Here is a 288358-nt window from a genome sequence, read left to right on the forward strand (position 1 = left end):
CACCCATGGCTTCTTAAGGGACAACGTCTTCTTACCAATCAGATGTGTCTCCTGGAACACACAGATGTGAGGGCGGTAGGACTTAATAAATTGAAATACCAAAGACCTTTTTATAGGTGAGTTGAGTCCTCTGGTGTTCCAGGAGATTATCCTAAGGGAAGACATCTAAATGACTAGTGGGTAAGTTAGGAGGACCAATTTGCAGAAAGCATTCCACGACCCAGCTCTTAGACCCGTCAAGATTCACACAGGAGACTGAATACCATAATTCCATGCCATTAGTAATTAACATCCGTACTGTCTTATACCATAAAAAGAAAAAAATGAGAAACAAACTTAAACAATAGGGCCAACCCAGGGTCCCCAACGGCAGACCAAGATAGCCAGTGAATCCCCCCCCCCCACCCCGCCCATCCCCCAGTACAGCAGGAGGGCATCTCTCCCCAGGTAGAAACAAGAGCTGTCTAGCTCAACTTGAGGGCAGTGTGCAAAAGGCGCACTTCCTTTTTTACCGATATGCGTATAACAGTCCGGCAGAAAAAATAGAAACAAAAATAAAAAAAGGAGGATTAACTTGTGTAAATCACCCGGATTCCCGGGGGCTCATTCTTCAGACCCGGGGGGAGGTAAATAAAACATACTGACATAACAAAGTCAAGAGACTCCCCCCAGATTAGTACTGCTGGATCTGGCTAAAGTTCCCGGATTGAATTGACAGCATAGCAATGAATTCGGATTTCCCATCAGCCTCCAACCGCGCACAGCAGATAGTTAAGTTCTCCAGGTTACATGGCCTCCTATATCTTAGGGTGGGAGTGTGATGCGGCTAAAGTTGTTATTAAGGGGTGGAGGCAACCGTGAGGGACCAGAGGCCATGACCAGCAACCCCCCCCCCCGGAACCCCACCGGCACCCCGCGAAGAGGAAAGGCCATAACAGGAGCACACCCACTTAGAGAAGTCAGAGGGAAGCCGCTGCCACCGACTCCCCCCCCCCCCCCCCCGAAGGAACGGGGGCGAACCAACATGCTTGCCCGGAGGATCAGTTCAAGGACGAGTCCTGATAAAGAATTAATCTCAAATCATAGTCTCACCTCCCTCCGTAGGAATACAGGAGAACGGGGGGAAGGGCGTGCATCTGCCATATCCCCGCCAAAGCCGTGCTGTCGAGACCCCTGCAGCGCATCAACTTCCTCTTACTTGGGGCTTATTGAGCAGGTTCAGGTTTGGGAGCTTGAAGTGTAGACCAGCAGTACAACATAAAACAAAAGTTGCAACGTACCATATGACGGCTCAGTTAGGTAGCGATTCAACCCACGCCGCGGCATCTCTTGGCGAGGTAAAAAACTGGACACGTTCCCCATCTTGGATGCGTAGCTTCGCAGGGAAAAGCATGCTATATTTTATACCTCTCTGGCGAAGCATGCCCCGCACATGGTCAAATGCTTTTCTTTGGCGCTGTGTCTCCACCATATAGTCGGGGAATATAAGCAATTTCCCGTTTGCATATTTCAGCTCGCCTTGTAGTCGGGCTGCCCGCAGCACGGTGTCCCGGTCCCGGTAGTGTAGCAGCTTGAATATAAAGGTGCGAGGTGGATTCCCAGGGGGTCCTCTGGTAGCTGGGATGCGGTGGGCTCTTTCAATAGAAAAGTGTGGGGAAAACTTAGCCCGGGGAAGCAAGGATGGAAGTAGGCCCTCCATGAAACCCACCGGATCTTCTCCCTCTGCTCCCTCCGGGAGGCCGAGAACTCTCAGGTTATTGCGCCTGTTGCGGTTCTCGGCATCTTCCGCTCTGTTCTCCAGGTGTTTTACCTTCATTTGTAACGCTCGGATGTCTGCATGATGTTCTCTCAGGGTGTCCTCCGTGTCCGATACTCTTCTCTCCACTTCCGTCACCCGTTCCCGAAACGTATCCATATCTCTGCGGATGAGCGCCGTCTCGGTCTGAACATGCTCTATCTTTGTTGTCAGAGCAGCCTGACAAGTGGAGATTGCCGTCATGAGGGCCTCAAATGCCGCCGAGCCCGCTTCTATGACCCCCGCAGGCGGCGGGTCTGTCTGAGTTTCCATGTGCGAGGCCTCGTGGGGAGTAGGCCGCGACGTGTGTCGGGCGCTTACAGGGGTGGCAGCGTTCGATTTTGACCCTGCTTTTCTGCCTGCAGGCATCGCCCGAGCCTCCTCCCAAACAGCCGCCTAAAGGGACGTGCAGGACGAGCCTTTCACACCAGGATTCGCTCAGGATGTTACTGCCGGAGAGGAGAGCGGAGTTAACAAGCGACCACTCTCTGCGCCATCTTGGACACACTCCATGTCTGGATAGTTAAAATCCCCCATTATGATAACACTTCCCATCCTTGCTGCTAATCCAAATTGTGATAGGAGATCCGTCTCCCCTTCCTCCCTCAGGTTAGGGGGCCTATAGCATACTCCCAGTATTATTTTCCCCTTAGCTTCATCCCTTTGGAGCTCTAGCCATAAGGATTCCACCTCCTCCCTAGCTCCCTTAGTGATGTCATCTCTCACATTCACTTGTACATTTTCTTGATATATAGGCATACCCCTCCCCCTTTTTTACCCTCTCTATCCTTGCGATAATGGGTATATCCTTGAATGTTTGCCAGCCATTCATGAGAGCTGTTGAACCGGGTCTCTGAGATTCCCACAAAATCCAAATCCTCCTCGTACAACAGTATCTCTAGTTCACCCACCTTGTCCGCCAGGCTCCTGGCATTGGTGAACATGCCACGTAGTTTAGACCGGTCGCATATTATCCTCTTATTGGGTGTTCCAAGATTGCAATTAGGACTTGCTACTATACTTACCTTGGGTTTATGTGCTTTGGTCAACCTACCACTAATGCCCCCAATATTACCCTCTGGAATATGTTCCGCGCTATCTCTACCTCTGGACCCTTCCCCCCATCGCCTAGTTTAAAAACACCTCTAACTTTTTGGCCATCTTCATTCCCAGCTGATCTGCACCCTCCTCATTAAGGTGCAGTCCGTCCCTTCTATAGTACCGGTTATTGACTGAGAAGTCGGCCCAGTGCAGGAACCCAAACCCCTCCTTACTACACCAGCTCTTCAGCCACTTGTTTACTTCCCTAATCTCCCTCTGCCTTTCTGGTGTGGCTCGATGTACCGGTAGTATTCCTGAGAATACTACCTTGGAGGTCCTTTTCCTCAATTTAGCTCCTAAGTCCCTAAAATCGTTCTTTAGGACACTCCATCTGCCTCTGACTTTGTCATTGGTGCCAACGTGCACCATGACAGCTGGGTATTCCCCAGCCCCTCCCAGTAATCTGTCCACCAGATCCGTGATGTGCCGAACCCGAGCGCCCAGTAGACAACATACTGTTTGGCGCTTCAGGTCTTTGTTACAGATTGACCTCTCTGTCCATCTAAGAATTGAGTCCCCTACCACCAGAATCTGTCTTTCCTTTCCCTTCGCTTCCCCCCCACTCTCACTGGAGCAGTTCTTTCCCTGGCAGCTAGGAGAGTCCCTCAGCTCCAGCAGTGCAGGTCCCTGACCGATTTCACCAATGTCACTCAATAGAGCGTACTTATTGTGATGCTCCAGGCCTGGATCAGCCTCCCTGGCACTTCCCTCTCTACCCTTCCTGACTGTCACCCATCTACTCTTTGCTAGTGCCTGCACCTCTATGTCTCCACCCGCCTCTGTGCTGGCCCCAGCCGGCACCTGCCGTGTACGTTCCTGGCTCTCCTTTAGTATGGAGTGACTTCTCATTGCTGACAGTTGCTTCCCCAGATTCAGAAACTGGGCTTCCAGGGAAACAATGCGCTTACATTTTGCACAGCAGTATTCACCCTCGATCGGATGATCAAGGAACGCATACATGCCGCAAGATGTACAAGTCACCTCTCCACACCCGCCGGGCATCGACCTTTTACATTTAATGAGGATTGGGGATTATACCCTGTCCAAATGACCTAACAACTAGCTTCCTGACACTAATACTGAACAAGACAATACGCAGGTACTCAACAAGACAATACACAGGTACTCGCAGACCTACGTGCACTCACAATACACAGTACACAATACACAAGTATTAAAGATCCACACACACTACTCAGACAACACTCAGGTACTCACACTCCACAGGTACTATAACCCCTGTTTTAAACTCTGTTTTTTAACATACCACTTAGACCAGTTCCACTAACTCTGGTTTTTAACTCACCACTTAGACCAGTTCCACTAACTCTGGTTTTTAACTCACCACTTAGACCAGTTCCATTTGAACAGAGTTCCAGCAGACTCAAAGATGAGCAGGCTCACAATGAGTTCTGCACAAGGTTATATAGCCCTCAAGCACCTGTGACCAATTAACCACTCTCCTTAATTAGTAGGCTGAAGGAAGCAAAGAAAAAAAAAGCTGTTTAAAAAGTGTCAGAAAAAGGTGTTGAAAAGCCCCAAAAAGAACCTAAAAATGCAACCCAGCAATCACCAGCAGTCAAAAAGCAAGACTTGTTCATTCTCCACTTGTTCAGGCCCCCACTGTTTAGCTTCTAACCAGCAGTCTGCCCATTACACAGAGCAGGTAAGAATAACATGTTTGTTATTTGAAAAATAACCCCAAGACTTTAATATCACTTTAAGGTTAGCTGCATGTAGAAAAGGATAAGCAATAGAACAGTTTTATTTTATTAAAATTAGTACTAAGGTTTGTACTGTCTGTAACATACTCGCTTGGTGCACAGTCAATAAAGCATATGGCCCTTTAAGCCCCTCCCACTGTTGATGTAATCTGACCACACCCACAGTTTTGGCCCGGCACCCCCTATATTGCCAACATTTTTCTTGGTGGGGGTGCAAAAAAATGACCAACCCCGGATGCCAGATGTGCTATTTACACCACTGAATAACAACATAAATCAACTCCAGTATGTCCTCCTACTTATCCATCCATGGCACATGATGATGTACTTGGGTCTAACCTCTACTCACACCTCACATCTCAAGCTCCCGTTCTGCAAGTTATCAAGTCGACCCAGATTGGGAGCTTAAGATGTGAGGTGGAGTAGATGTTTGATCCAAGTACATCATTTGCCATTATATTAAACAGGTTAAATGACATCCAGCATTATTCAACCCACTTCCTGTCAGTCCAGATCATCATGGACACACCCCCTGGGATCTCAGTAGTCACAGTATGTGAGGGCCAGGCTGTCCAGGAGGAATTACTAGTCTCTGCCACCGCTAAGGAATGATCCATGATGTCACCAGAGCTCCCAGGATCCGGCAGGAAGAAATGTAGGCGGTGTAGAGCGATGGGACAGGTGGAGTTTTGATTTAAAACACTCCATTCCTAATTTTCTTTTATATATTTTTTTTCAGATTATGGATAGATCACAAAGAAAAATCAGGAAATTAGGTTTATTTTTTAAAATAAGAGACATTTGGCAAGCCTACAGCTTCTACAAATTAGCAGCAGGAGCAGATTGTTGGTGCTGTGCAGTGGTTCAGCTTGCATAGCTTACACTGCCTTAGACAGAAGTGGCTTCTGCCGTATTCTCAGTGACATTGATCCTTTAAGTGCCATGCTTCTGGGGGAATTCGGAAAGTGTGCCAAGTGCTCCATTTTGACACCTTTGTTTACAGGCTCGTTGGCTAATAAATAAGCAATAACATGAACCTGAAATGACAGATGTGTGGAAGGAGCACTGGCAATGTCTTGTCCTCTTCAGAGAAGAACTCCAGGAAAAACCTCTGAGCAGACATTTAGAAGGTAAGTGTATGGTAAGTAACACTAACCTACCCAGTGTCTGTCACTATAAAAAAGTGCTGTATATGTGTATAGAGCAGCAGAGTAGTCATGGAGAACCTAGAGCTAAATACAGTGGTACCTTGGATTACGAGCAGAATTAGTTCCAGAAGAATTCTTATAATCCAAAGCACTCGTATACCAAAGTGAGTTTCCCCATAGAAGCCAATGGAAACTCAGATAATTTGTTCCACAGTGACTTCTATTGTATGCAGTACCACATGTGGCCAGAGGCGGGGGTGCCGGAGACACTCAGAAACCACTCAGAAACCGCTCAGATGCACTCGGAAACACTTGGAGAGGCTCGGAAACGCAATGTTTCCTTGTGGCTCCGAGTGCATCCGAGCGGCTCAGAGTGTCACGGGCGCCGCCGCACCTTTGGCCAAATGCAGTACTGCACACTGCAGAGGCTTGAATCCTGCTCGTTTTGCGAGACAAAACCCTCGCAAACTGAGTTAGGATTTTTTTTTTAAATAATAGCTTGTATTGCAAAATGCTCGTTAACCGCGTTACTTGCAATCCAAGGTATTATTGTACTGTATAACTTGTACTATACACTTAGTGTACCTCCCAAGTATCCATCACTGTAAAAAAGTATGTATGTATGTGTACAGTGTAATGTTGGAGGTTGTTTAGCTTAAAATGATTGTAAAGCTTCTTTTTTTTTTAAAATAACAAACATGTTATACTTACCTCCTCTGTGCAAGGGTTTTGAATGAGTGGCCCCAATCCTCCTCTTCTGGGGTCCCCCTGCGGCGCTCCTCCTCTTCTCGAGTGCCCCCTCGGAGAGCCGCATTCTATGGGAGAACCCATGTGGGTGCGCTCCCGAGTTCTGCTGCTGCGTCCATTGACACAGACAGCAGGGCTCGGCCCCCAGGCTCCCGTGTCACTGGATTTGATTGACAGCAGCGGGAGCCATTGGCTCCCGCTGCTATCAATCTATCCAATGAGGACCCAAGACAGCGGGTTGGAGCTGCTCTGCTCATCCCCGTCACTGGAACAATTGGGTTTAGGTAAGGAAGAGGGGGGGTCGGGGGGGGGGGGGGTGCTGCAGCACAAAAGGTTTTTCACCTAATGCATAGAATGAAAACCATGAGGGTTTACAACACCTTTAACCACTTGCCGACAGCCTCACGCAGATATACTGTGGCAGAAGGGCTCGTACAGGCAAAACCACGTACCTGTACGTTCCCCTTTAAGAGGCGGCCAGCGGGCGCGCGCCTCCGGCGGCAAGCTCTGTGAGTCGGGCTGTGGGTACCGCGGGCTCAATCGCCGCAGGGATACCCGCGATCGCTTCACGGGGAGCAAGAATGGGGAGATGCTAATGTAAGCAAGCATCTCCCCGTTCTGCCTAGTGACAGTGTCACTGGATTTCTGCTCCCTGTCATCGGAGCAGAGATCAGTCACATGTCACACACAGCCATGCCCCTCACAGTTAGAAACACCCCCCTTAGGACACACTTAACCCCTACACTGCCACCTAGTGGTTAACCCCTTCACTGCCAGTGTCATTTACACAGGAATCAGTGCATTTGTATAGCACTGATTGCTGTATAAATGACAACGGTCCCAAAAATGTGTCAAAAATGTCCGATGTGTCCGCCATAATGTCACAGTCACAATAAAAATCGCTGATCGCCGCCATTTAAAAAAAGAAAAAAATTATTTAAAAAAATCATTAATAAAAATGCCATAAAACTATCCCCTATTTTGTAAACGCTATAACTTTTGCGCAAACCGATCAATAATCGCTTATTGCGATTTTTTTACCAAAAATATGTAGAAGAATACGTATTGGCCTAAACTGAGGAAAAAAATTGTTTTTTTATATATTTTTGGGGGATATTTATTATAGCAAAAAGTAAAAAATATTGCGTTTTTTTCAAAATTGTCGCTCTTTTTTTGTTTATAGCGCAAAAAATAAAAAGCGCAGGGGTGATCAAATACCACCAAAAGAAAGCTCTATTTGTGGGAAAAAAAGGACGTCAATTATGTTTGGGAGCCACGTCGCACGACCGCACAATTGTCAGTTAAAGCGACGCAGTGCCAAACGCAAAAAGTGCTCTGGTCAGGAAGGGAGTAAGTGTAGAGCTCACCCTTGAGTAGAGTCTACACCTGTTCTGCCGTTTAAGGGCTTGTTGGCCCACTTTTATTAAAGACAAAGAAAAAAGTCCATACAATGAAGGTTTTCCACGCAGGGGGTTTCCACCATTACCACAGAAATTAAATATCCAGCCTCCTGGCTCACTTTAGCACAGAAATAGATATTCAGCCTCCTGGATTACATATACAGCAGTTTTGCTCAGGCCATCATCTGTCTCCAGCAGACCTTTTCTGACTCTGTTCACATAGCTAGCAGGCACTTGCTGCTCTGGCCCCAGGCTTGGGTCTCTGTTTATCCATGTGCAGTCATGCACACTCATGGCTTTTCCCTTGCACACCTGGACTCCTCAGGAAGGTAGAGCCCAGAACCCTGGTCCTGACTCTACAAAAAGCCCAGAACCCACCTGCACAATAAAGCCCCGTACACACGATCCGAAAATCGTACAAAAAATTCCGCATTTGAATCGATCATACGATAATCGGAACGTTAGTACAGAGCTTTCGAGAGCCAATCAGGACAGTTCATCCGATATTATTCTATCGGACATGCACAGAATTTTTTTTTCGTACGATTTTCATTTAATCAGTACACCTATCGTTCGAAAATGCAATACAAATGCATTACAACACATGACATCACATCCGAATTTTTATGGTGTCGTACGGGAATTTTCGTGACTTTAGTAAACTCATCAGATTCGACGTAAGATTAGCATGCAAAAAAAAAACGGACGTTTATACGTCCGATAATCGGATCGTGTGTACCAGCATTAGTGTCCTGGCTATTCCTAAAACCTGGTCACAGGATTGGAGATTTCATCCTACCCGGATCACTACGAAATCTCCAGGCTCCAGGTCCCAGGCCGGATTCTACCAACCATGGAGGAAACTGAATAAACAGTTTGCTCCAAACTAAACAATTATCCTGGAGCCCCTCAACATGCCTAGTTGAGAATCCTGGGCCACATACACCATGACAGAGAACCGCGCTGTCACAACAGCAGGTTAGTGATGGACACTAAGGCTGGGTTCACATTAGTGCACTGTGCGACACTGTATGTGATGTGCACTGCACTGCTGTGCAAATCACATGCGATGTCTGTGCGATGTTAATTCAGCCATACAGATTGTATCGCTGAATTTGCATCGCATTCGAACCAAAGTCGTGCAGGACCCTTTTTTTGGTCCGCACCAGAATCGGATCGCATGGGTATTTACACCCATGCGATCCGATTTTATGTCTGAATTGATAGTTCGCACTGCAATATGCGAACCGATTTGGGGGTGTCATTAACTTTGTATTAACACTCCCAGTGGTTCGCATATGGCAGTGTGAGCTGTCTGCGAGTCGGGTGCGATGCAGGGAGTTCACATCACAGGGTTCCCGCATAGCACCAATGTGAACCAAGCCTTAGTATAAATAATATTATAAGTGTGAACAACACCTGCACTGTGCAAATGTTCATATATATATATATATATATATATATATATATATATATATATAAATATCACACTTACACCGCACCACAGACTAAACACTTAAACTGTTTTTTTTTTAAAATGTGTAAAAATATATTGTTTCCAAGAAAAACTCTTACTATGTGTAAATATTAATCACAAAAAAAAAATAAAAATTAAACAAAAATAGCGTGTAGTTCTGCTGCCCCTTTAAAAATCAAACAAATCAAATCAGTGTCTGGAAAAAAAGTCAAACAAGCAGACATTAGGTGACGCTGTAAATCTTCATATCTCCAATATAAATACATATACAACTGAATCAAACTATACCCAATTAACAAACTTTTATAAGAGAGTAACAAGTAGAAGCAAATGAAAAATCTTCCACAGCAGTGCTTATTATGAATCGCCCATAGTGTCCACATATATTCAAATAATTGCCTTCTTCATGCAGTGCTCGTGACCACCACTCCCTCAATGGGAATTCAATGACTCACCAAAACTCAATGTCTCAACATCTATGATGATCAGCATGCAGAGCTGAAATGGTTAATGGCACCTCCACACATATCCCATGGTTTTCTTGCTCCAGAAAGAAAGATCTTGTTAAACATTCACAAACGTTAAAAAGCATTGCCTTCAATCATTAAAATAAGCCATCAGTGTGCCCGCTTTCGCTGCATGAGCCGAATCTCTGGGGTCTCACCACCTTGGGTGCAGCTCTGTGTCTCCTGGATCAGCATGCCTGCCACACTTGCGGTCCTATGTGTGGTTATACTCAGCATTGGCATGCGCAAGGGGTGTGCCAGGTGTGCCTTGGGCACACCCTAATCCTGGGGTTGGCAACCTGTCAATGGTGGGCAGGTGACAGGTACACCACAACCCTTCCTTGACGACCCTCAGAACCTAGACAGGAGAGGTGGTGTGGGTGGAATTTAGTGGAACCGATCTGTATTTTCCTCCTGCAGCAGCTGAAGTTAGGCTTCTCCTCTCCCTTTTGTCAACATTCAGCTGCCACAGGAGGAAAATATAGGGGATCGGTACTAATATATGCCACCCCCGCCACCCCTCATTTCCCTATTCCTCTTTCTTCTGTTGCCCAGGTCTCCCATGTCCTCCCTTGCTACTCCTTCCTCCCTTTGTTTAAGGATGGAGAGCGGGGAAGAGGCTGGTAAATATGTCAAATGCATATGGGTTGAAGCTTTGAGGTGCACACCCTAATGCAATAGGCTGCGCACACCTATGATACTCAGTATAGGTATAACTGCACGTAGGACCACGCTGGCTACACACTTATTCCACAATATTGACTTATTGGATAGTAATTTCAAGATCAGTGTGACAAGTGCAACTTAAAGCAGAACTTCCCCCTTATTGTGAAGTTCCCTCCTCACCACCTCCCCATGTAAAGCTGCAAATACTGCAGCTGCTGACTTTTAAAATAAGGACACTTACCTGTCCAGAGTGCCCGCGATGTCCTCACCTTAAGCAGACACTGCCCTCGGCTCCGGGCGGAGGCGCCACCATCTTCAGTAAGGAATCACAGCCTGGTTCCCTACTGCGCATGCGCGAGTCGCTCTGCGCATCCTGACTGGTCCCTGCTGTTTTCTGGAACATAGAAGACAGCGGAGGGAACGGAGGAGGGGCCGGACATGGCGTAGATCTCCAGAAGTGGGAGCAAATACCTGTATTAGACAGGTATCTGCTCCCCCCTCCCCCTTGAAAGGTGCCATATGTGACATAGGAGGGGGGAGGAACCGGATAAGAGGAAGTTCCATTTTTGGGTAGACCTCTGCTTTAATTTATTTTTCGTAAAAAAGTTCTGTCCTAAGCTCTAATGCCCGTTGTTTGCCTAGATCAGTGGTTCTCACCTCCTGTCCTCAGGATCCACTAACAGGCCAGATTTTATGTATTACCCTGGGGATATGCAGACTAGAATACTACAATCACTGAGCAGCAAATGATATCACCTGTGATGTATTTCAGTTACCTTGCAAACCTGGCCTGTTAGTGGGCCCTGAGGACAGGAGTTGAGAACCACTGGCCTAGATTATGCCTGCTATGGCTATGCAGGTCACATATGCCAGGAGGCATATTGCTTCTTAGAGAAAGGAGGAGGGGGCAGGCTTAGCGGTGCATCATCCCGGGCCCATCGGCTAAACCTGGAAGAACCGACAGGACTCTTGATGATGTCACACGGCAAGATGGCGGCACGGGACAAAGCAAGGGCAGAATTATGACAGGATTCTGCAAAACCCTGCTGGATCGCTGGGCAGGTGAGTATCAGAGACATTCAGTACCCACCACAAGGTATGCAATGGTTTAAAAAAAAATAGGAGGGGGGATTCCGGAGAACCGCTTTAAAGTATAACTAAAGGCAAAACTTTGTTTTTATTTTTTGTATAGAGTAGAGAGGAAACAATGAGGACACTAGTTCTGCTGATCTTGGAGACAACCAAATATTCCCTAAACAACCAAAGAGTGATTTTCTTTCAAGTGAAGATGATAAAGCGAACCCACTTTACACAAGCTGAGATAGATTATTTTTGAACATCAGCAAATATGGTGATCCGGCCGGCACAGAAATCACAGCCCTCAAGCTGCTGCCTTTCTGGAAGTAGATGGGTGGAGGGGCTTTCAATGTGGTAAAGCCAGTGCAATTTATTTATAATGACTATGAGAAAATAGAACTAGGTTTTCATCATAACCACAATTTCTTCTTCCATCTGGGAACCAAGGCTGATTAAAACTCATTAACAAGTGACAATTTTATTCTGTGATTTTTCACTTTTATAAAGGCACTAACATTATATTTCTGGTCCAACATAACATGGCAAAGTTATTTATGTTTAATTATTAGCTTTAAAAAAACAAAATTACAGAGCACACATAAAAAAGAAGAAAGACAGGTGTAAACACATCACAAGTATACAGACAAATATACTGTATTTGTAAGAAGGCTCCCAGACAGTATGTGTGCATTTGTACATGTTCACACGATGACTTGTTTTAATAGAGGGAGTATGGTGTAAATCTAAATACTAGTGGACCATGTGTATGTTTCTGGTATTACCTGAACACACGTCAGAAAAACAGTATGGCTATAGGGGGATGTTCATCAGGCTTGGGTTATACCAATATTCCACTAAGACTTGAAGGTCTCTAGGAGCCTATTTAGACTTGCATTTGGGGGGGGCACCCCAACTGCCTTCTTTAGATCCCAACTCTAGCTTTGCTATCGCTTTAAATCGTTAAACTAGCTCAAACAAGCTATTTCCTTCACTGAGGGTGGAAGATTATTAATTGTTTTGCATTGATTGGCAGCACTGAGACACTCTGGGCACAAATACAATTGTATTTTGAGCGATCAGATCGTGAGATTACATGGTGGAATTCTCCTGTCTCACGGAATGTTACATCTAGAATCTTACTCTGTTTCTCACGGCTGTACTATCGACCAGGCGAGTCTCAGATTTAAGGGTTTTCTCAGGTGTAGAACCTTTTCTACAATGCCTTTCTCCTTGATTCTCGGGAGTAGAAGGACCGTGTTGGAACAATCTGGACTTGAAGGTCTTATGACAGACTTCCTTCCTGAGAATGCAGCAATTCCGTCAATCAGAGAGTTTGTGCATTTTACCAAAAGGTCAGAGGACGAGTTACTCTGCATCTGCCAGGATCTGGATCTGAACCTGGGACCTCTGCTGTAGCTTTTCTCACTGTGCCACCTGAGATGCTGGACAGCTTTCTCCCTGATTCCTTGGATAGCCTTACTTTGTATCTTGTTTCTGGTGAACCTTAAACTCTTTGCGCCTCCCATGAAGTTCCTACTTAAGTTATGTATATACACTTCCTGTTTGCCAGATTATTGTGCTCTTTCCAGTCAATATCCTGCTCCTTTCCATACCTACTGCTGTTCTTATGTTCGATACCACTCGCTATCGACCCTTGGCTTGTTTGTCAAGCACATTTCCTAATCCCATCCAGCTACTACTCGTTACTGACCTTTTGGCTTGTTCATCAACGAAGCAACTTCTTGTTTCGAATCTTCTTCATCCACGATCTGACCTGTGCTTACTCTCTTTTTGCTGGGGCAATCCACAGGGCCATGACCTGGCATTAGCATGCAGTAAGCATGCATTAGCACTAGCAGGAGCTCTGGTGAAGATTGGTTAGTGCTTAGACACAGCACCTCGGTTGGACCTGCATCATCCGCCAGGGGTATATGATTATGTATTTATCCATCTAACTACTGTATGAACCTCTCTACCGCTACAGCCACTGGCCTCCATGCCTGATACCAGGCCATGACAGCATCCACAAGAGTTATTTCCTTATGGGTTGCCAAAACTATACAACATATCTACATGAAGAAAGAGCTACCTTCTCCAGAAGAGATCAAGACTCATTCATCCACGGCAGTGGTAGTGTGAGGAGTAGCATGGTCCAAGGTATCAGCAGATGTGGTCTGTAGGGCAACAAGCTGATCCACTCCCAACACCTTCATCCACCACTGTAAGTTAACCCTTTCGCTGCCAGGTCTGTACGTCGTACGGACCTGACATCAGAGGGTTTTACGCACACTTGGATTGTGTGTATACTGTATCTGACAAGCAGACTGCCTGTCAGGTGGAAGCATTCCAGTGGCTGTGCTGCCGCCCAATTGTTTCCACACACCCCCGGTGGAGCCCCCACCAAAGCAGGTGTCGTCAGGTAGGGGGAGGTCCTACCTGACGACAGGGGGAAGTCGTCAGGTCTTCTCCTCCCCTTCTTGTTGCTGACCCGGAAGCAACATGTTTGACGTCACTTCCAGGTCCGCCTTTCAGTGTCCCCAGTCGAGAAACAATGTAATGCAATGCGAATTGCTGTGCATTACATTTAGTGGAGCGCAGGGGAGATATTCGGGGTCTTTTAAACCTCGGATGTCTCCTTAACCACTTGCCGACCAGCCGTCGTCATTGTACTGCGGCAGGTCGGCTTGTTCCCGCGAATCGCCGTCATTATACTTCAGCTCAGGAACTCTAGGCCAGCGTGGGAGCCAGTCAGCGGGTGGGGCGGACTTGATGTCCGCCGGCCACCCGCAATCGTTCCCTGCAGTGACAGAATGGGGATCTGCCTGTGTAAACAGGCAGATCTCCGTTCTGACAGGGGAGATCACACATATCTTGTCTTTCTGCTATGCAGGAAGATGGATCTGTGTGTTTCCCCAGTCACACAGTCCCCCATACAGTTAGAACACACCTGCAGGGAACACATTTAACCCCTTGATCACCCCTGATGTTAACCCCTTCCCTGCCAGTTTCATTAGTACAATAACAGTGCATATTTTTAGCACTGATTACTGTAATAATGTCACTGTTTCCCAAAAAAGTGTCAAAAAAGTCAGTTAGGTGTTCGATCTGTCTGTCGCAATGTCGCAGTCCCATTAAAAATCGCAGATCACCGCCATTATTAGTAAAAAAAATAAATAAATAAAAATGCCATAAATCTATTCCCTATTTTGTAGACGCTATAACTTTTGCGCAAACACATCAATATACGCTTATTGCAATTTTTTTTACCAAAAATATGTAGAAGCATATATATCTGCCTAATAGTTTTTTATATTTTTTTGGGAATATTTATAATAGCAAAAAGTAAAAAATATTACTTTTTTTTCAAAATTGTTGCTTTTTGTTTATAGCGCAAAAAATAAAAACCACAGAGGTGATCAAATGCCACCAAAAAAAGCTCTATTAGTGAAAAGAAAAGGTCAGAAATTTTGTTCGGGTACAGTGTTGCACAACCGCGCAGTTGTCAGTTAAAGCGACGCAGTACCATATGGCCTGGTCATTAAGAGGGTAAATCCTTCCAGGCCTTAATTGGTTAAAGAGAACCTGTCTCAAAAAATAATCAAATAGGGGACAAAAAAAAGTTAAGTAAAAAAATGTTTTTTAAAAATTTTTCAAAATTAAAGTTACACCCAAGCACATAAGAAGGAACTGGAAACACATTGACACTTGATTTGCAGGTAGGAGCGTAGTCAGGACACAAGGCAAAAGGTCATCAACAGCCGGGCAGTGAGGTACAGGAACATCAGGCACAGGCGGAGTCAGGATACAGGCCAGAGTCAGAGTACTAGTTGGGGTCACAGTAGGCAGGCAGGAATCCAGAGACTGGTTAAGGGCAAGACAGGACGTGCACGGGTAGGCACAGGGCTGGTGCAAGGATTTTTGACACCCTAGGCGAAACCTAATTTTGCTGCCCCATTGACCCCGCCCCTGAATTCACACCCTTTGCCCTGCCCATGTTTGTACAGGGATACTTTCTCACCTCCTTGCCAACATTAACTCCGTTAGTGGGGGCAGTATGTAGTGGGGGCAGTATGTAGCGTTGACAGTATGAAGTGGGGGCAGTATGTAGTGATGCCACTATGTACTGGGGGGCAGTATGTAGTGATGGCAGTATGTACTGGGGGCAGTATGTAGCGATGGCAGTATGTAGTGAGGGCAGTATGTAGCGATGGCAGTATGTACTGGGGGCAGTATGTAGCGATGGCAGTATGTTCTGGGGGCAGTATGTAGCGATGGCAGTATGTAGTGAGGGCAGTATGTAGCGATGGCAGTATGTGGTGGGGGCAGTATGTAGCGATGGCAGTATGTAGTGAGGGCAGTATGTAGCGATGGCAGTATGTACTGGGGGCAGTATGTAGCGATGGCAGTATGTTCTGGGGGCAGTATGTAGCGATGGCAGTATGTAGTGAGGGCAGTATGTAGCGATGGCAGTATGTGGTGGGGGTAGTATGTGCTGGGGGCAGGGGGGCAGTAGGTGGTGGGGGTAGTATGTGGTGGGGGCACTATGTACTGGGGGGCAGCATGTGCTGTGGGCAGGGGCAGTATGTGGTGGGGCAGTAGCTGGTGGGGGTAGTATGTATTGGGGGGCAGTATGTGCTGGAGGCAGGAGCATTATGTGGTAGGGGTAGTAGGTGCTGGGGCAGTATGTGCTGGGGCAGTATAAAATTGCACCCTTGGGAGCAGTTCCCTGCTGTTTGTGTGCAAGTTAGGGAGCTGAAGCATTATAGACAGAAGGAACTCCTGCAGGGGAAAACGTCAGTCACTCACCTCATGGCTAAGGGTGAAGATTCCTGGGGCTGCCATCTCGGCTCCTCCTCCCAGTGCAGTCCAGTGCATTTTCAGCCAGAGAGGACACCAATGTATGTGGGAGTCAGCCACACCCCCAGCCCAGCCCAGCCCACCATCTTGATCAGACTCTACAGGCTTCAGAGCGAGTCCTTACAGGCTACCTGCCCTACAAGGGGGATCGCCAGGTACTGCAGCTGAAGACAAAATAAGAGGCTGCTCCTGCCAGACCCCTTTACGACCCTATGGAGCAGAGGACTAAGCACCCACCTGGGGTGGCTGTGGGGGATCTGCAGCCAGCCAGATGGTGCCGCGGGAGCCGCCTCCTGCTCCTCCCACTATGCTCCGCACCGCGCCACCACCTGCCAGGAGGAACCGATCCTCTGTAGGGGACCCAGGAGCCGTGGCTGCGCCCTAGACGGCTGCCTAGGGGTAGCCCTGGCCCTGGGTATGCAGATAAGGCAGGTCAAGGCGCAGGTCAAGGCGCAGGTCAAACAGAAACTAGCTAAAGACCACTCAACAATCTGTTCATGCCAAAGTCCAGCTTATATAGGCCATTTGGCACCAACACTCTAATACGTTTGCATGTGCTCAGGAGCATGCGCATGAGTTTGTAATAGCCTTCTGGTTCCAATATGTACTGAGCTTCTCTTGCACTATTCTGTCACGAGTCATGGAATGCTTCTACACAGAGTGCTCCCTATTCTGTCATGGAACCCTTCTACACGGAGTGCTCCCTATTCTGTCATGGAACCCTTCTACACGGAGTGCTCCCTATTCTGTCATGGAACACTTCTACGCGGAGTTCTTCCTATTCTGTCATGGAACCCTTCTACACGGAGTTCTCCCTATTCTGTCATGGAACCCTTCTACACGGAGTGCTCCCTATTCTGTCATGGAACCCTTCTACACGGAGCGCTCCCTATTCTGTCATGGAACCCTTCTACATGGAGCGTTCCCTATTCTGTCATGGAAGCCTTTTGCACAGGGCGCTCCCTATTCTATCATGGAACCCTTCTTCCCTTCTTTATTGAGGGTTCCCTATTCTGTCATGGAACCCTTCTACAGAGAGCGCTCCCTATTCCATCACGAGCCATGGAACACTTTTACATGGAACCCTTCTACATAGAGGGCTCCCTATTCTGTCATGGAACCCTTCTACATAGAGCACTCTCTATTCTGTCAGTGGTCATGGAACACTTCTACACGGAGAGCTTCCTATTCTGTCATGGAACCCTTCTACACAGAGCGATCCCTATTCCGTCACGAGCCATGGAACACTTTTACATAGAGCGCTCCCTATTCTATCATGGAACCCTTCTTCACTGAAGGTTCCCTATTTTGTCGTGTAACCCTTCTACAGAGAGCGCTCCCTATTCCATCACGAGCCATGGAACACTTTTACATGGAACCCTTCTACATAGAGGGCTCCCTATTCTGTCATGGAACCCTTCTACATAGAGCACTCTCTATTCTGTCACTGGTCATGGAACCCTTCTATTTGGAGCTGTTACTATTCTGTCATGGAATCCTTCTATTCCATCACGAGCCATGGAACCCTTCTACACGGAGTGCTCCCTATTCTGTCATGGAACCCTTCTACACGGAGCGCTCCCCTTTCTTTCATAGAACCCTTCTACATGGAGCGCTCCCTATTCTGTCATGGAACCCTTCTACATAGAGCACTCTCTATTCTGTCACTGGTCATGGAACCCTTCCACATGGAGCTGTTACTATTCTGTCATGGAACCCTTCTACACGGAGCACTCCCTATTCCGTCACGAGCCATGGAACACTTTTACATAGAGAGAGCTCCCTATTCTGTCATGGAACCCTTCTACATGGAACGCTCCTTATTCTGTCATGGAACCCTTCTACACGGAGCGCTCCCCTTTCTGTCATAGAACCCTTCTACATGGAGCGTTCCCTATTCTGTCATGGAATGCTTCTACACAGAGTGCTCCCTATTCTGTCATGGAACCCTTCTACATAGAGCACTCTCTATTCTGTCACTGGTCATGGAACCCTTCTACATGGAGCTGTTACTATTCTGTCATGGAACCCTTCTACACGGAGCACTCCCTATTCCGTCACGAGCCATGGAACACTTTTACATAGAGAGAGCTCCCTATTCTGTCATGGAACCCTTCTACATGGAACGCTACTTATTCTGTCATGGAACCCTTCTACACGGAGCGCTCCCCTTTCTGTCATAGAACCCTTCTACATGGAGCGTTCCCTATTCTGTCATGGAATGCTTCTACACAGAGTGCTCCCTATTCTGTCATGGAACCCTTCTACACGGAGTGCTCCCTATTCTGTCATGGAACCCTTCTACATGGAGTGCTCCCTATTCTGTCATGGAACACTTCTACGCGGAGTTCTTCCTATTCTGTCATGGAACCCTTCTACACGCAGTTCTCCCTATTCTGTCATGGAACCCTTCTACACGGAGCGCTCCCCTTTCTTTCATAGAACCCTTCTACATGGAGCGCTCCCTATTCTGTCATGGAACCCTTCTACATAGAGCACTCTCTATTCTGTCACTGGTCATGGAACCCTTCTACTTGGAGCTGTTACTATTCTGTCATGGAATCCTTCTATTCCATCACGAGCCATGGAACCCTTCTACACGGAGTGCTCCCTATTCTGTCATGGAACCCTTCTACACGGAGCGCTCCCCTTTCTTTCATAGAACCCTTCTACATGGAGCGCTCCCTATTCTGTCACTGGTCATGGAACCCTTCCACATGGAGCTGTTACTATTCTGTCATGGAACCCTTCTACACGGAGCACTCCCTATTCCATCACGAGCCATGGAACACTTTTACATAGAGAGAGCTCCCTATTCTGTCATGGAACCCTTCTACATGGAACGCTCCTTATTCTGTCATGGAACCCTTCTACACGGAGCGCTCCCCTTTCTGTCATAGAACCCTTCTACATGGAGCGTTCCCTATTCTGTCATGGAATGCTTCTACACAGAGTGCTCCCTATTCTGTCATGGAACCCTTCTACATAGAGCACTCTCTATTCTGTCACTGGTCATGGAACCCTTCTACATGGAGCTGTTACTATTCTGTCATGGAACCCTTCTACACGGAGCACTCCCTATTCCGTCACGAGCCATGGAACACTTTTACATAGAGAGAGCTCCCTATTCTGTCATGGAACCCTTCTACATGGAACGCTCCTTATTCTGTCATGGAACCCTTCTACACGGAGCGCTCCCCTTTCTGTCATAGAACCCTTCTACATGGAGTGTTCCCTATTCTGTCATGGAATGCTTCTACACAGAGTGCTCCCTATTCTGTCATGGAACCCTTCTACACGGAGTGCTCCCTATTCTGTCATGGAACCCTTCTACACGGAGTGCTCCCTATTCTGTCATGGAACACTTCTACATAGAGCACTCTCTATTCTGTCACTGGTCATGGAACCCTTCCACATGGAGCTGTTACTATTCTGTCATGGAACCCTTCTACACGGAGCACTCCCTATTCCATCACGAGCCATGGAACACTTTTACATAGAGAGAGCTCCCTATTCTGTCATGGAACCCTTCTACATGGAACGCTCCTTATTCTGTCATGGAACCCTTCTACACGGAGCGCTCCCCTTTCTGTCATAGAACCCTTCTACATGGAGCGTTCCCTATTCTGTCATGGAATGCTTCTACACAGAGTGCTCCCTATTCTGTCATGGAACCCTTCTACATAGAGCACTCTCTATTCTGTCACTGGTCATGGAACCCTTCTACATGGAGCTGTTACTATTCTGTCATGGAACCCTTCTACACGGAGCACTCCCTATTCTGTCACGAGCCATGGAACACTTTTACATAGAGAGAGCTCCCTATTCTGTCATGGAACCCTTCTACATGGAACGCTCCTTATTCTGTCATGGAACCCTTCTACACGGAGCGCTCCCCTTTCTGTCATAGAACCCTTCTACATGGAGTGTTCCCTATTCTGTCATGGAATGCTTCTACACAGAGTGCTCCCTATTCTGTCATGGAACCCTTCTACACGGAGTGCTCCCTATTCTGTCATGGAACCCTTCTACACGGAGTGCTCCCTATTCTGTCATGGAACACTTCTACACGGAGTTCTTCCTATTCTGTCATGGAACCCTTCTACACGGAGTTCTCCCTATTCTGTCATGGAACCCTTCTACACGGAGTGCTCCCTATTCTGTCATGGAACCCTTCTACACAGAGTGCTCCCTATTCTGTCATGGAACCCTTCTACACGGAGTGCTCCCTATTCTGTCATGGAACCCTTCTACACGGAGTGCTCCCTATTCTGTCATGGAACACTTCTACGCGGAGTTCTTCCTATTCTGTCATGGAACCCTTCTACACGGAGTTCTCCCTATTCTGTCATGGAACCCTTCTACACAGAGTGCTCCCTATTCTGTCATAGAACCCTTCTACACGGAGCGCTCCCTATTCTGTCATGGAACCCTTCTACATAGAGCACTCTCTATTCTGTCACTGGTCATGGAACCCTTCTACATGGAGCTGTTACTATTCTGTCATGGAACCCTTCTACACGGAGCACTCCCTATTCCGTCACGAGCCATGGAACACTTTTACATAGAGAGAGCTCCCTATTCTGTCATGGAACCCTTCTACATGGAACGCTCCCTATTCTGTCATGGAACCCTTCTACACGGAGTGCTCCCCTTTCTGTCATAGAATCCTTCTACATGGAGCGTTCCCTATTCTGTCATGGAAGCCTTTTGCACAGGGCGCTCCCTATTCTGTCATGGAACCCTTCTTCCCTTCTTTATTGAGGGTTCCCTATTCTGTCATGGAACCCTTCTACAGAGAGCGCTCCCTATTCCATCACGAGCCATGGAACACTTTTACATGGAACCCTTCTACATAGAGGGCTCCCTATTCTGTCATGGAACCCTTCTACATAGAGCACTCTCTATTCTGTCAGTGGTCACGGAACACTTCTACATGGAGAACTTCCTATTCTGTCATGGAACCCTTCTACACAGAGCGATCCCTATTCCGTCACGAGCCATGGAACACTTTTACATAGAGCGCTCCCTATTCTATCATGGAACCCTTCTTCACTGAGGGTTCCCTATTTTGTTGTATAACCCTTCTACAGAGAGCGCTCCCTATTCCATCACGAGCCATGGAACACTTTTACATGGAACCCTTCTACATAGAGGGCTCCCTATTCTGTCATGGAACCCTTCTACATAGAGCACTCTCTATTCTGTCACTGGTCATGGAACCCTTCTACATGGAGCTGTTACTATTCTGTCATGGAATCCTTCTATTCCATCACGAGCCATGGAACCCTTCTACACGGAGTGCTCCCTATTCTGTCATGGAACCCTTCTACACGGAGCGCTCCCCTTTCTTTCATAGAACCCTTCTACATGGAGCGCTCCCTATTCTGTCATGGAACCCTTCTACATAGAGCACTCTCTATTCTGTCATTGGTCATGGAACCCTTCTACATGGAGCTGTTACTATTCTGTCATGGAACCCTTCTACACGGAGCACTCCCTATTCCGTCACGAGCCATGGAACACTTTTACATAGAGAGAGCTCCCTATTCTGTCATGGAACCCTTCTACATGGAACGCTCCTTATTCTGTCATGGAACCCTTCTACACGGAGCGCTCCCCTTTCTGTCATAGAACCCTTCTACATGGAGCGTTCCCTATTCTGTCATGGAAGCCTTTTGCACAGGGCGCTCCCTATTCTGTCATGGAACCCTTCTACATAGAGGGCTCCCTATTCTGTCACGGAACCCTTCTACAGTGAGCGCTCCCTATTCCATCACGAGCCATGGAACACTTTTACATGGAACCCTTCTACATAGAGGGCTCCCTATTCTGTCATGGAACCCTTCTACATAGAGCACTCTCTATTCTGTCACTGGTCATGGAACCCTTCTACATGGAGCTGTTACTATTCTGTCATGGAATCCTTCTATTCCTTTACAAGCCATGGAACACTTTTACATAGAGCGCTCCCTATTCTATCACGGGCTCCCTATTCTGTCATGGAACCCTTCTACATAGAGCACTCTCTATTCTGTCACTGGTCACGGAACACTTCTACATGGAGAGCTTCCTATTCTGTCATGGAACACTTCTACACCGAGCGATCCCTATTCTGTGTCGAGCCATGGAACACTTTTACATAGAGCGCTCCCTATTCTGCCATAGAACCCTTCTTCACCGAGGGTTCATAGAGGGCTCCCTATTCTGTCACGGAACCCTTCTACATAGAGGGCTCCCTATTCTGTCATGGAACCCTTTGCACAGAGTGCTCCCTATTCTGTCATGGAACCCTTCTGCACAGAGGGCTCCCTATTGTGTCATGGAACCCTTCTACATAGAGGGCTCCCTATTCGTGTAGAAGGCTTCCATGACAGAATAGGGAGCCCTCTATGTAGAAGGGTTCCATGACAGGAGTGCTCCCTATTCTGTCATGGAACCTTTCTACACAGAGTGCTCCCTATTCTGTCCTAGAACCCTTCTACATGGAACGCTCCCTATTCTGGCATGGAACCCTTCTAAACGGAGCGCTCCCCTTTCTGTCATAGAACCCTTCTACATGGAGCGTTCCCTATTCTATCATGGAACCCTTCTACACGGAGCACTCCCTATTCCGTCACGAGCCATGGAACACTTTTACATAGAGAGAGCTCTCTATTCTGTCATGGAACCCTTCTACACGGAGTGCTCCCCTTTCTGTCATAGAACTCTTCTACATGGAGCGCTCCCTATTCTGTCATGGAACCCTTCTACATAGAGGGCTCCCTATTCTGTCACGGAACCCTTCTACATAGAGGGCTCCCTATTCTGTCATAGAACCCTTCTACATAGAGGGCTCCCTATTGTCATGGAACCCTTTGCACAGAGTGCTCCCTATTCTGTCATGGAACCCTTTTGCACAGGGCGCTCCCTATTCTGTCATGGAACCCTTCTTCATTGAGGGTTCCTTATTCTGTCATGGAACCCTTCTACATAGAGGGCTCCCTATTCTGTCACGGAACCCTTCTACATAGAGGGCTCCCTATTCTGTCATAGAACCCTTCTACATAGAGGGCTCCCTATTGTCATGGAACCCTTTTGCACAGGGCGCTCCCTATTCTGTCATGGAACCCTTTTGCACAGGGCGCTCCCTATTCTGTCATGGAACCCTTCTTCATTGAGGGTTCCTTATTCTGTCATGGAACCCTTCTACACAGAGCGCTCCCTATTCCATCACGAGCCATGGAACACTTTTACATGGAGAGCTTCCTATTCTGTCATGGAACACTTCTACACCGAGCGATCCCTATTCCATCACGAGCCATGGAACACTTTTACATGGAACCCTTCTACATAGAGCACTCTCTATTCTGTCACTGGTCATGGAACCCTTCTACATGGAGCTGTTACTGTTCTGTCATGGAATCCTTCTACACAGAGCACTCCCTATTCCGTCACGAGCCATGGAACACTTTTACATAGAGTGCTCCCTATTTTGTCATAGAACCCTTCTACACAGAGGGCTCCCTATTCTGTCATAGAACCCTTCTACATGGAACGCTCCCTATTCTGGCATGGAACCCTTCTACATAGAGCACTCTCTATTCTGTCACTGGTCATGGAACCCTTCTACATGGAGCTGTTACTGTTCTGTCATGGAATCCTTCTACACAGAGCACTCCCTATTCCGTCACGAGCCATGGAACACTTTTACATAGAGTGCTCCCTATTTTGTCATAGAACCCTTCTACACAGAGGGCTCCCTATTCTGTCATAGAACCCTTCTACATGGAACGCTCCCTATTCTGGCATGGAACCCTTCTACATAGAGCACTCTCTATTCTGTCACTGGTCATGGAACCCTTCTACATGGAGCTGTTACTGTTCTGTCATGGAATCCTTCTACACAGAGCACTCCCTATTCCGTCACGAGCCATGGAACACTTTTACATAGAGTGCTCCCTATTTTGTCATAGAACCCTTCTACACAGAGGGCTCCCTATTCTGTCATAGAACCCTTCTACATGGAACGCTCCCTATTCTGGCATGGAACCCTTCTACACAGAGCGCTCCCTATTCCATCACGAGCCATGGAACACTTTTACATAGAACCCTTCTACACAGAGGGCTCCCTATTCTGTCATAGAACCCTTCTACATGGAACGCTCCCTATTCTGGCTGGAGCCATGGGACACTCTCCTCACGGAGTGCTCCCTATTTATCATCCAGTGAGGGGATGTCTTAGATGGGTGGAAGGGAAGGTGTGAAAACATTTCTCTGTGGTGTCCTCAGGAGCAGGGAACACCTGAAGCCCCTCCTCCCCTCCGAGTTCCTTACATACACCCTCTGTATATTATCCAGAACTTCTCATAGCATGAGAGAAGAGTCCCGCCCCTCATCTTACAATGACTCCTCCTCCCTCTTTACAGGAGGATAGCCCGGGCCAGCCTGACCTCCTCCACACGCCCACTTCCCCCGTGACGTGGCGTGGGCAGTGACGTCGGCCGGCGGGAGTGGTCGGGGAAATCACTTATTCCTCGGGCCCCGCCCCCTCCAGTGACAGTAGCTGCTCGGCACCGGCAGCGGCGGGAGGTCATGGCTCCGTCTCACGTCCTGCGCTGTTGCCAGCGGGTGGTCGGCTGGATCCCGGTGCTGTTCATCACCCTGGTGGTGTGCTGGTCCTACTACGCCTACGTGCTGGAGCTGTGTATATGTGAGTACTTACCCCGCTACACACCGCTCTGTGTACGGGGTGTCCTCCCTCCTATGTGTCTGTATACCAAGTGTACTGTGTATGTACAATGTATGAGTCCTGCGCTGTGTACAATACACATCTGCTTTTATGTATGTGGTAAATGCCTCTAAGGGTCCGGTGTGTGTGTGTGTAGGGTGCGCCCCCTCTAAGGGTCCGGTGTGTGTGTAGGGTGCGCCCCCTCTAAGGGTCCGTTGTGTGGATGGTGCGCCCCCTGTAAGGGTCCATTGTGTGGACGGTGCGCCCCCTGTAAGGGTCCGGTGTGTGTGTAGGGTGCGCCCCCTCTAAGGGTCCGGTGTGTGTGTAGGGTGCGACCCCTCTAAGGGTCCGGTGTGTGTGTAGGGTGCGACCCCTCTAAGGGTCCGGTGTGTGTGTAGGGTGCGACCCCTCTAAGGGTCCGGTGTGTGTGTAGGGTGCGACCCCTCTAAGGGTCCGGTGTGTGTGTAGGGTGCGCCCCCTCTAAGGGTCCGGTGTGTGTGTAGGGTGCGCCCCCTCTAAGGGTCCGGTGTGTGTGTAGGGTGCGCCCCCTCTAAGGGTCCGGTGTGTGTGTAGGGTGCGCCCCCTCTAAGGGTCCGGTGTGTGTGTAGGGTGCGCCCCCTCTAAGGGTCCGGTGTGTGTGTAGGGTGCGCCCCCTCTAAGGGTCCGGTGTGTGTGTAGGGTGCGCCCCCTCTAAGGGTCCGTTGTGTGGATGGTGCGCCCCCTGTAAGGGTCCATTGTGTGGACGGTGCGCCCCCTGTAAGGGTCCGGTGCGCCCCCTGTAAGGGTCCGGTGTGTGTGTGTAGGGTGTGCCCCCTCTAATGGTCCGGTGCGTGTGGAAGGTGCGCCCCCTGTAAGGGTCCGTTGTGTGTGGACGGTGCGCCCACTGTAAGGGTCCGGTGCGTGTGGAAGGTGCGCCCCCTGTAAGGGTCCGTTGTGTGTGGACGGTGCGCCCCCTGTAAGGGTCCGGTGTGTGTGGACGGTGCGCCCCCTGTAAGGGTCCGGTGTGTGTGGACGGTGCGCCCCCTGTAAGGGTCCGGTGTGTGTGGACGGTGCGCCCCCTGTAAGGGTCCGGTGTGTGTGGACGGTGCGCCCCCTGTAAGGGTCCGGTGTGTGTGGACGGTGCGCCCCCTGTAAGGGTCCGGTGTGTGTGGACGGTGCGCCCCCTGTAAGGGTCCGGTGTGTGTGGACGGTGCGCCCCCTGTAAGGGTCCGGTGTGTGTGGACGGTGCGCCCCCTGTAAGGGTCCGGTGTGTGTGGACGGTGCGCCCCCTGTAAGGGTCCGGTGTGTGTGGACGGTGCGCCCCCTGTAAGGGTCCGGTGTGTGTGGACGGTGCGCCCCCTGTAAGGGTCCGGTGTGTGTGGACGGTGCGCCCCCTGTAAGGGTCCGGTGTGTGTGGACGGTGCGCCCCCTGTAAGGGTCCGGTGTGTGTGGACGGTGCGCCCCCTGTAAGGGTCCGGTGTGTGTGGACGGTGCGCCCCCTGTAAGGGTCCGGTGTGTGTGGACGGTGCGCCCCCTGTAAGGGTCCGGTGTGTGTGGACGGTGCGCCCCCTGTAAGGGTCCGGTGTGTGTGGACGGTGCGCCCCCTGTAAGGGTCCGGTGTGTGTGGACGGTGCGCCCCCTGTAAGGGTCCGGTGTGTGTGGACGGTGCGCCCCCTGTAAGGGTCCGGTGTGTGTGGACGGTGCGCCCCCTGTAAGGGTCCGGTGTGTGTGGACGGTGCGCCCCCTGTAAGGGTCCGGTGTGTGTGGACGGTGCGCCTCCTGTAAGGGTCCGGTGTGTGTGTGGACGGTGCGCCCCCTGTAAGGGTCCGGTGTGTGTGTGGACGGTGCGCCCCCTGTAAGGGTCCGGTGTGTGTGTGGACGGTGCGCCCCCTGTAAGGGTCCGTTGTGTGTGGACGGTGCGCCCCCTGTAAGGGTCCGTTGTGTGTGGACGGTGCGCCCCCTGTAAGGGTCCGTTGTGTGTGGACGGTGCGCCCCCTGTAAGGGTCCGTTGTGTGTGGACGGTGCGCCCCCTGTAAGGGTCCGTTGTGTGTGGACGGTGCGCCCCCTGTAAGGGTCCGTTGTGTGTGGACGGTGCGCCCCCTGTAAGGGTCCGTTGTGTGTGGACGGTGCGCCCCCTGTAAGGGTCCGTTGTGTGTGGACGGTGCGCCCCCTGTAAGGGTCCGTTGTGTGTGGACGGTGCGCCCCCTGTAAGGGTCCGGTGTGCCCCCTGTAAGGGTCCGGTGTGCCCCCTGTAAGGGTCCGGTGTGCCCCCTGTAAGGGTCCGGTGTGCCCCCTGTAAGGGTCCGGTGTGCCCCCTGTAAGGGTCCGGTGTGTGTGTAGGGTGTGCCCCCTGTAAGGGTCCGGTGTGTGTGGACGGTGCGCCCCCTGTAAGGGTCCGGTGTGTGTGGACGGTGCGCCCCCTGTAAGGGTCCGGTGTGTGTGGACGGTGCGCCCCCTGTAAGGGTCCGGTGTGTGTGGACGGTGCGCCCCCTGTAAGGGTCCGGTGTGTGTGGACGGTGCGCCCCCTGTAAGGGTCCGGTGTGTGTGGACGGTGCGCCCCCTGTAAGGGTCCGGTGTGTGTGGACGGTGCGCCCCCTGTAAGGGTCCGGTGTGTGTGGACGGTGCGCCCCCTGTAAGGGTCCGGTGTGTGTGGACGGTGCGCCCCCTGTAAGGGTCCGGTGTGTGTGGACGGTGCGCCCCCTGTAAGGGTCCGGTGTGTGTGTGGACGGTGCGCCCCCTGTAAGGGTCCGGTGTGTGTGTGGACGGTGCGCCCCCTGTAAGGGTCCGGTGTGTGTGTGGACGGTGCGCCCCCTGTAAGGGTCCGGTGTGTGTGTGGACGGTGCGCCCCCTGTAAGGGTCCGGTGTGTGTGTGGACGGTGCGCCCCCTGTAAGGGTCCGGTGTGTGTGTGGACGGTGCGCCCCCTGTAAGGGTCCGGTGTGTGTGTGGACGGTGCGCCCCCTGTAAGGGTCCGGTGTGTGTGGACGGTGCGCCCCCTGTAAGGGTCCGGTGTGTGTGGACGGTGCGCCCCCTGTAAGGGTCCGGTGTGTGTGGACGGTGCGCCCCCTGTAAGGGTCCGGTGTGTGTGGACGGTGCGCCCCCTGTAAGGGTCCGGTGTGTGTGGACGGTGCGCCCCCTGTAAGGGTCCGGTGTGTGTGGACGGTGCGCCCCCTGTAAGGGTCCGGTGTGTGTGGACGGTGCGCCCCCTGTAAGGGTCCGGTGTGTGTGGACGGTGCGCCCCCTGTAAGGGTCCGGTGTGTGTGGACGGTGCGCCCCCTGTAAGGGTCCGGTGTGTGTGGACGATGCGCCCCCTGTAAGGGTCCGGTGTGCCCCCTGTAAGGGTCCGGTGTGCCCCCTGTAAGGGTCCGGTGTGCCCCCTGTAAGGGTCCGGTGTGCCCCCTGTAAGGGTCCGGTGTGTGTGTAGGGTGTGCCCCCTGTAAGGGTCCGGTGTGTGTGTGTAGGGTGCGCCCCCTGTAAGGGTCCGGTGTGTGTGGACGGTGCGCCCCCTGTAAGGGTCCGGTGTGTGTGGACGGTGCGCCCCCTGTAAGGGTCCGGTGTGTGTGGACGGTGCGCCCCCTGTAAGGGTCCGGTGTGTGTGGACGGTGCGCCCCCTGTAAGGGTCCGGTGTGTGTGGACGGTGCGCCCCCTGTAAGGGTCCGGTGTGTGTGGACGGTGCGCCCCCTGTAAGGGTCCGGTGTGTGTGGACGGTGCGCCCCCTGTAAGGGTCCGGTGTGTGTGGACGGTGCGCCCCCTGTAAGGGTCCGGTGTGTGTGTAGGGTGCGCCTCCTCTAAGGGTCCAGTGTGTGTAGGGTGCGCCCCCTCTAAGGGTCCGGTGTGTGTGTGTGTGTGTGTGTGGGTCCGGTGTGTGTGTAGGGTGAGCCCCCTCTAAGGGTCCGGTGTGTGTGTGTAGGGTGCGCCCCCTCTAAGGGTCCGGTGTGTGTGTGGGGTGCGCCCCCTCTAAGGGTCCGGTGTGTGTGTAGGGTGCGCCCCCTCTAAGGGTCCGGTGTGTGTGTAGGGTGCGCCCCCTCTAAGGGTCCGGTGTGTGTGTAGGGTGCGCCCCCTCTAAGGGTCCGGTGTGTGTGTGTAGGGTGCGCCCCCTCTAAGGGTCCGGTGTGTGTGTAGGGTGCGCCCCCTCTAAGGGTCCGGTGTGTGTGTAGGGTGCGACCCCTCTAAGGGTCCGGTGTGTGTGTAGGGTGCGACCCCTCTAAGGGTCCGGTGTGTGTGTAGGGTGCGACCCCTCTAAGGGTCCGGTGTGTGTGTAGGGTGCGACCCCTCTAAGGGTCCGGTGTGTGTGTAGGGTGCGCCCCCTCTAAGGGTCCGGTGTGTGTGTAGGGTGCGCCCCCTCTAAGGGTCCGGTGTGTGTGTAGGGTGCGCCCCCTCTAAGGGTCCGGTGTGTGTGTAGGGTGCGCCCCCTCTAAGGGTCCGGTGTGTGTGTAGGGTGCGCCCCCTCTAAGGGTCCGGTGTGTGTGTAGGGTGCGCCCCCTCTAAGGGTCCGGTGTGTGTGTAGGGTGCGCCCCCTCTAAGGGTCCGGTGTGTGTGTAGGGTGCGCCCCCTCTAAGGGTCAGGTGTGTGTGTGTAGGGTGCGCCCCCTCTAAGGGTCCGGTGTGTGTGTAGGGTGCGCCCCCTCTAAGGGTCCGGTGTGTGTGTAGGGTGCGCCCCCTCTAAGGGTCCGGTGTGTGTGTGTAGGGTGCGCCCCCTCTAAGGGTCCGGTGTGTGTGTGTGTGTGTAGGGTGCGCCCCCTCTAAGGGTCCGGTGTGTGTGTGTAGGGTGCGCCCCCTCTAAGGGTCCGGTGTGTGTGTGTGTAGGGTGCGCCCCCTCTAAGGGTCCGGTGTGTGTGTGTAGGGTGCGCCCCCTCTAAGGGTCCGGTGTGTGTGTAGGGTGCGCCCCCTCTAAGGGTCCGGTGTGTGTGTAGGGTGCGCCCCCTCTAAGGGTCCGGTGTGTGTGTAGGGTGCGCCCCCTCTAAGGGTCAGGTGTGTGTGTGTAGGGTGCGCCCCCTCTAAGGGTCCGGTGTGTGTGTAGGGTGCGCCCCCTCTAAGGGTCCGGTGTGTGTGTGTGTGTAGGGTGCGCCCCCTCTAAGGGTCCGGTGTGTGTGTGTAGGGTGCGCCCCCTCTAGGGGTCCGGTGTGTGTGTGTAGGGTGCGCCCCCTCTAGGGGTCCGGTGTGTGTGTGTAGGGTGCGCCCCCTCTAGGGGTCCGGTGTGTGTGTGTAGGGTGCGCCCCCTCTAAGTGTCCGGTGTGTGTGTGTAGGGTGCGCCCCCTCTAAGGGTCCGGTGTGTGTGTGTGTGTGTGTAGGGTGCGCCCCCTCTAAGGGTCCGGTGTGTGTGTAGGGTGCGCCTCCTCTAAGGGTCCGGTGTGTTTGGACGGCGCGCCCCCTCTAAGGGTCCGGTGTGTGGACGGCGCGCCCCCCGTAAGGGTCCGGTGTGTGGACGGCGCGCCCCCCGTAAGGGTCCGGTGTGTGGACGGCGCGCCCGCCGTAAGGGTCCGGTGTGTGGACGGCGCGCCCGCCGCAAGGGTCCGGTGTGTGGACGGCGCGCCCGCCGCAAGGGTCCGGTGTGTGGACGGCGCGCCCGCCGCAAGGGTCCGGTGTGTGGACGGCGCCCGCCGTATGGGTCCGGTGTGTGGACCGGCGCGCCCGCCGTATGGGTCCGGTGTGTGGACCGGCACGCCCTCCGTAAGGGTCCGGTGTGTGGACCGGCGCGCCCTCCGTAAGGGTCCGGTGTGTGGACCGGCGCGCCCTCCGTAAGGGTCCGGTGTGTGGACGGCGCGCCCCCCGTAAGGGTCCGGTGTGTGTCTGGCGCGACTATTCAGGTGTGTGTACGGTGCGCCCCCTCTAAGGGTCCGGTGTGTGTGTACGGTGCGCCCCCTCCCCTGAGTGTTTAATGTGTGCACAGTGTGACATCCACTGTAGTATTCATTATGTGTATATTGTGTAGCCTCTGTCTTGTGCGCTGCCTCCAGTTGTCTGCTGTGTGCTCTGTTCAGTTTGATGTGTACCATACCACAGCTATGAAGTGTGTGTCTGTGTACAGTAGTGGTGTGTGTGTAATACACAGTGTCACTTCCTGTGTGTGCACACAATGCTTCCTCTGAGATTTATGCAGTGCACAGGCTGTGTGTTGTCTATATTTTTAGTGCAGTTTCATGTGACTGCTCAGCCTGGTGATGTTGGGTTGTCTCTATCCAGTCATTTCTATGAGCTGTTTGTTTTTGTGCAGAATCTCTGCAATCCCAAATCGCACTGCAATAATGACAAAGTGCACCATGTGTGTTTGGGTGCCTTTCATTTTCAATGGCACCTAAACACAATTTGGTTTTGCCACAGCTTACCTCAATGTACAAAGCTTGTTGTCTAAAAGAAGATCCTGCTTTTTTTTGGTGACTAGCTTCACACGTTGTGTCTTCTCGCGGCAGAGCTGCATCACATTTATGCCATGAAAATCAATGGCACTGGAACGTGTGGTGCATTTTGCCAATATTGCAGTACAATTTGGGATCATTGCTGCGATTCTGCCCGAGATCTTAAAACGCCAGATGTGAACGCGGCCTTAGGATAAAGGAGTTGAGATTCTTCACACCAAAACTGTAATGCCCCGTACACACGGTCGTATTTTCCGATGGAAAATGTCCGATCGGAGCGCGTTGTCGGAAATTCCGACCGTGTGTGGGCTCCATCGGACATTTTCCATCGGATTTTCCGACACACAAAGTTGGAGAGCAAGAGATAAAATTTTCCGACAACAAAATCCGTTGTCGGAAATTCCTATCGTGTGTACACAAATCCGACGGACAAAGTGCCACGCATGCTCAGAATAAATAAAGAGATGAAAGCTATTGGCCACTGCCCCGTTTATAGTCCCGACGTACGTGTTTTACGTCACCGCGTTTAGAACGATGGGATTTTCCGACAACTTTGTGTGACCGTGTGTATGCAAGACAAGTTTGAGCCAACATCCGTCGGAAAAAATCCTAGGATTTTGTTGTCGGAATGTCCGAACAAAGTCCGACCGTGTGTACGGGGCATAAATGTTTTCTTCAGTTATCCAGCACATGACTGGGTGTTCAGAGTGTACAGGAATTTCCTGGGATCAGATAACAGATGTGTGTTGTGTATACAGTGCTGGGATCCTCCATATGATCTCTGAATGAAGGATAAGGATCACTGTCCCCTTCCAATACAATGACCAGTGGTGGGTGGCACATTCACATCCTGACAAATTCCATATTAGTTCCCTCTCTCTGAGAGGCTTTAGTTGGCTTTTAACAAGCTTGTTTAACCACCTCAATACAGGGCACCTTCACCACCACCTGATGATCAGTGCCCTGATTACCTGTCTTGCTGTCCTCTGCGAGGAGATGCCACCGATTGGCTCTCCTCAGCACTTCCTGTATTTACATGTGACCGGCTGTGATTGGACACAGCCAATCACATGGTTAAAGAGATGGGTCAGCGGCTCTTTACAGAGATCGGGTCACGTCGTGTCCCAGCAATACGGCATGGCCGCGCTGTGCGCCCGTTCGGGTACGCCATCATATGATGTCCACCCAGAACGAGAGCCACACCGTCCTTCCGTCATTTGATGGTGGGCAGGCGGCAAGTGGTTAAAGTTACACCCAGCACCCCCGGTAAGATCTGTTCTGAGAACTCCCAGAATGGAGCCAAGGGAGGCTTTATAGTAGCTGTAAACATCCAATGTTAGACACTTTCTAATACAGTCATAACTTAGCAGGCACCACATATGCTTTTGCTTCGGAAATTATCTTTCTTACCTATTTTACAAGGTCAAAAAGCTTTGTCATGTGACCACGTATCTCTTCTTCCTCATTGTGGGGGGGGGGGGGGGGTTTGCAGGAGACCGTGCAGACACCCGGTGTGCCTGAATTCCATAGTCTGTTCCTCCTGCGGTAAGATGTAGGCTGTGCTTGAGCAAGGGACGTGTTCAAGAGACAGGCTATGATTGGAAAGGGGGGGGGGTGTACTAGAGGCTGGCTGTGATTGGTTAGGGGGCATGGCAACTGAACAGACTGCCCAATAAAGGCATGCTGTGTGTCTTCAGTGTCCTGTACCTCTGAATAGCAGGTCAAAGGGTGAAAAATTACCATGCAAGAACAGATCAGCTTTTGTGCTTTGTGTGGTCAGTTTAGAACCAGGTGCTTCAAATGGAAGAAGTACATGAAAATGATAGACTATGATTTATAAAATACACATATGTGAACACACACACAGAAAAAAAAAAACATATTTAGGTTAACCACTTGTCACCAAATCATGTACTAGTACATTATTTGACTTTAAGTGCAGCTGCAAGCATCACCCCTGTACCGTTTTTTAGAGCCGACAGTCGACTCTCTTGTAATAGCAATCGGAGCAACTAACTAGCCGCTTGATTGCTATTACAAGCAGAAGGAGGAGACGTCCCCCCCTCCCACCACCTTCCACGGCGCTCTCAGGCTCTCCCGTCCCACTGGAAGGCCCAGGCGACCAGCTGGCACATCCGCCTGACGGCCCAACAAAGCCGGGATCGGCTTCGATAGGCTGTCAGTAATAGTAACCCGGAAGCAATGACATGACATCCGTCCGATTTACCCAGATGTTTTCAATGCCATTTTCAAATAATGAAATACATTCAACAATACCGATCTTGGTGTTTTTGAATGCTTTTAAGAGCAGCGGAGGGATTTGGAGTCTTATTGACCCCAGATCCCTCATAAGGCAGGCCATACATGGTTGAATTTCGCAAATCTTATCTGAGAATTTTTGTTCGTATTTCACACCATTAGTGGGCTGCAGCAACAGTTGATTTTCGTGCAGTAATCGGACATGTTGGAAATTTTTTGAGAAACGAGCGATTTTCTAATCAATGATGGGAGAATCGTGCAAGAAATGTAATCGAAAAAGAAATGAGCATGTGCAAGGAAAGATAATTCCCAGCCACGAAAATTCTTTTCTGTAGCAACATGAGATGAAATTGAAGGCTTGGTTGGCCGAAATCAATGTTGGCACCATTGGATGACAAAACGCACATGTTCTGATTTTCGAAAGAAAATTCTTTCGAAATTCGTCCGTGTATGTATGGCCAGCCTAAAGAGTGCCCGTCATGTGCCTGTTGCTGTCATAAGGGATGTGTGGGGGGGTTTTTTCTTCCTCCTTTTAACAGTAAAGTTTAGTGAATTTCGCCAAAAGAAAAATAAAAAAGACATAAAACTGCGACACACATGGGTACAGCCGTAAAAGTCAGCATATGATAAACAGGTTATGCAGAAATCTGGACTGTTAAATGTTAGTAAAAAGGAAAACAGAATGCATTGACACATATACCTGTGTTGGCTATATAACTCAGTCATGGTGACCTTAATTTCAACCAATAAACCTAGTGCTCCAACACGACCTACAAAGCAGATCAGTGATCATACAATAAAAGATATAGGGAGGGGTCCGGGAGCAGAGCTAAGGTTTTCACCCTCTGGGAAAGGAAAGAGTAACAGGGAGAAGAGGGGGGATGTTTACATTCCTTGTGACAGCAATAACGGTGATTTAAAAAAAAAAAAAAAAAAAGTAACAATGTAAACATTAAAAAAAATACAATCAATAATTAAAAAAATAAAAATGAAGTGCCCCGTCCCCCCCTGCTAGCACGCAAAGGCGAATGCACGCGTTGGTCCCGCATGCACGCAAACGAGGGTCATCCAACACGTGAGGTATCGCCTCGAACGTCAGATCGAGGGCAGTAATTCTACCACTTCAGTCTGATAACCAATAGTCGGCTTGCGGATTTACACACTGCCTGGAGTGTGTGTGTGTGTAAAACCCCCTACTCACTAGAACTGCTATGGTCTTCCTGCAGCTGACCTTTGCCCCTTACTGTCATGGCATGCCATAGCTTACACTGAGTCTCTGTCATGGTACAAGCAGGGCTTTGCTTCCTCATGTCAGAGCTGCCCCCCAATGACTGGTAAGATTAGTATTAGTAGCTGGATCCTGGAAGTACCAGGTATTTCTTAGGGCTATGGTAGCTAAAGTGGCACGCAGGGGAAGGCAGGTACAGAGAGCCTATAGTGTCTACTATGCAATTAACCTGTTTCTCTGCTAATATGGACAAAGTACTAGTTCATGTTGCAGGACAGTTATGGAATAATAGTAATCGGTAAGGTTACTTTCACTCTGAGGCGCTACAGCACTAAAAAGTAAAGAGTCTCTCCAGTTTGACACTTTAAAAAAAAAAAAAAAAATTAGTTTTTTTAAAAAAGTGTCAAACTAAAAAAAGTAAAATTAACAATAAAAAAAAAAAAAATGCAGCGCCCCTGTCCCCATGTGCCTGCGCGCAGAAGTGAACACATACACAAGTCCCGCCCACATATGAAAACAGTGTTCAAACCACATATGTGAGGTATCGCTGCAAACGTTTGAGCGAGAGCAATAATTCTAGCCCTAGACCTAGTCTGTAACTCAAAACATGTAACCAGTAAAAAATTTTAAAGCGTCGCCTATGGGGATTTTTAAATACCGAAGTTTGGCGCCATTCCACCAGCGTGTGCAGTTTTGAAGCGTGACATCTTAGGTATCTATTTAGTCGGCGTAACTTCATCTTTCACATTATGCAAAAAAATTGGTTTAACCTTTATGTTTAAACTTTAATGCGAGATAAAAAGTTGCAACGACCACCATTGTATTCTCTAGGGTCTTTGCTAAAAAAAACATATGTAATGTTTGGGAGTTCTATTTCATTTTCTAGCAAAAAAAAATATGAATTTTACATGTAGGAGAGAAATTTCAGAATTGGGCTGGATGGGATGTGCTTGAAGAGTAACTCCTCCATTTATGTTTAGAAAAAACAATCCCTGTGTGTTTGTGTCCATGTGGTAAGTGAATCTAATGGGAGTGGTTTCCTAATTATCAACCAGCTGCTGCACCTGCAGGGCTCTGAGGAAAATTGCAGGGTCTGCATCCCTTTAGACATGATTTCCTATTTTTGGTATCTCACCAAAAATGAAATTTTTGTTGCAGGGGGATGCCTGATACCTGACTTTCTATCTTAGGGCAGACTTCTGGGAAAATCAGGGATCCAATCACACAAGCAGGAAATGATGTTTTGGGGGGGGCGTTCTGTATACATTCTGTGTACAGAACATCTCCAGGTAGCCAATATTGCATTGCACTTTGCAGAAAGTTACAGAACTGCAGAGTGGAAAGGAAGGATAGTTTTTAATACTCCATTACAATATGACGCAATTGTATATGCTATATTATTTTTTTTATTTGCTTTTTTTCCCACGAAAGTAGAGTTAACCTTTAAATGAACACTTTTCGAAAATATGATGATTTAGCCTGGTGCTGTGAATTGAGCCCATTCTCTGCTACTATTTATTTTTATAACTTTGTTGATGTTACTGTGTCTGTTAAATAGAGTGTGTGTGTATATCGACGGACTGAGTTTAGGAAAAAGGCACACAGGATATGCAACGTTCGAGGCTCTGGAGTGTTTATTGTGAGCAGAGATAACTGTTTACAGCTTTCTCCAGGTCTTCTAATCCCAAATCAGAGCCTGGACTTGGAAGAACTTTGAGTGGTAAGAAGTCTCCAATCCTGTGTCCAGGTCTTACTAGAGACCTGCATTCCATTTAGGTGCACAAGTGTGCATATTCGGTATAAGGCAGGAGCCGACCATAGCTCAGAGTGGTGATGGGTGTGCGCCCTTGTTTGGAGAAGTTATCCATATTGCAGAGATTGACCACCCACCCGTAGAACTGGGAGAGTTGGGACAGCTGAGCGTGTCTGCAGGACTGAGAGTGCGGAGGCAACTAACAGGTCCAGGGGACTGGAGGGATTCTGGAAGAGTTAGAGAGCCCGGGTGTTGGAAGAACCTGTATCCAGAGGGCTAGAGTGGGCGTGTGCAGCGAAGGGGGGGAGGAAGCAAACAAGCAGAGCTTCCCCTTTTGGGTGGAGCTCCGCTTTAAGAGTTCCCTTCACTGGAAGGGGCCAAGCTCAACCCCTGAAAGACAACCCCACACTATAATCCCTCCTCCACCAAATGATTTGGACCAGTGCACAAAGCAAGGTCCATAAAGACATGGATGAGCAAGTTTGGGGTGGAGGAACTTGACTGGCCTGCACAGAGTTCTGACCTCAACCCGATAGAACACCTTTGGGATGATTTAGAGTGGAGACTGCAAGCCAGGCCTTCTCATCCAACATCAGTGCCTGACCTCACAAATGCACTTCTGGAAGAATGGTCAAACATACCAACTCCTAAACCTTGTGGACAGCCTTGCTAGAGGAGTTGGATCTGTTATAGCTACAAAGGGTGGGCCAACTCAATATTGAACTCTACAGATTAAGACTGGGATATCATTAAAGTTCATGTGCGTGTAAAGGGAGGCGTCCCAATGCTTTTGGCAATACAGTATGTGTATATATTCTGTTTATATTAGTTTACTGATTTGTTTTAATTCATTTATCTGTGAATTAGTGATTTCAGCAGGATCTTATTTAACCCCTTCGCGACCAGCCGCCGCAGGTTGGCTCCCCTGTGTGAGACGTGGTAGCTGTACGTCGGCTCTTTAAGATGCTGTAGCGTGTCCCCAGAGCCGATGCGCGTGCCTGGCGGGCATGATGGTCGCCGGTCACCCGCGATCGCTCGTGGCAGAACGAGAACCGGGATCTGTGTGTGTAAACACACAAACCCCTGGTTCTGTCAGGGGAGAGGAGACCAATCATGTGTTCCTACCAAGTAGGAACAACGATTGGTCTCCTCTAGTCAGTCACATTCCCCCCACAGTTAGTACACACATAGGGAACACGTTTAACCCCTTGATCACCCCCTAGTGTTAACCCCTTCCCTGCCAGTGACATTTATACAGTAATCGGTGGCTAGTTTTACCCCTGATCGCTGTATAGATGTCAATGATCCCAAAAAATCGTCAAAATGTCTGCAATGTGTGTCCCAATAAAAATCGCAAATCGCCGCCATTACTAGCAAAAAAAAAAAAATTAAAATGCCATAAATCTATCCTCTATTTTGTAGATGCTATAACTTTTGTGCAAATCAATCAATATACGCTTATTGCAATTTTTTTTTTTTTTTATTATAGCAAAAAGTACAAAATATTGTGGTGTTTTTTTTGTTTTTTTTTCCCAAAACTTTCGCTTTTTTTTGTTTATAGCGTAAAAAATAAAAACCACAGAGGTGATTAAATGTCACCAAAAGGAAGCTCCATTTGTGGGTAAAAAAGGACATACATTTTGTTTGGGTACAATGTCGCACGACCACGCATTTGTCAAAGTGACGCAGCCGTATCGCAAACAATGGCCTGGTCATTAAGGGGGAAAATCTTCCGGGGCTAAAGTGGTTAAAAAAAAAAAATCTTTAATTTGATTACACTGGCTCTTTAGGTCCCATTCACATCTGAGTATTTTGTAGCTTAAAGCTCAACAAACACAATCTCATGTATTTCAATGGTGGCTGTTTACATACAGTATGAGCACTCAGGTGCCTGTGGCTTGACATCTGACACTCCAAAAGCTACAGGAGTTACGTTTGAGGCAGATCTGGGCAATTTTGGCCCCATAGACTTCAATGGGAGCCCCTGTTGATGCTTGAAATAAAAGGAGCTGCAAAGGCAGAAGGTTTTTTATCTTAATGCATTCTATGTTTTAAGATAAAAAGCCTTCTGTGTGTAGCAGCCTCCCCAGCACCCCTAATAATTACCTGAGCCCCATCTCTGTCCAGCGATGTCCACGAATCCCTCAGCCATCTGGGACTCTCCCTCCTGATTGACTGAGACACAGCAGTGGCTCCATTGGCTCCCGCAGATGTCAATCAAAGTCAGCCAATCAGGGGAGAGAAGGAGCGTAGCCAAACGACAGCTTCATGTCTGAATGGATACATGAAGCTGCAGCTTGGCTCGGGTTCCCCCATAGCAAGCAGCTTGCTTTGGGGGGCACTCAACAGGAGGGAGGGGACAAGAGTAGCAAAGAGGCACCCGAGAAGAGGAGGATTCAGGCTGCTTATTGCAGATCAACTGCATAGAGCAGGTAATTTTGCATAGTGTACACGTTGTTGTTTTTGTTTTTTTAACGAGGCTTTACAATCACTTTAAGCATTTTTTTTTTGTGTTTTTCTGGTGTACTTCAGACATTTTCAGCCTGTAAAAAGTGGTTTCCTCCTTTTAGTTATTTCCAGTGGCTTGAAGGGCCTGCAAAGCTTCTTACAGTACTTACCTGCTTTGTGCAATGGTTTTGCACAGAGTGGCTCAAGACCTCCTCTTCTGGGGTCCCCCACTGACACTTTTGGCTCCTTCTCTTCTCTGCATCTATAGACACACACTGTGTGGCTCGGCACTGCCCCCTGCTCCCTCATCACTGGATTTGACTGACAGCAGGGGGAACCAATGTCTCCCACTGCTGCCGAGTCCCCTGTGAGAGGAGAGGAGCTGCAGCAGACACACAGTGCTGAATCGAGATCTGGGTCAGGTACGTTTTTAAGGGGGGGCAGCTATTGAAGGTTTGGGGAGTGCATGGAGGAAGGAGGGAAAGAAATACTGTAAGAAACTATTTTAAGGACAGATTATGGGGAAATTAATTAGTGGAAGTGTATGGGTTATTTTTGAGGAATAAAACTGTGTGTACACTATACAAATTTTGTCCTGTTCCTGAGCAACTAGCCTAAATTTTCTATGTGGGTGTCCTTCAGTCACCTCCCGCCAGACATCCTTTAAATGAAAAGTTGAAGGAGTAGGGCAGAAAATTGTCAGGTGAACAGTGGCTGCATCCAATCAGATGCAGCCCTTGTCCCGGTGTTCTGGCAGGCACTGGCTGTGGTTGTTATAATACAATCGCCGCAAAGGAAGATTCTCCCATTCATGCGTGGATGGAGAGATGCGTTTGATTATTTTCGTTCAGTCCATAGGCTGTGCAAAAATATACGTTCTGTATACCCAGCTTAAAGCAGAATTCCAGCCCTTTCTGTGTTCATTAAAAGTCAGCTACAAAAAAGTGTAGCCTCCCTGGCGGTTTTCCCGAGTGTGACTCGCGGTTAAATTTCAGTACCATTAGCGGTAACCCCGAGCCACACTCGGGGATTGCATTGCAGGATCCTGGTACAGTATACTTACCATGTCCCCCTGCTGTGTCTGTGGGCTGTGTCCTCCGCCCGATGCCTCTGTGTGCCAGGTTCCGTACCCTGTGAGCAACGCACAGGGGCGGAGGCCGGGCGCCAAATTCAAAAAATAGAAAATTCTTAACACAGTAATCTTACAGATTACATTACTGTATGAAATCATTTCACATCCCTTTTGTCCCCAGTGCTTTGGCCCATGCCCTGCATGCAGTTTTAGATAATATATACTGTTCTTTCTGCCTGGAAACTGGAGATTGTCCATAGCAACCAAAAAGTGTCCCTTTACGTCAAAAGTGGTTTTAGACCAGCTAGAAAACGGCGATAATAAATCAGAACACTTGCAGAATTGAGCGATAGTGAATCATGGGGAAATTAATTTTATTATTATTTTTTATAATTATTTATAGTTATTTATTATATTATAATTTATGATTTTGTGTTTCAAACTTTATCATACCCGGGATATCTACTAGACTCTTGTTTGGAAAGATTTAAGTGTGTTATTGCTAAGAATTACAGGCCTACAAAATAAACTCCAAATTTCTATACAAAACAATTGTACCGCTTTGAGATGCAAAAATCTGACATAATCATACCGCCAGGGAGGTTAATAAACACACTCGCCTGTCCCACAGTCCAGCGATGCGTCTGCCCGAAGCCTCGGTTCTCTCCCTCTCCGTTGCGCCGGCGTCACAAGTGTGGGCACCCAGCTGTGACAGCTTACGGCCTCACAGCTGGGTGCGCACTGCGCATGCACAAGTCGCGCTACGCCTCCTGAATGGCAGGGCAATCTTCTGGGATGTGTGACCTGTCCCAGAAGATTGCAGGGAGGGAGGGCGACCCCCTGACATGCCAAATGTGGCATGTCGGGGTCAGGCGTCCTTAAACTTCCCATTTTGGGTGGAACTTCGCTTTAAGGATATTGTTTGTCGCTTTAACGCACATGTTTTACAACCGTTTTTACATAGAAACCTTTTATGTTAGTATAGCAGGCACTTGTACTTTAGAATGTTATTGCTAACTTGTTATAATTTGTTTTTGTCTGTGTTTATGAGACTTTCAGAAGTGCACATTTCCTGTCATGTTGTAATGGTACTTGATATTACATAATAGACTTTGCCAATAGTCGTAAACATCTCTGAGAGCATAGAGCAGAAGATATATGCATCCAGCTTGACTGACGTCTGCATGGACTGTGCTCATAGTAATGGGTTTTGTTGTCTCTCTCTATGTACTGGGCTAATTGATGGATCCTGGAGGAATGAAGTTTACAGATGTTGCAAATAGCAGCCCGTTAGAATGTTGCTTTTGAGAACTAAACTAGAAAAATAAATGTTGTGATGTGATTGGGCAATAGGCCTCTTGCACATGGACATAATAATTTACTGATGTTTATATGCAGGATCTTGGAGGTAAAAAAACAAAAGATATGTTTCCTAAATATCTTGCAATTTACGTAGATACACTAGTATGTACTTGTGTGTGTATATATGCATAAATTAGTATTTTTTCTTTTTTACAGCATTAACTACATCACACTGAATTGCGGATCTTTACACCACTGTATGCATTGTCCTATAACAACAATATGTCTGTAGTTCGATCCATTACAAAAAAAAAAAGAAAAGAAGCTAAACAAATGCTCCATTTTTTAAAAAAATTGTTAAGCCTGTGTGCAAGAGCCCTAAAGTTAATTGGAAAGCCACACTTTCTGTAAACTCTGGAAAGAATTAACCACTTGCTGTCTGGCCCACAGTAATTTTACTGCTGATCAGTGGCTTGAGCAGGCACCACGACATACTAGTGCATTGCCCCGCTCATGCGCACTGTTTGCCCCACAATCTTCACTGGACACAGCAGATTAAAGTGCTCAGTATCGGACTGCTGTGATTGGCTCAGATACCATGTGATCGATTTGTGCTCACGTGTCACCTAGTAAGCAACAGTCATGAATGCAATCCAGAATTGTTTACTACTGTGTGTGATCTGTGATTTGTCACCAGTGATCACATGGTGCCAATTAGCACCCTGTACCATGTGATAGCTGTAGCCAATCACAATAGTAAACAATGGGTCATGAATGGAAGCCAATCATCACAGTTTAAACAATTGCTGTTCCAGTGTTCATCTCTGTAAGATTCAATGACAGTGTAAAAATGATGCATTGCTGACAATATGTCCAAAGAAAAAAAACATTTTATTGAATTTCTTTATTTTCTAAAAACAAGTGATAAAAAAAATGACAACTTCAAAAAACTTGCCATGCCTCTTGCTAAATACCCCAGACTGTCTTCTTTCCAAAAAAAGGTCATTAGTGGGGTATTTGGACTGTCCTGGCATTCAGTACATCAGGACTGGTTAATTTTCAAATATACTGTATACAGTTGTGCTCATAAGTTTACATACCCTGGCAACATTTATGATTTTGTGGGCGATTTTCAGAGAATATGAATGATAACACAAAAACATTTCTTTCACTCATGTTTAGTGTTTGGCTGAAGCCATTTATTATCAATCAACTGTTTATTCTTTTTAAATCATAATCGCAACAGAAATTACCCAAATGACCCTGATCAAAAGTTTACATACCCTGGTGATTTTGGCCTGATAACGTGCACACAAGTTGACACAAAGGGGTTTGATTGGGGGGTTAGGGTCGGTTCACACTGAGGCAGCATGACTTACAGCGCGACTGCCTCAGGCGACCTGGTCACGACAGGAGCGGCGACTTGCGAAACGACTTCTGTATAGAAGTCAATGCAAGTCGCCCCCAAAGTCATACAGGAATCTTTTCCTAAGTCGGAGAGCGGGACGCTACTTGTCAGGCGACTAGGTCGCCTGACAAGTCGTCCCAGTGTGAACTGAGGCCTAAGGTCTCATGTACACTGCTGCTGGTAAACGGACGCTCAGAGGTAGTTGGATGCTTTTTTCAGCTGCCCCTGAACTCATCCAATGTTATGTTGTGTGTACATGTACACAGGTTTGTTTAATGTCGTTTTTAGGCAGTTGAGTTTAGAGGCCTTTTTTGGTAATTAGACTTACGCGTTTCACACTACACAGAGCGCTTACAGGTGCGGGTTGCGATATCGAACTGACCTGCCGCCTTTTATATATATACAGTGACTGGTCGGCAAGTGGTTAAAGGGATACTAAACACACACTGTTTAATTTGCATTATCCCTTTTATTTTTGTATATGGATGATGGCACTGTAATTATTTTAATATAAAAAAATCAAAGCACCTTTTTGCTAATCGATATACAACTGTCACATGACCCAGCTCTTCCCCAGCCTGTCTGCAGGGAAACACAATGCTTCAAAATCAGCAGGATTTCGCTCTGCGTAGGTGTGAATGCAGGCTTAGGTGCTCAGGTCTGAGTACTGCATCCAATAAGTAAGGGGAGACAGTCACCTGCTCCACCATACCTGGAAGTACTAGGTATTTTCAACTCAAAGCGCTAGAGGAGTGCAGCAAAGGTGAGTATCGGTGGGTGAGGCTAAGACTAACAGGAGAACCTGTCACTTTGCCCCGAATGAATAAAGTGACAGATTCTTTTTAAATTGCAGCTAAAATGGCACAAGGCATACCTTATTTCCTAGTGAACTAACGCCACTCCTTCGAGGCTCAGCCTGAACTCTGCCCTAAATGTAAGCTGATGCCTGCTTTGTTCTGTCTGGCTCCTGTAATAAATGTCAAGTGCTTTGGAGTGATGTTGCTGGCCTATTACTGTAGATGTCCAATACCTATATTTATTACAGAATGTTCCCTAAGTCGCATGCAATTGGTTGATCATATCAAATGGTTGAAAAATCCTCTAACTCCAAAAAATAAAAAGCTAAATGTCAACTACAAACATGCCCCAGTCTCACATCTTTTGCAGACTTTAACCGGTTTTCTTCTAAGATTGCCCTGCCCTCCATCCATCTTCCCATCAACTCTGACCAGCTTCCCTGTCTCTGCTGAAGAAAAGCATCCCCACAACATGGGGCTGCCAGCAGCATGCTTCACAGTGGGGATGGTGTTTTCAGAGTGATGTGCAGTGTTAGTTTTCCACCACACATAGTGTTTTGCTTTTAGGCCAAAAAGTTAAATTTTGGTCTCATCTGACCAGAGCACCTTCTTCCATATGTTTGCTGTGTCCCCTACATGGCCTCTCGCAAACTGCAAATGGGACTTCGTATGCCTTTTATTTCAGCAATTGCTTTCTTGCCACTCTTCCATAAAGGCCAGATTTGTGGAGTGCGCAACTAATAGTTGTCCTTTGGACCATTTCTTCCAACTGAGCTGTGGATCTCTGCAGCTCCTCCAGAGTTCTTGGCTGCTTCTCTGATTAATGCTCTCCTTGCCTGGCCTGTCAGTTTAAGTCGATGGCCATATCTTGGTAGGTTTGCAGTTGTGCCATACTCTTTCCATGATGGATTGAACAGTGCTCCGTGAGATGTTCAAAGCTTGGGATATTGTTTCATAACCTAATCCTGCTTGAAACTTTTCCACAACTTTTTCCCTGGCCTGTCTGGTGTGTTGCTTGGCCTTCATGATGCTGTTTGTTCACTAAGGTTCTCTAACAAAGCTCTGAGGGCTTCACATAACATCTGTGTTTATACTGAGATTAAATTAAACACAAGTGGACTCTATTTACTAATCAGGGGACCTTTGATGGCAGTTGGTCCCACTAGATTTTAGTTGGGGGTATCAGAGTAAAGGGGGCTGAATACAAATGCATGCCACACCTTTCAGATATTTGTACAAAATTTGGAAAACCATTTATTTTCCTTCCACTTCACAATTATGAGCCACTTTGTGTTGGTCTATCACATAAAATCCCAATAAAATACATTTACGTTTTTGATTGTAACATGAGAAAATGTGTAAAATTACAAGGGGTATGAATACTTTTTTCAAGGCACTGTACAATTGCGACACAAGTCATATTATAATTTGAACATTATTTAAAATGAACTTTCTTTTTTTATCTGCAGCTCTGTAATTCTCTGTAAAATGCAATGCAATATGGCTGGCTGGAGCTGTTCTGTATACAGATTGTGTACAGAACGCCCCCGGAAAATGTCATTTCCGGTTTGTGTGATTGGCTTACTGATTTTCCTAGACATCTGTACTAAGATACAAGTCATATTTTGAGCATCCCCTGCAACAAAAATATCATTTTTGGTATGATACTCTCAAAGGTAAATCTCATCTAAGGGGATGCAGACTTTGCCACTTTCCTTATTAGAGCCCTGCAAGTGCAGCAGATGATTGATAATTATAAAACCACTCCCATACAGATTCAATTGCACATGGACTAGGCCATACGGCTAGTCCTTCAGAATAACAAAAGGTAGGACTCTGCAACAACGTTTGTTAAAATCCTTGCAATGTACATCACCCGGGGGGGAATGTTTTCTCAACAAAAGTGGAGTTACCTTTTAAACAAATTCTTCAACAGCCAAGATGAATGAATTTTCCTGCACCAAATTGCAAACCTTTGTAAAAACAGCAGCGACATCATCACTTTGCTGTTCATAGCCTGTGCAGAGCAGAGCTGTGGGGAGGGGCCCAACAAGTCCACACACTACAGGCTGCCTGCAGAAAACTAAAGGAGGGCGGAGACCAGACCAGTCACCCTGCACAAGGGGAGAGAGAGCAGAAGTGACTGGTCTTTATTACAGGACCATCATCCTGCACCACAATCCACATAAACAAGGAGGCAGGAATGACCTGGCCTACAGCTCCTTGAAGTGAACAAAGAGCACAATTTCAGAGGACACGCAAATTCATCTCTTCTCTCCAGCTCATCTCTAGCATGTGTTCTCAGATCTTTGTGAGGTGGAATAGTCATTTGCAGCTGTGGCTGGATGGAAGACTTGGGTACTAAGCAGGTAGTCTGTGTCCTCTGCATGTATCTCAACGCTCACATTTTCAGTAAGGGCTGTTGCATATTTTCAAGCAGTGGCTTCTCTAGCACAAAAATAATGTGACATCTGCATTGAAGGAAGTGCAGTTTTAGAGTTTTCAGCAGTTTTGCAGCCTCTGGGTATATGTCCATTTGCAGTTTTTATAATGCAAGTGATATTGATGGTTGTCCTTGTAACTAAGAAGTCAAGTGATGATTCCAATCCTGGTAAGATTAATACTAAAGGATTAGGATTTATACAGCTGTCAGCCTTCAAGCTGTGCTGCAGCATTGTTCTGTGCTGGGATCTCTTCAGTGGGTTAGTGAAATTATCAGACTGACATGTGTCGTCATTTTAAGGCTCTTATTTAATAGTGTCAAAACTTGATCACTACACAAAGCATTAAATTGTGTGTAGCAGTGCTAAAGACTGACTGAGAACCCTCTTTTGTGAAGGAGTTGCCCAAACAATGCAGATTTAAAGTATTTCAGATTCATTATTGGGATACTGTCATTAAATTAAAGATCTTACATAGTAACTCCAATTTTATGGAGAAAAAAAATAACAATTAAAAAGAAAAAAATATATATAGCGCATAAAATTGCTACACAAACTATATTGTAATTTGGGCTAGGTTCAGACTCCTGCAATCCGATTTTGATCTGACTTTCAGTGCGATTATGTAGTGCAAATTGGAGTTCTGCTTTGGTACTGTTTTGGTTTTCATATTCTATGGGGCCAAATTATGCTGGAATGTGGTACCAAAGCAGAACGGGTCAGTACAGTGACCTTTTCCAAAATCGGACTGTGCTGAGTTGCATTGATGTGAACAGGCACCATTGAAAACCATGTCATTTCCATTTGTCAGGTGATTCTGACACAAGTCCCATCTGAAGTTTCTCTAGTGTTCACAGGATGTTAATTTTATTAAAATTACCTTTGCCTTTACATCTGCCGTCCGGTAAATTTCTGTAAAATGCAAAGCAATATAGCAATCTGGAGGCATTCTGTACAATCTAGGTCAGTGTTTCTCAACTCCAGTCCTCAAGGCGCCCAACAGGTCATGTTTTCAGGATTTCCCTCAGATGAAACAGCTGTGGTAATTACTAAGGCAGTGAAACATCAAATCACCTGTGCGAAATAATGGAAATCCTGAAAACATGACCTGTTGGGGCGCCTTGAGGACTGGAGTTGAGAAACCCTGATCTAGGTGTATAGAATGCCTCCAAAAATATTTCCTACTTGTGTAATTGACTCGCTGATTTTCCCAGAAGTCATCACAAAGTGAAATTTTAGGCATCCCCTGTAACAGAAATTATATTTTGGTGAGATACATCCGAAAGGTTAATCTCTTCTAAAACGATGCAGACCCTGACTGAGTGTGTACCAGGTGATTATAATACCAGACCCTCTCATTCAGAATCGTTATCCAAAGTACATGGTCAAACGAACAGCTATTACTTCAGAGCAGAAACAGGAATCTGCAACAAAGTTTGTTAAAATTCTTGCAATGTACATTGATATCTCTTCCAGAGGGAATTGTGTTTTTTCAACAAAAGTGACTTTTCTCTTTTTATATAAATGGTCCACTGCAAAGAAAACAGAGATTTCGCCTTCTCCTGCACTAGATCTTGCATGTCCAGGAGTGTCTATATTCTGGTGCCGCTCCACATGCTGTGGTTTTTCCCTTTACCCCCAGTGTCTTAATACTAGTGAATTGCACCACTGAATGAAGCGGGAGGCCAGTAATCCTAAAATGATCGAATTCTGCAGAGTGGTGAATTACTTGCACCCCATTGCACTCTGTCTTTGACAGGGCACCCCTTCATTATGTGGTGGAGTAAGGGACCACAGGAGAAACCACAGCAGGCAGTGAGGGACTCAGAAATCGACACTTTAAGGGTCCTTTCACACTGGGGCGGTTTGCAGGCGCTATTGCGCTAATAATAGCGCCTGCAAACCGACCCGAAACAGCCACTGCTTTAATAATTCCAGTGTGAAAGCCCCGAGGGCTTTCACACTGGAGCGATGCGCTGGCAGGACGGTAAAAAAAGTCCTGCTAGCAGCATCTTCGGAGCGGTGAAGGAGCGGAGTGTATACCGCTCCTGCCCATTGAAATCGATGGGACGGCGTGGCTATACCGCCGGCAAAGTGCCTCTGCAGAGGCGCTGTGCGGTGGTTTTAACCCTTTCTCGGCCGCTAGCAGGGGGGTAAAACCGCCCCCGCTAGCGGCCGCATACCGACGGTGAAGAGCTCAGCGGTATGAGCAGCAGGAGAGGTGTGTATTCAGTGTTTCATTGCAGGATACCATTTATTTCTAATCTTTGTTAGCAACAGAATTGTTTTAAAGTAGAATATATACAGCCTTATTAATGTTTTTTAGATACACATGTAGGGTCCATGCACACAGTCCTGCTTGAAAAAAGCCTAAAAATATGGCCACCATATCTAGGGATTGATAAGCTGCAGTATATTAAATTTTTGGTTTAATTCCGTTTTAATGTCTGTATCTTGTACCTCAGGGTATAGGAAGTTCAGGGAAATCTCCTTCATTGAGGACTTGGCAGCTATAAAATACGACTGAGTTTCTAACCCTTCCCACCGTATCTAAAACTAAAAAATTTTTGCAATTACACTTTTTATTTTCATATCTGGCTTTTAGGTATACACTAAATTAACAACAATGTGCTTGTTAACAAAAACACTTTACTTTCCCTTTAAAGTGGACACAAAACATGTAATAAAGGGAAGGCATTATATCGCCTATAACAAATGCGTGGAGTAGTTTAACCGCTTTAGTTCTCACACAGATTCATTTCAATGGAATCTCTTTGATGCAAAATACCCCTTTAAGAAGCCTCTGATGGAAGCTGTCATTCTCAGACTCCTGGGCCTCATACTGTAAATTGAAGATGTATGGCTCTGTGCACAGCTACCTACGCTGTTTATATTCAGGATGGGGACATAGTGAATATCCTTGGCATTTGTGCATATACAGTACAGAATTTTAAGCCATCTGAGTCCGGGTGCACAACGTTTTGTTTGTTTTGTGTATAGGAAGCACAATGTCAAGTGATCTCTATTCCAGTGAGAGGCACACCTACAAGGGTGGAATTTATCAACTGCGACTGGTTACTCTACAAGTTTCCTGTCCTGGTCTTATTAAAGTGATAATAAACAAACACCGTTTTTATTTTTACATTGTCCTTTTGCTTTTTGTATGTTGATGATGGCACTGTAGTTTATTTAATTAAAAAAAAAAAAAAAAAAATCGAAGTACCTTTTTTCTAATCAATATACAGCTGTCACATGACCCAGCTAGTCCTAGGGCTAGTCCTCTGCAGCTGGTCACATGTTCGACAAAAAACAAACAAAAAAAGGATTTGGAACACAGTAAAAATAATTCTTGTAAAAAATAATAATTTATATAAATAAATCATCATACAAATATATATTTGAAATCAAATCTTTATCATTTTGTGGAAATGACATGGTGTGGGTGGATTTCTGCCAGTCCCAGGCTGTGTCACGCCCCTCCAGCCTGTGTCTTAGAATAAGAGGGAGGTGAAGGCACCATTAATCTACATGTAATATCCCATCCCTATTGTGTTTAGCTGGTTAGTGGACATGGAGGAGGGAGGCTGTGGGCTGTCGTTTATCACTGTGTATATACCCAAATGTATGACTCTGTAGTCACATGGGCTGCTCACATGTGATAGGGAGGAAATGCTCAGCATAGAAACTCACTGAAAACTGAGCATGTGCAGAGTTGCCACCACAGCTGCAAAATCCCCAACTGCATTGAGGACATGGACAGAAGGTGGAGATAGAGAACAGCAGGATCAACCAGGCTTTTTTTTTTTAAATAGAATGCAGAAACAGAATCTCATAGTGATGGAGTGAGCATGAACAGCACCATTTATGATTCATTTTTAATGATGTGGGTTTAGTGACACTTTATGGACCGCAGGTATAGTAGTTGCTATAACTTGGATCCCTGGTGCCCAACATGCAGGTCCCCAGCAGACAGGGGATGTTTTGGCAGTGATGTCTAGCAGTCTCAGGTAACGTGTTCCTATTCTCTGATTGTCTTATGTAGCATGTCTCTAGGATCTCACTGCTCCCCCTAGTAATTCTGCCGTCTCTAAAGGTCTTCTGTAGCATTTTTATATTGAACATTATGTGCAGCGCTTTGGTTACATAATGGGCCGGAGCTGTGGCCCCTATACCCTGTAAGTTGACAACTACTGACTTTAGATCATTACATATGATGTAATTTGTATAGAGGCACGTCGACTGAACAGTCCGTGTTAAGCTGGGTACACATGGACTGAACCAGGAACTGGACAAATTCAGATCTGAGTGTAGCCCTCTCTTCAACAGAAGCTGATCAATGGACCAGCTTCTGTTGAATGATCATGCAGGAAAACCTGCACTCAATCAGCCACTGCAGCCAATGGTTGCAGCGCTAATCTGTGTATTCTGATCAGGGTGGATTTGATTTAAATCAAGTCGATTTAAATCACTAGTAAAAAGGCTTGATTTGAATCAACTTGCTTTAAATCATAATTTTTAAAGCGTTTTTTTACCTGCAAAACAACAGTATGCACCGCATACTACCTCATTATGAAATACTTACCTTAGAACGAGGTCCCCACATCGCATCCTGGTCAACGCAGAGGGAGCTGACATTTTCCCCTCTGCATTTCCTCCAGGTTCGCAGCTCTGGTGCTGTGAGTGGGTGGGGCCGCGATGTCACTCCCGCGCATGCGCGGGAGTCCTCAGTTCCGACATGATACGCCGGACCTTCGCTGCGCATGCGCTGCTGATGTCAGCGGCTGCATGCAGGGTGAATATCTCCTAAACTGTATAAAAAAATGTCAAAAGGGGGTATACAACCACTTTAAAGAGCAACTGTCATCTCTGTTCTAAAGAGGCTCCTCCTCTGACCCGCTGTTGACTCACCGACAGTCTCATTCACTTTAATGGGGCGGATGGTGATGCGGCAGTGTCACAACAAGGTGAGGGTTGTGGCGGCAGCAGGTGAGTGGATGCCCGCTAACAGGCACTGCCATGATGGATCTGAAATGACAGGTGCTCTTTAAATGTAAGGACTTATTCTTGTTGGTAGGTAGAATCTTTAATATTTGCAAACTAAGTTAAGCTTTCCTATTTAGAGTAATAAGCTGTCACGTTAGCAAAACGGCAATATCAGAACCAATTAAATCATACAGTTTGTAGTGTACATAGATTTGCAAAACAATGGGATAAAGGGGTATTCCTGAACTTTGTTTTATCTCAGGGTTACTTTGAAATTGTGTGAATGCATCAATGCAGTGCATGTTATCTCATTGAATGAGTTTACCGGAAATACACATTTTGCAGAATATACAGTCTCATGCTACATAACTAAGATCCATTGCATGCTGAATAAATTAAATTATTAATGTATTTTAAATAGAAAGAGAAAGAAATAGATTTTACTCCAAAATCATTTTATTAAAATAAATTGATAAAAATTAAAAACTGATTTAAATAATAAAACATTTTTTTTGTAAGAATACAAAAACGCAGATGGGGAGATCCCCACATCACTTGTGTGGATGCAGGAATATGAGCTTTTTTTGTTCAGCCCTCCATGAATGTAAATATAAAATTCTTGCATTTTGTTTTTGGATGCAATGTTGGTTGGCCAGGAAGGTGAAGCACATCAGCTGTTGGGTCTAGTTCTTAGGACTAGGGGGCTTTGTCATTACTGAAGGTTTTTTTTTTTTTTTTTTTTCATACATCTTATAATTCAAATCTATAGTCAAATATATTTAAAGTGAACCTGGCCTTAAAGTGGTTGTAAACCCTTACACCACTTTGTGCTAAAGGTAGGCCTATAATAAGACTTGCCTATAGCTACCCAGGATATCTCTTAAACCTGCATGGTTTAGGAGATATCCCTGTATTTGCATGTGCCGACGTCATCGGCACATGCACACTGACACAACCTGAAGCAATGGCACGTATGTGCCGTTGCTTCAGTGAGTGTGTCGTTACCGTGCGCATGCGCGGGAGTGACGTTATTGCGGCTCCCGGGCCAATCACGCCGGAGCCGCGATACCCGGAAGTAACCCCCGAGAGTGGTGTTGCCGGCCGGTGTTGTGTACGGGCACCGCAGCGTGGGCTCCGATCTCAGGTGATTATTACATAAAGCTCATTATGCCTTTGTCTTGCAGGTGTTAGTTTTTTTGTTTTGTTTTTTTTAAATGGGTTTACAACCACTTTAAAGCGGGACTTTACGCATAACATCTTGATAAAAAAAAAAAAAAAATGTTCTTTAGTAAGGAACAAATATTCCACATTATTAATTGTGCTACCAAAATTAGTGTGCTGTTGCCTCCAGCATTGCCCATTTCTTCTTGCTGCCATTTTGCTGAGGCCCAGAGCCCCTGAGCAGCAGTAAATCATAAAAACGGAACTAAACCCATTGATTTTATGGTTTAATAAAAACGTTACATTCATGGAATGCCGGGATTGCTAACTGTCACATTTGCTTGTGTTCTCAACCAAACTGTCAAACCATCAAATGGCTGGTGTCATAACTGATCACATGTGCAGCACCATGGCAATTGCAGATCAAACAGAAGCAGCTTCCTTGGCTGTTGAAGGATGGTTGTCAGATCGGCCTCTACAAATTTGGCAGTGCCTAAAAATGGAGAGCAACTAAGCATGTGCAGAGCAGGGTGAGATGGTGTATTACTGGATTTTAAACAGTATTTACACTAATGTTCTACATCGCTTTACCTGCAAAAGTGGCCAGCCTGAAGTCATCTGACAGGACTTAATTTTCTGAATAAAATTCTACTTTAAGCTTGAATTCCAGGGAAGTATAGATTGGGAGGAAGTGCCGCTCACAAAGCTTCCAAACCTGAAACTGCTCCCGCCCTAGTGTGAACTAATCCAGGTGCTGGCGTTGCACAAGCTGAATGAAGATAAGATTCCTGGATTAGCGCACTCTGTAGGAAAACATCTTTATTGCATTTTTTAAAGTTCTGCAATTAAGATGGTTTCCTTCAGAGTGCGGCAATCCAGGAATCTTCTTATCTTCATTAAGCTTGAATTCCAGGTATAGTGTGTTTTTTTTTTTTTTTTTTTTTTTTTTTTTTTTTTTTTTCATAGTTAGTGGTGCACAAATATATAAATATAATGTTATTTATTTTTACATATATATTTGATATTGTACGAATATCCCACTGTTACTCATGTTGTATTCATTTACTATTTACTTGGTGGAAATATGATTGCAGGACAGTCTTTAACACAGGGCAAAAGGGTCAGCTGCCCTGGGCCCTGTCATTGCTGTGGGGCCCAAAGCAGCTGCCACTTCAGCCCTGCGCTGCCTGCAGTTTTCCCGAAGTAGCCCCTCCCCTGCTGTCCCAAGTGGCGGCCACAATGTGAGAGTATAAGAGACAATGAGACCATAAGAGAGTGGAACAGCTGTGGGCTTCATGTGCTTGAGCCCGCTCTTCCCGCTTCTCCCTCTGTCAGGAGCTGTGGACCGGAGTGACAGGGAATGACAGAGCGGCACTTTGTGTTCCTCCCACACCCCACCCCCACCTGACAGACCTGTGCAGCACACAGCCGAGTGAAGTGTTCTGGCTGTGTGCTATGGGTCTGATAGGCGCAGACTGTGTTGCACTGCCGTGTCATCAGGTGAGAAAGATCACCGTGGAGAGAAGGGAATTCACATGTGCAGAGAATTGGGGGTACAGAGGTGTGGTGGAGGAAGGGGGGTACAGAGGTGGACGTGGATGGGGGGGATACGAAGGTGAATGTGTATGGGGTGGGTACAGAGGTGGACATGTATGGGGTGGGTACAGAGGTGGACGTGTATGGGGTGGATACAGAGGTGGACATGTATGGGGTGGGTACAGAGGTGAACGTGTATGGGGTGGGTACAGAGGTGGACGTGTATGGGGTGGGTACAGAGGTGGACGTGTATGGGGTGGGTACAGAGGTGGATGTGTATGGGGTGGGTACAGAGGTGGACGTGTATGGGGTGGGTACAGAGGTGGACGTGTATGGGGTGGGTACAGAGGTGGACGTGTATGGGGTGGGTACAGAGGTGGACGTGTATGGGGTGGGTACAGAGGTGGACGTGTATGGGGTGGGTACAGAGGTGGACGTGTATGGGGTGGGTACAGAGGTGGACGTGTATGGGGTGGGTACAGAGGTGGACGTGTATGGAGTGGGTACAGAGGTGGATGGAAGGCTACAGAGGTGAACGTGGATGGGTGTGGGGGTACGCTTTACAACATGAGTGCAGACAGTACAGTTACAATACAATTCAATACATACGTTTTACGTGTGTTTTTGTTTTTTGGCATGTTGGGGTGGAGAGAAAATCTGCTTGGGGGGGGGGGGGGGGGGGGGGGGGGGCAAGAAAATGTTTGCCCAGGGTCCAATCAGTATTAAAGATGGCCCTGGATATGGGACAGAATGAAATGCCCTCAGGGAGGACCTGGATGGCCTTTTTATATTTATGAAATCCCCAGTTGCATTACTAGTAGCATTACTGGATTTTGCAGACCAATACCTGTTTGTTTACCCCGTTATAATTGAATTTAAGGTTACTTTCATACTGAGGCGCTTTACAGCCTTTTTTAGTGCTAAAAATACTGCCTGCATAGCGCCTCTCCTGTCACTCCAGTGTGAAACCCCGAGTGCTTTCACACTGGAGCGGTGCGCTTGCGGGACGTTAAAAAAAAGTCCTGCAAGCAGCATCTTTGGTGGATACATTGCTCCTAAAGCACCCCTGCCCATTGAAATCAATGGGCAAATTAACCCCTTCATCGACCGCTAAAGCGACGGTAAAGCGCCTCTAAAAATAGCGGCGCTTTACCGCCAACACCCCCTAAAAATAGCGGCGCTTTACCGCCAACACCCCCACCGCCTCAGTTTGAAAGTGCCCTTAGTTGCACTGAGAAAAAATGTCAGCTGCCATAAGCGACCTCCACTTCTGAAAATGCTAGTTGTTTGGCTATCAAATCGTTTATGAAATAGAGATTAGACCCATTGAGGATTATTTGGGTGAAAGAAGGCCAGACAATGAAAATGTTTTTTTTCAATGGCGATCATATAGAATCTGCATGATTTGAATTCAGACTAAGTGTAAAAAAGCTATGATGTATTTGTATTTAACATCATAATAAGGTCTGAGTGCAGAAGTTCCTCTTCTATAATAATATAATGCAAGCTTTTCTTTGTGGTGTATACAGGTCACTGCTTATATTAAATATATCTGTAAGTGTCAAGTGCTTCTTTTGTGACACCTAACTTTCATCGCAAATGTGCTAGTGCAAAATAATGATTATGGGAGAGGACTCTTAAAGCATGGAGTTCCATAAAGTTTAAAGGGGTTCTTCACCCATAAAAAAATCAAAGTCGGCAGCTACAAATACTGCAGCAGCTGACTTTTAATAGGACACTTACCTGTCCACAGACCCAGCACGTCCTCACCCGAGCTTGCTCTTCATCCGTCTTTGGGTCCAGGCCCTGGCATGTTTACTTTGGGAAGCCGACTGACTGCTTGTGGCTCCCCAGCGTGCATGCGCAAGCCACTCAATACATGGACCGGAATTCAGCTGGTCCAGCAGGGATTGGCCTAATTTGGATCCATGTTCGAGGAAAATGTTCGTACGGAAGTCAATCTACAGATCAACTTTTGTACAACCAGTCTGTTGGATAAATGACGTTTTGATCAGCCGGCAGCACTGATCAGTGTATTCTGACTGCGGGGAAGTCTCCTTGCCGTCAGATCACAATTGTTCAGCAGGAAGGATTCCCCCATCCACCTTGATTGTGTGGATGGGAAATAGGGTCAGTTTTTTTGTCCAACCCTCTGGTTGAATGAAAAAACAAAATCATCAATGGGCTGCCTAACTTTGAGGGCCAGTTCACACTGGTCCAACATGCGTTACGAATTTGAGAGCATAAGTTGCATGGCATGTTAAAATCAATGGTTCCCTACATGGGGCGTCTGCAAGAGGGGACAAGGGGGGTCAAGTGCCCCCCATACCCCCTCCCCGGAATCAGCAAGGTGTCCACACACTAGGGAGGAAAAGTGCAGGAAAGTAAGGTCAAACATGATAAGAGACATTCACTTCACCAGAGCTCAGCCTTATCTATTGTCAGGCTGACACCTGGATCTCCATTCCCCACTGTCACAGGCTGCCAATGGCTGTTATCTTCTGTGATCAGTGAACTGCTTGTGTAATGTGCCTCCAATTGCTGGACTGCAGGACCTGTCAGCATAGACTGTATATCACCTTACACTGTCATCCAGGTTGGACATGAGGCTGAATTTTCTGTTTTCATGTGAAGAGATTTAACACTTTTCTTCCCTGAATGCTTTTGCTTGGCTACTCTTAGGGCTCCTTCACATGTGTGGTAGTGACTGTTGCTCCTCTGAAAAGTTCCATGCTTGGATCGCTTTTCAGAGCTGTTTGAGAGGTGGTGAGGAGGCATTATTATCTCCTCACCACCTGATTTAACGCAATAATTGCCATATGGTGGCCACATTGAACTACATTATTCTTTTTCACAGCACCACCCACTGAAAGCAACATGCCGTTTAACCAGTTCTATCAGTGCTGCCAATCAGTGCCACCTATTAGTGGCCATCAGTGCCTCTTTATTAGTGACCATCAGTGAAGGAGAAAAACTATGTATTTGCCAAATTTTATAATAGCAGCTAAGCAAAACTTCACCCACAGTTGATCCAGAAGAAGGCAAAAAAAAAAACCCTGCAAAGCATGATCCAATTTGCTACAGCAGAGGAAAAAAATCCTTCCTGATCCCCTGAGAGGCAATCTGATTTTCCCTGGATCAACTTTACCTATAAATGTCAGTACCCAGTTATATTATGTACATTTAGGAAAGAATCCAGGCCTTTTTTAAAGCAATCTACTGAGCTTTCCAGAACCTTAAAGTGGAGTTCCACCCAACAATGGAACTTCCACTTTTTGGATTCCTCCCCCCCTCCGGTGTCACATTTGGCACTTTTCAGGGGGGAGGAGGGAACAGATACCTGTCTAATACAGGTATCTTCTCCCACTTCCTGGCATAGATCACCGCAGTAATTGCGGTGACCTACGCCACTTCCGCTGCCTACTCTGTCCTCCTCCACCACTGTATTCTGTGAGACACAGTGGAAGGGGGAGGGTTATCACGCTTTACGTGATGACTAAGTCCCTTCCCTTCATGGCACTGTCAAAAAGGGGTGGAGCATAGGTGACTTTAAAATGCTGCCCCACCCCTGAAAAAAGTTCTGCGGACGCCTATGGTTCCCTATGAAGAGCCGTCTTAACTGGTCCGACTTGTGTCGGTCTGACTTTGAAAAAGGTTCCTGCACTACTTTGGGCCCGACCTTGGGTACGATTTCAGCCCATTGATTTGAATGTAAGTCGCATCCAAGTCGGATCATCATCTTAACTAATCCGACTTGTGGCATGCGACCTATGCTCTGAGGATCTTGAAGGGGAGCCCTACGTCATAACTAAAAAAAAAAATTGATGTAGGGTCCCCCCTCCAAGATGCATACCGGGCCCTTTGAGTCTGGTATGGATCTTGAAGGGGAACCCAATGCCAATTAAAAAAAAAAAAAAAAACAGCGTGCCCCTCCCCCCCCCCCCCCCCCCCCCCAGGACCATACCAGACCTTTTTGTGTGGTATGGGTTTTAAGGGGAAGCCCCACTCCAAAATCCATACCAAACCCTTATCCAAGCATGCAGCCTGGCAGGTCAGGAAGGGGGGGGGAAAGCGAGCGACCCCCCCCCCCCAGGACCATACCAGACCACATGCCCTCAACATGGGGGGTGGGTGCTTTGGGGCAGGGGGTTTTCTGTGCCCCCCACTTCAAAGCACCTTGTCCCCCATGTGGATGGGGACAAGGGCCTCCGCCTGAAAACCCTAGGCTGTAGTTGTGGGGGTCTGCGTGCAGTGGGCTTTTCGGGAACATGGAACCCCTAGATTCCGCCCCCCCCACGTGAATGAGTATAGGGTACATTGTACCCCTACCCATTCGCCGAAAAAAAAAAAAAAAAAGTGTAGTGTTACAAAAGACAGAGACGGTTTTAGACAAGTCCTTTTTTGAAAATGAATGTCCCCGTCGTAGCTCCAACGTGTTTTCTTACTCCGGTTCTACAACCGATGTCTTTTTCCTCCGGTCTTATCCCTCAGCTGATGTCTTCTGCCGCCGCCGCCCCACTAAGAATAAAACACCGGTCCTCCTCCGATGCTGGCTCCCACCGTTGTGTCAGCTCCTTTGTCTACCAGTTCTTACAGAGCTATGGGGTGTACCCCATACTCACATGGGGGTCGGGATCTGGGGGCCCCTTTGTTAAACGGGGCTTCCAGATTTCGATAAACCCCCTGCTCGCAGACCCCCACAACCGCTGCCCAGAGTGGTCAGGTAGAGGCCCTTGTCCGCATCACCATGGGGACAAGGTGCTGTGGGGTGGGGGGCGCAGAGTCTCCCCTGCCCCAAAGCACCCCCCCCCATGTTGAGCGCATGAGGGAATGTGGCCTGGTATGGTCTAGAAGGGGGGACACGCCGGTCTGGTATGAAATTTTTTTTATTTCTCTTTGGCGTGAGGTTCCATACCAGACCGAAGAGTCTATTTTCTTATTTTGGCATGGGGCTCCCCTTCAAGATTGATACCAGACTCAAAGGGCCTGGTATGTATTTGGGGGGACCCCACGCCAAAAAAAAAAAAAAAAATCCATACCAGACCCTTATCTGAGCAGGCAGAACTCTTTTCATCGTTCTAGTAAGTGGATGTTCCTGAGATTAGTATGCTCTATAACAGTGTTTCTCAACTCCAGTCCTCAAGGCGCCCCAACAGGTCATGTTTTCAGGCTCTCCATTATTTTGCACAGGTGATTTGATCAGTTTCACTGCCTTAGTAATTACCACAGCCATTTCATATTAGGGAAAACATGACCCGTTGGGGCGCCTTGAGGACTGGAGTTGAGAAACACTGCTCTATAACATATCATACAGATACCACAACATCCGATTCACCACTGGGTTGTTGGCCTTGTTGTAGCATGTTGTCTGACTCTGTAAGTTTAGGAAATAAGGTTGTCAGCTCTGTTTAAAATTTACAGACCTCTGACACTTTGGAAATCATCACTAACATGGATGGACGTTATTACTCTTCCTTTGGAAGTTAGTGATTGTAAACGATCATCTTATAGAACAACCTATTCAGTTTAAAATAGAAATGAAAGACAGAACATTTGTGTATAGATATAAAAAAAAAATATAAATTGTTTTTTGTTTTTTTGTTTTTTTTTTTTTGTTTTTTTTTAATATAAGTGATCATGCGTACACCCATGCAAAAGGCTCTTAGTCTGCATGGGATTCACAGGAGTTGCATGTATCTGTGTGCATGCAGTCCCATTCATATCTCTTGAGGTGTAGCAGCAGCATGGATGCAGCTAATGGTCCGAATCTGAGAGCCGAGTCATGCTGGTGTTTCTGCATCTGGGATATTAGGAGTATGGTATGAATTATTTATTTTTTGGATAACAGCAGCTCAAGTCCACACCCTGCAGACCAACAATGCTGGGAACTTGTTGATATCCCTAAGGCTTGTGACACTTGTGCCCTGGTACAGGGAGGCAAAGCAAAAAGTGTTGAACTTAGTCTACACAGTCATTAGGCGGATTGGGATTATTATCCGCTTGCAGAAGTTGCTATGGGTTACTGCAGAATCCACGCCATTATTATTGTTTGCACTTTTCCTTGAAATATGCCCATGAATGTGATTTTACTACAGAGAAAGCATGCTGCACCAGTGGAGGACTCAGGAGAGCATTTAGCGATTGCCTCTGGAGAATATTCATGTTTAGAAACGACCGCTGGGGAATATGTAATGCACACGCACACAGAAGGCTTTTCGAGGAAACAAACTTAATGTGTAAGCAGTCCTGACTCTATAAAATGTATTGGATTATTAACCCCACAATGACCAGCTGGCATAGATCTATGGCTTATCTGGTGTTGAGTTTCTGATATAGTATGTTGCACAGGCTGTCTGTTAGTGCTTAATATATATATGCACGTTTACCCTCAGAAGCACACACTTCTATGACCATGGGCTCTCTCAAGGGGCAGAGTGTGACGGAATGCTACACTGTGCCCAAGCATGTTATAAATGAGAAACAAATAGGAAAAGAGTCTGTTACATTCTTCTGATCGGCATCACTCTGGTCATTGGGTGGTTAACCAGTGTACTAAATTCCTGTGGGCTGTATATAAAAAGAATATAATTACAGAGGTTTCTCTTAACATTTACAAAATGAAATATTGTTTAAACCTCAGGCTCTTTGAATCTTAAAATGCAGGGAGCATATGTTGTCACTGGAGACTGGGAGAGATCACTTGAGTACAGACTGTTTGCTTGGATCAGGTTCTGAGAGTCAGACACTGGGGTGTTATGATAACAGGGCATGTGTTGCGTGGAGCATGTGGGAGCAGCTTTGTGGGTCTGCAGTGTTTGAAGGGAAGCCAAGGGATGACTGGAAGAGGGTGGAATAGAGGCTTTATTGGAGGATAAACACTCATTTAATTAGTGATCAAAAGAACTTTAATACCCGTTTCACACTGGAGGCGTTTTTCAGGCGTTTTAGCACAAAAAATAGAGCCTGCAAAGCGCCTGAAAAAAGCCTCATCTGCAATCCCAGCCGAGGGCTTTCACACAGGGGGTGCTGCGCTGGCAGGATGTCAAAAAAAGTCCTGCAAGCAGCTTCTTTTGAGGCGCTTTAGGAGCGGTGTATACTAATATTACTAATTACAAGCAAACAGATCACAGATGAGGATGGTTACCTTTAATAGCCATTCAAACCCCTTTGTGTCAACTTGTGTGCATGTTATCAGGCCAAAATCACCAGGGTATGTAAACTTTTGATCAGGGTCATTTGGGTAGTTTCTGTTGCAATTACGATTTAAAAAGAGTAAACACAGTTGATTGATACTAAATGGCTTCAGCCAAACACTAACCATGAGTGAAAAAAGTTTTTGTGTTATTATTCATATTCTCTAAAAAATGGCCAAGAAATCATAAATTCTGCCAGGGTATGTAAACTTATGAGCACAACTGTATATCACATGGGCTTATATTCTTAATTTTCTTACAGTTGCACTAGCAATGACTAGCAGTGTTCTTTACTTGTAGAAATACTGCAGTTGTATATTCAAATGCAAGAACTCTTGGCCATGCTTTCTTTACATTTGCTGCTCAAGCTTTGCAGTAACGGTAACACAGTAGTCATATAATGCAGAGGCCATTAGGCCCTTCCTAAGCTTTCTCAAATGTCTTGGCTGTCAAGGCTTGAATCTATCCTCTCTAGAGCAATTTTTGCCAAGTTCATGCATTTGTTTCTTGAGACATACTAGCTTTATTTAGTTAGAAATGCTAACAACGTAAGGCTCCATGCACACTAGTGTTTATTACGCTCAATAAAGAAAAAAAGATGAATGAAAAATTTGATAATTATGTTTTTGTGCCGGCTTCTAGTAGTGTTTTAGTACGGTTTAGGAGCGTTGGCATTTGATTAGTGGTTACGGTACATGAAGAAAGGAAAAGAAAACACTCGAAAAAAAGCTGTTAGTGTTTTAGAGGCGTTTTCTGCCAGAAAAACGCTCCCAAAAACTGTACGAAAACACTTTTTTTTCTGCTCCTAAACATGGAAGTTTGAAAAAGCTTCTAGCATAAAATAGTGTTTATGGACACAGGATAACACTATTGGCTTCTAGGAGCAGAAAAAAATGCTCATAATGGCTTCAAAAACACTAGTGTGCAAGGAGCCTTAAAATGTAACCTTTTGCCTCTTCCTTCTTTTTGTTCTGTTTCGAGACCTGTTGTCAGGCATAAACCATGAAAATGTTGCTTTTTTTTTTTTTTTTTTTTTTTTCTTAAACGGATATTTATTGAAGTTTTTTTGCAAAAATGAAGAAAATAGAGAGAGACTGTACAGCATTGTAGAACAACCAAGATGTTACATGCACCAACATGAAAGCATTGTGGCAGTACACAATGAGGTCTGAAAGCCCCCCATATAGTTCGGCATATAATGGATGAGATAAACACCGTGCACAGTGGACACAGTATGGCTAACTGTATCTAAAGATCACACAGGAGAGCCCCTGAGGGGCAAGAAAGAAAGACTGTTTCATATATATATATATATATTTATTAATAGCAACAACTTGTGGACACAGAGGTATGTTTTGTAGAGGACTACATGGGTCCTGCTGCTAGTTCAGGGAAGGGATGTTTTTGAATGTTTCTTTTTGTTTACCTTAGCGGCGGTCTATGTTGTAGCTGCATAAAATAGCTCAGAACAAGGAAGAGATCCTGCTCTTGGTTCAGTGTCCAAGTTATCTGTCTTTGCGGTTTATGATCTTGGTGATTACATGAGTGCAGCTCATTAGTGAAATAATTCTTTATGGCTCTGGGTATCAAAAACATCAAATCATACAGGTATATGTCTTCATTGTACATGGTCCTTGTCATTATTTACAGTGCCAGCATAGACAGCTTTAACATAGAGAAAGCAAAGCTGACTTTGGTTTGGAAACGTGATGACAACTGTCAGAGCACAGGGAAAGAAAAGGCAAGAGATGGTTACATTTTGATGCTGCTTAGTATCCGAGGATGTGGTAAAAGAGCTGATAAATGTGTTTTGCTGGTTTGGTTTTCAATTAATATTTTGTATGTAACTTGCAACTGATGATGATCTGCAGGTCTTAAAGGACCTCTTCTGTATGAAGGAGTGAATTTTTTGATTTGAGAAAAATACTATACTTATGCATTCCTACACATCACTGTGTTAATAAATAAAAAAGTTTGATAGAAATAAGCCCATTGAAATAAGAACATTGATAGAAATAAGCCTTGCTCTCAGTGTCATGGATTCATCAGTATGACGAAGTAACATTTGCGCCGATACCCTCCCACTCAGGGGGACCATTTATTGGAAATAAAGCTGGCCAGCTGTTCTACTGAGATTTAGAGAACATGAAAAGGCACACTTGGATTAGTTCAGAATAATGCTTCTCATATGTGTGAGATGAGAGTTGCCCAGTATGATCTTTTTTTTGCTTGGTTGGCCAATGATTTCATGTCTGCGGGGTCAGCCACACTGCTTTCAGCTGACACTTGTGTGCGAACATTGATCAGGCAGGTTATTAAAATCTCTCTTAATTGCTGTTCTTTTCCACTTGCAACCTTCCATGTTGTTTTTTTTTTTTTTTTTCTTCTCAGAGCATGGTACTCTGGCATTTTCACACCTCTCTATATTGTTTTCTACTTTTGTAACCTTTTTAGGGTATTAATGGGTTTGCTAGCTTCAAAAACTAGTTACATATCATTACGTTTTGCATAGAAGATACAAGCTCTGGCCCTCCGGTTGTTGATATAAATTTCCTGACTTTCCCTACAGTCCCTTGATTGGGACTGTTAGGATTATATCAGATGAGTTATCTGACAGCTGATTTTATTTAACTAGAGTAGTAACTAGAAATAACTAGTAACCAGAGAAAAGTGCAGATGCTTTCATTAGCGAGTAACATGACGTTCCTTGCAAAAAAGGGAGAAAGGCTTTTTTTCATTGATTATACATGGAGTTTGCAGAGACTTCCCAGGTTGTGTGCTGTGTTCTTGAGGCTCACCAGGCATTACACAGGAGGTAGTAGCTCAGATGCACCTGTTCCAACATTATGTTCCTTCCCTGTGGTGGTCTGAGAGACTTTGACACTACAGCTTTCAATGTCCTTACTTGAACAGACACCTACTTCCAGTTTATCCTAAAAGACAGGTTGCCCATGCAACCCATTGTAAAACCCCTGGCCCATCTTTCGCCTGTGCCCTTGTACATTGTACATTGTAAGTTATTCTTTAATGGTGAAATGGAGATTGTTGTCCACTGTAAGTTATTGTTTAATAGGGATTGTTCTGCACTGTAAGTTACTTTTTAATTTAGATCATTCTTCTCTCATATAGTCATACTGAAAAACAGACCGTTTTTAGCAGCAGTTGTTCTTCCTCCACCCTTGTCTGATGTGGCTCAGGGAGACATCCACCTTATCAGATGAAAACCCCTTTCCTGTCTACATGAAATAGTGTGCACTAAAGTTATACAGAAGTATTTTTATTTCATTGTCAAAGTTTACCTTTATGGAAAACAATGAGGAAGCCCCAATAGCTGCTTTGGTTTTTAAAGGGCATGTGACACTTCTCCCATATGGGGCAAAGTGACAGGCTCTCTTGAAAGCCCACCTCCACCCTTTGATACTTACCTTTGTTGCGCTCCATTCATCCATTGGAAATACCCAGAGCTTCCGAGCACAGGGGTGCCATTTTCCCCCAGGATGAAATTTTCAGGCCTGTCAGGTTCCAGAGCTTTATTACCTTTAAAGGACAATTAAAAGCGGCATGCTCATTGTAATAAACCCTCATGTAAACACCTCAGAGTTACACATGGTAATAAATAGAACAAGTGAGATTATGATTTTCCTACCATTTAGATGCAATTGTGGTCTCTAATCCCCCTATTCATTTCTCCTTTGCTGTATAATGCTAGTGATGGTGGGAGGAGTTCAGCAGAGCTAGCATGTCATTTCCTTCCACTTTGCTAGCTTCTGCATCTCCCACAGGGAACTACATTTCCCATGAGTCCTTATGCCTTGTATCACGCCCTGTCTATTTTACATACCACACGCCCATCTGTCAATCAATAGCTGGGTGTGTGTATATTGTAAAACAGAGTCAGCACGATCCAAGGTATATGACTGCCAGTGCAGCTGCCGAATTGCTCAGTGAAAGTTAGAATAATTTTATTATTTAATAATAGTATTGAACTGTATTACCTACTGCTAAATCTGCACACATGCTGTTGTCTCCTGTTACATGTAGAAGCTAGAAGCCAAGCAGACTAGCACAAGCTCAGTAAAGATGGGAAGGAGAGGGCGGAGCGTGGGCAGAACATAGGCAGGAGTGGACGGGGCATCACAGGGCAATTGTGAAGGGGCGTTGGAGGAGCCTTGCTTTGACTTCTGGGATGAAAGAGCAATACCCCCAATGATGTCAGTATGACAGGTTGTAGTCCATACAGAGCGGCACCACGTAAAATGGTTTATACTCAGCGCTGCCTCTATGAACCACTAATATACATATACACGCATCAAATATGTGTCATATAACAACATGTATAATAAAGTGCTTAGTGTCAATAAAGTGCAATCAATGTACACTTACGACTGGTGGCCAACATTTATGTTCCCAACCTGGACCAGGCTCGTTTCCTCTCCTCCATTCTCACCAGACTGTCTTCCTTTGGAGGTCCATGTATCATTGTCGGTGGGAATATCAACGTTGCCCTTTCCCTGTATGCGGACACATCCTCTGACCGTCCTTTGAGTAAAGTGTGTAGGACTTAGATCATGTGGTGGAGGAGAGGAGATTCCATTCTCTGAGGCACGATCAACCAACCTATTCGTTGGACGGGAGGCACCATCTTGATATATAAAACAGGCGCATTTGTCAACTTTGTCTGGTGAGTGGGGATCCAGGAGGGGAGCACTGGAATTCACCAAGGTTATAGCAACGGGTCACCGACCCTGTACCCCACACTTGATGAACTTTATTGATTACACTTTACTTTGCACATCTGTTGAACTTTATTGATTGCACTTTATTGACACTAAGCACTTTATTATACATGTTGTTATATGACACATATTTGATGCGTGTATATGTATATTAGTAGTTCATAGAGGCAGCGCTGAAGATAAATTCTTTGTTACTTTTTGGGGTACTTACCTTGCACTACAGCGGCAGCCCTATCACATATATATGTAAAATATATATATATATATTCACATTTTCATTTTTACCACGTAAAAGGGGACAGCGGAGGCATTTAGAGAAGAGGAAGCAGAGTTGTCTCCTGTTTACAGGAAATGAACATGAGGGCTTTCAGCTGCAGGTGGAAAAGGTAAATATGTGAACATCCTTACTGTTATTTGAAAAACAACTAGTGACATATTTAACAGGTTACAACTTTATATCACATACTGATTTTTTGTTTTTGACCATGGTTCTTCAAGGAAAACTTGGAGCAAATATGAGAGAAAATGAAAATATAATATACCATATAATAATTATATTAAAAAAAAAAAAAAAATCTATACACTACTTCTTCCTACTGGCATATACAGATTATATACACACAGTTGTGGGAACAATCTGCACCCAACCTTCTTTTATGCACATTCTGCACTGAATTGCAATATAGCTTCTCTTTTGCATCAATGGAATCTATTCATATCGTTCTATGGCTCAGTGAGTCAGATTAGTGGTATTATCAGGTATTGATGGTTAATAATGATGTACTGAACGCTGATATTGTTGTCAAATCCGTATATGTTTCTCTTGATTACCGATCTCATTCTTCGTCTTTGAGGGTGTCTAACGTGATCTCTAATAGGAAAGGCACTGATGTGAAAAGTGATGTTTTCGGACGGGTGACAGGTGTCTCAGCCAGGAGTCATGTAGAAAGAACTGTCAGATCTGCTGACAGAGGAAGTCAGGAAGATGCAGGATGTCGTCTGTATACACACTAATGATCTGGTGAAGATTGATGCTGCTATCATGCAGAAAGCGTTTGGCCAGGAAGCGCCTTTTCCTTCTTCTCAGAACATTTATAATTATTATTATTGATTTCCATAGCACTGTAATCTCCTGTGGAGCTATACAAAGTAACAGATATAACAAGGTAGGGGATTCAGATAATAGAATACATAAAATGTTCCAATGACAAGTACATACCACGGTATAGCAAAACAATAACAAAAAAAAACCCTTTCTGTAAGAGTGGACAGTTAGGGGTTCTTATCTGGGAATATTGTCACCACATAGGTGAATGGGAACTAGATTATGGGGGTATGAGAATAAAATAATTAAAAAAGGAAACCGGATTCTCTATTACTGAACCTAAAATCACATTCAATAGAACACACAAGTAACCTTGGCAGTATCACTACCCTTGGTTCTTCGTTCTAATTGCTCAAATACAGCAACAATCTCTCTCTAGTTGTAGGCAGCTTGTGTCTTTGTGATTTGCCTTTTTAGGTATTTAAATATGATCAAATGCTTATGGTTTCAGCTGTTCACATCCTGGCTATCCATATAACATGTAAAGGTAAACCAAGCCATTGACCCATTTGAGTTCATACCTAGTAGGACCTGGTGGCAATGATGCCAAGTACTGACTATGCCAACCCTTTCGAACCCCATGCTCCATTCACAGCCATACTATCTGTTCCCACAATAAAAAGCACTGTATGGAGGAGGCAGACCTTTCGTTCATCCACCTGTCCTCCATTCATAGAGTGCTTTTCATGGCTTCTATTGCTGGAGCCGAGGGGTTTGGGGGGCCTAAAGGATGGGCATAGTCGCCACTGGACACTTGACTATGACAGCTGCTCATACTAACTTCACCAGCAGTTAAAGATTTGTGGGGATATCCAGGGTATCAAGGACTTTAGATTTTAACCTAGTAGAGGGGCAACCAACATGAGGGACACTCTTCATTCATGATAAGTAATGTCCCTTGTGCGCTGTTTTTTTTTTTTTTTTTCTTTTAATACTAAACTTCAGATTTAACACGAGTATCTTAAAAGAAATAATAATGGCTTATTGCATTAGCTTTATGAATTGCAAAACAGTACGTCTTGCTACTGTGGGCTTTTGATTTATAACTGTGCTCAGGAAATTACGAGGTGCTGGAGAGCTTCACAGCTAACTGCTGTTAGTGTAACATATTGGTAGAAACAAAGTATTGTGCAAATGATTTAGAGAAGATGACTTTCCGTTTCTACAATGTATACACAAACCCACAGAAATATGTTGTCACTAATGGAAATGATAGGTTGTGTAGCTTTTATGTAGGGCATAGAGAAACTTCCCATGACCTGAGCAATCCAACTTTAATTAAAGTGATTGTAAAGTCTCGTGTTTTTTTTTTGTTTTTTTTTTGTGAAAAATAACAAACCTGTCATACTTGCCTACTGTGTAGTGGTTTTGCACAGAGCAGCTCCGATTTTCCTCTTCTCAGGTCTTCAGTGCTGCTGGCCCATCCCTGGTGTTGATTGCCCTCACAGCAAGCAGCTTGCTATGGGAGTACCTGAGCAAATCCACAGCTCCCTGTGTCTATTCAAACACGGAGCTGCGGCCTGCCCCGCCCCCTTTCTCTCCTTATTGGCTGACTTGCTCTGACAGCAGCGGGAGCTAATGGCGCCATGCTGCTGTCTTAGCCAATGAGGAGGGGGAGAGCGGAGGGGGACAGCGGAGACACTCCTGCAACATCGCTGGATAGAGATGGGGCTCAGGTAAGGGGGGCTGCTGCACACAAAATGATTTTTATCTTAATGCATAGAATGCATTAAGATAAAAAAAACCTTCTGACTTTATACCAATAACCTATAATACACAGGGCTTAAAGAAGAACTGATATCAACATGTGAGGTACCACTTTTAAGTAAAATCCCACCCCTAGGGTAAACAGACATAAGAAGAAAAATAAAAAAGTTAATTACTTCACCTTGCAGCCTCCTCGCTTAAGCCTCGTACACACGATTAGAATATCAGACAAATGATCGTCGTCTTTTTTTTTTCTTTTTCTGCATTGCTAGTCCATATCAAAAATTAAGAGGTTACTTGACTTACGAAAATTCTCGTACGGAAGTCTTAAGTCATGTAATGTATTGTAATGTATTCTTTCATTTCTGAGCATGCGTAGTCTTGCTCTTCCGATTTTTTTTGTTTTCGGACAAAAAAATGCTTTGATTAATAGTATCGTGTTTGTCCCTTCCGATAATTTAGCATGAACTGTCGTGATTGGCTCTCAAAAGCTGTGTACTGATGTTCAGATTATCATACAATCACTTTGAAAGCGGTATTTTTCGTCTAATTTTCTAATCGTGTGTACTAGGCTTTAGCTTTCTTGCAGGATCCTGTGAAAGTTTAAGAATCCAATTCTCAAAAAAATGTTGTTCTGTACAGTGCTGGTTTTTAGGAGACTTGATATTCCCAGATATTCCCAGAATTTGGATGCTGGAAGCCATGGTGTAAGGTAAAAAAACTTTATATGTTTCTTATTAATTTCCACCCCTGTAGCTTTTTATGTAGTGTGGGGGGCTCCAATAATTGGCAGTACTTTGGTATCGGGTCCACTTTACAGTTAAAGCCACCTTACAGTCAAAGCGATATTAGTCTTTTTTTTTTTCTGCACAGAGCAGCCTGGATCCTCCTCTTCTTGGGTCTCACACTGACGCTCCTGGCCCTTCCCTCCTGCCGGGTGCCCCCGCAGCAGGCAGCTTGCTCTGGGGGCATCCAAGCAGGCACGCTCCTGAGCCGCAGGTCTGTGTGTCCATTCACACATGGAGCTGCGGCTCAGCCCACCCCTCTGTCTCCTGATTGGCTCACTGGCTATTATTGAAAACAGTGGGAGCCAATGGCTCCCGCTGCTGCCAAATGCCAATCAGTGCGAGTCACCGGAGAGCCAAGGGTCTCGTGGACATTGCTGGATCGAGAGGGGACTCAGATAAGTATTTGGGGGGGCCCCTGCACACAGAAGGTTTTTTCCCTTCCTGCATAGAATGCAGGAAGGTAAAAGGCCTTGTGCTCTTACAACCACTTTAAGATCCTTAACCGTATGCTGCCCAGGGCAATTTTGCCATATTTCATATGTATGATAAAATCAGCATTTTTTTTTTGCTACAAAATTACTCCAACCATTATATATTTCTGAAAGCAGAAGCCCTGGAGAATAAAATGGTGGTGTTGTGATTTGGTACGTGCACAATATTTGCACAGCTATTTATCAAATTAAAGTGGTTGTTAAACCACTCTAACCTGTATACACCATCAGCACTGCCTCCTATTGTAGTATCCCCCTGTGTGTGTGTGATTTATAAAAATAAATGCTGCAAATACCTAATTTCACAGCCAAGATTGCGATCACATGACTGGCCAGCTTTCTCCTTTCCTCCTCTAAGAGATGCAGCGGGCGGGGCTGTGATTCCTCTGCTTATGTCAGTCTGGAGGGGAGGAGAGAGCTGGCTGGTCATGTATATAATTGCAATCTCAGCTTTTAAATGAGGTATTTACAGCATTTATATTTATAAATCATTCACAGAGGGGGACACTGCAATGAGAGGCAGCGCTGATAGTGTATACAGGTTAGTGTTATGAGAGCAGCAGAAGGGGCAGCTCACACACAGACAGAGAGGTAAGGGGGGAGGAGGAGGACACAGGAGCAGAGAGGAGAGCAGGCAGATAGGCTGCTGATGACAGAGGCATGTAAACTGACCACGGTGTCTGGTCTCAGCGGCCATGATACACTGTGGTCAGTTTACAGAGGGGTGGAGAGAAACTGGCAGGATCAGCCAGGTTTTTTAAGTGTTACAGGGGGCCAAATGGCACAGGACAAGCACTGTGTCATATAACATGCTTTAAAGGAGCAGGATCCATATTGGTGTTTTTTTTTTTTGGGTTAACAAACGCTTTAAGAAAAAATACACTTAAATTAATTTTTGTGCACACAAACACTACTGTATATAGTACCCAGTTATTTGATAAAATATAAAAGATGCTGTTGCATCAAGTAAATAGATACCAAAAGTCTCAAGATTGAAAATTGAACGCACTTTTTAAATTTTGGAGCTTTTCGACAAACTGCGTTACCTAAAATTGTCCTTGGGTATTGCTTTAAAAGCCTTCATAGGGTATTAGTTTAGTGTTCAACGTGAGCTCTAGAATCATTACTCTCACTCTGACCTATACGGTGATACCTCACATGCGTGCGGGACCTACATGCATGTATGCATTTGTGTGTGAGCACAGGGGAACAGGGGTGCTTTAAAAAATGTTTTAATTTATTTATTTTATTTACATTTTTTCACTTATTTTCCAATTTTTTTCTATTCAACTTTATTGCTGTCACAAGGGATGAACAAAATCCCTTGTGGTGGTTTTGGGCAAAAGCAGATACTCTTTTATAAGGGATCATGGGTCTGTTATACCCCTGATCCCTTCTCTGCCCTCCAAGACACAGATACCAGCCAAGGAAGCATGTGACAAAATTATTTTCGCTTGCAGCCTCATTTTTCAAAGAGGAGATGGGGAACGGATTGGATGTTCCTCCATCTCCTCTATGCACAGCCAACCCGACTCCGTACCTGGTCTTCCTGCAGCTGTAATGACCTATTTCATTTGAACTGCAAATCCTATATTTACTGTAGTACTCTGTGAAAAACATTTCATATGAATGGCCTGACTTAATCCTGCTGAGTAGCAAACACAGAAGACAGAAGTAAACTTTGCTACTTCTTACATATTGTATGCAGGGGGTGGGAACCTGGCAGTGTCTGGTGTACATGGGGATTTCCCATAGTATTATCCTCTATGACAAGTATATCATTCAGCTTTTGAAGGTTAGCTAAAATATTACATTAAAGCTGTACACCACTTCCTACAAGCCTGTGAATGTCAAAACCTAGACCTATATACAGTACATGTATATTTAGATATTTAGTATACACACTGAGCACTTACTGGAATATTACCCCACACTCCAAGAAGGTGATTTTGACCTGTGAACTAACTAGACTTGCTAAAAAACCACTGCAGACATCCCAAGAGGCTCTTATGTAGCAGCACATTTAATATTATAAATCAAACTTGAAAATGTTTAGTGTGGAGGTGTAATTATCTGCATATTGTATAGGATTGGCAATAGGCATTAAAGTGCTCCCAGTGTAATGCACATGTATGCTTGTGTACGTTAACCTGCATGACACATGTCTCTGTGCTTTTCTCTAGTCCTTAATAAGTGTGAGTGTATGTTTGAATATTTAAGTGAACTTGTGGAAAAAAGCTGATCAAGCTATGGGTTGTAGCAGATAACTGGAAGCTGTTGATCATACTTTATGTCCCTGTAGCACAGCCTAAAAGAGTTTTGCAAATATCAACTGAGGCTTTCAGAGTTGTATTTACTGTGCTTCCTGCCATTTCCCTTGGCACTGCCAAGGCCTTTCTGATTGGTTAGTCAGAATCCCGGCTGTGCATTGTGGGAAGGAGGTTCTCATCACTATAACACAAAGTATATGAGCTGGCAGTATATAATTGACTATTACAGCTGTTGGATTTTTTGGTTGAAATTTCAATGCTTTTTCCTCTCATGTTGTATGGTAAGACAAATCTAATTCTTTTTTGTTTTCTTTCTCTTTTAGTTACAATAAAGTCAGACACTGAAAAGGGTAAGTGAATCTTATTTCCTTTAAGCTGTATCTATTTCTTATCGTACATCATGGAACACAGAGCCGTAGTAGTTACTATGTGGGTTATAGGCCACCTTCAGGTGATAGACACTGGCACACCTTAAGACAAAGTGCACTCCCTATATAACCCCTCCCACTACTGGGAGTACCTCTGTTTTTTTGCCAGTGTCTAAGGTGTTGGTCACTAGTAAAAATGTGCTGTGCTGAGCTTCACTGTAGCAATCCTTGCTGGGGCTAGCCATGCAGTCGGATCCATTCAAAGTGTCTTTTAGGCCAAATTGAATGGTACCTGGGCCTCCTGTCCAAAGAAACAAGGTTTTTACTTGTAATGTTTCTCTTTTTAGAGAGCTGGACCCGGGATCCAGTACTTTTGGTAGTAGGGCCACAAAGTTTTACTGGCGTTGGTGCTATTACAGGTTCAGGATTGTGGGATTCCTCAAGGATCCCCAGCTCCTGAAGGTTTAACGGAACCCACCATGAAGGGTGAAGATTGGGTCTGTTGGTTTTACCACAGAAAACCCTGCGGCGGGTTAAGGTAAGTGGAGTATTCTAAGAAAATGTTTGAATTTTCTTATTAATGTCTCCTTTAAGTTAGTAAATGTTGTCATGCTTATGTGTCACCACTGAGGGCTGTATAGAGCACATACCTTCTCATGCTTCCTCAGAGAGCTCACAATGTGTCCTGAGCAGCAGCAGCTTCCGTTTTCACCAGCCAGCAGCAGTCTTCCGGTAAGTCTGGGGGGGGGCGTCCTCCCCACCAGATGCCCCCCACCTGTGCTATTTGCTACCCCTCTTTACGAGGAAGAAGCACAAAAAAAAAAAACGAACAGCACGCCGCACTACTGGGCGGCTACCAGGCTCTCCTCACCATTTCTCCCCTCTCTGTAAGATCCCATAGGATCAGAGGCCCGCGCTAGCGCTGGAAAACTCTTTTTCTTTAAAAAGGGAGGGGGCGGGGCTTAGCACGGCATTGGCGTCCTCTAAGCAGCGGGTGGACACAAGAGCAAGAGGGGCATGAAAGAGGTTTGGTAACACAGTCATTCCTTTTGACACATTTACTTTTGCATCAGGCTGAGCACCAGTAGCAGCGACAGGGCTTGGACTATTGCTCAAGCAGTGGTTGTATTCCTTCTGGTAGTACCTCTGCTTTGTGCACCGGCTATGGTCAAAAGGAGTGGTAAAAGCACCTCAAAAAAGGGCTCTAGAAGGACTTCTACAGTCACACAGAAGCCTGGAACCATCTTAAAAAGAGTGATATGGCTGGTCAGATTGAGCCATCAGGGGCGTCAGGTGTTGCAGCTGTTCTTAACACTGCATCCCCTGTATATATTACTGAATATATTTTTTCCTCAACCATTTTAGGCTTTGAGCAAAAAATTTTTGCTTTAATCGCATACTGAAGGAATACTTAAAGGACCAGTTTATAGAGGTACTCAAAATTATTCCTGATCAGCAGGCCCAAGATTTGGCCGGGATATTAGAGGCGTTGTGTTTTACAGTAGACGCTATGAAAGATTCTATTCTCCAGGCCTCACGGCTTATGCTATGGCTGGAACATATGCATAGAATCTTATGGTTGAAAAATTGGTCAGCCGAAGTGCCATGCAAAAAGCTCTTGACCAGTTTTCCACTTCACAGAGAACGTTTTTTTGGAGATGATCTGGATAAGTACATCCAAAGAATTTCTAATGGAAAAAGTTCCCTTTTACCAGGTAAGAAGAAGTTTAAGCGTTTTTCTTTTAGACGAGCCAGTTTTCTCCAGTGCCAGGAGCATCAGCCTCCAGGCAGTCATGATGGACTCCACCATCAGGTTCAAGAGGTAAACCTCAGGGTCAGTCCCAGGGTCAAAAGAGGCCCTGGGGGGAGGACACCCACAAAACAAAATACTAAAACCTCTGTATGAAGGGGCGCCGCTCGCTCGAGTGGGGGAAGACTTCTGCAGTTTTCAAGGGTTTTGCAGGAACAAGACAGATGGGTGGCTTCCTCAATATCTCTAGGTTACAAACTAGAGTTCCGAGAATTCCTGTCTCCTCATTTTCTCAGAATAAACGTTCCCAGAGATCCAGCAAAAGCTAAGTCTCTCTCTTTCTAGCTTTGGATCATCTCTTGTCTCAAAGAGTGATATCAGTGGTCCCCTTGGAAGAGCAAGGATTAGGGTTTTATTCAAACCTTTTCACGGTACCAAAACCAAACCGGGATGTCAGACCCATTTTAGATCTCAAGGATCTAAACCGGTTTTTGATTTTCCACTCTTTTTGCATGGAGTTAATCCGATCAGTGGTCTCCATTCTACAAGGTGGAGAGCTGCTAGCGTCAATCGACATCAAGGATGCTTATCTCCATGTGCCTATTTTTCCCGCTCACCAGAAATTTCTATGCTTCGAGATAGAAAATCTTCATTTTCAGTTCGTAGCTCTACCTTTCGATCTAGCTACTGCACCTCAAGTGTTTACAAAGGTCCTGGCTCCTCCTTTAGCCAGGTTAAGGGCTCAAGGTATAACAGTACTAGCCTACTTAGACGATCTACTCTTGATAGATCAGTCAGGAGGCCCGCTTAAACCAAAGTTTGGTCACCACAGTCAGCTACCTGGAATACCTAGGTTGGATTCTCAACCTAGAGAAATCCTCCTTAAAACCATCAAGGAGATTGCAGTACTTGGGTCTACTCATAGATACAGCTCAGAAGAGGGTGTTTTTGCCCCAGGAAAGGATCAATTCCATAGGGGAACTGATTCAGTTGGTCAAAGCAAAGAAGAATCCTTCTATTCGACTTTGCATGAAATTGATGGGAAAGATGGTGGCTTCATTTGAGGCCGTTCTTTATGCCCAGTTTCATTCAAGACTGCTGCAAAACCGTATCCTGTCAACTTGGAACAAGAAGGTCCAAGCTCTGGACTTCCCAATGCGTTTATCCCCCAAAGTGCGTCAGAGCTTCAATTGGTTGATATCCAAGAATCTTCAAAAAGGAAAATCCTTTCTACCAGTTACCTGGAAGGGTGGTAACAACAGATGCCAGCCTTCTGGGCTGGGGAGCAGTCCTGGAAGAAGCATCTGTCCAAGGAAAATGGTCCAAATCAGAAATGACCTTGCCCATCAATATTCTAGAGATTCGGGCAGCACGCCTGTCCCTGAAGGCCTGGACGCTCAGATTACGGAATTGTCCTGTCAGAATCCAATCCGACAATGCCACAATAGTGGCCTACATCAATCACCAAGGGGGCGCGAGAAGTCGTGTGGCCCAGAGAGGTGAATCGTATCCTGTCTTGGGCAGAAGACAACATTCCTTGTCTATCAGCAATCTTCATTCCAGGGATAGAGAATTGGCAGGGGGACTACTTGAGTCGCCAACAGTTGTTCCTGGGAGAGTGGTCTCTTCACCCCAACATCTTTCTGTCGATATGTCAAAGATGGGGAATTCCGGACGTCGATCTGTTTGCGTCCAGGTTCAACACAAGATCGACAACCTTGTGGCAGGGACAAGGGATTCGATGGCATGCAGAACAGATGCCTTGGTGTTTCCGTGGGATCAGTTTTCACTGATCTATGCGTTCCCTCCTGTTCTACTGCTTCCGTGCCTTCTTCGCAGGATCAAGCAGGAAGGGAAGGAGGTGATTCTTGTGGCCAAGGAGATCTTGGTTTGCATAGATCATAAAGATGGCGGTAGGGGACCCATGGACCCTACCACTATGGCCAGACCTTCTCTCGCAAGGTCCGGTATTCCATCCTACCTTACAAATGCTAAATTTAACGGTCTGGCTATTGAGACCCACATTCTGAAAGACCGTGGGCTGTCAGCTTCAGTAGTTTCTACTTTGGTTAATGCTAGGAAGCCGGCCTCCAGAGTCATATGGCGTATGTCTCCTGGTGTGAGACATATGGCATATGTCTCCTGGTGTGAATCCAGGGGTTGGCACCCCAGGAAATATGTCATAGGTAGTATCCTTGAATTTCTGCAGATGGAATTGGAAATGAAGCTGGCCTTGAGTACTATTAAAGGCCAGATGTCTGCCTTAGCGGTGTTCTTTCAATGACCACTTGCTTCACACTCTCTGGTTCGTAGCTTTATTCAGGGGTAACATGGATTAATCCTCCAGTTAGGTCACCCCTGAACCCTTGGGACTTAAATTTAGTCCCATCGGTATTACAGAAACAGAAGAGTATCAGAGTTGGCTGCTCTTTCTTATTTGATCATTTATAAGGATAAGGTTGTATTACGGCCTCATCCTAATTTCCTTCCGAAGGTAGTGTCAGGTTTTCATTTAAACCAGGATATTGTTCTGCCTTCATTTTTTCCAGAACCTCATTCTGTGGAAGAAAGGTCACTACAGTCTCTTGATGTGGTGAGAGCAGTCAAGGTCTATTTGAAGGTGACCGCTCAGATTCGAAAAACAGATGTTTTGTTTGTGTTGCCAAACGGTCCTAAAAGAGGACAGGCAGCGTCGAAATCTACTATTTCTAAGTGGATTCGTCAAGTGATTGTTCAAGCTTATGGTTTAAAAAGGAAAATTCCACCTTTTTCTTATTAAAGCGCAGTCCACCAGGGCTGTTATTACTTCCTGGGCAGTGCATCACCAAGCCTCCATGGCTCAGATCTGCAAGGCCGCAACTTGGTCTTCAGTCCATACTTTTACCAGATTCTATCAAGTAGATGTAAAAGGTCCTGAGGATATCACCTTTGGGCGTAGTGAACTGCAGGCTGCAGTATAAGTCCTCTAGTCTCTTACTGCCCTACTTTTGTTGTATCTCCCTCCCTTCATTTGGCATTGCTATTGGGTGCAGTTATTCAGCAGATAACATTTAAAATGCATATTTTACAAGCTAATGCAGTCTACAAACAGGCTATAAAACCAAATGTAGTTGAGCCTCATTTCTAAAGCCGGGCACACGTTATCCTAAGAAAAAAACTGTCTGCTCCCCTCGGAAGCTTAGCAAAGTGATTTCCTCCACTGATGTGTTCTGACAGAACCTGGCCTAACAGACTTACAATACACACGGGCAGAAAGTCGGCTGGTATTTTTTGTACCGGAAAATGTCTCCCGACATTCTGCCCATGTGTACAGGGCTTAAGGGCTTCCACATGATATCACTAAGATTATTGCACTGTAAATAAAAACCTTTTGCATAATAGACTTTCTCAATTTTTAAAGCCTAATTTCACCTTTCAAAACAAAAATAATGAATGCACATATTTATGCAAATAAAAAAGAATGTGCAATCATTTATTTTTATTTTTTTCGTTGGAGCCTGCAGAGCATTACACCCATGATTAGCAGATGGCAGATGCAATGTCTTCACAGCACAGTCTTCCACTAGCTTTGTGCCCTTTTCTCCTTTTATGCCCATGTGTCAGTTTGACACACCGCAACTCCGATCTAGGTAAAGAGTCTCTGACGGAGACTCTTTACCACGTGATCAGCCGTGTCCAATCACGGCTGATCATGATGTAAATAGGAAGAGCCAGTGATCGCCTTTTCCTCACTCGCGTCTGACAGACGCTAGTAGAGGAGAGCCGATCGGCTGTTCTCCTGACAGGGAGGGTCTGTGCTGATTGTTTATCAGCACAGCCCCCCCTCGGATCCCGCCCAGGACTACAATCATGCCGCCTAGGACCACCAGGATGGCCATCCACACTGCCCCCCCTAGACCCCCAGGGAAATACTAATCTGTGCCCAGGCAGCTGCCAATCAGTGCCCACTCACAATGCCTACCACTGCCAGTGCCACCAGGGATGCCTATCAGTGCCTCATATCAGTGCCATGTATCAGTGCCACTTATCAGGGCCCAGCAGTGCCGCCTATCAGTGCCACCCATAAAAACCCATCTTTGCAGTATTTCAGTGCCCACCTGTGCCACCAATGAGTGCCATGAGTGCCCATCAGTGCCGCCTATCTATGCCCATCAGTGCCGCATATCAGTGCCCGCTCATTGGTGCCGCCTTGTCAGTGCCGCCTTATCAGTGCCCATCAGTGAAAGAGAAAAATTACTTGTTTGCAAAATTTTATAACAGAAACAAAAGCAAAACTTTTATCTTTTTCAATATTTTCGGTCTTCTTTTATTTGTTTAGCAAAAAATAAAAACCGCAGAGGTGATCAAATACCACCAAAAGATAGCTCTATTTGTGGGAACAAAATGATAAAAATTTAGTTTGGGTACAGTGTTGTGTGACCACGCAATTGTCATTCAAACTGCGACAGCACTGAAAGCTGAAAATTTGGTCTGGGCAGGAAGTTGTATAAGTGCCCTGTATTGAAGTGGTTAAACAAAAATCATATGATCTGGTATCATATGAGAAACCTTTTTGTGCTTGTCCCATCTGTTTTTGCATGAATTGGTGGAGGGCCACCCTGAAAAAAAAAAAAAATCACCAAAAATCCTAAAAAAAATAATAAAAAAAAACATTTGAAAAAAAAAAAAAAAAATTAAACTTACCTAAACCCTTATTGCTAGGCAGTCTTCCTAATCTGCCTCTTCCTATTCCGCGGCGCGCTCTTCTCCTCGGTGAGCAGCCCCGTTGTCTTCTGGGAACTGTGTGTGTTCCCAGAACACCACAGGGCCATTCACAGAGCGGAGTGCCGCGCGGCAGGAAACTGGCAGTGAAGCCGCAAGGCTCCACTGCCTGGTTTCCCTTACTTAGGATGGCGGTGCCGGGAGCCGAGGGACGGGTCGGCCTTGGTCGGCCGACATAGCGGGCACCCAGGACAGGTAAGTACTTATTTAAAGTCAGCAGCTACAGTGTTTGTAGCTGCTGACTTTTAATTTTTTTTTTTCAGGCCGGAATCCCGCTTTAAAAGCTGTGTACTAACGGTCAGATTATTGTACCATTGCTTTGAAAGCGTTTTTTTTTTTGTTTTTTTTTTACAATTTTCTGATCATGTGTATGGGCCATTAGGGAGATTTTGTTACAAAGGTAGAGGAAGAATGAATGAACTGTGAATATGCTGAGCATTAACCGTGCAGCCCATTCAAACTGCAAGTCTGGTAATTTGCAGTGGTAGCTGGATTAACAAATTTCTTAGATCTGATATTAAAATGGAACTATAGGCAAAACTTTTCATTTTGGATAGAGCAAGGGAGGGTTATAACCCCTGTCAGATTTTTTTTCATCATCTGTGTCCCATTGGGGAGATTTCCCTTCACTTCCTGTCCATAGCCTCATTCTCAGGAAGTGAAATGAAATCCCGGCAAATTAAGGGAATTCCTTGGGGTCCCCCAGGTCACCAGAACTAATGTCCCCATTGGAAAATTTCCCCTCTATTACCAAAATTGGGATTTTCTTTTACTTTTTTTTTTTTTTTTTTATTCCATTCCACAATTTTTTATTGGTAAAGAAAAGAAGGCTCTTTAACAAGGTGCCTGAGGCAATATTATCCATTGCAATAAATGTTATAACAATTTTGTTCAGAACAGGCAAGCATCAATAGCATCAAAAGTCAACAAAGTGAATATTAGATAAGATATAAGGTTTGGTTATGTTAAGTTTGCTAAATTACAATACTTATTACAATAAGAATTCTTCTGTCTGGTGCTAATATAGTTTTGGGTGTGTTTCATGGATAGAATTGGGAATCCACAAGTTGGTATGACGGCAACCAAATTTGAGCGTGATTTTTCATCTACATACCATGTGACCAGAGTTGGTCGACTATCGGTGTTTAATGATATAGAGCGCTATTGGATGTAGGGGGTGGTTCAAGATGTAAACCCGAGGAGAGAGGAGAAAGGAGAGGAGAAAGGGGGAAAAAAAGGGGGGAGGGGGATATAGTCAGGGTTGGGGGTATAATAATGTACCTCCGAGTCTCTGCCACCATTCCCTAAGGATTGGTATAAGATGGATAGGGTAGCTTAATCTGAAAATTTTTTGGATATGTGATTTGATATCTCGAGAAGGGTCCTCCCTCAATCTTGCCTTTTTAGGGGTGGCATGCCCTATGTCCCGTGTTTTGATGGGGATAGCTGTTGAAATGTAGGAGTAGAGTCATTAAGAGTCACAATTGTCTTGGGGTGTAGGGTCTGGATGAGTTTGGCTTATCAGTGATTTGTATCTATCTGTGGTGCGGAAGTGGGTCCAGCAAGCCTATGTATGTAAAAATTTGGCTGGACAGTCCTTGGCTATGGAGATTAATTCCTCCATTTCCGCAACTCGTTTGAGCCATTCAGGAATGTTCGGAACACGGGTTGATCCCCAATAGAGAGGGATACAGATTTTGGATGCATTTATCAAGGGTTGGATTGGTGTGTGTCGGCAAGTCCGAGTGGTGGAGGAGAAACTGTTTTGGGGTGTGCTCTAAAGCGTATATGGAGATTTACGTTGTCAGTTCTCAGATTTGTGTCCAGAATGGTTGGATCAGGGAGAAAGCCCACCTTATGTGTGATAACGTACCTATTTCCCTGAAACATCTCCAGCATTTATCAGAGAAGGCAGATTTGTATTTATTGAGAATTACTGGGGTTCTGTACCAGCGAGTTAGGCGTTTATAGTTGTTTTCCTGGCGTTGAGAGAACCTTTTATCTGTTAGTGTAGCTATGTGCTCCCATTGTGCCTCCGTCATCTCTGTTTGTAGGTCTCTTTCCCACTTTAAACACGCTTTGTTAGATTTCATCGAGCTGAGGAGAGTATGTTATAGATACTGGAGATCACGTTCTGTTGGGGCGCAGACTGAGTGCATAGCTGTTCAAAGGGGATGAATGGACGAGAGACTGAGGAGTCACGATCAGCTTCTCTAAGGATATGTCCAGAGAGAAAAAGTATTGTTCTCTGTTTTAGCTGGACCCATTTCCGAATGGGATTACTGAGTTCTAGCAGTAAACCCATTCGGAAAAAGTGATGGGCTAGAATCTGTGTGTTGCCAAATATCTGCTAAAAACTGTGTTGGACATACCAGGAGGAAAGGCTGGGTTGAGTTTTACAGATGTGAGGGGTCCGGGGTTGGATGAGATGTGAAGCCTCCGGCAGGTTTCTTTAAAACAACGGAGTGTCGGGTTAATGAGAGGGTGATCTTTCAAATTCCACGGGGTGTGATGGGTTGAGGTCCAAGGCAATGATCGCAGTGGTAAGGGGGAAAATGAGTGTTCGAGATCAACCTAGTCTTTGCAGTGGCCATGTAATGAGTGGTGGCAAGCCCAATAATATTTCTTAAGATCCGGGAGACCAATGCCACCCTTTGTTTTGGGTTTCGTCAGTTGTTCGTAGGTTATTCTAGGTCTTTTCTGTCTCCATAGGGATCTAATGCATAATCGTTTGTATAATTGAAAGAAGGTCAGGGGGAGCTTAATGGAGATGGTTTGTAAAATATATAAAATGCGGGGAAGTATATTCATCTTTAAAATTGCTGCTCTGCTAAACCTGGAAAAATGAGGTTTGTTCCACTTAGGTTGTTTGCAATAGCTTTGAGGATGAGTTGGTAATTTTTTGAGAATGTCTGAAAGCTTTGTTGTTGGGTATATCCCAAGACATCTAATCTGGTCATGCTTCCATTGAATGAGGAAATTATGGGGAAGACCAATGTGTCTCAAGACTGCTCCCAGGTAGTCCCATGCCAGCCTGTTGAATGCCTTCTCTGCATCCAATGATAGGAAAAATCCTTCTTGTTTATGGGTTGTAATCCAATGGTGTACATTCAGGGCTTTGATCGTGTTGTCCCTGGCTTCTCTTCCAGGGATAAAGCCAACTTTGTCTTTCCCTATAAAGGTAAAAGACGAGTGGCTACAATTTTGGCATACAGTTTTTTTATATCAACATTAAGTAAGGGTATCGGCCTGTAGTTGCTAACTGAAATAGGGTCTTTCTCCTTCTTCGGGATCACTGTGATTTTGGCTTCCAGCAATCTATGGAAGGGGAGAGTGGATGAGGTTAAGGAGTTAACGGTCTTAAAGTGTGGGGATAAGGTGTCCGTGAAGGTTTTAGGCAGCTGTAATAGGCAGCTGTAAACCCATCTGGGCCGGGGCTTTTACTATTTTTAAGCTGTTTGATTGCCATTTTAAGTTCATCTTCTGAGATGGGGTTTTCTAAATGAAGGGCATCTTCTTTATAGGTTTGGGGCAATATTTGCTTTTGGTGTAGGACAAATTTGTGTTGCGTTTTACAGTTTAACTCTTCACATGGAAGTTTCCTATATTGGGTGAGATCGTGATATATTTCCTGTGCTTTGGATTGTTTGTGGACAAGTTCTAGGTTTTTAATCATGTTGAATAGGTCTGTAATTGTCTTTTGTTGGGCCTTTCTGTGAGATGTTTTAAGTGAGATGAGTTTCCCTCGCATGAGACACTTATGGGCCTCCCATTGGGTAAGTGGGTCTGCGTCAGGTGTATCAATCTCTAGAAAAATTTGCATTTGCACCCATGGATGTCTTTAAAAACAACTTCCGATGTGAGCAGTGCCGAGTCTAAGCCACAAATTTACCTGGAAATATTTTTGTCTTGGATCGTCAGGGTCATTGTAATTGGGTGGTGGTCTGATAGGAGCATTGGTTCAATGGTTCAAGGGTCATTGTAATTGGGTGGTGGTATGATAGGAGCATTGGTTCAATGGTAGCAGTGGATAGAAAAGGGATGTCTTTCTGGGATAGGAATAGATAGTCGATTCTAGAATATTTATTATGTGGGACAGAAAAAAAAGTGGAGTCTTTTTCATCTGGATGAAGGGTCATGTGTCATGTAAAAGGAGATCTTGGATCTGCAACTTAATTTGCCGAATGGCTTTGTATGGCAAAGAAGCTGTGCCAGTGGAGGTGTCCAAGACTGGAAATAGAGCAACATTGAAATCTCCCCCTAGGATGGTCAATCCAGAATGAAAGTCTGAGAGGAGTTGTGAGAGGGATCTAAAAAAGCTTACTTGTGCAGTATTGGGGCTGTATATGTTGGCCAGAGTTACAGGTTGCCCTTGGATTTTGCCCTTTAGTAAAATGTATCTGCCTTCTGTGTCTATAAGTGAGTCTGAGTTGCCAGTCATTTTCTTTTTTAAATTAGAACCGAGACCCCTTTGGTTTTTGCAAGTGAGTTAGTGGCATGGTATACTGTAGGGAATAGATGGTTCATAAGTTTGGGGATTTTGTTTGTGTGGAAGTGGGTTTCTTGTAGGAATACAATATTTGCCTTTAATTTATACACCATATCAAGTACTTGGCTGCGCTTTTCCCGGGATATTGAGACCCTTTGCATTTAATGAGACTACTTTAAATGTGGGAGGTTTCGTTGTAGTGCGTGTATGTGACATAGTATGTATGTGTTTAGTCTTAGGATTTCGAGAGAAAGCGAGGTGTTGAACAGTTATCCCTTACAAGTATGGACGGGAATCATCTGAAGAGCAGGGTCTGGGATATTTTGGTTCCAGCAGTAATGGGGTGGTGGTTGTGGAGACTGCGAGGCAGAGGAAGAAGAAGGGGAAAAAAAAACCCCAAGGGGGAGGGCAGAGGAGGAAGGGGAGGAATCAGGGGGAGAGAGTGGAAGAGAGGAGGAAGGGGTGGGCTAACGGGGAGGCTGAAGAAAACGAAGTAGGCGGTAATCCGGAGATAGGAAGGTTATATGTAGCCTTCCCTAAGATTAAAAATGTATCCATTAGGGTTTGACAGGAATAAATGTGTTCCCGTCTTGTGGAGAGGTGAAGGGTGTTGGTATAGAACGGACGAGATTCAGTATCTATCTCTAGTCCACAGGAGATTTTTATGAATCTTATTTCGGGAGGGAGCCAGTACATTTTAGAACAAGACAGAATGGCTGTATTTCCAAACTCAAGGGATTCATACATGAAGCAGTTTCCTAAGGCCACTTAGTAACTGCTTAATACACTTATTAACAGTTCTAAAGCATAAAACATAACAAGTTACAGTATATAAGTATAGGAATGAGAACAAGAACAGAGTCATTGTTGCGTAGAGACGCATCAATCAATGACACAATTAAACAGTATCTATAACATCCTATGAATAGATCTATAGTAAATCTGTAGTTGAGTCTGTTTAAAAGAGCTACTCTTCCTGTGTGTGCGATCGAACAACTCCCTGTTTATGCTCGATTATATAACACATCCCAACACAACTTGGGTTTGGATGGGATAGCCAAGAGATCCTAATATGGGTATCGCCCTACAAGTTATGGGGCGATATTGTCATGTAACTCCTTGTAGGAGAGTTGGTCAGGCACATATAGTTAACCCATTGGTTAAGTCTGATTATTGTGAGGTTTTCCCAACCGATTGATTAGCTAAGTCTCAAAGGCACAACAAGATAGATGTGAAATATCTGTCTAATATAATATGTCATTCAAACAGTCCTGCAACATCTTTTCCAAATGTGGCATCTGAAAGAGTAAGGGTAATATTGCACAGATGTCGTGTCTAGAGAACTAAAAGGAATGTCTGAAGCTCATGCTTGTTTAAAGAGCGTTTATCTTAAGTGACAATTTTTTTCAAAATTTGGGAAAGGGGGTGTGGAATAAGTAAAGCAGGTCAGTATTACTTTATAAGAAGAGAGTTTGAATCTGAGCGACATCATCCCTCAAAAGTAATCTTTTAGGCTGGGCTCACACATGTGCGGTGCGAAATTCCAGCTCTGTTTTCTCCGCAAAGAGAAAAAACAGCTGTTCAGCAGTTCCTCTCCGTTGTAGCTGCAGATCAGTGAGCAGGGAGAGGGGGAGGTGTAGTGAGGAAAAGGAGAGAATTCGTGTTCAGAACGGAATGCATCTGCAGATGCGTTCCCATAGAAGATAATGTGCTTGTAATTCGCACCGCAATGCCCAGGAAACGCACACATTTTTTGGGCAATGCGCAGTGCGAATGCAATGCACATATGTGAACCAGATGCATTCAAATGAATGTATTTTAAAATGTCCTGCGAAATAGATGTGGTGTAAGCCGCATCCTATTCGCATAGGTGTGAACGGGGCCTTAGGCAACATTTGAGATAACAATCTTTATATTCAAAGTACTTAGTTAAGGGTAATTCTGTTGTCAGTAGATCAAGGAGATACAGTATCGCACAAAAGTGAGTACATCCCTCACATTTTTGTAATAATTTTATTATATCTTTTCATGTGACAACACTGAAGAGATGACACTTTGCTACAATGTAAAGTAGTGAGTGTACAGCTTGTATAACAGTGTAAATTTGCTGTCCCCTCAAAATAACTCAACATGCAACCAATAATGTCTAAACCTCTGGCAACAAAAGTGAGTACACCTCTAACTAATGTCCAAATTGGGCCCAATTAGCCGTTTTCCCTCCCCGATGTCTTGTGACTCGTTAATGTTACAAGGTCTCAGGTGTGAATGGGGCACAGGTGTGTTAAATTTGGTGTTATCACTCTCACTCTCTCATACTGGTCACTGGAAGTTCCAACATGGCAAAGAACTCTGAGAATCTGAAAAAAAGAATTGTTACTCTACATAAAGATGGCCTAGGCTATAAGAAGATTGCCAAGACCCTGCAGCACGGTGGCCAAGACCATACAGCGGTTTAACAGAGCAGGTTCCACTCAGAACAGGCTTCGCCATGGTGGACCAAAGAAGCTGAGTGCATGTGCTCAGCATCATATCCAGAGGTTGTCTTTGGGAAATAGAGGTATGAGTGCTGCCAGCATTTCTGCAGAGGTTGAAGGGGTGGGAGGTCAGCCTGTCAGTGTTCAGACCATACGCCGCACACTGCATCAAATTGGTCTGCATAGCTGTCATCCTAGAAGGAAGCCTCTTCTAAAGATGATGCACAAGAAAGCCTGCAGAGTTTTCTGAAGACAAGCAGACTAAGGACATGTATTACTGGAACCATGTCCTGTGGTCTTATGAGACCAAGATAAGCTTATTTGGTTCAGATTGTTTCAAGCGTGTGTGGCGGCAACCAAGTGAGGAGTACAAAGACAAGTGTGTTTTGCCTACAGTCAAGCATGGTGGTGGGAGTGTCATGGTCTGGGGCTGCATGAGTGCTGTCGGCACTGGGGAGCTACAGTTCATTGAGGGAACCATGAATGCCATCATGTAAGGTGACATACTGAAGCATAGCATGATCCCTTCCCTTCGAAGACTGGGTCGCAGGGCAGTATTCCAACATAATGACCCAAAATACACCTACAAGATGACCACTGCCTTGCTATAAAACCTGAGAGTAAAGATGGACTGGCCAAGCATGTCTCCACACCTAAACCCTATTGAGCATCTGTAGGGCATCCTCAAATGGAAGGTGGAGGAGCGCAAGGTCTCTAACATCCACCAGCTCCGTGACGTCACGTCTGGTGAATTCCATGCCCAAGAGGGTTAACGCAGTGCTGGAAAATAATTGTAGCCACACAAAATAGTGACACTTTGGGCCCAATTTGAACATTTTCACTTAGAAGTGTACTCACTTTTGTTGCCAGCAGTTTAGACATTAATGGCTGTGTTGAGTTATTTTGAGGAGACAGACAATTTACACTGTTGTACAAGATGTACAATCACTACTTTACATTGTAGCAAATTGTAAGTTCTTCAGTGTTGTCGCATGAAAAGATATTGTAACATATTTACAAAACTGTGAGGGATGTACTCGCTTTGGTGAGAGAGGCATAAGGAGAATTTCCATGATTGGATCCCTTTAGTACACAGAAGAGGGTGTAAGTCTCTTCTGTTCTGGAGGGTAATAGGTGAGAGACCTTGGAACAGATTTACAGTGTATATCAGCTCCTTGATAGAGTAGGGAGCGACGGTCTCTGGGCCTGTGTAGGATTTCCTCCTATAGTTTACATTAGGGTTGTCCCGATACCACTTTTTTAGGACCGAGTACAAGTACCGATACTTTCTTTCAAGTACTCGCCGATACCGATTACCGATACTTTTTTTTGTAAATGTCACGTGACAGTGTTTTTTGGGTTTTTTTTTGTTTTTTTTTTTTAACAGTGCTTGCTTTTTATGGGGGGGGGGGGGGGGGGGGGAGTGAACGGGGTACGTGTGTGTTTTTTTTTTTTTATTTTTTTTTTTTTTTTATTTACAACTTTTATTTTTTACAATAATATTTTTTTTATTCTTTGTTTTTTTTTTTTTGTTTTTTTTTAATCAGCCCTTTTGGGGGGCTTTGGTGAGATATCAGGGGTCTTAACAGACCTCTGATATCTCCCCCTTGAGACAGAGAAAGAGACAGAGGATAGAGATTCCCCAGTCCCTTTCTCTGCAGCCTCAGCTGCACTGAGAATGAATGGAGAGAAGACAGCAGCTTCTCTCCATTCATAAACTGACACATCGTAATCACAGGAGATTACAATGTTTCAGTTATTGTGAATGGACAGAGTCAGCTGACTCTATCCATACACAAAGGAAGGAGGAGGGGGACTGAGGAACGGAGGGGGAGAACGGAGGGGACAGATAAGGAGAGCGGAACGGAGGGGGACAGATAAGGAGAGCAGAACGGAGGGGGACAGATAAGGAGAGCAGAACGGAGGGGGACAGATAAGGAGAGCAGAACGGAGGGGACAGATAAGGAGAGCAGAACGGAGGGGACAGATAAGGAGAGCAGAACGGAGGGGGACAGCGGAGAGGCACAGAGGAAAGGAGGGGGCACGGAGGAGGATGCAGTGACATACAGCGGTGAGCGATCACCGCTGTATGTCACTAAAGCTGGTGAAAGCCGCTGGGGGAGAATCTTGTAACTCCCCCACGCGCCGATCACAGCTGTCTTCCGGGTATCGGGGGAAGCATCGGGAGCATTTGCCCGAGTACAAGTACTCGGGCAAATGCTCGGTATCGGTGCCGATACCGATACTAGTATCGGTATCGGGACAACCCTAGTTTACATCCCCAGCTACATCTCTAACCTAGTCACAAAATACCAACCTAATCGTTCTCTTCGCTCCTCCCAAGACCTCCTGCTCTCAAACTCCCTTGTCACCTCATCCCATGCTCGCCTTCAGGACTTCTCCAGAGCCTCCCCCATCCTCTGGAATGTTCTACCCCAATCCGCTCGATTTTCTCCTACTTTATCCACTTTCAGACGATCCCTGAAAACTCATCTCTTCAGAGAAGCCTATCTGGCCCCCACCTAACAACTGTACATTTATCCCAATCAGCACATCACCCATAGTTATTACCTCTTGTATCTCTTGACCTTCCCTCTTAGATTGTAAGCTCTAAGGAGCAGGGCCCTCTGATTCCTACTGTATCAAATTGTATTGTATTTGTACTGTTTACCCTCAAGTTGTAAAGCGCTACGTAAACTGTTGGCGCTATATAAATACTGTATAATATAAATATAATAATAATAGTTTAAAGTAGACGAGACAGCATATAACATCTCTGGGGGGGATCAGTGTCTCTGCTTCTGGGTTTTAAGGCTCAGTGTAAGTGTTCATAATCGATGGGCATTTCAGGAGGTCTGCCTAAGAGATCATTAAAGATGGCAATAGTGGCCTTTGTAATTTGGTTGTTCTCAATTGTTTCTGGTATGCCTCTTACCCAGATATTCGTGCGACATCCGCAGTTGTCCAAATCTTCCATGTGTCTTTGGATGTTTCTTCTCTGGGTGTTTTTGGACTGAGAAGAGGCTTGTAATTGTTCCATGCCAGTATCATGGAGGCTGGTTGTTCCCTTCATGTCATCCAGCTGCACTGCTATCGACTGGACATTTCTCCTGTGCTCTGTGATGGCTGATGCAAGTGTGGCTTTAATATCTTTTGCCACAGATCGCAGATCTTGCATGTTTAGTGGCTGTGGGGCACGAGCTTCGGCAGCTGAGGGTTGGTGCTGGGAGTGATTGCTGCCTGAGGGGCTGAGGCTGGAGGAGCATGCAGCATTTCTGTAGGCCCGATTAGAAGCCGGGGCCTCGTGTGCCTGGGACCGGAAGATCTCTGTTATACTTCGGCTAACCTGCGTTCTGTAGCCCCTGGGAGAGCGGGACCTAGCTGGGGAGGGATCCCTCGAGTTTATCCCCATGTCTGGTGGTGGATGGCTCAGCTGTGCTTTAGCTTAGATCTGTTGACAGGAGTTCGGGAGTCAAGCGGCCATTTTTTTTTTTAATGCGGTTTACTTTCGCTTTAACGGGGGCACAGACAGCAATAACAACTGACAGGTGTTCTAATTCCCTCTCCGCTCTATCCAAAACAAAAAAAAAAAAAAGTTGGCCTTTGGGGCCAGCTATGGGGGCATCCAAGCTGAATGTGTGTCCATTCAGCCCCCGCCCCCTCTCTCTCATTGGCTCACTGAGTTTGATTGGCTCCCGCTGCTATCTCAGCCAATGAGGAGGGAGAGTCACGGGCAACTGAGTAAGTATTAGGGGGAGCTGGGGGGGGGTTGGGGGCTGCTGCATTAGGAATGCATTAAGATAAAAAAAAAAAAACACTTGACTTTACAACCACTTTAAGCCTAGCTTTGGGTGAAACAAGTTGGTATATAGGCAGACTCTTGGGCTTCGGCACCGGACTGGTCTGTGGAAATTGAGTTACAGGTTGGCTTTGGAATGGCTCCCTACTATACCTGTTGCTTTGTCCACTGTGGGCAAAGCACAGACTCCTTCTATTTTTCACAATTTATTTTTCACAATGTAGTGCTTTATTATATGCGAGACATGCTTAGTGTCAGCCAGGAAACAAGCTATGCTATACTAAAAAACAGAAAGTGGAGTCTAAAAGCACTGATCACCACAAAAACATTAGTGAAAATGAAAATCCTGTGGAAAACAATGTGTATCTAAAGGCAGCCTTATTGTTTTCTTTGTTCTCACATCTGGTCTAGAAGTCTATGCTATTAAACTCATGCACAGGCTGCTAGCATCTAGCAGTTTGTTATCTCCACTGATTGCAACGAGTGTACTGCAGCATAGAAATTGTAATGTATGGCTCATGGCACTGTGGTGTATTGGTTAGCACTTTGACCTAGCACAAGGGTTGCTGGTTCGAATCCCAACCACAATACTACCTGCCTGGAGTCTGCATGTACTCCCTGTGCCTGCGTGTGTTTCTTCCGGGTACTCCGGTTTCCTCCCACACTCCTAAGACATGCTGGAAGGTTAATTGGATCCTGTCCAAATTGGCCCTAGTATGTGTATATATGAATGTTAGGGACCTTAGATTGTAAGCTCCTGTAATAAATAAATACATTAGCAGCATGCAGAGCAGATGTTTCTTTGTTCTTATTCATTGTCTGCAGTAATAGTGCAGCTAAGCTAATAGTAAACAGAGTAATGATTACACTAGTGTTGGGCTGTGGTGACAACTCATGAAAGCACGGGGGAAAAGGAAGATATAAGAGTTTATATCTGCAAAGTTGCTTGCTATATCTGGAAATATTAACCACTTGCTTACTGGGCACCTAAACCCTCCTCCTGCCCAGACCAATTTTCAGCTTTCAGCGCTGTCACTATTTGAACAACAATTGCGTGGTCATCCAACACTGTACCCAAATTAAATTTTTATCATTTTTTTCCCCACAAATACAGCTTTCTTTTGGTGGTATTTGATCACCTCTGGGTTTTTTATTTTTTGTTTAAAAAAATTTAAAAAGACCGAATTAAAAAAAAAAAAAAAATACAAAACTGTTTTATATTTTGTTAATCAATTTTGCAAACAGGTAATTTTTCTCCTTCATTGATGTATGTTGATGAGGCTGCGCTGGTGGGCACGGATAGGCTGCGCTGGTGGGCACGGATAGGCTGCGCTGGTGGGCACGGATAGGCTGCGCTGGTGGGCACTGGTGGGTGGCAGTGATAGAGGGCACTGGTGGGTGGCAGTGATAGAGGGCACTGGTGGGTGGCAGTGATGTGCACTGATTGGCACCACTGGTGGGCATTGATAGGTGGCACTTATGCACTGATGGACACTGATTTGTGGCACTGTGGGCACTGGCAGGCAGTACTGGTGGGCACAGATGAGGCGGCTTTGCCTCTTCCTCTTTGGGAATGATGTCCCTTGCACAGAAGCCGGTGATCGGCGTGAGGTGAAAAAAAAAAAACGATTACCAATCTTCTGTTTACATCATGTGATCAGCTGTCATTGGCTGACAGCTGATCACATGGTAAGGGGCCGGGATACATACAGGCGCGTAAATGAGCGCCGTGCATTCTTCAGTAAAAAAAAAAATGATAGAAAAATTGGCATTTTTGGTCAGTAACTTACGCCTCATGCGCGCAAATACTTGCGATTGTGTGCAAATGCCCATTTACATACTGTAGAACAAGAACGCGAGCATAAGTTTGCGTGAAAATGCGCGCAAAATTGTGCGCATTTGCATGAAAATACACACAAATACATAAAAAGCTTCTGAAAAAGTAGAAGCTCAAACAGGAGTATTATGTACAAGAGGCCTAATAATACAGTCTTTCTTTCTGGTTTGCAAACTCTGAACCTGTTTCTACATTTAATATTTATTTGGGATAAATCTTGTTTGCCCATTACTTCTAATGGCATGTTTCTTGTTAGGTAATATTTCACAGCGATTGGGATTTACTATTTTCTGTAGCTTTAGCACTGTCTCTGTACCTGAATGCAGCTTCTTGTATAATTATGTCAATCATCTCAGAAGAGAAATAGCTATTGTTTGGTAAGATTATTAGATGGGAAGTCATTTGGGTTTTGGCCCAAAATAGTTCCCCTCAACTACCTCCAGGGTTTCCGAAAATTCCTTTAAGGCTAGCTTCACATCTCTGCATGTCAGGAACACGTGAAATATCACGCACTTCCCCCAACATGCAAAAAACCATTCTGCACTTTAGCAGCTGCGTGGGGGCACCATTAATTCATTATGGCACCTCAAGGCATTTGCCACCTGCAGCATGTTTTTGTGCATGTCAATTCACATGGTGCCGTGGCATTTCGAAAAAGGGTTTGGGGATTTGTCTGCGTTGCTCCTGGGTAGGACAGACCATTGAAATGAATGGGCTGCTCTACCTGCGACGTGCACACACATATGTGAACCAAATACTCTTAAAGGCTCATGTATAACATCAGTTTAAAGTTTCATTATTTACAGTTCAAGATACAAGTTTAACATGTTGCCCTTTTAACTGACATTTTTTTTTTTTTTGCATTCTAGCTATATACCTGGTGTTCTTTCACCTGTTTTTTATAATGTTTGTGTGGTCATATTGGAAGACAATATTTGCACGTCCAGCTAACCCAACCAAAGAGGTAAGTCCACTAAAAAAAAAACTACTTAAAGTGTGATCTCTATAACTGATTCGGTTGTGGTGAGATAGCTTTAGCTTACTTTCAGTAGATTGGCAGACAGTGACTCAAACTAAATTACACCTCGCAGAGCATAGAAAGCTTTGTGTTTCAATGATTTGTATTGAAATTTTCTTATCAGTTGAAAGGTTATACAATATAACATCATAACAAACCGCTGCAACACAGTACAGGAAGCTTTTCAGCGAGAGTACTAACATCATTTGACCTGCATGACCAAAAACACTGGTTACCTCAAAACAAGAACCTAATACAGGTCAAGGGTGAAAACAAACAAAAAGAACAAGCATCCCTTATAAAAAATAAAAGAAGGACCACACCCACCCCTGAAAATAACTATAGAAAACTCTAGACCCTCTCACCGTATTTCCCCCCAAGGAGAGAAAGGAGAGGGGAAACACTGTGGTGGCAAGCCTGACTCACCCTGTACTCTAGAAAAACTGCACTCTCTGGAAATACTGAAATACCATTTATGAAAACCTTACAAATATTTGAAACGTTATTTATATCACAATTTGGTAGCGTCCCTCTTCCATCTGAGACCGGGAGAGTATAAAAGAAAAACCAAAGACATTAGTATGAGAAGAAGAGGATAGGAGAAGAGGGTAGAATACCAGAGAAAATTATACACTCTATTATGGAATAAGCTGAACCCCTATTAGTCATTAGGGCCCAGACAGATATTTGATCCAGGGTTCCCAGATTATTTCAAACCTAGTTTGTTTATCTAACAAAATCGCCAAGAGGCGTTCATTTATCATAATCCAAGAGAGCTTGGATTTCACTAGATTAAATGGAATTGTGGGTGTTCTCCATGACCTGGCAATCGCTATCCTAGCTGCCGTAAAGATGAAGGCTATGAGTTTCCCTGCCTGTCTTGGGGTTCCATCTACCGGTCGTCCCAAAAGAGCTTGCTGTGGAGCTTTACGTAGGTTTACCTGCGTAAGTGAGTAAATGAGATTATACTGTACCCTCCAGACCATATCCTCGAAAACAAACAGGGGAAACTCCTGGGACATACTCTGCTATTCTTGTGGGGACCATGTACCATCTCATTAGTACCTTGTAGTTGGCTTCGATCAAGGAGGTGTTTATGTATGGTCCCGATGCACACTGTACCATTTTAGACCATTCATTCATTTCAAAAGTTTTGCCTAAATCTTGTTCCCATTTCGTCATGTAGAACAATTTTTCTGACTTAGAAGTCAGTACTGCATACATTTTAGAGATGTGCCCAGTGTGCTTATCAAAAGTTCTACACAAACTCTCCATTGGTGTGGAAGTGGTAATATCAGATGTACGCTGTAGAGATTTAAAAAAATGAGCAATTTGAACATAATGAAAGAATTCAGAGTTTGGAAGTTGACGTTTGTCACGTAGGGTGTCCTTGGATAGGATCCATCTGTGGTCACAAAGATCGGCTATACGCTGTAAACCTTTTAGTCCACCAAGCAAATGTGTGGGGATAGAGACCTAGAGTGAATGTTGGGTTAAGGACCAAAGTGGCCATAGGAGTATGCGGTGATTTAAAGCCATAGGTGCTTTACAAGTCTGTCCCACAAATGTAATGAGAATGATAGTGTCGGGCACATCATGACCGGCCTATCTTTTGGTTGCAGCCACATTAAATGACTAATTGGTCTTGTTGGATATAAGGAGGATTCCAGTTTCATCCATATTGGTGGTGGTAATGAGGAGTGGAACCGTATTAATTGAGCCAGTTGTGCCGTTCGGTAGTATGTAGCTAGATCCGGGACCCCCAGACCACCCCTTGACTTTGGTGTGTATAAGGTGCGTTTTATTCACCCGAGGTTTCTTTTTCCCCCAGATATACTTCAAAACCTTATTTTGAAATTTATATAAGTCAGGTATGGAAATCTGGACAGGCAATGTTCTGAACAAGTATAATAACCTGGGCAAAAGATTCATCTTTATTGTGTACAGCCTGCCGAACCATGGCGGTGGATTGCGTTCCCATCGATTAAGGTCTGCCATCATCTTTTTATATAAAGGGGGATAGTTTGTCACATATAGCTTATCTATAGTGGCAGTCAGAAAGATGCCTAAATATGGGAGGGTCTTCATCTGCCATTTGAAGGGAAATGAGTTCTGTAATTGCGTGACCGTGTTTGCCTCTAGTGAAAGATTCAGAGCAACCGGTTTAGTATGATTAATAACGAGGCCCGAGACAATGGAGAAATGGCGCATTACGCGAAAAAGAATTGGGAGTGACGTGACCGGAGCAGTGAGTAGTAAAAAGGTTTCATCCGCAAATAGAGCACATTTGTGCTCTAGGTCTCAGCAGTGTATCCCGTTGATGTCGGGGTGATTCCTAAGTTTGATGGCCAGGGGCTCCAGGGCCAGTATAAATAAAATGGGGGATAGGGGACACCCCTGTCTAGTTCCCCTGTGAATGTCCAATTGATGTGAACTGTGACCCTTCACCAATATCCTAGCTGTAGGTCCGTTGTAAAGGGTTCGTAAGACCGTCAGAAACCGCGCACCAAATCCATAACCCTTTAAAACGTAAAACAGATAGTCCCAAGATAAGGAATCGAATGCCTTGCAGAGATCTAATGACAACATCATAGCTTTCCTATGACCTTTATTGTCCCAGTTGGATCACACCACAGAAATTAGGTCTATCAATCTACGGGTCTGATCTGGGGCCTGGCGATTGGGGACAAACCCAACCTGGTCTAGATGGATATAGCGCGCCAGAAAAGTATTAATTCGATTTGCTAACACTTTGGTCATCAGCTTAAGATCTACATTAATAAGTGATATTGGGCGGTAGTTGTTACAGTCCCCATGGTCCTTCCCGGGTTTAGGGATAACATGGATAAGAGCTGAGTTTTCATGACTGGCCAAGAAAGAACCTTTCTTCAAATCATTAAAGAATAAGCAAATATGGGGTGTCAGCAAATCAGAACTTTCTGTAGTAACCCGAAAATCCATCGGAACCAGGTGTCTTAGAGGAATGTAAACTCTTGATAGCTGCTTTGACTTTCCCTTCAGTGAAATCTTTCTCCATTAACTCTGCATGTTCTTGTGACAACTTGGGTATTGGGATGTCTTTAAAAAACTTGTCTGCTAGTGCCATGGGAAAAGCCGTCGGTGAAGCGTACAATTTAGAATAATAGTCATAAAATTCTTGGACCACTGAGTGCGGGTTCTGGGTCACTTTGCCATCCCTTAAGCCTAGCTTTGGGAGGGCAGGGTTGTAAGGGCAGGGGGGAAGTTTCCTAGCTAATAGGGTGGTCGGTTTATCCCCCACTGTATAAAATCGATGCCTCGACCAACGTAGGTATTTCTCTGCTTTGGTAGTAAGACTAATATTGAGCGCCGTACGAGCTGCATCAATTTTATGCCTCAGATCTAAATGGGGATTGTTTTTTGTTTGCATGAAATCGCATGTAGAGCCTGTTCTTGTTGTTGGACTATGTTTCTATGTGCATGCGTTTGAGCCTGGCGGCCAGTTGAATCCACTTTCCCCGAATAGTGGCTTTATGCGCTGCCCAGTTAATGCTAGAGGAGGTGTCTGCGGCTCGATTGTCAATAAAATATTGGCAAATGGCCATTTCTATTTCTTTAAAAATAGTATTTGAGGCGCCATGCAGTGGGTCTTGGTTTAGTCCCCAAGTCTGAAAAGGAAATTTGCACCAGTGAGTGATCTGACCATGAACCCATCTGTATCTTAGCTGAAGAGTTTGTAATGGGGTGAATAAGTGATCTATTCTAGAGTACGTCTTCTGTACTTGAGAATAATGTGTGTAATCCCTAGTTGTTGGATGTAGATCCCTCCATACCTCTATAAGGTCATAGGAGTGTAGCAACCGAGTCAGTTTGCACCCCTGTTTCAGAATGTGTTTTAAGACTGGTTTATGTGGGTTGGTCTTGTCACCAGTTTGATCTAGGGGAACGTTACTATCCGATATGATGATCTGACCCATAGCTCGTGGGATCAATGTCAATAACATTGTCTCAAAAAACTGAATCTGTCCTACATTAGGGGCATAATACGAGACTAAAGAGATGGCTTGTCCATGTATTTTCCCAACCACCATAATATAATAGGGAGCTTCTTTATCCTTAATTACCATAACATGTGGGAAAATGAGGATTTAAGTATTTGGGTGCCGAAAGACGAGAAAAAAGTGTTTTCTGTAAAAAACACAATACTTGCTCCTCATCTATGATATTGTTGGAACGCTATTGCTCTTTTTGTGGGGGAGTTAATGCCCTGAACATTGTGAGTTAAGACTGAACCTATTCGATTGAGAGTTCATCATGATGGTTCGACAGACTGTACTCGCCTGGTATGGTTTTCCATCACAACCTCTTGGATAACATCACGCCTAGGAGGAACCTCTGGATCAAAGAGAAAGAGTGCACTAAATTAAAAAAGTAGGAAAAAAGAAGAGAAAGGCGTTAAACTAACGTAGTAATGCAACACACCGAGTGACTGTCCGTCAGTGGGCTGCAAGTAAAAAAAAAACACTAACATACCAAACAAAACATATAAACAGGACTTCTGGGAAATCAACGTTCCCTTAATAGTGTGTGAGGTTGTCTCTCTCTCAAACTGAGGGGGGGCAAGCTCACCGGAAAGTGGCATGCGTTTACGCCCCAGCAACTTTCCATTCATAAAGCTATAAGAAAAGTGGAAGCATAAGCTCTAAGGAGCAGGGCCCTCTGATTCCTACTGTATTAAAGTGTATTGTATTTGTACTGTCTACCTTCAAGTTGTAAAGCGCTACGTAAACTGTTGGCGCTATATAAATCCTGTATAATAATAATAATCTATCCAACGTTTATCAACATTGAAAGGAAAAAAAGATATTGCATTAATTAGTCTCTGTCGGAGAAACTGAAACCCTCCATGATAAGAACAGATATCTGCTTATTCCTTTCCGGCGGCTGAAGCATAGATGTCCATACTATAACCGGACCATTAAGAGTGTTTGATATAAACGGAAAAGATGGATTACAAACAACGGTGAGACAAAATCACAGGCCTACTGCCCATCCGGGTTTTGTTGTGCAAGTTACTGAGCAAAGGAGAGAAAAATTTCCGAGGATGCTGGTTCATCCATGAGTTCCCACCGATGTAGAGGGTCATTTGGAGGAAAAATGGGTGAGATGGGCCGATCCCTGCCTTGTTGAGGGGAAGTGGAAGAGGGGTCACGGGAAATCAGTCCCAATTCAAGAAGAATTTCTTTTATGTGTCTATTCACGAGGTGTGTGAGCAACGGCTTTAGAGATCGTCTCTTTTGAATGGTCAGTTGGGAGATATAGGCAAAAAGTTGGACTGAATGACCCAGTAAAGAAATATCTCCCCTGCTCCTAGTTTCCCACATAATTTTTTCCTTTATCCTATAGTAATGTGGTTTCACAATCACGTCTCTGGGGAGGCCGTCGGGTCTTGGAGCCGTTAGAGCTCGATGTACTCTATCAATCTCCAGGTGATGTGGAGCGATTTCTGGTATTAGGTCCTGCATCAGAGTATGAACCGCATCTTCCAGATCATGGACCGACTCCGGTAATCCATATGCGAAAACTATAGCGTCTAGATCTATTTTCCAGATCCTCCATTTTCATATTTGCCTGCTCAAGTTGCTCTTGTAAAGATGAAATCAGGGTAGTGTTCTGATTTACCCTTGCCACGGTGCCATCCATCTTTGATTCAATTGTGTCTAGCCTCTCTCCAATGTCGTGAAAGTCACCTTTCATTTCATCTGTTATTATGGTGCATGCTTTGGATAGCTCCTGTTGGAGCAATAAAGAGAAAGCGGGCCAGCAATGTAGCATCTCCTGAATAAGAAGCAGGTAGTGGAGGCTGAGGATGATCCTGCACAGAGCTAGACTGGCTCAGAACAGCTTCTGTCAAGTCTGCCATATGTTTGTCTAAGGAAGAGGCCAGGGATCCTGCATAATCAGGGCCTTCTCCGTTATGTTCAGAGGCAGGGGAGAACTGAAAATGCTCAACTCTGTGTGGCGGTGATGTCTCATCCTGGGACTAAGAAGAGAATGGATTTGGCTGTCTGCTAGATTGTGATGTGGCTGCCGCATTTATGGAAGTATGCAAAACTGCAGCTGTAGGCCGAGCCTTGTGGAGCCGGGTCTCGTGTCTCTTCTGGGTCTGCGCCAACTTGGGAGAAGAGACCTGCTGTGCTGCGGGTAAGGGTCGCTCCGAACGGGCAGTGGTATTTGAGCGCGGCTGATTTTATCTAGTCGTCCTCAGCTGCATAATGTGGTTCTGAGCCCGAGCAGGGACAGAAGGCTCCCAGATCGCTAATTATCACATGGGAAAGTCCGGCGGCGAGCGGAGCTCGGTCAGAACATGTCCGCTCCCGAATCCGCGCACTTGCATAGAAAGCTTTAATCCAAAAACTTGTGCAGATCATAAAAGAAGGCTGGGACTAACTACATAGTGTGTCCTGTAGCTACGGAGTGAGGTAGGGACAAAATTATTATTCGCAAACGGACAATGCATATGTAACATGATACTGGCATATCAACATTTTTGAGAGTAACTGTCACATACTCTTCCACCGGCTGCAAAGCCTATGATATGTCACAAAAGAATAATTGTCAGTTCAAGCAATAGGCCATTTGAGAACTTATCTATGTAGTAGAGCCATAACATTGGCCATAGATAAAGGGATCAGATCATTTAGTAAAGACCAATCAGGTACTTGGAGCATTCTTCGCTCACCTGACCTCCACATCTACTATTTATTACTATAGAGCCTCTAGTTTATCAGATGAGTTAAACAATGAAAAAAAAGTTCCTGCCTCCTGGATCTCCTGTGGTGCCAGTCTCCAGGGGTCAATCAGTGGGATTATTTACAGTATCTTACAAAAGTGTGTACACCCCTTACATTCGTGTAAATATTTTATTATATCTTTTCACGTGAGAACACTGAAGAAATTACACTTTGGTACAATGTAAATTAGTGAGTGTACGGCTTGTATAACAGTGTAAATTTGCTGTCCTCTCAAAATAACTCGACACACAGCCATTAATGTCTAAACCGCTGGCAACAAAAGTGAGTACACCCCTAAGTGAAAATGTCCAAATTGGGCCCAAAGTGTCAATATTTTGTGTGGCCACCATTATTTTCCAGCACTGCCTTAACCCTCTTGAGCATGGAGTTCACCAGAACTTCACAGGTTGCCACTGGAGTCCTCTTTCACCCCTCCATGTCGACATCACGGAGCTGGTGGATGTTAGAGATCTTGCACTCCTTTCACCTTCCGTTTGAGGATACCCCACAGATGCTCAATAGGGTTTAGGTCTGAAGACATGCTTGGGCACTCTATCACCTTTACCCTCAGCTTCTTTAGCAAGGCAGTGGTCATCTTGGAGGTGTGTTTTGGGTCGTTATCATGCTGGAATACTGCCCTGTGGCCCAGTCCCGAAGAGAGGGAATCATGCTCTGCTTCAGTATATCACAGTACACGTTGGCATTCATGGTTCCCTCAATAAACTGTAGCGCCCCAGACCATGACACTCCCACCGTCATGCTTGACTGTAGGCAAGACTCACTTGTCTTTGTACTCCTCACCTGGTTATCCGCCACACACGCTTGACACCAGCTGGACCAAATAAGTTTATCTTGGTCTCAGACCACAGGACATGGTTCCAGTAATCCATGTCTGCTTGTCTTCAGCAAACTGTTTGCTGGCTTTCTTGTGCATCATCTTTTTAGAAGAGGCTTCCTTCTGGGACGACAGCTATGCAGACCAATTTGAGGCAGTGTATGGTCTGAGCACTGACCGGCTGATCCCCCACCCCTTCATCCTCTGCAGCAATGCTGGCAGCACTCGTACGTCTATTTCCCAAACACAAATTCTGGATATGACGCTGAGTACATGCATTCAACTTCTTTGGTCGACCATGGCGAGGCCTGTTGAGAGGCCTTGTTAAACAGCTGTATGGTCTTCGCCACCATGCTGCAGCTCAATTTCAGGGTCTTGGCAATCTTCTTATAGCCTAGGCCATCTTTATGTAGAGCAACAATTCTTTTTTTCAGATCCTCAGAGAGTTCTTTGCCATGAGGTGCTATGTTGAACTTCCAGTGACCAGTATGAGAGAGTGAGAGCGATAACACCAAATTTAACGCACCTGCTCTCCATTCACACCTGAGACCTTGTAACACTAATGAGTCACATGACACCGTGGAAGGAAAATGGCTAATTGGGCCCAATTTGGACATTTTTACTTAGGGGTGTACTCACTTTTGTTGCCAGCAATTTAGATTTATTTAGCAAATTTACACTGTTATACAAGCTGTACACTCACTACTTTACATTGTAGCAAAGTGTCATTTCTTCAGTGTTGTCACATGAAAAAATATAATAAAACATTTACAAAAATGTGAGGGTATAATCACTTTTGTGAGATACTGTATGTTACATAAATTACGAATAGTATGTTATGTAGGAAACGTTGTATCTTGTAATGTGTATGGCAGCGTTAATACACTTGATAGCAATACCTCTCTATAACTATTAAAGCATAACACCAGGTAGAAATTAAAACACCATGTAATGCAGTCATGAATGACTTAATTAAATGTACTGTATGACATACAAGTGACATTAGTATCAGAATCTGATATCATGACAAAAGAGGCGATGACTTATTAGTGTTTTGCTGTTAATATCCAGTCAGTGGGCTGGAAGTTGACACCGCTGTATTTTTGCAAATGGATAAAGGAATATATCTACACTTTAGTCTCTCAGAGCTCCTAATTCCACCTATTTCCCTAACCTTCACAAAGCTCCCTGAAGCTGTTGTTACATATCAGCCTGGATGTCACCACTTCCTCAAACTCCAAAACATAGCTCATAATATTCCCTCCCCCACATGCTTCTTCCCCTGACTTCTCCGTCAAAATCAACAGCTCAACTATCAGCCCGTCACTGCATGCCAAGGTTCTAGGCGTAATACCGTACTCTAAACTGTCCTTTCAGCCTCACATCCAATCATTGTCCAAATCTTGCCGCCTCAACCTCCGCAACATCTCCAAAATACGCCCCTTTCCCAACCAATGATGCCACAAAGCTCCTAGTTCACTCTCTGATCATCTCCTGCCTCGACTACTGCAACTCTCTCCTCATTAGTTTACATTTATATAGGCTATTCCCCCTTCAGTCCATCATGAATGCTGCCGCCAGATTCATCCACTTTACAAACCGCTCAGTGTCTGCTACTCCTCTCTGCCAATCCCTACACTTGCCTCTACTCCTCCAACTAATTCAATTCAAAATACTAACGGCAACTTACAAAGCCATCCACAACTCTTTCCCCAGCTACATCACTAACCTTGTCTCAAAATACCAACCAATACTCCCAAGACCTGCTGCTCTCTATCTTTTGTCACCCCCTCCCATGCCCGCCTTCAGGACTTCTCTTGAGCCTCTCCCTTCCTCTGGAACTCCCTGCCCCAATCGGTCCGACTATCTCCTACTCTGTCCACTTTTAGACGACCCCTGAATACTAATTTCTTCAGAGGCCTATCCTGCCCCACCTAACCTAACTGTACATTTTTCTCCACCTGCCCATCCCCCACAGTTATTACCTTTTGTGTCTCTTGACCCTCCCTCTTAGTTTGTAAGCTCTAAAAAGTAGGGCCCTCTGATTCCTCCTGTATTAAACTGTATTGTAATTGTACTGTCTGCCGTTATGTTGTAAAGTTTTGCATACACTGTTGGCGCTATATAAATCCTGTAAAATATATTAATGATGGGGCAAGGGAATGTGTGAAAGGTGGGAAGGAGCAGGCAAGCTCTTCCATCAGGAACCAAATCATTCATAGTGGCTGGAACTGCTGACCTGTGCAGGTGTCTGCATTATATGCTTGCTAACAGTCATTTTAAAATGACCCTGAGCTTTCCCTGTGCAAAGTAGATTGAACACCTTTTTAAAAGGGCACCTAGGAAAAGAGAGGTTAAAGTGGTTGTTAAGCCACTACTATAAAAACCACCCATACCTTCTGTAAGATAACAATATGTTTCCCTGTGCCTGTATTCAGATATATATATAATGTATAAAAATATGCCGATCTTTACCTATATCAGAGCGGCTCCCAGCGCTCACGTGACTTCTCGGCTCTCTCCTCTGCCTGGCTGACAGCTATAGCGGGGGGGGGGGGTGGGACAAGCACTCCCGATGATGTCAGCCGGGGAGGAGAGAGAGAGAGACGAGGAGTCAAGTGAGAGTCGGGAGCCGCTCTGATATATGTACAGATCAGCATATTTTTTTTTGTAGCACAGGGGCACATATTATGTTACAGAGGGGATGGGAGGATTTTATTGTAGTTATGAGAGCAGCAGGCGGGGAGGGGACGGGCAGTGACATGAGTAGACAGGCAGGGGTAGGGGGGGAGAGAGGACAGAGGAGATCTGTGGATGACGGAGGCACGTAAACTGACCACGGTGTCAGGGCTCCGCAGCCTTGATAAACCGTGGTCCATTTACATGGGGGGAGGGTATAGCCAGGCAGGATCAACCAGGTTTTTTTAGGTGATAGAAGAGGCCAAATTACACAGCACAAGCACTGTTCTGTATAGCAGTGATCATCAACCCTGTCCTCAGAGCCCACTAACAGGCCAGGTTTTATGTATTACCTTGGGGAGATGCAGACTAGAATCCTGCAATCACTGAGCAGCAAATGATATTGCCTGTGATGTATTTCAGTTATCTTGCAAACCTGGCCTGTTAGTGCGCCCTGAGGACAGGAGTTGATGACCACTGCTGTATAGCATTCTTTTTTAGTTTTTTTTTTAGCTGAACACTTTTGGTCAGTAATTACAAAGGTACAACAGTTCATCTAATCATCTGAAATCCTGAAAGGCAACCGTAAGACTGCTGTCAAACCCTTTCCCTGGATAGAGCATTCATGTGTGACATGTAACGCTAGGTGTAGTGTTCTCTGATGACATGACATATACAAGGCAATACATTCTTTAAGCAAAATGTGCTTGCTACCTGTTTCCTAGTCAGTAGATGTTTGCGTGTACCTTGATGTGCCCCTTGTGAGCAGGTGTTGACTTATCACTATTGACTTTATTTAATCTGTGTTAGTCACACGGTATAATATTTGCTTTCAGCAGAGGCCAACCTAATGTTATCCCATGTCTTTATTTCAGTTCTGCTTATCCAAATCTGACAAGGAGCAGTATGAGAGGGAAGAGAGGCAGGAAATCCAACAGGAGATCCTCAAAAGAGCTGCTAAAGATTTACCCATCTATACCACAACGGCTACAAAAGGTGCGTTCTTCCTACTGCTCCTGTGTGGGGATGAAGCAGCGCGGGGGGGGGCGAGAGAATCATAATGGTTCTTAACAGAAACTTAGTGATTCTTCTACCTCCTCTTCTGGAGTCCTCTTCCAGCACTGTCCTGCTCCTCTCTCCTCCAAGTGCCCCCTCAGAAGCTTGGTAATGAGGGGGCACCTGTGCAGCTGCACTTCTGAGCCGGGTTGTGTGCGTCCATAGATGCACACAGTGGGGTTCGAGCACGCCCCCCACTCCCTCCTCATCACAAGATTTGCCTATGGTTCCTACTGCTGTCAGTCTCTCTTGTGAATATGAAGTCTGCCACTGCTGACATGAAACTCTGAAAAGGTTAGTTACATGGGTGTCAATTTAAACCTGCCTTAATACATTCTGAGTCACTGACCTGTAACAAGTTTGCAAATCAAGTTTTGACTTTACTTTGACTTTGTTCCAGATGAGTGACTTATAGCTGATCTCCAGGTTTTCTATCACTTGAAATAGTTAGTTTGGACCAAACTGTCCGTCTGTATATGGTAAACTGTTGGCACTTTATGAATCCTGAATAATAATAATAATAATAATTCCTTCAAGTGCTGCATTGGCTCTAAGTGCTGTATGAATTGTATGTAGCTTCAGATACATGCAGCACATAGTGCTGTGTTCCTGCTGTGAGACAGAGACTTGAAGTCTCACACCCACAACAAAACAGTCAGTCTGAGCGGGGCACAGTCATTCATAGACAGCATTGTATTTTGTGAATAAATGGCAGAGAGACGGTTTGATGACATCACGATCTGTGCCAATCCGAGGAAGCTTTGAATTAATTCCCAGAATCACAAAGCTGCCTATGAATGGCTGAGTGCCGCTCAGACCAATTGTTTTGTAACAGGTGTGAGACGGGAAGTCTTTGTCTCACAGCTGGAACCCACCACTGTGTAATGTAAGTAGCTGAAGCTACATTCAGCACTTGGAGCCAATGGAGCACTCAGTGGAGGTAATAGTTTGTTTGGACCAGCTTGGTCTAAACAAACTATTTAAAGTGAAACCTGATGATCATCTCAAAACTGACGTCATCACGTTCGCTGGAGCAAGTGGCACGATTTTAATGCTTTTTATGCTCGGATACTTTTCTGCGCTTGTGAGTAACATTTTAATAATTGATATTACTTTGCGGATTTACACTATGTGGAGCCCTTTTTCTTCCTCTTGTATGGTCCATATTATGGCATATCCACATACTTATTACTTATGAGCCTGTGGGGGAGATTGTTGTAAAGGTTGCTTACCATCATGTATATGATGACCCATTGTTACACAAGTGCGTATGACCTCAGATATTAGGGGTCATTTACATTCGGCAAGAGGCTTGCACTCCTTGGTGGTGGATGGAAAATCACTTTATTAGATATTCATTAAGATTTTTCTCACCATTTGATGTTGTGGACTTTCCCTATTTTGGTGTTATTTTCACTGGTTTGAATATATAATTTTCTTCACTGTAGTAATAATATAAATGAATTATTGTGTTGGATTATAATATAGTGCAGCAATTCTCTGTTTATTACTTTTATTTGGATATGTTGTTGAGCAGCGCCCTATTTTTGCAATTTTTGATGCATGGAGTTGACACAATATATAAAAGGACTACAAATGTGACGTGAATAAGCTATAGGAAATAAATACAGTAGAAGCCTAATCTATACTTGGCAGGCGTGGTGCAGGTTTGTTTGCATTCCTCAGCTGCATGTGTTGAGAATAGACAAAGTCTCTCAGGGTTTCCTAAACATCCTAGTCTGATGAGCATAGTTCTTACACTGCGTGAAGGTCTATGAATGGAACTGACATCAAGCAGTGAGGCCTGACAATGTGTGTGCTAATTACAGTCATTAAACTCTAACTCCTCAGCCAGATTCATTACACTGACAGTAATAAACCTCTGAGTGCGTACTGTCAGGCTCTAAAAATGTTGTTTTAATAGGACTCTGCGCTCTACTATCTGTGGATTCCCCTCTAGCCAAATACGTCATCTTGTTTGGCCAGTAACCATGAGCAGGGTGAAGCAGTGCCTTACATAAATAAACCTGTTACTCGGAAATCTGCAGCTGCTTTAATGGAGCAGCATTGGGAGTCTACACTGTTGGTTATAGCACTGCAGTAAAGGTCATATGCTTTGCATTGCAATATTTTGTGCTGCAGTAAGACCAGTTCATAGCACCCTGTATTGGGGAATATAAGATGGATTTGTCTATATAATATTGAATGTAGGGCAAATCTAGCCTTCAAATTTAGAATGGCGTTGCCTGTACATCATAAGAGATGGTACAGTCTGTACAGTATAGGGCAGGGGTCTTAAACTGGCGGCCCTCCAGCTGTTGCAGAACTACAAGTCCCATCATGCCTCTGCCTGTGGGAGTCATTTTTCTAACTGTCAACCTTGAAATGCCTCATGGGCAACAGCTGGAGGGCCACCAGTTTGAGACCCCTGGTATAGGGGGTAGAATGATGCAAGGCACAGGCAGTAGAGTGGAGGGGTCTGTCAGTATAGTAAATCACATAAGCAATCATCTTGGCTTTATAGTAATGGGGATAGTGGAATACTGGCTGCACATCTAGAAGGAAATGAGCTACTCAGTGTGGGTGAATTACAAAAGCGGTTATGGTTTTATAGTAAAGGAAGGAGGAGGATATATCTAAGAGGTGCGTGGTTGTGCAGAGTGTGAAAAGTTGGAGGATGATGATGTTATGCAGTATGGTATTTAGCAACATGTAAGACATAGGAGGGGTGTAAAAGACTGGGGGACTGGCTGAAGTGGTTGTGGTCTAACTGTACAGTAAAGAAGGTAGATGGCACAATAGCTGGAGGTAGCTGGAGTCTGGTGGTACAGTGGAGGAAGTAGGTGTGGTCTGGTGGTACAGAAGAGGTAGGTGTTGCCTGCAGCACAATAGAAAAGGTATATTAGACCTGGTGTTCTGTCAAAAGAGCCAACTCAGAATCTACAATTACGTCACTTCCGGCGACTCTCCAGCAGCAGTAATTGCAGATTTTGATGGCCTGGCTATTTTCACAGAACACCGGCAGCGTAAACTCTACAGTATACGACGACTTGTCTGTTTTAACAGAACACCAGCTAAGGAGTAAAAAAGTTGTCACCGCCTCAGAGGCGACCATGTTGTTGGTTAGTAGCGGGCTAATGAACAATGTTCTTCCATTATATAGTGTACTGTAGTGTGTGTATGCGGTGTTCTGTAAAAACAGCCAAGTCACCGAAATCTGTAAATTGCTGCTGGCGAGTCACCGGACATGACGTAATTGGAGATTTTGATGAGTTGGCTCTTTGGACAGAACACTGGCAGCACAACAGGAAGAGATAGCTGGGACCTAGTGGTACAGTACTGGAGGAAGGTGCGGCCAAGCTGTACAGTAGAGGTGGTAGGTAGGGCTAAGCTGTGCACTAGAGGATGAAAGTGGTAACTTACTTTATAGTGGAAGTAGGCGGTATGACAAGGAGGTAGGTAGTACCTGACAGAGTATAAAAGGTAGGTGGGATCAAGCTGTACACTAGAGGTGGTGGATGGGGTCAAGTTGTATAATAGAGGAGGCAGGTGGACATGGTTTCACTTATAGATGGGTCAATCTGTACAATGGTCGGGGGGGAGGGGGGTCAACTGTACAGTAGAGCAGGCAGATTGAGTGTTGCCGTACATTGGGGAAGGTAAGTTGGGCCTAACTGCAAAGTAGAGAAGGTAGGAAGGTTTTGACTACCCAGTAAAGCTGGTAGTAGGGTCTTGACTATACAATAAAGATAGGAGGTATTTGGGTGCTCTATAGTTGAGGAGATTTGGCGTTGTTTGTTTTGACTGTACGTCATGGGATGTATGAAAATAAGCATACAGTGGAGAAAGGAAAGGCTAGCTGTAAAGTAGAGGAGATAGAATTGAGAATTCACTGTCCAGTTTGAGGGCTGTAGGTGGAAGGTCTGTGTTTGTAGTGTACGGAAAGAAGCAGCATACTGACTATAAACTGTACTTGATTAACAGTACAGCTTGGGGCAAAGAAAGGTCATCAGTCCTGATTGCATGTAAAAAAAAGTCTGTGTCTTTTTTCAATACATATAGTATAGTTTATTATAGTTTTTCGATACATATAGTATTTTATCGGGCATTGTATTGTTCCTCTGACTTTAAAAGACCACTATACAGCATGTCTTCCCAGGCTCTTTCTGTAGGGTAAGCACAAATGTTGGCCTAGGTGATTGATCTTCTTTGGGGGGACCTGGCTGCAGACACAGATACCTGTGACTTTATCCACCTGTACCTAGAGCAGTAGGTAACACAGTAAAATCAAATATGTCAGTCTTTGTATACATGTTGTTGTAACCTTGTAGTTAAATATACACTATATTACCAAAAGTATTGTGACGCCTGCCTTAACACACACATAAACTTTAATGGTGTCTTAGTCCGTAGGGATCAGTATTGAGTCTGCCCACCCTTTGCAGCTATAACAGCTTCAACTCTTCTGGGAAGGCTGTCCACAAGGTTTAGGAGTGTGTCTATGGGAATGTTTGACCATTCTTCCAGAATAGAGCTGCACGATTTTGGCTAAAATGAGAATCACGATTTTTTGCTCAGAATAAAGCTCACGATTCTCACGGCGTAACATCATCTTTCACATTATACAAAAAAATTGGGTTCCACTGTGCAGCTTGTTTTGCACAGAGTGGCCCCGATCCTTCTGTTCTGGGGTCCCACGGCGGCTCTCGGCTCCTCCCCGCAATAGCTAACCCCCTCGGGTAGCTCTGTAGCTCTCTTCCGAGGGGGTTACCTTGTGGGCGTGCTCCCGTCTCGTACACTCTGCGTCCTTAGACACAGAGTGCATGTCTCGGTTCCGCCCCCCTGGCAGCCGTGTCATTGGATTTTATTGACAGCAGCGGGAGCCAATGGCTGCGCTGCTATCAATCTATCCAATCAACGCCGAGACTCCGTGGAGAAGAGGACGCCAGGGACAGGCCTGAGCAGGTAAACGGACTTAGGTAAGTAAAACGCGGGGCTGGGGGGCCGGTCACTGACAGGTGTTTTTTCACCTTAATGCATAGGATGCATTAAGGTGAAAAAACAGGAACCTTTACAACCCCTTTAACGTGTAAGCAGCAAGTGCCAGAAAAAGGTTTAGTCTTTAAGTGGTTAAACTTCCCTCATCTACAGGCAGAAGTTCATTCCTTTGCTCTTAGAAGAAAAGTTACTTTGTTTATACTTATCCGAGATGTTGTGATAAAACTTGACAGGCTGCCTGGATTTTTTTGAAGATCAGGAAGGGAAAAGAATTGCAATTTCGATTCTTAACGATTAATCGTGCAACTCTATTCCAGAAGCGCATTTGTGAGGTCAGGCACTGATGTGGACAAGAAGGCCTGGCTCGCAGTCTCTGCTTTAATTCATCTCAAAGGTGTTCTATCAGGTTGAGGTCAGGACTCTGTGCAGGCCAGTCAAGTCCCTCCACTCCAAAGTTGCTCATTCATGTCTTTATGGACCTTGTTTGTGCACTGGTGCGCAGTCATGTTGGAACAGGAAGGGGCCATCCCCAAACTGTTCCCGAAAAGTCAGGAGCATAAAATTGTCCAAATGCTTTGGTATGCTGACACTTTAAGAGTTCCCTTTACTGGAAATAAGGGGCCAAGCCCAACCCCTGAAAAACAACCCCACATCATAATCCCCCCCTCCACCAAATGATTTGGATCAGTGCTCAAAGCAAGGTCTATAAAGACATGGATGAGCGAGTTTGGGGTGGAGGAACTTGACTGGCTTGCACAGAGTCCTGACCTCAACCAGATAGAACTCCTTTGGGATGACTTGAAGCGGAGACTGCGAGCCAGGCCTTCTCATCCACATCGGTGTCTGACCTCACAAATGCGCTTCTGGAAGAATGGTCAAACATTCCCATAGACAAAAATGTGCGAATTTGGGCTAATCAGCGCTTGCCTTACACCTCCAACTAATTGAAACTATATTTGTGCATTTAATATATTCAACCCCTTGAACATTGGTGTAAAATTCCACTGGTAAATACTTTTGTAATAGTGACTTTGACAGGTGTGTTAATTATTAGTGACTGTATATTTAAATGATTAACAATGGATACATTTGTGATTATTTATATACAATAATAAAGTGACTTATTATTATGATTATGGATGTGCAGAATACAACAATATAAAGTGCTTTAGTGCTTCGTGCTTCAACGGTGACTTGTGTTCCACCACCGTGTGGTTCTGCACTCACCCGATAGGTTGGACTCCTCTGCCTTATGGCAAAGGGAGTCAGCTGTGCTTTAGGTCTCTTAGGGGGGGGACCTGTCCCTCCACGGTATTACCTGGGTGCTCCCGCTGTAATGGCTATCCTCCTGTAGATGGCCTTTAAAGACAAGGATGTGTAGGTATATAATATATAAAAAGAGAAGGACTCCTCATGGTGTAAGATCCTTAACTTTTATTCGGCAATGACATCTTACTATTTAAAATTTCCAGTTAAAAAGTTATTGTAAACAGCTCTGATAGGCGTCCCCGTGCAACTGTCGGCTCCTATTGAGTAACGCTGTCTGCAGACCAGCGTGTGAACCAACGTCTGTGCCGGCAATTACGTATCGGGACTGCAATCTTGACGCGTTTCATCATCAAAGCGAGACATTTTCAAAAGCAGAAAGTTCTCTTGCTTTCCAGTCATTTATATAGGGTGATCATAACAAATTTGTCTCCTCCCCCTGTGCATCATTAGAACACACCACCAGGAAGTTCATCCCATAAAATGTATCGCAAAGCAACTTGTTGACCCCTTCTATGCTGTTAATGCCCTGTGTTGAGTCCGGTGAGGGACATCTTGTGTTGAATTAAGTTATCACGCCCTCCCATGCTGTGATTTTCTTGTGTTGTGTCCGGCGTGGACATCCAATGTTAGGTTATGTTAATGCTCTCTACTGATTGATTGTCTTATTTTATTTAAATACATGTTATAGTGATGTGCAATGAGTGCTAAATTGATTAAACCGAATGAATAGAAGTTAGGGAATTGAAATTGAGTGGTAAAATAAAAATAAAATAGTAACCCATGAAACAAAATAAAATAAAATTCAAAAATATAGAATAGTAAAAATAAAAAATACTAATGAAAATAAAAATAAATATAAAATTAAAATGATGAAAGTAAAATTAAAAATAAATAATACGAATCGTAAAAAAGAAATAAAAATTAAATGAAAATAGAATTAAAATTAATAAAATAAATGGATGTGCATGTGGTGGCCAATGTGAAATTGAGATGGTCATGAGTTAAAATTTCAACCCCCCTCTCTTTTCTTAACCCCCCCCCCTCCCTAGGGTTGAATTCTCCATGGTGGTCTCTTCTTTACATCACAATTAAAAATTAGAAATAAAACAATTGATATCAATATTCAGGCCTGCTGGGCTCATACTACCTAGTTCATGTATCCATCTCGTTTCACTTTGGGATACTGCCCTGGTCATGTTGATGCCCCTCCAGTGTCCATCTATTTTATCTTTCCCACAGACCTTTATGCAGCTGGGGTCCCTATTGTGGTGAGTTTGGTAATGTTGAGATAGGCTGTGATATTTAAAGCCTTTTTTAATATTATTCAGATGTTCACGTATCCTTACATTTAGTTGCCTGGTGGTCCTGCCCACGTATTGCAAGCCACATGGACAGGTCAGCCGATATGTATGCTTTGGCACGTAATAAGCTTATTTATATTATACGCTTTGTCAGTGGCAAAAGTTGTGAACTGTGTGGTTTTTCTACTTCTGTCTTTGATGGTTCTACACATTGTACATACAAAAGTATCCAATCTTTTGGGGGATCCTATACATTTTTTTACTAATTTAAGTTTGGGTGCTCTTCTATGGACAAACCCTGGTTTGTCCGGCAATACTTTTGCCAAAACATTGTCTCGAAGGAGAATTGGCCAATGTTTGGATATTTATTTTCCAAATGCTTTATATTGCCTATGATAGTCTGCACCAATACCATATTATTTTTATTTCTTTGGTTTATCCTTTAGCAATTCAATTCCCACAGACACACTCCTAAACCTTGTGGACAGCCTTCCCAGAAGAGTTGAAGCTGTTATAGCTGCAAAGGGTGGGCCAACTCAATATTGAACCCTCCGGACTAAGACGCCAATAAAGTTTATGTGCATGTAAAGGCAGGCGTCCCAATACTTTTGGTAATTCGGTGTATAGTGTTAGTAGTAATACATAAATGGACTTTATTTTTTGGCTTTAGCGGGCTGTTAATGATGATTAGCTTCTTTGTTTCTGATTTATGGATGCTGACTTTGTGATTTTAGTTATCCGTATAATTAACAGAGACTGGCAGACGTATACTGTTTGCCGTAGAGCTGAGCAGGCTGGAGAATATGGCATCACATCACAAGTGAGAGCAGAACAGAGAGATGACTGTGCCAGTATCACAGCTGCAGTTTGGAGGTTCATGGCACTTTGTGATGTCACTGACCTCATAAACACACACGACCATTTATATTTCTGACAGAAGCGGCTGTGCCTTCTATCCAGCATTGTCTGACTTGCCTCTGTCTGTGCTATTAATAATAATTTGATATATAGAAAGGTAAAATAATAGTGATATATATGCCAGTCATTGGGGTTAACTATTTGACTAATGCTACAAAAGCTGGAGGTAGATAGCATGCTATGACCATTAAGTGAACATTTCCAGGTGGTGGTTATACATATATGCATTCATTGTTTTTTTGTTTTTTGTTTTTTCTTCTCATTTTTGTATTATTTATTGTAAAGGAAACATGACATTTGCTGGTTACATGAGTGGACCTCAGTTTACAAAGATTTGTTTTTTATAGGAATCCTTTCCAAAGGTTAATTCTGTTGAAGCCATACCCTGAAAAAATGTACCTTTTGTCTTCTGAAAAATAGCAATGCAATTCCTAATGTAAGAGCGTGCCTAGGTACTTCTGTGCTTAAAGCTGTAGTAAACTGCTTTTAAACCTGCAAGGCAATTCCATAATGTGCTAGTATGCATCACATACTAGGACATTATGTGAAACTTGCCTTAGAACAAAGCCCTCCAGTGGTGCACTGTCACCTCCTGAAGGAGCTTCCATATTCACCTGGTCTTCCTTCCGGGTTCGCAGACTCCGGCTGTGTGAGTGGCCAGAGCCGCAATAACTTCACTCTCGCGCATGCGCCACCATTTATGACACAGGACTCTTTAGGAACAGCACGGATATGCCATTCCTTCAGAGCACATGCGCCGGTGCACATTTAGGAGCAGGGTGGATTTGATTTAAATCACTAGTAAAAAGGCTTGATTTAACCACTTCCCGCCCCCCCTCGTCATATGACGTCCTGGGCTTTGGGCAGGTATATCTGAATAATGCCTGTAGTTACAAACATCATTCAGATATTGCCGGTTTCAGCCAGCGAATCTCTACACCATAGGAATGATCATAGCGGCTGTTCCGCCGCTTGATCGTTCCTATGGGAGGCGAGAGGGGACGTCCCCCCCTCCCGCCGCCCTCCAGTGCTTGCTCCGACTCACCGTTACGATCGGTGAGGCGGAGAGCAGATCCGCCGGCGCCGAAGTAGATCATAGAGATTTCCAGCGAACCAGATGGTCGCCGGAGTCTCTATGATCATCAGAGCCTGGGCGCGATGTTATGACGTCACGCCCAGCCTCTCCATTCAAAAAAACGGCGCCGCTTCGGCTGGGAAGCGGTGATCGTTTTATTTTATTTTTTTATTATTTCAGGCTTCCCAGCCTTGTGGTGAGATATGGGGTCTTATTGACCCCATATCTCACTATTAAGAGGACCTGTCATGTTATATTCCTATTACAAGGGATGTTTACATTCCTTGTAATAGGAATAAAAGTGATCAAAAATGTTTTTTTTTTCAAAAAAGTGTCAAAAGAAACAAAATATAATTATAAATTAACAAAAAAAAAATTAATTTTTAAAGCGCCGCTGTCCCCGTGAGCTCGCACGCAGAAGTGAACGCATACGTAAGTCCCTCCCACATATGAAAACGGTGTTCTAACCATACATGTGAGGTATCGCCGCGAACGTTGGCACAAGAGCAATAATTTTGTCACTAGACCTCCTCTGTAACTCAAAACATGTAACCAGTAAAAAAATTTCAAGCGTCGCCTATGGGGATTTTTGAGTACCGAATATTGGCGCCATTCTACGAGCGTGTGCAATTTTGAAGCGTGACATGTTGGGTATCTATTTACTCAGCGTAACTTCATCTTTCACAATATGCAAAAACATTGGGCTAACTTTACTGTTTTGTTTTTTTTTTTAAAAAACAAAACGTTTTTTTTCCCAAAAAAAAAGCGTTCGAAAAATTCCTGCGCAAATACCGTGTGAGATAAAAAGTTGCAACAACCACCATTGTATTCTCTAGGGTCTTTGCTAAAAAAAAACATATATATAATGTTTGGGGGTTCTATGTAATTTTCTAGCAAAAAAATGATTATTTTTACATGTAGGAGAGAATTGGCCTGGTAAGGAAGTGGTTAAATAAACTTGATTTAAATCATAATTTTTAAAGAGCAACTGTCAACTCTGTCCCACAGTGGCTCCTCCTCTGACCCGCTGTTGACTCACCGACAGTCTCATTCACTTTAATGGGATGGCTGGTGATGCGGCAGTGACACAACAAGGTGAGGGACGTGACGTAAGCAGGTGAGTGGATGCCCGCTAACAGGAGCTGCCATGATGGATCTGAAATGACAGGTGCTCTTTATATGTACGGACTTGTTCTTGCTGGTAGTTAGAATCTTTAATATTTGCAAACAAAATGAAGGTTTCCCATTTAGAATAATAAGCTGTCAGCTTAGTAAAACAAAGATATCCGAACCGATTCAATCATACAGTTTGTAGTTTACAGAGATTTGCAAAACAATGGGATAAAGGAATATTCCTGAACTTTGTTTTATCTCAGGGTTACTATTATTTTATTAAATTATGCAAATTATTTTATTTTTATGCAAATTATGAACTCTCGAAATGCAGTGCACATTCTCTTCTTCTTTAATGGGATAATAATGAAGCTGCTTTGCTGGTGATACTGATGGAGTTATTGCAAAGACATTTTCAAAGGCTTTTTTTTTCTAGTGATATCAAGAATAATAATATTATGCTTGCTGGGCTTTTTTTGGTGCAAGTTACTATAACACCATTAATTGTTCATTTTACATTGTATTTTTTTAAATGTAACTGCCTATTCCCAAACTGTCAATTGAAGTAAAACACATAGCCAAGTATTATTCTCCACAATTTTTTATTGTGCATTCAAAAAAGAAAACAAATAAAATTAGACATGCTATCTGCCAATAGAACTTAACCAAAAAGTGCATTCTATATATCCAAAAACATAGAAAATATACCAAATTAAATCATTATACAACCAAAAAATAAAATAAAAGCCTCATGCATGTGTCCTGCTTCTTAATATAGGGGGTCAACAATGCCAAGAGTTGGTGAAAGCAGGGGTCCGTCATCACGGGATAATTCCGAAAATCATCTGGATTATTCTGCTGGAGCTCCCACAGCAAAGGCATATGACATAATTGGTCTCGATTAATAAAGCAACCAATTTTTGGTCCAAGAACTCCTCTTCCTGTTCCTGGACTGGACATGGGTCAAAGCAATAACTTCAAGGCCAATAATAAATAACACATTATCTCCTCTGATTCCACAACATGGCTGGTTAATGAATGGCCGTTCAGAAACGAACTGAAAAGCGTGAACCAAAAAGCGCAAAGGAACACTCACCAAACTTCTACTAACACGAAATTAGCAGAAGGAGCCCAAAGGGTGGCGCTAAAGAGCTGAAAAAACACATAGTACGTCACTACGTTCATGTTTGTTGGCCGACAATTCTTGCCGTTTGTATGCAAGACAAGTTCCTGGCCAACGCCCTTTGGACAAAAGTCCGAGGTTTTGTCTGCAGAATATCCAATCGTGTGTACAAGGCTTTAGAATGATCGACTGCAAGAAGAACCCTTTCTTTTTTTCTTGCTCACTAGAAACAGATACCTGTACCACCATTGTTCCTTTCCACCAGCCTCCTTGTCCAGGCTGGTGACGTCATCAAGAGGATCTTTTTTCTCTTGCCTACAGCTACATGGCTTCTGTAGACACTGCACAGGATAGTTTGCACAAAGCAGCACAGGTGGAAAGTCAGTGCTGCTGAGCTTTATGCTATGACGGGCACTGTATATGTCAGAGCTCTATCCTGACTTTTCTTCTTCCTAATGTATAACCACTTCCAGACCAAGCCTTTTCTGGCACTTTTTGTTAACATGTACCAATCAGTATTTTTTTGCCAAAAAATTACGGTACTTGGAACCCCCAAACATTATATATTTTTTTTAAAGCAGAGGCCCTAGAGAATAAATTGTTGGGTTTTGCAATTTTTTATGTCACGCGATATTTGCGCAGTTGTTTTTCTGGGGAAAAAATAAACTTATTTTAATGCAAAAACCACAATGTTTGTAAAAGCAGTCCAGCAGCTAGTTAGCCACTAGGATTGCTTTTACAAGAGAGTCGACCACCGGCTCTAAAAAAAAAAAAAAATGGTACCGGGGAGATGCCTGCAGCTGCAGGCATCATCCCAGTTTTACCACCCAAAGTCCAGCGACGTACGGGTAATTGGATATAGGCACTCAGGCTTTGACTTTCAGCTGCAGCACCACACTTTTTACATATGAGGATTTTATTATCTGTCTGCAGTATTGTGGTCACAGCCATAGCCCTCTGTAAATCTTATCGCCAAACGTCCACTCAGTTTTGAATATTTTATGGAATCTCCTTTACCAGCTAGTCCAGGCACATCAATGATTTATATCCTGAGGCTATAGAGGATCATCCTGAAGATTTATTGTCGGACACTATTTTCTCCTTTTTAAGCCTGGTATACAAGATGAGCAAATCGGACATTTGATCATTCATTTTTTTTTTTTTTCCCCCGTTTTTTTTTTTTTTTTTTAGTATGCTAGTCTCATATCGAAATTCATAAGACAGAATACTACATGCCGCATTGATGTAATGTATTCTCTTGTAATGTATGTCATTTCCAAGCATGTGCGATCTTGGTCACTCGTTTTTTTTTTTTTTTATCTGACAAATACTATACTGATTAAGGCTGGGTTCACATTTATGAGATTTTGATGCGGTTTTCCCCGCATCCAATTTACATAGCAGGAGATTGTGACCAGCTCTCTATGGAGCCGGTTTACACATCTCCGCAGCGGCTCTGGTGCAAATTGCACAGGAGCCCTGTGTGTTTTTTGGTCCATTTCAGGTCCGAATTCAGCCCAAGATTCGGACTGAAATTGGATCTGAAACAGTGAATGGAGTCCTGCTGTGAGCCGCTGCATGTTCTAGTGTGAACTGAGCCTGAATGAAAATAATTTATTCTAATATCTTATGAGAAAAATTTTCATACTTGTCTTTTCGGATAATTTTTCATGAACTATTTTGATTGAAAGCTGTGTACTAACAGTCAGATTATCAGACAATCGCTCTAAAAGCGGTATTTTTCATCCAATTTTTTCATCGTCTGTACTAGGCATTGCAGTTTAGCATTGCCAGCTGAATTCCACTTGGCAGTTATGGCTCCAAAACAAAGGTAAGCTACAGTATCTCACAAAAGTGAGTACACCCCTCACATTTTTGTAAATATTTTTATATCTTTTCATGTGATAACACTGAAGAAATGACACTTGCTACAATGTAAGGTAGTGAGTCTACAGCTTGTATACCAGTGTAAATTTGCTGTCCCTTCAAAATAACTCCGCATACAGCCATTAATGTCTAAACCACTGGCAACAAAAGTGAGTACACCCCTAAGTTAATTTGTGTGGCCACCAATTATTTTCCAGCACTGCCCTAACCCTTTTGAGCATGGAGTTCACAAGAGCTTCACAGACCAATTTGATGCATTGTGTGGCGTGTGATCTGAGTTCTAACAGGCTGATCCCCCACCCCTTCAACCTCTGCAGCAATGCTTTCAGCACTCATACGTCGATTTCCCAAAGACAACCTCTGGATATGATTCTGAGCACGTGCCCTCAACTTCTTTAGTCGATCATGGCGAGGCCTGTTCTGAGTGGAACAACCTGTTTCAGGGTCTTGGCATACTTCTTATAGCCTAGGCCATCTTTAAATATAGCAAAAATTTTTTTTTCAGATCCTCAGAGTTCTTTGCCATGAGGTGCCATGTTGAACTTCCAGTGACCAGTATGAGTGAGTAAGAGCGATAACACCAAATTTAACACACCTGCGCCCCATTCACACCTGAGACCTTGTAACAATAACGAGTCACATGACACTGCGGAGGGAAAATGGCTAATTGGGCCCAATTCAGACATTTTCACTTAGGGCAGTACTCACTTTTGTTGCCATCTGTTTAGACATTAATGGCTGTGTGTTGAGTTATTTTGAGGGGACAGAAAATTTACACTGTTATACAAGCTGTACACGCACTACTTTACATTGTAGCAAAGCGTCATTTTATATGAAAAGATATAATAAAATATTTACAAAAATGTGAGGGTGTAAGCACTTTTGTGAGATATTGTGCATACTTTCTATTAGAGGTGTCTCACTTTGAAGCTGGTGGTCACTTCAGTTCCCTCTGCCTGCACAGTATCAGGCCTTGGTTTGTTAGACCAGGACACTTCTCTAAGATATTCCCTCAACTCTTATTTGCTGTTTTTTATTTGATTAGAAACACTCAAACAATACTTCTTCCTCCAAATGCTTCCAGATATTTGCCTCATAGGAGATGATCCTTCCTTAAGCATCCTACTGATAAGAAATTGGATGCAAATTCTTGACCCATGCTTGCCTCCACACTCATCACTCAGACTTTGACTAATTGGGCTAATTCCCTTAGCAGGGACCTAATAACTGCTGGCATTACTAAAATTGTGTAGACCAGATAATTGTTGTTGAACCTTCTGTGCGATGCAACGCTGGATGCTATCTGGGGTATGCCTCGCATAACTTTTTTTTTTTTTTTTTTCTTTGTCCAGATCCACAGGGCACTCTTGGTTAATTGCTGGTCGGTGGAGAAAACAGGTCTTGTTAAACCTACCCTCATAGGAGACCATTTTCTTTTGGATATTTGCTGTAATAAATCATTAAGCTCAAGAGAGGAGGATCAGGATACTTTTTTCCTTGGGAATGAAAACCTAAGGAACAGCGATGCATGTCGACCCCTTTTTTTTCTCTGCATCAAAACATCCCTTACATTCTGTGTTCCTGTGGTAACTCCAGGAATTCAAACCAACTAATATATCCACCGCCTCCAGTTCCAGAGTTTGACCCGTCTTGGACTTGAAGGTTCTTAAACCCTTTATACATCCTCATAAGTTTTGAATTAAATTTGTTTGGTCACTTATTGCTCCCCTTCATTACTGGGATTTCTTGACCCCCATTGGTAGAATGGGTGCATATATTTTCATTTCTGTCCCTTCGGGTCATGAACTATTTCTTTGTTTTGGTGTAGGAGGCAGCAACCATTATCAGTTTGTTACCCTTCACTTTGGCCTTGTTTTGGCTCTGAGAGTGTTCACAAAGGTCCAGTTCTGGGTCTTTTCTTCTCAATGGTATTCCAGTCATTGTACAAGGTGTACGATCTGTTGCTGTGCAAGCAGGCCTCCATTGCTGTGAACTCTCACTCACACATCGTATTGCTTGAGTTATCTAGGCCTTCTCTGGGATTCCTTTCAGGCCAAGGTCTTCTTGCCCAGGAGAAGTTGATGGAGCTTCAGAATCCTGTTCAGCAACTTTTCTACATCAGAGTAATGGTAACTGACAGTATTCAAAACCAGAATTTGAGAGATGGGCTTATTCGATTTGGCTGTCCTACCCATGCTGAAGCTCGCAAATCTACTTTTTGTAAATGTCTTTGCACTGTTGTGACTCTCTGCAGGTTTACCCGTGTCCCTTTTTGGTGGCTGGCTGCATTCTTTCTTTTCTCCAGTTGCAAATAGGATAACATTTGACCATTGGCACCATCAAGGTCAGGTGTCTACATTGTCTTTTTTCTTTCCAATGCCCTCTTGATAATTGGTCACTGATTCATACATGTCTACAAGGGGTTACACACATTGCTCTCCCTGTTAGACCTCCACTCCAGCTGTGGCATTTAAATCTAAAAAATGATGGTTTTAAACAGACTCCCATTCAAACCTATTCATGGAGTTACTTTCATAAGGTAAACTTCCTTGTGATCATCACTTCTGTTAGAAGACTTATCACTGTTGTCCTGTTGACCATACATAAGACAAGGTGATTGTGAGACCAAGGACTTTCTTTTTCACCCAAGATGTCTCTGCTACCCAGCTTTGTGAATATATGAGGTTATGTTCCCTGTGTCTGACACTAGTTGACCCCAAGGAGATTTATATTCATCACCTGGATGTAATGAGGTTACTTTTTTCCCACTGTTTCTTTTAATTAGAGGTGTTCTCTGTTCTATTCTATAAGGTCCCAGTAGATGCTCTGTATCTTACAGATAAACTATTTCGAAGTGGATTCAAATGGATGTTGTGTGGGCCTATGAATTGTGAGATTGTATTTCCTTTTCCTGTTTAACCACTTCAGCCCCGGAAGGTTTTACCCCCTTCCTGACCAGAGCACTTTTTACAATTCGGCACTGCGTCGCTTTAACTGCTAATTGCGCGGTCATGCAATGCTGTACCCAAACGAAATTTGCGTCCTTTTCTTCCCACAAATAGAGCTTTCTTTTGATGGTATTTGATCACCTCTGCCGTTTTTATTTTTTGCGCTATACACGGAAAAAGACCGAAAATTTTGAAAAAAAATGATATTTTCTACTTTTTGTTCTAAAAAAAATCCAATAAACTCAATTTTAGTCATACATTTAGGCCAAAATGTATTCGGCCACATGTCTTTGGTAGAAAAAATGTCAATAAGTGTATATTTATTGGTTTGCGCAAAAGTTATAGCGCCTACAAACTAGGGTACATTTTCTGGAATTTACACAGCCTTTAATTTATGACTGCCTATGTCGTTTCTTGAGGTGCTAAAATGGCAGGGCAGTACAAAACCCCCACAAATGACCCCATTTTGGAAAGTAGACACCCCAAGGAATTTGCTGAGAGGCATGTTGAGCCCATTGAATATTCATTTTTTTTGTCCCAAGTGATTGAATAATGACAAAAAAAAAAAAAAAAAAAATTACAAAAAGTTGTCACTAAATGATATATTGCTCACACAGGCCATGGGCATATGTGGAATTGCACCCCAAAATACATTTAGCTGCTTCTCCTGAGTATGGGGATACCACATGTGTGGGACTTTTTGGGAGCCTAGCCGCGTACGGGGCCCCGAAAACCAATCACTGCCTTCAGGATTTCTAAGGGCGTACATTTTTGATTTTACTCCTCACTACCTATCACAGTTTTGAAGGCCATAAAATGTCCAGATGGCATAAAACCCCCCCAAATGACCCCATTTTGGAAAGTAGACACCCCAAGCTATTTGCTTTGAGGCATGTTGAGTCCATGGAATGTTTTATATTTTGACACAAGTTGCGGGAAAGTGACAATTTTTTTTTTTTTTTTTTGCACAAAGTTGTCACTAAATGATATATTGCTCACACGGGCCATGGGCATATGTGGAATTGCACCCCAAAATACATTTAGCTGCTTCTCCTGAGTACGGGAATACCACATGTGTGGGACTTTTTGAGAGCCTAGCCGCGTACGGGGCCCCGAAAACCAATCACTGCCTTCAGGTTTTCTAAGGGCGTACATTTTTGATTTTACTCCTCACTACCTATCACAGTTTCGGAGGCCATGGAATGCCCAGGTGGCACAAACCCCCCCCAAATGACCCCATTTTGGAAAGTAGACACCCCAAGCTATTTGCTGAGAGGCATGGTGAGTATTTTGCAGCTCTCATTTGTTTTTGAAAATAAAGAAAGACGAGAAAAAAAAATTTTTTTTTCTTTTTTCAATTTTCAAAACTTTGTGACAAAAAGTGAGGTCTGCAAAATACTCACTATACCTCTCATCAAATAGCTTGGGGTGTCTACTTTCCAAAATGGGGTCATTTGGGGTTTTTTTTGCCACCTGGGCATTCCATGGCCTCCGAAACTGTGATAGGCAGTGAAGAGTGAAATCAAAAATTTACGGCCTTAGAAAGCCTGAAGGCGGTGCTTGGTTTTCGGGGTCCCGTGCGCGGCTAGGCTCCCAAAAAGTCTCACACATGTGGTATCCCCGTACTCAGGAGAAGCAACAGAATGTATTTTGGGGTGTAATTTCACATATTCCCATGGTATGTTTGAGCAATATATCATTTAGTGACAACTTTGCGCAAAAAAAATAAAAAAAAATAAAAAATTGTCTCTTTCCCGCAACTTGTGTCACAATATAAAATATTCCATGGACTCGACATGCCTCTCAGCAAATAGCTTGGGGTGTCTACTTTCCAAAATGGGGTCATTTGGGGGGGTTTTGAACTGTCCTGGCATTTTATGCACAACATCTAGAAGCTTATGTCACACATCACCCACTCTTCTAACCACTTGAAGACAAAGCCCTTTCTGACACTTTTTGATTACATAAAAAAATAATTTTTTTTTGCAAGAAAATTACTTTGAACCCCCAAACATTATATATTTTTTTAAAGCAAATGCCCTACAGATTAAAATGGTGGGTGTTTCATTTTTTTTTTTCACACAGTATTTGCGCAGCGATTTTTTCAAACGCATTTTTTGGGGAAAAAACACACTTTTTTAAATTTTAATGCACTAAAACACACTATATTATCCAAATGTTTGATGAAATAAAAAAGATGATCTTAGGCCGAGTACATGGATACCAAACATGACATGCTTTAAAATTGCGCACAAACGTGCAGTGGCGACAAACTAAATACATTTTTAAAAGCCTTTAAAAGCCTTTACAGGTTACCACTTTAGATTTACAGAGGAGGTCTACTGCTAAAATTACTGCCCTCGATCTGACGTTCGCGGTGATACCTCACATGCATGGTGCAATTGCTGTTTACATTTGACGCCAGACCGACGCTTGCGTTCGCCTTAGCGCGAGAGCAGGGGGGACAGGGGTGCTTTTTTTTTTTTTTTTTTTTTTTTTTTTTTTTTCTTTATTATTATTATTTTTTTATCTTATTTTTAAACTGTTCCTTTCATTTTTTTTTTTTTTTTTAAATCATTTTTATTATCTCAGGGAATGTAAATATCCCTTATCATAGCAATAGGTAGTGACAGGTACTCTTTTTTGCAAAAATTGGGGTCTATTAGACCCTAGATTTCTCCTCTGCCCTCAAAGCATCTGACCACACCAAGATCGGTGTGATAAAATGCTTTCCCAATTTCCCAATGGCGCTGTTTACATCCGGCGAAATCTAAGTCATAAAATGCTCGTAGCTTCCGGTTTCTTAGGCCATAGAGATGTTTGGAGCCACTCTGGTCTCTGATCAGCTCTATGGTCAGCTGGCTGAATCACCGGCTGCATTCTCAGGTTCCCTGTTGAGACAGGAGAGCCAGAGAAAAACACGGAAGACGTTGGGGGGGGGGGGGGGCATTCCCTCCCACTGCTTGTAAAAGCAGTCTAGAGGCTAATTAGCTGCTAGGATTGCTTTTACATGAAAGCCGACCGCTGGCTGAAAAGAATGATACCAAGATGATACCTAAATCTGCAGGAATCATTCTGGTATAACCACTCAAAGTCGTGAATGGCGTACCTGAAGACAAAAAAATGGTTAACAATAAAGCACAGTAAACGGTAAGGTATAAAAAATTGCATACCTGAAAAACAAACATGATAAAACATAATAACAATAAAACATTGCAGAATAGAATACAGTAAAAAAGAGCAGAACAAGAGAGAGAGAATAGAGAGAGAGAGAACAATAAAACGACAACTATTTTTTTTTTATTTTATATTTTTGTGTTTTTTTTTTTTTTTTTTTACACTTTTTTTTGTAACTAACTTTTATAACTGTAACCGGTTCCAGGTTCGGGTCTCTCAAAATGCGACGGCATCTTGGGAGACCCTGTGAAAGTGTGCCTAGTCTGTGCAGTGCTGTACCCTACGCTAATACTCAACTAGTGAATGGTAGCGTTCAAAACATTCACCAATGCAAAGACCAGGATTGTCAGGACAGGAGGGACAATAATAGCGGGTGTCACGCCTATATCCGCGCTTGCTGCAGGCACGACATCTTTTTTGGGGGGGTTCGCTGGGTAGGGGTACTCGGGAGGACATAAAGAAAACGCCTCTCATGCAGCCGACTGCATTTGGTTGGGGATGTGAATGGGGGAAGTACGGGCGCTGCAGAAGTGGTGGGTTCCCAATTAGGATTGGCGAATGCAGCAGGAAGGGCACTATGGGCACGACGGGCCTGTGTTTGTCTTTTTGGTGGCAGCGGGACACTACTTGTGCTTGCCACCTCACCAGCTTGAACTGCACTTATGGGACTCGCCACGTCACCAAGTGTTACTGCAGTGCTGGTTTGACTACGACCGGGGTGTACTAGGCCGCTGGTGCTTGCCAGTTCACCAAAACGCTACAAAAAAAACTGTTAGCGATCGCAGGGATCAGGTCTGACTCTGCGAACGCTGCAGTTATGCGTTTAGTGTTTTGTAAGTGTCAGTGATCGATCGATACTGCACTTGGGTGGGCTGGGCTGGGCCGGGCGGAGGGGCAAAACGCAGGTGCTAGCAGGTATCTGGGCTGATCCCGCTAACACTGCGTTTGTGGGAACCCTAAACTGCTGGGGACGCTAGTATAGATCAGATCAGATATTGATCCGATCAGATACTATACCACTAAGGGAGGTGTACGGTGCGTGCGTGGGTGTTAGCGGTACTGGCGCTAACCTGACGCTGCCTGGGGCTGGTGCTTGCCAGTTCACCAAAACGCTACCAAAAAAACTGTTAGCGATCGCAGGGATCAGGCCTGACTCTGCGAACGCTGCAGTTATGCGTTTAGTGTTTTGTAAGTGACAGTGATCGATCGATACTGCACTTGGGTGGGCTGGGCCGGGCGGAGGGGCAAAACGCAGGTGCTAGCAGGTATCTGGGCTGATCCCGCTAACACTGCGTTTTTGGGAACCCTAAACTGCTGGGGACGCTGGTATAGATCTGATCGGATCAGATATTGATCCGTTCAGATACTATACCACTAAGGGAGGTGTACGCTGCGTGCGTGGGTGTTAACGGTACTGGCGCTAACCTGACGCTGCCTGGGGCTGGTGCTTGCCAGTTCACCAAAACGCTACCAAGAAAACTGTTAGCGATCGCAGGGATCAGGCCTGACTCTGTGAACTAAACAAAAATAGGCTGCGCTGCTATGAATAAGTGAGTGTGGTCATGAACCCTTTATATGACCATAACAAATACACCTAAGTGTGAAAAAACACGATAGATAATATATGGAAAAGAGATGATGACACCTGGAACGTACATAAATAACCACAAATGTGTGACATATAGGATTAATCCTTGTATGTATATATATATGCAATCAGACACTAGGTGAGTTGAACAAGGTCCATATACAAAACGTTCCTTTGTAAAAAATGTCCTTCACCACAAAAATTAAAAGGCATCAAAATGTTGGTGAAAAATAAAACACCACTCTTCCGCTGATGTGAAGCATGCACTGTTGTCACCCTGAAGAATGTGAAGACAGGGAAATTCCTCCACCAAACAAAACGATCTGCCCCTTACCAGATACTATGATCTCTTGTTTAAGGAGATCATATATGCAGGTGACTGTGTCCCCCAGCCACTGGGTCTTTATCGAAAATATGGCTCCAAGGGTCACCTCTCAGGGGATCCGCTAGATGTTAAGCTGGCACTCAAATCCCAAGAATGAAAAAAAGAGCTCCATAGCGTAATACTGACATTTATTGGTAAAAGATCATAAGAAATGCACTTAAAGTGTTGTAGATTAAAATTGCGTGTATACACAAAACAATGCCGGCCGGCTCCCAGCTGCTGCCCGTCGCTTCCGGGATCAGCGGTGGATGGTGGTGACGTCAGCACGTCGCTCCTCCCTACGCCGTTTCGACAAACTTGTCGTCTTCCTGGAAGCGACGGGCAGCAGCTGGGAGCCGGCCGGCATTGTTTTGTGTATACACGCAATTTTAATCTGTGTCCATTGACACAGGCAGCATTACTCAGCCCCGCCCCCTGCTATCAATCTATCCAATGAGGATGGAGACAGTGACTGGAGTCTCTGGGCTTGTGCACGGCGCTGGAACAGATCGGATCAGGTAAGGAAAAGGGGGGGGGGTGGCTCTGGGGGTCAGCTGCAGCACAGGAGGTTTTTCACCTTTATTGCATACAATGCATTAATGTGAACAACCTTGAGACTTTTTAACCCCTTTTAAGTCCACTTTGCTAGGGAAGGAAGTGCTTCTTTTGCTGTGACCTCATCAGATCTCAGTGTTTCAAATCTGCAAGGCTGCAACCTGGTCTTCTGTGGATATGTTCAGTAAGGCTGGCCATACATTATACAATTTGTACAATTTTCTTTTCGATTTAACAAAACCATATAATATGAGGTCAAGCCTAAACACTTTTAATTTGTATGCAATCAGGCAGGCCTTTGCACTACAAAGTTGAAGGTAAATCTAAAGGAAATTGAATAAGAAAATTGTATAATGTATGGCCAACTCAAATTCTATAACCTTAATGTCTCTGTATTGGCAGATGCTAAATTAGGTTGAAGGGGTTTTGCGCTTATCATAAAATCATTTTCTTGGAGTCCATTGCTGAACACTTTTCCTTCCCCTCATTTGCCATTGTTTTTGGACTGTATTCTATAACTGAGTAAGTGTGAGGAGTTATATAGCCTCTAGAGTCAAGCCTCCAGTCTTCTTGTGACTAGTATTTATCCCTCATTGCCGTATGACTCTGGCTTTTTCCTTGTGAACCAATGTATGTTGGCACAGCTTTGACATGTAGTCAAGACAGAACGTGATGCACACTGGAATGTAGTTTTGCAGGCTGGACTCAGGGTCATTTCATGGGTGAAAAAAAAAAATAAAGATAAATTGCATGATGGAAGCCACCCAAATGATAGGAATTAGTTTAACTAAAACATTTTTTCTGTGACTAGAATGTACAATAAATACTTGTTAGTATGGCACAGTGTCCACCCATCAAAAGATAAAATAGCACAACAAGCCATTGCTGCAATATTCAACTTAATTCCAAAGTTTCCTCCCTGCAGTACTTTTTTCTGCAATAAAATGCCTTCAGTCTGATGGCCAGCATCATTCAACCTATTTCATCTGAGCCCAGGTTGACCTGGAATTTTCCGAGCCAGTGACTGGACAGTGAATAGAAAAGCAGAACACTGTTATCAGCTCATCTCTCTGTCACTCTGTTTTCTCTTCCTGTCACCATGCTCCCTGTCAGCACATGAACTGATTGGTTCCTTGTGCAAACCTCCTATACAGAGAATGCAAGAGGCTGATGCCAGATCAAATTGAGGTACTTGCACTGATTCCATTTTAAAATGCAGTTAATGATGTATTAATGGATGCAGAGCTGTATTTGCATATTTTATATATTCCTACAATTTAAGCACCTCTGCAATGGCATGTAACGATGCCCAGGTCTGGCAATGGCTTGCCAAGGTATTGGACATCGCAATACCTGTCCCCGATCCCCTCAGCACAAATGCAATGCCTGGCCTTAGCAACCTATAGACAAATGTGGTCATTGCTGCATGGTGGATTGACATTAGGGGTGCGCATCTTCACTGGCCTCACGATTCGATTCGATTACGATTATCAGGTCCACGATTCACGATGCATCACGATTACTGCGCGCGATTTTCATCCAAAAAATTTAAGTAGTCAGAAGAACTCCATTTTTAAAATTTTATCTGTTCTTAAAAAAAAGACAACACTCCCTGCATGTAGCAAAGTGTAAACACAGCAGACAACTTAAAGAGGAGCTCCAGATTGCCCCCAAATTACTACAGAAGATGGTCAGAGACTGCAGACATGATACAGGAGATGATCAGAGACTGCAGACATGATACAGGAGATGATCAGAGACTGCAGACATAATACAGGAGATGATCAGAGACTGCAGACATGATACAGGAGATGATCAGAAACTGCAGACATGATACAGGAGATGATCAGAGACTGCAGACATAATACAGGAGATGATCAGAGACTGCAGACATACTACAGGAGATGATCAGAGACTGCAGACATACTACAGGAGATGATCAGAGACTGCAGACATGATACAGGAGATGGTCAGAGACTGCAGACATGATACAGGAGATGGTCAGAGACTGCAGACATGATACAGGAGATGGTCAGAGACTGCAGACATGATACAGGAGATGGCCAGAGACTGCAGACATGATACAGGAGATGGTCAGAGACTGCAGACATGATACAGGAGATGGTCAGAGACTGCAGACATGGTACAGGAGATGATCAGAGACTGCAGACATGGTACAGGAGATGATCAGAGACTGCAGACCTGCTGAACATGGTAAGGGAGGTGCCAGACTGTCCTATCCAAGATGACCAATACCCCGCCCCCCCTCACCACTAACCTGTCACCATATAATACTATTACCATAGCGCTCCCCTGCCCAGTGTCACCACGGACCAATTCCCATCCTTCTCGACCAGCATCCACACAGTCCTCTGCTCTTCACCGCCGCAGCCCCCCCCCCCCCACCTCTACACAGTGAGCATGCAGATAGGGCAATAAAACAAAAAATGGTGTGCAGTGCTTTGTGGTGATAATAAATGCACAAAAGAGTCTTACGTAGTGAATAAATATAGTCCTGAAATATATAATCTGTGATCTGATTAAAAGAAATCTTTTGTGTATTCAAAGTAATTCCAGTGCTGAGTGTTCTCTGCTGTGTTCAAATCATTCACCAGAAATCAGGAATGATTTGAACACAGCAGAGAACACTCAGCACTGGAATTACTTTGAATATACAGAAGATTTCTTTCAATCAGATCACAGATTATGACTATATTTGTTCACTACGTACTTAATAACACTCTTTTGTACATTTGTCACTGCAAAGCACTGCACACCATTTTTGGTTTTATTGCATACAGTCTGGCACCTCCCTTACCATGTCAGTCTTTAGTTCTCAGTGTCCTCCCCATGGCCCCCTCACCTGGCTCTACTGCTCTTCTGGCTCTCCTCCAGCTCTGCCTCATCCTCCTCCATCACCGCTCTGAAACCTTCCGGGACCAAAAGCACTGATGGCTCCACTCTCCTCCTCGGAGCTCCGTGCTCCAGAAGCCGGTCGCGGCCACCACTCTTAGCAGCAGGGACAGCTCCAGCCACCACAAGCTCCGGCGCCGGCGCTCCATGTTTCCAACGTGCACACAGCGTGGCTCCTCACTTCCGCATTCCACCACCATGACGCCGCCTGGGATCACTATCTATTGGCTGGTGAGGGGGTGGGACGATGAGGGGAGAGAGAAGGGGATGAATGGAAGGCCTCCTCTCCTCGCGACACAGGGGGGTGACGTCAGTGGGAGGCGGATCAAAACGGCGCAGAAACTTCGGCTTTCAGCTCCACTCGGAGGCAGGGCATGGTGCGGCGGCACGGCGCGAGGATGACGTCATCGTCAATAATCGATTTCTTAAGGCTACAGAATCGATGCCGCATCGTGGACAGTCGAATCCCGATGCATCGATTCGACGATTAATTTCAACACCCCTAATTGACATGCTTCTGGCAGGAAAAATTCCAGATATGAGAAAGTTAACATTAGCAATAGGCGCTTTCAGGTAAAAGGGGAGGGAACCATAATAAAACTTTTTATACTGTCTTCTAAGGCACCTTTCACACGGACGGCTGTTCTGCCGCAGTTAAAAGCATTTAATATGTTCTGTGAAATTCAAGACTCCGGGCACTGCGATCAGCTGCATTTGTACAGTGCGATTACCTGCGTTTACATGCGGCTGCGTTTGGAACATTCTTGCCATTTCTCATGTGCTTCCTATTGCTTTTCTTTTCTTGTTGCTGCTGCTATCCGCAGGAGAAATAGTACACTGTGATTAGCTGCAGTTATGTGCATAAAGCTGCGCTAAATCGCTCTTGGACGCAGTCAATTCTATTTTTTCTATCTGCACCAAACTGCATGTAACTAAATCGCAGCTAAACGCAGTGGGTGAATGGGGCCATAGGAAAGCATTGTGTGCTTTTAGCTGCGGTAGAAAACTAGAACATCCGCAGCCAAAAGCACAAGTCTACCAGTCCGTGTGAAAGGGGCCTAAAGCTGCTAGTTCCCTTGGTCACTTCCCCCACAAGTTCAGTTTAATAATTGGCTCATAGAAAGCAATCAAGGTTATCCTGATACCCAGCTGTATATTAATGAATGACTTTTTCTTTTAATATAGCAATCAGGTATTGCGAAAGATGTCAACTGATTAAACCTGATCGATGCCACCATTGTTCAACCTGCGATGTGTAAGTCTTTATACTTTTCAAATAGTCTCTCAAAATAAACATGTAGCAACTGATGAAGTTGTTAGACAAAGAAATGAGTTAAAGTATATCTTAAACCATTCTTATTTTTTGGATGGATTACAAAATGTTTAAAATAGTTTTTGCTTTTTGTCAACTGTGTTCTATGTAGAGGAAATTTTCTGAAAGTGAGGGAAGTCTCCTCTTAGAGAGTTGATATATTAGGTTTTGGCTTTAGATACACGTATATTACACTGTTGTCTATGATGTGGCCCCCTCTTCTGCACTCTCCAACATCATTTTATCTTTTCGAGAATCAATTGCTAATTTGTTGATAACTGTATTGATGTCAGTATAGAGTACATCATAAGTCCTGAAAGATCACTTTTCTGTACAACTTTAACATTCTTCACATTCTGGACTTGTGGTGGGTGTTTGATCCTGTCTACTTTTCGCTGTCAAATGTTTGCTCGGTATGTATGCATATGTGATTAGTTTTAAAGTAAATAATTAACAAGCACGATTGTATTCTAAAAGCAATTTTTGTAAAAAAAGTGTGTATGTGTGTTTACAACCACTTTAAGGGAGTACACACACACACAGTGGGGACGGAAAGTATTCAGACCCCCTTACATTTTTCACTCTTTGTTATATTGCAGCCATTTGCTGAAATCATTTAAGTTCATTTTTTTCCTCTTTAATGTACACACAGCACCCCATATTGACAGAAAAACACAGAATTGTTGACATTTTTGCAGATTTATTAAAAAAGAAAAACTGAAATATCACATGGTCCTAAGTATTCAGACCCTTTGCTGTGACACTCATATATTTAACTCAGGTGCTGTCCATTTCTTCTGATCATCCTTGAGATGGTTCTACGCCTTCATTTGAGTCCAGCTGTGTTTGATTATACTGATTGGACTTGATTAGGAAAGCCACACACCTGTCTATATAAGACCTTACAGCTCACAGTGCATGTCAAAGCAAATGAGAATCGTGAGGTCAAAGGAACTGCCTGAAGAGCTAAGAGACTGAACTGTGGCAAGGCACAGTTCTGGCCAAGGTTACAAAAAAATTTCTGCTGCACTTAAGGTTCCTAAGAGCACAGTGGCCTCCATAATCCTTAAATGGAAGACATTTGGGACGACCAGAACCCTTCCTAGAGCTGGCCGTCCGGGCAAACTGAGCTATCGGGGGAGAAGAGCCTTGGTGAGAGAGGTAAAGAAGAACCCAAAGATCACTGTGGCTCCAGAGATGCAGTCGGGAGATGGGAGAAAGTTGTAGAAAGTCAACCATCACTGCAGCCCTCCACCAGTCGGGGCTTTATGGCAGAGTGGCCCGACGGAAGCCTCTCCTCAGTGCAAGACACATGAAAGCCCGATGGAGTTTGCTAAAAAAACACCTGAAGGACTCCAAGATGGTGAGAAATAAGATTCTTTGGTCTGATGAGACCAAGATAGAACTTTTTGGCCTTAATTCTAAGCGGTGTGTGTGGAGAAAACCAGGCACTGCTCATCACCTGTCCAATACAATCCCAACAGTGAAGCATGGTGGTGGCAGCATCATGGTGTGGTGGTGTTTTTCAGCTACAGGGACAGGACGACTGATTGCAATCAAGGGAAAGATGGATGCGGCCAAGTACAGGGATATCCTGGATGAAAATCTTCAGAGTGCTCAGGACCTCAGACTGGACCGAAGGTTTACCTTCCAACAAGACAATGACCCTAAGCACACAGCTAAAATAATGGAGTGGCTTCACAACAACTCCGTGACTGTTCTTGAATGGCCCAGCCAAAGCCCTGACTTAAACCCAATTGAGCATCTCTGGAGAGACCTAAAAATGGCTGTCCACCAACGTTTACCATCCAACCTGACAGAACTGGAGAGGATCTGCAAGGAGGAATGGCAGAGGATCCCCAAATCCAGGTGTGAAAAACTTGTTCCATCTTTCCCAAAAAGACTCATGGCTGTATTAGATCAAAAGGATGCTTCTACTAAATACTGAGCAAAGGGTCTGAATACTTAGGACCATGTCATATTTCAGTTTTTCTTTTTTAATAAATCTGCAAAAATGTCAACAATTCTGTGTTTTTCTGTCAATATGGGGTGCTGTGTGTACATTAATGAGAAAAAATGATTTTAGCAAATGGCTGCAATATAACAATGAGTGAAAAATTTACGGGGGTCTGAATACTTTCCGTCCCCACTGTATGTGACATCAGTGTCCCGTAATCTTCATATGTCTGGGCTATGGGGTAGAGTGGCAACACAGAAGCCTTTTTTTACAAAGAAAAACATCCAAGCCTGGCTAAACTTTGCAAAAACACACCTGAAGTGTGAATGTGTTTATGGTCTGAGTAAACCAAGGTTGAACTTTTCCAAAAGATATGTTTGGCACAAAAACAACACTGGACATCACCAAAAGAACACCATACCCATAGTGAAGCATGATGGTGGCAGCATCATGCTTTGGGACTCTTTTTCTTCAGCTGGAACAGGGGCCTTGGTCAAGGTAGAGGGACTTATGAACAGTTACAAATACCAGTCAATAATATTGGCACAAAACCTTCAGGCTTCTAGAAAGCTGAACATGAAGAGGAACTTCATCTTTCAGCATGACAATGACCCAAAGCATACATCCAAATCAACAAAGTAATGGCTTCAGCAGAAGAAGATTACAGTTTTGGAATGGCCCAGCCAGAGCCCAGACCCGAATCTGATTGAAAATCTGGGGGGTGATCTGAAAAGGGCAGTGCACAGGAGATGCCATCGCAATCTGAAAGATTTGGAGTGTTTTTGCAAAGAGTGGGCAAATATTGAAATATTGCCAAGTCAAGATGTGCCATGCTGATAGACTCATACCCAAAAAGACAGGGTGCTTGAACAAAGTATTAGTTTAAAGTGGTTGTAAACCCTAGGACAAAAAAAAAAAACCTGCAAGACACGGGTGCATGCGTGTGGGAGCTGCTGGTAACGGCACACTCACTGAAGCAATATGTACATGCCGTTGCTTCAGTTTGCATGTGCCAATGACGTCGGCACATGCAAATACAGGAGATATCTCCTAAACTGTTCAGGTTTAGGAGATATCCAGGGTGTAGCTACAGGTAAGCCTTATAATAGGCTTACCTGTAGCAAAAAGTGTGTTGTAAGGGTTTACAACCACTTTAAGGATGCACACACACACACACACACACACACACACACACACACACACACACACACTATGTACATATGAGGTAGTTATGTTTGCTGGTTACTTATTCAGACTCTTTTCCCTCACTGCAGTGTTGCGCAGTGATTCATAGACCCCTTTCACACGTAGGCGCTATTCAGGCGCTTGAAAACTTCTTTCCATTAATTTCAATGGATGCTTGCGCTAGTGAACAAAATTTTGCAAGGGTACAGGATTCAAAAATGATATTTATGGCTGTTAGTGCTCATATTATATAAATCTATGAACAGAAATAATGATCATGTATATATTGTAATAATGTCCATGAAAAGAGTCCATAAAGTTGCGATCATATATGATAAGACTGGATCTAATAGGAAAATTATAGTCCTTTAAGACATAAATAGATGTGAAAGACAGCTACCACCAATTGCAGGAATGCTTACCAGAACAAATTGACCCAAATGGGAATATGCCCAATGAGTCGCCAAAGATTGTGGTGTAAACACCAGAGGATGGATCATCCGCACCGTATGGTTTATGCCAAGATGGGTGATGCTTCCATATACTGAAAAGGGCTCCGACCGGGCTCCGTTTAGAATGACCGGTGTCCACAAGTCTCGTGGGATGTGTCTTTAACCATGTAACATGCAGTATAACTGAGAAGGAAACAGAAAACTCCACCTAGCGTAAACCCGTAGGCATACTAAGTTTAATGTAAAAAACATTTGGGAAGAATAAAACAAGTGCTTGTAATCGTGAATAAAAGCAACGCAATGACATCAGCAGAGCTCGTGCTGACGCATTTCGTCTATGGATATATCATCTGGGGTGTGAGCTTGCTCCAGTCATTGAGTTTATAAAGAAAATTTGACCCCAAAATTGTGAATGCCAACTTGTGATTCGATCTTGGCTTCCAAAGTGTATGACTGGTCACTTCCTGTTTGCTAAAATGGTGGCTGTGTGCGCATGTCAAGCCTCAATATGAAACGTGGGCTGGATCCTGCCTGGGTCAGCATAACGCTCAGAGCGATGTGGTGACGTGAGCAGGCCAAACCTCACTTTCGACGGCGCGTCGAACATCCGCATCAATGATACCGTCTCCCTGTTTGCAGACCGAACTTCACTGTGACCAAGCCTCACTTTAAATATAAACGTCCTAAGCGCCCATGACCACATTTATAGGAAATATTGCAATGCAGAGAATGGTGACCCTCCGATGCAAAATGTACTACATAAGGGTAAATATTTACCATAATGTTTAACATAAAAATAAATTGGTTACATAAATTTAAAACTTAAAAATGGGTAAATATTAAAATGAAACCTGAGATTAGTCACAAAGTTGTATAACCACATACAATAATGGTTAGAAATTAAGATAATCATATAATATTACATTGTAGACAGTATATAATATAAAATCAAGGAATGTATAAAAAATATATGAACAATATATCCAAAAATGGGAAAGTGCATCTTGGATATTATGAATAGCTCATGCCTTGTTAATGAAGGCATTGATATCCTACCCGAAGGGAAATGAGACTGCAGTTCATAAATCCAGAAAGTTTCAAGATGTGACACGCCCCTGGTCATGGCTCCGCCCCTCAATGGAGGGGTAGACCTATCAGTGGTCAAAAATTCAGTACCCTTTGGGTCTTGATTGTGACACTGTCGATAATGTCTGGGCACATTGTTTGGTGTCACCTTTTTTTATTAGAGCTAGATGTTCATTAACCCTCACTGAGAACAAATTGCCCTGACAACATATTGCTTCCCGCAAGGGCAGGTGAGCATGTAAACAACATTCTTTGTGGCGCATGTGCAAAAATTTGTAATATTGGAAGAACGTTTAGTAATGGCAGATTGGAATTGTATCGTCTTGCATCTGCCAAGTGTGTTGTAATGACACACGTTACATTTTTTGCAAGGAAAATAGCCAACAAGACTGTGAAAAAAAGAGGTTCTAACAGGGGGATTGATGATATCTGGTGCTATCTTGCTCTGTAATGATGGAACACCCCTGTATACCACCTGTGGTTGATCGGGCAACAAAGAATCCAAAACTCTTTATCCCTCTTCAGAACCCCCCAATGTTTTTTAATAATGCACTTGATCTGCCCATGTTGGGTGGAAAATGAGGTTAGTACTGACCATTTGAAAGAGTCATTGGAGTCAGGATGTGGCCTATCGATCAACAAGGTGCCTCTCTCATCCTCAACAGTTCTTTGAAGCTGCAAGTCGACTTCAGCCCGATCATAACCCTTGTCCAAAAACCTCTGTCTCAAAACATTAGCCTGTGTCATAAAAGTTTCCGCGACAGTACAGTTCTGCCGCAACCGTAAAAATTGTCTGCGTGGGACGGAACGCAACCAATATCTATGGTGGTAACTGTCGATGGGTATAAACCCATTGCGGTCAGTGGGTTTAAAATGTGTTTTAAATTTAAAACAACGTTTGCAAATCTCTATCTCAAGAAAATGAATTTTGTGATGACTGGATACATAAGTTAGTGAGATACCTCGGTCATTCTCATTCAGGGAAACAAAAAATTGATTGAGAAAATCAGACCTGCCATCCTATAGGAGGAGGGTGTTGTCTGTGTTCCTGGCCCATAAGACCAATTGTGGTCTATTTTAAGCATAGATAGCATCCTCCTCCCACTTGGCCATAAACCAATTGGAGAGGCTAGGGGCAAATTTAGCCCCCATCGCCACGCCCCTTTGCTGTAAAAAGAAATGTTGGTCAAACCGAAAATAATTATGCCGGATGGCAAATTCAGAGTTTTCTGTTTCCTTCTCAGTTATACTGCATGTTGCATGGTTAAGGACACATCCCACCGAGACTTGTGGATCCCGGTCTTTCTAAACGGACCCCGGTCTGAGCCCTTTTCAGTGTATAGAAGCATCTCCCATCTTGGCATAAACCATACGTACGGACAATCTATCCTCTGGTGTTTATACCACAAGCCTTGGCGACTCATTGGGCATATGCCCATTTGGGTCCATTTGTTCCGGTAAGCATTCCTGCAATTAGTGGTGGCTGTCTTTCACTTCTATTTATGTCTTAAAGGACTATCATTTTCCTATTAGATCTAGTCTCATCATATATGATCACAACTTTTCAGTTTTTGCACTGTAATGGACTCTTTTCATGGACATGATTACTATATATATGATCATTATTTCTGTTCATAGATTTATATAATATGAGCAATAACAGTCATTAATATAATTTTTTATTCTGTAGCCTTGCAGAATTTTTTTCACTAGCGCTGCACAATTGTTATAATCACTAGTTTTTGCATTTTTGTCTATTGCTGTGCTGGCTACTGTCTATTTGGGTGTCAACGTGATATATTTATTACACAATGGATGCTTTCACACTGGGGCGGTGCGCTGGCAGAGAGGTGAAAGCATCTTTGGGGAGCTTAACCCCTTTCCGCGGAGCGTACGCAGATGTGCGTATTCGGCTTTCCGAGGTTATACCAGGATGATGCCCGCAGATGCAGGCATCATCCCGGTACCGTTGTTTAGAGCGGGCGATTGGCTATCCGAGTATAACAACCGATGCGGCTAAAAGCTGCTTGGCTGTTATACTGGAGGAGCGGGAGGGGACGTTCTCCCCTCCCGCCGCTCTTACCGGGCCTCCCGTTCGATCGGGAGGCCCGATGACCAATCGGCTGCTTCCTGCGGCTGGGGGCGGGCTGGAATGAAGCCGTAAACGGCTTTGTTCCAGCCTACTAATCGTAAACATGACGTCACTTCCCGTTTACTCGGCTGCCAATGGCACCGGTTTTAAAAAAAAATACACAGTATTCAGAATCGCCATTTTCGGCGATCTGAATACTTTGAAGTGCAAAGGAGGGATCGGGGGTCTTTTGGACCCCCGATCACCCCATAAAGAGTACCTGTCACCACCTATTACTGTCACAAGGGATGTGACAGCAATAAGTCATCAAAAAAAAATTTTTAAACATAATTTATAAATATAAAAATAAAATAAGGAAAAAAAAAAATTTTAAATCGCCCCCGTCCCCGTGAGCTCACGCAGCAAAGAGAACGCATACGGAAGTCGCACCCGCATATGTAAACAGTGTTCAAATCACACATGTGAGGTATCGCCGCGATCGTCAGAGCGAGAGCAATAATTCTAGCACTAGATCTCCTCTGTAACTCTAACCTGGTAACCGTAAAAAAAATTTAAAGCGTCGCCTATGGAAATTCTTAGGTACCGTAGTTTGTCGCCATTCCAGGAGTGCGTGCAATTATAAAGCATAATCATGTTTGGTATCTATTTACTCGGCGTAACCTCATCTTTCACATTATACAAAAAATTGGGGTAACTTTACTGTTTCGATTTTTTAAAATTCATGAAAGTGTCCCTTTTCCCAAAAATTTGTGTTTAAAACACTGATGCACAATTACCGTGTGATATAAAATATTGCAACTATCTCCATTTTATTCTCTAGATTCTCTGCTAAAAAATATATATATAATGTTTCGGGGTTCTAAGTAATTTTCTAGCAAAAAATATGGATTTTACCTTGTAAACACCAAATTTCAAAAATAGGCTTAGTCATGAAAGGGTCAAAAAAGCGCCTCAAAATCACCCCTCCATTTGAAATGAATGGGAAGCGCTTCAGAATGGTTCTTTTAAATCACGTGACCTCTACAAAAAAAAAAGCACACCGCCAGCGCCGCAAAAACGCCTGACGTTTTATGGGCAGTTTTTTAGCGTCTCGGTGTGAAAGGGGTCTTACTGTTGCTGTCCTTCAGTACGCTTTATTAATCTACTCAAAAACAATAGTTTTTGTGTGGCTTGTCTCATAGTTTTGATTTCATATCAGCAGTTGTTCAGCAGGGATGCTAAGGACCACTGCTTAATATACAGATGGCTATTAAGCCTCGTACACACAATGAGAATATCAGCCGAATGATCGTCTGTTTTTTATTTTGCATGCCAGTCTCATATCGAAAATGAAGAGGATACTAAAGCTACTAAAATTTTTGTAACACAGAATGCAGTTTCAAAAGTGATGGAATGTGTTGTATTGTAATTTTATTCTTTCATTTGCGAGCCTGCGCGGTCTTGGCTACTCGATTTAATTTTTTTTCTGACGCATTCCTGTGCTGATTAAACGAAAATTGTTCATTCTGGTATCGTACCAGAAACGTTTTCGTGTTTGTCCCTTTGAATAATTGTGGCTTTCGAAAGCTGTGTACCAACGACCAGATTATTGTACGATCGATTTAAAAGTGCTATTTGTCATCCGATTTGCCCACACGCTAAAATACTTCTTTTTCGTGTGCGGGCTGTTGTCTGTTGCTGGGCATTGAGGGAGCAGTGCAGTGCTGAGACCTGCATGTTACAGGTGCAGAAACACGCAGGTCTCTGCACATGGTGTGAATGAGCAGTAAAATCAACTGCTTGTTAAGTTAAATTAAAAGGATTTCAAACAGTTATAAATTCTTTCATTAGCTCTGTCAGTGTGTCTGTGCATTCTAAGTCACTGTTTTTCAACTTGTCTTTAAAGAATAAGGCAAGTCTCTAACAGCCTAAAAGCCCATTCACACAGGGACGACTTGTCAGGCGACCCAGTCGCCTGACAAGTCGCCTCCCGTTCTGTGCTATGGAACCGTTCTAAGGGGAGCGACGCAAGTCGCTCCGACTTAGAAAAAGGTTCCTGTAGGACTTCGGGGGCGACTTGCATAGACTTGCATAGACTTCTATACAGAAGTCGTTTTGCAAGTCGCCCGGGCAGTCGTTTGCAGGTCGCCTCGCTGAGGCGACCTGCAAGTCGTGTTGCCCCTGTGTGAATGGGGTCTAATTCTACAATGCATCACTCCTTTTTATAAAAACACATTGTTTCTATATTATTATTTTGAATCATGTGGCTGTCATTCACTTACAAGCAGCATAACCTGTTTGGGCAGTGGGTGGGCACTAAGGACTTTCCTATGCCACGTTGTCCTGTATCTAAGGTGTGGGATTACATCTAGGTTGGGAGACACAAAAGAGCAATCCTGTGTCTCAGTGCCTGTATTATGATGCATGCAGTAATAATCTCACTCTTAAGCTGAATGGGAAGAAACAAATCCGAGGGCCAACAACGCAGAATCTGTGGTGTTGCTAGGCCAGTACACTAAGTGACTTCACAACAGAAGGGCTGACAGAATTAATGGGAAAATACGTGGGAATGAAGGGGACATTAAAATAGATCATGCCCCTGTTTTTGTCTGTCAAAAATATTGCTCCTTCCCCTTTTTTAAAAGAAATCGCAGATTTAATCATTTTATTTTTTGGAGGGGTGGGGGGATAGAAATGCCTTTTTTGCAGTGCTCAAACTACGCTTCCAGTTTTGTCGTTCAGGCGAGAATGACGTCGCAGCTGCCCGAAGCCTCCTGGGATACTCACTTCATGTATTCCGGAAGCTTATGCGCTATCAACACCCTTCTCATATGCCTTGGTACATCATCAGGGGATCAGATGCAAGAACCTTGAAGAGACATCTGGCTGCCGATGGCGTCGGCAAAGAATTAGGTGGCACCAGACCCAACGCGCGGTGGCGGTTTACAGAAGAGCAACGCTGGATTCACTGGACATGTGTTTTGAGGATAGTTCAGAAATTCGGCTAAGAATGGAGTTGGACCCCTTGATGCTCCTTGAAAAACGGTACATGTATTGCAGGTAGCCTCACATACGTGCAGGTTAAATAATTTGGTCTCTTAGCATTGCTGCCTGGACAAATATCCACAAGACATGAACTAGTTGTGAGCCTTGACAACGGGTTTATAGAAGTCTGATTTCGGTTTAGTATCCGGAAGAGTCCAGTGCTATTTGTCTGTACCTGCGGTTATACCACAACCCAAAAATCTTATACAAGCCATACAGTCTCTGAACAACCTCTACTTTAACAATAGGCATAGATAATACGGAACATTTTTTTCCTTTCACTTCAGTAGCTTTTAGTTCCTCAACAACAAAATGTTCCATCATACAGTTTATTATTAGGGAAGGCATGCATTTTGTCTCTGGTATCTTACTTTGAAATGTGTCTTGCAGGTGTGTGCTGAAGATGGATCATCATTGCCCTTGGTATGTACAGTCAATTACTTTTTATTTTAATTTTATTATGTGTGCTTTATATGCTGTGCATTGGTTTTACCTGTTCTTTTTTTTAATGCAGGGTGAACAACTGTGTGGGATTTTCCAATTACAAATTCTTCCTGCTGTTTCTAATGTACTCCTTGCTCTACTGCTTATTCATTGCTGCCACAGTGCTGCAGTATTTCATTCGCTTCTGGACGGTAAGGGGTTAACTCCCAATGTTGCCTAATGTTCCAGGAAACTTTCATAAATATTCACTGACAGAAAAAAGGGCATTGCTTTTGCTTTGAAATTTTGTACAACCCCAATTCCAAAAAGTTGGAACTCTGTGTAAAATCTACATAAAAACCAAATACTCTGATTTGTAAATCTCATAAACCTATATTTTGTTCATAATAGAAAACATGTCAAATGTTTAAACTGAGAAGATGTACCATTTTAAGAAAAAAATAAGGTCATTTTGAAATTTATGACATCAACAAGTCTCAAAGTTGGAACAGGGCAACAAAAAGCTGTCAGTAGAATTCCAATAAAGTTAGGACAGGGCCATGTTTACCACAGCATAGCACCCCCTCTTCTTTTAACAACACTCTTTAAATGTCTGGAAACTGAAGAGACCTATTGGAGTTTTGGTTGAGGACTATTGTTCCTTTCTTGTCTGAGCATATGATATAGTGAATTTTGGAAGTATTCCTGAGCCCATGCAGTAATGTCCATCACAGAATCATGCCTGTTTTTATTGCCACCTGAGGGCCCAAAGATCACGGGTATTCAATATTGTGTTTGTCTTGTCTCTTGCGCACAACAAATTCACTAGACTCTCTAAATCTTTTGATGATATTCTGTGCTGTACAGTGGGGAAATAATTATTTGATCCCCTGCAGATTTTGCAAGTTTGCCCACTTACAAAGAAATTAAGTAATTTTTTATCATAGGTGTATTTACACATAGGTGTAACAAACATGATACAAATGTTATAAATTGAGTTGCAGTTCAGTGCATAAAATAAGTGTTTGATCCCCTACCAACCAACAATAATTCTGGCTCCCACAGACTGGCTACAGCATGTGCTCATGTGGTACACAGATTAGTCCTGTCAATTTAAGAAGGTGCTCCAAACGAAAACTTGTTGTGTATAAAAGAAACCTATCCACAGAATCTTTCTTCCATTCAAACCTCACCATCATGGACAAGACCAAAGAGCTGTCCAAGGGCGTCAGGAACAAGATTGTAGACCTACACAAGGCTAAAATGGGCTACAAGACCATCAGCAAGAAGCTTGGAGAGAATGAGAACTGTTGGAGTGATTATTTGCAAATGGAAGAAATACAAAATATCCATCAATCACCCTAGGCTTGGAGCTCAGTGCAAAATTTTGCCTCATGGGGTAAGGATGATCATGAGAAAAGTGAGGGATCAACCCAGAACTATACCCAGAACTATACGGAAGGAGCTTGTGAATGATCTCAAGGTAGTCGGACAATAGTCACCAAACAAACCATTGGTAACACAATACACCACCATGGATTGAAATCTTGCAACGACCACAAGGTTCCCCCCCCCCCCCCTCCTCAAGAAGGCACATGTACAGGCCCGTCTGAAGTTTGCCGATGAACATCTATATGATTCAGAGAAAGGTTGGGAGAAAGTGCTGTGGTCAGATATGACCAAAATTGAGCTCCTTGACATTAAGGTACAGGCTGAGTTTGCCACATTGAGGGGCCAATGGACAGGGGCCATGTATTGTAAAATCTTGGATGAGAACCTTCCCTCTGCCAAAACACTGAAGATGGGTCGTGGATGGGTTTTCCAGCATGGCAATGACCCAAAACATATAATTAAGGCAACAAAGAAGTGGCTCAAGAAGAAGCACATTAGGATCATGTAGTGACCTAGCCAGTTTCCAGACCTTAATCCTATAGAAAATTTATGGAGGAAGCTGAAACTTTGAGTTGCCAATGAACAGCCAAGAATCCTTAATGATTTTGAGAAGATCTGTGAAGAGAGGAAAAATGTGTGCAAACCTGGTCACCAGCTACAAGAAACGTCTTACCTCTGTGCTTACCAACAAGGGTTTCTCCACCAAGTACTAAGTCATGTTTTGCTTGGGGATCAAATACTTCTATTACTCACCAAACTTCAGCTCAATTTATACCATTTGTATCATGTGTTTTCTCTGGATTTTTGGTTGATATTCTGTCTCTATCATTTAAAATATACCTATGATAAAAATTATAGATCCTCCATTTCTTTGTAAGTGGGCAAACTTACAAAATCCGCAGGGGATCAAATAATTATTTTACCCCCTGTAGATGATGATATATTTAAAGTGATACTAGTGATACTAAATCCACACTGTTTAATTTACATTGTCCCTTCTATTTCTGTATGTAGACAATAGCACTGTAATTATTTTAATTAAGTAAAAAAATCAAAGTACCTTTTTCTTAATCGATTTACAGCTATTGCATGACCCAACTCTTTCCCAGCCTTTTTGCAGGGAAGCATAAGCAGGAGGAGCTTCTAGTCCTCTGCTGCTGGTCACATGTTCAAAAAAAAAAACAGCCTTAACCTTAACAGGAATACAGATTAGAAAACATATATATACCAAGAAACTGTTTTAAATTGTCATACAAATATATACTTGAAATCAAATCTTTATTATTTTGTGGAAATAATATAGTGTGGGCGTAATTCTGCCAGTCACAGGCTGTGTCACGCTCCTCCAGCCTGTGTCTTAGAATGAGAGAGAGGTGAAGCCTCCATTAATCTACATGTAATATCCCGCCCCCATTGTGTTTAGCTGGTTAATGGGCATGGAGGCGGGAGGGAGCTGGCTGTCATTTACCATTGTGTAAACACCCACATGTGTGACTTTATAGTCACATGGGCTGCTCAGATGTGATAGGGAGGAAATGCTCAGCATAGAAACTCACTGAAAACTGAGTATGTGCAATTGTTTCCACCACAGCTGCAAAATCCCCAGCTGAATTGGGGGCATGAACAGAAGGTGGAGAGCAGCAGGATCAATCCGTTTTTTTTTTGCAGAATACAAATCTCATAGTGACTGAGTATGAACAACATGTAATACACCATTTATTGATAGTTTTTTATGATGTGGATTTGTGACACAAGCCTTTGCAATTTTACTTTGAGGAACATTATTCTGAAATTGTTGAACAACTTTTAGATGCATCTGTTTACAGATTGGTGAACCCATCTTTACTTCTGAGACCCTCTGACTCTCTAAGATGCTCTTTTTATACCCAGTCATGTTACTGACCTGTTGCCAATTAACCAAATTCATTGCAAAATGTTCTTTCTTTATCGTACATCACGGGACACAGAGCCATAGTAGTTACTATGTGGGTTACATAGGTCACCTTTAGGTGATGGACACTGGCACACCCTAAGACAAGACGTTCACTCTCTATTTACCCCTCCCATTACTGGGAGTACCTCAGTTTTTTCGCCAGTGTCTAAGGTATTGGTCACAAGTAAAGACATGTTGTGCTGAGCTCCGCTGGAGAAATCTTTGCTGGGGCAAGCCATGCAACCGGATCCATTCAGAGTGTCTTTTCCAAGCCGAATTGAATGGTACCCGGGCCTTGTGTCGGAAGAAACAAGGTTCTGCCTGTAACGCTTCTCTTTTTAAAGAGCTGGACCCCGGGATCCAGTGTTTTTTCAGCCATATTTTCCTGGCGAGGTGCTTTACAGGCCCAGGAGTGTGGATCCCCCGATAACAAGGGGGCCCCAGTTCCTAAAAGTTTTTTTTAACAGAGCCCACCGTGAGTGGTGAAGATTGGGCCTGTTTGGTTTACCACAGAACCCTGCAGCCTGCTAAGATAAGGGATATTCCTAAGGAATTTTTATAATTCTTGTGGGTTTTCTCCTTTAAGTAAATGTTGCTATGCCTAAAGTCGCCACCGGGGGCTGGAACGTACCTGTTCCATGCTTGTCAGTCTTGCTCTGTGTCACAAGCTGCACGCTTCCTCTGAGCCCAAGCTCCAGGTAGGATGTGGGAAAGGGGGTTTTTTCTTTTAAGGAATGTCCCCCCACAGCTTCTTTCCAGGCTAGAGGCCGTTGGTCAGTCGGCGGTGTGCTGCACCGCTCCCGCTGCCATTACGGCGGCTCTCCATCCACCTGCTCTCCTCTGCCCCAGCCCCCCCTCCATGTGCAATCTGGTTGGACCGGAGCCCCCGATCGCATGGGAAAACTGTCTTTCTTTAAAAAAAGATGAGGGGGGCACAGAAGGGGTGGTCGGAGGAGGGGGGCGGAGCATCAGCGCAGCATCGGCGTGGTTCAGCGCCCACAACGCGGGCTATGCATAGCTATAAAGGTGCACTTTTTGCAGGTGCACACAGCTAAAGGAGGGACATGGAGTAGATGATGGCATATGAGTGTGGGTAAATCTAAAAATAATAATGCGCCAACCCAAAAGCGTAAAAGAAAAAGCAGCCAACACAACAATCAGACAAAATTGTGGTGAAATAACAAGAATAAAGTGTGGCGCTGAGGGAGCAAGAAAATAATATATTTGTTCGTTATTGAGCAAAGCCCGCCTGAATGTCTGTCTGGAGAGCAATGATGCACAATAAAGTGATTGGTGAAACAGGACTGTTCTAGTATATCCTATTAACTACCGTCAATAGAATATATATTAATAAAAGTAAAGTGAAACAAAACAGTATGGAGTGTAGGTACTAGAAAATAACTGACACTCTAACATGATACAAACAAGTGATAATATGTGAAGTATGGGGTGTAGGTACTAAAAAATAGCTAACACTCTAAAATAATACAAAAAAGTGATGATATACGTAAGAAAAATCAATGAATCCATACCAGTATGGCCTATACGAGGAGACCCAATAGTGCAACATACATAAAATGGGTAATAATAACCCGAAATAATAAAAAATCCTAGTGTGGCTATTGCAACCAGAAGACTGCAATACAAACAGGAATATAATAATAGTGCAACTAAAAAGTCCAAAAACAGATGCATAGGCAAACACTTGGAAGCTTGGCTAAAAAAGAAGAACCAGCAGCGATCAGGATTGGTGATGTGGGACCCTTGAATCTGGGAATGGCAACCACGAGATGGAGTAATCAAACTTGCATGCAGATAGGGACAGGTGAAAATACTCTTACCAGCAATGGTGGACTCACCAGCCAGCGGCTTGAGAGTCAGACAGGCTTAAGATAGAGAAATGGAGGATGTAGCACTTTTATCCACAGCCATGCATTTTATGTATGTTGCACTATTGAGTCTCCTCGTATAGGCCATACTGGTATGGATTCATTGATTTTTCTTACGTATATCATCACTTTTTTGTATTATTTTAGAGTGTCAGTTATTTTCTAGTACCTACACTCCATACTGTTTTGTTTCACTTTTCTTTTATTAATATATATTCTATTGACGGTAGTTAATAGGATATTCTAGAACAGTCCTGTTTCACCAATCACTTTATTGTGCATCATTGCTCTCCAGACAGACATTCAGGCGGGCTTTGCTCAATAACGAACAAATATATTATTTTCTTGCTCCCTCAGCGCCACACTTTATTCTTGATATGAGTACGGGTGACACAGGCATTCCTGGGCACGTTTACTTAGCATTAGACTGAGCCTTGATAGCAGTGGCAGTTGCTGAACTATTTTGCTCAGCAGTGGGTGCATTTCTGGTAGTACCTCTGCATTCGTGCTTAGCACTATGGGCAGAAGGGGAGGTACAAATACCCCGAGAAATAGGGGCTCAAAGGGATCTCCCTCAGGCTCTGAGGACCCCCCCGTGGCAATGCCATCTCCCTCTGAAAGGCCTAGGGAGGCTGGTCAGAGTGAGCCGTCGGGGTTAGGGGCTGCAACTGCTTCTGGCATTTCAGCCCCTGTATATATTACTCAGGAGGTTTTTTCCTCAACCATGAGTAGATTGGAGGAAAGATTAGTGGCCTTAATCGCATCTTCACAAAGTGGAAGAAAACTAATTAGGTCCCTTATACCACCTAGGCCTCAAACAGAGGAACTCTGGGAAAGGGGAGATGAATCCCCCTCAGGGGACCAGGAAGAGACTGATGAATCATCTTCTGAGGAATCAAGTAGGGAAGGACCCTCTTCAGCTTCACAGGTTGATAAATTGCTGGTGCATTCTCTTACTGAAATGGTCCGCTCCACATTTAAGTTACCCGTAACTGAGTCGGTTGAAAAGCCCACTTCTTGTTTGGGTTCACTGAAGCCTCGTCAAAGCTGTGCATACTTTTCCTGTTCAATCATTGTTGGAAAAGCTTATTTATTCTGAGTGGGATCACCCAGATAAACATTTTTTCCCTCCTAAAAAGTTTTCAACACTTTATCCTATGGAGGAAAAATTTACAAAGATGTGGGGTATACCAGCAATTGACACTGTTATATCTTCCGTGAATAAAAGTTTGACTTGTCCTGTTGACAGCGCTCAAATGCTCAGGGATCCAACCGATAAAAAGTTGAAATTCAAGTTAAAAAAAACATTTTTTCTTTGGCAGATTCAGTAGCTCAACCTGCAGTGGCGGCAATTGGGGTATGTCAATCCTTGAGAGACCACTTGAAACAGGTGCTCAAAGTTTTCCCTGAACAGCAGATCCAGGAGTTAGCCGAGCTGCCAGCAGCTTTGTGTTTTGCAGTTGACGCAGTCAGAGATTCTATCCTTTAGACCTCTCGCCTTATGCTTGGGTTGGTGCATATGCATAGAATCTTATGGTTGAAAAATTGGTCAGCCTGAAGCGCCATGCAAAAAGCTCCTGGCTGGTTTTTCCCTTTCGCAGTGTAAGGTTGTTTGGGGATGATTTGGAAAATTGTATCCAAAAGATTTCAAGTGGGAAAAGTACCCTTTTGCCAGTTAAGAAAAGGAGTAAACGTCCCTCATTTAAACTGGCTCTTTCTCCAGTGCCAGGGGCATCAGCTCCCCCGTCATGACAGCCTCCCCCGTCAGGTTCAAGAGGTAAAACTCATTCAACCCCAGGGACAAAAGAAGTCCTGGGGGAGGAAACCTACAAGACAGAACGCTAAAGCCTCTTTATGAAGGGGCGCCCCTGCTCGTTCGAGTGGGGGGAAGACTGCTACAGTTCTCAAAGGTCTGGCAGGAGGATTTTCGGGACAGATGGGTGGTCTCCACAATAACTCTAGGGTACAAACTAGAGTTCTGAGAATTCCAGTCTCCTCGTTTCTTCAAAGACCCAGAGAAAAAGAAGTCTCTCTCTCCAGCTCTTTCTCCGGCTACAGGACCCTCCCTCCCGGGAGGCCTCCTCAGCTCATGTTGACTCATCTAGTAACTTATATCTTTGTGATTACTGTATTTACATCTGGTATACAGAGATCTGGACTAGTCATGCCTGCCACATGTATTGTTTCAGACACACTATGTATTATGTACTAATTTTCAATAAAAACGTGTATTAAAAAAAAAAAAAAGTCTCTCCTTCAAGCGTTTGAGCGACTTTTGTCGCTAGTTCCCATGGAAGAGCAGGGGTTGGGGTTTTATTCAAACCTTTTCACTGTGCCAAAACCAAATGGAGATGTCAGACCCATTCTGGATCTCAAAGATCTAAACTGGTTCCTAAAAATTCGATCTTTTCGCATGGAATCAATCCGATCAGTGGTCTCCATCCTACAAGGAGGAGAACTTCTGGCATCAATCGACATCAAGGATGCATACCTGCATGTAGCTATTTTCCTCGCTCATCAGAAATATCTGCGTTTCGAAGTGGAAAAACTTAATTTTCAGTTGTAGCTCTACCTTTCAGTCTAGCTACTGCACCTCGGGTGTTTACAAAGGTCTTGGCCCTTCTCTGGCCAGATTAAGGGCCCAGGGTATAACGATTATAGCTTACCTAGACGACTTAGACCAAAGCTTGGTCACCACAGTCAACTACCTGGAATACCTAGGTTGGGTCTTCAACCTAGAGAAGTCTTCTTTAAAACCAGTAAGAAGACTAGCGTATTTGGGCCTGGTTATAGATACAACCCTGAAGAGGGTGTTTTTTTACCCCAGGAAAATATCAGTGCCATAAAGGAGCTGGTTCAGGTAGTCAGGGCGAAGAAGGGTCCTTATATTCGCCTTTTGTATGAGGTTGTTGGGAAAGATGTTGTCTTCATTCGAAGCGATTCCCTATGCTGTTTCATTCGAGACTGCTGCAAAACAGTATCCTGTCTGCCTGGAACAAGAAAGTCCAGGCGCTAGATTTTCCGATGCGTTTATCATCAATAGTGCATCAGAGTCTCAGTTGGTGGTTGATACCCGAGAATCTGCGGAAAGCGAAATCCTTCTTACCAGTTACCTGGAAAGTGGTAGAGACAGACAGATGCCAGTCTTTCGGGTTGGGGAGCAGTTCTGGAAGAGACGACTATCCAAGGGAAATGGCCCAGAACTAAGAAGACCTTACCCATCAACATTCTAGAGATTCGGGCAGCGTACCTAGCCCTAAAGGCCTGGACATTCAGGTTACAGGGTTGTCCTGTCAGGATCCAATCCGACAATGCCACAGCAGTGGCTTATATCAGTCAGCAAGGGGGCACCAGAAATCGTGCAGCCCAGGGAGAGGTAAACAAGATCCTAACGTGGGCAGAAAAGCATGTGCCGTGCATATCAGCAATCTTCATTCCAGGGGTAGAGAACTGGCAGACGGACTACTTCAGTCACCAGCAGTTGTTCCTAGGGGAATGGTCTCTTCACCCCGACATCTTCCTGGCTATATGCCAAGATGGGGGATCCCGGATGTAGATCTGCTTGCATCCAGGTTCAACAACAAGATCGACAACTTTATGTCAAGAACAAGGGATCCACTTGCATGCGGGACAGATGCGTTGGTGACCCCGTGGGATCAGTTCTCACTGGTTTATGCATTCCATCCTATTCTGCTGCTACCACGGCTTCTTCGCAGGATCAAGCAGGAAAAGAAGTTGGTGCTTTTGGTAGCCCCAGCGTGGCCCAGAAGATCTTGGTATGCAGAAATAGTAAAGATGGCAGTAGGGCCCCCATGGTCCCTACCACCACGTCCAGACCTGCTATCGCAGGGACCAGTGTTCCATCCTACCTTACAAATGCTAAATTTAACGGTTTGGCAATTGAAACCCACATTCTGAAGAATCGCTGGCTTTCAGGCTCAGTGATATCTACCTTGATTAATGCAAGGAAGCCAGCTTCCAGAGTCATTTATTATAGAGTCTGGAAGGCATATGTTTCCTGGTGTGAATCCAGGGGTTGGCATCCCAGAAAGTATGTCAGTAGGTAGAATCCTTGCTTTTCTGCAAATGGGGTTAGAGGTGACGCTGGCCTTGACTATTATCAAGGGCCAGGTCTCGGCCTTATTGGTATTGTTTCAACGTCCGCTTGCTTCGCATTCTTTGGTCCAAAGCTTTATACAGGGGGTAACGCGGCTTAATCCACCTGTTAGAGCACCCCTGAACCCTTGGGACTTGAATTTAATTCTGTCGGCATTACAGAAACAGCCTTTTGAGCGGATACAACATATTCCCTTGGTCCTTTTGACATGGAAACTAGTTTTTCTGGTAGCCATTTCCTCTGCACAAAGGGTATCAGAATTGGTGGCTCTTTCTTGTAAAGAGCCATATTTAATCATTCACAAGGATAGAGTAGTACTGCGTCCTCATCCTAGCTTTTTACTGAAGGTGGTTTCAGGTTTTCATCTAAACCAGGATATTGTTCTCCTTCATTTTTTCCAGAACCCTGTTTTATGGAAGAAAAGTCACTACTTTCTCTGGATGTAGTGAGACCTGTCAAAATCTATTTGGAGGCGACTGCTCAGATTCGGAAAACGAATGTTTTGTTTGTGTTGCCTGAAGGTCCTAGAAAAGGACAGGCAGCATCAAAATCTACTATTGCTAAGTGGATTCGGCAAGTAATTATTCAAGCTTATGGTTTGAAGAGGAAAGTTCCACCTTTTTAAATCAAAGCGCACTCCACCAGGGCTGATAGTGCTTCATGGGCAGTGCATCACCAGGCCTCCATGGCTAAAATCTGCAAGGCCACAACTTGGTCTTCAGTCCATACATTCACCAGATTCTATCAGGTGGATGTGAGAAGGCATGAGGATATCGCCTTTGGGCGCAGTGTACTTCAGGCATCAGTATAGGTCTTCAGATCTGCTTGCACCCTACTTTATTGTCTCCCTCCCCTCAGATAGCATTGCTCTGGGACATCCCGCATAGTAACTACTATGGCTCTGTGTCCTGTGATGTATGATAAAGAAAATAGGATTTTTATAACAGCTTACCTGTAAAATCCTTTTCTTGGAGTACATCACGGGACACAGAGGTCCCTCCCCTTTTGATACACGTATATTGGCTCTGCTACAAAAACTGAGGTACTCCCAGTAATGGGAGGGGTTATATAGGGAGTGAATTTCCTATCTTAGGGTGTGCCAGTGTCCATCACCTAAAGGTGGCCTATGTAACCCACGTAGTAACTACTATGGTTCTGTGTCCCGTTATGTACTCCAAGAAAAGGATTTTATAGGTAAGCTGTTATAAAAATCCTATTTTCAGCTCTTCCTTGCTAGTACCACTTTGCCTGCTTTTTGTTACCCTGTCCCAAAAAAAAAAAAAAAAAATGGTACATTTTCTCAATTTAAACATTTGGTATGTTTTGTTTTTTCTATTGTGAATACATTGTGTTTGGGATTTGCAAATCATTTGTAGATTTTAAACACCGTCCAAGCTTTTTTGAAATTAGGGTTTTATTTGCCTAATTGCAGAAAAGTGAATAGCGCTGTGTGTAGGGTTTTAAGGGCTGGAACCTTTTCCATTGCTATTACTTTTTTTTTTTAATGAGGCATACATTTATTATTTTATAATAATCATAACTTTCTTATAATTCTATATTTCGTGCTTTGTCTTTTTACTTGTCGTGTATTTTAGTAAAGGCTGATGTTTTGTGCTTTCATCTCTCATCACCTATCTGACCTTACAGATGTATGTTTTTCTACCGGGCACCATAAATAAACCACTCGGTACAGTATAACATAGCACAGCTCATTTTAACAGGACCAAGTTCCTCAAAAAAATGAATTAAAATTTCCAAACATTTTTTCTTGTGACTCATGACCAGCAAGCACAGGTTTAGTAGCATATATGTCCATTTTTATTAGTGCCTGCTAAATAAAATTGGCTAGTGGTCGACCGATATGGGGTTTTCTCTGGCCGATATTTAGAAATTGCGGCGGCCGATGGGCGATATATGATGCCGATCTTTTTTTTTTTTTTTTTTTTTTTCCCCTTCATCTCATAAAATATAACAGTTAGACCCCTTTCACACTGGGGCGTTTTTCAGGCTGGCGCTTTTGGGCTAAAAATAGTGCCTTTAAAGTGCCTGCAAAACGGCTCCCCTGCAGTCTGTGTGAAAGCCCGAGTGCTTTCACCCTGAGGCGATGCGCTGGCAGGATGTTTAAAAAAAAATCCTGCAAGCAGCATCTTTGGAGCAGTGTATACCGTTCCTCCACCACTCCTGCCCATTGAAATGAATGGGCAGTGCTGCCAAAGCACCTACAAAGCGCTTCGGCAGCGGCGCTACACGGGCGCATTTAACCCCTTCATCGGCTGCTAGCAGCCGAAAAGCGCCACTAAAACTAGCAGCGTTTTCCTGTCAACGCCTGCCCGCTCCAGTGTGAAAGCAGCCTTAAGTAATAAGTGATACGTAAAATTTCTTACATTTAAACATTTATTAAACAAAACAAACCTCCAATCAGTTCACTTGTATGTATAATTTAGATTTAAAAAAAAAACTATATCTTAAATATTAAATACACAAAAAGAGGTAATCAAAACTTTTGGACGAAAAAAAATTGGCTAACTTTACTGTTAGGTTTTTTTTTTTTTTAGTGTGTTTTTTCCCAAAAAATTGCGTTTGAAAGACCGCTGCGCAAATGCCGTGTGACATAAAATATTACAACAACTGCTATTTTGTTCCCTAGGGTCTCTGCTAAAAAAAAAAATATTATAATGTTTGGGGGTTCTAAGTGATTTTCTAGCAGAAAATACAGGATTTTTACTTGTAAGCAACAAGTGTCAGAAAAGATTTAGTCTTCAAATGGTTAAACTGAGAACTCCTACACACAGAGTTCAGTCCATTGATAAGTATAAACATTGTATCTCTTTGCTTCTTTTCTCAGACTTGGCAGGCTGCCCAGATAGAAGAGACAAGTCCAGAGGAAGACTTCAGGCAACTTGCATTGACTTCTATTACAGAAGTCATTTGCAAGTCGCGCTGAAGTTTTAAATCGGCCTTTTTTTTCAGCCAAATATCGGCCGATATATCGGTCAACCTCTAAAACTGGCCATACCTGGATCTATATTCAGTTCGGCAACCAGCCAAATTTCAATCCAGGCCATTTCCCTTCATAAGTTGGTCAATCAATCAATTTTTCATGAACCGACATGTTAGAAAATTTCGCTTCATTCAGAGTATGCAGCCAATCGGCTGCAGTGGTGATCAGTGTATTCTGACAGCTGGGAAGTCTGCCTGTCAAAGTACAAAAACATAGCAGGGAGGAGTCCCTCATCTATCTTGAGTGTGTGGATGGGGGAATCCGTTCAGTTATTTTTGATCAGTCAGCTGGCTGAATGAAAAAACTTAACCATGTATGGCCAGCTTAACAGTTGCCTGTGTTGTTTAGAATCTACAAACCAGATGCAAACTTCTGATTGGTAGAAGTTTACAAATATTCGGGGTGCACACGGTAGTTTGTTTGTTTTTCATTCAACCCGCTGGCTGAATGGGAAAAAAAACAATGTACAGATTCCTTCATCTAACAAGCAAGGTCAATGCAGGAATCGCCCCGCCCTCCCCCTTTCCAGGACATTGCATTCCGACAGCCGGGACTCTCTGCTGTCAGAACACATTGCACCCACCTTTAGGTTTCAGATAGATGTAATTTTTCTTGTCAACACACTCCGTTCCTTAGGCCCCAGATGGCCAGTCATAATTCAGCTTAATCTTATAGAAAAGGATTGCATAGTGACCTATATCAGCTTTGTTGGTTTCCTTGTGATCTTTCCATTTTTTTTTCACTATTTTTATTCAACTGACAAAACAGAGATTTGGAAATTGTGTTTATCCTAATATGTCCTTCCTTAGCAAATCCAAAAAATAAAGGAATTATTCCCTACTTTTAGGATAGTGGCAATTATAATTGCTGCATCTGCAGTGTACTGGAAGCCCCTAGCAGCAGATGTGGAATTCTTAAATCTTGTATCACATTTACCTCTTCCATACATCCCTTCTCATACTGCCATCTACTGATCAAACCATTAAAATGTCTAATGAATTGTCTCTGTTTGTGTAAAGCTTTGCCGCAGCAAATATGAAGAGTCTTGTCCCCAGGTAAAATATCCAGCCAATGATTTATGTATGTCCATCCAAGATCCTGCAAGTAGTTCTTAAGGTGTATATGTTAAAGTATAACTAAAGGAAAAATGTTTTTTTCTTAGTTTTGGGTAGAGTACAGAGAGACTAGAACACCTGTCAGTTTGTATTGTTGTCTGTGTCCCCATTAGGGAGATTCACCCTTTCTATTTGTCCTGTTTACCATTGTCATTGAAAGTGAAAGTCAAATAAAATCCCTAATGTTGTGTTGTCCCCAGAAAAGTATTAGAGGGTAAATCTTCCAATGGGGACACTAGTTCTGGTAACCTGGGGGTCCCCAAGGAATTCCCTTAATTTGCAGGGATTTCCTCTCACTTCCTGTTTGGCTATGGGCAGGAAGTGAAGGGAAATCTCGAATTGTACACATGGCGAAAAAAATCTGACGGGTTATAACCTTCTCTTGCGCTATCCAAAATGTAAAAAAAAAAGTTTTGCCTATAGTTCTACTTTAAGGTGCTCATACATTATACAATTTTCTTATTCAATTTCCTTTACATTTACCTTCATCTATGTAGGAGTCTGCCTGATTGCATAAATTGAAAGTGTTTAGGTTTGAACTCATATTATATGCTATTGGTGAATCTAAAGAAACGTATATAATGTAAGGCCAGACATACTCATTTGCTGTGGTGACAGACTGTATTGGGGCTGAATAAGTTTGTCATTTAAGTATAAGCTATTGGCATTTATTGTCTTAATAAATGGGACAGTCTAAACCACAGTGATGATGTGCAAACTGTATTGACCCATAGCAACCAATTAAAAATGGTGCTATAATTTCCTATTCTTTGCATATTACCATTGTTTATGGAATAAGCCAGCTAATTTCAATATGTTTGTGAAATGATGGCTCAGACTACTTAATAGCTGCATTCACTGTATTTGGGCAGCAATACACTTTAAAAACCTTTCCATGCCAATCTGTAGTTTTCTAGGCGTTACTCAATTCAGTCCTGATGGATGATACCCTGTCTAGCTGGATCCATGAATTCCTTTCTCAAATGCCCCCACAGACTGTTTACCATCTTTATTGACTTGAGTTAGTCAAGCTAAACTTCAAAGGCTGTTCCCTCTTTTGAGGAGTATCAAGCAGACAACTTGGAGATATTTGAAAATGGGGAAGTTGTCTTAGTCGTAGAATTTGTTCTATGTACTTGATATGTTTATGTGAATATATAGTCGCTGTGATAAACTGCAAATTGCAGCATTGTGCATATATCTGGGGTTTCCTCCTGTGTCTGCAGTTTGTAGACCAATTATATCTATACATTTTTGCATATATACGTAATTTGTTTCCTTCAAAATTAAACTTGTCAACATTTTATTTTTATTTTCCTGGATATGAAAAGTAAGCATTTGAACCCCTGTTAAACTTTTATTGTTCTTCCCCATGGCTCCTTATTTCCTGTCTATTTGACAGGTGTCACTCAAAGAAGGAAGTTAGGTCCTACTGCTTAAACTTCTACACTAACTTGGAATTGGATATGTTTCTAGAAAACTATTTTTTTTTTCTGATCGCTATTGGTGGGTGTGTAATCAAGCCAGCTGCTACTGTCCTTATCTATGAAGGTAGCTGGTTTTCTGATTTGTACTGATCTGTTTCTATGGACCTGCACCTTGTTTGCAGCTTCACCTGAGTTTGTACCCAATACCTCTTTTAGCCTTACAATTGCATCCCCTGGTACATGTAATAACATTTAATACTTGTGCACATATGAAACACATAGTAGTAACGTTTTATTATGGAGCAGGCCATTCCTCTTGCTCGAGTTGTCAGACTGGGTACAAAAGCTGCACCACTGTGACATAATGTGGGAAATTATAATTGAAGTACATTTTGAAGTAGCCAAAGTATGTTGGCAAGCATATATCGGACTGTTTTGATAAAGCATATGATTAGCCATAGTTTTTGTTAACCTAACCCAAACTTAAGGTTCAGCACATGCATACAAACGTCTCCTAAATTTATGATTTGATCTCTTATACTCAGACAGGTGCCTACACTTGAACTTTAGTATTCTAAAGGGAGTTTTGTACTGTGGTGTTTCACAAGACTGATCTACACACAGGAAGCTATTCCACTGGAATGCCCCCCCCTCCCCCCTTAAGGTTGCATTTGGCCCCAAATACTGGTTTCGATATTAGACTGAAAGGCTGGGGCCAGGAGTGTAACCCATATGACAATGCTTTTATAATCGTTTTACATGTCAAATTGACCATTTAAAGGGGCAGTGCTCTGTTAAATTAGAATAGACTCCTTTATCATACTTATTCAGACCAACTCATGAAGATTTTTTAAAGTAATAGAAATACAAAAGTTGCCATTGCTGAGACAATTCTAAAAAATACTATTTGCCTTGGCTGTATCTGGCTTCCTGCTGAATTGGCCAAAATTATTTCCATGGGTGGTCTTGTTGGCACCATATGGCTCAAAGGAGCCAGACGAAAATGTTTCCATTTAACATCTCCTGCATTCAATTGGATACAGCCACTGTTTGGGTGTTCTTACAGATGTGGTTTCCAGCAGAATACAATAACTGGCACCGCATATTTGTCCATCCATGCTGTTTAGAGTGGAGGGGGAAATCAAGTGATTTGTCCTATTCAGCCTGTGAGGTTATAATATAATATGTATGACCAGCTTTAGACACTGACCAGGAAAGAGCATGTAGATTAGAAAGTCAGAGTGAAGTCAGAAGCATCTGCAGTTGGAGTTTCTATGCTGTAGGCTCCAGCTGGGGAGATCCTTGTTTCCTCCTTGCTGTTGTACTTTGATAGCCATTTTGTGATAGATTTTTTGGAGAAACTAGATTGTGTTTTTTTTCTACAAACTATGGTTATTTCATGCATTTTGTTGTAATTTCTCCTCTGTTTGGAGATGTGATACTTGGTGAGTGGGCACTATTGTTGTCCCGTTTTTCATGACCCTCTGGCATAGGTTACTACACCCAGCTGACCTGCCAAGTGACGCCATCTATTATATTCTTCATGTGTTTTGGCTTTACATATGGTTTTTCATTGTTTCCATGAATATGCTTTTCCGCACTACACCCCTGAAGAAAGAAAGTCTGAAATGTGTCGGATACTCCTCTGCTCACTGGGCCCTTTTAGAGGCCTTTTCGCATGTGATGGAGAGGATATGGATTAACCATAATCTACGCATGGTTCATTAAGATATATACCATTGGTTCCATGTCTTCAAAGCCATATAGTTGCTTTTATTGTGTATTTTTTTTTAATACTGTAAAAAAGAGTTTTGTACATTTTTTTTTTTTTACATACTAGAATTGTGTATACCTTTAAAGTACCGAGGGAATTTTGTTTGCTTTTGTACAGTTATTCGGGATGGTGGTAAACCTTATTCTTCTGATGACACCTCATTTGCACTATAATAAAGTACAAAAGGTCTGAGTGGGCCCGTTAGGGATATATGTAAGAAAATACAGGACCTCTATAAGCTCTTGTCTTCTCCCCAGCTTGAGCAGGTTTAAAGCATGAACTTGTCAGGTTAAGCAGGTTTGCGCAAGGCAAGAAAAGGCTGTTTTCCCCAGTTTTTCATTGCTGACACTGGACTGATGTAGTGGAGAGGTGGCCATGCATACATTTTCAGGATATCAGATCTTGCACTAAATTTCCCCTTCTTTCCCGAGAAGATACATACACAGTAATATATTGTTATTTCATTATTTTAACAGGTTTTGTTTCTCCTTTTAAACCAGAGTTAGTCTTACGTGGTACAGATTATAAGCAATTAGACATGTATTTTCCTTAATATTTTTACTCATACCCCACTTTAGAAATCTGGCAAACAAGAAATGTATCCAAATGGGTGCTTTTTGCATCTTCTTGGGTCCCGATTGTTATTTCTATGTTAGATAGTGTAAACTATTCAAATTAAAGGAAGCAGATTAGGGAATATCTTTGTGTACATGTAAAAAAACTGCCCCTTTAAAGTATTTGAATGTGTGCCATCTATATGTGTGAAAGCCATGCTCATACATTTTTTTTTAATATTCAGCAAACTGAATTCCTCACTGCCTTTCATTTTCAATAATGCTACCTCTTCTTTTTATAGAATGAGTTACCAGACACACGTGCAAAGTTCCACGTCCTTTTCCTGTTCTTTGTATCGGCTATGTTCTTCATCAGCATACTGTCCTTGTTCAGCTATCACTGCTGGCTGGTTTCAAAAAACAGGTCAACTATAGGTAACATGTTAATGCTAAATATCTTTTTTTTTTTTTTTTTTTTTTTTATATCTTTATACAACATCTGAGGGATAGCACAGTTAGGACCGGTTCACACTGGTGCGACATACGCTCCGACTTTAAGAGCACTTGTCATATGATGTGTATAAATCAATGATTCTTTATGAGAGCCGTCGTCTTAACTTGTCCGATTTTTGGAAAAGGTTCCCGCACTACTTTGGTACGACTTTAGTCCAATTTCAGCCTATTATATATCATTGAAGTCGTATCCAAGTTGGATCAGCATCTCTTGTGACATGCGACTTGTGCTTAGAGGCAATGTTAGCATTGCAAATGTATACAATTAAAAAAAATCCATACCAGACTATCTCAAGTTGTATCCCGTTCATTAAAGCCTGACCGATGTTGCAGGGTAAAATCTGATCAGAAGTCGTAGGGCTTTCATGTCGGAGCAGTGTGAACCCAGCCTTACTCAGTATTTGTGACAATCCACTATTGATAAACAATCACATGATAAGAGGAACATGTAACAACACTCCTTCCTCACCCTTTGAGCCATTCCCTCCCCACAATATCAGTGGGGTAAGGTTCTTCTCAGTGGATTACGAGTGAAGGTGCACCGAATGGGAAATTTTTGGAGCCTAAACCAAAAATGCAGGATGCACATGACCAAAAATGACCTTTTTATTTATATATATATATATATATATATGTATATATATGTATATATATATATATATATATATATATATATATATATATATATATATATATATATATATATACATATACACATACATATACACAGTGGGGGCGGAAAGTATTCAGACCCCCTTAATTTTTTTACTCTTTGTTATATTGCAGCCATTTGCTAAAGTGATTTAAGTTCATTTTTTTCCCTCATTAATGTACACATAGCACCCCATATTGACCGAAAAACACAGAATTGTTGACATTTTTGCAGATTTATTAAAAAAAAAAAAAACTGAAATATCACATGGTCCTAAGTATTCAGACCCTTTGTTGTGACACTCATATTTAACTCATGTGCTGTCCATTTCTTCTGATCATCCTTGAGATGGTTCTACACCTTCATTTAATTCCAGCTGTGTTTGATTATACTGATTGCACTTGATTAGGAAAGCCAAACACCTGTCTATATAAGACCTTACAGCTCACAGTGCATGTCAGAGCAAATGTGAATCATAAGGTCTAAGGAACTGCCTGAAGAGCTCAGAGACAGAATTGTGGCAAGGCACAGATCTGGCCAAGGTTACAAAAACATTTCTGCTGCACTTAAGGTTCCTAAGAGCACAGTGACCTCCATAATCCTTAAATAGAAGACATTTGGGATGACCAGAACCCTTCCTAGAGCTGGCCGTCCGGCCAAACTGAGCTGTCGGGGGAGAAGAGCCTTGGTGAGAGAAGTAAAGAAGAACCCAAAGATCACTGTGGCTGAGCTCCAGAGATGCAGTCGGGAGATGGGAGAAAGTTGTAGAAAGTCAACCATCACTGCAGCCCTCCACCAGTCGGGGCTTTATGGCAGAGTGGCCCGACGGAAGCCTCTCCTCAGTGCAAGACACATGAAAGCCCGCATGGAGTTTGCTAAAACACCCGAAGGACTCCAAGATGGTGAGAAATAAGATTCCCTGGTCTGATGAGACCAAGATAGAACTTTTTGGGCTTAATTCTCAGCGGTATGCGTGGAGAAAACCAGGCACTGCTCATCACCTGTCCAATACAGTCCCAACAGTGAAGCATGGTGGTGGCAGCATCATGCTGTGGGGGTGTTTTTCAGCTGCAGGGACAGGACGACTGGTTGCAATCGAGTGAAAGATGAATGCGGCCAAGTACAGGGATATCCTGGACGAAAACCTTCTCTAGAGTGCTCAGGACCTCAGACTGGACCGAAGGTTTACCTTCCAACAAGACAATGACCCTAAGCACACAGCTGAAATAACGAAGGACTGTTCTTGAATGGCCCAGCCAGAGCCCTGACTTAAACCCAATTGAGCATCTCTGGAGAGACCTAAAAATGGCTGTCCACCAACGTTTACCATTAACCTGACAGAACTGGAGAGGATCTGCAAGGAGGAATGGCAGAGGATCCCCAAATCCAGGTGTGAACAACTTGTTGCATCATTCCCAAAAAGACTCATGGCTGTATTAGATCAAAAGGGTGCTTCTACTAAATACTGAGCAAGGGGTCTGAATACTTAGGACCTTGTGATATTTCAGTTTTTCTTTTTTAATAAATCTGCAAAAAATGTCAACAATTTGTGTTTTTCTGTCAATATGGGGTGCTGTGTGTACATTAATGAGGAAAAAAATGAACTTAAATGATTTTAGCAAATAGCTGCAATATAACAAAGAGTGAAAAATTTAAGGGGGTCTGAATACTTTCCGTCCCCACTGAGTGTGTGTGTGTGTGTGTATATATATATATATATATATATATATATATATATATATATATATATATATATATATATATAAAATGTGTGTGTGTTTTTATATATAATTGTATTATATTTGACTTTTACATTAATATCATGAAGTAAAATGAATATGAATTTATTGTCGGCCATTATCGGCACTTTTAGCGCAAGAAAAGCTCAAGAAAAATGTATTACTTTAAATTCTATGTACGTCTTCACACTGGTCCGTTGCGCTTCCACTGTACGCACCGCCCAGTTGAAATGCATTGGAAACGCAGTAAGAACGCATCAATAACGCACCTGAGTTTTTGATGCGTTTTTTGAGTCGCATGACCGATGAAAACACACCATAAGCACAGTAAAATCGTGTGTGTTTTCGGTGCCATTATCAGAACCTTTTTCTGTTATGGCAAAATGCTCATAACACCATTTTCGGCCAATATGTTTCAGCAGCCGAAATTTCGGTGCATCACTAATTACGAGTGTGCTGATCAGCGCACTCATAGTCCATTCACACTTATTCCAGTTTTCTAAACGAAAGCTCGTACCAAGTTATGGGCAGGAAACTGGAGGGTGAGTGTGCAGGAGCCATAAAAGTAAGCAAGAGAGCAAGTTAAAGTGTTACCAAACCCTCAACAGTAAAATTAGTCTGTATATGCAGTAAAGCATGCTTGTTATACTCACTGTGGAACCTAAGCGGTTAATCCTCTGCATTGTGTAAAAAGGCTGTTTGATGCCTTATGCACAGATCCTCCCCTCCTTCCACTAACTCCAGACAAGGCCGGATAAAACCGTGTTACTGGAGTCAGGCTGCAGATGCTCAGTTTGGTGTGTATTGCTAGAGAGTTTTTTCTTTTTCTTGGGAGAGTGCATGTGATCAGCACACGGCCAATCAGCACTGTCCAGACAGGATCAGGGGTCCTGGATCCTGATAGGAAAGCCCAGTGCAGTGTGAAAACCCCCTCCCACAAGCTTTAACTAGGAACTGATAGAAGTCACAAGCCTGCCATATACTGCTGATGAGAAAAGGTATTTAACAGTTTATATTTACTAAAATAATTGCATTTCTATGTACGCTGGGAGACCAGATATAGTGAATGCAGGGTCCTGGGTTTAACACTTTAAGTGGGAATTCTACACAAGATTCATCTGTGTGAAAGAAGGTGGACAGAACCTATGGTATACCAATCCTTTGGGAACAAGCATGTCTTGACCTACTTCTAATTAAACAATTCTGCGAGCCTCCAGATTTTGAGTATGGTGGTGGAAGAATTGGGGATATTGAGCTTTTCGCTTCTGTTGATCACATCAGACTTTTCATTTTACATTTTTTTGGACTTGGTTCGTAAACTGTTTTCTCTTATGAGAATAAAAATAGTAGCTAGTTCCAACACTGGTTTATGCTATATCCCTATAATATCCTATACCTCTTACACACCAATCAGTACTATAAAATGACTCCTCTTAACCTCCCCTGTACCCCTTTCCCCTTCAGTTCAGTTGCTGAAATGGGACAAAATGTAAATATTGAAGCTTAGTCCTAACTCTGCCCTATGAATCGGCTTGTGGATGCTATTATGCTAAATATAGCCCTGCCTGTGCCCCCGAATATGTTAATGAGGAAGGAAAGGAAGTCTCAGGAGGCGCATATCACACAAAACCTTCATGTAAATGGTGGAAGCAGCCTCTGGCTCCACTCCCAACATATTTTGCCCCACCTATGGGGCTTTGTCTTGGGAAACTCCTGAGTATGTTGTTCAGACTTGGTAGAGATCTCCTTTAAATCCTTTGCTGATTTGACTTTTTGTAGAGCTGGGTGTAAACACTTCCCCTCAGTTCTTTAGGCAAGGTAAATGCCAAACATATGCCAGTAAAGGACATGCAACAAGATATTCAGACTGAAAAAAAGGAATGTTTTTAACACTTTTTTAAACATATTATTAGATTCTAGTACAATTTTTGTTTTTGTCCCTAATGTGTTTGCTTTCTTGTTTCCATTTTCTTCCATTGCAGAGGCTTTCCGTGCTCCATCTTTCCGAACAGGACCAGAAAAAGATGGCTTTTCTCTCGGCTTCAGCAAGAATTTGAGAGAAGTGTTTGGGGATGAAAAGAAATATTGGCTACTGCCTGTATTCAGAAGGTAAGGTTGCTGAGGATGCAAACTGGTGAAGATGTAGCTCTCATCAAAACAATTGAAGCCGTAAAAATAAAATGATGTGCGATTTGAAATAAACAATGTGATATGTCCAGGAGATTACTACTACTGTTTTATTAGTTTGTCTTCTGTCTCTCCTTCCAGCCTGGGAGATGGATGTTCTTTCCCCACACGCCTTGTGTTTGGAGACCCAGAGCAAAATGTTGCAGCAGTTCAAGCTGACATTGCTAAACAGTAGGTATTTTCTGATACTTTACCATTTTTTTAACAGGTAACATTTTTATTTGCTACTTTATAATTTAAAAAAAATGCTACTAATAGAAATGATTTGTTTGCTATGCAGGATATAAAAGATAGAGGAAAGAAAAATGGTTAACCAGTGATATGGATCTGAGAGTGTCTAGTATTTCAATATGGTGCATAAGGCATACTAAGTTGACGTGATATTGATTGAGTAGCCATTTTAGCTGACTTTTAGGGCTCTTTAAAGAGGACCTAAACTCAGTCAGGATTTGCTCTCATATAGAAAAAAACTACCTTTTGTCTTAATCTCCGATTGAAAAATAGCCGTGCATGTTTTGTAATAAGTGTAAGTGTAATAAGCGCTAATAAATGAAAATCGGTGTTGTGCAAACATAGATAAAATTTAACTTAACACAATAAACATAATATCAAACTTCTAAAGTGAGAAAGTGAGTGAAAAAACATCACTAGATAAACTAAAAGTCCATCAAACCCCATAGAGAAAGGGGCTAGGTAAAAAAAAAATATATATATATAGATAGCTATATATCTATCTATCTATCTATCTATCTATATATATATATATATATATATATATATATATATATATATATATATATATATATATATATATATATATATATATATACCGTATATATATACCGTATATATATATGCACCACATAAAGTTCAAAAGAAGGGGGAGGACAGGTTATCCCCACACCTATAAATTCACGATGCTTCCACCACCATGTGACACCCAAGTGCCCTCTTACCGGATCATATGGACTATCATATAGTATTATCAAATGTTGGCGGGGGGGGGGAGGCGGGAGACGCCAGTGGTATATCCAGTCAAGGTTGATTGATAGGAAATGTCAGATGTGGAATGCTCAATATGCCAATTCTTGGGTTCTCAGCTAGGGCTGCAACTAACGATTTTTTTTCATAAACGATTAAGCCAATTATTGTTTCGATTAATCGTTAATAACCTTAAAAAAAAGTGTGGTGTATAATTTAGTTAAAATGTAAAGTTTTTTTAAAAAAAGGCAATTTATGCTTAAATATCTCTATGCAGTGGAAAATATAAATAACCAACTATATGGTTAGGGAGCAGAATATCTAATCCACTCTGAGAATAACAGACAGAAGAGATATACTGTATATACTATTAGAGGATATATATATATATATATATATATATATATATATATACTGTATATACTATTAGAGGAGATATATACTGTATATACTATTAGAGGAGATATATACTGTATATACTATTAGAGGATATATACTGTATATACTATTAGAGGAGATATATACTGTATATACTATTGGAGGATATATACTGTTAGAAGAGAGATACTGTATATACTATTAGAGGAGAGATATACTGTATATACTATTAAAGGGTGAATCTGGTAAATATCATCTGACTCAGGTCAAATGTTTCTTATTAAAAAAACAAACAATGTCTTCCTTCAAAAAAAATTTAACTTTAAGAACGTTCATTCGATTTTCTAACTGTTAGTGAGATCAAGTCGACGTTCATTTTCAACCACAGTGATGGAAAAATTTGGAAATAGAAAACTTCTTGGTCAAAGAAATTTTCAGTGTATGTGGTTTTTGTTAAGAAATTACATTCCTTCTAAAAACAGAAATGTTAAAAACAAGTGAAAATTTCAAACAACATTCTTTCATTCAGTGAATGTACAAGGATTTTTCATCTGAAAATTGATCAGTGTGGCCAGCATTGATCTGTTTCTGCAGTGTGTTTTGATTTTTGCACGCGTGATTTTGCTGCGATTTGCGTTTTTGCTTATTTTTTGGCCAATTTGTTGTTAGGCAGATTAAAAAACACAAATTGCTGCACAAATGCATTACATGCTTTTCTGCAGCTTCTCCATTGAAGTATATTGAACCAAAAAAGCACCATTTTGCGTTTAAAAAAGTCCCTGACCCTTTCCAAATACGCAGCGGCTGAAAAAAGCATAGATGTGAACGTGTCCCATAGGAAAATATGTAAATGAACTGTAGTGCGTTTCTGAAAAAAGCACCAACAAACACATAACTGTGAAACTGGTCTAAGATGTTTAGTAACATAATGGGGTTAAAAAAACTAAAATTAGCCCTTAATAGTACAAAAAAAATCAAATAATCACTACTGTAAGGGGTTCTTTTTTTACTGTAGAAAGTAATATTTACAGTAACAAATATTTGCTCTTTTTGTACTATAAAGGGCTCATTTTATTTTTTTAACCTCATTATGTTACTGTCCGATTAATTAATTATGAAAATAGTAATCAATTAATTTCATAAGCAATTAGTAGTCGATTAATCAATTAGTTGTTTCAGCCCTATTCTCAACATGTTTGTACACACTTAGACAGTGGTGAACACCACAAGAACAGAGGGGTCCGGTTTCCCCCTGAAGGCATGTTGCTCGAACTTCATGTGCATGTTATGTGTCTAGGCACTTCCAAGCCTTGAGCCCAATAGTGGTAAATCTGCAGTCTGAAATATAATCTAAGTTACTGCTGCTTCTGACTTAGTATCGCAAGATTTGGTGTTGGATTTAGAGACAGGCATACACTTTTAAGTACACAATGGGGTTTATTTACTAAAGCTAGAAAGTGCAAAATCAGGCTCACTTCTGCATAGAAACCAATGAGCTTCCAGGTTTTATTACCAAAGCTTAATTGAACAAGCCGAGGTTAGAAGCTCATTGGTTTCTGGATGTTACTACTATTTTCACTGTTCTTGCTGGAGAAAAAGCTGTGATTCTAAATGGCACTCTGGCACACACATACAGTATAAAGACATCCCACCTTTTAGTATACCACAATGCACAGGTTTAATGCAGGGTCCCAAATCTAGTCAGATGATTCCTTTGGACAGCACAGGAAGATATTTTCGTGAGATTTGGGCTATTCAGTGTTCCCAGGATCTTGATTGAAGGATCGTAGAGTCCCCCTCTACAGAGTGGAAGTAGATGTAAGGTTTGTACATTTTTTTTTTTTTTTTTTCTCAATAGCGATGCAATATAGGAATAGGAGGCTTGATGTAATGACAAATACCTTGCATTTTAGTGCTTTAAAGTGCATTTCCACCTTTTGCAATTATATTTAAGACTACTAAAACACAGCAGTTCTAGCGCAGATCAGCTTCCATAGCCAAAATCAACGGTTCCATTTACATAGTCAAGAGCAGGCAATGTTATAAACTGGACATATCATAACAGAAAGCATACCAGCAGCACAGTAAATAAAACGCATTATACATCATAGGTAACTTCCTTCTAGCCACTTTTTTTTTTTTTTTTAATGTACATTAACATACAATGTGCCACTCAAGCCTTAAGATTGTTGTTTGTTAGGACAGGCATCTAGTTTACAGCTGATAGAGGAGATCTGCCAGCACAGTAAGACAGGGTCATTTATGGTAAACATAACTCATCAGTTTCCTCCTTAACATTGCATAGAAGGGGAAAACTAGGTAGGATTGTTCAGCAAGTAAAAAGATGAGCAGAAATGAAATTTTTATTTCTAAATTATGCTATGTGAATTGGGGAACGTATATAATTTATAATATAGGCCTCATCCCAATTCGACTGCAAAAGTGGAAATAAACTGCATGAGCATCATGGGAAATGTAGTTCCAAAACATCTGGGGTGCCAAGGTTGCCATCACTGCCCTAAAGCCTTCCGGTCATGGTTGCACACTGATGTAATTAAATACAATGCAGGACCAACAGCTCTCCATTGTAAGTCAGGACAGTGAGGGACTGCCCACGAGCTGGAATGTCAGAAAGCAGAGTGCCAACACCTGCTGGAGTGAGAAGTAAGGTAGATAATACAGCCTTTTCCTCTACCCCCTAGATTTAAAGAAGAGCTTTAGTCAGGTATGTGAAAATTAAAAGTCCGCAGCTAAAAAAAATCTGCTGACTTTTAATAAACAGACACTCACCTGCCCAGTGTTCACCCAAGCAGGTTTCTTCAGCGGTCTTTGGTTACCGACCCCGGTATTTTAACTGTGGCCAGCCGGCTGTGACTCCTTGCGGCTTCACAGCCTGCTGCTCACTGAGTATGCGCAAGCCGCTCTGCAGTTTGTGAATGGTCCCGCAGCACTCTGGGACCTGTGATGTCTCCCAAAAGGCTGTGGGCAGAGAGGGGTGAAGGCAATCCGAGTGGAAGTGGGAATGGGTATCTATCCAACCCCCCCCCCCAAAAAAAAAAAATCATCCTTATGATTTAGAAGAGGGGGGAGTAAAAAGAGTGGAAAGAATGGAACGTCCTGTTTTGGGTGACGTTGTGCTTTAAGCTGGCCATACACTGAATAATATTCAACTAGTCCAGCAGAGACCAGATAAAATTCAATCAGCGTGTGGCCTCCCCTGCTCGATAGAAGTCGATTATTTAATCACCTTTTGTTGAATGGACATGTTGGAAAAATTTTCTGATGCTCTGCAGCCAAAAGTTTTGGTGTTAGACATGGAGTTTGGCCTTAAAGCTAACAATGTCAATACATGAGAGCTCATGTATGGGCGTGAATTGAGCCTTATATGGACTTTACCATTGCATTGATGTATGTGTAATTGTTTTATGAATCTGAATCTACATATATTTTCTGTTTAATTTGCAGTGCAGGGCCAAGTCAACCTTTTCCAGCCAGGCCGCTGAGTGAGTCACAGAACAGGCTCTTGGGAAGTGACAGTCATTGGGCTGACGGGAGCGCAGGTGAAGATCACACACAAAAAGGTGAACTGGGAAGCCAGTTTTTTAGTTTGGGGGATGTTTGATAATGATCAGTCAGCATATCTCAAAACGGATATTTGTTGTTATATAATATTTGTTACACGATTGCTTAAGAGCCAGCCCTGTATATTATGTCGTTAGCATTGGTGCAGCATATTTGGTTTTAATACCTCAGTTAGGTTCTTTTTCTTGTCTGCAAAACTGTGCTAGGAAGCCTAACAGAAACATATGATGACATGGTTATGTTTTCTGCCATGGCCAATGGCCCGATACTTTTTTTTTTTTTTTAAACACATATTAGTGTTGTCTGTTGAACCTTCAGCCTAAGGGCTGGTTCACACCAGATGCGGTGTGATTGCATTGGGCAGCTGTTCCAGCACAGTCCCATCTATGTTGGGCAGCTGTGCAGCGGCCACCGGAGGCATGAGCCTGCTGCACAGCGGCGGGCACGATCGCCGCCGGCCACACTCGATCACCGCCGGTCACAGGCGATCGCATGCACCAGAGCCAGCACGGGGATTTGTGTGTGTAAACACACAAATCCCTGTGCTGTCAGAGGAGAGAAGACAGATCGTGTGTTCCTACAAAGTAGGGACATCGATCTGTCATCTCTCCTAGTTAGTCCCATCCCCCTACAGTTAGAACACAGTGAGGGAACACACAGTTGACCCCTTGATCGTCCCCTAGTGTTAACCCCTTCCCTGCCAGTGACATTTATACAGTAATCGGTGCGTTTTTATAGCACTGATCGCTCTATAAATGTCAATGGTGCCAAAAATGTGTCAGAAGTCTCCGATCTGTCTGTCGCAATACCGCTAAAAATTGCAGATCACCGCCACTACTAGTAAAAAAAAAATTAAAACGCCATAAAAATGCCATAAATCTTTCCCATAGTTTGTAGACGCTACAACTTTTGCGCAAACCAATCAATATACGCTTATTGCGTTTTTTTTTGTTTTTTGGGGGTTTTTTTTACCAAATATATGCAAAAGAATACATATTGGCCTAAACTGATGAAGAAATTTGTTTTTTAAAAAAAATTTGGGGATATTTATTATAGCAAAAAGTAAACAAATATTTTTTATTTTTTTTTTTTTTTAAATTGTCACTTTTTTTGTTTATAGCTCAAAAAATAAAAACTGCAGAGGTGATCAAATACCACCAAAAGAAAGCTCTATTTGTGGGAAAAAATGGATGCAAAATTTGTTTGGGTACAGCGTCGCATGACCACGTAATTGTCAGTTAAAATGACGCAGTGCCAAATTGTAAACAGTGCTCTGGTCGGGAAAGGTCGGGGCTGAAGTGGTTAAAAAAAAAAATGCTGTGATCCGTCAAACTCAGTGCATCATTACTGCGCTGATCTCAGGAGCATTGCACCATACACCACTGAGCTGCAGTGAAGAAAGCTAGTGTGAACCATCCCTAAGTTCTTATTCTTTCATTGAAATCAGAACTCTGTTTCGATACTTATTCTTGGCTAAACTCTAAAAGGTTTAACCAGCGCATCCGCATCACTAATATGGTTGGCAGTGGCAGTCCAGGTCTATTTTTCCATGACTGGTTACCTTTGAATGCTGTATACTGGTTCCAAGGCAGTCACCTCTCCAGCATAGTTGAACTGCTTCACTGCCCTAGAGTGATCCATAGTAGTACAATTGCTACTTCCATCAAAGACCGCTCAGATGGCTTTTAAAGGGGTTGTAAAGTCAGAAGGTTTTTTATCTTAATACAGTCTATGCATTGATAAAAAGCTTTCCGTGTGCAGCAGCTGCCCCAGCACCCCCTAATACTTACCTGAGCCCCATTTCTGTCCATTGATGTCAACAAGTGCCTCGGCCGTCCAAGACTCTCCCTACTGATTGGCTGAGACACAGTATTGGCGCCATTGGCTCCCGCTGCTGTCAATCAAAGTCATCCAATCAGGAGAGAGGGGGCAAGGCCAGGTCGTGGTTCCATGTCTGAATGGACACGGAGCTGTGACTCGGCTCAGGTGCCCCCATAGCAAGCTGCTTGCTGTGGGAGCACTTGACTGGAGGAAGGGGCCAAGAGCACAGAATAGTGACCCGAGAGAAGGATGATCCAGTCTGCTGTGTGTAAATCCATTGCACACAGCAGGTAAGTATAACATGTTTGTTATTTTAAAAGAAAAAAAAAAACAAGACTTTACAATCACTTTAACATGAAAAGAGATTCTCTTTAAATATAGGCATGCTGGTTGTGCCAGATTAATCGGATTAACTGAAAGACAATAATAGGATTTGTGCATATAGACTGGAGGAATGAAAAACATTCCTGTAATTTTCTACTTCAAAATAACACTTGAAATCTAGTTCATATAAGCTAGACAAACACCACAAGCCCTACTTACCAACCAGTACAAAATGTAATATCCTATAACCAGATTTCCATTTACTAAAGTCGGATTAGTGACTCTTGAATTCTGATCAAGGTTTCAGGCTACACTCTTCACATGTACTCCGCTTTTATTACAGTGTGTTTGGCCCGTGTTAAGTATTGCCTAATTACTGCACAGGATTTGTTTTGACACCGTTTCCCTTATATTAAAGTATCCAGGTATTGACCTGGACTGGAGGACAATGGTTGCGACAACGAAAGCGTTGTACGACCCTTCACACTGAATCGGACATCATTTCCTAAAACCACAGAAATGCATTCAACAAATCAACAATTAGTCAGGTGGTATGAATATAGTGGAAGATTCAGCCACATCTTCTTTCTCACAAATTTGTTTCCCAGAATCCTAGGGAAGGCAAAATATAGTTGTTGATATGTGTATGATGTCCTCTCAGGATTTTGTTAGGGTCTGACAATGGTGACATACTGTTTGATATAATTCATACATAATTGCAGTGTCTGGTTTCTGTAGTGTATTGGTGATTTTTTAAAATGTTTTCCTGTCTCTGTTCTTTAGAAGAAACTAGGAACCATGTATCTGTGTGCGTGGAGAGCTGATCATTGCTGCAGCCAGTCCTCAAACTGGGTAAGAGGTAACAGATTTTTTTTTTAATTTTACATTTTTATTTTAGTAAAAAAAAATAAAGAACATTACAAATCCTGTATGTAATAGGGGATCCAGCAGCCGTTAAATTTACAAAGTTACAGTTTACGTTTCATAGATGGTGCTTATTGGTATAGGATTATTACAATTAGAGATAGTAAACTACTAAATATAATGGTGGTTAAGCGAAAAAAGAAAGAAAATTAAATGTCATGAGAACAAACAAAAGTACACAAAGAGTATGTAAACGGAGTATACAAAATTTATTGAAATATAAACAATTAAAATTTGAATCAGTGGGTGGCTATAGACATCTGAATTACATAGATATGGCAAAAAACAGAAGCACAAAACTCGAGGGGCCCAGGGACTATCGTGATAGGGTCACCATGGCAAGTTACACGGACCACACCCCAATGGTCCGTGCGACTTGCCGTGGTGACCCTATCACAGTATTCCCTGGACCTCTCTAGAGTTTTTTTTCTTCTGTTTTGTCCTCCCCTACATATACGCCACCTATAAGTGAATGGACGCCAGTAGATCAATCAAACAGGAAGTCCTCCCCCCACATAACCCCTCCTACACAGGAATTACCTCAGTTTTTTGCCAGTGTCTGTAAGGTGGTGGTCACTGGTGTGATGCATGTGCTCTGGGAGCATACTTGGAGGTCTGGATGGTTCTATTTAGAATCATGGACTTCATTCGGATCCAGTCAGCTGTCAGCCAAAATGTATGGTACCCAAGCCTCATTGGATAGAAGAGAAGATTCTCAAGGTTTGGCTGTAATGCAGCCTTACAGGACTGGACCCTGCGTAATGGAACCTTGTGCAGAGTTTGTTTTGACCAAGGTGTTTTCCTGCAGGGTGCTATACAGGTCCAAGGGAGTGGACCACAGATTAAGTGGAACCCAGTCCGTGAAGGTCTTTTATGACAGAGCCCACCATGATGGGTGAAGGTTGGACTCCTGTTAGACTGGAGTCCAACCTCCAGTCTTCCTGTCCTGCGGCAGGAATGGTGTCTGCCTGTTGCAGTTTCTCTTAAAAAAAAAAAAAAAAGAGACCTGTCTCGTTTTTCTCCCGGTGGCCACTGGGGGCAGTGTGCTGTTGGTCATGCTCTGTGTACTTCTTGGGAGTATTGGGCTGCAGTTTCTCTTCCAGCCACTAAAGGGTGCAGGTTCGCTTAGTATGGCCTACTCCTGTATAGACAGGAAGTAGAATGGTGGTCATTTTTTGGTGGACCATGTGGGCTTAAGGATCAGCAGGGCCTCTGAGACACAATTTCAGCCCATGGCTACATAATTTTTAATATTATTAATAAGGTACTTGTATGGCGCCGTCAATTTACGCAGCAATTTACCTATACATTGTATATTCACATCGGTCTCTACCCTCAAGCAGCTTACAATCTAAGGTCCCTAACTCACATTATACTAGGGCCAATTTAGACAGGATCCAATTAACCTACAAGCATGTCTTTGGAGTACCTGGAGGAAACCCATGCAGGCACAGGAAGAACATGCAAACTCCAGGCAGGTAGTGTCGTGGTTGGGATTCGACCCTTTTTACTGCTAGGTGAGAGTGCTACCCACTACACCACTGTGCCGCCCATAATGAGTACTTCCAATGGGAGAGCTATGTGACCAGATAAGTCATAATTATATACTGCATAAAGGTATTCTTGTATACTTACTGCTTAATCGGGGGGGGGGGGGCGCTTGTACAACTGTCTGTCAATACACCCCTGTACGAGCATCGGTGCACTTTAAGGAGTTGTGTCTCCAGTATAGTGTGCGTTTGTTCTGCAGGAGCTTATTTTTTTCGCTGTTCTGAAGCAGCATAGAGGCTGCATTAAATGCATATGTGCTTGGCTAATCCTGCAAAACTAGTATGGGGCCTGGTGCAGTTGAGCAGGTGCATGCTTGCAAACTGGCTTAAAGGCATGTTTGCATGTTTGAAAAAAAAACACATGTTGCATGTTTGAAAAAAAAACACATGTTGCATGTTTGAAAAAAAAACACATGCTGCATGTTTGCAAAAACACATGCTGCATGTTTGCATAGACACATGGTTGCATGTTTGCTTACTAACATAAACACGTTTGCATAAATGCATATTCTATAAATGCATGTTTACATAACTTGAACTGCGTACATATGTGGTTTTTTTTTGCATTGAACTGCATAAATATGTGCTTATTTACATTTAAACTTTATAGATATGTGCTTATATGCATTAAGCTGCATACATAAATGCATGAACAGCAAGAATACTTATATACCTGTATGTGTTCATACCTAGGTACCTGCATACTTGCATACCTACTGGGTTGTATAGCGGTAGACCAATGTTGTTTTAGGCCTGCATCCTTGGGAAACTGCATATTAGTTTTTGGCTAATATAGTCGCTACATTATTTAACTGTTGGACCAGCTAAATGACTCCAGAAGGAAGAGGCGGCCGGGTGAGGCAGGTACACCAAAACAAAAAGGTCCTTGAGCGCTAGAACTGACAGTCATTAAAAATCATGTCCATGTCACAAAAAATATGTGAAAAAATAGCTGGAACCCAGTGCAGCTGCTAACCACTGGAGAAAGTGGACAACAGAACATGGACAACAATTGCAGCGCTCAATGGGACCAGCATAAAAAGAACTTTACTATTAATGTGTTGAATCAAGTTAATTTATTGGATGTACGCTTGAATATTGACAGTTGTTTTTAAATATTCAAGCGTGCATCCAATAAATGAACTTGATTCAACACATTAATAGTAAAGTTCTTTTTATGCTGGTCCCATCGAGGCAGGTACACCACCCTTGGGTCCAGTGAACTGGTGGTGTTCACGTCTCCTGTTGAACCAATGGCATCAGTATCTGAGCCACTGTGGAGCCTGATCTCGGATCAAGCCTGGTTAGTAATTGGATGGGAGACTGCCTAGGAGTACCAGGGGCTGTAAGCTTTTTCCCTCCTAAGACGCCTTTCACACTGGGGTGTTTTTCAGACGCTTTAGCGTTAAAAAAAGCACCTGAAAGAAGCCTCATCTGCAATCCCAATGTGAAAGCCTGAGCCCTTTCACACTGGCAGTGCCTGAAAAACGCTGGTAAAGCGCTGCTTAAGACCCCTTTCACACTGGGTCCTTTTTCAGGCACTTTTCTGGCGCTGGCAGTGTGAAAGGGCTCAGGCCATCGCCTCACCCAGCCCGGTGGCAAAAACACAAAAGCGCTGCAAAGAAGCTGCCTGCAGGACTTTTTTGACGCCCTGCCAGAGCAGCGCCCCAGTGTGAAAGCACTCAGGCTTTTACATTAGGATTGCAGATGAGGGTTCTTACAGGCGCTTTACAGGCGCTTTTTTAAACGCTAAAGTGCCTGAAAAACGCCCCAGTGTGAAAGGGGTCGTAGGGAGGTGGGATTGTTCGCCCATGCTTCAATAACGCTTGAAAAATGCCGTTAAAACGCCCGCAGCGTTGCAGTAATTTTACCGCTAGCGCCACAAAAACGATGTAAAAACACAGTAATAGCGCTAAGGCGTTTTTAGGGCGTTTTTGAAGCACCTCAGTGTGAAAGGGCTCCATCTGTCAGTTTTTTGTGGCTGTCCCAATCACACCTGCCTTTCCCACTCTGCTTAACCTCTTAGTAACTGTAATACACATTTTTAAAGCTGACCTCCAGGCAAACAACTGTATATACAAATAAAACAGATATGAGGACTGACTATTGTCGAATTTTGGATTTTACATCACTTTCCATCCAGATGAAAGTGTTCAAAGGACCAATTGAGGGGGCCATTCGGTGATGCTGACAACAATGAAAACCTGAGAGGGGTTTTAACACGTTTTCCACTCCATCTAGTAGTAGAAAACATGTCTTTGATTTCTTGAATAGCAAGCATTTATGTGGTCAAATAAACTGCCCTTTTCTTGCTCCACACAGGCAGCCTGCTGCACACAATAGGCTGGAATACTATGGATCCTGGTGCCACGAGCCTTCATGCAAAACGTCCAGAGAGCAGTGTTTTCCCTGCACTGCCAAGATTGCCTCAGAAGCACCATGAAAAGATAACTGTTGCCTTAATATCCTCATAGTGCATTAATGCAACATAATCACCCTTTTACACATGGACTTTTATTGCATAGCAACTTTTTACTTAAACCTTATTTTATCTTCTCGACTTCAGTGTTTTGGTCTGCATCCAACTTTTACAATGCAATAACCCCCTTTTAAAGTATGTCTACATCGTCCTGTTTGAAGCAGTTATTGCCAAGACTTTATTATACAGGGGACCAGGCTGCATGGGGCTATGCCGAGGCCTGGCTTTTGTACCAGCACCGTCTCTGGTCAGAACCAAAAGGATATCTCTAATATGTGCTAGTTCTGAAAGGTCCTGACAGCCTTGCAAGTGGATAACTAGTACAAAGTTCATATGCATGAAGTCAAGACATTAATTTTGTGGACTCGACCAGTATTTAGGACTATACTGTCCTTGATTCATATGGAACCATTGACATGATCGGTATTGCCTCATGGTGGGCCTAACTTTTACAAGTTCATAACGAAGAAAAAGTTGCTTTAGCGTCCAGATTTTCCCTTTTTAAGGTTTTAGTCCAGGTTAGGAAATGGAGAGTCTGGTTGCTACGGATAACACACACCACCTCTCTTTACTACACGACGTCCTGGGAGGGCTGTTTATAAAACTGTAGTGACTGGGTGTTGCCTGTAGCAGCTAATCAGAGGTTTTTTGTAGGTTTGCTTTAGAAAATTGCTGTCTGGAACTCATTTTTTTTTTTTCTGCATGATTTTATGTTTCTGTAAACATTTTGTAATGTGTGCGCTAAATGCTCCGGCAGAAGTTGTATTATGTTTTGTTGCAGTTTGGCTGAGGAACCATCACTTATACAAGGTTCCAACGTTTTAGGAAAACCCATGAATGACCAATAGAATCTCCCTGAATCTCTAATTAGCTCAGACACTAGCTACGCTTGGAATTGATAGGATCTTCTGTGTGTTACAAAGCCCTGTATTGGAAAACGTTTGAAAAGAAATGGATTCCTGAGACCAGGGTTGGTTTGTGGCACAAGAAATAAATAAAAGCAGCGGTAAGTGGAACCATATCTACTAGATTAATTGAAAGTGGAAGACCCCTTTAAAGGACCAGTATTAGTAAAACGTTTATATAAATGAGTTGCTAATAACATCCATGTACATGTTTACGTAATTATATCTGCACAGAAAATTAGACTTGGACATTTCTGTAGTTTTGCTGCACAGCTTAGTGCTGTAAATTAGCTGGCATTTTAGAGTAAATGAGGCTTATCAATGACTATTTGTGGAGAGGAAGTCACCCATGTTCAGGAAAATATTATTCTGCTATATTCCACCTTCATTTTAAAGAGAACCTGTCAGTTGTGTCTGTCACAGATGAGGTTTTAGCACTGGAGGCTGCAATTACCCAGCTCCTGAGCAGCATTGTGTGCGGTGGCATGTCAGTCCCAGCACCCCTTCTGTATTTAGGTTTCAGTAATCCTCCAGCAATAACTAGGAGCCTTGTCTGTGACCGCTAACAGCAGTCATGAAGGATCCCCTTTAAAGCTCACCACACATTCATTTTAGAATTAAAAAAAAAAAATCAGGCCTTCAGACATTTCCCTGTGCACTTGACATGCCCTTCCACTTTCCCTTTTCAGAATAAAGCCGTTATAAAGGCCTTTTTTTTTTGTTTGTTTTTGTTAAAATAATAATCATGTTATAATTACCTGCTCTGTGCAGAGGTATTGCACAGAGCAGCTCAGAACCTCCTCTTCTGGGGTCCCCCGCTGGCACTCTTGGCTCTATCCTCTTCTGTCTGCCACCACAGAATGCTGCTTACAATAAGAGCAGTCATGTGGGCTCGCTCCTGAGCTGGGCTGTGTGCGTCCATAGATGCATACAGCTCGTCCCCGCCCTCCACTCTGCGCACAGGATTTGATTTACAGCAGCATAAGCCAAAGGCTTCCACTGCCTCGTCCAAAGCCTGGGAGAATGGGATTAGAGCTGCTACAGACTGGCACAGCACTGGATTGAGTGAGGAGGTGGGGGGATGGGGTAATACGGCTACTGGAATTTTTTTTTCTCTAATGCAAGGAATGCATTAAGGTTAAAAAAAATGTATTGGCTTTAGAACCCCTTTAGGGAGCAGTAGCTCAGTGATACACTGGTCTCCTGGTGCAGTTGTGTGCCAACCTAAGTGTGGGCCGTGTGTGAACTGTTCTTCCTCCCTTCTGTGTTGAGGAACATCTGTGCGTACCCTTTTTGCTTGTATTGGTGGTATAGCTGTCTGATACACCTATGGCAAGGGGGCAGGTACTTCCTCAAATACTAGAATTTATCTACATTTGTAAAAAAAAGTGTAACCGTGTTCCTGGACACCCAAAAATAATGGTTCCGTCCCCTACCAGCTATGTAAAATGGTATTTTTACAGCATGCACGTTAATATGCATTAGGGCAGCCCAATAGTTTAGGATGGGCTACCAATGCATGGTAATGGATAAATGAAAAGTCACTTCAGCATTGTGTAATGCATGCACCGCGTGTTGCACTGCAGCATGGCTGCATGTACTTCTGCATTAGACTCCCATTCTAAATTAATGGTGTGGCGTTACACCTCACAAATGCTGCACATTGCGGTAACATGCAATAAAACGCATTTCATCTCACACAGTGCTAATTTTGACGTAAAATTTTAATTTAGTTTTAGTCATAGTCTTTTGACTAAAATGCTATTTTAGTTTTAGTCGTATTTTAGTCATTTGAACTGTTTTTGTCATATTTTAGTTGACTAAAATCTCCAGTACATTATAGCTGACTAAAATCTAATGGGTTTAGTTAAATTGTAATGCAATATTTAATAGTTTCTTTAGAATTGCCAAACCTATTAGAGTTTTACTCCAGGAGTATATAATAACATGTTGTTATTTATGGTATTAAGGTTTGAACATGCACTACAGACACAGATTTAGCAGTTGATATATAACGCCTTTATATATAAAACAAGTTTCATAAATAAAAATATTGCTTTTTGACAAACAGAAATGCAACTTTAAAATATAAAAAAAAACCTGTAAACTCTATTGGCTGGAATGTCATTGCACATATTGCCTGAATATATTACCAATATTAAATACTAAGACAAAAAAAATAATAAAATACTTATTTATAGAAAAAGAAAAAATTTTCTTATAGCAGCTTAGTAAGATGCCACCTACTTATTCTTACGTGGTAGTGCAGAAGTGAAATACATGTTTAAACTTTATAGGCTGGTGCTGCTGCTGATTTAGAAAAGGCCAGCAGAGGGCGCCAAACAGATAGTGTGAATGAGTGTAATTTGTAGAATTGCATAGGCAAGGGAAAGGATTGATGGGAGCCTGCGTCTCTCAGCCAGTACAGCTTGCCAATAGAGTCAGGGGGCTGGGGCCTTAACAGATAGGGGGAGCTCTGAAGAAAGAGGAATTTCAGGTGGGTAAACGTCCCTCCCTCGTATTTTCTTTCAGTTTTTGTCAAATGACCTAATTTAATTTTTTTTTTTTTTTTTTTTTTTTACTTTTCATCACTGAAAACATGCAGCTGACAAAAATTATGATGAAAATCTTTTCGTAGACAAAATTAACACTGATCACGCATTACTGTAATACATAGGTGTGAATCCAGACTAAAAGACTTTCATATGAAGTAAGAGTTTATCAGGTCCAGCTTTAGCCCCAGGGCTCTATTGCTTTTTAGCTGTGCCTCTGCCAAAATGTTCCTATCCATGAATGTTATTAGAAACTCTGTAGTGGTCCTTTAAAGTGTCAAGCAGTGGCAAATGGTGCTGAAAAAAAATTTTTTTTGGGGGGGGGGGGCGCAAATAAACTCCTCCTGGTCCGCACTCACCCTACAAACGGAGCCGTCCCCTGATTCCCAGCGCCGCGGCTTCAGTGTTAGCACGGTCTTCTTTCCAGGTTTCAAATCTTCAGCCTCCTGTCCTGATTGGCTGGGCCGAGAAGCCAGAAACTAATGGCAAATATTGATTCGCTAAAACCACAAGTGGGAGGGTTTGGGGCACAGTGCCCTGTCTAAAACAAGCCAATCAGAGCCTCAGGCTTTTAATCACATGCTTGTAAAAAAAAAAAAAAAAAATAACGGACCTAATAGAAACCTATTAGTGCGGAGCCCCCCACAATGCACAGCTACACATGTAGAACAATTGATTTTTAAATAAATGATAATATCACTAACATTTTTTTAACTTTAAGATGTTAAAAAATGTTAGTGATATCAGTTATTTAAAAATAAATCATTCTATGATTAGATCATGCAAACTAGGGGGGCGGTGCCCCTTATGGACCGGCCGTCACTGGTGCCAAATGAGTTATGGCAGGGTTCTACGACCCCTTGCAACAATAAATGTTATACGTTTATATGTCTGTTGCCACAGTCCACTGCAAAGTGTGTATACATAGGAAAAGCACACTCCATACAGTGTACCATTCAAAGACTGGTTAAATCTTGGTATAAATGACTGTATGTCAATCTAATTATTTCCAGACAACAAGGGAAAACGCACAGATCCTCTGAAGCATTTTCTACCGGCAGCGCTTATTTATACTGCTTTTTATATTGTTTTATAAATTGTATTATGCCGCAAGATTTTACATAATCCAACAAACCATTACATTTTTTATGAGCAGATTTCCATCATACTTTTACATTTTTATAACAGTTTCTGGTATTTAGAACGTAATCAATTTGATGTCCAAGTGTTAATCATTAAATAAGGAAGAAACCTGAAGTTTGGAAAACTCTGAAGGGTTCTGAATGTGTTGATGCAGAATGGTTCCCAGGTGACTGGATTGCAGAATATATCGTTGATGAAACAGTGCTGGTCAACTCTCTAAAGAGCTTATAGTAAAGGCAGTGGTGGTGTGTAAAGTGCAGGAGCCTATAGATACCAATCCTATTTCAGATTATTGTATTCCGCCCATACAAAGTTCATTTTCTACCTGTAACTAGGGACTGCTGCACTTTGCCCTCTTGAATGGGGTTGGTTGATCCTCATCTCCCAATCTTATTTTGATGTTTTAAATATAAGTTTTACCAGATATCATCTTTGTTTTGTGTTATTGCCATCAGTTACTATATAGAGAGATCTCTATACATCGCTTCAAAGAGTGACCTACCTGTGGCTATTACAAATGAGTCTCTTACTAATTTTTAATAACATTTTTAACATTAATATAAATGTAGCAGGTGGAATGAGACTCTGGGGTTTGTGTGTATGGATTGGAGTAATACTGTGAGCTATGGTGAGGAGATTGACTTTTGGGCCCCGTAGAAATATAAATATATGTAAAGAATGTATTACAAATAAGGATGGGATTATGGGAGTTGAATAAGTCCACTGGCACCCACACATTGACTGATTTAGGTGGACTAAAGGCTCGAAGTTCTCGCTGAACTGGAAGAATTTCGATCCGTCAATGAATTTGATGCATCGATTGCCTTCAGTACAATCAGGCTGTCAGATTTATTTTTTTTTCATGCGATCACTGCCAACGGCTTTATCAGCCAGCAGTTATCATTGTATTCTAAAAGCTGGGAAACCTCCCACTGTCAGAATACAATAGCTCCGCGGGAGGGATTCCCCGATCAACACATTCAGTGTTGATCGAGGAATCTAGCAATTTTTTTTCCTTCAGACCGTGGCTGAAGGAAAGAAAATTGGGTAATGTATGACCTGCCTAACAAGTTTTAGGTTTAAAAAAAAAAACAAGCCATGTTGCTGTGGGCAAAATCACTATTAAACAATAGCTTTAACAACCACTTTATTTTACAACTGGATCTAAGATGGTTTACAGTAAATGATACAAATCAAATCCTGCAGAAAGTACACCATTTCATGGTTTGAGGTGTTTAGGATCCAGGCAGAGTGGTCTCCTCCAAAATGTTTGGCTTAGCCCTAGTGTGGTAAACTTTACTCAATAGCAATGTCTAGGAATTTTCCAAACTGGAGCAGACAGATTCTGGGACAGCTGTTCCTAGCAACCAACCAGCTTCTGTCTTTCATTTTCAAAGCTTAAAGTGGTATTATACTCAGTTCTACCACTTGTAACTACAGGAAAGCCTATAGTAAGGCTTACCTGTAGGTACTGTTCATATCTCCTAAACGTGCACGTTAACGGCGCATGTGCTTTGAAGGGCCAGCATATACAATGCCAGACCTTCAGAGCCTGTGCCATAAACGGCGGCACCCGCACGCATGCGTGAGAGTGACAGCATCGCGCCCCCGGCCCTTCATGTTGCCGGAGGACTCAAACCCAGAAGGAAAAGCAGAAGAAGATGTCAGCCATCTCGGCGGTGACAACGCAGTACTGGAGGGCTTCGTTCTAAGGTAAGTCTTGCATAATGTGCTAGTATGCTATGCATACTAGCACATTATGACATTGCCTTGCAGGGAATTTTTTTTTTCAACGACTGCGGTTTACTACCGCATTAACTGAACAAGCTGAAGATTGGCTACCAAACAATTGGCATTGGCTACCAAACAATCTCACCAATGTTCATCCAAGACTGAGTAATCACTGTTGTTTTTTTTGCCATTTAATAAAAGGTGCAATTGTTCACAAAGGAGCAAAATATGGTAATACTTTTATTAAGATATTGATGAGACTGTACACCTTTTATATAGTACTTTGAGAACAACTGAGCATGAAGGCGTCTCTTATTTCCAATGCTGGGATGGTAGTAGAAAGGTCAGAGGCCTTGATTGCTAAATCTGGAAAAAGAAGTACATTGTTGCTATTTTTTTATTTTTTTTATTTTTTTATTTTTTTATCTATTGTGGAGGAGGTTCTTGATTTGGAGCTGCTGTTTGTTGGCTACTCTCAAGAATGTAACTCTTGCTATTTAGGTAAGGAGGTCTTGCCTACTACCAATATGTGTGTGGTGTATTTAAGTGTGTACGTATGTGTATATGTGTGTTTGTGTGTGTGTGTGTGTGTATATATATATATATATATATATATATATATATATATATATATATATATATATATATATATATATATATATACGCACACACAATTATACACTTTCTAATTAAGTGGATGTTTTTATAGCAGCTGGAGGTTTTGCTTTAAAGCCGGTGTGAACCTCAGTCATAAAAAATATCCCTCTATAGTGCGTACTTGTTTCATTTAAAAGAACTAAGTGTCATTTCTGACTGCTGCTTTGTTCCTCTGTTATCGGCATGAGTCACCTCTGACAAGTATCCCTGACACCAAGCGAAAAATGGTGACAGGAGGGACCTCCAGCTGATTTAACAGCCTCAGCTCTGTTGCTGTGAGCTGTGTGAAGGGGGTGTGTCCCTTGCTTCCAATCAGCTGTTAGAGCTCTCCTCACTAAGCTCTGTAGAGTGTAACTTCAGCTCTCTGAGCCTTTTTTTCTGAACTCTGACAAGCTTTAACATTCAGCACTTTGAATGGATGTAGAGAAGAAAGGGCTGCAGATAGACGGGTACAACCTATGTAGGAGGATTTGTCTCCTCTCCATCACCTGAGGCCAGTCAAATCACTGGATATATGTAAGGGTTTACAACCCCTTTAAGGCAGGGGTATGTAACTTGTGGATCAGAACTCCAAATGGGATCCTAGAAATTAGTTTCGGGGTCCTCTAATTATCACGTTCTGATTGATTTGTTTGGCAACATTATTTGGCATCTCAAAATAACGGGAAAACGGACAGATGGAATGAAGAAAAATATTACGTTGACAACTGTACCCCCATGTTAAATTAAAAATGGGTTTAAGCACCACTTTTTTAGTGCGCAGCTTTTAAGGATCTCCATCATGGACCTCCACTAGTGTTGGTGAATCATCTAGTCTCAAGTGGGATTCTTAGAACATTGGTTGAACTATTCTTGTATGAATATACAAAATGTACTTTGCTCAGTTTCTTTTTTTTTTTTTTTTTAAATGGCCCCATCAGTATTCTTACTTGTGTGGCGGCACCTGCTGCAACAGGAAACTTGGTGATAATGATGAGTGATTAGTTGGGTAAAGGAGTGAAGCTGCCACCAACCATGTGTGCCAACTTATTCTACTAAAGTATTTACAACTACGCTTCGTACAAAAAAAAAAAAAAAATTGTACACCCCATACAAAAAAATAAATAAATACTTTGTTCTGGTAGAATTTCTTTTATTCTGAAAAGAAGTCTAAGACCAGTTCAAGCATGGGTCAACAACTGTGCTCATACATGTTCTTTTTACATCCACTGACAATATGTCACACCAGAAAAGTGTCATATGATAAAAGGTAATGTTCTGGGCTATGACAGTATAGCGGTTTTACAGCCAGTGCTGCAGTCCACAACAAATTATTTTACTCTGACCAGGTGCAATACTGTAACATTCCTCTTTGGTTATTGTATATCATGCTGTGTTTTATGTATCATATCCATGCTGTATGTGTTTTTATGTATAAATAGCTTTTACTTATTGTCTGGATTCTTTAATTTCATCTTTTGTTGGCTGTTGGCTTTATGGACGTCTGTCCCTGACACCCAGTGATAACATATTGTGTGATGTCACCAGTATCAAAATGCCAATCTAATGTAAATTATTCAATTTTAGTAATGAGTTGGAACATTGATTATGCACCTGGCCAGCATACAGTGTTAAGAGAAGTAACCAGGGTCTAGGACATGATTACTTTCTATTTAATAATGAAATTAGGTAAATTTAAACCCCAAAACAAAAAATGTAATATACACTATATGACCAAAAGTATTGTGATGCCTGCCTTTATATGCACATGAACTTTAATGACATCCCAGTCTTAGTTCGGAGGGTTCAATATTGAGTTGGCCCACACTTTGCAGCTATAACAGCTTCAACTCTTCTGGGAAGGCTGTCCACAAGGTTTAGGAGTGTGTCTATGAGAATGTTTGACCATTTTTCCAGAAGCGCATTTGTGAGGTCAGGCACTGATGTTGGATGAGAAGGCCTGGCTCACGTCTCTGCTCTAATTCATCCCAAAGGTGTTCTATCGGGGTGAGGTCAGAACTCTGTGCAGGCCACTCAAGTTCCTCCAACCCAAACTCTCTCGTCCATGTTTTTATAGACCTTGCTTTGTGCACTGGTGCGCAGTCATGCTGGACTGTTCCCACAAAGTTGGGAGCATGAAATTGTCTTTGTATGCTGATGCCTTAAGAGTTCCCTTCACAAGAACTAAGGGGCCAAGCCCAACCCCTGAAAAACAACCTCACACATAATCCACCCTCCACCAAATGATTTGGATTAGTACACAAGGCAAGGTCCATAAAGACATGGAGGAACTTTACTGACCTGCACAGAGTTCTGACCTCAACCTGATAGAACACCTTTGGGATGAATTAGAGCAGAGACGTGAGCCAGGCCTTCCTTGTCCAACATCAGTGCCTGACTGAAGCATGAAATGCTCTAGAATTTCCTGGTAGAGAGCTGCTCTGACTTTGGACATGATAAAACACAGTGGACAAACACCAGCAGATGATATGGCTCCCAGAATCATCAAGGACTGTGGAAAATGTTGCATTTCATTTGGAAATCAAGGTCCCAGAGTCTGGAGAAAGAGTGGAGAGGCACAGAGTCCAAGTTGCATGAGATCCAGTGTGAAGTTTCCAGAGTCAGTGATGTTTTGGGGAGCCATGTCATCTGCTGGTGTTGCTCCACTGTGTTTTATCAAGTCCAAAGTCAGTGCAGCCCTCGACTAGGAAATTCTAGAGCACTTCATGCTTCTCTCTGCTGACCAGCTTTATTGAGATGCTGATTTCATTTTCCAGCAGGACTTGACACCTGCCCACACTGCCAAATATACCAATACCTGGTTTAATGATCATGGTATCACTGTGCTTGACTGGACAGCAAACTCACCTGACCTAAACTCCATAGAGAATCTGTGGGATATTGTCAAGAGGAAGATGAGAGACACCCAAGAATGCAGAGGAGCTGAAGGCTGCTAGCAAAGCAACCTGGGCTTCCATAACACCTCAGCAGTGCCACAGGCTGATCACCTCCATACCACACCGCATTGATGCAGTAATTCATGCAAAAGGAGCCTCGACCAAGTATTGAGTGCATACTATACTGTACATGGACATACTTTTCAATAAGCCAACATTTCTGTATTAGTAAAAAAAAAAATCCTCTTCTCTATTGGTCTTATGTAATAATCTAATCTTCTGAGATACTGAATTGTGGGTTTTCACTAGCTGTAAACCATAATCATTAAAATGAAAAGAAAGAAATGCTTGAAATATATCACTCTGTGTGTAACACATCCATATAAAATGAGTTTCACTTTTTTTAATTGAATTACTGAAATAAATTAACTTTTTGATGATATTCTAATTTTATGAGATGTACCTGTGTGTATATAAAAAAAAAAACTGGATAAACCCGAAAGTGCTTTTTTCTAATCACTGAGTGAGATGTGAGGGGACGCTCATAGGGTTCAATGTAATGTGCAATGGTGTTTACATATTCCTTTAAAGCAATACTTCTATATTCATATTAGAGTACAATGTGCCATAGTAAAATAGAAACAATCCATATACATAATAATTGTGAACAAAACAGTGAGAAATTAATAAAAAGTTTATAGCAAAAAAGTCCTAGTGAATATGACTCTTCTGTGCTGATTATCTTCTAAGTGGCATCATTAGTGAACAGTCCACGACCAACTGGAATTAATACACCCAATGTGCTTCCATATGTGGGTTCTGCTTACCAGATAGAGGTGACCTCTTTAATTAAAAAGCAGGCCAAGTAACACTTTTAGCAAGATAAACTTGCTGCAATGAAGGAGACTGTTGAGGCAAAATCCCTCTTCCGCAAGACCATGGATGGGGTATGTGAGAAAAGATAAAAAGGGAAACCAATGGTGTAATCCTATTTATTAAAACATAAAGTATAAAGACCAGGGCAAGTGACTGCTTACATATATTGTGCCTTAGCCCGGCACTGAGGCTGTTCTCGTGTGTCTGGATCTAATGGTGCCTCCTGGGTCGCACTCGTTGCTGGCGTGCGTTCCACCGCCCAGCATGATCAACCAAGGGGACCGGAAGTAGCGCGACCAAGAAGCGCCTCAACGTACGTTTTATATTGCTTTATATTGCTTGTTCTTGGTCACTTTTTTTTTCTTTCCCTTTATCTTTTCTCACATACCCCATCCATGGTCTTGCGGAGGAGGGATTTTGCCTCAACAGTCTCCTTCATTGCAGCAAGTTTATCTTGCTAAAAGCGTTACTTGACCTGCTTTTTAATTTATGAAGTCACTTCTATCTGGTAAGCAAACCCCACATATGGAGCACATTGGGTGTATTAATTCCAGTTGGTGGTGGACTGTTCACTAATGATGCCACTTAGAAGATAATCAGCACAGAAGAGTCATATTCGCTAGGACTTTTTTTGCTATCAACTTTTTATTAATTTCTCACTATTTTGTTCACAATTATTATGTATATGGATTGTATCTATTTTACTATGGCACATTGAACTCTAATATGAATATAGAAGTATTGCTTTATAGGAATACGTAAACAACATTGCACATTACATTGAACCCTAAAAAAACTTATGGTAGTTAAACAGTAAATTTATTATAGTGGTCTATTCAGTAATCCAAAACACGGTACAACTAAGGAGGAAAGAGGGACAGTCCTTACAAATGAGAGGTAACTGGATTCTATGCATTGATGAAGCCCATCTATACTTACCTTTCTGGCTGCCTCTTTACTGCTCCCCAACCACTGTGGACATTCCTGCCACACACACAGTGGTCCTATGTATGTATGTACTGTGACATACTGAAGCAGAGCATGATCCCCTGCCTTCAGAGACTGGGTTGCAGGGCAGTATTCCAACATAACGACCACAAATGCACCTCCAAGATGACCACTGCCTTGCTAAAGAAGCTGAGGGTAAAGGCAATGGACTGGCCAAGCATATCTCCAGACCTAAACCCTATTGCATAAGGTTTCTAACATCCGCCAGATCTGTGATGTCATGGAGGAGTGAAAGAGGACTCCAGTGACAACCTGTGAAGCTCTGGTGAACTCCATGCCCAAAAGGGTTAAGGCAGTGCTGGAAAATAATGGTGGCCACACAAAATATTGACACTTTGGGCCCAATTTGGACATTTTCACTTAGGGATGTACTCGCTTTTGTTGCCAGCGGTTTAGACATTAATGGCCATGTGTTGAGTTATTTTGAGGGGACAGCAAATTTACACTGTTATATAAGCTGTACACTCACTACTTTTCATTGTAGCAAAGTGTAATTTCTTCAGTGTTGTCACATAAAAAGATATAATAAAATATTTACAAAAATGTGAGGTGTGTACTCACTTTTGTGAGATACTGTGTGTGTGTGTGTATATATATATATATATATATATATATATATATATATATATATTTTGTGTGTGTGTGTGTATATACTATAAATTATAATTTATAAATACTGTTTTTCCCTTTTTTATAAGTGATCACATATCCTCAGTTCTCAGCCGCAAAGGGGGCTTAGTGAGCAAGAGGATGGCTGTGTATGTGGGGGTGAGGGGGTCAGAACAAGGCTGATCATTGAAGCAGAGCAGGCTGAGATCCCAGCACAGCTAGAAAACTGTCCACCCTGTGCTCTACTGCCTAGTGTGGTCAGTTTTTGATCAGAAAGCAGAGGGACTGGCAGGAACACCAGGGATTTCACATAAAGGAAGCATAAGGCCCCTTTCACACAGGCGGACCATTTAGGTCCACCTGTCAGTTTTTTAGGCGGACCTGAACGGACGCTCCATACAGGTCTATGGAGTGACATGTCTGCTGACATCTGACCCGCTAAAGTGTGACGGATGGAAACCCTATTTTTCCATCCGTCTGGTGGATCGGATGAAAACAGACTCTACGGTCTGTCTTCATCCGGTCCCCCATAGGAGGAGAGCAACGTTCTGACAGGTCGGTCCCTGCACAGTGTGCAGAGACACGCCTGTCATCTGCCTGCTCAGCGGGGATCGGCGGAGCGATCCCCGCTGAGCAAAGCCCATACACGGACGCGTCCGTGTGAAAGTGGACTTACAAATAGAATCGAGAGAACAAGCAATAAACGGTACAGTGGGCGCATATCAGGAATATGAAATTATTCGGTTTACATATTCTGTAAGCACAGTTCAGCTAAAGCAGACAAATATGGTCAAAAACATAAAAATAATTGCAGTGGGATATAGTCATTAGCATATTTTTTTTTTAATTGTACAAGAATAATCTATTCAGTAAAATTATCTGGTTAGAAATTTGAAGTGCTTGTTTTTCAATGAGCTGATAAGGCTCATTGTTTTCCACTCTTTTGAACCACTGTTGAATTGTTGGCAGTGTGGAAGTTTTTCACAATGTTGGGATGCAGAAATGTGCAGCATTTACCAGATTGCGTATTACTCACTTTTTTTATCAATTGTTACCAGAATTGAATTATGATAATGGAGGAAAAACTGAAGTGACGTATGAATCGTTCTTTCTGTGTCTCCCTGTACTTGTGTCCAGAAATTACATCATTACTTTTAACCGGGGGTCAGCAGCAGGTTGATCATGATCAGTTGTGACCATGTGATGGGTAAATCATGTCCCTGTAATGCCGACCCGCTGTCAGAAGTGCTTTACTTATATATGCAGAGTGGGGCAGAGAAGTGGCAGCATGACACACCTATCTGTCCTGTCTCTGGTCCCTACCATCCGCCTTTCATATCCATTCCAGATGCTTGTATGTGATGTCACATGCAAGTACCTGGGATGAACGCAAGAGGTGGATCCATGGAGGCAGGTGCTGCAATATCTTGCTGCTTATTCCCTGGGTCATTCTGCATAAGGGAGAGGAAAAAGAGAGACATAATAGTAGAAAGCCTACTCAGCATGTAAGGGGCATGCTATATACAAGGGGATACTGGCAGCTTGGCACAGGGAGAGATGTTGGTGCACATAGATCTGCTCTTGATCATAGACATAACAAGTGTCAAAAAATCTAAAGTGCCCATTTTGAAGGCTTATATGCAAGTAACTGGGCATATAATGGTTATGGGGGTCCGGGTACTGCCGTGGGGGACATGTATCAATGAAAAAAGTTTGTAAAAAAGTTTTTTTAAATGAGCAGTGATTTATTGATGCTTAAAGTGAAAGCATAAAAAATCCTCTCAATATAGTGCTTGAGGGGTCCCCTTAGATCACATGTAAAGTGGCGCATCTGTACTGTGTGTAGAAGCTGCTGCAGCAATAATTGCATTTATAAAGCCAAAAAAATTACATTTTCCATGCAAGCTTTCTTTATTTTGTAAGCAACTGCTTGGGGAGCCAGTCTGTATGATGAGGCCACAATGTAGTGCACTGGGAACAAGATTAGAGATTTTTGATAAATTCTGGCGTCTCTTCCACAAACTTTGGATAGAAGTAACAGGTGTGAAAAAATTGGTCTTTGGGTGTCGGTGGCGCCTTCACACCGTAACCTTATAGAGGTAGTCTTGATGAAAGCAAGAATTTGCTTTGCTGTCAAAAATTGCAATGATATGCACCTGTCAAACAGGTGTGGAAAAATTGGTCTTTGGGTGTTAATTGTGCCTATGAAACCTACAACAAAAACATTTTTCCACATGAAATCAACACTCACAACTCTAGGCAGCCTAAAAGTCCTGCAGAGATTCCACATCCCAAAAACACTTAATCAGCATCAGGGCTTTATAGCTGCTGGTAATCCAGGACTGATTCATTTTGATAACTGTCAGACGGTCCACAGAGTCTGTGGACAGAAGCGTTCTATTATCAGCAACAAAACCTCCGCACTGAATGCCCGTTCTGAAAGCACGCTGGATGCAAGGCAGCCCAGCAGCTCAATTGCATACTGGGCAAGTTCTGGCCAGTGGTCTATTCTCATGACCCAGTAAGCCAGTGGATCGTCGACTTGAAAGCTCTCCATCTCTGTTTTCGCCCCTAGATAATCATTCACCATGTGATGCAGACACTGTCAATGGGATGTGGAAGCTGACAGCCCTGGGCGGTGAGGACTAAAAAAATTGTGAAATGCATCACTTAGGCAGCCGCCTGTCAGAAACCATGAAATCAGACCGAGACAGAAGTACAGTTAAATCACACTTGTTTAATAATAAAAGTAAACGGAACAAACATAGTCAAAACATAGCCAGAGTTCAGGAACCATAACGGATAGTCACACAAGCCAAACGTCAGGGAGCCGGAGATGAGCGTAGTAAAACAGCAAGCAGGATCGGGAGCCAGATGGGATGTCAGCCAAGCAAGTCTTTTAACAGGAATGCAGAAGAGCGTCTACCTCCTCCTCAACGACCCCTCCCCCTTGGAGGACCACCAGGCTTGAGGGGAAAACGTCTATGGAAATCGGAGGACAGGGGCATGTACGTCCGAGGATGAGACCCAAGAGCGTTCCTCCAGAATGTACCCCTTCCAATGCACCAGGTACTGTATGCGCCCCACGGAACCTACGGAAGTCATCAATGGACTGTACTTCATACTCCTCATGATTCTCAACCTGTACAGGGAACGCCCCAACCTTGAGGTCCTGTCACGGACAGAGCTTAGGTGGCGTTGTTTCGTCCTCAGTTGTCCAGAAGGATAAGCCCCTGGTTTCGGTCACCCTTTCTTGGGCTGAATCCTCCGTCGAGATACAGGCTCTACTCGACTCGGGAGTTGCAGGCCATCAGGCTCCCGCCTCGAGTATTACCTCTATAAGAGGTATGTCTGGCTCCATTCCGCTTCCCCAGTGATTTGGGGGTGATCCGGTTCAATGCAGAAGGTTTCTCAACCAGGTTGAGATGCTGCCCCAGGCGTTTCCCATAGACAGAAGCAAAGTAGGTTTCATGATATCTTTGCTTTCTGAGAGAGCCTTGGCCTGGGCAACCCTCTATGGGAAACGCAAAAACCTGTTGTCTTGAGTTACCCTGAGTTTGTGCTCCTTTAAAAGGGTATTTGACATTCCTGCACGCTCCGCTTCTGCTGAAAAGTGCCTCATGTCCATCAAACAGTACAAGTACAAGAACTGTTGCCTACTACACCATTGAATTCCGTACTCTGGCAGCAGAGGTTGCTTGGAACAATGAGGCCCTCGTGGCTGCTTTTTCTCATGGTCTCTCGGATTCCATCAAGGATGAGATAGCAGCCCGAGATATACTCACTGAGCTGAAGTAGTTGATCACGCTTGCAATCCTCATTGACTCCAGACTCAGAGAGAGACTCTCTTTTAAGGAGCGCTTGCGGAAGCCTCCTGTACATTTGCCTCCGAGCTTTGCAGTCACACTGAGTTGTCCGTCGAGATACAGGCTCTAATCGACTCTGGGGCTGCAGGCCTGTTCATTGATGCTGCCTTTGTATCGCAACACTCGATTCCGCTGCAGCTGCGTGACACTGCACTTGCCATTGTGGCTCTTGACGGTAGACCCCTACAGCCTGCCCATGTGACTCATGAGACGGTTCCGTTGTCCATGGCCATAAGGGGCTCTTCACCATGAGATAATCCAATTCCAAGTCCCTGGAGAGCCACCACACAGATGTCTGTCATGTGCTTCAGTAACTAAGAGAGAACAATCTCTATTGTAAATTGGAGAAGTGCGAGAGAAACTTTCTGCAGTCCTACAGTGGCCCCGACCTGTGGGTTTACGTCCTCTGCAACGTTTCCTGGGCTTTGCCAACTATTATCGGAAGTTTATTCGTAACTTCTCATCTCTGGTCAAGCCCCTGACTGATATGCCTAGAAAGGACGGTAACCCACAGAGTTGGTCTCCGGAATCCATTAAGGCCTTTGAGAGTCTCAATGCTGCCTTTGTTTCTGCTTCTGTGTTGGCCCATCCTGATCCTACGTTACCTTCTATCCTTGAGGTTGATGCGTCTGAGACTGGAGTTGGCGCCCTTCTGTCTCAACATCCTACCTCTGAGAGCGCTTTGCATTCTTGTGGCTACTTTTCCAAGAAATTGTCACCTGCGGAGAGCAATTACAAGATTGGTGACAGAGAGCTGTTGGCGATTATTTTAGCCCTGAAAGAATGGAGACATCTCCTCGAAGGTACCACTGTGCAGGTTCTCATTCTTACTGACCATAAGAATCTCACATTCTTCTCTGAGGCTAAACGCCTCTCTCCCAGAAGAGAATGGTCTCTTTTCTTGTCAAGTTTCAATCACATTGTCTCATTCTTACCCGGTACTAAGAATGTTGGAAGCGCCTTGTCACGACAATTTTCCTCCACTTCCAAGTTGGAGTCGGTTCCGGTTCCCGTGATTCCTCCTGATCAAATTCTGGCTAAGATTCACACCAGTCGCACTTCTCCTTTGGGTGACAAAATTCTTGCTGCTCAGGTCCATGCTCCTGAGAAACCTTGTGACCGCTGCTTTGTCCCAGAGAGTCTCAGAAACTGCCGTGCTCCAGACTTATCATTCTCCCAAGGCTGCTGGCCACCCTGGGAAGGATTAACTCTTTTGGGCCATTTCCCAACAATTCTGGTGGCCTAGTCTTCGTGCTGATATAACCGCCTTTGTAGCTGCCTGTTCCATGTGTGCTCAGAGTAAGACTCCACGACACCTTCCAGTGGGCCTCCTACAACCCATACCCAATGGAGAGAGGCCCTGGACCCAACTGTCGATGGATTTCATTGTGGAGTTACCCAACTCCCAGGGCAACACAGTTATCCTTATGGTGGTTGAAAAATGTCTCATTGTATTCCACTTAAGGAACTGGCTTCCCTTTTTTCTCGGGAGATCTTTCGCTTACATGAGCTGTCCAAGGTGATTGTCTCGGACAGGGGTAGTCAGTTTGTGTCCCAGTTCTGGCGAGCCTTTTGTACACAGTTGGGAATTCAGCTTGCTTTTTCCTCTTTATCACCCGCAGTCTAATGGGGCCGCAGAACGAGCCAATCAGTCCTTGGAGCCATTCCTACATTGCTATATTTCTGACCATCATAACAGCTAGGCAGACCTATTACCGTGGGCAGAGTTTGCTCACAATAGTGCCTTAAATTCTGCTTCCCGATTGTCCCCATTTATGGCGAACTATGGTTTCCAACTTTCCATGTTGCCTGACTCATTTGTTCTGCACAGTATTTCTGCATTAGAGGAGCATCTCTGTGGTCTTCGTTCCACTTGGGCACAAGTCCAGGAGGCTTTGCAACATGCTAATAATAGGTACGACTCCATGCCTGCAGACGCCTACCCGCGCCTTCCTACCAGGTTGGGGACAGGGCCTGGCTGTCATCTCGCAACCTCCGACTTCGTGTTCCCTCACTGAAGTTCGCACCTCGGTTTATTGGGACTTCGCCTACTGTCAGAAACCATGAAATCAGACCTAGGCAGAAGTACAGTTGAATCACACTTGTTTAATAATAAAAGTAAATAGAACAAAGGTAGTCAAAACATAGCCGAAGTTCAGGAACCAGAACGGATAGTCAGACAAGGCAAACGTTAGGGAGCTGGAGATGAGCGTAGTAAAACAACAAGCAAAATCTGGAGCCAGAAGGGGTGTCAGCCAAGCAAGTTTTTTAACAGGAATGCAGGAGAGCATCTCTGTGATGTTGACTAAAGCGAAGGCAGAGATCCTCTGGGCTGGATGGCTTAAGTAGACAGGACTGACGAGCAGGATATCATCAACAGCTGAGTAGCTGTGGAGAGATAGGAGCTGGCAATTAGCCAACAGCTGAGCGGCCAGCTCAGAGAAGGAAGGGCTGAGCCCAGCCCTGATACCGCCTTCTCCACCCCTCCTCTCTTGACCAACAAAAGCCTCAAAACTACGTTTTCCATGGCACTGTAACCTACCAGACTCTGTGAGGACGGGATGAGTTCTGAGACTTTCCCCTTGTAAAGGTGGTCAAGGAGGGTTGCCAGCCAATAGTGATCCTTCTCCTTTATGCCACATATTCTCGGGTCCTTTCGCAGGCTTTGAAGCATGAGGGAGCCCATGCACCGCAAATTTGCAGGGGCATGAGAAGCAGACTCCTCGGGGTCACTGAGGATTATAGTAACTGGAACTGCCTCCTCCCAGCCACGTACTACTCCTAAGGGTTCTGGGGATGGAAAACCATCTCCTATGCCGCATACACACGAGTGGACTGTTCGACAGAAAAAGTCCGATGGAAGCTTTTCATCGTATATACCGATCGTGTGTAGGCCTCATCGGACTTTCTTTTTCGAAAAAATCTGACGGACCTAGAAATAGAACATGTTCTAAATCTTTCCAACGGACCCAATTCCTATCGGGAAAACCGATCGTCTGTATGCTGGTCCAACAGACCAAAAAAGACGCATGCTCTGAAGCAAGTACAAGGCAGAAGCTATTGGCTACTGGCTATTGAACTTCCTTCTTCTAGTCCCGTCGTTGTACGTTCTGGGCGGTCGGACTTTGGGTTGACCGTGTGTAGGCAAGACCACTTGAATGGAATTTCGTCGGAGAAACCGTGGGAGTTTATTACGACGGCTAAACCGGTCGTGTGTACGTGGCATTATTTTCGCTTCAATGCCTCCAAAACTGCTAGAATATTACTCCTCCCTCTCCTCTTGTGTGTTCTGTTGCGTAGGAACAATGGTGTCTGCATAAAGTGGGCCTTGAGAAGAAAGGAAGTCCTCTTCTTCCTCCTGCTGCTCTGCCTCAAGTGCCCTGTCCATAATGCCACGCAGAGTCTGCCCCAGCATGAACACAACAGGGATTGTGTCACTGATGCATGCATTATCACGGCTCACCCTCCTTGTGGCCTCCTCAAATGGTGACAGTACAATGCATGCATCCTTTATGAGCAGCCATTGGTGTGGGGGAAAAAAAGCAGAGCCGACCTGAGCCTGCCTTTGTGCCATACTCACACAGGTACTCATTGACGACCCTCTGCTGTACGTGCAGCCGATGCAGCATTGCCAAAGTTGAGTTCCACCTGGTGGGCATGTCCCGGTTTACGGGCAGGTGGAATTCCCACTGAATTTCAGCCAACCAAACACAGGCTGTGTATGACTGCCTGAAATGGCTACAGACTCTTCTGGCCTGCTTTAGCAGATCTTCCAATCCTGGGTACCTATTTAGGAAACGCTGCACCAACAAATTAAAGGGGTTGTAAAGGTAAATTTTTTTTTTTTTTTTTAAATAACAAACATGTTATACTTACCTTCACTGTGCAGCTCGTTCTGCACAGAGTGGCCCCGAACCTGTTCTTCTGGGGTCCCTCGGCGGCTGTTTCAGCTCCTCCCCGCAAGAACTAACCACCTTAATGCGAGCTCCCTCGCATGGTGGTTAGTTATTGCGGGCGCGCTCCCGTGATACAGCCGGCGGCTATAGCCGCTCACTGTATCACTCTGCCCCGCCGCCCAGCGCGCCGCGTCATTGGATGTGATTGACAGCAGCGCGAGCCAATGGCTGCGCTGCTTCCAATCCATCCACTGTAGCCAATCAGCGGCCAGCCTGAGCGGAGGAATAGATGTCGGGAGCGAGCAGCTGTTTTTCGAGTGGTCAGGTAAGTAAAACAGGGGGGCTGGGGGCGGCTGGGGGCGGCGGTATTGTCAAGTTTTTTCACCTTAATGCATAGAATGCATTAAGGTGAAAAAATGTTTACCTTTACAACCCCTTTAAGGACATGTGCCAGGGATAGCACATGTGTCAACTTTCCCTGTCTAAGGGCAGACGGGAGGTTTGTGCCATTAACGCACATCACCATTCCTGGCTCCAGCTAGCTATCAGGAACCATGAATCAGACCGAGACAGAAGTATAGTTAAATCACACTTGTTTAATAATAATAATAAGGTCAACAGAGTAAGCGTAGTCAAAACAAGCTAGAGTTCAGTAACCGGATCGGATAGTCAGCCAAGCAAATGTCAGAGAGCCAGAGATAAACGTAGTACTACAGCAAGCAGGATTAAGAGCCAGAAGGAACGTCAGTTGAGCAAGTCTTCAACAGGAACACAGAAGAAAGTCTCTGTGATGTTGACAAAGGCGAAGGCAGAGATCAAGTGAGCTGGACGACTTTAAGTAGGCAGGACTGACGAGCAGAATCAACAACAGCTGGGTAACTGTGGAGAGAAATGGGAGCTGGCAATCAGCCGACAGCTGAGCGGCTAGCTCAGAGAAGGAAGGGCTGAGCCCAGCCCTGACAGTACCCCCTCCTCAACGACACCTCCCCCTTGGAGGACCACCGGGCTTGAGGGGAAAACATCTATGGAAATCACGGAGGAGGACAGGGGCATGTACTTCCGAGGATGAGACCCAGGAGTGTTCCTCCGGACTGTACCCCTTCCAATGCACCAGGTACTGTATGCACCCATGGAACCTACGGGAGTCAACAATGGATTGTACTTCATACTCCTCATGGTTCTCAACCTGTATAGGGTGAGGATGTGGCACCGAGGTGGTAAAGCGATTGCAGACCAAAGGTTTCAATAAGGAGACATGAAACACATTTGACATGCGCATACTAGGAGGAGGGTCCAAGGCATAAGCCACTGGGTTAATCCTGCAAAGGATACGGAAAGGCCCAATAAAACGAGGTGCGAACTTCAAAGAAGGAACACGAAGTCAGAGGTTGCAAGACGACAGCCAGACTCTGGTAGGACCTGGTAGGATGGTGCAGGCAGGCGTCTGCGGTCAGCATGGAGTCTGTACCTATCGTTAGCATGTTGCAAAGCCTTCTGAACTTGTGCCCAAGTGGAACAAAGACCACTGAGATGCTCCTCTAACGCAGGAATACTCTGCAGAACAAACGAGTCAGGCAACATGGAAGGTTGGAAGCCATAATTTGCCATAAATGGGGACAATCGGGAAGCCGAATTTAAGGCACGTTTGTGAGCAAACTCTGCCCACGGTAATAGGTCTGACCAGTTGTTATGATGGTCAGAAATATAGCAATGTAAGAATTGCTCCAAGGACTGATTGGCTCGTTCTGCGGCCCCATTAGACTGCGGGTGATACACAGAGGAAAAAGAAAGCTGAATTCCCAACTGTGCACAAAAGGCTCGCCAGAACCGGGCGCAAACTCACTACCCCTGTCCGAGACAATCACCATGTAAGCGAAAGATCTCCCGAGCAAAAATGGAAGCCAGTTCCTTAGAAGTGGGCAGCTTCTTAAGTGGAATACAATAACACATCTTTTAGAACCGGTCAACTACCATAAGGATAACAGTGTTGCCTTGGGAGTTGGGTAACTCCACAATGAAAGCCATAGACAGGTGCGTCCAGGGCCTCTCTCCATTGGGTATGGGTTGTAGGAGGCCCACTGGAAGGTGTTGTGGAGTCTTACTCTGAGCACACACAAACAGGCAGCTATGAAGGCAGTTACATCAGCCCGTAGACTAGGCCACCAGAATTGTTGGGAAATGGCCCAAAGGAATTGATTCTTCCCAGGGTGGCCAGCAGCCTTGGGAGAATGGTAAGTCTGGAGCACCGCAGTATAGAGACTTTCTGGGACAAAGCAGCGGTCACAAGGTTTCTCAGGAGGAGCATGGACCTGAGCAAGAATTTTGTCACCCAAAGGAGAAGTAAGACTGGTGCGAACCGTAGCCAGAATAGGATCAGGAGGAATAACAGGAACCGGAATCGACTCCAACTTGGAAGTGGAGGAAAATTGTCGTGACAAGGCATCAGCCCTTACATTCTTAGTACGGGGTAAGAATGAGACAATGTAATTAAAACTCGACAAGAAAAGAGCCCATCGTGCCTTTCTGGGAGAGAGGCGCTTAGCTTCAGACAAGAATGTGAGATTCTTATGGTCAGTAAGAATGATAACCGGCACAGTGGTACCTTCAAGGAGATGTCTCCATTCTTTCAGGGCTAAAATGATCGCCAACAGCTCTCTGTCACCAATCTCATAATTGCACTCTGCAGGTGACAATTTCTTGGAAAAGTAGCCACACAGATGCATAGCGCTCTCAGAGTTAGGACGTTGAGACAAAAGGACGCCAACTCCAGTCTCAGAAGCATCAACTTCTAGGATAAAAGGCAACGTAGGATCAGGATGTGTCTACACAGGAGCAGAAACAAAGGCAGCCTTGAGATTCTCAAAGGCCTTAATGGACTCTGGAGACCAACTCTGTGGGTTACTGTCCTTTCTGGTTATATCAGTTAGGGGCTTAACCAGAAACAAGAAGTTACGAATAAACTACCGATAATAGTTGGCAAAGCCCAGGAAACGCTGCAGAGGACGTAAACCCACAGGTCGGGGCCACTGTAGGACTGCCGAAAGTTTCTCTGGGTCCATCAGAAAACCAGCAGTGGACATGAATTTAACCTGTTCACGATGGAACTCGCACTTCTCCAGTTTACAATAGAGATTGTTTTCTCTTAGTTTCTGAAGCACACGACAGACATCTGTGTGGTGGCTCTCCAGGGACTTGGAAAATATGAGGATATCATCGAGATAAACCACCACACATAACTGCAACAAATCTCCGGGAATGCAGGAGAAAGTCTCTGTAATGTTGACAAAGGCGAAGGCAGAGATCAAGTTAGCTGGACGACTTTAAGTAGGAAGGACTGACGAGCAGGATCAACAACAGCTGGGTAACTATGGAGAGAAATAGGAGCTGGCAATTATCCAACAGCTGAGCGGCCAGCTCAGAGAAGGAAGGGCTGAGCCCAGCCCTGACACTAGCGTGGTGTGAACCACCTCTGGGCCTGCCCCTGCAGTGCTGTAAGAATCTCTGCTCCGGTGTGGTTCCTGTCCCTAGACACACCAGCTGAAGCACTGCATGGCACCTTTTAGTCTGACTCATTCAATAGCCCCTTGAACACTTAGGGGGTACTTGTGGTTCATAGAACAATTTAGCAGAGGAGGGCATAGATGAGGGGGTAGAGCTGACAAATCTCGTATCAACACCACTAGGTGTATGGAGACGTGGGGGCACAACAAGCTGCAGCATCTGATCCCTGTCCTACATCCTTCTGAGTTGCAAGCAGAGTTACCAAGTGTGCTGTGAAGGATATATATTGTCCCTGACCATGCTTGCTGGACCTCGTGTCAGCAGTAACGTGGATCTTGCTGCTGACTGCCTTGCCCAACGATGCCACAACATTGCCTACCACGAGATGGTACAGAGCTGGGATGGCCTTACGTGAAAAGAAATAGCAACTGGGAACCCACCATTGTGGTACAGCACATTCTGCAAATTCACGGAAGGGGGCATAATCCACCAGATGGAAAGGCAGAAGTTGTAGAGTAAGCAGCTTTGACAAGCTTGCATTTAGATGCTGGGTATGTGGGTGGCAGTGACTGTATTTTTTTTTCGCTGCAGCAGATGGGGAAGATAAATTTGCTGGCTATAATCTACAGCTGGTGGTGTGCTGCTGGCAGATGTGCTGCAAGGACCTGGGACACCCTGCACTATACCATCATCCCTCTCAGTGGAGGCTGCTGATTGGTCATGAGGTATAGCGGGGGCAGACTGAGGTGAGTATAGAGGAGGAACAGATTTGCGCCCCTTTTGTGTGGCTTTCAGGTGCTCTTGCCAATGGGCTGAGTGGTGGGAGGTCAAATGCCTTGTCAAGTATGTGGTACCTAAACGGCTGGTGTTTTTTTGCTACACTTGATGTGCTTGAGACAAAATTTGCAAATTGCAACAGTGCAATCAGCTGCACATGTGCTAAAAAAGGCCCAGACAGCTGAGGAAAGTGGGCCAGGAGATAACAGCTCCACAATGTGATGGAATAGGGTGGGTGCTCTCTACTCTTCCATGATGGCTGCCTCGTTGGGGTTGTGCCTCACCCTCACTTTCCTTTTCTGCTCTATCTGGCACACAAGTCGCATCAGTGACCTAATTACCATCATCTTCTCCATCATCATTACCACTGGAGACAACTTGGCAATATGCTGCGACTTGGGGAACATGACTGCCAATTTGTGCACCAGTGTTCTCCCCTCTCTGTACGCTCATGTTCCTGCCTTCTTCAACCTCAGAACCAACATCTGAATCAAGGAATGGCTGTGCATTGTCAAGGAGCAAGTGGCTGATGCTGTGTTCAAATAACTCAGCTGACTCCTCCATGCCTGATGCTGGGGCTAAGGCAGGAATAGCTGTGGACAAGGAGGCAGGTTTAGCCACTCTGGCAGCTGTAGTGGACTGCACACTAGTCTCTGCTTTGGTGACGGAGGATGCGGATTGTTTAATAAGCCAGTCCGCCACCTCCTCTGCATGCTGTGGCTGGATAGCACGGGCAACATCACTAAACAGAGGAAATGATGCCCTCCCCGAGGACTGACCACGTCCACCTTTGCCTGTGGACACATATGCTGTTGGCCCCTTCACAGTGCCATGGGAACATCTGCCTCTCCTTGTCCTCCCAGAAATAATGGGGGGGCTTATTAACAAAATGTAATAAAGATGTGGAAATGTGTAGGTGGAAGCACTTCATGGAATGTGGTGTTTGGTGCACTTTGAGTACTCACTAATCAGACACATTTCACTGATACACTATAATATACTGCAGTAAAACTGAAATATACAGCGTTAAACTTGCAGTAATGCACTGAACTATACTGCGTTAAATGGAAGGTAACGCACTGAAATATACGGCTTTAAACATGCACTAACGCACAGAAATATACTGCGTTAAATGTGCACTAAGGCAGTGAAATATACGGCGTTAAATTTGCAGTAACGCACTAAAATATACAGCGTTAAACTTGCAGTACGCACTGAAAAATACTATGTTAAATGTGCACTAACGCACTGAAATATACAGAGTTAAACTTGCAGTAACGGCCAGAAATATACTGCGTTAAACTGCACTTAACTCACAGAACTATATGGCGTTAAACTTGCAGTAATGCAATGAAATATACAGTGTTAAACAGTCACTACACCCACACTGCCTGGAACTATCCCAAGATTCACACTAATGTAAAGATGAATGGTGTTCACTACACTCACACTGACCGAACGATCCCTAGATTCACACTAAACTGATATTCTATACTGACATTAGAATCAGAATAGCACACTATAGCACACTAACTGCACTGAAGAGCCCTACTCCATCTCTCTCCACGCTGATATCACACTAAAAATGGCCGTTATTGAAAGAATACTTTTATAGTGTGGGGTGGGACTAAGAGTAATGAGCCATGATTGGATAGAGTCATCATGACAGTGTCCAATGGCTCTAAAAGGGCGGCAGCACAGTGCATTGTGGTCGTTCGGTGGGCCAAACAAACGGTTGAAAACCCTGATAATTCGGGTGTTTGTCATATTTACGAACAGCCAATGTTTGGCCCAAACTCATGTTCGGGCCCAACCGTTTTCCCATCCCTACTCCTGGTCCCTGCACTTATTATTACTCCTGACCCCAGCACTGTCCTAACCAAAACGTATACTGCTCTAATAGGATGAATCCTGCCAGCCAGACAGTCCAGATCCCAGCCCAGTCTAAATTTAGTTTGGTGATCTTTGATCTCTTCCATTATTGTTCAGGTATATTTAAACAGTTTACTTTCAGCTTTGGGTAGCAGTCTACCCATCACAGCACACTACAAGCCCAGGGTGGTTACTAAGCACAGCCCTCCCCCACACGCACTGGGTTTATGTATTTTAAAACGGTCTATATAGAGTTGAAAGGGAAATAGTTCGATGCGGTAGATCTGCAGTCAACCACAAGGTGGCAGGCTGTTACCAAAACGTCTCTCCTCTAAATCTTGCATGCGAACAATGTAGTCAATAAAGTTTGAGGAGGAATATTGAAAAGAAAAAAAAAATTCAAGTTGTTGGCGGCAGCGGGGCGGAGGAGAGATCCGTGTACGTGACAGGTGGGTTCCCGGGGCTCCCCTCCCCCAATATCACCTCCACAGGGCCCGGAATATCGGTGTACTGCCACCTTCCCCTGACAATGTGTCTTCTAGCAGATTAGACTCTGACTGGTGGCCTCTTCTGTGTCTGTGCTGTGCATTCCTCCCTGTGTGTGATCTGAGCACCCTACACTGCTTTATATTCTCCTCAATGTACATACCAGACACAGGACTGTCATCAGATTCTCTGTTCCGCGCCCCCCTGTACCCCCTCAGCGTCCCCTGTACCCCCTCAGCGTCCCCTGTACCCCCTCAGCGTCCCCTGTACCCCCTCAGTGCCCCCTGTACCCCCTTCCCTCCACACCCCCAGTACCCCCTCCCTCTGAACCCTCTGTACCCCCTCAGCGTCCCCTGTACCCCCTCCCTCTGCACCCCCTCCCTCAGCGTCCCCTGTACCCCCTCCACACCCCCTGTACCCCCTCCCTCTGCACCCCCTCCCTCAGCGTCCCCTGTACCCCCTCCACACCCCCTGTACCCCCTCCCTCAGCGTCCCCTGTACCCCCTCCCTCTGCACCCCCTCCCTCAGCGTCCCCTGTACCCCCTCCACACCCCCTGTACCCCCTCCCTCTGCACCCCCTCCCTCAGCGTCCCCTGTACCCCCTCCACACCCCCTGTACCCCCTCCCTCAGCGTCCCCTGTACCCCCTCCCTCTGCACCCCCTCGCTCAGCGTCCCCTGTACCCCCTCCACGCCCCCTGTACCCCCTCCCTCTGCACCCCCTCCCTCAGCGTCCCCTGTACCCCCTGAACCCTCCCTCAGCGCCCCTGAACCCCCCTCCCTCAGCATCCCCTGTACCCTCTTCACAACCCCTGTACCCCCTTCCTCTGCACCCCCTCCCTCCTCGCCCCCTGTACCCCCCTCCCTCCTCACCCCCCTCCCTCCGCGCCCCCTGTACCTCCTTCCCTCCACGCCCTCTGTACCCCTTCCCTCCACGCCCTCTGTACCCCTTCCCTCCACGCCCTCTGTACCCCTTCCCTCCGAACCCTCTGTACCCCCTCCCTCTGAACCCTCTGTACCCCCTCCACGCCCCCTGTACCCCCTCCCTCTGCACCCCCTCCCTCAGCGTCCCCTGTACCCCCCTCCCTCAGCGTCCCCTGTACCCCCTCCACACCCCCTGTACCCCTCCCTCAGCGCCCCTGTACCCCTCCCTCCTCAGCGTCCCCTGTACCCCCTCCACACCCCCTGTAATCCTCCCTCAGTGCCTGTGTACCCTCCCTCCCTCAGCGCTCCTGTACCCTCCCTCAGCGTCCCTGAACCCCCCTCCCTCAGCGTCCCCTGAACCCTCCCTCTGTACACCCTCCCTCAGCGTCCCCTGTACCCTCTTCACACCCCCCTGTACCCCCTTCCTCTGCACCCCCTCCCTCCTCGCCCCCTGTACCCCCTTCCCTCCACGCCCCCTGTACCCACCTCCCTCTGTACCCCTTCCCTCCACACCCTCTGTACCCCCTCCCTCTGTACCCCCTCCACGCCCCCTGCACCCCCTCCCTCTGCACCTCCTCCCTCAGCGTCCCCTGTACCCCTCCTCCCTCAGCGTCCCCTGTACCCCTCCTCCCTCAGCGTCCCCTGTACCCCTCCTCCCTCAGCGTCCCCTGTACCCCTCCTCCCTCAGCGTCCCCTGTACCCCCTCCACACCCCCTGTACCCAACCTCAGCGTCCCTGAACCCCCCCTCCCTCAGCGTCCCCTGAACCCTCCCTCTGCGTCCCATGTACCCTCTTCACACCCTCTGTACCCCCTTCCTCTGCACCCCCTCCTCGCCCCCTGTGCAACCTCTGTGCCCCCTGTACCCCCTCCCACAGCATCCCCTGTACCTCCTCCCCCTGCACCCACTCCCTCAGCATCCACTGTAGAACCTCCGTGCCCCCTGTATCCCCTCCCTCAGCATCCCCTGTAAAACCTCCGTGCCCCCTGTACCCCCTCCCATTGGCGGCTGGTGCTCAAAAATTTGGGGGGGGGGGCCACAAACATTCTGAAAAATACTGAAAAAAAAAACATCAATTGCAGCCTCTGTGATCCCCCCTCTCTGCTTGCCGGCACTTACCCCATCCTGGTGGCGGGACATGCAGTGGGTCAGGCGACGGCTCCTGCATCCTCCATGCTTCTCTGCCCTCCCGTGCGTCTCTTCTTCGGTTTCCCTTAGGTGTCCAATCGGAGCGCCTGTGCCTTCAGCCAATCAGGTGACGGGTATTAGACCCACGCCTCCTGATTGGCTGAGAGGTGGTTCAGTGTTCATCCCCCTGCACCCCCTCCCTCCGCTCAAAATCAAGTCCAACCATAATGGCTGCTGTGTCCTGTTTTGCGGCAAGGTCTTGTATCAGCAGAAGATGTATAGCACCGATGAGAAGCTCCACCAACATCCTTGCAGATTTAACATCTTGGAAAAGAGGGAGCGGTTATATGATCACTAGAACAGATAACTGACCCTTTTTTCTAACATAGTGCATCATGCCATGTGTTGTGGTCTGCAATGCGGATTGCTGCCTGCTACTGCAATAATTTGTTAAGGTGCCATTCAAAATGAATGACACAGCACCTTGCAAAGATGTAAATCTGGCCTTAGTTTGTTGAAGCAGTGTGCTTTTGTAAGCAATTACCATTTTATCTTTTTCTTCCATAATAAACTGCTGGTGATCTTTTTGCATCCCCCTTTAGCCACTTCCTGTCTACATGTACTTCAACATCGGCTGCATATAATTGCTGTGTACCGGACCGACTTTCTAATGGTGACAACAGTGGACCATGCCAGTGCAAGGTGTGTAGGCACGGCCACTTGTAGTTCCATCAGTATTGTTGGCAAGACATCTGTTACTCTAACAGGAAGTGTCGAACAAGGACTTCATGGCAGGATCCCCAGGTATTTATTGAAGACAGAAAACAACTTTTAAGGCCGTGTTCACACTTTTCTGGTGCGTCATCGTACATTACGATAAGACCATTAAGTTTGAATAGGCTTATTAGGCACTCAGTGCAGTCAAAACGGCACCTAACCTTTTTCGGGAACGCGTTCTAGTGCATTTCAGCATGCTGCAGGACAGCTCAAGATTTGCAGAGTCAGCGAGTGTGTTAATTGGGCACAACCCAACATAAAAGAGGTGGTTGAACACAGGTTTGGGGAAGTTCCTCTTTAAGTTTAATTACTAATATATGCAGTAAATACTGATAAATGTATGCATTCAAAACATGTAATGATAAAATTCAGTATATTTAATCCTTGTTTCTTTCACAATCCCTTATAGTTTTCTTCGCATTTACATTCAGACCAAGCTGTCCAGCAAAAGTGACAAAAGTTAAAGCAAACGATCAGTGCAGCCATGTCTGTGACTGGAAACTTCTTCTGTAAACTGAGGTCCTTGGCAAACACCTTGGAGAAAGAGACAGCTCATCTGGACCAAGCATTCAATCAAGAAGACAGTGGTAATTAGATTCTGTCTCACAGTTTATAAAATAAACAGCAAAGGGGACATCATTTTAACTGGTTTTTAATCTTTTATTAAAATCGGAGGACTCAACTGTGTTTGCAAACTATACTTAAAATCAACAGCCTCTTTCCTGGTCATGTTTCGTATTACACCCATTTTTAGGGTGTGACATGAAATGTGGTCAAAATCCACAGCAACCCCTTCTTTACTGAATCTTGGGGTTTCCCAGTCCCGGTAAGCTCCTGCTGTTTTTTGAATTTGGTGTGGCAGTTCAGGGTTTAGTCTACACAGCTGTGTCATCCATCAACAGAGATCTTCTAATGGATCTGCCACCACAATAGAGGGACTTGTAGTTCTTAGTAAAGCAAAGTTCATTGATACTTCCAACCCCATAACCAAGGGTCCATGCTTTGGTAAGAACATGCGGCCTGGAGGAAAAGTCTGCAGGAGCCTGAGCATTGAACCCGCAATCCACTAATTGCGGTTGCAGTGCTTTGCAGGCTCAAATGCTGAAATGATAATAAAACGAATAAACGCACAATCCGAGTAGATGCATTTATTTTTTTGCAAAAGATGGAATATGCCCAATTCTCTAGCCATTCTGTAGGGATTTAACCACTTCAGTATAGGGCATTTTCACCCCCTTCCTGCCCAGGCCAATTTTCAGCTTTCAGCGCTGTCACACTTTGAATGACAATTGCACAGTCATGTGACGTTGTACCTAAATTAAATTTTGATAATTTTTTCCCCCCACAAATAGAGCTTTCTTTTGGTGGTATTTGATCACCTCTGCGTTTTTTTAATTTTTTTTTTAAACAAAAAAGAGTGACAATTTTGAAAAAAAACACAATATTTATTACTTCTTGCTATAATAAATATCCCAATTTAAAAAAAAAAACAAAAAAAATAACTATTTTTTTCCTCGGTTTAGGCCAATATATATTCTTCTACATATTTTTGGTAAAAAAAAAATCGCAATAAGTGTATATTGATTGGTTTGCGCAAAAGTTATATCGTCTACGAAATAGGGGATAGATTTGTCATTTTTATTATTAACTTTTCTCAAGTCATCTTCCAGGACGGCACACCTGAGAGATGAGAGGCTCCTCCCCACAGGAAACACAATCAATCAACAACTGTTTTAAGTCCACACCCTTCCCCCTGATCCTCAGTTTTTGATTGTGTTTCTCCCTACACGGCAAAACTGTTTGTTTTTTTCCAAATGACCGAAGCCTGGGGCTGGTGGTCTCCCCCTGGGAGCCGGACCAAATGCCTGGAAAGCCTCTGGGTCTGGCGGGATATATTTATCCTTCCCGGGGGGTTCCCCTATCCTTTCCTCAGGGGGGGGCAGCAGAAACTGGGAAAGCCCCCCTGAGAGCTGAAGGCCCCTGGGTACAGTGGTGTCCCCAGAACTTCAGGGGCCGTTATCCTGTCCCCCCCCCCCTTACCTGTCCGGACGTCCGTTCAGACGGGGGTGCTGGCCGTCGGTTCTTTCCAGGGGGATCGTATCCCCTGACTCCTGGGTCCCTGGTAGCTCGCGTGGGCTGCTGGGGAGGGCACCGCCTGAACGACCCGCGTTCTTACCCAGAAGGGAAGGCTGAGAGTCGGCAGGAGCAGGCGCCCACATCCTCCTTTCGAGGAGGCACCAGTTTACTATGGTGAATGTCTGCCTAAACCACCTCAGATGGGAATGAGGAACGTACGGCATTGCCCCCCCCCCCCCCATATGTGTATATACTGACTGGACAGTGCAGGACACAGCCTAACCTTGCAGCTTCCTAAAGGGACAGCGGGGCGGGGGGGGGGGCACTTTGGCGGCTATCCTCCTTGCGTGTGGACCATAAGGATGGAAAAGCAAGCCCGGTGGCTGTGGCAAAAGGGGAAGACGACAACGGTGAGTCAAAAATCCCCAATCCCAGCCAGATAGTTTCTGGGCATTTGAGATAATCTCCCCTGGGGTCTGGATTCAAATAGCCCAGAAGCTTTTGCTAAAGACACCAGCCACAGCTCCCTCCTGCATCAGAGATGCTGTATGGTGGACAAGTGGTGCAGAGGAGCGAGTGTGCCTAAACCACCTCAGATGGGAAAGAGGTAGGTAAGGCATTTTTTCCCCTTCCACCTGTATCTACTGAGTGGTGCAGTGCAGGACCTGGGGTCTCCATAACAAAATAGCCCAGAAGCTACTGCTAAAAACCACCAGCCACAGCTTCCTCTTATAGCAGAGACACTGTGGTTATCACAACAGTAGGTTGCCAGCCTCTCCCTACATACCCGGTTGTGGTACATTAGTAGGGGTTAATACAGCAAAGAGGGTGACCTGGTAGAACAAAGAGTTCCTTACTGGCCAGGTATACCACTGAACAAGGTATTAATGGTGCAATGGTTGAAGGATTCAGGAGTAAGCTCCCTTGCTCAGCAGGTGCACTAGGTTATCTGGCCTTATTAGCCCAGCTGCTAGGAATCTGCTTTAAAGTTGCTCCAAGATGCTTAAAAGCTGACCTAACTTTCAACAATGTGGCAGGGACCAAGCTTCTGTGTGGCACAATAGGGGTTCCCTTGTGACAGATCCTCCTTTTGGGGGTTGCTTGCTGTGGGTAACTTTTCATAAGCTCCAACCTCCCACTCCACTCTTACATTGTGGTTATATTTTAATGCAGGGGGTAAGAAAAACCTTTTTGTTGGTTTGGGCTACAGTCCACTCAGTGACAGATCTAAAAGCGATTTACCATAAATCGTTTTTCCTATATCCTTTGATTAAGGATTTTCTGTGCAAACATATGCAAGAGCTAGATGGCTATATGATTGCTTCTTTAAGGGCTGCAGGTGGCTATTTACCTCCAGGCTAAATTGGTAACCACCCTTTTTAGAGGTCTTATATTGGTCTCTAGGGCTGGGGTCATTGAGACTTTAGTTACTGATCAGCCCCACCCGTGTATGAGCTGGCTAGTGTTTGCTCAATCTACGGAGGTAAGGTAGGACAACAGCTACTATAGTAAGGTGTCCAACCATTTTAGGATCGGTTCCTTCACTGGTGGTGAAGGATTAGTATCTACAGCCCAGGCTATGCCTATGAATTAAATTGCCCCTGTTTGGTCATTTCATAAAGGGATACACCATGACTCCTTCTTGGCTGCTCACCGGTAGACCTCAGTAGTGAAGGTTTGTCCTTGCTGGGGTGTTTGGTGGCACAACTAAAGTACACATTGAGATTTGTGACATCTCTGCTGAAGCTTGTTGGGTGTCCTTTAAATCCTAAAGGTACTGCTTTGTTTGGCTACAGATCAGAAAATACAACATGGAAGGTGGTCTGTACTTTCTGGTTTTGTGCCGCATGCCAGAAACGCACATCATTGAGTCTGGTGATGACATTTATGCTCATAATTGTTATATTGCTGCACATCAGACCTACACAAGATTGGGGTCTGCCTGTGGGGTTTTTGTGTCCTGTATTACTGCCTTATTGGTTGCTTATCAGAAAGGCAGCAGGAAAGATTGATGGAAGGGGTAGTACATATACTGCCTTTGGTAATCGGTACAGCACCACAAGGTGGCGTTGTGCTGATTCAGACAGTGCTATTAACGGCAATAGCTGCAGATTTTAGGCATGCGATTTGACATGTGAATCGCATGCCAAATCGCTTCAATATGGATGTGCTATCTCTATTCAGAATTGTTAGATTGTTGCACATTAGAGATATACACGATTGAGGTTTGTCTGTGGGTCCTGTATTACTGCCTTATTGGTTGCTTATCAGAAAGGTAGCAGTGAAGACGGATGGTCCTGATTTTGTTGGAAAATACAAAATTGAACCTGTGCCAGGGGTAGTACACATACTGCCATTGGTAATCAGTGCAGCACCACAAAGTGGCCAGTGCTGATTCAGTCAGTGCTATTAACGGCAATGGCTGCCAATTTTAGGCATGCGATTTGACATGTTGAGTCACATGCCAAATCACTTGAATATGGATGTGCTATCTCTATTCAAAATTGTTGTTGCACATCAGACACATACGAGATTGAAGGTTGTCTGTCCTTTTATGTCTTTCATTTACTGCCTTATTGGCTGCATATCAGAAAGGACACAACAGTGAAGGTTGTTTGTCTGTCTTTTCTGATTTGTTTTTGCTGCTCATCAGGGAGATACATTGAGGGTGATGACATCTCTGCTCAGTATTGGTATATGTTACACATCAGACATACACAAAGATTGAACATTGTTTGTGTCCTGTATGTCCTATATTTACTGCCTTATCGTCCGTATATCAGAAAGGCACAGCAGTAAGTGGTGTTTCTCATTGATCTTCCTTGCTGTTTCTTAGGTATACACAGTAGGGGGTTGTTGGCTGCACTCCTCCAGGGAGCCACAGCATGGGGACCCCTTGTTTGTTCAACCCGAAAACTGCTTTTCCTGCGACCTGTGTAATCTTGAGGTCTGTGGTTCCGTAAGCAGGGACTGCTGGAGACGTTGCGACCTGGAGTCGCACAGTCACGAATGGTACCCTTTGGAAGCCATAGTATATGACTTCTCATGCGTCTTGCAGTCCCAAGTGGCAGGTTGGATCGCACGGGTGTGGGAACCCTAAGCTTATCTGTCCCTTCTGGTTCAGGTTTTGCAATGCAGCAGGAATACTCATTGTGGAGTTATTGCCTTATTTTGCAGTAGACCAGAAAGATCGCAGCTGTAAAGGCTGTCTGTTGTTTGTTTTTATGTTGCTGCACAGCAGAAGTACTCAACATTGAAGCTTGTTGGTGCTTTTTGTTTCATATTGCCTTACCTTATGGCACTTCAGAAAAACACAATGCTGTAGGTTGCTTGTGTTCTTTCTCTGTTGGTTCTATGTAACTGCACTGCATAACAGGAAAGATTGTCTTATAACTGTACTTGGTGGTTCGTCATAAATGCGCAACATAGAAGTTTGGGTCTTTCTGTCTTCTCTTTATAGCCTTGTTTTGCTGTACATCAGTAAAACACCACTGTAAAAGGAGGTTCCCGTCCTTTCTGTGTTTACCAGTTATGATCTAGCTAGCTGCACTTCAGAAATGCGCAGCATTTAAGGTGTGTTTGTGTCTTAATGCTTACATATTGGCCGCACATCAGAAAACCAGACTGAGGTTCAGATTTGGGTCTCTTCCCATATTTGATATTTTGGTTTAGCTAGTCACACTCAGATACACAACATTGTTGTCTATGCTTGTGTCCTTTCTGTCTAAATCTATTGTGCTATGTCCACAATCTATGATTTTTTTTTTTTTTTTTATTTGTGATATTAATAATATATGTATCACCTTTTTGTATTTCAGCCTTCTCTTCCGTGGAAGGGCCAGGAGTTCTGGCTGCAGATGTCACATGTCCGAAAGCCTCGACCCCTTACATTCAGGGATGCCAGAGCCATTTCCTAGGGTTGAAGCCCAGTAGAGTTATGGGTCACTGGAGGAAGGCGATAATGAATCGCCCTGTTTAATAAGAACTTAGGAAGTTTGGTTCAGAGGAGTTTTATGGCCTGAAGATGAAGTATAAACATGTATACCCGACCAAATAGGTTACAGCTCGGTGCATGGCCTTCATTTTGCCCTTCTAGCAAAACTAGATGTAGCAATATGAGTGTTAGTCTCCTGAGTAGGCTCTCAGGCGTAAGTAAAACTATAGATTGGGCATGCCTTAAACCCAGGGATTAAGTTTTTGTTAATCTATTTCCCTTAAGTAGGTTTCCCTTCAGTCTTTGCTGACGTAAAGATAAAAATGAACAAAAAGGGGTTGTCTGTCAGGGGCCCCCCTTTTTTGGCAGTTTTATTTCCCTGGACAGGGTTGTGTTAAGACAGGCCCTCTTATGGATCAATGTAGTGTCCTTGTCTTAAAACACAGGTCTCAGATTAATCTTTTTAGTGGTTGTAAACAGCACCTATAGGCAGAATAGGCCATTGTTGGTAGATGTGTGACAGGCAACATTGATAACCTACAAGTTTAACATGTTTTCTGATTCCATCTTTAAGAGCCCACTCCACCTAGACCCTGCATCCGAAACAGAGAAGGCAGGGACACCGGTGGAGTAGACCGGCAGATCAGCCGCATGATCCAGCTAAGATACCTTCATCAAGCATATGGAGTAAAGGTAAAGCTTACTGCAGAACCGAGGTTCGCCAAGAGGGTCTTGCAGTGGTCCCACCCTAAGGTAGGCCTGAGGTACTTGATTATCCTCTCAGGTGTGCCGTCCTGGAAGATGACTTGAGAAAAGTACTAGCCTTTCTACTGTCTTTCTGGGAAATCTTCCAGGACGGCAGGCCTACTTCCCACCCGTTGGAGGAGGGAAAATTTTAGAACACTAGAAGGTGAGTGCCTATGAGGAATGATTTCCCTTGTGAACCAGGTTCAGGAGTTACTTCTCTACAAACTGAGGATCAGGGGGAAGGGTGTGGACTTAAAACAGCTGTTGATTGATTGTTTCCTGTGGGGAGGAGCCCCTCATCTCTCAGGTGTGCCGTCCTGGAAGATTTAGTAATGGCGACAAGCTGTGATTTTTATCGTGATTGTGGCGGACAGATCGAACACTTTTGACACTATTTTGGGACCATTGACATTTATAAAGCGATCAGAGCTATAAAAATGCATTGATTACTGTATAAATGGCACTGGCAGGGAAAGGGTTAACTCTAGGGGGCGCTGAAGGGTTTAAATGTGTGTCCTAGGGAGTGAGTCTAACTGTGGGGGGAGGGAACTGATGAGGGGAGGAGACCAATCGGTGTTCCCATATACAAGGAACATACAATCAGTTCTCCTCTCCCCTGACAGGAACGTGGATCTGTGTGATTACACACAGATCCACGTCCCTGCTCTGTGTTGAGTAATCATGGGTGCCCGACTGACATTGCGGCCGCCGGGCATGCGCACCAGGTCCCCAGTGATGCAGCTCTCCACAATGCCTGGAAGACAAAGACGTCATGATGTCCGCCCGGAGGGAGGAAGGGTTTCTGCCGCCGTCATATAAAAAACGCAGAGGTGGTCAAATACCACCAAAAGAAATCTCTATTTGTGGGGAAAAAAGGACATAAAATGTATTTTGGTACAGTGTCGCACGACCGCGCAATTGTCAGTTAAAATAACGCAGTGCAGTATTGCAAAAAATGACCTGGTCATGAAGGGGGGTAAATCTTCCAGCGGTTAATGAGCCAAAGCCATCAGTAAATGGTAAAAAAAAACCCTATACCTTTAGCATATAATTTCTGATTAGGAGCAGCAGATCAGGTCCTGACATGACAGTATCCAGGCCCACTGTTCTTCCAGGAGTTTATTAGGAACAGTAAGCGCTGTGCCACAGTAACAAAGGAAAATGGATGGCAAAGTGGGCCTGCTGTATATCACTGCCCTGCACCAGCTTCATAATTATGCAATGAAACAGGAGGCTTAAAGCCTCCATCCTAAGCTTATCTGACAGAGTGAAAAAGCAGGAGCATAGTTGGGAGAGAGTTCTCACCTCATAACAAGAAATGTCTGAAGAAAAACTTTTATGGCAGAATCACCAGGTATTTTAATGAAAAGTGCAAATTGTAAAAGACTGAAAACATGTTTTAAAAAAAACACTAATATGTTAAAGCCTATGTAGAAATTTAGTGATTTAGTTTGGATATAAATTTCCAAACACTCTGACGTGGCTTTAAAAAAAAAAAGAGTGCATGCAAATGAAGCATCGTCTTCTTCAGCAAAATCTGACGGGTTTGTGTCTCTCGGTCTGTATTCTTGGACAGCAGTTTGTAAAGTTTGAAGACAGACATAATTATTACTGAAGATAGAAAAGATTTTGACTCCAAGTAGATGCATAAATAGGCAGAGATCAAGGGCAAGTTCAATGCAGCCACATTTGTGTGGTCTTTAAAGCAGACAAAAGAGGAATTGATGACTCGGCTGTTACCTCGTTTTAAATCTGTCTCCCAATACATTTCACTGCCCCTGTTTAGCTTTGCAACAGGATTGGGAAATGTCCCTCTTTTTTGTCTGGTGGCTTTTCCCGAATAGCTCCTAGCTGCTGTGCAGGACCTGGGATCCTCTATGACCTCTTGGCTTCAACTTTGCTAGCTGAACAGCTAAGAGATCATAGGCTTTCCACACCTCTTTTAGTATGCTCCCAAATTTCCATAGGAACCAGAGACCTTCAGAGCACAGAACAGTGTGGCTCCTTCCAGTCCTGTCCTGTGTTCTCCTGTCTCATTTGTTGCATCTTTTAAAGAATAAAGGTTTATTAGGTTAAATAAAATGAGATCCAGTTACAGCCATTAGACAGAAAAAGTGAGAGACGCAGTCCCTATTTGATACACAAGCCAAAGGTAGAAAATTACAATAACATGCTTTGTACATTATGCTGAAAGTATCAGTGAATCGTCTTTTGTCTATGCCTTTTATATTTTAACAATCCATATTGAAGGAAAGGGCATTGAGGTACATACAGCGACAGGCTGAACTGAAAGTAAGAAACAGGGAGAGCGCAAAGGGAAAGGAACATAAAAAGGAAAGGAAGCAGAGAGAAGATGGTTGAGGATAGGAGGAGGTTACTGCAGGATAGTATCAGGTGCCCAGAGGGAGAGGTGAGATGGACTTCCAGATTTACAGTTAAGTTATCTATTTTTTGAAAGGGAAACATAAAATTTTGTCGAGGCATATCGATCATGGAACTGGGTGGTAAACTCGTCCATGTTTTTAAAAACAAGTAAATGGCTTAAAAAGAGTAGAAGAGAGGAAAGAGATTGCGTGGACATAGAACTGCCCTGTTACATGTCCAATTCCTGGCAAAGAATAAAATAATTGTTCTAGAGAACCTGTGGAGAGGGAATAATTTTATCCTTTCCCTCAGATGGTAGCACCCCTTCATCACCTCCCACTAATGCTGATGAAAAAAACTAGGTCAGATGGCATATGGATAGTATGCAAAAGTGTATACGGATTTGTGATTTTTGATACATGCATGATTTTTAACTTGCAGTTTTTAAGGAAGGGTTTGCAATATAAAGAGAAAATTCTTTAGTTCAGCTTTACATCTTTGAGTAATTGTCAGAGTTCAACTTTAAGTAAGCACTCTACAGAGGGTGCCTGCTGGGTTCCTTGTATAGGCAAAGTACAAGTTTACTTTAAAGCGGAAGTAAACACATCAATTTAACAGTTTCAAAAAAGTTACATTTCCGGCATGTGCTGGGAATGTAACGGTCACATTGGTTGTGCTCTCAGGCAAGTTGTCAAACCATCCAATGGCTGGTGTCATAACTGAGCACACGTGCAGCACCATGACAGTTGCAGATCAAACGGAGGCCAAGATGGCATCTTCCTTGGGTGAAAACGATAAGAGTGTTTGACTTTCACTTTAAGGTCCCGTTCACACCAGAATGTGGTGCGGGAAACCTGCATTTCATGCAAATGTTCCACACCGTGTTCAAAACGCACTGGGTGTGCGATTTGCTGCTTGTGTCAATATGATTCTAATGCCCCATATGCAGTGCATTTGCCTGCACAGGATCAAATAAATGGGCTGAAAATTGCTTCGCACAGAAACGCAGAACGCGTTCCTGTGCGATTCCGGTGTAAATGGGCAATAAGACACTGGGGTGTGCATGAGTATAGGAAAAAGGGATTATTTCATTTTGGGCCTGCTCTACAGAACACTTATGAAATTTAGCAAGAATAGGGAAACTACTGGACAAGCTCTGGAGATGTTTAGTAAATTCTTACAAAATGCCTTCTGAAGTTTGTTAAATACCTGCTGGAAGCCTGATGGTCTTCAAAACATTTGTAGCATACTAAAATGTCCACTATACTTGGCCTATGGATCATCTTAGCTTCTTTTGATTTAGTTGTTTGCTATTGTCTTGAAGCGCAAATGTTAATTTATACTTTTGCGAACCATGCACTGTCAAGTTTCTGTTTGTAACAGCAATTTTTCTTTCTGCAGACTATGAAGATGAATCTCCTATGAGAGTGCTGCATGATCTACGCTCAGAAATCGTTGGACTTAAGGTTTGGTGATGCTTGGAACAAATGATCTAAGGAAATATGTTCACATATTAGGCCTCACTTATTATTGCTGAAGAAAGAAGCCTTGTTTTGTCCCGAGTCCACTAATCAGATTCAAGCTTGCACTTGAAATACAAATCTGACTGATGGCTGTGAAGCCACATTGGATTATCTTCTTACTTGAAGGGCAACTATGTCTTTGGAACAAGTTGACCATTGACGCCAAGATTGAAAATGAAATCCAAAACCTGAAAAGGTTCCTAATAATTCTACTACTCCCTAGACTCCCTTGACTAGATCAGCTGTTTTGTCTTGCAGCAGCTCTTCTAGATTCAGAAATGGCCAACACTTTTAGAGCTCTAAACTGCTCTGACACTAGAAGCCCATAGTCAAGTTTTTGTTTCAACCAGATAAGACTGTCTGTTTTCTGACAAAAGTCTAATAGACACATACCCAAATTGTGAAGATCAGTAGTAGATACTGCAGGTATCAGTGACAGACCTGCTTGAAGTGATGAAGAGACTGTGGCCTATAAATGTCTCAAAATTCCCTTCTCTACAAAATAGCAATTTTCATGTTAGATCTCAGGTGCAGACACACTTTACTATATGTAGTTTGGTGTGCACACAGCAGGGCAGCTTTTCACCATTCCTAGGAGGCAGTGTGTGCAATACTACACGTTATGTTATTTTTCTGGCCACAGACGTTATGTTGCAACTCTATCGCTCTGTCAGCCTAAAGCAAGATGGAGTAGTCATGATTATCCATTGCTGATATGATTAACTATTACTTTCTTTTCTCTATTTTTAATATTGCTTAATTTATATCTAACAGACTGATGTTCAAGGTACTATTAACAGAAACCTCGAGAGAGGCGATGAACTGAATGCATTTTTAAAGATTTGCAGAGTGCTGCAGACAAGAAACTGTTCAGATATCCATCAGATTAAAGATACTTTTCAGAAATACGGATATAAACCCTCTGAACTTGACACATCAGGTAATCTTTGAACGGTTATTTCTCATTAAAAGAACTGTTAGATTGCTGTGCTGTAAGGTATAGAATAAAACAGGAAAGCACTGGAAGCAGCCCTTTGAAGCAGGGAATAGATATTTTTGTCAGATTTCTTCTAAGGGGTGTTTTCCTTTATCATGGACTTTTTGCATTTACAGGGTTGTGCTTCTGCACATATTTGTCCAACAAAACATTACTGCAGCAGCCGATCCAGCGATGTTGCTCTAGAGACTCGGTTGTCCCGGACTCTCCCTCCTGATCCGCTGATATGCACAGTGGGCGCCATTGGCTCCCGCTGCTGTCAAAGTCAGTGAGCCAATAAGGAGAGAAGGGGCAGGGATGGGCCACGGCTCCGTGTCTGAATGGACACACAGAGCAGCGGCTCGGCTCGGGTGCTCCCATAGCAAGCTGCTTGCTGTGGGGGCACTTACCAGGAGGGCTGGCGAGGGACCCGAGAAGAGGAGGATCTGGGCTGCTTTGTGCAAAACCACTGCACAGAGCAGGTAAGTATAACATGGTTGTTATTTATATAGAAAAAAAAAAACAAGTCTTTAGTATCACTTTAATACAGCAGTGTGTAAACTATAACTTTGTTCAGAAGTGCTAATTTAAGTGTATGCAACGTCAAAAACCTTAACGCCTCATACATACTGGATGTTAAAATAACATTATAAAAACGTCAGTAGCTTTGCAGTGAGTTTTTCAACATTTTTGCAATAGTATTTCCATTTTAGTGTTTTTGTTGAAGAAAAAATAATTTTGTTTTTTCAATGGATCAAAAACGTTAAATGCTGGCGAGGGACGTTTTTTGTATAATAAGTTTTTATTTTTAGAACAAGACATTACATGACATGTCCAACAGTGCAAATCCTGTAAACAATGGCCTCGCAGGGTCATTTCAGTAACAATATGCAATATGTGGGTTGAACAAACACATACATTACTATTAATCTAATGTAAAGTGCTCTTCCAGGGATAACTCTGTGAGACCCGCCAAGGGAGTAATCAGGAGCTCTGGAAGCCCCATGTTTTCATGAAGTATGCAAATGAAGCGGGGCCCGCCTAAGGGCTCTTGAGGGTGTGTTTAAGTTGGGGGACTCTCTGGAATGTGCGGGGTACATAGCCCGGTGGCCCACGCCCGGGGCAGGAAGGGGGGTCCCAAAACCTCCATCAATCTACCTCCCGCTCCCACGTGGGCCACCGCGACCCCGCAACAGTGGTTTATTCATGTAAAATTTATCTGGCTCTTGGAAATCCAGAGATCTCCCCCAGCGGATTTCGTTTCTATATTGAACAGCCCATACTTAGCTGATTCGCATGAGTTTCCCTAATATTAAACCAAAATAACAATAGAGAGACACAGAAATAAATAGGGAATAATAAAAAAGAGAGAGGTGGGGGGGTACAGTAAGAGTGAGAAGAGGGAATAGGAGAGGGAAGGGGGGGGATGGGAAAGGGAGAGGGAATGGGTCAGGTTACCTGCAAGTACTGGTAGGCTTCCTCTGCCTCTGCGACGGACCCCTCGGAGCTGGATTCGTTATTCCTCGGATAGGTCAGGTTTTAGGGTCTTGCCTACAGGGTTGAGTTTTTGTTAGCCTAAGTACTCTAAGAGTAGGGTCTGCCAGTTCCAGTAGTGCAACGTCTAGACTAGACGACACTGTGGTGGAGTCAGAGGTGTATTCAGCCCATGGCATCCAGATTGCATGGAATCGGTCTTTGTGGCCTTTATTGGTCGCCACCCAATCCTCGGCCTCCCGGATCTCACTAACCTTTCCGATCCACTCAGCAAGTGTGGGGGTCGTATGTTTTTTCCAATGGATTGGGATCAGGCGCCTAGCCGCATTTAATAAGTGCGGCAGCACACTTTTCTTGTATTTTCGTAGTGAGATCGGGGGGACCTGCAGGAGAAAGTAGGTCGGGAGTAAGGGGATTTCTATCTCTGTCACTATTTTGATTTGGTTACGTATATCTTCCCAAAAGGATTTAATTTGAGGGCAATCCCACCATATGTGTTTCAGTGTACCTTTCTGACCACATCCTCTCCAGCACAGCTCGGATGTGGAAGGGTAGAAGCGGGCCAAGTCTGCAGGTACTCTACCAACGGGATAGCAGCTTAAAGTTCGTTTCCTGGGTCTTAGACTCTATTGAGGATGAATGAGTAAGCTGATACAAGTGAGTTAAGTCTGTCTTTGCAAATACGATGCCCAGGTCCTTTTCCCAACGTCTGATAAATGCGGGTGTGGTGTTAGGGAATGAGGAACCTAGTAGTTTATAGAGTTCCGAGACCAAGTGTGGTGTAGGTTCTTCTGCAATAAAGAGTTTTTCAAGGTGGGTGAGAGAAGAAGGGTCTCTAATCTTATGGCCTTGTAATTGAAAGAAGTGATGTAGTTGTCTGTATTTCCAGAAGTTCATTGGGGTGCCCTGTCTGCCTGTAGGCAGAGATTCGTAGCCCAGGAGTTTGCCGTCTTTCATGAGTTTGCCACAACTGGCGTCTCCACCCTCTAGCCACGATTCAAAAAAACCTATTTGTTCTCCCGGAGGGAACCAGAGGAAACCTCCCAATGGGGCCAGTGGGGACACCGAGGGAGCCAATTTTAGCAGCGGGTTAATCTAATCTTATCCCAGGTTGACAGTACCTGGGTTGTCAGGGGGGACGTTGTCTCCGACAGTCCTCCTATGCTCTCGGGACAGCCAGGGAGCATATGATAAGTTCCTACCCGCTAAACATTTCTCTAGTGGTATCCAAATCTTAGAGCAAGAGTGGAAACGCCAGTTAAGCATCCTCTGTATCGCTATAGCCCAGTAGTATCTTCTGACGTCTGGAAGGCCTAGGCCTCCGTTTTGTTTCGAGCGTCGTAGGACTCGTAGAGCTATCCTAGGTTTGCGCGCATTCCATATGAATTCGGACAGTATGCTAGATATTTTATCAAAAAAAGATCGGGGTAATCGAATTGGTAGCATCTGTAAAAAGAACAGTATGCGTGGTAAAATATTCATTTTTATTATGTTCACCCTTCCCAGCCATGTGAAGGCCGTCTGTGTCCATTGGGATAGGTCTTTCTTAATGGTAGTTATCAGTGGGAGGTAGTTTGCGGTATATAGGCTGTTAAAATTATCTGTGAGTTGTATACCTAGGTATCGAATAGCCGACGTGGCCCAGGTGAAGGGAAAGGCTGATTTAAGGCTCATTGTTAATTGGGGTGACATGCAAATAGGGAGTATTTCTGACTTTGAAAAATTAATTTTAAAATTTGAAAGAAACCCAAAGAGCTTCAGTTCCTTCATCAGGTTGGGCAGTGAGATCAGGGGGTTTGAAACATGGAACAGGACATCATCAGCATATGCCGAGAGTTTATGCTCCGTGTTACCAACTGTGAGACCCTTAATGTCGGGGTTAGCGCGTATTGTGCAGAGCAAAGGCTCCAGCACTAAGGCGAACAAGAGAGGTGATAGGGGGCACCCCTGTCTCGTGCCATTTCTGATGGGGAAGCGAGCCGAGAGGGTTCCATTTACCTTGACTTGTGCGCAAGGTGTCGAGTATAGTGCTAAAATAGAGGACAGCATTCTCAGACCCATTTGCAGTGATCGAAGCACCTCCGTCAGGTAAGACCAGTCAACGCGATCGAACGCTTTTTCAGCGTCTGTTGACAGTATGAGGTAAGGCTGTGGCTCGGGGCGGGCACGGGCCCAGTGAGTAAGGTGTACCGCTCTGATAGAGTTGTCCCTGGCTTCTCTACCTGTTATGAATCCCGTTTGGTCTGGGTGGATAATGTCGGGTATAAGGTATTTAAGTCTGTTTGCTAGTGTTTTCGCTAAAATTTTTATGTCTAGGTTAAGGAGCGATATTGGCCTATAGCTCGGGGGTACGGTGGGATCCTTGCCCTCTTTCGGGATTACAGTGATGTGTGCCAGAAGTGCCTCTGATGGAATGGTTCTTCCTTCTGCAATAGAATTAAAATATTTGCACATGGGTGTCTCTATGTGAGTCAGGAAGGCTTTATAGTATGCCTTAGTGAACCCGTCAGGTCCAGGACTCTTTCCGTTGGGCAAGGAATTCACCGTGGCCCGAAGCTCATTTAGAGTGATTGGGGCGTCTAGGTCTGAGGATTGCTCTTCTGTAAGTGTCGGGAGTTTGGCTGCAGTCAGATAGTCTCGGATCGCGTTTTGTCTAATGTCCCGTGACGTAGGGGAGGGGTCAGAATCTATGTTGTACAATTTAGCGTAGTAAGCTCGAAATTCAGCAGCAATTTTAGATGGGTGTAGAATCGGTGTTCCCGAGGCGCTATGTAGTTTATGTATATATGTCTGGGCTTGACGTTTCCGGAGGGCCCGGGCCAACATGCGGCCGCATTTGTTTCTGTGTTCATAGTACCTGTGTGCCATGAATCGGAATTGTTTGCGTGTTTGACGATCGAGTAGGCGTAAGAACAGTTCGCGTAACTCTGTCAGCTTTTCCAGGTCTTCAGGGCGTCCGTTGGCTTTGTGCCTGAGTTCTGCTTTTTGGAGTTCGGTGTGTACTCTTAAAAAGTCTGCCTGTCGTATCTTTTTAAGTCTACTGCCCTGGGAAATCAGAGCCCCCCGAACCACAGCCTTGTGAGCCTCCCAAACCGTCCCCTCACTTAGCTCGCCTACAGGGTTCTCTGCAAAATAATGAGCTAGGGTATCCGCGACCTCAGCCATCACTACCGCATCATCCAATAAGTTCTCATTAAGTCTGCAGGTCCGAACTCCCCGTGTGCCTGATGGCAAAGAAAAGGCCATCGTCACTGGGGCGTGGTCGGAAATGGAAATGGAACCAATGTCTGCAGACTGTAAAAGTTCAAGAATATTTCGATCCACATAGATGTGGTCAATTCTTGTGTATACGTTATGTACTGTAGAGTAATAGCTGAAGTCACGGTCTAGTGGTCTAAGCGCTCGCCAACTGTCGGTGAGCAGGTGGGACTGAATAGTCCTGCGGAAGTGCTTCAAGAATGCGTAGGAGTGGGAGGGTCTTGCATGGGAGGTGTCTAGCATTGGGTCAGGGCTTACGTTAAAATCGCCTCCTAAGATTAGGAAGCCTTCTCTGAATTCAGCCAAGCGGTCTAGTGTAGTGTCTATGAAGGTAAGTTGATCTGCATTCGGGGCGTAAATAGTAGCGAATGTATATTTTTGGCCAGCAATGTTGCCCTTTAGAAAAACATATCTCCCCAAGGGGTCTGTATCGTGCTCTGCCGGCTGAAAAGGGCATGCCTTGTGTATGGCGATAGCTGTCCCTTTAGATTTAGGGGTCGGGGATGTGCTAATAAACCATTGGTTAAAAAGGTGAGTAGGCAATTTGGGAAGAGACTTTGGCGTAAAGTGGGTTTCTTGAAGGAAAACCACTTGGGTTTTCAGGCGTTTTAACTCCCCCCAAAGCTTACTACGTTTGTGTGGGGAACATAGTCCCCGTACATTATATGTACTTACCCGTAGGGAAGCCATGGAAAGGAGCGTGGGTGTTCAATGTGTGCAATTTGCGAGGGGTCCGTCACAGACAGCAAGGTGGAGCAACCTGTAGTGAAGGGGGAGGGAGTAGGAAAGAGACGAGAGGGAGAGAAGACAAAACATGTGTGAGAAGAAGAACATAACATCCACGCACGTAAAACAACTACTAAGGGTCGTGTCGAGGAGCCCCCCCCTGGAGAAGGGAGGGACCCCAGGCCACGACCCCTTATCCCAAAGGGGATTAGTGCCCAAAAAAAGCAGGGCGGCCTACTAGGGGGTTAGTGGCCGTCTATAAGAGAGGGCAGGAGGTCCTCCGTCTCCGTCCACCGCGTCTGATATGGTGCGGTTAGACATGGAGAGAATGATGGTGCTTCAGGGAACTCAAAAAATGTGCAAACCGTCAAACAGCCTTACGGCTAATGTTAAGGGGATAATCTAAGTGCAATATGTATAAAAAAAAGAAACACTTGGGTATATTTTAAAACCTGGGAAAAAAAAAAAAAAAAAAAAAGAGGGGGGGGAGAAAAAACTTCAGTAGCAGTTCGTATGCCCCAGAAAGGGATGTTTGCTAGTTTCCGGGTAGGGACATTCCCAGCGAGGATTCAGAAAGATGTCGCCTGCGATTCCTCTTGCGATTCTGGTTTCTGGCTGGTTGCCACGGTTGGTGGGTAGGTAATTTGTCGTTTCCCAGTTCTGAGGAACATCTCCAGTCGGGAAAGTCTACCGGGTCCAGATCCAGGGAAGTCAAAAAGTGCGGGAGGTCATCTTTGTTGCGAAGAGTTATGGTTCTACCATCTTTGGTGACTTGAAGGCTGAAGGGGAATCCCCAGCGATACACCAGGCCTGCGTCTTGGATAGCTGTTAGGAGAGGGCGAAGTGCTCTACGTTGCATAAGAGTGCGCCTCGAGATGTCCTGATAAAAGGCCAGGTGTGCACCATCAAAATCAAAATATGGTTTCCCCCTCATTTTTTGCATGATGCGGTCTTTAAGCGTATATTTATGTAATTTACAGATGATATCTCTTGGATTGTTCGCATCCTGGGATGGGGGCTTCAGGGCCCTGTGTGCACGGTCTATTTCGATCGTAGCAGTGGCAGGCAGTCCTAATATTTCCTTAAAGACTCCTTCCAGGGTGGGGATTATGTCCCTGGGCCCAGTAGCTTCAGGTAGGCCTCTTATCCTGATATTTGCCCGTCTGCTGCGGTTCTCTGTGTCGTCCAGCTGACATAGCAGGGCCTCAATCTGTTGGCCCTGTATGTTACACTTGTCTTGTAGTTTAGAAATGACAGGGAGAGTTTCCTCAAATTTCTGTTCCAGAGTTTCAAGTCTGCCTCCTAAATGATTTGTATCAGCTTTGAGCTGAGCAATATCTTCCTTAAAAGCTTTTTCCACTCTGTCAGCAAAGCGTTCAAGATCAGCTTTCGTGGGTAGGGACATAATATGGCGCCTGATGTCTACATCTGCCAGGGGGTCCAGGTCAGTGGAGTCACCATCTTGGGAAGTGGGGGAGCCTGGGGAGATCAGGGGGACTGAGTCACTCACCGACCCTGGAGATGGAGCGGGAGAGTCATCCAGTTGCTGTGACTGGCCAGCGGAGGTCTTTGCGGCCTTGTTAGCACGCTGTGTCTTCCCGGTCGGCGCCATCTTGGAAGGCTCGCGGCCTCTCCCGGTCTGCCCAGTGTAGAAGGAATCCAGCTGGGATTGCCGCGATCGGTCAGTCCGTTGTGGCTGGGAGGATGCCCGGTGTCTCAGGGACATAATTTGCTGCGGGTGTTACCTCCGCTGTGGAGCTGGTAATGTGCTGCGGTAGAGCGGAGCTGAGAAGGCACACGTCCTCACTCCTCCATAGTCCGGACACGCCCCCGCGAGGGACGTTTTTGAGCGTTTATCGACGTGTATCAGCGTTAGAGCGTTTTTTTCAGCTGAAAAACATCTCTCAGAACCCACTAGTTTTTTGTGTGTTTTTTTTTTTTTTTTTACTGCTCAAAAACGCCACTGCCCAAAACTGCTGATAACAGCCTATGTGTGCATGAACACATAGGATAACATGATGGAGAGTTTAATGACTGTGTAGAAAAAAACGTCTACAGCCAAAAACAGCTGCTGTAAAAACGTCAAAAAACGTCCAGTGTGCATGAGGCCTAAAGGTAGGGAAGTGGTTCTAAACACAATTCCTCCTCATATCATGAGCTTACTCTACTGTACTACAACGTGGTTGCAATATGTCTAGATATGAGGTACATTCCCACAGGCCCATGTGCTCCCAATTCACGATCTACTAACAGCTACGGTACTGCTTGCAGTGTGCCCACTAATGTGGCTGACATCTACAGCCTGGTATCATGTCTTCTTCTACTAGAATCTATCGCTTTCCAAAAAGGTATTCACCTCAGGTTGTGATTTTTATGGCCCAAATCACCCAGGTAAACTCTGAACGCAGAGACCAAAACACGCTTCCACACCTTCCCCAGCAGACTCTGTCTCTTAGGTACCTGCTGGAGTCAGTGTTCTGCTATTACTCCCAAATGGAAAGAGTGTGCACTACTATAAAATTATAGGATCAGCCTGCTGCTTCTACTAGTGCCGTTCTCAGTCTGGGATCTTTTAAATTGACACTTTCTTGGGGCACCCGCTATTCCATGGCTTCCTCTATGGAGATTGGAAATGCCCTGACAAGTTGTTTGCTGTGTGCCTTTTGGCCTTGTATCCTAAAGAAGACTTTGCTAGAAAGTGGCCTGCGCCCCCCCCCCCGTTGTTTTGGCAATGTCCCACCTTAACAAAGCCATTACAATGCCAGTGAGTATACACCTGTTTTTAAGGACTCACTGGGTCTAGTCATAGACATGGCTCGGGCCAGAGTTTATTTCCCTAGGGGAACATTCATATTCTCAGATCCTGGACTTGTACTTTTCATTCCAGGAGCTGTGAACTCTTATTTCATCACAGATACATGTAGTGCCGGTTCACGTAGGGGCGACCGGTCAGGCGACTTAGCCGTCTGACAAGTCACGCTCCATGCAGTGCAATGGAACAGTTCTAATGGGAGCGACTCAAGTCACTCCCATTAGAAAGCGGTTCCTGTACTATTTGGGGCGACTTCAGAGCAGCTTGCATTGACTTCTTTTAAGGAAGTCATTTGCAAGCAGCGCTGAGGTCGCGCTGTGCGGGGCGGTTTCAAAATCAGACGACTTTGAAGCCGTCCCAGTATGAACTGGCACGTAGTGCTAAAACAACTATTCTGCATAATTGATTATGAAAATAGTTGTCAACTAAGTGACAGCAGGCGCGGGTTGTATTAAGCTACCTGCCTATGACAAGGGAGTCTGTCTGCATAATACTATATTACAATCCTGTCTGAAAATCTACAAAACAGTGTTTTAGGTCTTTTAAAATAAACATTTTGATCTTGGAGTCTGATGATTTGTACCTGATTCAACCCCTAATAGTATATATCTCTTCTGTTATTCTCAGAGTGGATTAGATGTTTTGTTCCCCATCCACATAGCTGGTTATTATTAGCTGGTATTTAGCACTGCATAGAGATATTTAAGAATAAATTGTTGTTTTTTATTGTTTTTTTTGTTTTGTTTTGTTTGTTTTTTTTTTAACTTTACATATTACCTAAATTTTACACCAACACTTTTTTTTTTTTTCTGCATCCAATTAATCGAAACAATAATCGGCCAACTATTCGATTATGAAAATAATCATTCATTGCAGCCCTAGATCCGTGATAGTTTATGATTTTTGGAAATGTATTCGATATGTGCAAAGAGAGATCATACAAATACTTATAAGTAACATTTAATAAAAGTAATGAAAGATAATATTAGAAAATATAACAAGAATGCATGATTGCAAGCTCTGATACGATACTGAATGTTACAAGTTACTACTGTAGTACAGTAATACCTCTGATTGCGAGTAACACGGTTAACGAGCGTTTGGCAATACGAGCTATTATTTTTTTTTAAATCCTGACTCGGTTTGCAAGCGTTGTCTCGCAAAACGAGCAGGATTCCAGTCTCTACAGTGTGCAGTACCGCATTTAGCCAGAGGTGCAGGGGGCACCTGAGCCGTTTGGAAACACTCAGTTTCTGAGTGGTTTCCGAGTGTTTCTGGTGCCCCCCCCCCCCCACCTCTGGCCACATGCGGTACTGCATACTATATAAGTCGCTGTAGAACAAATTATTATCCATTGACTTCTATAGGGAAACTTGCTTTGATATACGAGTGCTTTGGTTAACAAGCATTCTTCTGGAACGAATTATGCTCATAATCCAAGGTACCACTGTATATAGGATTTGTGTGTGTGATCTTTTAAGGACCTGGATAGTTTGTAATGGCATTCCTTTAGCATTAAGTCATTTAAGGTAACCAGGCATTGTGTTTGATACATGTGGTTTAGAGTGTTTCTTGTGTGGCTACCCCTGTCCGTACTGTTGTTTCTCTATGGGCCAGGAATCTGGTTGTTTAGCACTTCAAAAACCACCCTTCAAGAGTTTCCCCTCTCCATTCTGCGAAGTGAGTGTCTGAGCTATAGGTCTTTATTCATCAAAATTAGATTTTCCTTCATTACCTAGTTGTGGTTAAGGTTGTGAGACTCTTATCTCTCAGCCACATTCTAGATGATCCCTGCAAAGGTACTCCAGTTTCTCGTTCCACCATGTAAGAGTGACTTGGCACAATGTTTATCAACTCCAGTCCTCAAGTACCCCCAACAGTTCATGTTTCCAGGCTTTCCATTATTTTGCACAGGTGATTTGATCAGTTTCACTTCCTTAGTAATTACCACAGCCGTTTCATCTCAGGGAAATCCTGAAAACATGACCTGTTGGGGGTACTTGAGGACTGGAGTTGAGAAACATTGACTTAGCAGACCATCATTCAAGCTTATGGTCTAAAAAGGATCAAGTCCCACCCTTTCTGGTGAAGGCACAATCAACTAGATCCATAAGTTTCTCTTGAACTTTTTGGCATTAGGAAATTTTACCCTAGATTTGCAAGTCTGCCATCTGGTCTTCTGTTCACACGTTCTACTAGGATTTTAGGCTTCAGCTGACACTAACTTCCAGTGTAAGGCCCTTAAGGTGGCTCTTTGAGTGCTGAACAGTCCCCCGGTTTTGTTTTCTTGGGCCTTTAGCACTGTTTGATGTTGCCTTCCCTCAGTTGGACTGCTTTTGGGTGTCCCAATGGTTTCACACCTGCTTTGTCCTTCAATAGACGAGGAAAAAAGTAGTTTGTACCCACTGTAAATCCTTTTCCCAGAGTCCATATAGGAACACGGGTCCTGTGCCTGTGTTTTTACAAAATTAAAGCACGCTGGTAGTAGGATTGGCGATTCTGGGTTGGCCTGCAACTTGTTTGCTTGCCAATGTCCATTTCTTCCATAGGCAGCTGTTTTCACTCTTCATTGGCCCCCAATGGACTCTAAAAATTTTCTGGTGATTACAAAAATATGATTTTTAATACTATTCTAATACAAGGTTGGTTGCTTTTTTTTTTTTTTTTTTTCTCCAGAAAATGAGATATATAATGAAGATCCCAAACCTGATGGTGCTGCTGAGAACAAGCACAACACAGGTCCAGCAGACCCTCCTCCTGATCCTCCAGCAATGCAGAAGCTGACCATATCGGATCTGCGAGCTCCTCAGTTATCAGACTTTGGTCTGTCTTATTACCCGCTGCCCACAGTGTGGGAACCACAGAATGATAAGCGGCATGTTAAAGTACCAGTAGAAAAGCCCAAGCCCTTATATAAAGATATTCGTACACTAAATGTGGCTAAAACCCCTAAATGTGCCCTGACAAAAGAGGAAGACTTTTCACAAATTCAGCACTTTGGGATCAGTGACTACAGCAACAATCTGAACGATGACTACACCATTGCACTTTTCAACAAGAAAAAAGGAAGGTAGGTATACACAGTGTTTTTGGGGAAGTAGTTGCTATATCTAGGAGTGTTCCTCAGAATTCATTAGCATGCCCTCGCTTTTAGTCACATGATCTCTGCTGCAAGTGAGGGCAGGGCTCGGAATGTCTGTTTCTCTCTATCACATAACTAAATGCACAGGCTTTCAGTCACATGACCAGTACAGAGGAGTCTTGGATTTTCCCCAGGAAGAGTACTAGGTTTGTTTGTTTATCCATTCAATCTAGTCAGATAACACTGACCAGATAACACTAGTCAGATAACACTGGGGAAAAAAACAATCCCCTCTGGGATGATCAATGAATATTGCAGGAATTTTAACAAGCCTAGTAGCCAATTTTCACCTTTTTGTTTCTCTGAGGTTAGCTCTGTGTTATGTTTCATCGTGTTTTTGGGATACTGATTCTGAATGGGAGGGTCTGGTTCATTATAATCAGCTGGCGCATTCCTTGTGTTCTAATGAGGAAAGCCGCATGGTCTGCATCCCTTTAGAAGAATGTAACTGTCATGGATCCGCAGTAGTGTTTGTCAGTTTACCTCTCCATGTGTTCAGCTTAAAGACCAGCCGCCCTACAGCTGGCTGCTTAAGTAATCTCTCCTCATAGCATGGCTTCACCCCAGGCCCTATCAGGGAATGCTATATTAACCTGCACGCTGCAAGCCAGCCCTACTGATCAATATTGTGTTTTTGGCTTCTGTGTGCTCCTTTTCTATGTGTTCTACATCTGATTCTAGTTACCGATCTTGGCTTGTTCTCGACTGTCTTTGTCTGCTTCATATCTCGACCTTGGCGTGTTCTTTGACTATCCTTACCTGCTTGTTGCCCTGACCTTTGGCTAGCTCCTGAATATCCTTTGTTGTGGCAGTCTGCTGCTTCCTCATTACCTTCCTGCAGTCTACCATGAGCGTGAGCAGGGAGGCCCTGGGGGTTGCGACCTGGAGCCAGACTGCAGCTAAATCCACTAGGGGCCTCTGGTGAACACCCACTGATTCCACGCACTGGGAAAGCTCATGCTCTAGCTCCCAGTGTGATCCGTGTTGGTGCTCCAGAATACCTCCTCTCCTGAATCACCTAGAGCTCCATCCGCAGCAGTCAGCTGTAGGGTTCACTACCTTGCGGTGCACTCCTGACCACAATGGGGGGTGCATCTGTCACCTGGACTCAGGTGACCTGACATTAACTCATGGGGAATATCTCACCAAAACTGAAATTCCTATTGCAGTGGGTGCAGACTTCGGGAAAAATTAATGAGTTGGTCACACAAGCAGGAAGTTGTATTCCTGTGTGTCCTGTACACCAACTGTGTGCAGAATGCCTCCAGGTTGCCATATTGCATTGAATTTTACAGAAGATTATAGCAGTTACAGATTGAAAATTAAATTATAGCTCAATTATATATACTCTATTATTTTGCTATATTTGTAACATCTCTTTAAGATGATATTTGAGTACAGGTCCACTTTACATAAATGCTTAGAACCTCTTTCAGTTTTTTTTTTTAATGCCAGCTGGGGCTCCGTTAGAGGAATTTTACATTTCACTTAGTGGTGCACCGAAATTGAAAATTTAGGATCCACTTGGCCTGAAAACCGAAACGGACAGTTTTTAAAAAAAATGTTTTTAAACATAATTTATTTGACTGGCGATTTTTGCATTGAAGTCAATGGGACGTGATTTTTGGGACATGATTTTACATTGAAGTCAATGAGACACAGCATGCCATTATCAGCAATTTTTTTTTCTATTGGCAAAACTCTGATAACCCTATTTTTGCCCAATATTTTTCGGCGGCCAATATATCAGTGCATCCCTAATTTCACTTCCTGTGCTTCTGCTAATGTTTTACCAGACAGGAAGTGATGGCAGTTCTTTTAACAGCAGCACAGACAGAAATAAATATTTTTTCTTTCTAGTTTCGTTGTAGCACATAGGAAGTCTTTAACCTTTCGTGTTTTACTGCCACCTACAGGATGAATGGATACTGGCAAAAAAAAAAAATGACCAGTTCAGAATAACTCCTCCTTGCATGGCTATTTTTGTGTTTGCGTCCTGGGAGGTTGGACATCATTTTTTGTTAGCATTTTGTTTTTCTCCTCAATCAAGCCTCTTCTTCAAATAACTACTAGAGCTGGTCTATACCATTGTAGCTATCTGACATAGACTATTAAAAGGCTGGCCTTTGGAGTGCTTTGACTGGACTGAACATTGCAGGGCTTGGAAGTTACCTTCGGGAACTGGATTTATTGTAAGGCTCTTTTTGGACCCCATTCTGGTAAAAAAGCTGGCTTTCCAGAGCCATTGGCATTGCCTTAGCACTTGCCCTATGTTGTATGATTAACTTGGTGAGTAGGCCGATCAGGCAAAGCATTGGGAGCTACCGCATTTGTTTGGATCACAGGGAAGTTTCATAATTTCAGCTTTCTGCTAGTTTATACCACAATAGGGGGTTAACTCTTAGAAAATGACATCATCTGCTGGGTGTTGTGCTCTTTCTCCTACCAATCACCATTGAGTAAGCATATTCCCACTGCTGCCTCTGCAATGCAACAAGCTATGATCATCTCCTATCCATTTCTTTTACTCGCCTATGGTAACTTTGCTCAGCTATGGCCATCCAATTCTTACTGGCTACCAGTTACCCAGCTTTTGGCAATATCTAAGGACTTGCCTTTTACTCTGAGCCTTATCTGGTTTACCACAATGTGGAGCAACATTTAAGTTTCTAGACTGAGAGGACAATCCTGCTGCAACAGGTGACCCAGCTCACACTCCCCTAACTGTTCAGAGACCTTTGTTCCATGCCTTCTGAAGGTACTAATGTCTGCAATTGGGAATCATATAACACTATAATCATAGGATATAACTCCTCATTAAGGTCGGGGTCTCTACTACCGTCATGCAAGACTTTGTTGGCCAGTGCATCTAGTTACCTGTTGACTATGACCGCAGAGGCTTCAAGCGTGCTCCTGCACCTTTTGTCTGCAGAATCTTTAGCTGATCTGTCCATGGCCTCTGAGCCATCGGTCACAGTTGCTATTTCTGACTTTAGTTCGAAATTGCCCCAATCTTCTTTTTTTTTTTATTGGAAAAAACAACTTTATTAAGAAGTATATTTATGGTACATGTATAATTATGAGCAATCTTGACATAGATTACAGTACATACATCAACACATGGAACCATTTGTTTATCATGGGACCGTATATCAGGTTGGTGTAAAACTAAGTATTCTCCATTGTAAAGTTAAGGGATTAGGAATTCGGACATCTTGTAATAGGAAGAAAGAAACAGTTCAGGAACACGTTTCACCATCCATCAACCATCTGCTCCACACTTTCATACTTAAGGTGACATCCTCTATGCATGTAGATCAGTTTCTTATATGGGAGAGTGTCGTTGATCTCTTTTTTTTTTTTTTCCAACAGTACCTAGGACTGTTTCTACTATAGAAGGGGTGTTTAAGGATGGGTTGGAGCCAGTGAACTGGGTTTGTATAGCTTGGCGGAGTTGGAGATACCGAAATAGGAGGCGATTAGCTAGGGTGAATTCATCTTTTTAGTATTTGGAACGTTTTAATTCCCATGGGGGTCATAATCTGATATATGTATAGTATCCCATGCTTTATCCATACAGTGGGGTCTGGGATGGACAGTAATTCGAACAGTTGCATGTTGAACCACAGAGGGGTGTGGAAGTGGATCTGTGGGGCCTTGACTTTTTGGCAATGCTGTCCGCCATAGACGTCGGTGATGTGTCAACATGTCGTCTTTGTGTTGGGAGGGTCATCTCGTCGATGGATCTCTGAGTACTGTCTGGAGTGGAGTATGGACTGGGTTGTCTGGGCTCGCACAGAGAATAGATTGGTATCTTGGGAGTTTGTTTTTGTCAAGGTAGTAGAAGTGGGACAGTTGGGAGGCAAGATGGTAATCTTGAAAGTCTGGGAAAGCTGCACCCCCTAGTGTCACTGGGTTCTTCAATATTCTCCAAGATAGTTTGTCTACTGTGGCCCCATATAAACTAATTAAGAATAGATTTGATTGTTTTGAAGAACTTTTACGGTATGTATAGGGGAGCATGCCACACCAGGTAAAGTATCTTTGGGAGGCGTATCATCTTAACTAGGCTGATGCGCCCCATGACACCCAGGGATAGTCTGGCGTCTGCGTCTTGGTCTTAATCAGGGTGTATAAGGGTTCAATGTTCAAAGATATGTAGTCTGTGAGTGATCTGGTAACCTTCACTCCAAGATACTTAATTAGGGATTTGGACCAATTCATTCTTAGACCTGAGTGGCTACCGATACATTCTATGGATTGTAGAGCTTTAACAAGAGAGGGTCCTGAGTCTGCAAGGTAAAGGATCGTATCATCAGCATACATTCCTATCTTTTCTTTTAAGTTCCTGCACGAATTGTGATGGCCAGCGGCTCGACTGCCAGCGCGTAAAACAGGAGGGAAAAGGGGCAGCCCTGTCGAGTTCGCCTCTCTAGAGGGAATTGTTCAGCTATCCAACCATTCACAAATACCCTTGCTCTCGGAGATTGATATAGGAGTTGGATCCAGTGAATAAAGTTGGGTCCAAATCCCGAGAGGCACTCCCACAGGTAGTTCCATTCCACAGAATCAAAGACCTTGGCAGCATCCAAGGCCACCACGACCCTCGAACCAATTTAATTGTGGGACCCTTGTATATTCATAAACAGGCTGTGAATATTCATGGTGGTGTTTTTCCCTGGCATGAATCCTGTTTGGTCAGGATGAATCAGTGATAGAATGACCTGATTCAGACGAGAGGCTAGAATCTTAGCTAGTATTTTAATGTCCACCTGTAGTAATGAAATTGGGCGATATGATTCCGGGTATTTTAGAGTCTTTTTCCAGGCTTTGGGATTACTATAATCTGGGCCTCTCTCGCAGAGGGGGGTAGGATATATATTTGTATAGGTTGTGGAGTTTGGGGGTTAGAATTTTGGAGTAGTTGGCATAAAATTCAAGTGGCAAGCCATCTGATCCTGGGGCCTTAGATGTGGCCAGGCATGAGATATCTGCGGAGATGTCATCTTTGGTAATGGGGGGGGGCTTCCAAGAGTTCTATTTGGTCATCAGATAGTCTAGGAAATTTTACTCCCGACAGGTAGTCCCTGGCATCCTGTATAGTTTGAGTGACCTGGGAGGTGTACAGGGTGCGGTAGAATTTCCCAAATTCCTCCGCCACTTGTTGTGGGTCAGTGATGTCATCCCCTTTCGGATTGGCCAACGATACTACCACCGGGAGGGGGGGTGAGTCTAAGTGGGCAAGGTACGCAAGTAGTGTGCCTGATCTTTCTCCATATTCAAACACCTTTTGTTTACAGGAGAAGATGCATTGCTTAGCTTTTTCAATATGTAATTGTGAGACCTGGCGTGTCTGAATTTTGAGGTTATTAGCGGTTCTGGGTGAGGGGCTTCTATGGAACGCCTCCTCCAGCACCTGTAGGTGTTCTGTAGCTTGTTGGACAACAATTTGTGATGACCTTTTGAGCCTGTTGATGTGTGTGGATAGCAGGGCGTGCAGTTTGAACATCTCCCACACCATTTCATACGAGGCCGAATCCCCATTGGCTGTGAAATAGTATTGCAGTTCCGCAGGTATGTAACCTTGATCCTGCAGGGCTGTCAGCCAAAATGGTTTCAGCCTCCAAGTCGGGGCGGGGGAGGCCTTCAATAGCTGGATCGTAATCCAGTAGGGGGCGTGATCCGAGAGAATTCTAGGTGCAAAACCTCCATCTCCCTGTTTCGGTAACAGGGTCATTGAGAGTAAGATAAAGTTAATTTGTGACATCGTATTGTTACTAGCTGAGGAACACGAGAAGGCTTTAGTAGTCTGGTGTTTGTGTCTCCAAGTGTCACCCAGGGCGAAGTTAGTTAGCATACGATGCAGTCTGGTACAGTATGTGCGGGGGGATCTAGAGTGGGATCTAATGTGTTCATTCGGTCCATTGCAGAGATTAGGGTCATATTAAAGTCCCCCATCCACAACGCCGGCACTGAGGGATAGTGTGACATAAAAGCAAGCCCTCCTTAACCACATTTGATTAGTATGGGGGAGGAACATAGCAGGCCAGTATTCAGATGGGAGATCCGTTAATAGTGGCGTGTAAGAATACACATCTGCTCTGCTGGTCCATCTGGAGTAGGACTAACTCAGATGGGGACACTAGGACAGATACCCCCACCCCCAGGAATACGAAGTATGGGTTGCGTGGTAAGCCCATCCGACCCATGGCTTTTTAAGGGAGGCTTGCAAGTGGCCCGTGACATGAGTTTCAACCAGCGTGATGACATTGGCACGCTGGGATTTGAGGAATGTCAGTATGGCTGTGTGTTTGATCTTATTGCGCTAGCCTCTAACATTGCATGTAAGGAACTTCAGGGAACTCATGGCGGTTACAGGGATTGTGTCTTAGGATATACTTGGGTGTGGACCAGCAGAGCAGATGTAGGCATGTCAGGTAGCACAATAAACAGTGGAAAGCAATATCTATAGTATGTACATGTCATTAACATTGAACCATTTGCATATGTCAATCATTGTAAACATGTTGGTAGAAAAACATTTCCCATCCCGCCCAGTTCATTGCCCCCCCCCCAACCCAGCATGGACATATCACCCCTTAACCAGGTATCAACAGAAGACATCCAATGTGGAGAACCCATTGCAGAGCACTCTGATTAAAGTGCTGAACTGTGGACTGCATCCAAGGAGCACATGACCTGCCTAGTGAGGGACGACTTCTCTTAAGACCAACCCTTGACATTATTATCAAGGAGACAAGAACACCCACCTGCCCCAGCTAAAAAGTCTAAAGACAGTTCTACTAAGTCTCCTCCCTCTTTTTCCACTACTCCTGAAATATGCATGTCTAGGCCTCCCTAACTTGTTTCTCTAGCAACCTGCAAGGTCTGGGGTAAGAAACCTGCTAAACTCTCAGAGAAGCATTTGTCGTCATGAAGGCGCGCTTCCATATTATACAGTGGGGGGAGAGTTTGCCCTTCATACATTTAGGTATAGAGAGTGATTTTTTTTTTTTTTTTTTTTTTTTTTTTTCAGGATTAGAGACTGATTTGCGCCCTACTCATCATCAACCTTACTGTTTTTTACTGTACAGATTAGCAGACCTGCTTCTTTCTCTTTTGGAGTCTCCTGGGCCAATCAGTCACTGATTAGATCCTCTGACTTTTCAGTCTTGCCTCTTGCCAGGGTGCTGACCCAAGTTTTGGCCTTAGTGCTATCTCATGGCATCGTCATCATTGTGGGATACTTAGACAACCTCCTGTGGTGAGACCTAGATTGGAAAGCGTTTCCCTGATTGTACAACTGTTTCCATATTTCAGTTGGCTCCTGTGTCATCAGAAATCATTTCCTAAATCTTTTCATTGCCCACAGGCAGCTCAAACCAGAATGTTTCCTCCTCCTTAGATGAATTTACAAGGTATTCACTTTTATGATCTTGTACCTCAGCCAAGTAGTTATCCATCTCTCAGCTGTTGCAGGAGAGTCATGTGTTGGTGTGTAACCCTCTTCAACCCTCCTTTTTTTTTTTTTTTTTTTTTTTTTTTTTTTTTTTTTTACGTTCTGTTCCCAGACTGTCTCAGCTCTTCCCTCTGCTGTTGGTGGTCAAGTTTTTGAGAAGTCCCAAGTTATCTGCCATATAGTTTGGGTAGTTTGTGGCCTGGTGAGCTGGTTTTCAAGTTCTGAGGTTGGGGGAAGTTTTCTTTATCCCGGTGCCAGGCCAACTGATCTGGATCCAATTGGACAATGCTCCAGTTTTAATACTGTTCATGTTGAGCTTGTTTGCTGTTATCCACAATTCAGCTGGACTGTTTCTAGATGTTCTGACGGTGAATGACGTTATGTGTGCATGAGAAAAAAATTAGGATTTTTGTATGTACCATAAAATCCTTTTCTTTGAGTCCATTGAGGGATACAAGTCCCACCCCTGTTTTTCACAATTTTCTACAAAAAATGAAGCATGCTGGTGGTAGTTGGAGGGGGTTATCCTGGGCTGGCCTATACTTCCGCCTCCCAGTAGGTTGGCAGTATAACCTGAAGGTGAAAGGCTTCCTGTGTCTTCACTTATTTGACTTCAGTAAACAAATCTGGTTGGTTACTATAGTATTCTTTCTGCTTATATATTTCCACTGCTTTTAGTTTAATATGCATATCCTTTTTTGGGGTTCACGAAAGCTTAGCATGTCCCTCAGATAATTTAATTGTCATATAACTTATTCCCATTACAGTGTTGCTGAAAATTGTACTAAAGAAACATCACAAAACATGAAAAGTTTGCTAGCTACACCTGCTCACCAGAAATACAAAAATGGTAAGTTGCATCGAAACAATTCCTTATTTAACTGCTTCACCCCCGCGCCATTGTAAAATCTAGGGAACCCTATTGTTGTGGGAAGACCTCATATGGCGTTCTCCCAAGAACGTGCATCCACTCCAGGACATGCTTCGGGGCGATCTGTCACACGGGCACAGCGGATGACTGATCAATGTACTGGCCCGCTGCCGATACCCTATGATCGCTGTGACCAATCGCAGCAGAATCACATGACAGTTGTAAACGATGAATGGCTTCTTTTCATTCCATTCATTGTATACAATTGTGTGTGTGTGTATATGTGTGTGTGTGTGTATGTGTGTGTGTGTATATATATATATATATATATATATATATATATATATATATATATATATATATATATATATATATTAGAGAGAGATAATATATATAGTATATATATAATTTATTTTTTTTCTTAATTTTCCAAGAATTTGTGACAAAAAAATGTGCCATGCCTCTTACTAAATACCTTCAGACTGTCTACTTTCCACAAAGGTAATTTAGGAGGTCTTTGTACTGTCCTGGCGTTTTCGGGTCTCTAGAAATGAGATAGGCTGTCAGTACATTAGGATTGATTGATTTTTCCGATATATACCATAGTTTATGGACTATATAATGTTCCTACAGACTAAATAATTTTGGTACAATAAAAAGTTTTGGAAATACAGCACCAGTGTAATATTGTACTTCTAATGATCTGCATCCCTCCTTCTGCTTTTTACTGTAATAATCCACCTCTCAAGTGATGAAGGGTGTTGTGGGTGTCTCTTGCATCACTAACATATGGGTTATTACAGAAACCAAAAGCAGCAGAATAAGGGATAAGTCACTAAACTTCAGCTTCATCATAAACTAAGTATATGTAAAGTTGTATTCACATCCTTATTTATAGTCCTCTTCACCATAGCTGGAGAGTTATCTGTTTATTGTGTGGTCAGGTTGTGTATTTGCAGGCAACTTTGCTGCTGTACTGGCTACAATCAACAGGTGGTGGATATGGCAGCTAAACAGACTACTAGAGATAAAGGCATGCTGTACATCAGCACAGTGTCCTGTATCTCTAAAAAGGATTTACTGATAAGCTCACTGACCATGCCAGCAGGGACTTGCTTCTGTAATTAGCACAGTCACATTGCAACAGCAAAGGAGGAGGGACTGGAAAGATCATCAGGTAGTTTGAGCTAATGATTAAAGAGAAAGCAGGCTGCATTTTCAAACATCTTCAGGGACATATAAATGCAATATCAAATGTTGGGGTAAAACTTTAAACTTAATCCCTAAACCTTACAATTTCTAAAATCCAAGTAGTAAATGTTGCTTAAACTGCATTACTATGTAACATTGTGATTTGTTTTATTTTATTGTTTTTTGTTTTTTTTTTTTATACTAGATTTCTACTCTGTTGACTCTCCCTTGCCCCCAATGTTCTGCACCCCTGGACTAAAAGTTCACAAGAAAGCAGACAAAGAGGCTTTTGACTCAAACCAACCTGAAAGTATAAGAAGGTTCGTGTTATTCATTATTAAAACCTTGTTGCCCTATAAAAAGAGTGTCAGAAAACATTACTTTTTCCAAGGACCATTTTAGAACCTGGTGATCAGGCTGTCATTTGGTGTCCCCTGTCATTGGCAATATAAAAAAATCTTTGCGCATTCTTTTTTTAAACTGACATAATGACAGTGGTTGGCACTGCATTGGGTAAGGACGCAAACAGAATCCCACATTTATTTGTATTGCTAACACTTGCTAATCTGTAATATAATGCTTATGTTTGCGTATTGCACTCATTGTTTTTGGTTTTTTTTTTTTTTTTTTTTTTTTTTTTTAGTGGCTCGAACAGTTCTTCTGAAGAAAGCTCTTCACAAGCTGTGCATTCAGTCCAAGCACTGGAGAGAGGTATGGTCCTATCATTGCACTTCACATTATTAAAATAAGTAGTAATGACAGAGTTGTACATCCATTATGGAAGGCCACGTACAGATGTTTATAGTGATGTTTTTACTAGAGGTCGACCGATATGGGTTTTTCTCTGGCCTATGCCGATATTTAGAAATCGCGGTGGCCGATGGGCGATATGTGATGCCGATTTTTTGGGGCCGATATATTAGACCGATTTTTTTTTTTTTTTTTTTTTCTTTTCCCTTCCCTTCATCTCATAATATCTAACAGTTAGACCCCTTTCACACTGGGGCATTTTTCAGGTGCTTTTGGGCTAAAAATAGCGCCTGTAAAGTGCCTGTAAAACGGCTCCCCTGCAGTCACTCGGGCTTTCACACTGAGGCGATGAGCTGGCAGGATGTTAAAAAAAAGTCCTGCAAGCGGCATCTTTGGGTCGGTGTATACCACTGCTCCACCACTCCTGCCCATTGAAATGAATGCGCACCGCTGCCGAAGCGCCTGCAAAGCGTTTCGGCAGCGGCGCATTTAACCCCTTCCTCGGCTGCTAGCTGGGTTAAAATGGCCCTGCTAGCAGCCGAATAGCGCCGCTAAAATGACGGTAAAGCGCCGCTAAAACTAGCAGCGTTTTACCTTCAACGCATGCCTGCTCCAGTGTGAAAGCAACCTTAAATGATACAGAAATTTTTTTTACATTTAAACATTTATTAAACAAAACAAACCTCCAATCAGTTTACTTGTATGTAGAATTTAGATAAAAAAAAACTATATCTTAAAAATAAATACACAAAAACAGGTAATCAAAACTTTTGGATGAAAAAAAATGGGCTAACTTTACTGCTTAGTTTTTTTTTTTAATTTATTAATGTATTTTTTCAAAAAATATTGCGTTTGAAAGACCGCTGCGCAAATACTGTGTGACATAAAATATTGCAACAACCGCTATTTTATTCCCTAGGGTCTCTGCTAAAAAATATATATATATATATATATATATATATATATATATATATATATATATATATATATATATATATATATATATATATATATATATAATGTTTGGGGGTTCTAAGTGATTTTCTAGCAAAAAATACAGGATTTTTACTTGTAAGCAACAAATGTCAGAAAAGATTTAGTCTTTAAATGGTTAAACTGAGAACTTCTACACACAGAGCTCAGTTCATTCATAAGTGTAAACATTGTATCCTTCAGGTTCTTTTTATCAGATTTGGCAGGCTGCCCAGAGGAGGGGAGAAGTCTCTTTTACAGAAGTTTTTAGGCAACTTGTATTGACTTCTATTACAGAAGTCATTTGCAAGTCCGCTGATATCGGCCTTTTTTATCAGCACAATCGGCTGATGCGGATTAAGTAAAAAACACCAAATATCGGCCGGTATAACGGCCTACCTCTAGTTTTTACTGCATACCGTGTGTGGTAGACAGTGAATATATCATAACACAACTGCTTTTGCCTCTCAGACTGGGAAATTACAAGACGCAATAGCATGGAATAAACAGCGAAAATATGTACAGAAATATTTTTAGCGTGTTGCACACTTCTGCCCATGTTAATATGTTCACATCATCTGGTACCATGGTAAGAACAGAAGCACATCTGAGGCTAACCAGTATATTCAATTGTATATGTACTTTTAATTTTCTGAAATGAAACAGGAAGCACTACTTATATCTAGGCTATTCCTTAAATAAATCACATATTAATGTAAACACCTCCCTCTATAAAAACAAATTTTTGTGGTCCACATGGCTCTAGCAGTCTGTGAGCAGTCTCTGAGATGCAGAAGAATGTAAATGTGATTTATTATTTTCCTGTCACTCTGCATATCTCTGTCTGTGACATACAAACCCTGCATCCCTTGCCCATCCTCCCTACCTGTGTAGTCTGTTTTTTTTCTGCATCAGCTAATAAATGATGCTTATGCATGTCAAGTGCATTATATTATACTGTATATTCTCATACAGTGGGGACGGAAAGTATTCATACCCCTTTACATTTTTCACTCTTTGTTTATATTGCAGCCATTTGCTAAAATCATTTAAGTTCATTTTTTTCCTCATTAATGTACACACAGCACCTCATATTGACAAAAAAACAAAGAATTGTTGACATTTTTGCAGATTTATTAAAAAAGAAAAACTGAAAATATCACATGGTCACATGGTATTCAGACCCTTTGCTCAGTATTTAGTAGAAGCAACCTTTTGATCTAATACAGCCATGAGTCTTTTTGGGAAAGATGCAACAAGGGGGTCTTAATACTTTCCGTCCCCACTGTATGTTACACAATTGGGTGAATCGCAAGTTCTTCTTTACCATGTCACTGTACAAAAGCACAACACACAATAAAAGGGTGCTGTATGATGCGCTAAAACACGCACCACACCACCTCTTACCACGGTTCACTACAGCCAGAACTGAAAGTGGACAGACACTAAACCGCTGCAATTTAGTGTGCAGCAGCTGCCCATTGCTATGTGAATGGGCCCTTATGAGGTGGAATGTAGGAGTGGCAAAATTGTGTAGATTGAAGATGTGGGTTTTTGCTAATCAAGCCACCATATCAGCTGTGCTGCCACTCTCAATAGGTCAGGGGGAACTCAAAATAAACTCTAAAAAGGGAACCGAGGGCACACCAGCCTTGCACTTTTGCCACACTTTAATGTTGTAAAAGGTTTAAAAATTTTACTTGCAAACAAGTGATAGAATCAAGCAAATTGTATAAAGTGCACCGTTTGTCCCATCCAGTGAGGTCTGCTGGCCAGTAACAGTTGTGGGATGTAGCGTCCAAAGAAAGCTGACACATTTCAAGGGGTATCCCCTCTTTTTCAGGCTGGGTTTGGAATGCAGGTAGATGGTCTTTATAGGATGACCATGGTTAAGGAATTGTCCCATGTGATTTAAGACCCTCCCTCTAATGGGAGGGCCAATACAATTGGATATGTAATATTAAAAAAAAAAAAAAATACACACGTATTGTGTTTTTCTGCAACACACTGAAGCTCACCTCAAGTCACCATTCATTCTTGCACCGCATGAAATGTCAATTTGACATTTTCAAAAGAAATTTAAAAAAAAAGGGGTAAATAGTGCCTTGCATTGTAACCCACGACCACCAGCATATTACAGACACTAGCCCTGTAGGTAAAACAGATCATACTTCCTCGTGTTACAGCTCTCAGCAAGGAGAATAGTAAGAAGCACTGGGTACTTGGGCGTAACTACCATTTCTAAATGTAGTATAGCAAATATAGCAAATCTTCACTTTGGAAGTCCAAGTCTACTTTAAATTGGGCTAGCTGTTCTTTAATGTACTTTTAGCAAAGCTGTAGTTACATCTGTGCTTTGTAACAGTGCATAATGGAGGTGTTGTGTGTCCAGATATAAACAGTGTGAATTCTCCTCAAGTCCCTACATTCTGTACACCTGGTCTGAAGGTCCAGAAGAAAGAAATAAGGCATGCAGTTGAGAAACATGTAGAGGCTAAAGAGGTGAATGTAATTACGAGTCTGGACACTCCACCAATTCCAAGTTTTGAGACAAGATGGCTGAAGACTGACGCGGTAAGTGTCTTACACCAATAACATAGCACTGTATGTGATCTCTACATTACCAGAAATAGGTACTGCTGTTTTTTTGGCATTCCAGGCAATGGCTCAGTGGCCACTTTTTTCATAATATATGAATCAAAAGTAAGCACAAGATGTTTGACAATCTCTTCCCTCTGTCACCCTATAATGGGATTATGTCAGTAGACCTCTTCAGTTGGCTCAATGATCGAAGCTCTACATTATGAGTTACCTCAGAAGATGGTGGTTGCCATTAGATCCCCAGTCTGTCATCCTCGTACTAGGAGGTTGTACATGCAGACTGGAGACACCTGGACAAGGTGCTTGTTCCACCAAGTGGATTAAAACAGCAATACCCTATGAGGGAGGGAATTCACTAAGAAGTGGATTAAGCCTTTGGTGGATGCAGAGGTCTCTAACCTCAGATCTTTACAGGTGATAAAGTTCTGGTAGTGAGTACACTGCTCACAAAGGCTGTGAGACCGTGTGTAAGGTATGTTGCTTTGATGGAGGCTGTTTTTTTAGACAGGCAGGAGCAGCTGTTTGTTTCTGCCAGAGCCTCAGGTGTCCTCTGCATTTTCATACTTTCTAATGGTTCTATGAATCTGCTGTTGCAGGCTTGGTAACTTCTTTTAGGGATCGTACCACGTCTAGAGGACAAAGGTTTTGAGGTTGTGCTTAACCCTTTTTACAGTTCCAAAGCCGAACAATGAGATTTTTCGGATACAGGATCTCAAGTGTCAACAGTTTTTTCTCCGGTGTACAATTATGTTGAATGGAGTCAATGTGTGTAGGAGTAGCATTTCTCCAGACTGGAATATTTTATTCTGACATCAGTGGACATAGAGAGCTACCTACATGTCTCATTTTTTTCTCTTTCCGGAGGTTTTTATAGTGACATTTGTGGTTCTTGGCCTGCCCACAATTTCACAAGTATTAGGGTCAATTCTGATATTTCTCACGTGTAAAAATCTGCATTTTATTGCTACAAAATTACTTAGAACCCCCAAACATTACATATTTTCCAAAAGCAAAGTCCCTGGAGAATAAAATGGTGGGTGTTTGAAATTTTTATGTCACACAATATTAGTGCAGTTTATCAAACGCAGATTTTCAGGAAAAGATGCACTTTTAATGAATTTTAATGCACATAAACACAATACCCAATTTTTTGTTAAAATAATAAAAGATGTTGCACCGAGTAAATAGATACCGAACATGTAGCGCTTTAAATCTGCATACACCCGTGGAAAAGTGACAAACTATGGTACCTGAAAATCTCCATAGGCGACACTTTAAAAGCCTTTACAGGTTACCAGTTTAGAAATGCACAGGAGTTCTGGCGCTAGAATTATTGCTCTCACTCTGACGTTTACGACTATGACTCACATGTACAGTATTTGTAGCTGGTGACTTTTTTTTTTTTTTTCCCCCCAGACAACTGGTTTAAGCTGTGTTTTTTTTTTTTTTTTTTTTTTTTTTTTTGTATATACCTAGCACCTACTTCTGCAGGTGACAATATAACCCTTTGGTCAAGATCCTAATATGTAGGGGTGTCCCAAAAGCGATTGTAAAGTCTATTTGTTTATTTTTTTTGTTTTTGTTGTTTTTATTAAAATAATAAACATGTTATACTTACCTGCTCTGTGTAATGGTAGTGCACAGAGCTGCTCCTTACCTCCTTCTTCAGGGGGTCCCCCGCCACCAATCTTGGCACTTCCTCTTCTGTGTCTGCCTCCATAACAAATGGCTTTCTGTGGGGGGCAGACATTTGGTCTTGCTCCTTAGGCAGGCTGTGTGTGTCTATAGACACACACCTACAGCTTGGTCTTGCCAATTGGTGTTTAATTCAGAAGGGCACCTTTACTTTGGTTAGTGGGAGAAGGACCATTGTACATTGGTGCCCCTCTCCCAATGACCACCATTACATTGGCTGAAATAGGCTTCTTAGAGGATCAAATTGCAAAGGGGCTGCAGGAAATCAACAGTGCTGATATGCAACCAAGAATAAAAAGGTGAAATCAGTTTTTTATAAAAAAAAAAAAAAAAAAAGTGGCAGTGGTTAATGGGTTTATGATGCACAGTGCTTTAGCAACCTAAATTTCATTCAATTAGGGTTTACTTATACATAACCTCTTGTTGTTTTGGTAATACAGATGCACCTGATTTTATCCTATTTTCATACATCCCACACTAAGTGTAATTCTTTAGATCATTCTTATTTTCTATAATAGAATCCTCACACTCCTAAAAAACACTTTGACTCTCTTTTAATAGACAACGTCACTGGATATCACAGAACCAATTCCAAGGCCAAAGATGTCCCATACTGTATACCTAGAGCAGGCTGCACCATTGGGAATAAACGCTGATAAATATGGAAACCCAGCTAAGCCAATGTCTCCACCCAAGATGAGAGATTTTACTATAGGAACACCTCCAAGACCAGAGATGACTGCACGTTTAACTGAGGATGTGTTCAAGGTACTAGTTTATTCATTTCTATTTAATGTGTTCCATTTATTTATCCTCCCATTGTGTCCACGCAAAACATGCCTACTGACTGACAATACTTCCTTGGATGGCTTTATGTGCTCAGGCAACCACATCTCAAGTTGCCCAAATTAAAGGGGGATTAAAATATTTTTTAAAAAAAACCTCTGAGCTTTGATGCTTCTTCCTTTGAACTGTCAGGGTGGGCTTCTACAGCAGAGCAGTGCTGAGGGAGCAGACCTCAGTGAGTACACCCCAGTGTCATGGCACTTAGTGTCTCGTTAAGGATTTTGTTTTTATTATTATTTTATATGCAAGCCAATGCCTGTACTACCATTTTCATTTCCAAATGAGCCACTTTACTATTCTTTGGGATGTAAAGTTGAAGAGCTGTAAGGATGTGCTATGTGTAATGTGAACTTTTATTCGATGTTTCCAGTCTCTGTGGCTGGTTAAAGAGGAACTGCAGTCTGATAACTGTGCTCTGTTTCTCCACAGTACAGTATAAAACCAGCGTCTCCTCCCAAGGTCTCCGAGTACGAGAATCTGCTGTGGACACCCACAAGACCTGAGATGACAACCTGTATAACCGAGGACATTTCACAGGTTCCTGCTTATTAGAAAATATATTGGCAAAGCTGGTATTGCTTTCAGGAGACTTTTATAATATTTTTTTTTTTTCTGTTGCAGCTATTATCTCGGTACTGTGAAAATAAAACAAAGCCATCATGGCAAGATCCACAAGGCATGTATACTAGGAACAGAGATCCAAGAGATACAGAGAATAAAGAGAACAGGTGAGATTGGGGCTCATGCTATAGGTATGGTTCCTGTAAGATACCTCAAGAAATGAAGGTTGGGAAGTGAGAGATAATCTGATTTCTCGCCGAGAACAGCCAACTACAAGACCTCTTCTGGAACCTACTAGCATAGTACAAATAACTTTTGCAGTCTTTCCTTTCTTGGCTGACGGGTAAAAAGGTGCACCGCTGTTGTATCACGGTCACGTGATAGTTTACGTTTTTTCTTCTTTGTTTGGAGTTGTATTCAATATACTGTATATACTCAAGTATAAGCCGACCCGAATATAAGCCGAGGCACCTAATTTTGCCACAAAAAACTGGGAAAACTTATTGACTCGAGTATAAGCCTAGGGTGAGAAATGCGCAGCTACTGTAAGTGGGAAAGAGGGTCAACAATGCCCATTTGCAGCCTCACTGTGCCCATTTGCATGCCTCACTGTGCCCATTTGCAGCCATAGGTCCCCCGAACTTCAAACTCGGTAGTTAAGGGTTCCTAGATGCCCCCTAGCTGCAGCCAAAATTTGGCGTCTCTGGACCCAAAGGGTCCCGAAATGACATTGCTGCAGATGGACACAGTTGACAGACTTTGGGGCCCCGTATCTCGGGGCCACTTGGTGCTAGGAACCCCAAATTTGGTGTGCAAACCCAGTGGAACTAGCACTACAACACATCCACGCATATTCCTAGCACCAAGTGGCCCCGAGATACGGGTCCCCAAAGTCGGTTCGGAAAATGTCAAGCACTTTTCTGCAGCAGAGAATGACATTTTCCAAACTGACTTTGGGGCCCCGTATCTCTGGGCCACTTAGTGCTAGGAACCCCCACTTTGGATATGTTGTAGTGCTAGTTCCACTTGGTTTGCACACCAAATTTGGGGTTCCTAGCTCCAAGTGGCCCCGAGATACAGGGCCCCAAAATAGCAGCAGGACTCGGAAGCGAGCCCGCTTGAGTGCCCCCAGAGAGAGCGGCTCTCCCTGGGGGCACTTGAGAAGAGGAGGAGCCAGGAGTGCCGCAGGGGGACCCCAGAAAAGGAGGATCGGGCCACTCTGTGCAAAACCCTTGCACAGAGGAGGCAAGTATGACATGTTTGTTTTTGTTTTTTTTGTTTTTTAAATGAACCTTTTACAATCACTTTTTAAGACTTGTACTACAAGATACAAGAACAGTCTCCAGATGGCGCTCTAGTTGCTCCACATCACTTTCTTAGATGTTCATCTGTACCTCCAAGGAGTATTAAGGGAAAAAGCACAACCATAGTGTAGTAGTTTATACACTCATATAATAAAATTATAAATTATGCTTGCATGAATACAATTATGTGCAAACCACCCATCAGTGAAACACAATAACAGTGCAGGTGACTTCCTGTTCCTCCAAAACACCACTAAGCACAAATCTGGGTACAAAATGGACTCTAACCGAACTGTGCAACCCTTATGCCGTGTACACACGGGCGGACTTTTCGGCATCAAAGCTCCGATGGACTTTTGACGGACTTTCAAACTAACCGACTTGCCTACACACGATCACACCAAAGTCCGACAGATTTGTACGTGATGACGTACACCGGACTAAAATAAGGAAGTTGATAGCCAGTAGCCAATAGCTGCCCTAGCGTCGGTTTTCGTCGGTCGGACTAGCATACAGACGAGCGGATTTTTCGACCAGACTCGAGTCTGTCTGAAAGATTTGAAACATGTTCCAAATCTAAAGTCCGTCTGATTTTCCACCGAAAAAGTCCGCTGCAGGTCCAATGAAGCCCACACACGGTTGGATTGTCCGACGGATTCGTCCCGTCGGACCAGTCCGGTCGAAAAAGTCCGCTGCAGGTCCAATGAAGCCCACACACGGTTGGATTGTCCGACGGATTCGTCCCGTCGGACCAGTCCGGTCGAAAAAGTCCGCCCGTGTGTACATGGCATTAGATTCTATAGGGCCATGCCCAGTGTTAACAGCATATCATGGTCACCATGTTTTTCCTTCTTAATTCTCCACCTCCAATGGTCCAGACAATATCAGCACCTTAAACCACTCCACACAGGGTAATATAGAGAGAGCAAAAGCTCATAGCCTAGTAACATATATATTTTTTTTTTTTTTTTTTTTTTTTTTTTTTTTTTTTTTTTTTACCACTTGCCTACTGGGCACTTAAACCCCCCTCTTGCCCAGAACAATTTTCAGCTTTCAGTGCTCTCACACTTTGACAATACTCAGTCATGTAATACTGTACCCAAATGAATTTTTTGTCCTTTTTTTCATACAAATAGGGCTTTCTTTTGGTGGTATTTGATCACCTCTGGGTATTTTATTTTTTGCGCTATAAATGAAAAAAGACCGAAAATTTAGGGGAAAAAATGCATTTTTCTTAGTTTCTGTGATAAAAGTTTGCAAATTATTATTTTTTCTTCAGAAATTTTTGCCACAATTTATACTGCTACATATCTTTGGTAAAAATAACCCAAATTAGTGGATATTATTTGGTCTTTGTGAAAGTTAGAGCGTCTACAAGCTGTGGTGCCAATCATAAAAAATTTATCACACCTGATGTACTGGTGGCTTATCTCATTTCTTGCGACCCTAACATGCAAGGAAAGTACAAATACTCATCTCATGAGATACTTATCTCACTTCTTGCGACCCTAACAAGCCAGGAAAGTACAAATACCCCCCAAATGACCCCTTTTTTGAAAGTAGACATTCCAAGGTATTTAGTAAGAGGCATGGTGAGGTTTTTGATGATGTAATTTTTTCCCACAATTCTTTGCAAAATGAAGATTTTTTTTTTTTTTTCCCCCACAAAATTGTCATTGTAATAGGTTATTTCTCTCACATGGCATGTATATACCACAAATAACATCCCAAAATACATTCTGTTACTCCTCCTGAGTATTACGATACCACATGTGTGGGACTTTTTCACAGCCTGGCCACATAGAGAGGCCCAACATGCAGGGAGCACCATTACGTGTTCTAGGAGCATAAATTACACATCTAAATTGTTGACTACCTATTACACTTTTGAAGGCCCTGGAGCACCAGGACAATGACACGTGGCACTGATGACACTGATATGGCACTAATACGTGGCACTGATGACAGATGGCACTAATACGTGGCACTGATGACACGTGACACTGATACGTGGCACTGATGACACGTGACACTGATAGATGGCACTAATATGTGGCACAGATGGCAGTGGGGACAGATGGCACTGACGTCACTTTTTAAAAAATTTTTTTTTTTATTCCCCTGACACACACTGCAGCGGTTCGCTCTCCCTCCTCACACGCTGTCTCTATGGAGGAGGGAGAGCCGGCGATGAGAGATGATCTCATATGTTTACATTTGAGATCCTCTCTCATTGGCACCACGATCGCACTGTAAACGGCCGCTGTGATTGGCCGTTTACAGCGATCTGTGACTGGCTGTGTCCAAGGGACACGGCCAGCACAGAACTTCCCCCGATGTGCGCCCGCGGGAGTGCGCATCGCGGAAGTAAACAGGAGGATGTCCAGGGACGGCCTCCCGGCAGTTAGCGTCCACGCTGCAGCCATCTTTCGGCTATAGCGCGGGCGCAAAGTGGTTAAATCCCTTTATTCTAAAAACAATCCTGCTTACAGAATTGCATCAAACGCAGTGCGGGAACTGGAAGTGTGGTATCCGCCATCTTTGTTTTAACTAATTGCATGTCATTTTGTCATGTTGCAGCCAAAAATGTAAATGTATTTTATATGCGATAGACCAACACAAAGTGGAAGGAAAACGATAAATGGTTTTCACATTTTTTTACAAATATGTGAAAAGTGTGGGGTGCATTTGTATTCAGCCCCCCTGAGTCAATACTTTGTAGAACCTCCTTTCACTGCAAGTACAGCTGCAAGTCTTTTAGGAATTTCTCTACCAGCTTTGCACATCTAGAGAGTGACATTTTTGCCCATTCTTCTTTGCAAAATAGCTCAAGCTCTGTCAGATTGGATGGCTCTGTCTGAACAGCAATTTTTAAGTCTTGCCACAGATTCTCATCTAGCTCTGGACTTTGACTGGGCCATTCTAACACATGAATATGCTTTGATCTAAACCATTCCATTGTAGCTTTGGCTGTATGTTTAGGGTCATTGTCCTGCTGGAAGGTGAACCTCTGCCCCAGTTTCAAGTCTTTGGCAGATTCTAACAGGTTTTCTTCTAAGATTGCCCAGTATTTGGCTCCATTTATCTTCCCATCAACTCTGACCAGCTTCCCTGTCCCTGCTAAAGAAAAACATCCCTACAACATGATGCTGCCACCACCATGTTTCACAGTGGGGATGGTGTGTTCAGGGTGATGTGCAGTTTGTTTCCTGCCACACATAGCGTTTTGCTTTTAGGCCAGAAAGTTCAATTTTGGTCTCATCTGACCAGAGCACCTTCTTCCACATGTTTGGCAATGGCTCCCGCTGCTATCAATCTGCCCTGTGAGGAGAGAGAGCCACTGATCTCATGCACAGTGCTGGATCAAGATCGGGCTGAGGGTGGGCTGGAGGAGGGGGATTATCCAAACAGAAGATTTTTCCAGAGAATGCATTAAGGTGCTTTAGAACCACTTTTTAAGATGGGAATACATGGTGACTATGATATGCTGTTAACACCTGGCATGACCTTATAGAAGCTAAGGCTACTTTCACACTGAGGCGCTATGCTAAAAATAGCGCCTGCAAAGTGCCTTAAAAGAGCCTCTCCTCTCACTCCAATGTGAAACACTGGAGCGGTGCGCTGGCAGGACGGTAAAAAAAGTCCTGCAAACTGCATCTTTGAAATCAACGGGCAGCAGCGCCGAACCGCTGGCAAAGCGCTGCTGCAGCAGCGCTTTGCGGGCGGCTTTAACCCTTTTTCGGCCGCTAGCGGGGCGCAAAAGCACCCCGCTAGCGGCCGAAAACCTCTGCAAAAATGTTTTACTGGCGACACCCCAGTGTAAAAGTAGCCTTAGGGTCTCAAACTTCAGTAATTTGTGCAGTGGTGTTTTGGAGGAACAGGAAGTCACCTGCCTTTTTTTTTTATTGTGTCACTGATACGTGGTTTGCACATGTGTTCATGTAAGCATCATTTATAATTTTAACATACGAGTGTATAAATGTTGTGAATTTTCCTTTAATACTCCTTGGAGCAGTGATGGCAAAACTTGGCACCCCAGATGTTTTGGAACTACAAACGTGACAAAGACCTGTGTGTGTTTAACTACAGCAGAGAGAATTCTGATTCTACTGCTGATAGGATTGTTCTGTATTGTAACGCTGTGTAAATCTCAACATTGTTTGGACAGTAATACAAATCCTTTTGGCAGGTAAAAGCACCCTTTTCCTTTATGTATTTTATCAGTGCATTTGCCTTTATATAGTTTTATTAACATATGTTTTATATATGCCTGTAGCATACTGTATATGCAAGGCGAAAGTGTATGAAAGTTGTTGGAGAGACACTGGAATTCTTTTATGGAGATCACATACAATGTGATTCTTTGACTTTTTTTGTAGACCATGAGTGTGGATATCCTGCAATGTGTGGAGAAGACTATGAACCTTCTGAAGATTTTATCCCATCTTGCATATCTTGACTAAAACCATTTTATGAGTTGGATATAAACACGCAGTCCTGAAGAATTCAAGGGACCAAAAGAGTAACTGTTTTATGATCTCAGTTCTGCTTCCTCAACAGCTAAAGGGCTGCCGTTAGTCCATGGCGCTTCTAAATGGAGAGAACAGAGCCCTGCTTCCATCTATTAGTTCTTTTCATTATTTTCTGTTCCTATAAACACTACCCTAATACTGGATACCATATTCAATATTAATTAGTTTCATATTTTGTTTGATTCATCCTCAGATACCTTTTTATAGTACTGTATGTAAAGTTTTAGGAGATTTAATTTAATAAAATAATTATAATTGTACTTTTGTATTTAATAAATATCGAACATGCTGAAGTTTGTCAAGGTGGTGTCTTGTCCATGAAAAGTGAAAAAAGAAGTGGTGACAAGAAGCTACCAAGGCAATGTATGAAAGGGTGTCTGGGCTGGAAGTAACATTTCTAATGTTCCTGATGACAACCTTGTCCTGTTGTGTAATCCAGCTCACCCTGGTGTGGAGCAGCCAGAATACAGCGCCTCTTCATTGGGGGACACTAGCCCTGCACACTTAGTATTCCTAGCGTCCTTGTGGCCAGTTTCAGTTCCCCAGAAGATTTCCAGGGAGTGGTAGACATCCTAGCTACAAATACTGTAGCTGCTGCCTTTTAATAAACATGCACTTGCAAGTCCAGGGATGTATTGCTGTCCACACCTGGGCCCGCATCTAACCTTTTCCTGCCAAAATGGCATATATAGGCATCCTTAGGTAAACCACTTTCCTGTTCTCAGTGCGCACTCCCAGCACAGTAGCAAGCAGGTACCAGAAAGCTCTTCATGCATATTAACAATCAGGAGCTTTCCAATTGTGACTGCCAATTACAGGGGTCACAAGATTGGAAAACCTGCCCTTGTCTCCCAGCATTTAGATCCTGTTAGGCCTCTTGCACACTGCAGCTTGAAAAAGCTCAGTATAGTGTTTTTTTTTTTCTAAAATGTATCCCATTATTTGCAATGTGCACACAGGTGTGTAAACAAGCGCCGAGTGTTCCCCAGTATTTTGCAACGGTGCACATAAATATGAATGAATTTCCCTAGGAAGGTCCTAAGCATGTCAATTCATGCAATACAAACATCTAATCGTACGTAAAAAAAAAAAAAGGGGGGGGGGGGATGGGAGGTTAACAGGTGAAAAAAAATTATGTACAGGCCATCTGCTCTCAGTTCAGTGCAGAATTTGGAAGACTTGAATGTTAAAATGGTTCTAAGGGCCAGAATGAAATCATGATGTGACCAACTGTGATAAAGATCTGATGTAATTTTTCTCGCATTGAGTATCTTGAGTTATGCACACTGTTTAAGCAATGGTCTGTAATAGAACATCAATGCCTGGAATTTTTTTTTTTTTGCAATGCACACTGAAGACAGAGATTGAATTATCATGGGTGTTAGTGGCCACAATAATAACCCCAAAGATATAACAACCACAATCCCTGCACTGGTGGTCTGCATAGTAGCAGTGAATCTTAAAGTGGTTCTAATGGCAAAAAGTTTTTACCTTCATGCATATTTACCCAAGTCCTACATCAATCCAGCTCCGTGCCCATCTGCAGGTATTCTGTCCTCTCCCACAAGCTTGGGTTTTGGTTCTTGACACTGTCAGTCAAATCCAGTGAGAGTGGGGCTGAGTCATGCTGTGTGGCTATGGACACACACAGCCCAGTTTAGAAGCACACCCGCCCCCTACAGGAAGTGGCACACAAAGAAGAGGCGGAGTGGACGGCGCTAGTGGGGGACCCCAAAAGAGATTTGAGGACACTGCCAGTGATGGTGAACCTTGGCACCCCAAATGTTTTGGAACTACATTTCCCATGATGCTCACCTACACTGCAGAGTACATGAGCATAATGGGAAATGTAGTTCCAAAACATTTAGGGTGCCAAGGTTCACCATCACTACTCTGTGCAATGCCCCTGCACAGAGCTAAGTATAACATCTTTTTATTTAACCAGTAAACGACCACACCATAGCCAAAGGACTGCTACAGCGCAGCTTGATAACTCTGGGAGAGCGTACATTGGCGTCCTCCCAGAATCCCACACCCGGGAATATCCGTGACCGCCGGGTCTGCATCACTGAAAATGGCCGCTGATAGCGGCCGTTTACCACGTGATCGCTCAGTTAAATGACGGAGCAATCACTTGTAAACAAACCGGCGTCATGTCCGGTCCTCTCTCCCCTCTCTGTACCGACCAGTACAGTGTGAGCAGCAGCACTGTGAGCTGGATCTGTACTGCCCACAGCGCTATGTGCCAATTGCAGCCTCATCCAGCCATCTATCCATACTCATTCATCCATCCATGCTCAGCCATCCACATTTATGCTCTTCCATGCCACTACAGTGCCTCACAAAAGTGTACTAGGTAGTCAAATTAAATTTTTAAACTTATGCCCCTAGAACACCTGACGGTGCTCCCTGCATGTTGGGCCTCTCTATGTGGCCACCCTGTGGAAAAGTCTCACGCATGTGGTATCGTGGTACTCAGGAGGAGAATCTATTTTGGGGTGTAATTTTTGGTATGTATATGCTATGTGTTAGAAATATTGTATAAATGGACAACTTTGTGTAAAAAAAAAAAAAAAAAAAAAAAAAAAAAAAGTGTTTTCATTTTCTTTACACATTTTCCAAAACTTGTAGAAAATAAAAAATGACATGTTCAAAAGACTTGATATGCCTCAGATTATACATTGGGGTGTTTTCTTTCCAAAATGGGGTCATTTTTGGGGCATTTCCTTTGTCCTGGAGCTCCAGGGCCTTCAAAAATGTAAGAGGTAGTCAAGAAATTATATGTGTAATTTATGCTCCAAGAACGCCTGATGGCACTCCCTACATGTTGGGCCTCTGCATGTAGCCACGCTGTGTAAAAGTCTCACACGTGGTATCGCCATACTCAGGAGGAGTAGTAGAACGTGTTTTGGGGTGTAATTTGTGCTATGCATATGCTGTGTGTGAGAAATAACCTGCTAATATAACAATTGTGTGAAAAAAAAAAAAAAAGATTTTGCAAAGAATTGTGAAAAAGTTACAACTTCAAAAAACTCACCATGCCTCTTACGAAATACCTTGGAATGTCTACTTTCCAAAAAGGGGTCATTTGTACTTTCGTGGCTTGTTAGGGTCTCAAGAAATGAGCTAGGCCGTCAGTACTTCAGGTGTGATCAATTTTCAGAGATTGACAACATAGCTTGTGGACTCTCTAACTTTCACAAAGACCAAATAGGATCCTCTCTATGGTAAAGAAAAACCCATTCACAACATTCAGACAATGAAGCACACTCTCCAGGAGGTGGGCATATCATTGTCAAAGTCTACAATCAAAAGAAGACTTCACGAGAGCAAATACAGAGGGTTCACTACAAGGTGCAAACCATTCATAAGGCCGAAGAATAGAAAAGCCAGATTAGACTTTGCTATAAAAAAAAAAAAAAAAAAAACCCACATAAAAAAAGCCAGTCCAGTTCTGGAAAAGCATATTCTTTAGACGGATGAAACTAAGATTAATCTGTACCAGAATGACAGGAAGAAAAAAAGTGTGGAGAAGGCTTTGAACAGCTCATGATCCAAAGCACACAACGTCATCTGTAAAACATGGTGGTGGCAGTGTGATGGCATGTATGGCTTCCAGTGGCACTGGGTCATTGGTGTTTGATGTGACAGAAGCAGCTGGATGAATTCTGCAGTGTTTAGAGATATACTGTCAGCCCAGATTCAGCCAAATGCAGCAAAGTTGATTGGATGGCGCTTCACAGTACAGATGGGCAATGATCCAAAACACACTGCAAAAGCAGCCCAGAAGCTTTAAGGAAGAGAAGTGAAATATTCTGCAATGGCCGAGTCAATCACCTGATCTCAACCCAATTGAGCATGCATTTCACTTGCTGAAGGCAGAAAGACCCACAAAGAACTGAAGATAGCTGCAGTTAGAGCCTGGCAAAGCATCAGAAAGGAGGAAACCCAGTCTTTCATAATGTCCATGGGTTCCAGACTTCAGGCAGTCATTGCCAGTAAAGAATTCTAAACAAAATATTAAAAAAAAATTTTAAATCTTATTTATGGCGAGTGTATAAAAAGGGTTGCATTTCCTAAAGCTTGTACTTGATGTTTATGTTCAACCCCTTGAATTAAAGCTGAAAGTCTGCACTTCAAATTCATTCGGATTGTTTAGTTTTAATTTTATTCTGGTGGCATACAGAGCCAAAAGTATGAAAATTGTACCTGAAAACTAACGTTTTCCCAGAAGTGAACTTATTCTTTAACCCTTTTAGAGTCAAAGCAGTTCTTTGCACGTGTTTAAAAAGTAATTTTAGGTCTGGAGATTATATAAAACCCCCCAAACATTTTTTGAAAGCAGACACCGTAGACCAGGGATATGCAATTAGCAGACCTCCAGCTGTTGCAGAACTCCAAATCCCATGAGGCATAGCAAGACTCTGACAGCCACAAGCATGACACCCAGAGGCATGAGGGGACTTGTAGTTTTGCAACAGCTGGAGGTCCGCTAATTGCATATCCCTGCCGTAGACAATAAAATAGTAGTAGTTCCACTTTGTGTCACATGATATTATTGCATAGGTTTGGGAAACAAAATTCCTGTAAAAAAAACATTAAAAAGTGAATTTTGGCGGGGGCACGAAAAACGCAATTTTTTTGGTAAAATATATAAGACGAGGTTGCAGCATATTTCATTGACCTGACTAAAGGATAAAATATGATTGCATATTATAGGCACTGTACACATTACTGCCTTGTTACGTAAATATTGTAATGCTATATTAACTACTTCCGTACCGCCCACTGGATTTACGTCGCTACCTTGACATTAAATACCGTTGTTATGGCAGCAGATAGGTGCCATAAGCCCGGTATTTTCTTCAACGGGCTTGTGGTCCTCTTTAGGGTAAAAGTGGTCTCCACGACGGAGTCGCCGCAAGATCACTTTCATCAGCAGTAGGAGAGGTGCCCAACCCCCTCCCGGTCATCTCCACGACTTACTGGATGCGTCGGTAGTGGCGGAGACTATCCGATGCTGTCCCCTGAGAGGTAGGAAGTCGAGTGAGGGAATGGTGGCCCCCCCACTTGACTATGTCATTGGATGGCGAGAGCAACACCAAACGTCCCTTCCACCCAAGAGCCAATTTTTTAATTTTTTTTTATTGCCTTTAAAGTGTAAATGTGAGATCTGAGGTCTTTTTGACCCCAGATCTTACATTAAAGAGGTCCTGTCATGCTTTCCCCCCCCCCCCCCCCATTACAAGGGATGTTTACATTCCTTGTAATAAGAATAAAAGTGATCCAAATTTTTTTTAAAGGCACAGCGTTAAAAAAAAAAAAAAAAAAAAATTTAAAGCTCCCCGTCCCTCTGTTTGCACGCAAAAGCGCATGCATATGTAAACTGTGTTCAAACCACACACTATAATAAATAAATTTTTATATAAGCTGGTGATTGGTTGCTAGGCGGGCCGAGAAACCAATCACCAGATTGTTAATAGGAAAAGTTAACTTTGGCAGCTCCAGCCCCACCTCATCTAGTTTTTTGCCAACTCCCACTGTATGCCAGGCCCTGCTAACAGAATGACAGGCAGTGGGCATAGCGTGGGTTGTCAGCACCTGGGGCAAGTCATTTGTGCCACCTAACCCATGGACTTTTAGCACTCCCTTGCACTAGTACAGTATTAAACTGTGGCAGTGGAAAAGTAAAGCATTCCTCCACTCACAGCCTGAGTGTCTGATTGCTTGCTCACAGCCTTTTATTATTGGTTGAATCTGAGATCTCCGACTACATTAGTCAGCGATATCTTCTCAGATTCAACCAATAATAAAAGGCTGCAGGCAGCCAGAGGCTCAAGCTGTAAATATTAGTATCCCCCACTCCCCTTAAATGGAGGAGGTCCGTACTTGCTCTCAGGGCTGCTGTTAGAAATCATGGGGCCCCATACAGCCTACCTGCCAGGGCCTCCCCAGCCGAAAGTGACTGGGGACATAGATTTCTCGGCCCGTTTCTATGCAGCCTCAGCTGCACAGGTGAATGAATGGGAAGTGCTCTGAGGCTTCCTGCTCATTTACAAACTGAAGCATAGTAAACAGTTCACTATGCTTCATCGATTATTAGACACAGCAGTGACTGGTAAAGTGTGCTCACCGTTTTCATTCAGGAAAGAAAGGTGCCAGTAAATTACATTTACCAGCCCATTCCTCCGCTCTCTATCCAGAAACCTCGCCGTGTGCCCATAGCAGCTGCTGGCAGGAGAGGGAAGCCGAAGAGCTGTGGGGGGGGGTTGGGTCAGGCAGCAGATGGGGGAAGGGGCACGCTAGGACCAATCACCCTGCAGTGCAGCCAGAGGGAGAAAGAGGGGGAGAAGCTAGCAGCTCTGCAGGGGAAGGCAGAAGAGGATTGGTGTCTGCAATAAGACTGTACAGCCGGCACTCCTGCTCAGTAGGTACCCGGGCCCCTCCTTTTGAACTGATGTGGCCTGGGTACAGTACAGAAGGGCTGGCTGTACTGCCTTAGCAGCCCTGCTTGCTCTATACCTGGGATGATGTGTCAACATGTAACAGTATGATGTAACAGAAACAAGGTACTGTTTGTTAAAAACAAAAACTTTATGAAGGGGGAAAAAAAAAAAATTACAGAGAGCTGCTATTCACCAGCAAATGAACTAGCAAAACAATGGGAAATGTAATAAAAAGGGAAAAAGTCCATAAAAACAATCCACAATTTTAGATCAGTACGGTCTCATACGCCCAGATGGGGGCGGGGCTCTGTTGGGAGGCGTTATTGCAATGTCTAAATAATCTCCAATCTGGAACCTCTGTGACTGTAATGTGAGTGAATCCTCTGATCCCTTCCTTCCAGAAACCGTGCTTCCAATCTCCTTTATCCTAGAAACAGAAATACATCAGTACAGTATAAGCAGCAGGTAGACTGATTAATATATTTTATACAGATATCCAGGATATCACATAAGTACAAACAGGAAGGGCGAAGCATTTTAAAAGGCTGAGACTGGAAGAAATCCCACCTACACTAACTAGAAATGATTTCCTGAGGTTATATTGTTACTTTTTCCCAGCCACAATATTCATTTCATTATAAGCAGCAAATGAAATGACAGAAATATAGGGTTTGTTCTTAGTGGAAGATCCATCACTATTCTCAAAAGCTACTCCTCCCAGTGATCTGCAATGTCAGGCTTTCAATGGCAAAGAGGCAGCTGCCTAGTGACCAGCACAGACATCCCCACCCCACCCCCCTCCCTCCATACCTGAGAATTAGCAGTACCCTTTACTGGAAAAAGTCTGAACCCAATTCATATAGGGGGGTAACAAACTTTTGGCCATATGGGTAGGATGGTCAGGTGTTCATAAAAGCTTTTGACCATCTTCTAGCACAGCTATCACATCGTTGCCTGACCAATAGAGTAGAAGAGCTTGGAATTTTCCATGCCCCCCCCACTTTTATTTTTTAAAACATATGTTGCCCTCCTTGCTGCAAAGGCCAGTGGCTAACTTTTTGTACTGTTGACATATTGGGCAGGCAACGCACTGACACCTTTGCAGCCATAGGGCAATGTGCTGGGGCTCAGTGTGCTCCTGTACCTTTGAGGAGTGGGCTCCTTCAAGCCCATCTGCCCTCTATCTATCCACCAGAATGCATGTGCTTCCACTGTGAAGCCTCTTAAAAGTCAGGCGGTAAGGACTACAGATAACAGGGTGCCTTGACTGGGCCTGTAGCTTTTGCATTTGCAAATGTGTGCTAACTAACCCCCCGTTTTAAGGCGCACTGTTAGACAGGTCAATTTGGTTGGTCGCAGGCTGGTTGGAAAATAGAGCTTGGAATTTTCCTTGGCTTTTTTTGACATATGTTGCCCTCCAATGCTCCTTGCTGCAAAGGCCAGTTATAGGTGGGGGTAGAAGCCAACTTTTTGAATATGTTGTAAAACACAAAAACTTAGGAGCACAATGTCATGAAAAAAAAAATTATATTATATTTATATACACACACATGGGCTAAATGCTCATTTCAGAGGAAGAGGATTAAGGAGAACATTGTTGCCCTTACTCCTCGCTCTAGCAGGCTCCCTCCCACACTGTGATCAGTCCAACAATTACTCTAACCTACTTCAGTTGCACTCCAGCCTCCTAAACATACTAATTTAAGGTCCCTGTATTGCACGTTGTGATGCAGAGGCTCTGCCCACAGACCGGAGCTTTAAGCGGAGGAGGAGAGTGCTTGAGCAGGGTGTAAGGCCAGTCTGCTCTCCAGTCCCCTTGACATAAGGCCTCATGCACACTAGACGTTATAAAACCACCAGTAGCGTTAGCTGTAGAAAGCTGTCGCTGTAGAATTCGTTTTTCAGCGTTTTTGCAGTAGTAGCGTTTTTCAGTTTTTTTAACAAAAATTATACTACCACAAAAGCCTATGGCTGATAAATGCAGAACAGCCATTTTGAGCTTTTTTCAGAGTTAGAGATCATTTTTACAGTTAAACTCCTCTGAAAACACACTAGTTCTGGGGGGGGGGGTTCCAAGCCAAAAAACACCCTTGCCAATAACAGCCTATGTGTGCATGGACACATAGGATAACATGCTGGGGAGTTTATTGGCTGCAGAAAAAAAAGTCTGAAGCCAAAAACCGTAGCTGTAAAAATGTCCAGTGTACATGAGGCCTAACACATTTAACCCTGGTAGTGGGACGGGACTCACTGCAGGGGTGAATCTCCCCCCCCCGTTTTCATGGAGTTGGGATTTACACAACGAAAACTGACGGAATGACCAACTTATATGGCAGTCACAGGGAACAGAGGACCATCTGGTCTTTTTCCTATGGAATATGGAGAGCCGACTTATCACTTGCATTTCAATTTGCATCATATATTAGCAAAAGCTCTCATGATCAAGCGTGTCCCCCCCCTTACATTCTGCGTTACAAATGATAATTCTAATTCAGATATGATGTATTGTATCCGATTTTGATCTTTTCTAAATGAACAAACTTAAACATTTGTTTCACAAATAACAGAAAATCCACATATACCTGTAGCTGGGTCGCTTCAGATCTGGATAAACAATAGCAAAGCTGAAATGTGTGCCTTTCTTACGGGCATCTCCGTAAACTTCTTTTACTAAACTTGTTAACTCTTTCAAAGTAGCATCCATCCTATTGAAAACAAAGACAAGAAAAATGTCACCTTACAGGATACATACTTTAGGTTGCTACTGGTACCCAAATTCAGAAATAAATGTGATGTTTAGGTAAAGAAAGTCTAATCTTGGAGCGAACACCAAATCAGAACTGGTATCTGAATACTAAATTACATAACCTTGCATGTCTGCACAGCCACCATTCAGCAGTTGGATCGATCCTGCATAGTTGGTCACTGGTAGTGTTGTAGGCACCTTAACGCAAAGTACTTGATGGAAAGCATTCCTACACTATTGTTACCTTGGTGAGGTTCAATTTAAGACGAAAGTGTTTAGTTATTGTAAGTGCATTAAAGTGAACCTGTGCCCCAACTTTACACAATAGAGTTGACTCTGTGCCAAGAGCGCCCTCACTGTACACTCCGAGCACAGTGATTGAGCTGTCACACACAGATCTCTGCCACTAGTTATGTTCCGGAACCTGTGGAACGGGCTCCCAATCAAATGATTACTGTGACATCCGATCACAGTGGTCACGTGATCAGAAGCCCACCCTGCAAGCGCTGCTTTTAAGACCCAGTCAAATGCCACAGCAAAAGGGCAGAAAGGGTTTAAGCATTAGACACACGTTAAGCTCTCATCCACCTCTGTGGCTATGAGAATTGGTGAGAAATTTTCAAGAGTCACAAGGGGCACTAAAATCACTTTACAGTCTAATGAGAGCAGAATCTTGGCTCCCTACCAATGTAAATATGGGGTGCGGGTAAGCTGCAGGAAGTCTAACTTTAGAACGTCTGCTGGAATCCTAAAGGATGAATTACTTCACAGTACATGCAGCTAGAGAGGTCAGCGATGGCTTTTTTTTAACCACTTGACCTCCGGAAAGTTTTACCCCCTGCATGACCAGAGCATTTTTTGCTATTCGAAAATTGCGCTACTTTAACTGGCAATTGTGCGATCATTCAACATTATACGCAAATTAAATTTATATCTTTTTCCCCACAAGCAGAACTTTCTGGGTTTAGTTTTTGTGCTATAAAACAGATTAAAAAGAGGATACCAATATTTTCTACATTACTGGAAATTACACAGCTATAAAAAGGTATACTGTAATGGCAGTGATCAAATGATTAGTAATACTATACACGGGCTGGGAAGGGGGTTAACTGTGTGCCCAACAATGTATAATATGTGCTGCTTTACCTTTCGGACCTAGCTGCATCAGTCTGACAGCAGATTTCAGTGTCCAAGCACAGAACGGGTTGGCAGCGGGTGCAATTTTGCCCCAAATCCAGGCAAAGGCAGGCTACGTATATGTACGTGACTGCGTCTACCACCCTCTCGCAGTATATTTAATGTGAGCGGGTCAGCAGGTGGTTAAAGCTCTTTCACTGCTTGTTAAGAATATAGAAAAAGACTTAAAGACTTCAGCCTGGGCACAGGTGCTCTTGAAGCTCAAGATGAAAAAAAATCCAAATTAAAGCACTTAAAATGCATTCTGTGCAGCTCATCCATACTGAAATGAAGGTCAAGATAGTCCTACCATGTATAAATCTGCAATTCACTGGATGGGACATTTCCTCGTGCAAACTCATCCGGTCTGTGGTGCCTCCCATTGGTTGTAGTGAACACCCTTAGAAGTAGGGGACACGTCTGGAATGAAGACATGTAATAGATCAGCTATAGTAGTGTCCCAACATAGGAAACATTTAAGATAAACACAGTACGAGTGCCCCACACAACCCCTTTGAGTCAGAGCTGCAGATCTCCAATACGTAATCAATACTTCCATCCATTTGGAAAGCCATGGGTGTGGCAAAGAAGAGGACAACTGCTGCCATACACCAGAGCAGCTGCTTAGAGAATATATTTGCACTGGAGATTTAATCCCCAACAAAAGAAGCATTTAAAATGTAAATGTTTTGCTCAACATTTAACGCATCTACTTACTAGATGAATTCCAGGCATGCTATATTTTTTCCAGCCCCTGGAAGGTGGAAAAACACTGAAGTAGGCCCTGCTACTCCAGGTGGAGGCAATTTACTTTTTTAATGAATGTATTTTTACGCTGTTGCTTTATTTTTTTCTTTATTTTTATTGTCACAAGGAAAGTAAACATCCTTGTGACAGAAATAGGCAAGTGTTAGGTAGACTTTATTGTGAGATCTGGGGTCTATAAAAGCCGAAATCCCTGCTCTGCCCTTAAAAGAATTCAAAACACCAAGATCAGTGTTTTTGAATGCTTGATGTATGCGGGCAGGAAACATGCAACATGTTCCAAAAGAGGAACTTATCCTTCAGCCTCGGTTCATATATATGCGGTGCGGGAAACGCAGAGAATCCTGTGCGTCTCCCGCACCGCATTGAAATCGCACAACATTCATGTGATCTGCTGTGGGTGTCAATGTTAACACACCAAAACAGCTCACAAAACACTGCGATCGCCTGAATGGGAATGTTCACAGTCACGCGATTCGATTCTGGTGCAGATAAAAAAAAAGGTCTTGCACCATTATGGTGTGGATGCAGTGTGATTTGAGCCATACAAAATGAATGGCTCAAATCGCACCGCACAGACATTGTATGTGATTTGCACAGGAATGTGGTGCGATTCCTGTGTGCGAATCACATGCAATGTGCTGCATCGCAGAAGTGCGAACCTAGGCTTAAGGGCTCGTTCACACCATACGTGCATAAAAACTGATGGAAAAACAGTGCAGATTTCACCTGCAGAGACATGAGTGGACAGCAGTTTTCATGAACGTCTTATGTGTCCTGTGCACACCACAATGTGGATGTCATGTCAAGTTTTTTTCCCCAGGCAGAAAACTGCATACACGTTGCAGATTCCTGCACAGAAAAATCCACAAGTGATACCAGTGTGAACAAGGCACATAGAGAACAACTGTTTTCTTTGAGTCCTTGCAGAAAAACTGACATCTCTGCACCATGATGTGAAGAAGGCCTAAAGCTCTGCTCTCTGCTTCCCTGGCAGCTGGTGCTCTCCTTTACTCCAGCAATACTGTCCCTCAGTGTCCTCACCTCCAGTGCAGGGCTAAGAGCTCTGCATAGTACTAGATGATATCAGAGGACATGGAACACACCCATTGTCTCTCGCACCCTGTCCCCAGCTGCCGGCCATCTCTTGTATCATGCCAATAAGCTATATCCTGTTGTGTGTCTGCTGTCTCCAATGCTGAATTGCATGTGGGGCCCTTTGGTGGGGTCACACTTGAGGGCCCGTTACCAAGAAAGTTGACCACCGCTGTCCTAGACCTTAAAGAACATTTAACCCTTGCAGTGCAGGCAGTCCCACCACATGGGAGGATTTTACCTTTCCCTGGAGAAAGTAAAAACACAGGGACACGTATGGCATTTTTTGCCTAATACACACTTAAAGTGATTGTAAAGGCTCGTTTAAAAAATAAATAATAAACATGCTATACGTACCTCTGTGCGGTTGGTTTTGCAAAGAGCAGCCCAGATCCTCTTCTTCTCGGGTCCCTCTTTGCTGCTCCTGGCCCTGTCCTCAGCCTGCCTTAGGGGCACCTGAGCCGAGTCAGAGCTCTGTGTATCTATTCAGACACGGAGCCCCGACCTGGCCCCGCCTCTCCCCTGATTGGCTGACTGACAGCCACGGGGGCCAATGGCACCGCTGCTGTGTCTCAGCTAATCTGGAGGAGTGTTCCGGAAGGCTTAGACCAGGGAGTCTCAATCTGGTGGCCCTCCAGCTGTTGCGAAACTACAAGTCCCATCATGCCTCTGCCTGTGGGAGTCATGCTTGTAACTGTCAGCCTTGCAATGCCTCATGGGACTTGTAGTTTCACAACAGCTGGAGGGCTGCCAGTTTGAACAACGCTGGAGAGAGACGGGGCTCAGGAAAGTAATTAGGGGGGTGCTGGGGAGGCTGCTACACACAGAAGGTTATCTATAGAATGCATTAAGATAAAAAAAACTGCCTTTACAACTCCTTTAAATTAAAACCTGTAGAAGCAAAATATATTTTAACCCCTTCCCCCCACCACCTCCCAGCTCTTTAAGAATTTCTAGATGCCGGGAGGTGGTCATCTGGGTCATGTGACCGCCGTGATAGGCTATCACATGATCAGAAAGCCCCCGACTCCAAGTATGCATGCTCTCGGGTCCCCGCCGGTGACTGTGCTGGGAGTGAGCAGGGCACACACTCAGAACAGAAGTGTATAGTGGCCTCCCAGCATTAAAGCCCTTCTGCCAAGAGGCCACATTAATGCGTATGGTGGGAAGAGGATAAAAAAAATCCTCACCATGGTGAAGAAGACATCACTGGCCTCCACACCAAGGGTGTCTGTGAGCCGAGACCCGGCATGTCTCAACAGAGTGTGATGTAGTCACCTCAGAAGGAAGTAGGTGAGATCTTGTAGATGGGTACACACAGTGCGGGGTGGGGACCCCAGTGGAGTGTTTGGGTAGACAGGGAACCTCACACACATGATGTGGGATCTCTGCCAGGCCTCCTAGACCCAAATCACGTCTACACATGTGCTTCAAGTGGGGACTTCATGGGGGGCTTGAGACAAGGGACGAATGTGAGTTATTTGGGGGTGAGGTCTATAGATGTAATTATCAATGAATGCTCTGTATAAGTCTATACTACAATGATCTGCTCCCCCCTGAGGAGTCCCCGACCATATGAGGACCTGCCCTGTGACCCCCTCCCTCCCTTCCCTCCATACACGTCCCCGCCCGGGCCTCTGTGTCCGGCTCACAACCCCCTCCTCACCTTCTCTCGGTCTATCGGCTTCTCCGGTTCTTTCTTAATCTCCTCCTGCGTCACCCGCGACTCTACCGCCATCTTCTCCAGTTTCTAAACTAAACAGAGACCAACCCAACCAGAAAACCGTCCGCACCGACCCGCTTCCGGCGGCTTCCCTTTACGTCTGCACGGTGCACGCTACGCGCCTTCTTAGCTCAACGATGTACGTCTGACCACGTGGGGCGTGTGGCGACGTCATGTAAGGCGAGCCTCCTTGTCGAGGGATAACGCGCATGCGTATTAGCTAGGTGTTCTGTGTGTAGCGGGTGGATGTAGGTTACACTGAAAGCAGCACAACTCTATAACAGCAACCATAGTGGCTGGAAACGCCATGAGACAGACGTTGTGTTATTATCCATTACATGTATCTGTTTTATTATATCCATTTATTTCTCAACTCTCTGCCCTGTCCTTCCTACATCACTGGAACCAACTGTGCTCTAGAGAAGGGGTCTCCAAACTTCTCAGAGGGACAGTTTATTGTCCTTCAGACTTTAGCAGTGCCAGGTTGTGGCCTGTGAGGGTAGAAAACGTCTCATGCCCAGCATCATAGAGGATAAACTTGTCCTCAGTGTTGGTGGTCAGTAGAAGGAGGAGTGCCCCATCATTGGTGTCAGTGGGAAGAATAGTGCCCCATCATTGGTGTCAGTGGGAAGAATAGTGCCCCATCATTGGTGTCAGTGGGAAGAATAGTGCCCCATCATTGGTGTCAGTGGGAAGAATAGTGCCCCATCATTGGTGTCAGTGGGAAGAATAGTGCCCCATCATCGGTGTCAGTGGGAAGAATAGTGCCCCATCATTGGTGTCAGTGGGAAGAATAGTGCCCCATCATTGGTGTCAGTGGGAAGAATAGTGTCCCATCATCGGTGTCAGTGGGAAGAATAGTGCCCCATCATTGGTGTCAGTGGGAAGAATAGTGCCCCATCATCGGTGTCAGTGGGAAGAATAGTGTCCCATCATTGGTGTCAGTGGGAAGAATAGTGCCCCATCATTGGTGTCAGTGGGAAGAATAGTGCCCCATCATTGGTGTCAGTGGAAAGAACAATGTCCCACCATTGGTGTCAGTGGGAAGAATAGTGTCCCATCATCGGTGTCAGTGGGAAGAATAGTGTCCCACCATTGGTGTCAGTGTGAAGAATAGTGTCCCATCATCGGTGTCAGTGGGAAGAATAGTGTCCCATCACTGGTGTCAGTGGGAAGAATAGTGCCCCATCATCGGTGTCAGTGGGAAGAATAGTGTCCCATCACTGGTGTCAGTGGGAAGAATAGTTCCCCATCATCGGTGTCAGTGGGAAGAATATTGCCCCATCATTGGTGTCAGTGGGAAGAATAGTGTCCCACCATTGGTGTCAGTGGGAAGAATAGTGTCCCATCATCGGTGTCAGTGGGAAGAATAGTGTCCCATCACTGGTGTCAGTGGGAAGAATAGTGTCCCATCACTGGTGTCAGTGGGAAGAATAGTGCCCCATCATCGGTGTCAGTGGGAAGAATAGTGTCCCATCATCGGTGTCAGTTGGAAGAATAGTGTCCCATCACTGGTGTCAGTGGGAAGAATAGTGCCCCATCATCGGTGTCAGTGGGAAGAATAGTGTCCCATCACTAGTGTCAGTGGGAAGAATAGTTCCCCATCATCGGTGTCAGTGGGAAGAATATTGCCCCATCATTGGTGTCAGTGGGAAGAATAGTGTCCCACCATTGGTGTCAGTGGGAAGAATAGTGTCCCATCATCGGTGTCAGTGGGAAGAATAGTGTCCCATCATCGGTGTCAGTGGGAAGAATAGTGTCCCATCATCGGTGTCAGTGGGAAGAATAGTGTCCCATCATCGGTGTCAGTGGGAAGAATAATGTCCCATCATCGGTGTCAGTGGGAAGAATAATGTCCCATCATCGGTGTCAGTGGGAAGAATAGTGTCCCATCATCGGTGTCAGTGGGAAGAATAGTGCCCCATCATCGGTGTCAGTGGGAAGAATAGTGTCCCATCATCGGTGTCAGTGGGAAGAATAGTGCCCCATCATCGGTGTCAGTGGGAAGAATAGTGCCCCATCATCGGTGTCAGTGGGAAGAATAGTGTCCCATCATTGGTGTCAGTGGGAAGAATAGTGCCCCATCATTGGTGTCAGTGGGAAGAATAGTGCCCCATCATTGGTGTCAGTGGGAAGAATAGTGCCCCATCATTGGTGTCAGTGGAAAGAACAATGTCCCACCATTGGTGTCAGTGGGAAGAATAGTGTCCCATCATCGGTGTCAGTGGGAAGAATAGTGTCCCACCATTGGTGTCAGTGTGAAGAATAGTGTCCCATCATCGGTGTCAGTGGGAAGAATAGTGTCCCATCACTGGTGTCAGTGGGAAGAATAGTGTCCCATCACTGGTGTCAGTGGGAAGAATAGTGCCCCATCATCTGTGTCAGTGGGAAGAATAGTGCCCCATCATCGGTGTCAGTGGGAAGAATAGTGTCCCATCACTGGTGTCAGTGGGAAGAATAGTGCCCCATCATCGGTGTCAGTGGGAAGAATAGTGTCCCATCATCGGTGTCAGTGGGAAGAATAGTGTCCCATCATCGGTGTCAGTGGAAAGAACAATGTCCCACCATCGGTGTCAGTGGGAAGAATAGTGTCCCATCATCGGTGTCAGTGGGAAGAACAGTGTCCCATCATCGGTGTCAGTGGGAAGAATAGTGTCCCATCATCGGTGTCAGTGGGAAGAATAGTGTCCCATCATCGGTGTCAGTGGGAAGAATAGTGTCCCATCATCGGTGTCAGTGGGAAGAATAGTGTCCCATCATCGGTGTCAGTGGGAAGAATAGTGTCCCATCATCGGTGTCAGTGGGAAGAATAGTGTCCCATCATCGGTGTCAGTGGGAAGAATAGTGTCCCATCATCGGTGTCAGTGGGAAGAATAGTGTCCCATCATCGGTGTCAGTGGGAAGAATAGTGTCCCATCATCGGTGTCAGTGGGAAGAATAGTGTCCCATCATCGGTGTCAGTGGGAAGAATAGTGTCCCATCATCGGTGTCAGTGGGTAGAATAGTGTCCCATCATCGGTGTCAGTGGGAAGAATAATGTCCCATCATCGGTGTCAGTGGGAAGAATAGTGCCCCATCATCGGTGTCAGTGGGAAGAATAGTGCCCCATCATCGGTGTCAGTGGGAAGAATAGTGCCCCATCATCGGTGTCAGTGGGAAGAATAGTGTCCCATCATCGGTGTCAGTGGGAAGAATAGTGCCCCATCATCGGTGTCAGTGGGAAGAATAGTGCCCCATCATCGGTGTCAGTGGGAAGAATAGTGTCCCATCATCGGTGTCAGTGGGAAGAATAGTGTCCCATCATCGGTGTCAGTGGGAAGAATAGTGTCCCATCATCGGTGTCAGTGGGAAGAATAGTGTCCCATCATCGGTGTCAGTGGGAAGAATAGTGTCCCATCATCGGTGTCAGTGGGAAGAATAGTGCCCCATCATCGGTGTCAGTGGGAAGAATAGTGTCCCATCATCGGTGTCAGTGGGAAGAATAATGTCCCATCATCGGTGTCAGTGGGAAGAATAGTGCCCCATCATCAGTGTCAGTGGGAAGAATAGTGTCCCATCATCGGTGTCAGTGGGAAGAATAGTGTCCCATCATCGGTGTCAGTGGGAAGAATAGTGCCCCATCATCGGTGTCAGTGGGAAGAATAGTGCCCCATCATCGGTGTCAGTGGGAAGAATAGTGTCCCACCATTGGTGTCAGTGGGAAGAATAGTGTCCCATCATCGGTGTCAGTGGGAAGAATAGTGTCCCATCATCGGTGTCAGTGGGAAGAATAGTGCCCCATCATCGGTGTCAGTGGGAAGAATAGTGTCCCATCATCGGTGTCAGTGGAAAGAACAATGTCCCATCATCGGTGTCAGTGGGAAGAATAGTGCCCCATCATCGGTGTCAGTGGGAAGAATAGTGTCCCATCACTGGTGTCAGTGGGAAGAATAGTGCCCCATCATCAGTGTCAGTGGGAAGAATAGTGTCCCATCATCGGTGTCAGTTGGAAGAATAGTGCCCCATCATTGGTGTCAGTGGGAAGAATAGTGTCCCATCATCGGTGTCAGTGGGAAGAATAGTGCCCCATCATTGGTGTCAGTGGGAAGAATAGTGCCCCATCATCGGTGTCAGTGGGAAGAATAGTGCCCCATCATCGGTGTCAGTGGGAAGAATAGTGTCCCACCATTGGTGTCAGTGGGAAGAATAGTGTCCCATCATCAGTGTCAGTGGGAAGAATAGTGTCCCATCATTTCTTGTCAGTGGGAAGAATAGTGTCCCATCATCGGTGTCAGTGGAAAGAACAATGTCCCACCATTGGTGTCAGTGGGAAGAATAGTGTCCCATCATCGGTGTCAGTGGGAAGAATAGTGTCCCATCATCGGTGTCAGTGGGAAGAATAGTGTCCCATCATCGGTGTCAGTGGGAAGAATAGTGCCCCATCATCGGTGTCAGTGGGAAGAATAGTGTCCCATCATCGGTGTCAGTGGGAAGAATAGTGCCCCATCATTGGTGTCAGTGGGAAGAATAGTGCCCCATCATCGGTGTCAGTGGGAAGAATAGTGTCCCATCATTGGTGTCAGTGGGAAGAATAGTGCCCCATCATTGGTGTCAGTGGGAAGAATAGTGTCCCATCATCGGTGTCAGTGGGAAGAATAGTGTCCCATCATCGGTGTCAGTGGGAAGAATAGTGTCCCATCATCGGTGTCAGTGGGAAGAATAGTGTCCCATCATCGGTGTCAGTGGGAAGAATAGTGTCCCATCATCGGTGTCAGTGGGAAGAATAGTGTCCCATCATCGGTGTCAGTGGGAAGAATAGTGTCCCATCATTGGTGTCAGTGGGAAGAAAAGTGTCCTATCATCAGTGTCAGTGGGAAGAATAGTGTCCCATCATTGGTGTCAGTGGGAAGAAAAGTGTCCTATCATCAGTGTCAGTGGGAAGAATAGTGTCGGTGGAAGGAATAGTTCTTCATATTATTGGGAGGAATAGTGCCCCAAGGCCTGGATAAATGCCAGCAAAGGGCCTCACCCGGCCCTTGGGCCACAGTTTGGAGACCCCTGCTTTAGAGCAATAGTTTCATTTTTTGCACATGTTAAAATCTGCACTTTTTGCATATAAAATTACATAAACCCCCAGAATAATATCGATTTTATGAAGCAGAGGCCTCGTAGAGAAAAAAAAAGATAGTATCCTTTTTTTGCATGATATGCATGCAACTGTTTATGAAATACATAGTTCCAGGAATAAAATATACCAGAATGAATTTTACTGCAAAATATATATAATACACATTTTTTGTAGAATATAAAAGATAGGGTTGTGTCAAGGAAATAGATACAAATTATGTCAAGATTTAAAATGGAATGATAACAAACTACACTAGTATTATCCATAGGCAAAGCTTTAAGAGCCTTTGCAGGTTACCAGTTTGGCATTTACATATGAGCGCAGGACCTACCTGCATTTGCATGTGAGCACATTTTTTTATTCAACTTTATTTCTATCATAAGGGATGAACAACATTCCTTGTGATAGCTTAGGCAGTGACAGCCATTTGTTATGGTGACATCTGGGGTCTTATAGGCCCCTAATCTCTCGTCTACCCTCCAAGGTAGCTGATCAAACACAGATCTATTTGATTGGCTGCATCCCTGCCCGGTACCCGCCAGGGAAATACAGCACCAAAACCAGAAGTAAAGAAATCCTTGTCACTTCTAAAAATATATATGAACTCCCGTACTTATGGAGCGAATCAAACGAGGAAAACTGCAGCCTCTACCAATAGATCCACCGGGGTGGGAATAGAAGGAAATGGAAAAAAGAAGGGTAGGTGTGGCGCTGTTCTGATGTAGGGGTGTTTTAAATCCCTTACTAATGAAGTGAGTTCCTGGTATAGTACCTGTGCAAATAATGCAAAATAAATGTGCAAATATGCAAATGATCTGAGTGATTATTACAACAACCTAATATGCTGTTGATAGAATACACCAATCCAACCCGTATTTATGGTGTATTCCTCCTGTGCAAAAACCACAATGCTAAAACCAATTATCTGCTGTGATAATAATTATATATAACAACAAGCATGAAACATATATAATGTCCTCTGATACAAAAGTGCTGGTGCACTGAAAAAGTCCAAATATCATAAAAATAGAAATAAAAAATAAAGTGACAGATGCTCTTCACAAATGCAATTCGGTGGGTCTTAAAAGGTGCCCCATAAGAAATGCACTTACCGCAATCATTCACCCCACAAGGAGGTATTATGCCTTCACAGTATTTGCCACTGTGTAGCACACAGGAAAAAACCTTTTGGTCCTTTTTCAGCTGTTTGCTTCCGTGTTTGCGGTGTGAAGCCTAAGATAGTCTCCTTGAGGCTGGCCCCTTATTGCTCCCACATGCAGAAAGGAAACATCTTCATAGTGTATTACTATAAAAACGTAACTGTTTATTATTACAGAGAAACACATACTCACATTTAATCTGTTAATGCAGAGCTTTGGATAAAAAAAACAGGAAGCTGGGACGGTTTGCGTTCCACGGCTCGAAACCAGAAGTGATGCAATGACGCTGTTAGCTCCTGTCCTTGTCACTTCTTGTCACTTCTGGCTTCATTCGTTGATATTACTCCCTATCCTCTGTGGCAGTCGGGAATACAGAATGAGACAAGTTTGGATTCGATGCCATAAAATGCTGATATGCCCAAGGGAACTTGAGGTGCCTGCTATGCCAGTCTCTTGGACTGACATATCAATAAAAAGATTTTGTTTCAGATACTGTCAGTCTTTTTACCAACACACTAAAAAAAGATCTTACCTTCTGTATGCAAAAGGTTTGGCTTTCAGAAATGACTTGCTTTTACCCTCGTGCTTCTCCAGAGTACTTGTAGGAGGACATTGGGGCATTCTTGTATACACAATACATAAAAGGATTAGGACCTAGCACTAATGACAGTCTTGTCTTTTTCACTATTTCACCTCACACAACTTGGGTGGAATGAGAAGTATCTTCTCCTTGCTCCTCAGTGTGTTCTAGGGTGGTTCAAGAATTCACTGTTCTCTCTTGTGAAAATGCTTTTTACAAATTCAAAGGGATCTTTGTAAAATGTTGTTCTTACTCTTTCCTTCCTTTTCCATTGTTTTTTCTATTCTACTGCAGTTGCTTTTTATTCTTCTTTTTTTTCCCACTTTTTTTAACATATTGACATTTTTCTTGCTGATGATGGGATTTGGGGACCGAAGGCTTATGCCGCGTACACACGGTCGGACTTTCCGGCATACTTGGTCCGGCGGACCAGAGTGTGCCGGACAATCCGCCCGTGTGTGGGCGGCGGCGGACTTTTCCGGCGGACTTCTTCCCAAAAGCCCGCCGGACCTAGATTTTAAACATGTTTGAAATCTTTCCGTCGGACTCAGTTTCGGGCGGAAAGTCCGCTCGTGTGTGTGCTGGTCCGACGGAAAGCCCGCTCGTGTGTAGGCTGGTCCGACAGACCAAATGCGACACGAGGGGATGGTATTGCATCTCGCGCTCGCTGCAATAGGAAAAACAAATCTTCCTATTGCGGCGAGCGCGGGGCATACCAGGCCCTTAGGTCTGGTATGGATTATAAAGGGGAACCCCGCTACGCCGAAAAAACGGCGTGGGGTCCCCCTAAAATCCATACCAGACCCCGATCCGAGCACGCAGCCTGGCCGGTCAGGAAAGGGGGTGGGGACGAGCGAGCGCCCCCCCCCCCTCCTGAACCGTACCAGGCCGCATGCCCTCAACATGGGGGGTGGGTGCTTTGGGGGAGGGGGGCGCCCTGCGCCCCCCCCCCAAAGCACCTTGTCCCCATGTTGATGAGGACAAGGGCCTCTTCCCGACAACCCTGGCCGTTGGTTGTCGGGGTCTGCGGGCGGGGGCTTATCGGAATCTGGGAGCCCCCTTTAATAAGGGGGCCCCCAGATCCCGGCCCCCCACCCTATGTAAATGAGTATGGGGTACATGGTACCCCTACCCATTTACCTAGGAAAAAAGTGTAAGTAATAAAACACACTACACAGGTTTTTAAAATATTTTATTAAACAGCTCCGGGGGGGGGGATCTTCCTCCGGCTTCGGGGGTCTTCTTCCGGCTTCGGGGGTCCCTCCGCTTCATCTTCTCCCGGCGTCCGGTTGGTTCTTCTCCGCTCTCCGGCCTCTTCTCCCGGTGTCGCAGGTCTTCGGCCGGCCCCTCCGCTCTCTTCATGTAGCTCTATTGCGAGCGGAGGTCCGGACTTCTGGGCTTCTGGGCTTCTTGGCTTCTCTTCTCTTCTCTTCCCCCAGATGTTGACACGACGCTCTCTCCGGCTGGACTGGTCTCTGAGGGCTGCGTTGTGACTTATATAGGCGGAGACCCCGCCCCCATATGATGTCACAGTCCCTGGGCATGCTGGGACTGTGACGTTTTAGGGGGCGTGGTCGACCACGCCCCCTAAAACGTCACAGTCCCAGCATGCCCAGGGACTGTGACATCATATGGGGGCGGGGTCTCCGCCTATATAAGTCACAACGCAGCCCTCAGAGACCAGTCCAGCCGGAGAGAGCGTCGTGTCAACATCTGGGGGAAGAGAAGAGAAGAGAAGCCAAGAAGCCCAGAAGCCCAGAAGTCCGGACCTCCGCTCGCAATAGAGCTACATGAAGAGAGCGGAGGGGCCGGCCGAAGACCTGCGACACCGGGAGAAGAGGCCGGAGAGCGGAGAAGAACCAACCGGACGCCGGGAGAAGATGAAGCGGAGGGACCCCCGAAGCCGGAAGAAGACCCCCGAAGCCGGAGGAAGATCCCCCCCCCGGAGCTGTTTAATAAAATATTTTAAAAACCTGTGTAGTGTGTTTTATTACTTACACTTTTTTCCTAGGTAAATGGGTAGGGGTACCATGTACCCCATACTCATTTACATAGGGTGGGGGGCCGGGATCTGGGGGCCCCCTTATTAAAGGGGGCTCCCAGATTCCGATAAGCCCCCGCCCGCAGACCCCGACAACCAACGGCCAGGGTTGTCGGGAAGAGGCCCTTGTCCTCATCAACATGGGGACAAGGTGCTTTGGGGGGGGGGCGCAGGGCGCCCCCCTCCCCCAAAGCACCCACCCCCCATGTTGAGGGCATGCGGCCTGGTACGGTTCAGGAGGGGGGGGGGGCGCTCGCTCGTCCCCACCCCCTTTCCTGACCGGCCAGGCTGCGTGCTCGGATCGGGGTCTGGTATGGATTTTAGGGGGACCCCACGCCGTTTTTTCGGCGTAGCGGGGTTCCCCTTTATAATCCATACCAGACCTAAGGGCCTGGTATGCCCCGCGACGGGGCTAGCAAGGTGTCAATCTCGCCGATAAAAGCGGCAAGATTGACATCCTTTTCTAGTCCCGTCGCACCTGAGTCACGTTCAAAATGAACGGACTTGTCCGTGTGTGGGCAAGTCCGTTCATTCTGAAAGTCCGCCGGAACTCCGGCGAAAGTCCGTCGGAAAGACGGGCGGACTTAGCCCGCCGGAAAGTCCCGGCGTGTGTGGGCAAGTCCGTCCGTTTTAAAGTCCGGCGCACCTGGCGGACAAAGTCCGTCGGAAAGTGTGCCGGACCAAGTAGGATAGAAAGTCCGCTCGTGTGTACGCGGCATAAAGTTTTAGTTTTCTGCTGACTTTTTTCTTCATTCCAAACTTTCCTTTCCATAGTTGTAAACTGAGTCACTCATCTTCTCCAACATCTTTTCTGCTGATCCCTTCATCCATTTAAGATTAAACTTACATTTAAATTATAAATAATAGCAAAACATTTTTTTTATTCATTATTTTTTTTTTTTTTAGTTTTGGATAGAGTGGAGAGGGATTAGAATACTTGTTAGGTTTTTATTACTTTCTGTGCTCCTGTTAGGGAGATTCATCCTCTCCATTTTTCCTGTTTACCATTATCATCGAAAGTAAAAGTAAAAGAAACCCCGAATTTTGGGTTGTTCCCAGAAAAGTAATAGAAATTTTCCAACGGTACACTAGTTCTGGTGACCTGGAGGTCCTCAAGGAATTCCCTTTATTTGTAAAGATTTTCTCACTTTCCGTTTTGGCTATAGTTCTACCTACTTTAATAGTTTCCAACTCTTTAATGTTAGACTTTCACCATTTCTCCAGTGACTTATGTCCATGCATGTTCTCCACTTTATGATATACCTGTTTGCTTCTTGGACCATTGTTTGTGCTCAAAACTTCTTTTACATCTCCTAGTGTGCTGATACTCGGCAGACTGTGGATTTTCTCTTGTTGGGTTTCACCTGACAGATCTGACTTTCCGGTTACCAGAATCTGGTTAATGTGGAGCCTTGGATTGGGGGTTTTCAAGCAATTCTTCTGTCTTTGATTCATTTTTAGACAACTGGTTGATGTTATTTCAGTCCAGCCACACCTAAAGGTCTGAAGAACACGTTCAGTAGCTGGTTTCTCGAGAGTATTTCCACTTAAGCCAAGTAAGAGTGATTCTTGTACCCCACTAAGGTGCTGCTTTGTGTAGCTGGCTTATAACATCCCTGTTAGGGTTTACTCCTTCTTGCAAGCTGTCTCTTTAAGCTGTCACATGGTCTTTCCCTTGTTGTCAGTTACTGAATTTTTTCCAAAAAGTTAGTAGAACTATTAGGACTTGATGTTGTTATGATATATTACAAGGTCTGAAAGAAAGGTGTTCCCCTTTTCAAATGAACATTAACAGGCAGATTGCAGTGCTATTACTATTAACATATATGTGTAGGGAAAGTTTGAAACTCCTATCATGTTTCTTGCCATCTGTGTCCCATTGGGGAGATTTCTCATCACATCCTGTTCTACGGACACAACAGGAAATCAGAGGAAATTTCCTAAAGTGAGGGAAGTTCCTGCTTAAACAATTGTCACTGGAAAGAGTGTCCTCATTTGAAGATCACCCAACCATACCTGTTTAGGCTACAATTGAAAATGTTGGATTTCCCATCACTTTCAGTCCCAGTGATAGTGACAAGAAAGGAGAGTGAGTCTCCCGGACTGGAACACAGACAGAAATAAAAACCTGACAGGTCCAAACCCCTCACCACTCCACCCAAAATAAATGAAAATATTTTGACCTAAATACATGTTAAAGATGAAGTAACCCCAGCTAAACAAATCCAAAAATTCCTCCACTAAAAATGTTTTCAAATTTTAAGATATACAGTGCATCTGGGAAAGTATTGAAAACGCTTCACTTTTTCCACATTTTGTTATGTTACAGCCTTATTCTAAAATGGATTCAATTCATTATTTTCCTGCAAATTCTACAAACAATACCCCATAATGACAGCGTGAAAGAAGTTTGTTTGAAATCTTTATTAAATTTATTAAAAATAAAAAACGAAAAAAAAAATCACATGTATATACAGTGCCTTGCAAAAGTATTCACCCCCCTCCCCTTGGCATTTTTCATGTTTTGTTGCCTCACAATCTGGAATAAACATGGATTGTTTGAGGATTTGCATCATTTAATTTACAGAACATGCCCACAACTTTGAAGATGTTTTTTTTATTATTATTGTGAAGCAAACAACAAATAGGACAAAATAACAGAAAAAGTAAATGTGCATAACTATTCACCACCTAAAGTCAATACTTTGTAGAGCCACCTTTTGCGGCCATCACAGCTCCAAGTCGCTTTGGATAAGTCTCTATGAGCTTGCCACATCTTACCAATGGGATTTTTGCCCATTCCTCTTGCAAAACTGCTCCAGCTCCTTCAAGTTGGATGGTTTGCGCTTGAGAACGGCAATCTTTAAGTCTGACCACAGATTTTCTATTGGATTGAGGTCTGGGCTTTGACTAGGCCATTCCAACACATTTACATGTTTCCCCTTAAACCACTCAAGTGTTGCTTTAGCAGTGTGTTTAAGGTCATTGTACTGCTGGAAGGTGAACCTCCGTCCTAGACTCAAATCACACACAGAGTGGTAGAGGTTTTGCTCAAGAATATCCCTGTATTTAGCACCATCCATCTTTCCCTCAACCCCGACCAGTTTCCCAGTCTCGACTGCTGAAAATCATCCCCACAGCATGATGCTGCCACCACCATGTTTCACTGTGGGGATGGTGTTCTTTGGGTGATGTGATGTGTTGGGTTTGCCCCAGACATAGCGTTTTCTTTGATGGACAAAAAGTTCAATTTTAGTCTCATCAGACCAGAGCACCTTCCTCCATACATTTTGGGAGTATCCCACATGCCTTTTTGCAAAATCAGAACGTGCAATTTTGTTTTTTGCTGAAAGTAATGGCTTTCTTCTGGCCACTCTGCCATAAAGCCCAACTCTATGGAGCGTACGGATATTTGGATATTTTTTTATAACCTAACCCTGACTTGTACTTCTCAACAACATTGTCCCTTACTTGTTTGGAGAGTTCCTTGGTCTTCATGGCAGTGTTTGGTTAGTGGTGCCTCTTGCTTAGGTGTTGCAGCCTCTGGGGCCTTTCAAAAAGGTGTGTATATGTAATGACAGATCATGTGACACTTAGATTGTACACAGGTGGACATCATTTCACTAATTATGTGACTTCTGAAGGTAATTGGTTGCACCAGAGATTTTTATGGGCTTCACAACAAAGAGGGGTGAATACATACGCACATGCCAATTATCAGTTTTTTTATTTCTGAAAAATTGTTTTATGTATATATTTTTCTCATTTTACTTCACCAACTTTGACTATTGTGTTCTGATCCATCACATATAATTCAGATTAAAAACAAACATTGAACTAAAGGCTGTAATGTAACAAAATAGGTAAAAAGCCAAGGGGGTGAATACTTTTGCAAGGCACTGTAAGTATTCACAGCCTTTGCCATGACACTCAAAATTGAGCTCAGGTGCATCCTATTTTCACTGATCATCCTTGAAATTTTTCTACAACTTGATTAGAGTCCACCTGTTGTAAATTCAGTTAATTGGACATTATGTGGAAAGGCACACACCTGTCTATATAAGGTCCCACATTTACCAGTGCATGTCAGAGAACAAACCAAGCCAAGAAGTCCAAGGAATTGTCTGTAGACCTCTGAGACAGGATTGTATCGAGGTAGAGATCTGGGGAAGGGTGCATAAAAATTTTGCAGCATTGAAGGTCACAATGAGCACAGTGGCCTCCATCATCCGTAAATGGAAGAAGTTTGGAACCACCAGGCCTCTTCCTAGAGTAGGCTGCCCGGCCAAACTGAGTGATCGGGGGAGAAGGGCCTTAGTCAGGGAGGCGACCAAGAACCCGATGGTCACTCTGACAGAGCCCCAGCGTTTCTCTATGGAGAGAGGAGAACCTTCCAGAAGAACAACTATGTCTGCAGCACTCCACCAATCAGGCCTGTATGGTAGAGTGGCCAGACAGAAGCCACTCCTCAGTAATAGCCACATAAAAACCCACCTGGAGTTTGCCAAAAGGCACCTGAAGGACTCTCAGACCATGAGAAACAAAATTCTCTGGTCTGATGAAACAAAGACTGAACTTATGGCCTGAATAGTCATGTCTTCTGGTGGAAACCAGGCACCGCTCATCACCTGGTCAATACCATCCCTACAGTGAACAATGGTGGTGGCTGCATCATGCTGCGGGCATGTTTTCAGCAGCAGGAACTGGGAGACTAGTCAGGATTGAGGGAAAGATGATAGCAGCAATGTACAGAGACATCCTTGATGAAAAACTGCTCCAGAGCACTCTGGACCTCAAACTGGGGCGAAGGTTCATCTTCCAACAGGGCATCAACCCTAAGCACACAGCGAAAATAACAAAAGAGTGGCTACGGGACAACTCTCTGAATGTGCTTGAGTGGCCCAACCAGAGCCCAGGCTTGAATCAGATTGAACATCTCTGGAGAGATCTGAAAATGCCTGTGCACCGAAGCTCCCCATCCAACCTGATGAAGCTTGAGAGGTCCTGCAATGAAGAATGGGAAAAACTGCCCAAAAATAAGTGTGCTAAGCTTGTAGCATCATACTCAAAAAGACTTGAGGCTATAATTGGTGCCAAAGGTGCTTCGACAAAGTATTGAGTGTTAAAGGCCTTTCATCACTGCAACCCTGATTGTCAAGATTCCAGCCCTGCCTAGGTCCAATCAGACACCGGTGACATAACTTCCTGTTCCACGGTCCATGCTGGTCTGTGTGGAGCTGCTTGGTTCCTTTGCTCCTGGAGAAACACTGTGATCCATTCCAGCCAGCTGCTCAATCCTTTCCGGCTATCCAGAACAGCGGTGGGACCTGCAGAGCCATGTGGAATGCCAAGACTGCACTTTACTTTGACGAGCATGCATCTTCTATCATTTTCTATCATCTTGTAAGTGTTTTTAATCTTATCCTATTATTAGTCATCATTTTAATACTACACTCAGGTCGGCGCGTCCCCCTCCCTGTTTTTTCCTTACATGTCTTGCAGAGTTCTGGACACACACTCTGAAGGATGGCTACCTTCCTTTTTAACCCTTAATACCCCTTTCTATGGATACATCACCATCCAGCTATTACAGCCACAGACTATACCCCTAAGGATTACTCCATCTGGAGCGCCAGATAAACACTGACTATATTTATACAGTAATCAGTGGCTATATTTAGCTCTGATCGCTGTATAGATGTCAATGGTCCCAAAAAAAGTGTCAAAAGTGTCCGATCTGTATGCAGCAATGTCGCAGACCCGCTAAAAATCGCTGATCACCGCCATTACTAGTAAAAAAAAAATTATAATAAAAATGCCATAAATATATCCCCTTTTTTGTAGACACTATAAATTTTGCGCAAACCAATCAATATACGTTTATTGCAATTTTTTTACCAAAAATATGTAGAAGAATACATACTGGCCTAAAGTGATGAAGACTTTTTTTTTTTTTTTTAGATATTTATTATAGCAAAAAGTAAAAAATATTGTTTTTTTTCAAAATTGTTGTGCAAAAAATAAAAACCGCAGAGGTGATCAAATACCACCAAAAGAAAGCTCTATTTATGGGAAAAAAGGACATAAATTTTGTTTGTGTATAACGTTGCATGACCGCGCAATTGGTAGTTAAAGCGACGCAGTGGCGTATCGCAAAAAATGGCCTGGTCATTAAAGGAGTAAAAACTTCCAGGGCTGAAGTGGTTAAAATCTGAATTTTTTTACTAGAAAATTACTTAGAACCCCAAACCAAAGGCCCTAGAAAATATAATGGTGGTTGTTGCAGTATTAAAGGGGGCAGGGGAGGAGCTGACATTGGAAGGTATTATACCTTAAAGTGATTGTACACCTCAGACATGAAATATAAACATTGCATATCCCTCTAAAGTGTGTGCTTATCTCAATTAAGAGTGCTAAGTGTCATTTATGACTGCTGCTTTCTTCCTCTGCTATCAGCATGAATCACTTTTGACAAGTTTTCCTTACATCAAGAGAACAATAGTGAGAGGAGAGGGAGCTCCAGCACACAGCTTGTGATTGACAGCCTCGGTTTTGTTCCTGTGTGAAGGGGTGTGTGTCCTTTCTTTTCAATCAGAAACAGATAACAATTTCACAGCACACTTACCAGCTAGCCTGAAAAACAACCAAATTTACCGTCTAAAAATTCATTTTAAAAACTGTTTTTTTTTTTTATGTGCACACATTTGCAAATATGTGCATAAGCTGCAGAGCCTGTCAAGTCTCCTCTGTGTACTTCTGTTCTAACTCTATCATTTTCTCCCAAATTGGAGCAGATATAGCAGTGAATAGATTGAGGGCAGGTATGCCTGGAGGGAGCCAACTCCTCTTTAAAGGCACAGGGACGCCTAGAAAAAGCACAATCAGCTCTCAGAGTTCTCCTCACTGAGCTCTGCAGAGTGCGACTTCAGCTCTCTTTCCCCTTTTTCTGAACACTCAGACAAGCTTTATAAATTCTGGACTTTGAAGTGTGATTTGTTTCATCTCTGTGTATCACCTGAGACCAGTCACTTCACTGGATATATGTAACGGTTTCCAACCACTTTATTGCAGAGAATACATTAGGGAAAAAATCTTTTACTTTTACAACCACTTTAACTGGAGCTTTAAAGGTTAGGTGCTGTCCCTGTATGCTTCAAACATTCCTCTTTTGAATTCTCAGTTTAAGACACTAGATGGCACTAACGTGTGCCTGAAGAGGACACCCTGCTGATTTGCAAAAGAGAACTGTCATATTTGCAGATTGGTGCACAATTCAAGAAAATGCCTAGCGCTCCTTTCTAGATTTCTGTGGTTTGAGCTACTGTTGGGTGGGAGCTAATATGTGCCCATTACAGCGAGAGTGCATAGAGTTTCAGAGAGATTACCCAAGTTACAGAAAATGTGTGCCCGGGCTTGGAGGTTTAGAAGACAAATTAACACATAACACGTAAACTGTATGGAGGGTTTTTTTTTTTGGAAGGGGGCAAATAAGTCTTTTTATATGGTTATAATGCCAAAATTATTTGCTTTTATATGCAAACTATAGACAAAAGGATGTAACAAAACTAAAAACAACACTTTTCTCTCATTTGACCAGTGTTAATTCCTTGGATCACCCATTGTGTCATGTCGTCACTCCTGAGGGCTTCAGAGCACTGTCACTTCTTACATTTTGTGATGCCGTGATAGGTCACAGCGATCATGTGGTGCAGAGCCAATTTCATTGGCTCTGTACATTCTTTTTATGATGGGTGCAGAGTTCATGCTAATCAGAGCTTCAGACAGGAAGTAAGGGGAAATCTGAAACAGGGACACAGACACAATGCTGTATCCTGGCCTAGGCCAACAAGGCCCAGGCCTAGGGCAGCACTTTGCAGGGGGGCAGCACGGAAAGAGTCCTCCCTGGCTTGCGTTACATTGTTAATGTAGCACCAGTCTTTTATGGCGGACTGGGCTGAGAGGCAAATTAGTTTAGCACCCCCATAAAGCGGCCTCACTGCTTCCGGTATGCAGTCGGCTGGCATTCTGCAACTGTGCGGGGGGGGTGCTTCTAATTTTGTCTGTCCTCTCATCCTGGACCACAAACCTTCCTCACTGTGCTATATGTTTTCTGCTGCACCATTGGCATGGTTATATCTTCTTAGTCCTCTCCTTATAAAATTATCAGAAATTTGTGCTTAAAGTAGAACTATAGGCAACACTTTTTTTTTCATTTTGGATAGAGTAAGGGAGGGTTATAACCCCTGTCTGTTTATTTTTTTTACCAACCCTGTCCCATTGCAGAGATTTCCCTTCACTTCCTGCCCCACAGCCAAACAGGAAGTGAGAGGAAATCTATGCAAATTAAGGGAATCCGTTGCCCACCCCCCTTCCCCCACAGGCCCTCAGAACTAGTGTCCCCACGTCAGGGCTGGACTGGGACAAAAATTTGGCCCTGGACTTCATCCAGACTGGCCCACTTTGACAGGTCTCTCCCATGACGGCTTGCCACCCAAGCCCCCCCCCCCCCCCCCCACTAGCCATTAGCCGTTCTACATTATTTCTCTTATAGGCAGTACCAGTGGGGAAGCTAGACATTACTTCACCTGGGGCAAAGAATCAGTTTGGCGCACCCCCCCCCCCCCCCAATGGGACAAGATTAGGCAGGAAAGTGAGGCCGCCCTCCTTCCAGATCGTATGATGAGTTTCTCAGTGTTGACTCCTGAGCATCATGTCTGTATTCAGGCGCGCTGCATAACTAGCCAGGGAGAGGAGGTGAGCACTGCGGGGGGGGGGGGGGACAGAGGACCGGAGGGAGGCAGCGGTCCACTGTCACTGAAATCGGCCCACTGAGCCATCGGCCCACCGGGAAACTCCCTGTAGTCCCAATGGCCAGTACATGCCTGCCCCACGTGGAAATTTCAGGGCGGGTCTTAAACAGCAAGGGGTGTGGCTCTGACAGGAAGGGGTGGATCATATTTAAATTAGGGGGTCACGAGTTTAGTCAGGCCTAGGGCAGCACAAAACCTAAATACGCTACTGCACAGACAGTAATAAAATCTGACCCCAGTGATGCTGCTTACCTCATGCCAGTGCTCCCTCACTTTCCATCTGTTTAACACCAGAAAAAATATCATCCCAAGGCTTTGGAAACATGCCTAGTGGGAAAAGAATGGTTTTGATGTATAGAATAAGTAGCAGATATGTAGTAACTGATCCATTTTAGCAATGACAATATGATTCCTCTACATACATGCAGGGTGGACATTATTCAAACCTATCAATAGTTGTAAGCACATAATGTACTCAACTAAGACTGAAACTCCCCCCTCCCTGAAAGGCAATCATGGGCTTGAGGACCCTCACTCTGCCAATGGACATAGCTCCTAATGCCCTCCTACATGGTTTGCAATTACAGAGATGTTTTGCTCTCTGGGTCCCTTGGTGGACATTTTCCAGTGACCCCACTCCCACCTTTCTCTTCCTTCACCTACCCCTTCCTGCTACCCCCTAATCCCATTAACCCAAATCATACTTCCCTTTATATTGCTACTAGCAAACCTATCTCCAACAGAATCAATCATTCCTTGGCAACCAAGCTCTTGTTAATCATTCACTAAGCCACTCCTTGCCCATGAAATGGCTACTGTTTTCCCTCCTCACCCTCCGGTACTAGCCTTAGCCTGACCACCTATGCCACCCATGCACATTTAACATGATGCCACCCAACTGGAGTTATATACTACCTTTGTACAACCGTATCTCAGGGATGCTTGCTATGCATCTGTATACAATTATTAGAAATGTCTGATATATTTTATATCTCTTCTGTAATGCTGTAATGTTTGTACACTCTGTTCCCCACCATTTAAAAATAAAACATTTTTGGAAATAAAAATCTGATCCTGGCGGTTCCTGCCTTCCCCTACTCTATTAAAGAAAGTTTTATATATATATATATTTGCAGCCATTTGCTAAAATCATTTAAGTTCATTTTTTTTCCTCATTAATGTACACACAGCACCCCATATTGACAGAAAAACACAGAACTGTTGACATTTTTGCAGATTTATTAAAAAATAAAAACTGAAATATCACATGGTCCTAAGTATTCAGACCCTTTGCTCAGTATTTAGTAGGAGCACCCTTTTGATCTAATACAGCCATGAGTCTTTTTGGGAAAGATGCAACAAGTTTTTCACACCTGGATTTGGAGATCCTCTGCCATTCCTCCTTGCAGATCCTCTCCAGTTCTGTCAGGTTGGATGGTAAACGTTGGTGGACAGCCATTTTTAGGTCTCTCCAGAGATGCTCAATTGGGTTTAAGTCAGGGCTCTGGCTGGGCCATTCAAGACCAGTCACGGAGTTGTTGTGAAGCCACTCCTTCGTTATTTTAGTTGTGTGCTTAGGGTCATTGTCTTGTTGGAAGGTAAACCTTCGGCCCAGTCTGAGGTCCTGAGCACTGGAGAAGGTTTTCGTCCAGGATATCCCTGTACTTGGCCGCATTCATCTTTCCCTCGATTGCAAATAGTCGTCCTGTCCCTGCAGCTGAAAAACACCCCCACAGCATGATGATGCCACCACCATGCTTCACTGTTGGGACTGTATTGGACAGGTGATGAGCAGTGCCTGGTTTTCTCCACACATACCACTTAGAATTAAGGCCAAAAAGTTCTATCTTGGTCTCATCAGACCAGAGAATATTATTTCTCACCATCTTGGAGTCCTTCAGGTGTTTTTTAGCAAACTCCATGCAGGCTTTCATGTGTCTTGCACTGAGGAGAGGCTTCCGTCGGGCCACTCTGCCATAAAGCCCTGACTGGTGGAGGGCTGCAGTGATGGTTAACTTTCTACATCTTTCTCCCATCTCCCGACTGCCTCTCTGGAGCTCAACCACAGTGATCTTTGGGTTCTTCTTTACCTCTCTCACCAAGGCTCTTCTCCCCCGATAGCTCAGTTTGGCCAGACGGCCAGCTCTAGGAAGGGTTCTGGTCGTCCCCAAATGTCTTCCATTTAAGGATTATGGAGGCCACTATGCTCTTAGGAACCTTAAGTGCAGCAGACATTTTTTTGTAACCTTGGCCAGATCTGTGCCTTGCCACAATTCAGTCTTTTAGCTCTTCAGGCAGTTCCTTTGACCTCATGATTCTCATTTGCTCTGACATGCACTGTGAGCTGTAAGGTCTTATATAGACAGGTGTGTTGCTTTCCTAATCAAGTCCAATCAGTATAATCAAACACAGCTGGACTCAAATGAAGGTGTAAAACAGGGGTCTCAAATTGGTGGCCCAACAGCTGTGGCGAAACTACAAGTCCCATGAGGCATTGCAAGGCTGACAGTTCCAAGCATTACTCTCACAGGCAGAGGCATGATGGGACTTGTAGTTTTGCAACAGCTGGAGGGCTGCCAGTTTGAGACCTCTGGTGTAGAACCATCTCAAAGATGATCAGAAGAAATGGACAGCACCTGAGTTAGGCCTCTTTCACATGAACGATCCGTTCAGGTCCGCCTGTCAGTTTTTTAGGCGGACCTGAACAGACCCTCCATAGACTTCTATGGAGCGTTGGATGTCAGCGGTGACATGTCCGCTGACATCCTACCCGCTCCGATCCGAAAAAGTGTAACGGAGGAAAAACCTACTTTTCCATCTGTTTTCGGATCGGATTGGGTGATGACGGACTCTACGGTCCGTCATCATCCGATCCCCCATAGGGGAGAGCGGCACTCTGACAGGTCCGTTGCTGCACAGTGTGCAGCGACGGACCTGTCATCTGCCTGCTCAGCAGGGATCCACAGAGCAATCCCCGCTGAGCAAGCGGATGTTCACGGGGCGGATCATCATGGATCCGTCCCGTGTGAAAGGACCCTTAAATATATGAGTGTCACAGTAAAGGGTCTGAATACTTAGGACCATGTGATATTTCAGTTTTTTTTTTTAATAAATCTGCAAAAATGTCAACAATTCTGTGTTTTTCTGTCAATATGGGGTGTTGTGTGTACATTAATGAAAAAATGAACTTAAATGATTTTAGCAAATGGCTGCAATATAACAAAGAGTGAAAAATTTAAGGGGGTCTGAATACTTTCGGTCCCCACTGTATATTATTTCTGTCTATGCTGTTATTGGAGAGTTTCCCTAATTTCTTGTCTGGTCAGCAAGACAGGAATTGAGGGGAAATCTCCCCAGTGAAGCCCAAGATAGCAGTAAAAAAAGCAGACAACGGTTCTAATCCTTTCCCACTCCATTCAAAACTGAGAAAAAAAAAGTTTTGTTTGGCTGTAAACTTTAAGATTAGTTACTTTATTGTTGAACATCAAAATTTTGCTACAAGGACCCATGAATCATAGTTATGCCCCCACACTCACAGAAGAAATACATCCATGTCTTGGAGGTTACATTGTTTCAGGTTATGAGTAATATGAGAACTGACAGACATACATACCAAGGCATGCTCATTGTGCTCCATGTATTGTGTGGAATGTAGTTTTTTTCACTCCTTTCCAGTGGGGAGAGCTAAAAACGTTATAGTAAATATCGATATTTACAGTCGGGCTGTAGGTAAAAGTGTGCCCCATTAGGATTTGGTTTTAATGGCTACTGCATACTTTAGAAGCCACGCAATGCAGCAAATTGGAATGCAATACATATCTTGTGCTATTAACTCTCTGAATACCAGGCACTCTGCATTTATTGTATGTATCGGGTAAAAAGAGCTGCAGAATACATTTTCTTCTTTTTTGTTTTGACATCATTAGGGGCTGCAAGGAGTTTATTACTTTCAGCCCATAGACACAGTCTTGTAGACTTTGCAGTGTGATAAGATGACTAGCAAAGCACATCCAGGATGTATATAATGAACAGTATGACTGCCCCATGCTCATATGGTAGTTACAAACTATAAATTGAGACAACATTTTTACATGGTATTGTAATGGTTTTGTACATTACTATTTGTCAGTACTAAAACATTTAAAAGAAAATGTTATTTTTACCGTTAGGTAACTCTAATATTGCATTAAATTATTTTGTATGCTTATATCAAGGCAGCAATGGAAGCCTTAGGTTCATATTTATTTTTATTTTTACTCACCTCAAGCTGAAAAAAGTTTACAGGGCTGAGTACTGTAGCTCAAGCAGAAATGTAACACACAAGGGAACAAGTCTAAGCAGTGAATGAGTCCCTCCCTGAAGTTGGTCCCACACCAGATTTCAATTAGAGTAGTGTGAAAGAACATCATTTCTGCTGTGCTCTTTGCTGAAACTATGAGAATTACTTATATAATCATTGATTGTGGGCAGGTGGCAAGTAAGTTGTGTTTGTGTCCCTGCCTTGCTGACCTAAAGTACTCCTCCCTCATCTGCAGAGCAGCACAGGGAAATTATATTTATTTATTTATGGTACTTATATAGCGCCGTCAATTTACGCAGCGCTTTACATATTCATTGTACATTCACATCAGTCCATACACCCTCAAGGAGATTACACTCTAAGGTCCCTAACTCATACATACTAGGGATAATTTAGACAGGATCCAATTAACCTACCAGCATATCTTTGGAGTGTGGGAGGAAACCGGAGTACCCGGAGGAAACCCACACAGGCACAGGGAGAACATGCAAACTCCAGGCAGGTAGTGTCATGAATGGAATTTGAACCAGCAACCCTTCTTACTGCTAGGTGAAAGTGCTATACACTACGCCACTGTGCCGTCCCACAGAATGAGTGTACTGCGATTATCTCTGCCAGCCCACATATCCTGTCCATTGGAAGCACTTATATTTGACATCATGTGGAATGAACAAAAGAGGTGGGCCAGCAGGGATTAGTGTGCTAGCACGGGTAGATTTCTCATAGCAGCTTCCCTGCACTGCTCTGCTTGTGGAGAAAAGTGCTACATACCAGACTACTGCCACCTGACCCCCCATACTATGCCCTCCTGACCTCCCTGTACTCTGCCCTGCTCAGACCTTCCTATTCTCTGCCCTCCTGACCCCCTGTACTCTGCCTTCCTGACCTCTCCCCATACTCTGCCCTGCTGACCCTCCTGTACTCTGCTCAAATGCCCCCCTCGTACTTTGCCCTCCTGATTCACCTGTACTGTGCCCTCCTGATCCCCTGTACTATGCGCTGCTCACCCCACTGTACTGTACATATCTGTCCCCCCTGTACTGCGCCCTCCTGACCCCTTGTACTCTGCGCTGCTCACCCCCCTGTACTATGCCCTTCTGTCCCACCTGTACTTTGCCCTGCCGACCCTCGTGTACTGTGCCCCCCTGCACTCTATCTTGCTGACCCCCCTGTAAGGTGCCCTGCTGACGTCCCTGTATTGTGTCCTCCTTACCCCCTCTGTACTCTGTGCTTTACTGACTCTCCGGTACTCTGCCCTGCTGACTCTTCTGTACTTTCCCCTTCTGACACTCCTATACTGTGCCCACCTGACCTACCTGTACTGTGCTCTCCTGACCCCCTGTACTCTGCGCTGCTCACCCCCCTGTACAGTGCCCTCCTGGCCCTTCTGACACCTCTGTACCCTGCCCTGATGATCCCCTTTACTGTGTCATCCTGCCTCCCATTATTAAGCCATCCTTACCCCCCTGTACTATGCCCTTCTGACACTACTATGCTCTTCTGACACCCCTAAACTCTATGGAGGCCACTATGCTCTTAGGAACCTTAAGTGCAGCAGAAATTTTTTTGTAACCTTGGCCAGATCTGTACCTTGCCACAATTCAGTCTTTTAGCTCTTCAGGCAGTTCCTTTGACCTCATGATTCTCATTTGTTTTGACATGCACTGTGAGCTCTGAAATGCCTCTGAACATCCGTCCTGAAGGCATTTTTTTGCTTTCCAAAAAAATGCTTCTAAACTCAACTGCCTAGAAACGACTATAAACGACCCTGTGTACATGTACTGATAAGATACCATAGAGGAGAGTTCAACTTCATGCTCCCAACTTTGTGGGAACAGTTTGGGG

At 44.0% G+C, this 288358-nt stretch overlaps 3 protein-coding genes across 6 annotated transcripts; 2 read left to right on the forward strand and 1 right to left on the reverse strand.

The window, feature by feature from the left end:
* The first annotated feature begins 24983 nt into the window (after positions 1–24983).
* On the forward strand, positions 24984–183569 carry ZDHHC20 (zDHHC palmitoyltransferase 20). 3 transcript variants are annotated; one of them, XM_073613446.1, is made up of 14 exons: positions 24984–25190; positions 72542–72568; positions 92566–92660; positions 103877–103997; positions 130472–130541; positions 140785–140817; positions 140909–141029; positions 154169–154204; positions 158322–158454; positions 162906–163032; positions 163192–163281; positions 167935–168050; positions 170980–171055; positions 174993–183569. In XM_073613446.1, the coding sequence occupies exons 1-13, from the start codon at positions 25073–25075 to the stop codon at positions 171018–171020; spliced, it is 1128 nt and encodes a 375-aa protein (XP_073469547.1). In that variant the 5' UTR covers positions 24984–25072; the 3' UTR covers positions 171021–171055; positions 174993–183569. The 3 variants fall into 3 exon arrangements, with proteins under 3 accessions (XP_073469547.1, XP_073469546.1, XP_073469548.1); XM_073613445.1 differs by having other exon boundaries at positions 170980–171048; XM_073613447.1 differs by lacking the exon at positions 154169–154204 and having other exon boundaries at positions 24987–25190; positions 170980–171048.
* Positions 183570–201660: 18091 nt separating this feature from the next.
* Positions 201661–251052, forward strand: SKA3 (spindle and kinetochore associated complex subunit 3). 2 transcript variants are annotated; one of them, XM_073613449.1, is made up of 13 exons: positions 201661–201856; positions 205140–205317; positions 215253–215317; positions 216149–216314; positions 227317–227710; positions 236009–236091; positions 237509–237623; positions 237947–238014; positions 241418–241599; positions 243883–244089; positions 244597–244704; positions 244789–244895; positions 250412–251052. In XM_073613449.1, exons 2-13 carry the CDS (start codon positions 205215–205217, stop codon positions 250416–250418), a joined length of 1605 nt encoding a protein of 534 aa, XP_073469550.1. In that variant the 5' UTR covers positions 201661–201856; positions 205140–205214; the 3' UTR covers positions 250419–251052. The 2 variants fall into 2 exon arrangements, with proteins under 2 accessions (XP_073469550.1, XP_073469549.1); XM_073613448.1 differs by having other exon boundaries at positions 201662–201867.
* Positions 251053–257137: 6085 nt separating this feature from the next.
* Positions 257138–264689, reverse strand: SAP18 (Sin3A associated protein 18). The gene is made up of 4 exons (XM_073613450.1): positions 264459–264689; positions 261243–261352; positions 259593–259715; positions 257138–257437 (listed from the first exon to the last, which is right to left on the reverse strand). Exons 1-4 carry the CDS (start codon positions 264528–264530, stop codon positions 257281–257283), a joined length of 462 nt encoding a protein of 153 aa, XP_073469551.1. The 5' UTR covers positions 264531–264689; the 3' UTR covers positions 257138–257280.
* Positions 264690–288358: the final 23669 nt, after the last annotated feature.

Source organism: Aquarana catesbeiana, linkage group LG02, assembly GCF_042186555.1.
Source record: "Aquarana catesbeiana isolate 2022-GZ linkage group LG02, ASM4218655v1, whole genome shotgun sequence".
NCBI lineage: Eukaryota > Metazoa > Chordata > Amphibia > Anura > Ranidae > Aquarana > Aquarana catesbeiana.

Coding starts and splice junctions, on each gene's coding strand:
- SAP18 (XM_073613450.1), bottom strand. CDS start 264,530: ATGGCGGTAGAGTCGCGGGTGACGCAGGAGGAGATTAAGAAAGAACCG. Junction 261,353..264,458: donor AGCCGATAGACCGAGAGAAG/GTGAGGAGGGGG, acceptor TCTTCATTCCAG/ACGTGTCCCCTACTTCTAAG. Junction 257,438..259,592: donor CTGAAGCGACCCAGCTACAG/GTATATGTGGAT, acceptor TTCTGTTTCTAG/GATAAAGGAGATTGGAAGCA.
- ZDHHC20 (XM_073613446.1), top strand. CDS start 25,073: ATGGCTCCGTCTCACGTCCTGCGCTGTTGCCAGCGGGTGGTCGGCTGG. Junction 140,818..140,908: donor ATGGATCATCATTGCCCTTG/GTATGTACAGTC, acceptor TTTTTAATGCAG/GGTGAACAACTGTGTGGGAT. Junction 163,033..163,191: donor CTACTGCCTGTATTCAGAAG/GTAAGGTTGCTG, acceptor CTCTCCTTCCAG/CCTGGGAGATGGATGTTCTT.
- SKA3 (XM_073613449.1), top strand. CDS start 205,215: ATGTCTGTGACTGGAAACTTCTTCTGTAAACTGAGGTCCTTGGCAAAC. Junction 205,318..215,252: donor ATTCAATCAAGAAGACAGTG/GTAATTAGATTC, acceptor TTCTTTCTGCAG/ACTATGAAGATGAATCTCCT. Junction 236,092..237,508: donor TCACCAGAAATACAAAAATG/GTAAGTTGCATC, acceptor TTTTTATACTAG/ATTTCTACTCTGTTGACTCT.